This window comes from Cynocephalus volans, chromosome 7 (genome assembly GCF_027409185.1).
Source record: "Cynocephalus volans isolate mCynVol1 chromosome 7, mCynVol1.pri, whole genome shotgun sequence".
Taxonomy (NCBI): Eukaryota; Metazoa; Chordata; class Mammalia; order Dermoptera; family Cynocephalidae; genus Cynocephalus; species Cynocephalus volans.
The window spans coordinates 88,904,734-89,193,091 of record NC_084466.1 but is presented as its reverse complement, the minus strand read 5'-3'; the positions used below and the strand labels follow the sequence as shown (position 1 = coordinate 89,193,091).

The 288,358-nt window shown below is 41.7% G+C and overlaps 3 protein-coding genes and 1 non-coding gene across 6 annotated transcripts; 3 read left to right on the top strand and 1 right to left on the bottom strand.

The window, feature by feature from the left end:
- Positions 1 to 43,356: 43,356 nt before the first annotated feature.
- ATP12A (ATPase H+/K+ transporting non-gastric alpha2 subunit) lies at positions 43,357 to 67,334 on the top strand. The gene is made up of 24 exons (XM_063101562.1): positions 43,357 to 43,810; positions 43,987 to 44,156; positions 44,456 to 44,692; positions 48,428 to 48,487; positions 51,029 to 51,232; positions 52,013 to 52,126; positions 53,057 to 53,191; positions 53,325 to 53,442; positions 53,679 to 53,947; positions 55,006 to 55,204; positions 55,354 to 55,463; positions 57,207 to 57,341; positions 57,750 to 57,942; positions 59,828 to 60,003; positions 60,692 to 60,828; positions 62,991 to 63,141; positions 63,702 to 63,870; positions 63,958 to 64,112; positions 65,384 to 65,507; positions 65,703 to 65,848; positions 66,286 to 66,419; positions 66,619 to 66,720; positions 67,127 to 67,218; positions 67,306 to 67,334. The coding sequence occupies exons 1-24, from the start codon at positions 43,357 to 43,359 to the stop codon at positions 67,332 to 67,334; spliced, it is 3,813 nt and encodes a 1,270-aa protein (XP_062957632.1).
- Positions 67,335 to 98,674: 31,340 nt separating this feature from the next.
- Positions 98,675 to 158,224, bottom strand: CENPJ (centromere protein J). The gene is made up of 16 exons (XM_063102873.1): positions 157,781 to 158,224; positions 157,158 to 157,281; positions 153,657 to 153,956; positions 151,740 to 151,851; positions 150,639 to 150,741; positions 148,874 to 150,509; positions 147,009 to 147,141; positions 126,145 to 126,310; positions 110,236 to 110,478; positions 107,243 to 107,327; positions 103,089 to 103,153; positions 102,751 to 102,861; positions 101,456 to 101,596; positions 101,294 to 101,378; positions 101,094 to 101,214; positions 98,675 to 98,948 (listed from the first exon to the last, which is right to left on the bottom strand). The coding sequence occupies exons 1-16, from the start codon at positions 158,222 to 158,224 to the stop codon at positions 98,756 to 98,758; spliced, it is 4,062 nt and encodes a 1,353-aa protein (XP_062958943.1). The 3' UTR covers positions 98,675 to 98,755.
- A 9,857-nt stretch (positions 158,225 to 168,081) lies between these two features.
- On the top strand, positions 168,082 to 282,267 carry PARP4 (poly(ADP-ribose) polymerase family member 4). Of its 3 annotated transcripts, XM_063102620.1 has the most exons (35): positions 168,082 to 168,224; positions 170,703 to 170,835; positions 172,620 to 172,821; positions 173,687 to 173,753; positions 174,628 to 174,703; positions 176,429 to 176,542; positions 179,540 to 179,689; positions 180,237 to 180,374; positions 181,314 to 181,487; positions 185,034 to 185,099; positions 188,338 to 188,498; positions 192,319 to 192,456; positions 193,986 to 194,081; positions 198,563 to 198,746; positions 198,985 to 199,141; positions 200,403 to 200,527; positions 211,986 to 212,117; positions 212,909 to 212,995; positions 218,922 to 219,086; positions 219,846 to 219,892; positions 220,206 to 220,284; positions 245,693 to 245,830; positions 247,245 to 247,440; positions 248,459 to 248,526; positions 249,159 to 249,346; positions 251,406 to 251,505; positions 252,832 to 253,002; positions 253,256 to 253,336; positions 255,831 to 255,911; positions 256,942 to 257,037; positions 257,604 to 257,726; positions 259,693 to 260,808; positions 262,853 to 262,952; positions 276,720 to 276,852; positions 281,808 to 282,267. In XM_063102620.1, exons 2-35 carry the CDS (start codon positions 170,704 to 170,706, stop codon positions 282,001 to 282,003), a joined length of 5,277 nt encoding a protein of 1,758 aa, XP_062958690.1. In that variant the 5' UTR covers positions 168,082 to 168,224; position 170,703; the 3' UTR covers positions 282,004 to 282,267. The 3 variants fall into 3 exon arrangements, with proteins under 3 accessions (XP_062958690.1, XP_062958691.1, XP_062958692.1); XM_063102621.1 differs by lacking the exon at positions 185,034 to 185,099; XM_063102622.1 differs by lacking the exon at positions 276,720 to 276,852 and having other exon boundaries at positions 281,808 to 281,925.
- LOC134382861 (small nucleolar RNA SNORA16B/SNORA16A family) lies at positions 277,819 to 277,953 on the top strand. The gene has a single exon (XR_010024123.1). It is a non-coding gene; the product is annotated as a small nucleolar RNA SNORA16B/SNORA16A family (small nucleolar RNA).
- Positions 282,268 to 288,358: the final 6,091 nt, after the last annotated feature.

Below are 288,358 nucleotides of genomic sequence, written 5' to 3'. Positions count from 1 at the left end.
TGAAAAAGTCTGTCCAGACGTGGTGATGGCCCATTTTTTTCTTTTCTCAGGGCATTGATCTTTCCTGGTTATTTGATGAGATTCCTAGGGAGGGGACCTTAAGACAACTGCATTTCTTTTGGAAAGAAGCTTTCTTAGTCAGATAAGGAAATTCCAGAGAAAGTCCCTCCCTGGGCTTGGGGGAGAACAAGACACATTTAGAGGGACCTTCATTCTAAGGCTTATTTCTGAGGTCTTTATTTTCAAAGCAGTCAGTATGCCAAAGATCCGTATTTGGGGGACATTTTCTGCACCCCAACAGCCTAAATCAATATCCTTTAGGCTCCTAGGCTGATTTGGGGAAGGGGAGTATAATTGGTTCTCTTTTAGGGAAGTGAATGCTCTCACTGCCTACAGGAGCACAGTGTGGCAGGGACAGCAAGGCATAGCCACCAAAGAGCCTGCTCCCCTCCGGAATGTAGAGCTATTTCTGGGAAGCATCTGCCCAGGGACTCCATTTCCCCCTTTCCTGGTCCCCTTGCAGCTAGACGAAGCCATGTGAGTGACTTTGGACCACAGAGTGGGCCGACATGACTGGTCCGTGGCGCCCTCCTGAAAGATCACTTCCTCCTTCTCCAGGCCGGGAGTTGACACACAGGGTGAGGCCCCACGGCAGAGCCTCCTTGGCCTGGTTCCTGAATGACTGTGAGGAAGTCCCCTTCCTGCCACCCTCTCTGCCTCTCCTGGACTTCACCTAAGAAATCTATCTCCACTGTGTTAAGCTACTCAAATCTGAGGTTTATCAAATACATTGCATTATTGAAGGTAACTAGCTTTACCTTCAATAATGCAAGGTTTTGATAGATCTGTTGAATTAATGTGGATTTAACTGGACTCTTTAGGTCTGGGAATTTTACATATGCTTAGGTCCAGCTAGAAACAGAGACTAAATAGTCCTCCTGAGAGATCCTCAACCTCCACATTCCAATAACACATGAACTAGGATGGATCCAGGGTCCTCACGACCACCACAGGGACTGCTGAGAGTGGGTGGTTTGGCCTCTTCAAACAATTTCTTATAATTTTTTCTTAAAGTGTGGTCTCCGAGGCTTTTTAACAAGACTTAGTCAGTGAAATCTCATGGGGCAAGATTTTGGATTGCCAATTGCAATTTAAAGGCCAATGGCAAAGTCTTCTTACATACCTCTTGACCTGGCATTTTTCAAGAAAGAATGAGTCATCCACGTAATTCTAACCCTGAATTAAGCATTAAAAGTGATTGTTGGGCAGGACACTCCCATATAGCAAAAAGCTTCCCGGGAAGTCTCAGAAAGAAGCAGAAAAGATCTTTTCACTCCTGTCCATGAAGAGTGAAGGTCATAGCCCTGGAGATCACCAAAATGGTCCAGACTAAGAAAGCATCAGAAGACCATCTCCAGCCCTTTAAAGAGAAAATCACCCAAGGTCATTCTGTTTAAGCCAAGCTTCTTACCCAGCCTTCATCTCTCTAGGTCTTTACCAAAATCTTGACAGTGCAGAGCATTTGTGGGGGGTGCCACCCAACATAAATTGTTCTTGCTTGAGTTCTCTGTGGGGAAGACAAGCATTCTAGAAATAGAGGAGTGGAAAGACAATCATGGAAACGAGGAAGTTTTGTGAATATCAGGAATTAATTGAAAGGAAATTAATGTCAGGCTTCATGCAAATCAGGAGCTTTGGCTAACAGCACGCCGCACAACTCTGTCTCCTCCTCCTTAGTTTCTCTGACCCTTGGTTTTCCAGCTGTAAAAGTGGTGCAGAGAAGTTGGGTGGATGAATGGAATGCAGAAGTCCTGGCACAGTGCCAGCACTCGAAGCACTTCCATCCCACACCAAGGTGCCAGACCCACCCACTCTCAGCAATCCCTGCAGTGGTCCTGAGGACCTTGGATCTTTCCCAGTTCATGCGTTGAGTGGCTGTTACGAGGAAGAGGGCGGAATGTTGAAAAAGTGGGAGATAGACGCAGCCATTGCAGAGCTAGGGAAACCAACAGAGCTCCAGTCAATGTCCCAGAGTTTGTCCTGGCTTTAGGTGAGTAGTATCATCTGCTGCCCAAGTGAAACTCTTGAGCCACTTGAGGAGGAAGAATTGCTTTACCCTTCATAGTTCTGTATTTCCCCTCCTGTTGAAATGGAAATGTCAAGTACAACATTCTTATGCAAAGTAGGAAGAGAATCAAGTCCATTCAAGGACTCCACACCCTCTGCCAGCTCCTCTGCTGAAACAGAGCCCAGGCCATTATCAGCCAAGCAGTGACTCAACTTTCCTCTGGGCCTTTCCACCCACCTCTGGGTCATCCCTGCATCAAGTATTCAGCATCACAAACAGGTCCTTTGTGCAGGGTCTGCTCTGCACATGGAAAGAAGAAAAAGATGGAGACAACATCCCATTCTTGGACACACACACGCACACACGCACACACGTGCACAAATGCACAGTAAAACCACCACCACCAAACATAAACACTCAGGCTCTGATTCCTGTGGCTGCACAAGGAGTCATGTTCTCCAGGCTTGACCACTGTGTCCTACCCTACTAGATTCAGGTCTCTTACTCCTTCCTGGTTCCATGAGGGTTAGCTGAGCAGGTTCTGCAAATGCAGGGAGGCACTGCTCGCAGAGGGCCTACCGTGCCTCTGTACTTGGATTCAGATTTGGTGAAAATCTGATGGCTGCCATGCACCCCTTTCATTTATCCATCACAGTCACACATACATAGGTGAGGGTTTAAGATCCCCATTTCATAGCAAAGGCAGTGTGTCTTGGAGAGGCTGTTGCCTGCCATGGCCAGCAAGCACAGAGCCAGATTGGACCCAGGGCTCTGAAGGGAAATCCAGGCCTCCTGTCCTCCCACATTCACCTCAGGTAACCCGGTGACAGGGGAAGAAGAGGAGAGTCAGAAAGTTGGACTCTAGGGCCGGCCCGTGGCTCACTCGGGAGAGTGCGGTGCTGATAACACCAAGGCCACGGGTTCGGATCCCATATACGGATGGCCGGTTCGCTCACTGGCTGAGTGTGGTGCTGACAACACCAAGTCAAGGGTTAAGATCCCCTTACCAGTCATCTTTAAAAAAAAAAAAGAAAGAAAGAAAGTTGGACTCTAGATCTGAGGAGCTGGTGAGCTTAGAAAGGTTTTATCACTGTTCTTAGTCCCAAGGGAGGCGAAAGAATAATGACAACTGCTACTGTTAAAATAGTTAGCCCATGATCTCACAGCTAAGTTAGGGACAGAGCTGGGACTGCAGCCCAGATGTTGATGAGGCCAAAGCTCATGTTCTGAACTCCTGTTTACACTGTCCCCTTCTAGGGAACAGCAGAGGCGGAGGGAAGGTCACCATTACACTTCCAAAGAGCTTGTTTATGAACTGGCATCTAGAACTGACTATGTGAGTGCACATATGCGGTATATAAAGCATAGGGTGGTACAAAACATGGCTTTAAAACACCACAGCTTCAGCTCGTCAACCCACGCACCAGTGATAAGCAGAAACAACCAAAGGACCATAGTTATAGTTTATCCTGTTTTACCGGTAATGATTTCTATTTCTGGCAATATGGCTGATTAAGATGCCCTAAAATCCCTAAGACTGTTAAAATAGAACAACCTTTTCATGCGAAGCTGATCTTTAAACAGAAGGTGTGGGGTAGGGAGTGGAGGTGGGCAGTAATCCCCAGTTGCACAAAACTAGGGAAGAACTGGAACCAGTGCCGTAAGTATCTGAGCTGCCCTCAGAGAGGGATGGCGCCAGTCCCCTCCAACGTGAACAGAAGACAAGACTTTGAGTGTTCATGAAGAAGGTAACTTACAGCTAAAGGCAATGCTTAGTTCTAAACCTCTCCTCATATGATCTCTAGGAAAAGCTCACCCACCAGCACAGGAGTGTTAAAAGGAGATTACCTGCTCCGGGCACTGGTGAAAAGAAAAGAGTCCCGGGGAATTCGGAACTCCAGGCCTGCTCTGCAAGCCGAGGTGGAGCTTGAATTTACATTACCCTAGTGTCCCCAAGCCACAATATTATCATCAGATTGGTTGCAAACTGGCCTGGGAGGACTTTCCCAATAAAGACACAAGAGAGTCTCATGAACAAAAGAAGCCCCATAATCAAAAATGACAGAACATATGAGGAAACTATCAACAGTGAGTGGAATTCAGCAAACACAATTAACAGCAAAATTAGAGCCTTAAACTTTTAAAATAATAGAATAGCAGTATGAAAGAGTGTTAAAGTATGTCAAATCAATTAAAATATAAAAGAATGGCTCAAATATCTATAAAAGAGCAAAACACTATTTAAAACAAATAAAGGGGGGCATATTTGAAAGAGTAGTAAGTAGAACTTTCAGAAATGAAATACAGTCATTTTAATTAAAATTTCAACAAACAGGTTAAATAAAGCTAAAGAGAGATTTAGTACAATTGAAATGTGTATCTGAGGGAACCACACTGAAGGCTACGGCAGAGAGAAATAAGATGGAAAATACGCAAGAGAAGCTAGAGGCAGGGAAACTAGAACAAGAAAGTCCCTCACACCAACAGGTGCTTCAGAAGGACAGAATAGGCGAGGGGCAATATTCGAAGGGTTATTGGCTGGGAATTTTCAAAAATCTTCAGATTCAAAAAGCTGAAGTCCCAAACAGTACAAATAAATAGAAACCCAAGATCTTTACTAGACCACAAGGGAAGAAAAGAGGCACTTCTTCAACTGCAATCAATTGCTACTGATCAGACACATCTCTGTTGGCACACACAAAAGACGAAATTTTTTCTGCCAGCAGCAGCACACACTTTAAGAGTAGTGGGACTGGAAAGGAGTAAGGAATTTGGTTAAGGGGAAGCTGCAGAAAAGAAAGATGGGAATGGAGGAAGTGGGAGAGGAAAGGAGGCTGGGAAAGGGGAGGCCTCACTGAGGGGAAGGGATTAGAAGGGGGAAGGGTGCACCTTTGGAAGTAGCTGCTGAGGCTGGGTCTAGGGAAAGGATGCACTAGGGCCAAATAGCATGGTTTAATTAAAATCAATTGTGTGTTCGCAGTAGCATTTACCAAATCCTTATTAACGGGAAAGTGGCTTTCCTCTTTGCCACACTTCCTGTGTTATTCCTACATGTCTGTGGCGAGAGGCTGGGAACATTGCTGCTGACACCTTTATGATGACTTCACTTTACACCACCATTTCACATTGAAGGAAGTGTAGTTTTTCACTCGAGTTTTGTTATCAAAATTAACCAATGCAATTTCCTACAGAATGGGCAGGTGGCCCCAACCATTTGTCATTGTTATGCCACCACTCGTTTGGGCCATGAATACAAGGGAGTTCTCACATTCAAAATTATCCACACATTCCCCCCCACCAAAATCTTTTCATCTTTTTTGTCCCTCCAAGAAGCTTGCCAATTTCACAACTATTTGGTTAAGAGGTTGGTTACACTGAAAAGTAACACAGATTCGTAATTCTGGAATAAACTGTGTAAATTACACTTAAATCCCCTTTAGTTATAATCTCACAGGAATATAGATATATACAATATTTAGAGCTGTAAAGGCTCTCAGACAACGATTGTTGTACAACCACCCAAGAGAAATTTGTCATTTCTTCTTTAAAAGATCCCTAGAACAGGTCACCTATCAGCAATGGCTTTAACAGCCCTTCTAACATTTTCCAACATCAAATATGCCCCATTTTACGGCAGTGGAAATATTGTACTTAAAATCAGGAATTCAATAAAATGAATCAAAGAAATATTCTCCTCACACAAGGCTCTGATTTCACATGTTCCATTCCAACATTGACTTTTCCTTATTTATCAGAATTAATAACCATATATTTCAAAGCACATCTAGCTTTTGTCTTAAAAATTTTTTTTTCAGTTGTTCTGAAATTGGTAAGCTTTTTGCGGGGACAAAAAGGATGAAATTTTTCGGGGGAATGGATAAACATGTAATCATCCTCATCCCTAAAAATGTCCTCTGTGGAACTCTTAAACCATGTTTAAACGATCGCACATAAATGTTTTTCCATTTATATAAAGGGTGTCGGTGAGAGAAAGCATTACTTTCTGAAATCAGTTCACGAAGTGAGATCGCTTTCCTATGTAAAGTGATTGGTGCCATGTCGACACAGATCTTTTGAGATGACATATTATCGATAATGCTTATCTCGCAGCATATATTAAAGTATGTTTCACAGAGGCTTCTATTCTCTAAAAGACAGAAGAATAGCTGCACTGCCTGACTGCATAGCATCTCCCAGACCTGGGCCAAGGCACTGCTGGAAGGTGAGTCTGTGACCCGCTCTACAGGTGAGGAAACTAAGGCTGGGAAAGGGCCGCCTGCCCAGGGGGCTCAGAACCCCAGCTGCCTCTTCATGGAACGCGGCAATTAGCATTCCAAGTTCTGTACCTGAGTCATTTAGGGCTAGAAAGAATGTCCACACAATAAAATATAAGTAATCCAGTTAAGCACCGGGGACCCTCCCCACCTCACTGGCCCCTCGAGGATTTCACTGAGGCGCGTATCACACGCGTCAGTCACGGTTTCCGGGGCATAAGCAGAGCCCGGCCCGGGGCTCCTGGCGTTTCCCTCCCGCACCTGAGCTGCGCACGGGTCTAGAGGGTCGAGCTGAAAGCGGAACGTGGAGGCTGCAGGAGGAAAAGGCTGGCCTGGGAGGTCGACGTTGTCTCGGCAAAGCCCGAGACAGGTGAGGGAAGAAGTCACCGCGGCCCCTGTGGGAGACCCAGCAGCTGGATTCTGAGCTCTCCCAGAAGCTGATGACGCGGTTCTCAGCCGACTGGAAGGCTCCAGCCCGGGCAGGAGTGCTCCGGATGGCCTTCCTGCAGCGACACTGCCCAACACTCGGGCCACCTCGGATCCAGGCGGGCTGAGCCGTACAGTAGTTCTCTATCCGCCGGCCCTTCCCTGGGTTGGAAGCTATTTTTATAAAAATGGAGAGGAGAGAACGCACAAAAGAGGATTTTCTGCTGAGAATTTAAGAGGGGGTGAGAGCTGGGGAGGAAGAAGTGGCTGTCCTTGGACACTATGCAAATGTTCCACCTCCCGAGCCGCGAGCGGGCGGAGCGGGCGGCACGTGGGGATGTCACTTGAGAAGACACGCGAGGGGCAGGCAGGGCGCGGCCGGGGACGCCCGGGGCGGGTGCCACACTGGGGAGTTCTCATGAAAGCGGCTTTTCTCAACGAAACGCGCCGTTGGAGCTGCTCAGGCCGCCCCTTCGCGAACACGTGCCTTCGGGCCTGCCGCTGCGGCCTGTGGGTGCTCCCGGCGCGAGCCCGGCCACGGCCTCGGGGCTTGGCGGGAACCCCTCCCGCACCGGTAAACACTCACTGTCGACCTGGAGGAGGCCCCCACGCGCCAGCGCCGTCCGCCAGTCGCCCGCGGCCGCCAGCCCTGGGGCCTCAGCGGCGCCGCCCCCCTCCCGGGCCCCGCCTCGCGCCTGCGCGCCGCGCCCCCCGCTTAGCCGCCTGCTCTCGGCGCGCCGGGAGCCTCCCTGCTGACGCACTCCTGCGACTTCCCGATGCGACTTTCGCCACGTGCCACTCACACCGGCGACGGTCGCAGACTGACCCGAGACTCGGCTTCTGCCCTCGCACCGGGTCCGCCTGCGCCGCGCGTTCCGTGGGGGACAGCGGCTTCCCCACGTGCTGCCGCCTGCGCGCTCCCGCCAGCCTGCTGTCTGCAAGCTCCAGACGGAACAAAGATTAAGAGAACTCCTTAGTAGTGGGCCCCAGACTTCTTCAGGAAGTCGGAATCTCGCCTTTCCCTGCGTCCGGCCTTTCCTCCCTTGTGGATTGGGACACTGGCTCTTCCTCCCGTCTCCCCCTCCCCCCAGCGGCCTGCCGCCCTCCTGCCTCAGAGGCTGCCCTCAGCCCCCAGCCTCGGGGAGGACCCGTTCTGCAGGCCTGCCCCATCTGAGTCGCCTCCTGTGCCCTCCGACTGACCCGGCCGCATCTGCCCGCGGCCACCACACACAGAGCTGTGCCTACTCAGTCTCTGCCCGAAACTGAGCAGGGAACAAAGTACTTGGTCCCTCGAATAACTGACAGACTAGTTTCTCAGGACTTGAAGGTGACAGGTCACACTCAGAATTAATGACTGACTGTGTTACCCCCCAAGGGACACTTGCTTTTTAAAAGACTTATGATGTCGTTGACAAGTAGCTTAGAAGGTTTTCAGAGTCCTGGATTGTAGATAACACTAGTGATGCAAGCAGAAGCCTACAAAAGGAAGATGGTGGAGCTGGCAATTCTGTTTCTAGTGCAGCATCTCTGTAAGTCACGCTATGAAAAAAAAGAATAATTCCAACGAGATCAACCAAGAAATCAACAGTTATCCAAGACTTTCAAATACAGCTCATATACTCTATCCTTGATGATGAGTTGTGCCCTTTGAGTCGCCTTGACATATTACCTAATAAATACGTTACTCAAAATTTAAAAATTAAAAAATAGTACTCAAAATTAAAATTTACTTCATATTTATCTTTAACTTATTTAATTTTAATTTATGTGTTTATAACATACTTCACAAGAGGCTGGCCAGTTAGCTCAGTTGGTTAGAGCACAGCCTTGTAACACCAAGGTCAAGGGTTGGGTTCCCCGGACCAACCAACCACCCATATAATATATGAGGTATAACAATAATAATATACCTCATATATTAGTACTATAGCACCCACACATCATTAGTTAATTAACTAATAAACATACATTGGGGAACTGAGCACCAAAGTTTTTCACTGATAATGGCGTGAGATCAAAAGGAGCATGGAGAGCACAGGTTCAAGCAATTTAGCTCATCAGCTCCAGAAGATGGAAATCGTCATTCCTCTGACATTGCTCTGCACCCATGCTTACTGGTTCTTGAAAATCTGCCCTAAAATGCTTCTGCCAGCATCAAAGTGATTTAAGACAGCTTTTTGAAGGATCAAAGTCCAGTTTTAAACAGTGAAAAGCAGAACTGTGTGCTAGCTTCTCTCCTTTTTAACTTATATTTAAATAACTTGTTAGGCCTACTGGGTGGGCTGGCTGCACGCCGACTCAGCACAGGTGCCTTTCCTCTTCACACCAGGAACAGCCTCAAGAAGTCACTGAAGCTGATGGTCAGTCATTAAAAAGAAGAGCTTGACACCAAGCGAGCTAAGACAGAAGTTCCTGTATGGAGCAGAGAGCTTCTCCAAGTTCAAATGGATAAAACTAAATGACCCCATGCAATGGATCAACACTTTAAATGACTTGTAGGGTTTAAACGATATCACCTATAGCTAAGCCGTACATCAAGACACTGAACAAAATCAGGTCTACCTCAGGGGCCAAGGTTTGATATGCTCATGACTGAGGAGGTCAATTGGTAACATGTGCCCTAATATCTACAGACTAAAATGGACTCTCCCATGCTAACAGCACAGAACTCTAGAGTCTGGGTCACCTGCTTAACTAAGAGTTTAAACAGATTCTAAGCCCTTAATAAAAATCTGACCCTCTCCACAGGCACTCTCATCATGGGATTCTACTCAGTATAAAGCACACATTAGGCTCCTGGATTTACAAAACAGAATGTTCAACCCTATAGGGGATTGAATGCCCCCCCAAACTCACTGAAGCTTGAATTGTGTCCCCCAAGTTCTATGTATTAGAAACTTTAGTCCACTGTGACTGTTAAGAGGGTGAGAAATCCTATTATGGTAACTGAAAGGTGGAGCCTTGAAGAGGTGATTAGAATGTAGGACCGTGCTGTAGTGGATGGGTTAATAATGGCAGTCAGGGGCATGGTTATGGGGGCTTAAAAAAGAGAGGGAATGAGGAAGTTGGTCTCTCTGCTCTTTTTGCTCCACTGTTTTTGCAATGTGATACCCTGCCCTCGCTGAAGGCATGGCCAGGGAAAACCTTCATCAGATGTGTTCCCTGTATTTGGACTTCCCAGCCTCTGAAACTGTAAGCAATAAATTTCATTTTCTTATAAATCACCCAATTCTGTGTGTTTTGTTACAAGCAACAGAAGTGAACAAACCTGATGCCCACAAATTGGAATCTAAAGCATGTGAGCATTACTTTACACCTGACGATAACAGCATTTCAGACACCAAGTTTATCAAAGGTTCAAAAGAAGTACTTTTGTTAACCCAGATTTAGCATCCAGGAAATCCTTACATCCGTCTGTAATTCTTCTGAATGTTAAGTAATAATAATACTAACAAAACTAAAGTTTATAGAACATACTTTTGGGAATGCTGCTCCAGACCAAATCACTCAGTTGTTTTACCTGGACAATCAGGACCATGTCACCTGATACGTTTTCCTTTATTTTGACTTCCAGAATCTTAAAATTATATTTCTTTTAAATTCTCAATAAGTAACTTATTTGAGATGCCTAATATGTCTATTCTTTCTGATGTTTATAAAGATTTTTTCTGCTTGCAAAATTAGTGTATGCTTACTGTAGAAAAGCCGTAAATTTAAGAAAATGAAAGAAGAAAATACAAACCTTCTGTAATATTAACACTAAGAGATAATCACTGCTAACATTTTGTTACACTTATTTCCAATCTTGTTTTTTTGTAATGTGCCTGCATTTTGTTTGTGTAAAAAGTTGGAACTAAACGTCACCTAAAACTTGTAGACTGCTTTTTCCACTGAACATTAGTATTGAACATATTCCCCCATGACAAGTAAATATATCTTTGAAACATGATTTTCGCTGTCTGTATAGTAGTCCATAATATGGATATACCTTCATTGATTTAATCACTATTAGCCACTTAATTTTTTAAAATTTTAACTATTAGAAATTACCGTGTAATAGGTATAAATATTTTGGTTTTGTTTTGTGAGTGGGAAAATAACCTTATGTCATTTGGGGGAGGGGCAGGCATCCAGTCTCAGAACTTCTGGACCTCTTTCATGGTGGTGGCAGCCTTGGTGCCTCGGGCACGTTGAAGAGCACCGTCTTGCTCAGGGGCAGGCACTTGCCAACCATAACGATGTCGCAGATCTGGACATCCCTGAAGCAGGGTGGCAGGTGCATGGACATGTTTCTGTGGAGTTTGTCAAAGCGATTTTACTTGTGGAAGTAGTGGAGGTAGTCCCGGCGGATGACAATGGGCTTCTGCATCTTCATCTTGGTCACCATGCCAAGCAGGATCCGCCCTTGGATGGAGACATTACCAGTGAAGGGGTATTTTTTCTCAGTGGAGATGCTCTCAGTGGCGTCTTCGCGTGTCTTGAAGCCCAGCCTGGTGTTCTTGTAGCAGGGCTCGTGTGGCGGGAGCTTCTCCATGCCAGTTCTCGCAGCAGCTCCCTCCTCTTGTTTTGAAAGCTGGTCAGCTGCTCTTTGTAGACAAGCTCAGTCTGGATGGCCGCCCTCTGCCTGAACAGCCCGAAAAAAGAGCAGGTATAAGTGTTTTCAAAGTCCTGCTACACGTGGCCAAATTGCTGTCCAGAAATTTTTGCCCATCTATACTTCTGCCAGCAATGGGTGAGAACACACTTTCACCAGCACTGAATAATAGGTTTTTTCTTTTTACAGTATCTATTTGGTAGGTAAAAAATGGCATCTTATTTTAATGTTCACGAATTTGATTTCTAATCAAATAATACGTTTCTTCATGTGTTACTGTTCAATTTGTGTTTCTTTTATGCTCACTGTCTTTCCTACATTGGAATGTTTATGTTTATTTCATTGATTTAAGAGTTCTTTAGATATTAATCATTTTAATACTTTCCCTTTCAGTATTATGCATATATTTTGATTTGTTTAATATGAGGGTACTTCAAAAAGTTCATGGAAAAAATAGAATTAAAAGATAATTTGAATCTTTCCATGAACTTTTTGAAGTATCCTCAAAGTCTTTGGTATTAGAAGTTTTTTAATTTTTATAGAGAAATTTATTGATCTTTTCTTTTGTGGTTTCTTCCCTTGCTTACATCACCCTTCCCCATCTCAATATTAGCTGTATTTTCTATTTTTGTCTCTGTCTGTATATGGTGTGAGGTAGGAATCTAATTTCATTATTTTACATATAACATCATTTCTCCACTAATTCATAATGCCTCCTCTATCTTATATCAAGTTCTTATATAAACATGTGTTTGTATTCTACTCCAATAATTTATTTTTGGCCTCTTCATTTTCATTTAGTTTGATTCAATATCACTGTATTTTAAATACTATAATTTCAAAATAATTTCTTACATTCTATAGTTCAAGTCTTTCTTAATTCTTTTTCAGAAGTAGTTTTGGGGGCTGGCCAGTTAGCTCAGGTGGTTAGATTGTGGTGTTATAACACCAGGGTCAAGGGTTAGGATCCCCATACTGGCCTGCCACAAAAAAAAAAAAAAGAAAAAGAAGAAATATTTTGGCTACTCTTGGATCTCTTTCTCTGCCAGATGAACTTCAGGAACAACTTGTGACATTCTACCAAAAATTTCATAGAAATTTCATAGAAATTTTTACTGGGAATGCATTGAATCTAGCAATCAATTTGTGTAGAATTTACATCCTTTTGATATTGATCTCTGCATTCATAAAATCAAGTCCTTTATTTATTTGGATCTTTCATGTCTTTCAATAATATTTGGTAATTGATTCCATAAAGTTCTTGCATATTTTTGTTCATTTCAATTTGCAGTATCTTGTACTTCACTACTGCCTTTTTCTACTACATTTTCTAGTTGATCATGGCATTAAAATGTTATTAATGTTTTAAATCTAACTTCATTAACATATAATTTACATTAAATACTCACATATTAAGTATATAGTTAGAATAGTTTTGACAAATGTATTCGCCCATGTAGCCAACACCTCAGTCATAACACAGAATTTCCCCATCACCACACATGGTTCCCATTCTCCACCCCGACTCCCAGAGCCACAGATTCACTGATTCGGATTTGTCTTTCCTGGGATTTTATACAAATGGAATCATACAGCAAATACTCTTTTGTGTTTGGCTTCTTTTGCTTAGCATAATGTTTTTATAAGTCACCCAGATAGTGTATATTGATAGCTAATTCCTTTATATTGCTTCCCTTGTATGGATGTACCATGAACAGTGTGTCCATCTACCTGCTGATGGACATTTGGGTTGTTTCTGCTTGGACTATTTTTTTTTTTTTTTTTTTTTTTTTTTTTTTTAAAGATGACCGGTAAGGGGATCTTAACCCTTGACTTGGTGTGGTCAGCACCACGCTCACCCAGTGAGCGAACCGGCCATCCGTATATGGGATCCGAACCCAGGGCCTTGGTGTTATTAGCACCGCACTCTCCCGAGTGAGCCACGGGCCGGCCCTGCTTGGACTATTTTAAATAAAGCTTCTATGAACATTCAGGTACAGATCTTTGTGTAGACATAGCATTTTCATTTTTTTTTTTTTTTTACTAAATACCTAGGAGTGGAATTGCTAGGGCCTATGATAAGTGTATGCTTAACTTTACAAAAAGCTGCCAAACTGTTTTCCATAATGGTAGTAGTATTTTACATTTCCACCTGTGATGCGTGAGAGTTTCAGTTGCTCCACATTCTAGTAATTTGGTAATTTGACTCCGGAAATTCAACCATTGCATTTCACTTTCAAAATTATTGAATTTTAGTGTCTCTTATTATCCTTTAATGTCTCTAGGACTGTACTGATGTCTTCCCTTTTATCCTGTTTTTCTTGATCAGTTTAGCTAGAAGTTTATCCATTTTTATCAGTTTCAAAAGACAAAACCAGCTTTATGTTTATTTTCTGTTTGCTTGTCTGTTTTGTATTTCATTGATTTCTGTCCTTGTCTTTATTATTGCCTTCCTGTTTACTTTGGGTTTAACTTCTTCTAGCATATTAAGTTGGAAGCTTAGGTAGTTGATTTTAGGCCTTTTTTTTCTTTTATAATATAAACGTGTAGCTATAATATAAACATAAAGCTATAAATTTCTCTCTAAGCACTACTTTTACGCTGTATCCCACAAATGATATGTTGCGTTTCTATTTGCATTTTCATTCAGTACAAAATATTTTCTAATTTCCCTTGTGATCTCTTCTTTTACCCATGTTTATTTAAGGAACATATTATTTTTTTTTTTTTTTTTTTAAAGATGACCGGTAAGGGGATCTCAACCCTTGGCTTGGTGTTATCAGCACCACGCTCAGCCAGTGAGCTAACCGGCCATCCCTATATAGGATCCGAACCCGTGGCCTTGGTGTTATCAGCACCGCACTCTACCGAGTGAGCCACGGGCCAGCCTGGAACATACTGTTTAATTTCAAAATATTTGCGGGTTTTTCAAATATCTTTCTGTTGAATTTATAAATGATATAGCCAACAAATTGTTGAACTCACTTAACAGTAGTTATAGTTCATAACCAGATTCTCTTGAATTTTTCCTATAAACATTTCATCTTCTGACAGTACAAATTTTACATTTATACAAGTAGAATACTTGAATAAATTAATGTTAAACTGGAGGTTTAACATATCAAATGCTGAAATCTTAGAAGAGTTTCACCAAAATCAGACATAAGACATCCTGTGATCACCCCTACAATTTAACGTGACACTGCATTATATTATAGTCTACATTTTAGTCTATATTAAGTCTCACCTAAATCAGACATACGACATAGATTTTGAGTCAATACCCTTTAACAGATTTAAGAGCAAAAACTAGATGTTTGCGTGCATTTTCTAAATCTACTGATAAAACAATACAATTTTTTCTCTTTTCTTATTTTTCTTACTCTTTTTTTACTTTTTTTATTATTTGGGGTTTTTTTGTTTTTTTGTTTTTTGCAACTGGCCGGAATGGGAATACAAAACTGTGAACTTGGTGTTATAGAACCATGTTCTAACCAAGTGTGTAACTGGCCAGCCCTGATTTTTTCTCTTTTGATTTGCCAAAGTGATGAATTACATTGAAAATTTTCTGACTCTGAATTATCTTTGCATTTCTCAGATAAATGTTATTGTTTTGGGGGGGGGGGGTTGTTCTTTTGTTTTTACAGTTCTGAATTTGTTTTTGCTCACTTTGTTGTATTTTGATAGTAATTTTAATATATCTGAAATTTGGGTATATAGTGAGGTGAGAACAAAAATATAGTTTATTCTATAGCTAATTATTCTTATATTACTATTGAATAATTTATGTGTTTCCTATTGGTGGGTATTGTAAGTAAGTTTTGGTCTTCCTTTTAAAATATTTTAACTGTCCTGTGGTTCTAATAAGTGTATTTTAATGTTATTGGCCACTTGAGGTTTTTCTTGAAAATAATCAGGATATAAAGTTTAGGGGTTTTTTTAATTCAATGAAGATATTAAAGATTTTCTCCCACAGGAAAACTTTAAAAAGATCACTCTCAAAAGGATGTCTGTCTGTGCCTTGGCCAGGAGTATTTTTTCTCAGTGAAAAATAATTTTAGGTAAACAGGAGCTCTGCTTATAATTGCAAGGGCATTTACTACCTTCCATTACCATAAACACATTTTAATTGCTGGGAAGGAAAGCAAGTGCAGTCTGGTCCACTTACATGACAACTGAGGTTGGAATCCAGTTCGAGCTGGGCCTGGGGAGAGCAGCAGGCTCAGGTGACCTGTTAGGGCTCATTCCCTTCAAAACTCTCCAAAGTCAGGCCCTGACCCTTCAGAGCGGGCAGGACTGTGTCCTATTCCAGGCCTTTGCCCAAAGGTAACCACTGTTATCAGCGTGTGTGTATCCTTCCAGAACGTGGATGCATTCCCAGACATCCTACCTGTTTATTCAGACGAGCACTCGGCACTCTCAGTACGGCAGGTATGGTCGTGTGCCGGCTTCACACAAGCAGTATGTCTTACCTTTGATGTTTCTGCTCAAGTGTCTGGAGATCCTCCCACATGAGTACGTGTGGGTCCAACTTGGTCTTCGACCCTGCTGCATGGTACCACCATGTGCAAGCTCCACAGCATATTGAACTGTCCCTGACTGATGGGCATCAGGGCTTGCCGCTTTCTACTGTTACATTGTAATAGCAATCTTTCAAGATAAAGTTTCAAGGTGTTCAGTGGCATCTGAGGTTCTCTGCAATGCGTCCTCCATCTGTTTCTGAAGTTTTCCTTCCCACTGGGGTGCCTTTCCCCAGACACTATGCTCCAGTCACACTAGTCCCACCTGATATTCTAGTTTACAACCTTTGCATACATCAGTCCTTCCACCCGTCTTTCCACAGTTGCCCTATCTTAGAAAGCCGTCTTGTACCCCGCTCTTCTGTGAAGACTCCCCTCTCCCCAGGTCTCCCAGCCTATAATCTCTTTCACCAAATGTCTATAGCATTCTGTACCACTTACTCAATATTGGTACACTCTCTTCTATTATCATATTTCATGAGATTAGCAATCCTGATGTCTCCAACTAGAAGCTAAGTTCTTGAAGTCAGATAAATTCTCTTGCCTTTTAACTGAACTCCCTAACTCTATTTTCTTTCCTCTCCAGGCATCCTTTCCTCCAAAGCCCAAGTCTGTCCACATGATTCCTCTGCTCCCTAACCGATGAAAATGACATCATCCTCACGGCGCACAAGTGACATCACCTGCCCTCCTCAGATCAAGTCGTCACAACAAGGAGAGCATTGTATGAGGTAATTTCTGCCTTAGACCTGCAAAGTACCCTCCTATTTCCATTCCTCCACTCCCAGAAGAGCCCCTCCCCTATTGCTTGGGAGCCCGTGTCAGTGGGGACAAGTTAGGCTGTGTGGTAACAAGTGGAGCCCACCGCCTTATGGCACTGCACCTCCAGGGCTTTTCTCACCCACGCTGCTCTGGCTTGGCTCTCCTCGGCAGCTCCTCCTCTGGCACCTCCGCCACCTCGGGGTCTTCACGTGTGACCACACAGCTGAAAGAAAGTCTGCCCAAAACTCTCACTTACTCTCAATTGCCCCCACCCAGAAACCCACTTGTCACACGACCCCAACATAACCAGAAAAGAGACTAAGAAGTGCAGTGGCACACAGCTATCTGGGGAGCATGACTGTCCTGCCATACAGCTACCATGGTCAACCTGGGATTTTAAGAAATGGAGGCAGCAAGAAGCTAGAGAAGGCAGAAGAAGACTGAAGAAATTGTTCCAGGAGAAAGCCTTCCGCATAAGCCTGGGACAGGGCCTCTGACCAAAGTATCCACCTCAACGTGATCTAAGAATCTTGACTGGGTCACTCTGCCTAAAATTCTTCCAATGACAGAGGCGTTGGGCTTAATGATTTTTTTTTTAATTGCAGGTATTCTGAGAAATCTAAGTGGTTGTGTCACCGAAACCCCAAAGGTCTGTTTGCTCAGAGCTCAATAGCCAATTGTTGAGAGACAAGAGTTGGGGTAAGGAGAGGTGGCCTTTAATCAGGAAGCCAGCAGCCTGGGGAAAGGGTGGACTCATGTCTCAAAGACCATCTCCACCTCTCCAAGGTTTGCCAAAGGATTTTAAAGGGGTGGAAAGTTGATTCATGGTGACCAAGCAGGGACATGCAGACATGCTTGAGTGTTTCAGATAATCATCAAGGATCTTCCCCCATGGGAGACGACAAGTGTCATACTTCGTTCTTTAAGGGCTCAGTTCCTGTCATTCTCATATAAGATCAGGTTAGCAAGCTAGTAAAGAATGACCATCTAGGTTAATAATTTTCCCTCTAATTATTTGTATACAATGTGAGAGCAAGAGTCATTGTGTTTGGCAATTAGCTGCAGGCTATATGGTTTGGGTTACAGGAGAGAACAAGTTTTTAAATTCAAAGGCTGAACAAAATGGAGTCATTTCTGTTAAGGCTGTTACAGTTGCACCCTCTATCTCAGAATTAATTCAAATGAGGTTTTCCCCACAACCCCTAACTGAGGTCACTGGGAGAAGAGGCACTTCGCTGGGAGAAAATCTGAGCACGGGTTACTTTGGAAAGTGGATGTCTGCACATTCCAACCTGAGCTGTTTCTGGAGAGGAAGCAAAGCCGCCTCCTTCCCTCCTCATCCCCCACTCCTGGAACACAGATTTCAGGCTGGCTTCATATTAGAGGTACACCCCTTTGTGAAACATGGCAGAGTTAATAATTAATTAGATTAGCTTATTTCAGCTGCTTTGTGGGTTATGTAGGCTTTTATAATCCTGCCTCGGGATCCAAACAGCAGCTTTAACTGTTTCTATAGAAAAAAATAATAATAATGTCTAAATTCCAAAGATCCAGAATACATTTTTTAAGTGAAATCTATTGCCTTTCTTCTGATTATAAAAATAATACATGTAATAGAAAAATATTTTTAAAAAATGAATTTAAATCATCCATAGTCTCACTTTAGAAACAAAACCCATTTCTTAACCGGGCAGCAGACACCTGCAACCACCAGCCAAAATGTCTGTCTGTGGCTCCCCGGGTGCACAGCTGGAACTTATTTCCAGCCTCTGTTGCCATCAGATGTGGTCACATACCAAATCATAGGCAATGAATTTGAATAGACGTGGCCTGTGCCCCTTCTGGGCCTGGCACACCTGTTCTATGGCACACCCTTCCCTCCAAGCTGCCTGGACTGAGGATGGTCTCTAAGGCCACACAGTGAAGAGAGAGGTACTCCTGTCAGCCTGGGTCCTGCTTTGTCCAGGAGGGCCCATGCTGATCTGCTTATCCACCCAGCAGTGCTAAGTAAGGGAAGCACTCTTCTGCATTACTGTCTTTAGATGTTTGGGGTCTATTCTCTACAGTCGATCCATCCTGTTAATACACCTAAGGACTGCATAGATTTCTCTAGTAACCTACAAACTCTCTACTGAGGGCCTACCACATCGTAGGCCCTCAATAAACATTTCTTCTTTGATTATTGATCAGTTGGTTGGCTAAATGAGTGTTCCCAGTGAGACAATTCCTCTAGGATCCCTTCCTTCCTACAGCTGCCAAAGTCTGAGTGCTAGTGTTGGGGCCTTGCCATCCAAGAGCCCCACTGCCAGCCACACTGCGAAGCCTTGAGTGGGCTTTGTAATTTCCCATTTCCTTATTTCCTCCACTGGGGAACAGGACCGTAAGCCTCTCAAAACACAGTGAGGTCTAACAGAGAAAGAGTTTAATCATTTACAAATTCAGAGTGTCCCAGGGATTGCTATATCTTCACATCCAAATTCTAACCGGTATCTTCTGGCAGAAGTTTAGGTTCAACAAGCACACATTGATGGACTGAACTAGACACAATTTCCCTATCTAAAGCACACACTGGTCCCAAGCACGTAGACGGGGGCTCCCAGAATACACACCGTAAGCAAATGCCCCCCACAAGTCAAGAAAAAGAACAAAGGGAAAGTGAGATTAGGTGATCAAAAATGAAGAGCAAGGGAAAGAAAAGAAAAAGCTTCCACTGTTTGGAAAAAAAAAAAAACAGAAACAGAAAAAATATATATTTTTAAAAACAATGAAAAGATGGGACCAAGAAAACAAAAGGAGAGCTACAGATGTGGGTAAAAGCCTGGAGACTTTCCAGCATCCCCGTTGCCGCTGGGGGGGCTGGGGGGGCTGGCGGGGCTGGCGGGGCAGGCCGACGAGTCTGCTTCTCTGCAGTTGCTGGAGCCAGTGAGCGTCCCAAGACCTTTCACCCACTTTCTCGTCAGTGAATTTACCTCGTGTGGAATTATGCTAACTATTCTGGAATTGCCTCTTCAAACCAGCTTAACAGCTTGCTGAAGCCAGCATAATGCAGGGCTGAGATGAATGGGACTACAGTGTGCACGGACCATCACTCCCATGAAAATGCACCTTCTGTGACCAAACAGACTAAGAGGCACCTGCCAAGGGGACATGCTGCTTGGAACCCCAGCCATCTCGCTGCAAGTCAGACCCTGACAAAGGCCACTGTGGGGCCAGGTCGGTCCCCAGAGACCATGTGAGCAGCTATTAGCCTGGTCTCAGCTCCTAGAACACCACCAGGCTCTGTCTCAGCAAACAGTCAGAGCACACAGGACTTAGGATAAGGTTCTGGAATCAAGCTTATCACCCTGCACATCTCGGAAGAGAGCACCGCCCTGGATGCTGTGCCATCCTACAGTCTGGCCCTGCGGAGCAAACGTCAGGGCAGGTCCTTAGCAATGAGCTCCCAGGCAGGCCTCAGAGCTCACTCCTGCCTCGCGCCAGCTCCGTGCGCCTCACAGCCACTGTGTGTGCGAACAAGACCAGGACCCGTCTTCAACAGACTTGTGAAGTAAGCAAAGTTTCCCTTCACCATTCTCCCCACGTTTTTGCCCCCTTCACCCAGGCTTGCATTTCTGTCGCAGCCTTGCCGTCAGCAACGGCATCCTTCGAAAATGACCAGCTGATGGAGGCCGAAAGATGTGTATGTTTTAACCGAATCTTTTAGAAATCAAAAGCCTTCCAGATCTATAAGGAGGAAACTATAATGGTAGACTTTTAGGCTATTTCCAGATTTTGGAGAGATGTGGGGTTCTGTCTGCTGGACCCTTCCCAAACCACACCACATGGGCACTCACGAGTCACTCATCAAATATCTAGACTGTTCGTGCCCAAGGACGTGAGTGTCCAAAGCTGACACATTTTCCTGGCTCCAGAACTCCTTGCCAGTCTAGCTGTGGAAGTGATTGCAGTGTTTTAACCCTAGAAATGTCAGCCACTAACTCCTTTCCCTCTCCCGCCTGTGTCAGGCCCACATGGAACAGCGGCTCTGGATGCACCATGTGAAGAGTTGCTAGATGAAACCATAAAGGGCTGAACTCCAAGAAAACCCAGTGATTTTTATAAATAGAATCCACTTTCTCCTTCCTCTGCTCAACCCCTTCCCAGAGTTATCCCAATACAGCAAAGTGAACAGACTTGATCACTGCCCCTCTGTTTTCTGGCCTCTTCCAGAAAACAGAGGGGCAGTGAAACCAGAAAACAGGTTCTGCAGGAGACACTACCAAAAACAACAATGGTAATCCAGGAGGGGAAACCAAGGGCTGGCTGGTGAGTGTGCCAGGTCGTCAGCCTTGATGACCAAGGAGCCACCCACCAGGTGCAGCTCTCTGTGAGTTCAGAGCATTTCTCCAGGCTCTCACCACATCCTACAGCCATCCCACAAGCTGGATGAGGAGACAAGGTGGTCACACAGCCTCTGCTTGATGGAGGACACAGGCTTCCTGGTTCCTTATCCTGTGTCCTGTTCACAATACTGAACTACCCCTTGGATGAGTATGCCTGACTCCAGACAATTACTTTCTCAACTGAACAGCACAGACATACTTGGAAGATACTGCAGGTCAGTTCCAGACCACTGCAGTAAAGTGAATATCACAATAAATTGAATGTCACAATAAAGTGAGTCACACAAATTTTTTGGTTCCTCAGTGCATATAAAAATTGTGTTTCCACTATACTATAGTCTGTTAAGTGTACAATAGCATTATGTCTGAAAAAAACAATGTACATACCTTAATTTGAAAATACTTTATGGCTTAAAAATGCTAACAATCAGCTGAGCCTTCAGCAAGTCGTAATCCTTTTGCTGGTGGAGGGTCTTGCCTCGGTGCTCCTGGCTGCTGACTGATCAGGGTGGTGCTTGCTGAAGGCTGGGGTGGCTGTGGCAGTTTCTTAAAATAAGACAACAGTGAAGTTTGCCACATCGATGGACTCTTGGTTTAACAAAAGATTTCTCTGTTGCATGCAGTGCTGTTTGATGGTGTTTTACCCACAGGAGAACTTCTTGCAAAATTGCAATCAGTTCTCTCCAACCCTGCTGCTGCTTTATCAACTGTTTATGTAATACCTTAAATCCTTTGCTGTCATTTCAACATTGTTCACAGCATCTTCAGCAGGAGTAGATTCCACATCAAGAAACCACCTTCTTTGCTCCTCTAGAAGAAGCAACTCCTCATCTGTTAAAGTTTTATCACGAGATTGCAGCAGTTCGGTCCCATCTCCAGGCTCCACTTCTAATTCTGGTTCTCTTGCTGTTTCCACCCCATCAGCAGTTACTTCCTCTACTAAAGTCTTGAGCCCTTCAAAGTCATCTGCGAGGGTTGGAATCAAATTCTTCTAAACTCCTGTTAATGTTCATATTTCGACCTTCTCCCATGACTCACAAATGTTCTTAACGGCATCTACAGTGGTGCGTCTTTTCCAGAAGGTTTTCAGTTTTCTCTGCCCAGGTCTTCTTCCAGTAGAAGGCTGTTAGGTCAATACTGCAAATCTGTGGTTGAGCTTAGCTAGATTCTGGATAACCTGCTGTGGCTTCCACATCGGCATCCACTCTCCACCTTGAGCTTTTATGCTATGGACACAGCCTCTTTCCTTAGACCTCATGTGCCAACCTCTGCTGGCTTCAGACTTTTCTTCTGCAGCCTCCTCGCCTCTCTCAGCCTTCGCAGAATTGAAGGGAGCTGGGGCCCGTGCCCTGGGTCAGGCTTTGGCTTAAGGGAATGTTGTGGCTGATTTGATCTCTGTCCAGACCACTAGCACTTTCTCCACATCAGCAATGAGGCTGCTTGGCTTCTTGTCATTCGTGTGTTTCCTGGGGCAGCACTTCTAATTTCCTTTGAGAACTTTCCCTTTGCACTCACAACTTGGCTGTTTGGAGCAAGAGGCCTCACTTTTGGCCTGTCTTGGCTTCTGACATGCCTTCAGCACTGAGCTTAATCATTTCCAGCTTTGACTTAAAATCACTTGAACACTTAAAGGCCATTGTAGGGTTAATTGGCCCAATTTCAGTATTGTATTTGGGAATAGGGAGGCCTGAGGAGAGGGGGAGAGATGAACAACGGGTCGGTGCAGCAGTCAGAACACGCACACCATTTATGAAGTTTGCACCTTGTGTGGGTGTGTGGTTCGTGGTGCCCAAAACAATTACAGTAGCAGCATCACAGATCACTGATCACAGAGCACCATAACAGATGTAATAATAATGGAAAAGTGAAAACTATTGCAAGAATTACCAAAATGTGACACAGAAACACGAAGTGAGCACATGCTGTTGGAAAAATAATGCTGGGTGTTCAACGCAGGGTGTGTAAAAAACACAACACATGTGAAGTGCTATAATTGCAATAAGATGAGGGATGCCATTATGAAGATGCCTATCAAAAGACAGTGATTCCCAGGGCCCTGACCCTTAGGCAGAAACAGACGACTGACACTGAGGCTGCGTACAGCCAATCACCATCCTATTTTGCCCTTCCCGTTGCCTGTTTGTGTGGAGAGATGGGTCTCCATAAGCACAGATCTCGGGTGTCTGGGTCTCAGCTGAAACAAGATGTGTGCAGTACCAAAACAAGAAGGTAGGCATAAGTAAGATCAGTATAAGTGGACTACATTCACCTATTAAGAACAAAAACTATCAGCCTGTGTTGTTTTTCAAATCCACCGATATATTACAGGAAGCAAAACTTACAAAAAACTGGCACAGAAAGATTGAAAATAAATTAATGGAAAGAGGTCTGTCAGACAAATACTAACCAAAAGCAAGTATGTGTCACAATGTCAATACCAGAAAAACAGAATATAGGGCAAAAATTTATTCATAAAGATAGAGTGACAATAATGATAAGAGGAAGAATCCATCAGGGAGATGTAACAACATAATATATCAAATTATAGAGCCTCAAAACCACATATAAATTACAAGAAGAAATTGACAAATCCACAGTTATAATGACAGATTTTAAGACACCTCTAAATGAGAAACTGAAATATCAAACATATAATTAATTAATAAAATGTTAGAATGTGGGAATAATGGAATTAATGAGCCTAATCCTATGGTTCCCAAACTCTTCACTGAGGCACTCCTGACTGCTGATGCAGAGTCCCAGGGATGCATGGGGACTTCCAGTTCAAGGGAAACAGCCACGTGCAGCATCTGGTCAAGCCATGCAAGCTACAAGTTTGAGAGAGTTCACAGTTTCAACATTGGATTGCACTACCTTCTCTCCATGACTTCCTATCTTTGGAAGCTGGGTTTTCAGTGGTTGCCGTGATAAAAAGTAAGTACCGTGGGGAAATCAAGGTGGAGGAGGATGTGAGGGTGGCAGCAGTGTCTGACCTGCCTCCAGGGTCTGAGAAGCCATGCAGTGCCCAGCAGCATACACAGCCATTCATAAGCAATCCTGGCTATTTAACAAGTTAAAAATATTTTTTCTTTCAAATATATGAATTATTTTTTAAAACAGTAACAAGTTGTTAGGACACAAACATTTATAAAGTCACTTGGATCTAGTTACTTGATAAACAGAACCATTAGGTATTTCCTTTGGTCTAGATGTGCTGCGTAAATCATTACGAGACACAAAGCATACCATGAAAGGGAAAGTTTGGGAATCTCTGGCCTAATCCAATAACACATATAGAAACATACATTCCAAAATAGGGAATATACCTTCTTTTTAAGCATATAAGAAACTTCAAGAAAACTGATTATGTATTAGCTCACAAATAAAATAGTTCAAAAACAATATTCCACAAACCACGATGTCTGGCCATAATATCTTTAGATTAGACATCAACAATAAAGATGAGTTTTTTAATTTTTTAATTTTTTTCGTTGTCCTAGAGTCAGCAACAAAGATGGTTTTAAAAAACATATATGTCTCGAAATTTAAAAGCACACTCCTAAATATCATTGGCTCAACAGAAAAACACAATGAAAGTTTTGAACTATTTCTGACTTCACTGCATTTTTAAAAACCTGTGGAAAACACCTAAGGGGGATGTAGAGAGAATTTGTTCTTTACATGCATTCATGTAAAAACATAAGATTGAAAATAAACGCAGTAAGGAAAAGACAACTGAGCAAATCCAAAGAAAGTAGTGGAAAGAAAATAATATAGATTAGAGTAAAAAGTAATGAAATAAAAAAGATAAAAATAGTATAGACAATCAAACCAACCAACAAACATCCTGCAAGATTGATCAGGAAACAGAGAAACAAGTTACAAGTAAGCAAAATTAGAATGAAAAAGGTTTAAAAAAATAGAAATAGCATGAGAAGGATGACAGGCTTACATATTCAGCAGAGCTTTTCAAATCATAAGAGCATACTACGGACCACGTTTATGTCAATAAATTTGGAATCTTCAATGAAATAGAGAAATTCCTAATAAAATATAACTTACCAAAATTTACAAAAGAATGAGTAGAAAGAATAGAATAGAAAGAAACTGGTTCAGTACTCAAGAATATCCCACCTGAAAAACACACCAGGGGTCGGCCGGTCGGCTGAGCTGGTTAGAGGCAGCCTTGCGACGCCAACGTCGAGGGTTCACGTCCCCGTACCGGCCAGCGCCAGAAAGAAAGAAAAACTCCAGGGAATAATGAATAAGTAAAGAGGACAGGCAAGTCTCCCATGCAGAAGAATTCAAAGGAACTTATGTAACTGCTCCGCCCTCAGGAAAATGAGGCATAACTCCCTGCTCCCTGGCTCGTACCCACTCCGGTATCCACAGATTCCACACAAAAGACCTGAAGTCAGAGGAACTGTCACAGCCAAGAGGAGCCAAGGGGGACATGTCCATTAAATGTAATGTGGGATCCTGCATGAGACCCTGGAACAGAAAAAAGATATTAGGGGAAAATGAAGGAAATCCAAATAAAGGATGAACTTTAGTGAATAACGATGTTCCAATAGTGGTTCATTAATTGTAATAAATGTACCACACTAATGTAAGACGTTAGTGATGGGGAAAGTATATGCTGGGGGAGAGGTATATGAAAACTCCGTATTATACCATCTGCTCAATTTCTGTGCAAATGTAAAACTGTTCTAAAATATAGTCTAGTAATTAGAAAACCACGTGATTACTTCATATACAACCACGTGTCCCTTAACGATGGGGACACGTTCTGAGAAATGCATTGTCGGGCAATTTCCTCATCATGTGAACATCATAGAACTTACACAGACCTAGATGGCATAGCCCACTACACACCTCGGGCGTCTATTGTACCCATTATAATCTTACGGGATCACTGTCACATGCAGGATCTGTCGTTGACAGAAACATCATTATGTGGCACATGTCTGTAGAAGCAAAAAATAATTAAAATCCAACAGCCATTCATTATCTAAAGATGCTACATTCTATTTATTGAATTTATTATTGAATAAATAGGTGAATTATTTTGTAAAAGCTGTGAGGAGCGGCCGCAAAGGCCGCGGCAGCTGTCGCTCAGGCTCCTCGACAGTTTGCATGTTCCCAAAGGCACATCCTTCTCCTGCTTCCCCGTCTCATCCCTCCAGTAGGATCATGGGTCCGCTTCTCCCCATGAGCAGGGAAACTCAAGAATTCGGCAGATCTCCACAGCTTCCCTGAAGGATGGGCTGCTTAGGAGTCTGGAGGGAAGAACTGAAACAAAGGTTGTGTCCTTCACTGTCAAGACCAAAGTTCACAACCTGTGGTGCCAGATGGGCCAGTGGTGCAATGGTCCCCATCAGCCCTGCAGCCCCGAGCGCCTCCCCCACCAGACCTGTTGTGCTTAATGGCTTGTAGTTAGGGCTTCCTTTCTCCACACAGAACCAACATCAGCTTTGTCCCTCTAGAAGGACAGAGAACTCCAGGGACAGGTGGGTCTCTTACCAAACACCTTGAACCCCTTAAACCCCTCTGCACCACCCAGACCCAGCACTAGGGGAAGCTGGGGTGATGCCCACTCTACCAACACTGACTTTCTACCATCTGGCTAATGGATTTTGAAATAGAAATTAAACTCAGTTATAGAAAAATAAAGTTTAATTTTTCACACACCCAAGCTTGTGGTCCGAGTCTCACTCCCACTACATGAACACTGTTGGGGCTTAATAAATATTCGGGGGTCATGATCTTTAAACTAAGTCACAGACACCACAGCTTGGGTGATCTCCATAAGTGACAATCTTCAGCAGCGAGTTGTGACAGTGACAGCTTCTGATAACAAGGCTGAGGAAGGGGGGCTAGAGTCTTTCATGTTTACTTTATACAGTGCTGTATCACCTATGTAATTAAAATATTTTTTTCTAATTTTAAAAAAAGGACTATCATTCCTGGTTCTCTGCTCTGCAAATGAAGGAGTAACATAAGGAAACTGTGTGCAGTTCACACACTTTTTTACACATCTGGCCTTGAAGAAGTAATTTTCCATCCTATGTTAGAATCCATATTTAAGAAGACTTTATGAGAATACAAATAAAAATCCTACTTTAAAGATGTGATGAGCTCGTAAGGAAAATACAAAGTTCAATTCTAAGTAAACATATTTGGGGAAGTTCTCTCCCTCCTTACACCGGGAGTTTTATCTAGTTTGGGAGGAGCCACGCCTTTGACCTGGAATGATGAATTTTGTACCTCATTACTTACAAACTTTTTTTTCCCTGGAAGGAACTTCCCGAGACTTTCTAATTTATCTCCCTGTCTCCAGAGTTAATTAACTGAGTTTTCCAGGTTTCCAGGAAAAGAATGCTACATCTCGCCCACCTGCAAGCGTTCTACTCTCTATCTGCACCCGCGCTGCGTTGCCACCTTCACTCAGCCGAGTACTTGGACTGTGGGCGCTGAAATTCCTGCACAGCGGTGACCATGGAAGTGAGTTTGCTCAGCTGTCACTGCCAGTTCCCGGGAAGCTCTTTCTCCACCTCTGCTTGGGACACCACCCGTCCCTCGATCCCTCAGTGTGGCTACCTGCCCTGTGCCCTCGGCTCCAGCTCACCAACACCAGCACTTTATTGGTTAGATGCAATAAAATGGGCTCATCTCCTAAAAGGTTTTTAAAGAGTCTGTTATTTTTAGAGTGTGGAGAAGGGAGAGGGCTGGACAAATAGTTCTCAGCAGTTCAAAGGAAGGCTTCTTGCAACTGTCAGCTCTCATATAAATTTGTGGAATTTTATAGAGAACATTCAACAAATCCTCCCTTCCTTTTGTCCAGAGTCAGGAAAATGAAGTGCAGGCCATGTCACAAAAATAACTCCAGGTTGCAGGCCTGGACTCGGTCCTTGGGTTGTCACTCACCTGCTCTGTGGTACCGTGAAAGCCACTTAGGCCCACTGAATTTCCAAGTGCCCATCTATAAAGCACTTGTAGTGATCATATCAGAGTCCAGCAGAGAAACAGAACCAGTGGGAGATTTGGAGGAAGAGGCTGGTGTGAAGAATTGGCTCATGCAATGGTGGGGGGCCAGCCAGGCAGTCCTGAGGCTGTCAGGCACAGCAGGCGGGAGCTCTGGTACCTTAGCCGAGCTGCTGTCACAGCCGCCTTCTTCAGCGAAGCCTCAACTCTGCTCTTAAAGTCTTTCATCTGTTTGGATCGAGCCTACCCAGATCAGCCAGGTCAGTCTCCCTGGCCAGAGTCAACGGATCGTGGGCTTCACTTGCATCTTGAAGACACCTCCCAGCAACCTCCATGAGCGTCCAACTGAATAACGTGTAGCCTCCCCAAGTGAGCGCATCAAACTGACCCTCACGGCAGTGTTAGTCCCTTCCAAGCCCCAGGCGTGGGAAACAATGACCCCTGCTTCACATACTTGGCAGGTTTTGAATGTGCTGTCTATTAGAAACTTGAGCAACTGGATGAAAACAAACCCAATGAATATTAAATTCTAAACTGCTAACCTCATCCAAAGGCTCTCATATCTGTTAGTGTACATACATGTAATTCCGCAGAGTTGCAATTAGTGTACACAGAACTTACTGTCTGCTATTTTCACCTAACTTTATTTCACTCAGGCATGTCCTCGTATTGATATTTTCTACATATTTGTCACTTTTCTCAATTCATAGCATTTATTCATGTTAATATGCTATGGTTTTAAGCCATAACCCTCTTTTCTGGCCATTTGAATAGTTCCAAATGTTTGCAACTTAAAAAGCATTACTGTGAACATATTTACAAAAATCACTTTTTTAACTTTTGAGTCATCGTGCTGAAGTATAATCAGTCCCAAGTGTGGAATTGCTGGACCAGAAGATGTGAAGAAGCTTGTAGCCACTACTATAGACAGCTGGATTGCTTTAAAGAAGGATGGACTGATTCACACTGCACCTAAAAAACACACAGTTCCATAGTCATCAGAAAGCACGTTTTCCCAAATACTGACGTTCTCCATGTCCTCCTCCTGGGCCACCCTCCATGTGCTGCCTTCTAGCTGGAGTCTCTGCAGCTAAGTCAGAAGCTGCTTGAGAGTAAAAACCATTCTTACCACTTCTTCACATCCCCCAAAGCATCCCGCCCCTTGCAGCCACTGCACTTCCAACTGCCCTGCTCGGTACCTGGGCAGAGGTGAGAGGAAGGATTTCACCTCGGCTTCCAGGGTCTGTGAAGTAGCAGGTCTCCCAAATAGCTGGATCTATGAAGGAATCTGTAGGCTTGGAAAGAAAGAAAACATTTTCATAATTTATGGGTTAGACTCTGCATATGCTAATAATGTCTCACTGTTGTTAATTATACTTGTACTAATTAACCTCTTCCTTTTGATTTAACATGACCTTATAAAAACCAAGCCTGATTTTCCAACAAATCAAAACACCAGTGGTCTTCTAGGGCAGGTTTTCTGTTCTAGAGAATGCTTTTCTGAGGATCCCAGCACCTTAGAATGCAAGTACCATGGTGACTTCCCTCAAAGGACCAGAAGCGATAGCATGGACCACAGAATGCTCTTGTCCTTATGACCATGTTGCAGGACTAAGATTCAGGGGCACACATTTGGGGAGCAACTGATAAGAGAATCTTCAAGAAATTGTCTTCTCTGTCCCCTCCTTACACATCATAACTCTCATAGCTGAATAATCTGATTCCACATGACTGAGACCAAAGAGGTCAAGAAACAAAGATGTTTAGACACTTCTTAGGATCTTCTTGGTTCCCAAACCTCTGGATCTAGGTGATCCTAAAATGTAGTGGTCCTAGATTCAAATCACTTCATCGCAGCCTCTCAAATAAACCAAAGCCAGAGCCTCTCCTTAGTGCTTCTCACCTGGAACCCACTATTCAACGTCTCCCTGCCCCACAGACACCCCAACTTGAGTACACCAGCTTCAGAACCGAACACCAGAAAATCCAGTTAATGAAAGTGGGGTGGTCTCGTGGTAACATCTGGGCTTTCATCAATAGCTTTTTCATATAAACCCCATCCTAAAAGGCAATAGATCTTACAAGCCTCCTTTAGGTTGCAGACGAATGACTAAAAACAGCTCCTACATTTGATTTCTTTTCTATATGCTGGAAGTTCTCCATGTGGTTTGCTGGGCTGATGAGCTTAAGGAGGTTGTATTAGTCAGAGTTCTCCAGAGACATACAACCAATAGGATGTTTAGGTAGAGAAAGAGATTTATTTTAAGGAATTGGCTCACATGACTGAGGGCCCAGCAATACAAAATCTTCAGGATAGGCCTGCGCCTGGAGACCCAGGAGAAGCTGATGATTCAGTCTAGAATCTGACAGCAGCCTGGGGGCAGAATGCTTCCTGCTCTCTGGTTCCACTGATTAGATGAGGGTGCCACATTATGGCAGGCCATCGGCTCTCCTCAGTCTACTGATTTAACTGTCAATCACATCTAAAAATATCTTCACTCTCAGTCTAGACTGGTATTTGGCCAAAAACTGGGTACTGGGGGCCAGCCAAGTTGACACACAAAGTTACCCACTGCAGAGCTTTATCCAGAACATCCTCAGCGCTGAGAGGCTGCACCAGAAGGGAGACAGGGAGACTGAGCTGGGGCGTGCCCTTCACTGCTGGCTGGAGCACAGCAGGCTGGCACTCCTGGCAGAGGACCTGCTTCTCAGCCCAGGGCAGGCCCAGCCCCTTGGGAACGGGGAGGCTCCAGGGCGCAGCCTCGTCTGGCTTCTCTAGTCTCCACCCAGCCCATGCTAGTCTTTCCTGGCCATGAAGGGAGGTAAAGGAGCAGAAAGATGCCTCTAAGTGAAGCTCAGATGCTGAGCAATCTTCACAGACACTTCGTGGGAAAAGGTGTGTGATCCTGGAAGTCTGAGCAGCCTGTGATGTCTGCACTAGCAGGACTGCAACCCTCACTCACGGCAGGAGCAAGGCCGGCTCAGCGCAGCACCAGACCATGGAGGCAGGGGAGCACCCAACAAAGCCCAGATCCACTGAACCAACCTGGAAGAGCCCCCATAGAGACCACAGATGCCCAGAACAAGACCTGGTCTGTGGGACCAGAACCTGGCAGTGTAGACGTGGCCATGCTCTGATGGTCCTCGTTCCCCCCCGATAGTCCAGAGCCCCAGCACCTCCCCCACCCCTGCTCCAGCTTTGGTCACACTCCATGGATAGCTCATTCCAGGTCCACTAGACACAAGGGTTTGCACCACTTCCTGTAAGCTCCTGCTGAACACCTCATCTTCCTTCAGGCACTGCAGATGCCCAGAGCCTGCAGGTGCCAAAACCTCTCCATCTGCAGAAGTCTGTGAAACGGAGATTGAGTTTTTCCTACCAGTGTCTTCAGGCCAGAGCAGGTCCATGAGCCAGGCATTGAGGCAGATCATCATGATGACACACTGCCCTGTCCTTCCAGTGACTAAGGTTTTGTCCTGGACCAACCTCTGCATGCCTGGCGCCTCCACTGACCACCTTCCTTTTGCTCTGCCCCACCAGTTAACCGGACATGCCCAGGCAGCTCTGAATCCTAGTGCTGGTCATGATTTAGGCTCATGAAGTGCTAGCAATGTGCTCCTCCCTACCTACGTAAAACACATGCACATCAGTTACACTTAAGAGTGTAGAAATTATTGGAACTGTGATACTTTGGGGTCATCACAATTCAATGTACTGCTTATAGAATGAATCTACATCTCTACTGATGAAAAGCTTTCTACAAATGTCAGTAATATGCACACATAAACCAGAAGCCAGCACACTCTGGGATGTTCTAACCTGCCTTGGGGAGATGTGTGCCTCACCTCAGGCTGTCCTGGTGGTATGGCTGGCTGTGCTGACTCACCCACATTCCCACATCACTGGTTTTCTGTGAACAAGAAAGACCCCTGGAGGCATAACACTACCCAACTTCAAATTATATTACAAAGCTATTGTTACCAAAACAGCATGGTACTGGCATAAAAACAGACACTTGGACAAATAGAACCTAGGAATCAACCCACGTACTTAAACCAATTGATCTTTGACAAAGGCAGCAAGAAAACACATTAGGGAAAAGACTGCCTCTTCAATAAATGGTGCTGGGGAAACTGGATATCCATATGCAGAAAAATGAAACTGGACCTGTACCTTTCACCATATACAAAATCAACTCAACATGGATTAAATATAAGACCTGAAACCATAAAATTACTAAAGGAAAATATAAGTGAAACACTCCAGATAATAGGACTAGATAAAGACTTTATGAAAAAGACCCCAAAAGCACAGGCAACAAAGGAAAAAATAAATAAATGGGATTATATCAAACTAAAAAGCTTCTGCACAGCAACAGAAACAATCAACAGAGTGGAAAGACAATCTCAGAATGGGAGAAAATATTTGCAAACTATATATCCATCAAGGGATTAATATCTAGAATATACAAAGAACTCAAACAATTATACAGTAAAACAACAAATAATCCAATCAAAAAATGGGGCAAAGGAGATGAATAGACACTTTTCAAAGGAAGACATACAAATGGCCAACAGTTACACGAAAAAATGCTCATCATCACGCAAATCAAAACCACAGTGAGATATCACCTCACCCCAGTTAGGCTGGCCATTATTAAAAAGGCCAAATATAACAAATGCTGGTGAGGATGCAGGGAAAGGGGAACTCTTCTACACTGTTGGTGGGACTGTAAATTGGCACAGCCACTATGGAAAACAGTATGGAGGCTTCTCAAACAACTACAGATAGAACTACCATATAATCCAGCAGTCCTGCTACTGGGTATATATCCAAAGGAATGTAAATCATCATGTTGAAAGGACACCTGCACTCCCATGTTCATTGCAGCTCTATTTACAATAGCTAAGATGTGGAACCCACCTAAGTGGCCATCAACAGACAACTGGATAAGGATAATATGGTACATCTACACAATGGATTACTACTCAGCCATAAAAAAGAAAGAAATTCTGCCATTTGCAGCAACATGGATGAGTCTGAAAAAAATTATGTTAAATGAAATAAGCCAGACAAAGAAACAGAAATAGCACATGTTCTCATTAACTGGCTGCTAGGAAGGGAGGGAGGGAGGGACGGAGAGAAGAAAGAAGAAATGAAGGAAAGAAAGAAAGAAAAGTCCACAACAATACGGTAAACTTTCAGAAGGAGAGAACAATCCTAAGGATACTAGAGATTGGGGAGACAGAGGGAGAGTGTTTGGGAACTGAAAGATCAGGCAAAGAGCATAAAGAAAAATCATGATTTGTGAGAATGAATGTGATAACAATAAATAAAAAATTTAATAAGAAAAAAGAAAAAAGGTCCTTTGTCAGGGAGTGACTCTGAGACATTTTCCCCTTGGTCCACAGATATGAGCTACAAGAGCAAAGTGTCCCATTTTCATTAAATGGAATCAAACTACCACGTAAGTGCTCACAAAGGCAAGGCAAAGCGAGAGTTCTGGGACCAGCAAGTGTTTGCGTGGGAAGGGAGCTTAAAGAGCGTCTAGGCCAGGGCCCTCGACCTTGGCTCACAGCCTGGGGAAGCAGCTGGGGGAGGAGCTGAACCTCAGCTCCCACAACCACTGACCTGAGACCCTCAGGGGTGCACATCCACAGGGCAAGCTGATGTGACCGGCTGGTCTCAAGCCCACTGGTTCATAAGAATCACCTGAGGAGCTTTATAAAAAGAAACGTCCAGGACTTATCCCAGAATTGTTTGGGTGTGGGGCTCACACCCAAATATTTGTATTTTTAAAGCTTCCAGGAGATTCTGTGATCAATCGGGTTTGGGAACCATCGATCTACTCAGTTCCTGCACTGTCTGAGGCCACAGAAAGGTTAAATGTCTTGCCTCCAGAACATTCAGTGAGCAAACAAGAAAGTCAGGAGTACGATTCGGGTCTACAGATTCTCAATTCAGCATTATTTATGAAAAAAATTATTAAATCTCCCTCTCAAGCTGGAAAGAAATATGTTTTAATTTTCACAAAAAAGAATAAAATCTTGTTTTTCTTATTTCATCAGGAACCCCCACCTCTAGAAACAGACTCCAGCTGCAAAACAAGTGATTTCAGTTGCTCGTAAGGAAGATTTTCCTAATTGCAAAATTCAACCACTGAAATCTGGAGTGCTAGGGAACAATTGTGGCATCTCCTTTTTAAGTGGCATTTTTTCAACATTCTCTCATTTCTCCAAGAGAATTGGGGTGTGGAAGCACCAAGTACGTGCCAATCACCGTGGCCATGTCTTTGAGAGACCTAAACTGAGCACGTGACCTGGCCACAGCCAGCGACCTCGCCCAGAGCAAGCAGGTGAGAGAAGCGGCGGGAGGGGCAGACAGGGCGGCGGCTGTGGCCCAGAGGAGGCTCCGTGGAAGAAGCAGGTCTAGACCCCATCCAGCCGAAGGAAACAGTCACAATGTGCTTTTTATTTTAGCTCTTCTAGTGCATTGTTTCTAGCACATTGTTTGTGCTGATTATTGTTGGAGTGTCTTGTTGTTTCTTTAGTTGGTTTTTTGGTTTGGGGGGATTTTTGGTTTTCTGGTTTGTTTGCTTGGTGTTCATCTTTCACCCAAGTTGTCCTTTACTCCATCAGAAATGAAATATTCAGGCCGGCCCGTGGCTCACTCGGTAGAGTGCGGTGCTGATAACACCAAGGCCACGGGTTCGGATCCTATATAGGGATGGCCGGTTCGCTCACTGGCTGAGCGTGGTGCTGACAACACCAAGCCAAGGGTTGAGATCCCCTTACCGGTCATCTTTTAAAAAAAAAAAAGAAAGAAAGAAAGAAATGAAATGAAATATTCAGGGCCAGCCCCGTGGCTCACTCGGGAGAGTGCGGCGCTGGGAGCGCCGAGGCCGCGGGTTCGGATGCTATATGGGGATGGCCGGTGCGCTCACTGGCAGAGCGTGGTGCGGACCACACCATGCCGAGGGCTGCCATCCCCTTACCGGTCAAAAAAAAAAAAAAAAGAAATGAAGTATTTGGCAGGAAGCCTGGGGGTGTTCTGTAAATTCTTGGTGCCTGAGTAATTCCAGGTGGCCTTAAGTGGTGGTGATCTGTCCCTGCAGCCTCAGCCTCACACTGGAGTGTGGTTGTGAAATGTGCTCCCTCTGCTGGTTGACTCTGAAAACTGGACATTGGTCTTGAGACAGCAGTGAATTCCAGGCACTTTCCTCAGATCCAAGAATCTGACAGTGGTAAGAACTGATATTTGATTTAAACAAAAATTTTAAAAACCTTACCCCTGCACTTGTTCAAGTAAACGGAATTGGGGGCTGGCTGATTAGCTCAGTTGGTTAGAGTGTTGTAACCGCAAATCAAGGGTGCAGATCCCCTTACCAGCCAGCACCAAAAAACAACAGATAAGTAAACGAAACCAGCTCTCATGGTTGATTAATCCTATCAGTTGATTAACCAAATGCAGCTCGTCCTTCTCTTCTGACTCTGCCTGTTCCCAGGCTGTAATCATGCTGGTCACTTGTTGATTAACAGATATTGTATGTCAGCAGCTAGTGGCTTTATTTCCTAAGGGGACACTGTGGCAGCCACAATAAGATCACCCATAAATGCACCATGTGCCTTCTCCTGTGTGGACCCAGAGAGGTGTCCCAACTTAAGCTGGGACTTTCCCACTGCTGGCCCCCCTAGCACCCAGATCCACTTTAGCAGCACGTCTACCCCCACCCCGTGCATTAATAACAGGCAAGACTTCAAGACCTCCGGTGCCACCCACCACCCCTCAGGAGGACTTCCCATAGAGGAGGCAGCCAAATAACTGCCGGTGTTCCGGTTGTCCCTTGACAGCTCAGGGACGAAATTTCCTTTTACTGGTTTTTATTTCCTCAGGTTTGTGTACAAAATGCCTCGAGTCTCTAGCCGTGTTTTTGACTCTTCACTGGGCAGTGGCATGGCCCTCTCTGTGCACCTTTCTGGGCCAGCAAGAGTCAAGTCAGGCTCCGGTGGAGATGAGATGGGATGTGGGCTGCGCTCCTCCTCTTTTTCCACACTTGTTTCAAGAGTGAGTTTTTGTTATTTGCTGACCCCAAGATAGATATGTTCACAGACTTGGACCAACTTACATCCTGCTGCCTTCAGGGGCTGGTGCATCACAGTCAGTTGTTTAAAGTACCCCAGAGAGAAAGAGAGAGGGGCCAAGATAGTGACGTAATCATTAGCTGTGCCTGGCCTGGACAGGGTAATTCTTCCAGTTGTGAAAGTCGAAGAAGTAAATCACTGTCTGTCAGACCCAGACAAGAGAGCCGGGAAGGGCACAAGGCTGAGAGAATCTGTTTCTTGTCTGAGATGAGGACTGTTTCCAAGGGCTTTCTAAACCTCATCAGAAACCCTTTCACGTCCTTCACGACCTTCACACATCTACTGCTGTGCACGTACGCACATTTCTGTGACAAGGTTTATTACTAGACATGCTTTAGAACTGCAGTAATTCAGATAAAATGCTCCAAGAAGAAACTGCCCAGTAGCGGCATCTCAATCATGTCAATCAGTGAATTGACAACAAATCTGACTTTGAGCCTCTGAAACCAATGAACTCTGTTTCCAAGAAGCTTATATGACCTCTCCCTTTTGCCAATAAAAGCTCTCTTACCTTCCCTCACATTAACTTGTGTCCTGCCATGGTATGCATTCCGGATTATAATCCTATTTCTACTCCCAAATAAACTCAACATATTTGGAGATTTTTTTCTCTGATGTATTTCTTCTAGGTTAACACAGTGCACCCAAAAACCTGGCCTGGTATCTCACAAGAGACAGATCGGGCATGAAAACTTGAGGAATGAACACAGCTCTATCAACATCACTGGAAAAAGAGCCACGATCTCACTTTTTGTTTTTCATCGACTTAGGTCAGCATTTAAGAATGACAGCCCCTCCCCCATCATTATTATTAGATTGAAGCGGATCTCTGTGGGCCAGGCAGGCCATGTCTGATGATATTCTTTCATCCTAGAGCTCCCCTTTTCCCACATCACACCTAGAACAGCTCGGTTCACCCTGGAAACACTGGACAAATACACATTTATTGGAACTTCACCGCCCAGTTTCTACAGATTTCCATTTGGAGAGCTTCCCTCCCCTGCCCCCCGCCCCCAGGTTTTTTTTTAGAAAAAGCAGCCCACCTTTGCCCCAAGAGAAGCAAACGCAGCTCGCGCTCGGCTTCCCGGCCGGGAGCAGTGTGTCTGCCGCGTGCTGCTCCACAGCCCCTGCCTCCCTGCCCGCGTCCGCTTCTAGGGCAAGTGGAGGGCGAGGGGACAGCTGTGTCACCCACAGCGTCAGAGGCTGGACCGGGAAGGCAGAAGGAGGATCCACGGCTGCTTCTGCTTCACGACTAGCTTTGAAGCTGCCGCCCCCAGAAAATAGCCCACACGCCAGAAGAGTGAAGCCCCGGCAGCCTGAGGGGGGTTTCACCTGCTGCTGCCATTTGTCCCTATCCCTGGGGGGGGGGGGGGTGAGAAAGAAGACGGACCTGTTTTAGGAGCAGTTCTGGCCCAGAAACAGTCAGAAGTGTGCCACCAGGGGTCTTCAGAAACAGTGCCCCGTGTAAAGGGGAATGTGGTTTTCACCTCATCTAATCACTAACTTGTTAGGCTTTGATGGGTAATTGCTGAAATAACCTTGTGTTGTGGAAATAAGTGATAATCAGTACTCATCTCTGTTTTTGTCACTGTTCTCTCTGTGTCATTTGTATTGTTTGAAAGCATTTCTTCTATAAAATTATACTAACCTGCCTTAAGAAAAGATTCAGTACACACACGCACACACGCACACATGCATTCGTTGGGGCAGGGCAGAGGAGAAGTCGTAGAACTTCTCCAACTTAGGTGGGCTGACTCTCACCCTCTCCCTGGTTTCATTTCGAAGACTCCTAATAGAGCAAATAAATGATATCTGAAGCACTCTCAGGGCAACTGGGGTGCTAACGTACATATGGCAGGAGCCGCAAGTCGTCATTGGCAAGTCTGCTGGCTGGTTCTACAGGACGCAGCACAGGGGAACTGGCCTCACATCTCAGGCTGGGACAGCTGCACACAAGCAACTTCACGGGCCCTTTCACCTCCCCAGAACGTTGTTTCCATCATGCTACTCCCATTCTTAAGGGCCCAAGGCCCAAGGCCAAAGCCTGGTCCTGGACAGCCCCAGTCTGGCCTCTTTGCAGGAGCTGATCCCTCCGCCCCTTCCTCACCTTACCCAGCCTTCAAAGTGCACTTGCACCTGAGTTGTCTGACCCAAGGGTGACATGTTTTATCTCCCCACCCGGGTTGAAAGCTCTTCCAGAGGAAGGGCCTGGCATGGTGCTGTGCACACAGCACAAGCCTCCAGTCAGTGCTTCAAGAAGAAAGAAATACTGGCGTGTCAGGTCTTGGCCTCCCAACCCTGGAGAATGTGGTAGCCAGTGACCAAAAGGACATCATCTCACTCATCACAAGAGGCAAATTCCTGCCAAGTTAAGTAAGCACATTTGTGTGAATATTATCCTGTATTTTATATAGATTTTATATGTGTGCATAGTATATTCGTTATACACTTCTGTGATAAATCCCCGTGATAAAGGTGGAGATGATTCACATGAGGAAAACCTGTTTTCATCCTAAGATTAAAAAACAAAAATAAAAAAATTTCAGAATACGGTCTGTTTTTTCAATCACTCATTAAAAGGAAAATTGTCATTTTCTGGAAAAGTGTCTTCTTTACAGGGGGTGGGGAAAGGGAAGATGTAGGATGAAGGGTACGGAGCTGCAGCTGTGTGGGATGCACATCTAGACACCTAAGGTGCAGCAGGAGCAGTGCAGTTGGGATATGGTTTACTGCAAAGTTGCTGAGAGTAGATTTCTGGTGCTCTTACCACAAAAACAAAAGCATAATTATGCAAGAAGATGGATATGTTACTTTGCTTGACTATATATATGGAAACTATTTCACTATGTATATATCAAAACAGTGTTGTACGCCTTAAACATATGCAATTTTAAAAAGCATCTTATTACCCAAAATAAGTCACAGAAAATAAACACTGTAGTAGCCTAAAGTACCCCTGCAATAGCTACATTTTCGAGGAGCTATACCCTTCTGAGGAGGCGGGTGCCAATTCTCATCACCGGCTCCAGCGGCCCGAGGCAGGATCGCTACCGTGGTTGATGTGCTAATTGCACAGGTTTCTTTTCTGCAGGATGTTCACATACCAACCTCAGGATTTCCTACAAATGAAGACATGAGGAAGCAGTGCAGAAGTGTGCTTGGCTGAGGTGTGCTTTTGTTTTTGTTTTTCATTCTGACTCCACCCCTGGGCGGCCCTCGCTGGTAGAGAAGCGCTGGCCTAGTCATATCCTGGTGCACTGAGTGGACACAGGTGTGTGGGGGCTGCGGGTGGGGACTGTCCCATGTGTGTAGGAGAGGAATCCAGGGACAGGCACAGGTGGGTGGGCAGCAGAGGCACCAGCTGGTCCGGACGTGAAGCAGGAAGTGAAGCTTCCTCTTCCCATTGTCACCTGGATCCTCTTTCCTGTACTTCTGGGTCCTCACGGTCACATCTCCTAAGCCAGCAGGCAGCACGGGACCTGCAGCGGGAGGGGGCCTTTGAAAGACCCAAAGGGATAGAAAAAAATCTGAATAACTAATCCTAAGTAATAAAATTCATGCCTTCTCCCCCAAAGAAATCTCTTTCCCTTAAACCTTTAAAGCACTTAGAGCTTATACCATTTGATGACAAATTCTTTTCTCTTGAGTCATTTACTAAGTCTCTTTGTTAATTTTGCCAACTCAAGCACAACTTCCTAGAGGGCAGAAAATGGCCCAATTTTAGTACCATTTCTCCCCACCAGGCCCTATGCCGTAGTACAGCTTTAAATACATTAAGTGTAGTAATTGATTGAAATGAGCCAGGAATAATTACGTACATCATGACAGCCTGTCCCAGATATGTAATATTTGTCAATAAGAACAGTTGTAGAAGAGACCCTTGGCATGGACAGGCTTCTTTTGAAAGCCAGGAACACCCAGCCTCACGCGGAAGCTGCTAGTGGAGTATGTGAGCTGAGGAGGTGTCCCCAGTTGCTGCCCAGCCTCTGTGGCCAACCCAACCACTCGAGGCCACTCGAACCAGGTGGAGTTCATGGTCCATTGCCAGAACAGTGGGGGTGATGGCCCCTGGGGCCAGGCAGAGTGGAGTCGGTGTGGGGGGAAGTCCAGGTCCTAGTTCTGCAGGTGAGGTCTACTCCAGGTGCCTGCATCACAGACACCAGGGGGCCGCTGTCCCCCAGGCAGAGTGGGATGTTCAGATGACTAGAGGTGGCAAAGGAGTGCTCTGGAGTTACAGAGAGGAGGGAATTTTCCCTCTTTGGTAGAGGTCAACACTCCAGGACACCTGATGACGTCAGAGCCTGCCACAAGGGCCACAGCAGCAGTGGCTGAAACTGGTCCCTAGCAGAAGCCAGGGACTCGGCTGGACCAGAGAGGCATCAAAGAACCTGATAATGGAAACTGTAGAGGGTTAGAAATTTTTATTCTCATTTGATTTTTAGAATAGGGTTTTTAGGTAAATACATGTGTGGGGCAAAAGTCCTTGGATTAGGAGGCCACGGCCTACAGCCCGAGGGCAACAGCTAATCTAATCAACTCTAATCACTGCTTAGGTATGGGACTGTATACTTTCATGATTTTAGAACTAACAGGTGGTCGTCATGCTGATCCTGTTAAGAGATTTTAAGAATTGCTGAAGGGAAAGATGTGAAAAAATGTTTGCTAGGGGCAAGCTGTCTGTTGGTGGAAACCTTAGAGATAATTATACTTAGATTTTATCATAAGAATGCAACTTTTACTTATATCATTTAAAGAGAGGTTATTCTTTAGATAATGATCGCAGTTTCACCAACTTAGCTTTTCACAAATTGTACTTTGGAATGTCACATTGTTAATTTTACTGGTGTTACTAGTTTCCATTGTTTAAGCTATACTTAGCCATAGATAAGTTTCATAACACTGCCCATGTCTTTGTGTCCTTTTGTAATGATTGAATCAACTGATTTTTCTTGTGAAACTTCCTTGTCTTTACAATAAAAAACAGAAGCTAACTTTGAATCGGGACTGTACCCAGTTCTCTTCTCATTCATGATGCTTTGAGTAATCCTTTTATCGTCTCCATTACAGTGAGAAGTGTAACAAATAGTGCCCTGTGCGAGGCTCAAGATTGTTGCCTCATAGCTTTAACCTTTGCTAGAGACCTTCGGAACTACTTAATACACCCAGTTTTTGGCTAAGAAACCATAAATATCTATTTGGTAGAAATAGCTAAGACTCAAATAGGGCTTTGTGTAATCTGCTCTGACAAATGGACCCCGTTTACTAGTGTGAATATATAAAAATGGTTTTATCAACATACATCTTTGCCTGCGTTTACTAATCAAACAGGATTACATTTGTCTTTGCTAGAGGCTTTTAAGTTGTGAACCCAGCCCAAACCAGAAAAACCTTTCTGTATATAATTTTTAGGCAAATGAAACCAATTTAACGTTGATAGGAATAAACAAGTACGTAAAAACAGAGGTGTTGTGAAGAAAGCTATGGATATAAACATGTAGTTGTGGTTAGGAAGGCTAAAAAGGAAAGAAAATATTTTTATGTGCTAAAGCATCTGGTACAGTGAATTTTTGTCCTAGAGTAAAATGACTGGCTATTTAGGAAGTAGAAAGTATAGGACAAAAACAGAAAGGCTGAGTAAGTTGTGATAATAGTTTGTACGAAACCATTTTAAATTGGCTAAAAGAAATTTTTTTAATTGGCTAAAATTAAAACAAATTATGTATAAGTTTTTCTAAAAATTAAATATTAATATCAAAAGTATTCTGATACAGGGTTAGAGTTTGCTCTCCTGCATTGGAACAACCAGATTTCCTAAAAACACTTAACTGCTCTTAATAGAAAAGTGTAAGAAGTTTTCTTTATTTTTTAGATAAGTGGCCTAGGAAACTTACTTCATGTTTTATCGTGATAATTTCTTGTGCTCTCTGCCTTTGAAATCCTTTGTCACTTTGCTTTTATTTTTGTAGTGACTTGTGATCTTATTTAACTAAGTGTCTTGAAGCTTGCACGGCTTGAGCTGAGGTGTCTCTCTGAGCATCCTGCTTCTCTGCTCCACATCTGTCCAACAAGTGGAGCAGGGCCTAGAACGGCTGACAGTGAGCAGCGGCCACCTGTACCTGCAAAGCCCCCTCTGCATCCTGAATTCCCAGCAAACAGCAGAGCATCGGTGTCCCACACATTTTGTTTTTCATGCGTCCCCTGCCTCTAAAGAGTCTGGTGTGTATGGGGCTGGCCCGTGGCTCACTTGGGAGAGCGCGGTGCTGACAACACCAAGTCCAGGGTTAAGATCCCCTTACTGGTCATCTTCAAAAGGAAAAAAAAAAAAAGAGTCTGGTGTGTATCTCCACATCAGATGTCACCAGCAGTCTTCCTATCCCTTATGATTTATTCAGTTAACAGTGACGCATTGGTGTTGTCCCTGTTCCAGAGTGGGAGGACCCCAGACTTCAACTTTTGTCCTTTTGAAAAAGAAGAAGGGAGAGAGGGAAAGACGTGTGTGTGTGTGTGTGTGTGTGTGTGTGTGTGTGTGTGTGTGTGTGTGTGTGTGTGTGTGTCACTGTGGAGACAGAGGTCTCCAGCTCAGGGGGGAGCGGTGGTGTCACGCAGTCCCGCCAACAGCTTGGCCTCTGCGCACAGGGCAGCCTCGGTCCCCAGGGACTTGTGATCTCACCGACCCGGACCTCCTCACCCGACTCTCTCCCTTCAGACTGTTCCAGAATTCCAGATTCCTATCCGGGTCCTGCAGAGCCAGTCAGCGTCTCTTCGGAGTCTCGGGTACACCACGTGCGCTGAGGCCCGCGCTCACTTGTGCAAGCGCGTCCCGAGTAACCAACGGGCCTGCAGCTGCCCGGAGTGCGTGGCGGCGGGAACTGCAACGTCGCCCCTCGGCTGACATATTTTTACAAATTCCCTTATTAGCGGCAAATTATTTTTTGTTTGTTTGTTTTTTGTTTGTTTTGTTTTGTTTTTAAAGATGACCGGTAAGGGGATCTTAACCTTGATTTGGTGTTGTCAGCACCATGCTCAGCCAGTGAGCGAACCGACCATCCCTATGCAGGATCCGAACCCGCGGCCTTGGCGTTATCTGCACCGCACTCTCCCGAGTGAGCCACTGGCCGGCCCTAGCGGCAAATTGTTTTAAAGGGAAAGCGGTGTGGGTTTTCAGAAAAGCAGGAGGGACGCGGGAGCGCCCGGAGCCAGCGGGATGACGCGCCCCAAACGCCCCTGGAGACCCCGGCCCGACCCCGCGGCCCCGTCCCGCTCGCGGCAGAGAGGAGGGTCCCCGACCCCGGACCCCCTCCCGGAGCCGCGCGCCCGCGGGTTTTCCGCCCCACGCGGCGTCCCCGGCCGGACGAGCGGCGCCGCAGCAGGCTCGTGGGCGGGGCGGTGGCATTTAAGGCGGGCGCCACCTGCCCGGGCAGCGGCTGGCGATCGGCCGCGGAGGTGCGCGCAGGGTCCCCGTCACCGCCACCTCTCTCCCGCCGACCTCGCCGCCGCCGCCGGACCCGACCCCGCCCCGCCCCGCCGCGCGCACGGCCCCCGGAGCCCCCAGTCCCGCCGCGCGCAGGACCCCCGCAGCCCCCAGTCCCGCCGCGCGCACGGTCCCCGGAGCCCCCCGCCCGAGCCCACCGGGGCCCCCCGGCCGCAGCATGCGCCAGGTGAGTGCGGCCCGCGCCCGCCGGCGCAGGGGACGCGAGACGCTGGGCGGGGGGCTCGGGGAGCGGAGCGGACGGCGCGGGAAGCGCGGGGAAGGCGAGAAGAAATGCCCAGTCCCTGGGAGGAGGGGGCCGTCTTTTGCGCCCCCTGGCCTCGGCCCGGCTTCTCCCGCTCCCAGCCGCCACGCACCGCGGGGCGCTCCGGGGCTGGCCGGTGGAGAAGCCGGTCCACATGTGCGGAGAAGGGCCCCAGGCTCCAAGGCCAGCTCCGCAGCGGCTGCGGGCTCCGGATGGGAGACTGTGGCTGGGCTGGGGTTACGTGGATGCCTGTGGCCTGAGAAGCCCTCCAGTAAGCCGGCGCTGTCGGGGACTGAGGGGCGTCAGCTCAGTGAACACCCCTCCTCAAGAAATGGGACACACATCTGGTGTGACCTGTGGGGACGAGGTACTAGGGACACCCTGCAGCCCCCTGAAGGCATCTGTCTCGCGCTGGGGAGATAACTTCCTGCCTGCCCCACCCCAAGGAGGGCTCACCCTGAGGACATGCTGGCAGGTCTGTGCCCACCCAGCGTCCCCCTGCACAGGACGAAAGCAAAGAAAGGGCTGGGAGATCCCATTGGGGGCGGCAGGGCTCCTTCCCCCGCGCAGGTCCCGAGGCACAGGGAGGCACCAGCACCTCTGCGTAAATCCGCCTCGGGCCAATGCTGCACCCTGCTTCTCTTTCAGAAAACACTAGAAATTTACTCTGTGGAGCTCAGTGGAACTAAAGAGATCGAGAAAACAGACCATGGGAACGACAGGGAGAGGTACAGGGGCCTGAAGAACAACTGCCTGGAACTCAGAAAGAACCAGCGGAAAGAGGAGCTGAAGAAAGAACTGGATCTGGTCAGTAGCCTTAGGCCAGAGGGGTCCCCGCTTCCGTGGGAGCTTGTCCCTGCAGCCTACCTCTTACAAAAGAAAGTCAGTCTCGAGAATTTGAAATCCCCTGGAGATTCGTTTCCTTGTTTAAAAAAAACTGGTGTGATGATATCTGCCCGGATTCCTGCGTTCTGGTTGGAGGCAGTCCAGGGTAGAACTCGGGTGCAAGAGTCTGATCCCAGGCCCCACAGGCTGGCCCGATGTCTCTGCTGCCCACTGCTTCGGTGAGATGTAAATAACCACTTCCCAGTTTCTAGTTGATAAGTAAAACTGTTTGAGCTGGAACCTGCAAGGAGGAAAACCAAAGCCACTAGAAAAGAATAGTTTCAGTGGTAAGAACCTTGGACTTGGATTCAGATGACCTTAGGCTCAGTCGAAGTCCCACTTCACCACGACTGAGCTGTAACTGGGAACAAATGACCCGGCTCCACCGAAGCTCCATTTCCTTTATGTAAAATAGGAAATAAATGCTTTGCGGGGGTCGGTGAGGGGGAAAATGACATGAGTATTTTGGGAGTGCAATATTATTGTTATGGAGGAACTCTGGACCTGCCTTGGATCTGAAATGTGACAGATTTCATCTCAGGAATGCCAAAGGGGAAACTTCCATACCAAGTCTGAGATTTTGCTAGCTTGCCCGTGTAGTCCATTGCAGACGTAAAAGCTCTATGATTGTTGAGCTGGACTGATGAGGCCAGCTCATCTGGACTAGAGAGCCAATAGTTAAATATTCAGGAACTTGGCAAGCTGACTAACATCGTGTTAGCAGCTTTAAATTTGGCTCTGATGAGAAATCACCAAATGCTACAAATCACAGTTTTTTTGTTTATCTTTCCTGGAGAGATCACTAACATACACACCAGTGGGCATTCATCCATTTATGTTCTGATAGACATTTAAGAACATAGCCCTGAAATTGGACTAACCTGAATTCAAATCCCAGTGTATCTGAAGTTCAGTTTCCTGTATTGAAAAATAGGAAGTAAATGATGCCTATCTCTTAGGGTTGTTAAGAGGATTAAATGAGATAAAGCAGGGAAAAGACAGCGTGGCACCAGACAATAAACAGTTATTATTTCCTATGTATCTTTAGCATTTGAGATTGAAGACATATCTGTTCTTCCTTGAGACTGCCATTTACACCATGACTACATATTCATTTTCTCATATGCCTGTTGATTGTGATGGCAATCTCCCTCTTTGAGCACTTTGTGAGGATGTATAATATAGAAATATAATTTCCATAGTATTAGCAAAAGTGTTCCCTTGCTTCCTTGCTGAGAAAGGAACATCTTTCTTTCCCTCTTTTTCTCAACCTTCTCACAAGAGTCCTGTAACTTGAGACAGCATATTTGCATGCTTTTGCATCCTGTCTGCTTGGTGAATTACAGCCTTGATGACAACTAATGAACTCCTGGCATCTGCAGGCTGGCAATGACCCCAGCCAGGGCTGCAGGGTGCTGCCCTGGGCTATTCCATTGCTGGCTAGCAGAGGGCGCCCCAGGTACCCACCACCACCTCTCCTGCCCTTCCCCCAGGCTCTCATCCAGAAGCCCAGGCTGCAGGGAATGGAAAGGTGCTTGCCGCAGCCCAAACGATGCAAAGGATGGATGTAATCACCCTTCACTTGTATCTGCTGGGAACTTAGCATACTGTGCTGTCCTCTGCGCAGAACTCTGCCCTAACCGTCTGAATCCCCAGCAACATTGCATCCAATTGATATTGATTGGATGAATGAATGAGCAAAACTGAATCTGGCTGAGAAGAGGGCTAGACACAAAATAATAATAACTTTTCTCTTACTGGAAGGCCTCATCTCTTAATGCAACATGGGACTTTTTTTACATACGAGAGTACTTCAGAAAGTTCGTGGAAAAATGGAATTAAAACATAATACAAATCTTTCCATGAACTTCTTGAAGACCCCTCGTATACTGAAGAAAATAGATGGTTATGGTAGCATTCACAGTGTAAATCTTTGTTTCAGACCGTCAGGGCTTAAAGAATCCTGAGTGCTGCATTTTCTCAGGGAGGTGGGAAAAAACTTGCCCCTGGGTTTTCTGCTACAGGAAGAGGCTTCTAGTCCTTTAGCCCAGTGGTTCCCAAAGGGAGAGGAGGTTAGGATTCTCCCCACCCGAGGGAACATTTGGCAATGTCTGGAAACATTTTGGTTATCACAACTCAGGGGAGGGTGCTGGTGGCACCTAGTGGGTGGAGGCCCACAACAAGGAACCATTGCCCAAAAAGTCAGTGGTGCCAAGGTGGAGGAACCTGCTTTAGTCTAATGATTCTGTGGCAAAATTAGCAAGTGTGGTTGTTTTGTTTTGTTTGGCTTGGTGGCTGGCAGGTAAGGGGATCCAAACCCTTGACCTCGGTTATTTGGCAGGTGTTTAATCTGCAGGGCTTCTTTCACCAGTGAACCACCTGCATTTCATATCTTGAGTGAGGGCAGGTGGTAGGGCGGGCGGCTGTCCAAGCACAGCACATGGGTCTGTTTCGTTTTGGTCGTCACCCTCAGCCAGTATCATAATTCAGGTCTGGGTGAAGTTCCAGCTCGCTAGTGCCTGGAAGACACTACACTAGGACTGGAGTGTGCTGGAAGCGACATGTTGCTTTGCTTATGAGACCCACAGACAGCTGTGATGTGGTAAATGGCAGGTGAAGTCTGCCCTCTTCAGGGAGGCTCTCTACGCAGCACAGAGGCACAAGGGCTTTTCTCTCCTCCCAGCTTACCGCCCACCCCATCCTCAGCGCTACTCCCAGCTTTCATGGCTGGTCACAGCTTGGGGTGTGAGTCTTTTGGAGTTTGTCATCTCTCACAGAGTGACAGAGACATAAAAGATTACTCAGCCCATGTATTCAGAGCAATGAGAAGCCCGAGGGGACTGCACCAGGGAAAACACCTTCAAGAGATGAGCGCCCAGGCACAGCCCCGAGTCAGGTTTTGTTTCAGTTTTCATTGTAAAGACAAGAAAGTTACAGAAGAAAAACAGGTGGTTAATCATAGTGAAAACATAAACAAACTGGCTATGTGACAATCTTCATTAAGCAGTGTAGCTCAAAATAGTACAAGCAGTTTACCATCAAAAGGAGTCATAAAACTAAGCTATGTGACATACGAAAGGAAGCAATGAGATAATCACCATAGCACTTAGCTCCCCAAGGAACTCAAAGAAACAGCTTAGGGCAAGATGTGGAACATCCCCCAAGAACTAACTAACAGAATATCCTTGAAGCTTTTAGCTCATGTACTTTCCCATCATTTAGGTTTAGCTGCACCAAGGGCAGCTACCCGCAGAGCAATCACTCTTTGCTGTGCTTCAGTTCTCTTATCTACATCAAAGGCCTGTGAACGTTTTCTGGTCTTTCTTAATCTTACCATTTCTATGTGTTTTCCTAAAGGGTTAGCCTTTGGCCCCCTAAGCTAGAGGCTCTGGCTTCCTAAACTACAGGACTTTGGTCCTTCTAAACTACAGCCTTTGTCTTAAACTAAGGACTTTGGTCCTTAGAAGGATTTTGGTCCTTCTACATTACAGACTAAACTAAGGACTTCAGTCCACTACACTACAGGACTTTGGTCCTTCTATGCTACAGTCTGTGGCCCTGTGAAATACATGTGTTTTATTTCTATTTCCTTAATGTCAATATCCTCTACAGGAATTATCTAATTCATTCTGTTCTTCTTCCTTTCATGGACTTCAGGATGACCACAAACTCAGCATTAAGGAATTGGAAAAGAAATATGGTACAGACATCATTAGGGTAAGTCATCAGGGAACTGGGGGTCAGGAAGAGAAGCCTCCCGACTATCCAAAGGAGAGGGCTGTGTGCTCAGGGTGTGTGGAGAAGTAGAGGGCACCTTATGATGAATGACCTACAGCAGCACCTTTGAAACTGCAATTATCCGCATGCCTGGGTCGAGAGAGGCCTGGGTCGAGAGAGAGCTGGGTCGAGAGAGAGCTGGTTGACCCCCAGGGGCTGGTGTGCCTGGACCAAGGCCCCAGCAGAGCCCCTTCACTGAGCTGTGCACTTGGTCGTAGATAGGTCTTTTGGCTGTGACTGCAGGAGAGCTGTGGTATCTCCAGAAAGGCACAGATACTTCTTTGTGGTCATGGCCAGAGGTTACTTTCAATCCCTGTCCCCAGGAAGTATAATGGTGCATGGAGCCCTTCTCAGCAGAGAATGGGGGAAGTCGGTGTTAGAAGGTGGGGGTCCTCTTAGAGCCCTGCTTGTCCTCCTGTGAGAAGGAACCATGGCTCCAGGGCACACTGGTGTTCTCGGGCATCTCGCAAATTCTCCCCCCACGGAAATACTGCTTCCTTCTGTGAATTCAAATCCAAAGTTTCAGTGTCTTGACATTGGGAGATCTGGGTACTGAATGCATATCTGTCCCGAGTCAACAAAAATACCTCCTATGCGGTTCACACTGGACTGGCAGTAGGAAGGACAGGTGACCCCGACCTTAAGGAAGAAGCAGCGGGGTGGGGAGGCGGGTCTGTGGGGAAGTATCATAACATCCACTCCATCCTGACGTGCTGTGAAATGACGAATTCTGACCAGAGGGACCAGAGCAGGCTCCTGGGACGCTGCAGTGTTTGAACTGGGACTCAGGAGGGTGATTCACATTTAAGTCAGCAGAGTACCCTGAGACCAGAGAGGCCAGAGTGGGTTTGGACAGCAATCTGGTCTTGCTGAGAGCTAGTATGTGTGGAAAGGGGGAGGCAAGGAAGAAACGAGCTGGGGAAGATCACTGGATGGGACTGTCAAGTACTTTCCTATTGAACTAAGAGACGGGGCTATATTACTTGTATTAGGGGCACAATTTTTAAACAGGGAAGTGACTTGATGAGATTCTTTTTCAAAAGGCAGCTCTGGAAGCACTGGCTGGTTAGCTGAGTTGGTTAGAGCATGGTGCTGATAACACCACGGTCCAGGGTTCGATCTCTGCACCGGCCAGCCCCCCCCCCCACCCGCCAGCAAAAGGCAGCTCTGGTACAAGATATATATATATTTTTTTAAGTAGGAGATGGAAGGGTCTAGAAGAATGAATGATAAGCCGGGACTGTGAAATGAGGATCCAAGACAGGGCAGCCCAGAAAGACAGGAAGGAAAGGGACAGATTAGAGGGATGTTTCAGAGAAGTAACTGATAGGACTCATGGGGTTTTTTGAATGAGTCCCTCATCCCATTAGCTGAGTTGGAAAGGCAGGAGGAGATATGGTCGAGTGACGGGGCGAGGGGTGGAGGGTCGAGGGGTGGAGGTGAGAGGTTAGAGAAGGCAGCAGGGAGGAGACGACGATGAATTTCATTTTGAATTATGCTATTAGAAACGTCTCTGGAGCATCCACATGGAAATGCTCTGCGGTAACTGAGCAAGATGAGCCCGGGGATCTGGAAGAGGAATGGCAGGTGGAGGGTGATGGTCAAGTTGGTGGCTCTGAATCCAGTTATTCAATGAATATTTGAGTCACTGCTATGGAAAAAGTATGAGACCCTAGAGAAGACACAAAAATAACCAAGATAGAGTCTTTGCCTTTAAGTAGCTTACAGCATAATTAGGGAGCTCTGCGTGCCTCGAATTCCATGCCTGAGAATGAGGGTAAGATTATTTTGAAGAATAAATGAGTACAGTTATCCCCCCTTATCCAAGGTTTCACTTTCAGTTACGTGTGGTCAACTGCAGTCTGAAAATATTAAGATATTTTAATGGAGAGAGAGAGCACATTCACATAAGTTTTATTACGGTACATTGTTACAGTTGTTCCATTATAATTTATAAGTTGAACCTTATCATAGGTCTGTGTGGATAGATAGGAAATAAACGTCGGGTTCGCTACTCCCTGTGGTCTCAGGCAGCCACTGGAGGCCTTGCACTGCATGCCCGTGGGTGGGGGCCTTGCACTGCATGCCCGTGGGTGGGGGCCTTGCACTGCATGCCCGTGGGTGGGGGTCTTGCACTGCATGCCCGCGGTGGGGGCCTTGCACTGCATGCCCGTGGGTGGGGGCCTTGCACTGCATGCCCGTGGGTGGGGGCCTTGCACTGCATGCCCGTGGGTAGGGGCCTGCTGTAAGTATGCGGAGAACAGACACTGCCTGCTCAGACTAAGCAGAAAATATTCTCTCAGGAAAGGTGAGCACTCAGGGGGATGTGGCATCGTCCCCTTTCTCCAGGACCTTCTTGGGCATGGGCACATCAATGCCTAACCACAACCTGCAGAAATATGAAACCCAGCCCTGAGGGAGGAGAATTATCTGATTCCTATTTGTGTGTGTTTGTCTGTTTGCTTTGCTCGGCTTTCTCAGGGTCTCTCCAGCACCAGAGCCGCCGAGCTGCTGGCTCGGGATGGACCGAACGCCCTCACCCCCCCCAAGCAGACGCCAGAGATGATCAAGTTCCTCAAGCAGATGGTGGGGGGGTTCTCCATCCTTCTGTGGGTAGGAGCCGTCCTGTGCTGGATCGCATTTGGGATTCAGTACGCCAGCAATAGATCCTCATCCCTGGACAGTGTAAGGCTCTGGGCTGTCTCCTTCCTGGTGTTGCTTAGTTAGTAGCAGGGAAAACAGTCATCCCAAGGGGCCTTTTGTGGGCACAGTGCTGGGCTGGATGCAGGACTCCACCACTGATCAGCCACTGCACGGGTGTGGGAAAGACAGTCGTTTTCCCCGCTGTAAAACAAACGATATTTGACTTCGTACCTTCTCAGAGGCAGTATGAGCATGAATTTTAAAAAAGAGAGAAAACACCTTGAGTTCCTAAGGGAAAAAAGTCTACATCCATGTGAAGAATTTGGGGGAACTCTCTCCCCAGAGCTAACCTCTCCCTTTAACATGGAGAGCATCTCTGCCTGCTGAGAACTGGGTAGCAAACCACATGCTGGTTGGCCTACGTGATGCTCAGAAAAAGAAGGCAGATGCAAAGGCCGCGTGCTGTGTGATTCCACCGATATGAAATGTCCAGAGTAGGCCACCGTGGACCCAGGAAGCAGCGCCAGGGCTGGGGGTGGTGGGGATGGTGCAGACGGCGGGGGGGATGGCAGAGGGGGCACAAGGGCTCTCACTGGCATGATGGAAATGTTCAAAAGCTGGATTGTGATGATGGTTGCACAGCTCTGTAAATTTACAAAAAATCAGTGAGCTGTACACCTTAAATGGGTAAATTCTGTGGCCTGTCAATGACACCAGGACACGACTGCCAGTGTCTCACCTTCCCACGGAGAGTGCTAGCCACAGGACCTGGCTCATTCCTGATGCCTGCTTTTCTGACTGACGCGTCTCCTCCTCACCCAGTTGTACTTGGGCTGCGTACTTGTCCTGGTTGTTATTCTCACGGGGATCTTTGCTTACTACCAAGAGGCGAAAAGCACCAACATCATGTCCAGCTTCAGTAAGATGATCCCGCAGGTGAGTGACAGCCACGCTCCTCTGGTCTCTGCGTGATTCGGGGTGAGGAAGTGTCAGATGAGACGAGCACAGGCCTTGGAGGCAGGGCCCCTGCTCAAGCCCAGGCCATCCCTCACTGTCTGAGAAATCTTGTGCAAGTCACCTCATCTCTCTGAACCCCAGTTCCTCACAAGGTTCTGAGATGATCAAATGAGCTGTGATCCAGGAAAAGGCCCAGTCAAGAGTCAAGCAGAGCAGAAGCGTCAGTCATTGCACAGCATCTTGCATCGCCGCTCTTTAGCATTCAGGGCCACCTGGACAGTCACTCAGGTGGTTCGTGCCTGTTCTATCACTGGCAGCCCAGGAGCTGCCTGTGATTCTCTATCTGTGGCCGCTTTTGCTCCCATTCCTGAGCCCCAGTGCATGTGGCCCCCAAATGCTCTCAGCAGGGAGACCCAGAGTGCCCCTCTTCCCAGGAACCCTGGTCAGGTGTAAACAGCTGGAAAACCTTGCTGCTGGGCTGGGGGCGGAGGAGGGCAGTGAAGATTCTGGGTGGGGCGGATGGCTCCTGCCGGGCTAAGTAGCAACCAATCACCTTGTGAAAGTTTCTCTGACCTCAGCAAGATTATTCAGCCCTTTGGCCCAACCTTCCATGTCCTTCCTGGTCCCTCCAGGACCGATCACCTCCGTTCACTCCCCTCCTGTGAGGCCCAGGGCCTCACTCTGCCGTAACTGCCCTACAGCGGCCTTTTCTGGTTTCACAAACAACTCCATGAGCTCAAGGAAAAATAGTTCTCAGGGTCTTCTGTCCCCAGTGCAACAGTTCCCAGTTTTATTTCTGCCATTCTGCCAGCCGTGGGTTCCAGTGTCTCCATTCTGAGACACTGTGAGGCACAGGTAGAGGGGCCAGCATCCTTCCAGGCTCTGAGGCATCTTGATTTTCTTCCACAGCAAGCTCTTGTCATCCGAGACTCAGAGAAGAAGATAATTCCTGCAGAGCAGTTGGTGGTGGGGGACATCGTGGAAATTAAAGGAGGAGACCAGGTGCCTGCGGACATCAGGCTGCTGTCTTCACAGGGGTGCAGGGTGAGAGCATTGGAGGTCCCACCCTGAGGACCGTGCCCGGCCGGGGCTTGTGTTCTGATGTCTTTCCCGATCTCAGTATAAGAGGCAGGGGACATGGTGCCTAATTTTGAACTGTTCTCAAAATTTCTTCTAGGTGGATAACTCATCTCTCACTGGGGAATCTGAGCCCCAGCCCCGCTCCCCTGAGTTTACCCATGAAAACCCCCTGGAAACAAAGAACATCGGCTTCTATTCTACAACCTGTCTGGAAGGTAAGGCCAGGGGGCTGTCGGGGCCACATGCCCCGCCCGTATCACTTCTCCCTCCTCGGGCCTGCCATCCCTGGTTGCAAAGCTTTTCCCAGAGGAAACATGGAATCGAAGGCCTAGAGGACTCGGCCTTTGTGATGTTGGGCGCTAACCGCTCGTGCCAGCTGCCAGAGAGGGCCCTGAGCAGCCTCCGTCCCTCACCTGAGGACTCCTGGAACCAAACGTCTGCTTCCCTGTAGGCACGGCAACTGGCATGGTCATCAACACGGGGGACCGCACCGTCATTGGTCACATTGCCTCCTTGGCTTCAGGAGTTGGAAATGAGAAGACACCGATCGCCATTGAGATCGAGCACTTTGTTCACATCGTGGCCGGAGTGGCTGTCTCCATCGGCATCATTTTCTTCATCATCGCGGTGTCCATGAAGTATGACATCCTGGACTCCATCATCTTCCTCATTGGCATCATTGTGGCCAATGTGCCCGAGGGCCTCCTGGCCACTGTCACTGTGAGTGCATGCTGTCAGGCGGCCTGCGACCAGCCCCCACTCCAGGTCTCCCCATCTTCAGAGCAGCACACCTGCCCTGACGCCGGGGACAGCCCTGGGCCATTCTGAGTAGACCGTCTCTTAGAGGGACAAAGGGCATTGTGATATGTTTCATATTTGAATTCATCATCCTTGAAAACTTTATATTTTCAGGAGCTCTATCTGTATTTGCCCCCTTAAGATAAGACAAGGCCAAAACCACCATTTACAGATTTTCTAGAAGGCCCATGTCTTCCCACGTTTCTTTTGAGAAAAATAAACTCCCTTTGTGATTTCTGCAAGTGGGACACTTAGGTACACTGTCGGCCTTGCCGCTCTTCCCTCTCTCGGGTAGAAACCCCCCAGCCCTTTCCTGCCCTTCCTCCAGGCCCGGACCCCCCTCCCCAGTCCGTGCTGTGGGGCCCCTGCGGGAGGATAAAGCAGTTCTTATTTCCAGTAAGTCATGGAACTACACAGTCATTGGCCTGCTGCTGTTCTGACCAAAGATGGGGGAGTTTTTGAAGTCCGGGTCTCTTCTGGCTCCCAGAGAGAGTAACTGGAAGAAATTTGAGCCAAAAGAACCCTTTGAGATCTGGGAGCTTAAAAGAATCTTTAAAATAGGAAGCTCTTAAAATGAAACACAGATGCTTCTTGATGGCCCAGAGCAACACGTGAGTCCTCTCTGGCAGGTACCAGTCATGGTCTCTCGTACACATTCATGCGTGTGAATGGCAGGGGCAGGTGGCCCGCGCGCCCTTCGGGACTATACATGAGGCGCAGCCGCAACACTGTTGCCTGTCTTTGCAACCCATGGGTCATTTTCTTCAAGGAATGAAGGGACAAGAAAAGTGTTCCATATTTAATTCAAAAAGGGATTGTGGTGTGCAGGGCTGTTAGTGGCTCATGAGCTCTGCTGTGCCAGCAGCTATGCCTCTGTCCTAAAACCCAATCACAGCCAACCTCAACTCTTTCCGTATTATTGAATCTGGGTCACAATGATGATTTTTCCCAAAGCTTCCTTCTCCCTCTGTCTTGTCTAGGTGACCCTATCGCTGACAGCAAAACGGATGGCCAAGAAGAACTGCCTGGTAAAGAACCTGGAGGCGGTGGAGACTCTGGGTTCCACCTCCATCATCTGCTCAGACAAGACGGGGACTCTGACCCAGAACAGGATGACCGTGGCCCATCTGTGGTTCGACAATCAGATCTTCGTGGCCGACACTAGTGAAGACCATTCAAGTAAGTCTCTTGGAGCATTCTGTGGCCCAAAGCTGTAGACTCAGCAGTGGGGCTGAGCCGAGTGCAGTGGCCTCTGTCTGTGGCTGCCGTGTGACTCGTGGATGGCAGGCCAGCACTGCGACAGCCACTGCTCTTTCTCTGTTTTCCAGACCAAGCCTTTGACCAAAGCTCTGGAACCTGGGCCTCCTTATCCACGATAATAGCATTGTGTAACCGAGCTGAGTTCAAGCCAGGCCAGGAGAGTGTGCCCATCATGAAGGTAAAGCCTCTGCAGTGCTCAGTGTTAAACCACAGCCAGTGTTAATCATTTTCTCTGTCCTGATCAGGTGCTCGATTTAATCTCTCCAACTGAGGAAAGTTTGTACTAGTAAGAGCAAGTCCGACTCACAAGACAAGCAGAAAGTTGTCTTTACTCTAACTAGCCTTGAGAAATCACAGAGGTGCTCAAAACATCTCAGATATTTAGGTCCTTTTGAAAATTGTCTCATTCCAGGAAATGAATGTGTCTGTAAGTTACTTTCCTAACTTCTTTGCCAGCTAAGTGGATATAATCAGTTCCTTTGTTGCACCAATACCATCTGCTGACGTTTAGAATATAATCGGATGGAAATAAAGGGACTGGCTGGTCTTAGCGCATATTTCTCTTGCCTAGGATGTGGCAGCAGACGGTGCTCTGGGGGTCCTGGAAGGGGGAATACGCCACAAGCTCTCCTCCCTTCTCTCTCCTTTCCCCTTCCCTCCCTCCCTTTCTCTCATCTTCTCAGTCTCAGTGAGTCTGCATTTTTTGGCTTTTCTACTTGCCGTCTGTTTCCTTCATTGTGCTTTTCTTTTTTTTTTTCTTTTTCTTTTTTTTTATTTTAAAGATGACCGGTAAGGGGATCTTAACCCTTGTCTTGGTGTTGTCAGCACCACACTCAGCCAGTGAGCGAACCGGCCATCCCTATATAGGATCCGAACCCGTGGCCTTGGTGTTATCAGCACCACACTCTCCTGAGTGAGCCACAGGCCGGTCCTTCATTGTGCTTTTCTGTCTCTGTCACTCAGCTTGTCACTGCTTCTTGGCCAGCTGCTTCTCCATCAGTACCTTTCAGATCTTTGTGTCCACATCTGATTTCTTCTCATCCAGACTCCAGCCTGGATCTCAGCTCGCTGTGTGTTTCCCCTCAGAAGTGACTCCATGTGAGCCCCTCAACAAATTTTACTTGTCACCTTCCACCTGTACCCACCTGGCTTCAAATCGATATCTTGTCCCAAGTTTTCTATCTTTCCATGATATATCCATTCTACTGTCATCAGGCCAAAACTTCTGGAAGTCATCTTTGACTTTCTCCTTTCCTATATCTAGTGAGTCACCAAGCCCTATCATTCTTACTTCAAAATATACATAATTTTACATTTTCGTCGTCACCAATACCCTGCATCTAAATAGCTGTACCAGCTTTTTAACTGGCCTCCCCGGTTCCAGTTGATCCTTCCCGCGGTCTTTCTCAAATGCCACGAGTCTTCCTTAAACACTGCTCTTATCTTCACCTGAGTTTGCTCAAAACTTTCTGTGCTTCCCTGATTTCTGCTTCTCGAGTCTAGACCGTAGCCTGCCTCTCAGTGCCCTCCCCGAGCACACCCTGCACGTGCACCTGTGCTTCAGACACTCACACAGGAAGCCTCACTTCATTCTCCATGTGTGGTTTCCAGAAGGCTTTCTTCTGCTCCTCTGTCTCTTGGTAGTCTTCCCGTCTGTCAAGATCTAGTTCATAGCTGCTCTTTTTCTTGAGACCCTCCAGCCCTCCCAGAGCTCCAACTTTTTGAACGTCCCTGATGCCAGCAGGTGGCACCCATGTCTCAAGCGCTTACCATTGTCTTGAATCAGGAGCTGGGGGTCACGTGACTATCTTGTCCCTCCAGCTGGATGGTAAGCTTGGTCAGGACACATGTTGATTCACTAAAAACAATCACAAAAGAGGCAGATTATGTGCTGCCAATATTTTTTATCTTTGATTTTCAGAAAGTCGTGGTTGGAGATGCCTCAGAATCTGCTCTTTTGAAATTCTCAGAGGTCGTTTTGGGTGATGTGATGGAAATTAGAAAAAGAAACCGCAAAGTAGCTGAAATCCCTTTTAACTCTACCAACAAATTTCAGGTGAGTTTTTCCTAACAACTGACAGTCTTTGTTATCACTAGAACATTTCTACCTGCGTGTATCCTTTGGTCAACCCATATTTTGAAGATATCTGATTAAAAATAGTCCTCTGTTGCAGGGCCTGGGCATCTGGTCAACCCAGGTCAAGTTTCCTTTGCTGGCCTCCTTCCTATCCCTGAAGTAGGGCAGCAAAAAAAGAAAGACAAAGATGTTGTCTAGATCTCTGCATGTTACTTGACTACAAGAATAAAAAGGTGGAGCATGCCTGGGGATGTCGCTGTTTCTCTGTCTCCTCTACATTTCAAGGGCATGTAGAGAGGACGGACTGCTGCTCACGGGCAGCTCTGCAGTGAGGACACGCCGCTGTGAGTAATGCACTGCAGCTAATGCTCAGTCATTCCTTCCCAGCTCTCCATACATGAGACAGGCAACCCCGATGACAAGCACTTCCTCGTGGTGATGAAGGGGGCCCCGGAGAAGATCCTGGAGAGGTGCAGCACCATCATGGTCGATGGCCAGGAGAAGCCGCTGGTCAAGAGCGCGACCGAGGCCTTCCACACAGCCTACATGGAGCTGGGCGGGCTGGGCGAGCGCGTGCTGGGTGAGCTCCGGGGGCAGGGCCCACCTGCCACTGGGGGTTTGCAGAGGACGAGGCAGGTGTCTGCGAGGAACCAATGATCTCACAGGGTAGCCTTGGCATCCACATGGATCATGTGGAGAAGAGCATGATAAGCGGGATGGCAACATGCGACAGCGCCGAGGAGGGTGGGGTCACTTCCAGACAAGCCACGCTGGGAGACTGGGCCTGGGGTGAGGGCACTTGAAGGCGGCTGGGAGGAGTCTCCACGGGAGACAGGACGACACCAGCCGAGCATGGAGGTGGGAGTGGCCAGGCGTGTGCACGCCGGGCAGGACAAGCCAGTCCGTGTTGAATGCTGCAGGGGGATGGGATGGCACAGCTGTGGGAAACAGGGCTGGCGAGAGACTGGAGGTCATGACACGGAGGACTTGAATATGCGGGTGAGGAGAGGGGGTTTCAGCCCACAGTCAGTGGAGAACATGGGGGGGCTTTGCAACAGGTTGACCATGTTTGCTAAGGGTAGGCCTTGGCAGCAGCGGGAGGGGAGACCCGGGTCTGGGCAGGAGGTGGCTGCCCTCAGTCAGGTGCAAGGGACAGGGATTTGGTCCGAGGCAATGGGGATGTGCGGGAGGGGTCAGGTGAAGAGACTTCCTGGAGGCAGAATTGGCGATTGATTACTTACAACCCATTAGAGGGGAGTAAGATTTAAAAACAATTAAGCTTCCCATTTAGTGACTAGGAAAAAGGTGAGCCAGTACCTGGGACAGGGATGTTAGAGGGGGAAGGAGCCTGAGAAAAGCAAGCACTGGCCGGGGGAGCCTAACTGTGGCGACGGTGGCGGAAACACGGGGGACAGTGTGTTCCATTGTCACAGTCACAGCCCCTGTTCAGAACTGCAGAATGATGGATTCAAAGAAAAGGCAGTTCATGGTGGACGATCAGGCCCATCAAACACCATGAAAGTTCTTGCCAAGAGAGGTGGAGCCTGTGGAACGAGTGCTTCTAAAGGATATTTGAGTCTGTAAAGCAGATGCAGTACATAAAGGAGATGATAGTACTTTAAGCAGGCCTCAGATAACGCCCAGCACCAGGTAAACGCCTTTTCAACACGAATTCATCTCCATCTGACTGGAGTCCTCTAGGGACCTGGGTGACCTCTCCCCGTCTGCTTCACTGAAATGTGTAAAGCAGTGGGCCGTGCTGGGAGTAAATTCAATGTAAAAGCCGACGAGGAGGTCACGCGATCTTGGTGGTGCCACCAGACCTAGGAGTTCCTTCTACCCCGACCTGGGAGAGGCTGATGCCTCCTGAGCAGAGGATGGTTCTACCTGGCCCTTCCTCTGTGCTTATCTTGATTAAGGACTGAACTTTGTACCACTTCCCTGAGGCCCCAAGTTCCTTCCCTGCTTTGTGCAGTAACATGTGCTGCCTCTGCCTAAAATGGCCTCCCCCCCCCCCCAACCCTTCCTCCTTTCCCTGGAAAACATCTATGCCTCCCTCAGGGTTCAGCTCACACGTGCCCTTGCGGAAGTGTCTCCTGACTCCACAGCTAGCTGAGGAGTCACTCTACTCTCCTGTGGTGTTTTATTATGTTTTATCTCTTTAGCTCTCAGTCCCCCATCCCCCACTAAACTGGGACACCTTTGGAAATAAAGGCCAGGCCATCTTGGTCATTATGTCTCTGGAACATAACATAGAACCTAATGAGCACACAGTAAATTATCTTTTGATGAAATATGTCTTTCCTAAAAAAAAAAAAAAACCATGTTTCATGGAACTGAAGGAGTTATTCTAGTATTTTCTCATGTATTGGTAAAACAGTAAAGGACTGAGAGTGTAGCATGTTTCCCCCTATTGTCCTTTCTTATCCTAGTTGCATTGACTCCCAAATTCATACCCATTCCAGGTTTCTGCCATCTCTACCTGCCAGCAGATAAGTTCCCAGAAAACTACTCCTTCGATGTAGACACCGTGAACTTTCCCACCTCCAACTTCTGCTTTGTGGGGCTCTTGTCAATGATCGACCCGCCTCGGTCCACTGTGCCAGACGCAGTCACCAAATGCCGGAGCGCAGGGATCAAGGTGGGAGTTACTTTCCTGACTCCACTTATTTTGTATCCCTTTCTAAGAACGTTTGTCATAGGAGATGATGGCCAGTGTTGAGGTCTCTTCAAGTAAATATCATAATTCCCTTTTTTAAAAATCTCTATTTTCACTATGCTCAGATTTAAGTAACTGGCCCATAAAAGCAAAATGATTGTGTCTATGTGGAATAAGCCACAACAGTAACTACAGTGAGAAGAGTCTCCCAGTGCCATGAAGTGGCCCTATCTTGCCCTAGACCAGGAGAGATAATAAAAGGTTCTATTACTTAATCTTGGGGGGGGGGTCAGCCTCCATAATCCACTTATCTTTATGATGTTGAAGCCAAAATATGAATTCCATTACCACGTTAATACCATGACTGTTGGAGCAGCAAGGGGCTGCCCTGGGCAGACATCTACCGGCCCTTTCACAAATAACGTGACATCAACAGGGGAAGGGCTTCCTGAAAGGTCGGAGGAGGAAGTGTGAGAGCTTAGGAGCAAGGGCAGACCCACGGGATTAGTGTGTCTTCAAAGACAGTGTGTCTGAGAACCAGAGCTGCCCAGAGGGCAGCCCACGCCTGTCACTAACTACGCTCTGCACGGGCACGGGAAGAGGGCGGTGCCGAACCGTCCTCCTGTGGTCGGCTGAGCCCCTGTCCGCGGGCCCTTCTTGTCTGCTCTAGGTTATCATGGTTACAGGTGATCATCCCATCACAGCCAAAGCTATCGCCAAGAGTGTAGGGATCATCTCAGCCGGCAGTGAGACAGTGGAAGACATTGCCAACCGCCTCAACGTTGCCGTGGAGCGAGTGAACAAGCGGTAAGCTGGGAGCCAGCGTGGCACCACGCAGGTCCTCAACCACGGACTGGGCTCTAAGGAGCTGGGCTATTTGGAGCAAATCACCTTTTTGCCAAACCCACTTTCAGGGCACTGCTAGGCTAGTCTGATCTACAACTCACCTATCCATCCATTCACTCAATTTTATTGAGCACCTAATAAGTGTCAGGCCCTGTACTGATCCCATAAAGTGACCCTTTGTGGATTCCTTTTCAGAAATTTCAAAATCCAGTGAAGTAGATCTGAAAACCTATGTGCCCAATTTAGAGAAAAACTGAAACAAAGGGTTTATATGAAATTACTTGCCTCTGATCCCTTTGGGTTTCGTGTACTCCTCTAGTGAGTATATTGGGTATTTATTCAGTTGGCTTCGTAATGAGTAGTTATGTAAACGTACTTTTCTTTTTTATTTGGTAGTAAACAGAATGGAAGCTTCCTAAGGGAAGCTTTTTTCCTTGCTTCTCTTAATTCTTTTAATAGGGTCTGCCCTTTAATCCATCCATCTATGCATTTATTCATCTACTAATTCTTTCAACAATTATCTGTTGAGTGCTAGATACTGGAACTATCCAACCAAACAGAACGGACACTGTCCCCTCTTTTGGGGTGCTTCCCATCCAGCCAGGCAGGCAGGGGGAAAAAACCAATTGTGATGTGGTCAGTACAATGAAGCAGACCCAGGGGTGCGGGGGCTGGACTTTGGAGGGGAGCGGCCTGGACTGTGGGTAGTTTAGATGAGGCAGACTAAGGTCTCGGGTTGAAGAGTAATGTCGTCAGCTGGGTTATACTTTCTTGCATGCAAGGAAAAAAGGGAAAGACCAGTGAAAGCCTTCTGCTTCACCCAAGCACGTATGCCTTTCAGGAACGCAGAGTTGTCAGGTAAGAAATTATTACCAGGCAACAAATTACCAAGTAAGACAACCAGCCAGAATTAAAGCATCTGGGCACAGCAACAGTATTTAAAGTCTAAGGGTCTTCCAATGCTCCTTTGTGTAAATAACACGCCCCTACAAAAACAGGTTCAGGGCTGCTTTGCTCGGTTTTTTAAAATAATAGGATTTTCATACAAGTCACCACGCTGAACAGGAGTGAAGTGGGTACTTCCGTGAAGGTCTTCGTCAGCTCGTGACCATGTGATAAATGCATTTTGGCAGTTGTCAGGGAAAAGGAAACCCCTCTCCTCCTCATCTCACTGTGATATTTTTTACCAGCAGTTAGGGAGACCTGTAGATGAGTCAAGTCTTAGAATTCCAGTATTTAGCACCAAGAGGAGAAAGACCTAAAAAGCCCAAAGCTTACAAGATGTAAGGAAAAAGGCTTGTGTTTTCTATGTCCAGTGGCATTTAAGTGTGGAGTGTTAGCCCAGGGAAGCTGAAGTGAGAGGTGCCCATTCCTGGCAAGGGAGTGAGACCTGTGGAGGCCTTAGGGCAGCGGGGGCAGGGGGTCTCAGGACTGAGAGGGTCCAGTGGGCTGGAGGCGAGAGCCCAAGGGGAGGCAAAGCCCCACAGCACAGGCCCCAGCTGGCCTTGCTGACCAAGTTACAGAGTTTGGAGTCTGTTGGAAGCACAGTGGAAAGCCCCTGCTGAGTTTTAGCAGGGGTGGCACAGCAGACCTGCGTAATCACAGTCCCTAGAACCTACTTTCACAGTCAGCAGACAACAGTTTTACTCAAAGAAGACCTCAATAAACTTTTCTCCCTATATAGCACATTGCACATAGGAGACACTCCATACATCTGAAATAAACGGTGGCACCAAAGGATTGTTACCTGTGTCTTTTGACATAAGGGAATTCTAGGACCCAAAACATAACCAGGCAGTTTTTTCCCTTCCTTGTATTTGTCAAGTAAAGCATGGCCCCAGAAGTACCACTTCTCAGTCATTCCTGTAAGGAAAATGGCTTTTTAACTTGGCTTTTTACTCCTGTAAAGATGGTCTCATATTTTAGCCTCAGTTCGCTATCTTGAAATGGAGACCATAGTGTCCCCAGTACTCATAATCCCTGTTATCTCACTAGAATATTAGGTGTCAAGGACATTGGGTTCCTGGTAAAGTCAAAGAGGCTTCAGCCCATGTCCTGCCCAGAACAGTGTTTCAATGAAGATCTGGTGTCGGGCCTCACCCAGTCTCTTCTGGCCATCCTAGGGATGCTAGAGCCACTGTTGTGACCGGCATGGAGCTGAAGGACATGAGCCCGGAACAGCTGGACGAGGTCCTAACCAACTACTCGGAAATCGTCTTCGCGCGGACGTCCCCCCAGCAGAAACTGATCATCGTGGAGGGCTGTCAGAGGCAGGTGGGTGGACGGCGGCACCAGAGGGCTGACGGGGTCCGTCATGCCCACAGGGAAATGCAGAGCAGAGGTCTGGATCTCAGATCAGGCTGTGGCACCTTTTAAGCTTCTCAAGAGAGAGTTCTTGGCCCGTCCTCGTCCGCTGACCTCTGCACCGTATCACCTGTCCTCCTCTGAGACCCCCGTGGCTGCGCCCTCCCCGAGGGTTCTCACCGGCTCTTTGTATTTTATCACAAGAGCCTGCGGCTTCTGACAGTGAAGCGTTTGCCACTGTGGTAGGTGTAGGTATAGGAAGATTTAAAAATGTGAAGACACAAGATATAAAACATCTCCATTCACTTGCCACACGTGTAGGATTTTTTGTTATTGGACACATCTTGCTCAGAGCTCCTTGTCCTTGCTTCTGGGATTTCCTGGCTTCATCTTCTCCCCTACATGGGCCCTACACTTCGGCTCCAGTAGTCAGTGCTCGCAGCCTCAAGATGAAATGGAGGCTGTGTTGTTCCTGCCCAGCCTGACCTCTTGGGCCCGCTCGCTCCCATTTTCTCACCATGTCCCCACAGGACGCAGTTGTCGCTGTGACAGGGGATGGGGTTAATGACTCCCCAGCTCTGAAGAAGGCAGACATTGGGATTGCCATGGGGATAGCAGGTTCCGACGCAGCCAAGAACGCAGCTGACATGGTCTTGCTGGATGACAACTTTGCGTCCATAGTCACGGGGGTGGAGGAAGGTGAGTGAGGTCTCAGGTGGCCTGCCCGAGGGCTGGGGTCACTGGGGGACTAGAAGCAAGTCTCATAAGGAGAAACATCTTTGCTAGGTCGCCTGATCTTTGACAACCTGAAGAAGACTATCGCTTACACCTTGACCAAGAACATTGCTGAGCTTTGCCCCTTTCTGATCTATATCATCGCGGGGCTGCCCCTGCCCATCGGCACCATTACCATCCTGTTCATCGACTTGGGCACAGACATAGTAAGTGCACTCAGGGGACAGGGCCTGACAGCCACCCAGAGATGTAAAGTTCAGGGTCATTACATTCAGGGGCCAGGAGGTGGGCTCAGACAGTGCTTCTCAAACATCGATGTGACGGGGCCTGTAGCTCTGCATTTCTAACAGGCTTCCGGGTGGTGCTGATTCTGCTGGTCCACAGAGCACGCTTCAAAGCAAAGGAGAGAGACATCTGTCAAATGCTTGGAAATTAAAACCACTTCTCTCCATGTGGAGCTTTTCAAGACATGAGTCTTCATGCTCCAAAAAGCCATGCCATTGGTCAGTTTCAGCCCCTGTGCCTCCCTATTCTCTGAGGAAGATGAAGCTCCACCCAAATCATCCCTGTGCTGCTGGGGACCCGGGGGCTAAAGTGATCACCTCACAGCCACCCCTGGTTACTAAGAGCATCTGTGACCTGGAAGCCCCTCACCCAAACACAGTAAGAAGTAGCAGTCACGAAGACTTTGTCAAGCCTTGACTTACAATAACATCACCTAAACCTTCCCCTCTTCTAGTACAGCCATCCGAAGAGAGCTTGTGAAGTCCCCGCATGGCTCTGGCTTGCATGGCAAAGCGGGGAAAGCCTCAGAGAGCAAGCTGAGTCCACAGCAGGAAAACAGCCCTGCAGATTGCCTCCTGCCCACTCTCGTTTTATATAGTTACTCTCTACATTTCAGGGAGACTAGAGATGTCTCTACCTTTGAGAAGAATTAAAGTTCCCATAACCTACAGATCATTTTTCAAGCCCTTTAAATCTGCTCATTTTTCTCCACACACTGGTTTTCCACATGTGGTCCAGGCATTGCAAGGAAGCTTATTAAAAATGCAAATTATCTGGCCACAGCCCCAACCTGAATCAAGAAATCTGGAGGTGGGGCCCAGCAATCTGTCTTTTAATAGACCCCCAGGTGGGAGGGCCTGTGAGAGAACTGCTGTTCTACCACATCGCGCTGGGATGCAGTGACATGCCAAAGCAGGGAGGGTGGTACGAGAAATCCTCTCTGGAGGGAGAAAGTGTTTTGTAACGAGCATTGGTTAGAACTCCCAGCACGTGGTGGTAATAAAAAGCAGACTGATCTTTAAAGCCACTGTTAAGTTCCAGACAACGCACCCCCTATTGCCTGCACCCTGGATGACTAGTTCCCTGTCCCCGCCGCCCCTGCCCACCCTTGCTGTGCCGCTGTGGCTGTCCTCCTCCTGCGGGTGGAGCCACACATCGCAGGGTTGGGCTTCACGGCCCTCTCCCCCTCTAGATTCCCTCCATTGCCTTGGCGTATGAGAAAGCTGAAAGTGACATCATGAACAGGAAGCCTCGCCACAAGAAGAAGGACAGGCTGGTGAACACGCCACTTGCCGTCTACTCTTACCTGCACATTGGTATGACAAGGGCATTTCTTACCTGTCACACAAGGGGCCACCCCAGAGAACTCGCCTGAGTCACAAGCACAGTCGGAAAGTGTGTTCTTCCTTGCTGGGGGCGGGGCGGGATGGAGGGCAACCAGGAGACTGAGGACGAGGCAGTTCCCTGCAGCAGTCACAGAGCCTGTGTCCATATCTCTCTTGTGCTTTCAGGCCTCATGCAAGCCCTGGGAGCGTTCGTTGTGTATTTCGTCGTGTATGCACAGGAGGGCTTTCGACCCAGTGCTCTCATTGGCCTGCGGGAAGAATGGGAAAAGGACCACGTGAACGACTTGGAAGACAGCTATGGGCAGGAGTGGGTGTGTGACGGGCTCTGCCGCCAGCCCCTGCCTGCTCTGCCCCTCTCACTGCCCTACCCAGACTGGCGCAGGACATGTCTCCAAACAGTGTTAACGAGACAAAGATGTGGAAAGCTTCTTAGCTAATAGGGCTTGGGGCCTCTTGGTGACACTGGTTTGGCCTTTTTGGGATTCAGCCTCACTTTTTTATATTAGATTTGTCATTGGAATGGAAAACCGACCACTCCAACAATGCCCATAGTTGGGCCAAATAAATTTTTAGCATCTTCCCCTAGTCGCCTGGTTAAAGGGAAAAAAACGTCTTTCTAAACACAAGGAGATGGTCCACTCTCAATCTGGGTGAGGTGGGGAGAGAGTGAAGCTGTAGAAAACTTTACTGAGTTCTCCTGAAGTTTTCCTTCAGGCTCACAGCCTCTTCCTTCTCTGCCCATTGACAGACAAACTACCAGAGGAAATACCTACAATGGACGGGCTACACGGCCTTCTTTGTTGGCATCATGGTCCAACAAATAGCAGATCTGATCATCAGGAAAACCCGGAGGAATTCCATCTTCCAGCAGGGTCTCTTCAGGTATCGCCTGTGCCTGACCTCATGCCTCAGCCCTGGCTCTGCCAGGCTGGGATGACGAGGATCTGTCAATTGACAGCACCTGACTCTTGCCACGCCTGTAACGCAATGGGCCTTTACTCCGCCAGTGGCACAGTCTGCTGGGTGTGTGGTCACGAAGCCACAGGAATTCAGAATCTGTTTTCTCTTGTGTATCTTGCAGAAACAAAGTCATCTGGGTGGGGATTGCATCACAGATTGTCATTGCACTGATCCTCTCCTGTGGCCTCGGAAGTGTCAGGGCCCTGAGTTTCACCACGCTCAAGTGAGTTCATCTTCAGCAGCGTTGTGAATAGAGCCAGCTCCTGTTCTGAGCCATTGCAGCCTAAATAAGCACTAGCGTTCCAGGGGGCGGGGTTCTTTCCCCCAAGTATTTCAGAAGGTGTCAAACTAACCCTGTGCTCTGTGAGCGGAGGCTGTGACCCACCAGCTTTCCAGAAAAGGAACTGGGTTTTCTAGACCTCACCGACCCACCTCCACTCTCATCCAGCAGGTTACTTCAAAGGCAGATGTTGCTTCTAGCAGTTGCAGTCCGTGTTAAATAAGGATCTTTCCTGTTTCATGTGTGGGACTTGGTGGGTTTGTTCTTTCCAGTAAGGCAGGAATAATGAACAGGGAGGCCCCTGTCCCTTGGGCGCGGCGGGGCTCACCTCCCTCCCTCCTGCTTGCAGGCCTCAGTACTGGTTTGTGGCAGTGCCATTCGCCATCCTGATCTGGGTGTATGACGAGGTGCGGAAGCTCTTGATCAGGCTCTACCCTGGAAGTAAGTAGTGACACGACATGATATTTGAGCTCTGTTTACCTACTTCAGCAGATTCTCCATTCCTAATTTACTTTTCTACCTCTACAGGCTGGTGGGATAAGAACATGTATTATTAAGACCACCTCGCGTCTCACGTCTCCCAAGGCACGCGGTGTGTTCTCACTCATCCTTCAGCCACTCGCTGGGAGGTCTCTGTGCAGTGTGACATCATCCAAATCCATCGAGAGGGAACTTGCATATAGAAAACTGCATGAGAGATATTCCCCGACGTTTGTACTTTAAACTGAAATTTGACTATGTGTATATGATTTTCATCTCTATCTCCATCTTCTTATTTTAAAATACATGAATTTCAAGGTAATGGTATGGGGGAAACGTGTTTATATTTATATAAAGCTCACTGATGTTAAATTGTCTTGTGCAACCCACGCATCTGCTGGGGTCTGCCTTAAGCTCTAGATAGGATTGCTCAGACCTCCATCCCACACCCTATTAAAGGTCCAATGACCTTCCTAAGATTTCTGTGAATCCCCCAAGGACGTGAATTTTCACAGTCACCTTGCTCAAAAAATGCTGACTCAGCTCAGGGTCTGCAGGAGATGGAAGTGCTGTCAGGTTTACATCACGGCAGCACGGACAATCTCAATTTTGACTCTTAGTCGTCCTTCTTGAAGGCCCTGGCAACCTTGCTGTGACAGTTTCGCTGGCCGCATCACTCCTTCCCTCCTCTCAGTACCTCCCAGCCCTTCTGTGCTCCCACTCCCACATGCCCTCCACCCCCACCAAAGCTGAACTCCAAGCCCATTTTGCACATCCTAACTCAAAACGCTTAACTGATCCAGAGGGGCAGGGCTTTCCTTTGTGAGGATTCCACCTCAGTAGAGAGCCATGTGGTTTAGGTAGTAATATTTATTTTTTGTAAAACAGTTGCCAAGCACTCCCCAGCAATCACATTTCATGTTTCAACTTAGGTATATTCACGTGTGACACACACATCCATGTTGACAGGCCCTGACAGGCTTCGTTTTTAAGTAAAAAATGTTTTTTAAAACCGGGTCTAATTGTGGTGTTCTAATTAATTTGAGTTTTTCTAGAATGCAGAGCACAGGACACAAAAAAAATGAGATGTGGTTTCCTTCTCCTCTGCCCCCCGCAGCAATGCTCCAGGGGAAATTGTTTTACAGGCTTTCCATCAACTGCACACCCAGCACTAACTGATTTGACAGAACCTGAAAATTACACCTGGTTAAACTTTCTCCATCTAGTGGGCTGCCCCACACCCTCCTTTATTGCAGACATTTGCTCAAGGGCATCTGCTGCTGATGGCTCTAGATTGGCATCTCTGGGACAGGGAAAAGGAGACTCAGAGCCACCATGACCTCAGGGGTCACATGCAGGAGCATGAAACAGAGAAGGGTGCCATCGCTAAGACTTGATGTGAACAGATTCTAATGTCCAATGTGTGTTGTGTGTGTCTACTTAAGCTAAAATAATGTTGCTGCCCTCCAGGTTTTTAATCTCTACATTCAGCCACAATTATCACAGGACTAATCTCCTATCAGTAGTTCAGTAAGCTAGAAACACTTTGCAGGGTAATTTGGGCAGGGTGGCAATGGCCTTCTCGTTCCAGTCCTGACAAGGCAGCTAATGCTTTCTAGACTTCAGCTAAGAATAATTTATCCTCACTCCTTTTCCTGCCAGACTACCCGTGTGCTCCTGGCTATAGCACTTGGCAGCTCTTGGTCTGCCAGAGCCAGCAGGACAAGGCTGCCTGTGTAGTACAAAGCTGCAAGATTTAACTTGGGGTTAGATTAAGTTCTAATGGAGTTAAATTTGAAATAGAAGTCTCCCCACAGCAGGAATCATGTGTGAAATAACTTTCATATTTATACATACCTACTTCTGCAAAAACTTGACACTCAAATATTTGTAAAGTGAACAAATAACTAAGGAATCCCAGAAATGAGACTGGTATATCAAGTAGCTTATCATGGTTTTTTGTTTTATTTTATTTTATGTCATAGACAGAAAAAGACAATAAAATTTGTCTCAAAGGGAATTTTGGAGGGACTACTTAATCCACTAAGGCCTAGATACTTTTTCGAAAAAATTAAAAATTTAATTTAAATTTATTTGGCATGACAGAATATCAGATACGTAAAGATGAGGCTGGATTCATAGAGTCTTTACTTTTTAAGACAATCTGTTTTATTCTGATTATAAAATTGCAGCTTATTTTAGAAAATTTGGAATATATAGAAGTGAAAAGAAAATTAAAATCACCCTGAATCTCACTACCTAATAATATACCTAAATGAAAGATTAGTTACTCCTTTGGTGTTTTTCTATACATATATTTATTTTTAGGCAAAATTTAAATATAAAGTTTTCCATTTTGCCTATTTACTTAACATCGAAGACATGATGCTAACAGCTGAGCAATATTCCATACTGAGAGTGCTCTAACCGTATCCCCACTGTTGGATGATTCATTTATTTCCTACTATTTATCTGCCTTAAAAGACTGCATCTTGTCCTTAAATCTTGTACCACACCTCTGATTATTTTATTTATTAATTTTTTTGGCGGCTGGCTCAGGGATCCAAACCCATGACCTCGGTGTTATGAGACTGTGCTCTAACCAACTGAGCTAACTGGTCAGCTTGATTATCTTATAATAGATTCTCCAAAGTAGAATTAAGGAATTAAGAACATTTTTAAGGCACTTGATGCACACTGCCAAATTTATCTTCAGATAAGCTGTACCACTTTACATTCCCACCTGCAATAACAAAGCAAATATTTATCTTGCCCGTCATTAGGATATGAGAGATCTGCCAACTGTAAGAGATTTTTATTCATTCCTCAAAGATGTAGGAAGTGCTCCTGTATGGCCTGGAAACAGCCTGGAACAAAACAGATCTTGTCTTTCTTGTGCCTACAGAAGGGGCAGAAGAAAATCTTATAAATTGTGATGAGTATTTGCAGAGACATAATGAGTCTATTATAGTATGGGGTTGGGGACGTAAGCCTATTTAAATAGGATGATCAGGAAAGTTCTCTTTGAGGAGATGATTGAGGGGCAGCCGCTGTCAAGAGCAAAGAAGATTCCAGGAGGAGGGGACAGTGTGGTATGGCAGGAACAGGGATGGCAGTGGGAAGATTGGGCCAACCGGGAGCAGGAGAAATAGGCCAGAATCTCATCTTGTTGGGTCTCAGAGACCATGTGAAGGAAGTTGGATTTCATTAAAAATAAACTCTTGAAGATGATTAACAAAGGTGGTGGCCTGACCAGTGGACAAGAGAAGTCACTTTGGCTTCTGTGTAGAGGATGGGAGGAGGGCCAGGAGAGCCTGTGGTGACAGGTGTGAAACCAGGTGGGAGGCACCTGGCTCTGAGTGTGAGTGTGTGTGTGTGTGTGTGTGTGTGTGAGAGAGAGAGAGTGTGTGTGTGTGACTGTGAGTGAGTGTGTGTGTGTGAGTGAGCGTGTGAGTGTGTATGTGTGTGTGTGTGTGTGTGTGTGTACGCACCCCCAACTGGATAAACAGACTCCTGTGGAGGAGTTCTGTGAGGGGGGCACATGTACATAACTCAGACTTACATATGTCCAAACTCAGGCCCCCGGAAAGGCCGTGCACCACCCTGACACCATTATCAAGACAGGGAAAGTGAAGACACTGCAGCAGGTTTCACCTCACTAGGAGACTGTGAAGACAGAACAGGAGATGTCAAAATGCACACGCACTGCACAGTTTGAGAGTCTGGAAAGTTGCCTCTGACTCTGGTAAGATCATATGGTCTCTACATTCATTCCCTCTGCCACCGTCATTCCACTAGGAGCATGCTTAAAAGGACAATGACCTAAGGGCGTGATCTCGTTAACGCTCACGACCACTGCATCAGCTATGGTGCCAGCCTTTGTTTACAGTAGGGACTCGCCAGCACTGTCTGCTCTCCACTAAGAGAAAAGTCTCACTTCAGAATCTGGAGCTGGTGAAGGGAGATTTTGCCCTTGCGTGGAAAACTATGGTTAGAGCTCACCCTGCAGGGTCATTCCATTTTCCAGCTCTTCAGGTTGTAGATAGCAGATAGCAATGCCGTACCTGTACATAGTTCTTATGACAGATATGCAGATGAAGCCGGGGCCTTGGGGGACAATCTTCCCACCCGGCCCCGGCGGAAGGGCCAGCGTTCTCCCTTGGCCCAGTCATCCGATGTTCCCAACTCCACATAAACTCCATTCTTTGCTCCTTTGAACCACTTACAACAGCCTCCTAGTTCTCTCGTTTACTCAATGAGCTTAAATAAAATCTTCAACATTTGTTCACTTTATATCTGTATGACAGTCATGATCTCACCTTTAAAAAAAAAAGGGGGTTTCACAATGGTAGGGGCAAGGACGCCAGCACCCCCTTGCTGGTGGCACGCAGCGCTGCCAGCCCAGGCCGTCTCCTGCCGGGCACCTGCGCCTCCCTGGCACCGCCTTCTCGCGTCAGACCGCTTCTCTGAGCCAGTCCGCGAGCTCCCGCCCCCGACACGGCAGAGCCTAACTCGGGGGGACTCTACCTTCCTGGTCCAGAGGTTCTAAGACAAAGTTTAATGGAAATTTAAGGTAAAAGCCTGGTTAATATTAAAGGAGCAGAAGCGCCCTCGACAGCATCGTGCAGCTCGACCGAGATGTCGTGGAGGGCAGCGCTTCAGCACTAGGAACTACTCGCAGTTCCAGGGGGACTCTCCCGGTCGCTTTGCTTTTTGTTTTTGTTATGTTGCGTGTTTACAAAATGGGATTTCTTCCCCTGCTTTCATTCCTTTAACAAATTAAGCACCTGCCGGTCGCACTGCGCGGTGCTGGCCGCAGGGAGACGAGCTGTCGCCCAGGGCAGGACCGGCGCAGGCGGCGAGAGGCGACAGCAGGGGATGCCGGGAAGCGACGAGGGGGCGGGGGTCCGAGCAGTGTCCTCGTGGGCTCGGCCGTGCAGCAGCGGGAGGCGCCGTCCCACCCCGGGGGCTTTCTGGAGATGGGGGCGCCGCACCGAGAGTGGGGCGGTCCCTGGCCCCTGGCCCAGGGGCGACTGGTGGCGGCTGCAAGCGGCCATCCCTCGCGCTACGGCCGTCTCCCCCAGCGCCGGGGGCCCAACGGCGCCTTTACGCTCCTCCTCAAAGAAAAGCAACAATAACAAGAACAAACACGGACTCAAAGTTAAGATATATGCGACCCTTTCTTTAAAACCACAATAAAATGCCACCGTGGCATGTCTGCGTCTGTCTGTACCTGCGCTCTCAGAGGGCACCACACCAGCACGTGAAGGGTAAATCAAGGCTGCGACCCTGTCCATCCAACTCACCGGCCTCTCGTCTCCACTGCATCCCACGGCCCCACAACAACACCCAACAACGCTCAATTCTATAGTGGAAAGGAAGGTAATGAAGCTAACGGAAGATAAGGATGGAAGACACTTACAGAATAAATATTAGACAGAATACGGAATAAATTATAGAAGATAATAAAACAAACGTTTAGCTTGGGGAAAGACTTCTTAACACATGAAAGTCGCAAATCTTAATAAAAATATTGGAAATACCACAGAATAATTAAACATATTTGGACAATATGAGACATGAACCAAGTGAAAAAACAAGTCACAGTCTGAAAGAATATATCTGCAATAGAATCCAGAATAAAGAATTGCTACAAATCTAAAAGAAAGAAACAACCCAAGAGACAAATAAGAATACAAAAGCCTACATGACCAATAAACACGAAAAGATGCCAGCCCCATTAGTCATTACGGAAATGCAATTAAAGCCACAAGGAGATGTCATGGCACATCCATTGAATTAGCAAACAATACAACAGTTGCTAATCCAAGCATTTTCATAGACAGTTCATACACTGAAGGTGGGAGTAAGCAGGGAGGCTAAAAAGGCAAAGAAGTATCTTGTACTCCTTTGAGTGCAGAGAAAAATCTCCCCTGATAATCTAGAATACACATCTGCCTTCAGGTGGCTTGAGGTTCAAAATAATGATCTTTGAGTATTCCAGGAAAATACAAGCCAAGAAATTAAGTTAAACTGGTCCTAGATCCACAGTGCCTTGGGGCACCAGGAAGAAGCAAAAACAAAATCTGGAGAAATGTATCCTTAATACAGGCCTCACAATAGTCCCACAGATAAACACTTCTAAACATGAGTTCATGATCCAAAATTACAAAACATATGAGTAAACAAATCATCATGCATGAGAATCAGTAAAAATAATAAATTGTATAATTAGACCCCTCAAGAATGTTAGAGAAAGAAATCTGGGGGACATTTCATAATATAAGGGTGTTTTTGAAATCTGGCTTGAGGAAGTAACCGCTTGAGCTAAAGCCGACCCGATAAGGGTGTTTTTAAAAGTATTAAAGAACTAAAAAAAGAAACCAAAAACATGAGAAACATATTATATCCAAAAAGATCAGGTGAATTTTGAAATTAAAAAAAAGAGAACTAGGGCCGGCCCGTGGCTCACTCGGGAGAGTGTGGTGCTGATAACACCAAGGCCACAGGTTCGGATCCCATATAGGGATGGCCAGTTGCTCACTGGCTGAGCGTGGTGCTGACAACACCAAGTCAAGGGTTAAGAACCCCTTACCGGTCATCTTTTAAAAAAAAAAAAAAAAGAGAGAACTAGTCATTAAAATTTTAAAACTCAGCGGTCATGTTAAATAGATTAGATCCAGCTAAAGAGAGCAGTGATTAACTGGGATATATATCTGAAAAAATTACCCAGGATGCATCAGAGATAAAGAAATGGAAAATATGAAAAAGAGGTTAAGAGAAATAAGAGATATAGAGTAGAAGGAGAAGGTCCAATTTACTGTTCTTCTAGAACAGTGGTTCTAGAAGAAAATAACAAGGAAAAGGTAATATTCAAAGAAATAAATTGCTAAGAATTTTCCAGACCAGAAAGACAAGAATGCTCAGATCCAGGAACTGCAATCAATCCCAGGCAATAAATACCGATACCTCCACATTATAATGAATCTGTAGAATGCCAAGGAAAAACCAACAACTTACCTATAAGGAATGACAAACTGACAGCAAATTTCTTAGTAGCTATAATAGAAGTCAGAAATGAATACAATGTTATCTTCAAATTCTTTTTTTTTTTTTTTTTTTTTTTAAAAGATGACCGGTAAGGGGATCTTAACCCTTGATTTGGTGTTGTCAGCACCACGCTCAGCCAGTGAGCGAACCGGCCATCCGTATATGGGGTCCGAACCCGGGGCCTTGGTGTTATCAGCACCGCACTCTCCCGAGTGAGCCACGGGCCGGCCCTGTTATCTTCAAATTCTGAGAAAAATAACTGTCAACCTAGAATTTTATATTACTAAATGTTCATTCAAGAATGAGGATGAGCTAAAAATACGTTTTCATCCAAATAAACACTGACAGCAATTACCAATAGAGTGCCTTCACTAAAGACACCTCTTCAGGATGTCCCTGAAGAAAAATTATCCTAGAAGGAAGGTATGAAATATAAGGAAGAATAAAGAATTGGCCAACACGTGAGTAATTTCAAACAGACATAATAAAACTAGATTGTTTGACTAAAACTAAATTATTTTTTTAACCTGGTTGGAAGTTACATAGGCATTTGTACTTTTCTTTTTTTCTTTTTTTTTTTTTTTTGGTGGCTGGCTGGTACAGGGACCCAAACCCTTGAACTTGGCGTTAAAACACTGCGTTCTAACCAACTGAGCTAACCGACCAGCCCCATACTTTTATTCTTTATTCCTTTTCATCGGGTTAGATATTTTATAGTAATTTCTTTTAATAGTAAGGGGACAAGTGTTCCAGGCAGAAGATCCCGAGGCTGGAAAGAGCTTGATGTACTTAAGACAAGTAGAACTGAAAAAGGCCACTATGTCTGAAAGATAGTGATGAGAAGTGGTACAAAATGAGCTAAACAGGTAAGCAGAGGCCAAGTCATAAGGGCCTTGAAGGCCATTCTAAGGATTTGTCACAGTCAATAGAAAGCTATGAAAGGGATTTACACAATCTAAATTAAATATTTAGACAATTCCGGATGTTCTATTTGAGGATTTTTGGTAAGTTCTAAGTGCCTAACATATAGCATCTAAACATATATCATATTTCTCACTAGTCCTGATTTATCCAACTTCTGGGATAACCAAAGGCATAATTCTCTTCAGCACGCCTGGTGATTCTCAGAGAAGACTCCTCTATACTGCACTGCATTAGATCTTACATTATGGCCCAAGACAAACCCCTATGCAATGAGATTGTCATTATTCAAATTACAGCACGGATATGCTAGTGGAAGAGGAGGCAGTTGTTACATGCTAGAGTAGTGCTAAGCATGGGGGAAATGTGAAGGTTTCAAGGAGAAGGTGGTTCTGACTGACCCACAAAGGATAAGGAGGATATGAACTGGTGAAGAGGAAGGGGCAGGCGTTCCAGATGAAGTGGAACAGCACTCATAAAACTGCAGAAGAATCAGCATGTCACATAGCAATGCCGGCTTGGTTAGTAACTTGAGTCCCGTTGCAGATTGTTAGTAGTAGAAACTATTGGATGGGTACAATAGAGATAGATTAAGGAACAAGCACCTTTTTCCTAAAGGCAACAAAGTAGAAAGATTTTTGAGCAGTGTTGAGCCTTTAACAGAATACCTGTTTTTATTTCATATATAAATGTACACACACACATACACACAAATGTAGAAAATGAGGAATATATGCAAGCTGTTATTCTTAGCAGCTGAAGCAAGCCTGCCACCTCCAGCTGTTTCTTCCGAAACGCCCCTGCCACATTGCTACCAGATTACCTCATTCCCTGCTCAGAAAACTTCTGCACTCTGCTGCATAAAGGGTAAAATCCAAACTCCTTAGCCCAACATTCAGGATTCTCAAAAATTCTTCCCTAACACACCTTTCCAAAGAGGTCACTTTAAGAAGATATTACTCTGGCTAAATGGCTTATAAATTAAATTCTAAAGAGGTCACTGCATCTCCCACCGACTCTCCCTCAGTTACGTGCTCTCTCTCCGTGGAATGCGTCATTTCCTGATTCCACCTACAAGTCCTACCAGGTCTGAAGTTCTAGTGCAAACCCCATATCCTCTAGGAAGACTTGTCTCTAACACGCGTGTGGCACTTAACACAAGCGACCCCAGCGGAAGTGACCATCTTTAGGTAAAGGGCTACACACCTCTCAAGCAGAAACGTGTTGGTTTATAAACTCTCAGCACCCCCGGCTGCTCCGGGCACAGTGCCTCGTATATCCATAGTCTCAACGACGACGACCACCCATTCGTTTCCACTCCAGCCGCTGCCCGGCAAGCCCTCCAGTTTCCGGCGCTGACAAGGAATAGGGACGGGGGTGCTTCATACACGGATTGTTCGCTACTGCTGAAGTCCCCACAAGTTCAGTAATAACATGCGAAATTGATCTTGGCTTAAGAGAGCGTGACAGAGTCGCGACGCTGTGGGTGGAGCTGCAAAGTAAATAGTCCCTGAAGACCACTGGGCACCCCTTCCAGGAACCGAGTAGCCGGGATAAAACCGAAGTCGGCCCACGGCTCGGGCTCCCCAGGGGCGCGCTCGGGCGAGCCTGCACCTCGGCGGCTGATTGGCTGGTGGCGGCGGCCTCCGATGATTGATGGCTGCCGCGAGGGCCCCTGGGACGGCACGCAGCGCCGGCCCTTGCACCGCATGAGAGGAGGCCGTGATGGCGGGAGAGCCTTCGAGGGTTTGGCTCGCCCTGGCTTCCTGCCGGCACATGGGGAGCAAGCGCTGGCCCTGGAGTGCCGCCGAGATCCGGTGCACCCGGCGTGGAAGAAGGGCGGCCAGAGCTTCCGGTGAGTAGCCGGCGGGCGGCCCCGAGCGCGGGAGGCCGGCGGGGAGCGAGGCCCGGCAGGGCGGGGGCGGTGCAGCGGGCGCGAGGCTCGGTGGTTGCTGCCCTTCCCGGACGACCGCGCCGGCGTCGGTGGGGCGCCTCCCCGCCGCCTCTCCCGGGCCCAGCCGGCTCTGATCTTTCCGCCAGGGGCGGACTGAGGTCGCTGGAGCACAGTTCTGCAAACTTCCCCAGGTTCACCAAGAACTCTGTATATTTCTTTCTAGTAAAAGATGACTGACTTTACTTTTTTCCTTTCCTTTTCACTTGTATAAGAGTCTTTAATGCCACTTTCCATAGAGGCTGCACCATTTTGCAGTCCCACCAACAATGTATGAGAGTTCCTTTTCCTCCGCAACCTCGTCAGCATTTATCGTTCAGAGTCTTCTGGATATTAACCATCCTAACTGGGGTGAGATGGTATCTCAGTGTGGCTTTGATTTGCATTTCCCGGATGCTGAGTGATGTTGAGCATTTTTTCACATGTCTGTTGGCCATTTATGTATCTTCTTTTGGGAAATGCCTATTTAGCTCCTTTGCCCATTTTTAAATTGGGTTACTTGTTTTTTTGTTGTAAAGGTGTTTCAGTTCCTTGTATATTCTGGATATTAATCCTTTGTCAGATGTATATTTTGCAAATATTTTCTCCCACTCTGTAGGTGGTCTTTTAACTCTGTTAATTGTTTCTTTTGCTGTGCAGAAGCTTTTTAGTTTGTTATAATCCCATTTGTTTATTTTTCCTTCGGTTGCCCATGCTTTTGGGGTTGTATTCATGAAGTCTGTGTCCAGTCCTACTTCCTGAAGTGTTTCTCCTATGTTTTCTTTAAGCAGTTTTATTGTTTCAGGGTGTGTATTTAATTCTTTAATCCATTTTGAGTTGACTTTAGTATATGGTGAGAGGTATGGGTCTAGTTTCATTCTCTTGCATATGAATATCCAGTTATCCCAGCAGGTTCCTCACACAATTGCAGATAGATCTACCATATGACCCACCTATCACGCTGCTGGGAATATACTCAGAGGAATGGAAATCATCAAGTCAAATGTATACCTGTTCTCCAATGTTCATTGCAGCACTCTTTACATAGCTAAGAGTTGGAACCAGCCTAAATGTCCATCATCAGATGAGTGGATACAGAAAATGTGGTATATAGGGCCGGCCCCATGGCTCACTCGGGAGAGTGCGGCACTGGTAGCACCAAGGCCACAGGTTCAGGTCCTGTGTAGGTATGGCCAGTCGCTCACTGGCTGAGCGTGGTGCTGACCACACTGTGCCAAGGGTTGCAATCCAGTTACCAGTCCAAAAAAAAAAAAAAAAAATGTGGTACATCTACACAATGGAATACTACTCTGCTATAAAAAAGAATGAAATACAGCCATTTGCAACGACATGGATGGACCTAGAGAGAATTATATTAAGTGAAACAAGTCAGGCACAGAAAGAAATATCACATGTTCTCACTTATTTGTGGGAGCTAAAAGTAAATAAATAAATACACAAACAACCGGGGTGCGGGGGGAGAAGACACGACAATTGCAATTTCTTGAAGTTGATATGACAAGCGAACAGAAAGGACATTGTTGGGACGGAGGGGGGACAGGGCGGAAGGAGGGAGGTTTCGGTAATGGGCCACAATAATCTACCACATTGTATATTGACGAAATAAAATTTTTAAAAAATAGCTACAATTCCCTCATTCAAACAAAAAAAAATGTCTTTCAAAAGACCTTTTGAAATTACACAAATACATCGTTTATGATAGACTTCACATTCTACTTAGAACATTTAAATCTTGATGTAGGTTTTCAGTCAGGGTTGCAGTATGTCCTTGTAGGACAGCTAGGTTTGTGACGTCGTAGTCTCCGGCTTCTGGCCTTGCCTACAGCTCAGATTACTGTGAGAGCACGCACTGTTTTACCAACCTCTCATTCCCACCCTTTCTGCTCCCTTCTCAGGATGGAAAATATCAATTAGTAGAGGACAGTATGAGCAAGTAGAGAGAACATTGGAGTCGGGATTATCCCGTTTAATTAGCAAGATCACCACAATTTTTTTTTATCTTTAGGTTGGATATAATATTCCCAGCCTACTTAGCCTAGATAGTTACAAAGGTCAAATGAGATATGTCAGAGCATTTGTACAATTGTAAGATATGGCAAATCCAAAATATTATAGGTACAAGGTAGCTATCTGAATTAATGCAAACATTATTACACAGCTCTCCCTGTTTTTTTCTTCTTGATTTTTGTCCCTCCTTCCGACCTGTATAGTTTTTCTTGAATTTTGTTTAATTAATCGCCCATTTCTAACTAAACTAAGTACTCATTCCTGTACAGTAGCATCCCCTTTGAATTTCCCCTTTGGTAGTTCTGCTTATCCAACATTAACAAACTGGAAAGTTTAATTCACAATAGAATTTTATCAGTAGGTCAGTACCATGAACTTCAATGTGGACATGCTTTTTGTGAACAGTGCTTGTTAATAACTGAAGAATACAGCACAATTATATGCCCTGATTGTGAAGTAAGTTTTATAATTCTTCACATTGAACATATTACAGCCTAATGTTAAAGGAAAAAATGTTAGAAAAGTAAAACATACTTCTAGTTAAAAACTAAAATCTTGCATTTTTGCTGCTGAGTCTTTAAGAAGCCTAACATAATCTATTATATAATTGTTCAAAGTGATCAAGAAAAATAAAAGTCTAAAGTCATACATCTGTCAGCCTACATATTTTGACTCTTTTGATACCTCTGTGGAAAATGACTTCTGCTTAATTATTTTAATGGAGTATGTTCCTTTCAAAATCCTACCCTATTTTCTACACCAATAACCTGGAAGCAAATTTTGAACTTTCCCTGCCCTTCAACCTTTTGTGTCATCAAATTTACATATGTAGAGATGCCATACTATAAAAAGGCAGAGAAACAAAACAGCTGCCTAAAGTTAATATTTACTTCAGAAGCACTAAAAGTAGAACAACTCCACTGGACTAAAATCTATCAACCCATAAGAATGAGAACACATTGAGAATTTAAAATAAAATTTACTTAACATCCTTTGCATTTACTGCAAATACAAATGTACTTCAATTTATGTATTGTGTTCCTGGAAAGTTGTCTTAATCTGTAAATTTTTAATGGCCCTCTGGAGAGATGAGATGATAAAGGTGTGTCCTCCTTGTTTTTTGTTGCAGTGTGGCAGACAATATGGGAGCACAAGACCTAGAATGCAGTTCTCATTCTGTCAGTCTAGCTTGAGTTTCCTCATTTGTGAGATGGAAATAATAATACCTGCTTTGTCTTATCTCATAGGATTTTAAGAATCAAATCTGAATTATGAAAAAGTTCTCTACAAGCTTTCAGACCGTTAAAGTAACCCTTCATTATTTAGGTGAGGGTTAACTGGTTTGCAGGTTAAACACGGTCAAAAAATACATATATACTGTAATTTGTGAATGCTTTAATTAACTGTTAGTTATAGTAAATTGTAGCAAAAACACATATTAGCAGCTGTTTTGGAATTACATACTTTACAAGTATGTACACCTTATTACAAGTATTAATTATACTTTTATACAAGCATTACACTTTATTGTGGGAAATTCCTATCTCCTTTCCTTTTTTTTTTGGCATGACCTCCCTCAGACATGGCTGGCTCCATAGTTAAGACAAAGGGAGTCCTTCTCCTGTGGTTGTGATGATAGATCCCTGATTCAGTCTTGCTATGAGTGAAGAGTAAATGAAGGGAAGGGGACGGAAAAGGCAGCTGGAACTCTCTCTGCCCATACCCACCCTGTTCTAATATATAAAAAACAACCAAACAAAAAGTTTAACAGTAATCTTTTGCCCTTTTTTGGCAAGTTATGTCATGTTTAATGGTCTTAAATCATTATACTTGTATTATTTTTAGGAGTTTGAATAACATCTATAAGAGTGCTTATAATAATGTGTTAACAAATATTGGTTTTAATCTTAGGGTTGTGATAGATCTAATTCATGTCATTTTGACTAGTTTTGTTCTAACTCTGCTTTGAAAGATTTGTGACCTGTGTCATCCTTTAAGGTTATTGTCAGCTTTACCTGTGAATGGCACAGTTACATAGTTGTTTGGGTTATTAATAAACAGAATTTATTGAATGACCTTTTTTTCCTTTTTAAATCTTACCTTGTCCTAAAGTTGCTACAACTATAAATATGAGACTAGTACACTACCCAATAGATGGTTGTATTAAAGAATATTCTTTTATGGAAAAACAGCAACCTAAAATGTACATTCTATGTGCACTTATTTTAGTATTTCAAGTTCAATGTATGTCTGAAATTGAAAGAAATTGAGTTGGGATGCCAGGTACTGTTCAAGCTTTATTAAAGGAAGAAAATCTGCCAGGCTGTGCTCAAAGTGGCAGGCAGCCCAGGGCTGCCCTGAAAATGGTGGACAGCACCAGGTGTGGGGGTGATAGAACTTATATAGTGTGCCAAGGGCTGGCTGATACCATCAAGGAGGGGCATTGTGCTAATGTGGATTAGGGTGGAGAACTGTGTCCTTGTGGAAGCAAAAAGGGCTTCTGTTTAAGTCAGGAGGCTTCTTGTAAAGGAAAGGGGGGAGGGGAGGGGCAGAGGTGGGTGGCGCCATTTTGCACTTAGGCTTGTCTAAAGTGGTGCTGGTTATGTTGCAGATCTATTATTCCTGCCTTGTAAGTATGGGGAAAAGGGCAGAGGTCTCATTCTTCTGAAGCTACTTCCTGCTGGAGATGGGTGAAGATATGGAAAAAATAAAAGATTTAGGTGGTGGGGTTTAGTTTCATGTGGGGAGGCTGTATTCCTCCAGGGAAGGGTTGCTGATCCTGAGGGGCTGATATCCTCCTTGCAGGAACAATTTGGTGACCTTTTGGTTGGTGAAAGCCTGCATATGTTCCTGCAAGAAATTAGAGAAACACCAAAAGAGACAGGGACCAAAAAGTAGGATGAGGCACAGTTAGGGGTCCTAGTAGGGGCATAAGCCAGGGTATCCAAGGGTTCAGTGAAATGGTTTAAGTTGTTTTGGATCACCCTGGGCTCATTTACATAATAACAGCATTACTCCCCCAAGGAGAGGCAGGTGCCTTCCTTCTCAGCTGTAAGGAAGTAAAGGGCCCGACGGTTCTGTAAAGCGACTGTCACAAGTGAGGTGACCTGTCACTGAAGGGAGGAGATGCTGTCTATACTAAGTTCTTCTGAGAGTTTTTGATAGAATTGAGAGGCAGTAGCAGGCCCACTATGCCAGTCCCAGTTTCAGGAAGGATCTCTGCCCCAATTAAAAGGTACAATTAGTGCCCTACAGAAGCGGGAGGCACTTTCTGATTGGGGGGCAAAGTTAGTCCCAGTCCCGTCTCCATCCCTCCATCTGTCTGGATGGTGATGTCAGGGATGAGCCAAAAGAATATGCAAGAAATTGCATTGGGGGCAGGCAGCAGGATAACATAGTTTTACAAAGGACATATATTCTGGATTTCGGGCATGGGTGAGGAGGGGTAAGTGCGTGGTAGCATCTGGTGTTAGTGAGGCAGAGGGTGGGCAGGGCCTACACAATGCTGACAGTCCCCACTGAGGTGAGATAAGAGGAAAGTAAAGAGACATTTGTGGAAACGTTGCAGGCTGCAGCGACAGGAAGGGGGTGACCATAAAAAGTTTCTCGCGAAGTGGGAGACAGATGAGTCACTTGGGGACCAGTCTGATTCGCTGAGGACTGCATCGTCCCTGCGCACGTGGAACCTCCATGTTCCAGGTAAGGGGGAGCATCGAGATAGGAGGAAAAACATGGGAAGGATGTGAAAGGTTAGGGAGCCAAAAGAATTTAAAGGGCACATTGTCACAGTGACATTGCTAAGAAGCATCCTACCGATAGGAGGTAAAAGAGTGCCAGGAGAAATCTTCCCATAATGTTACACTCCTTTGGGGCAGCTGCAGCCAATCCTGTAGCAGGTACTAGAACAGATAGTATAATAGTAGCTCTTTTTTTTTTTTTTTTTAATAGTAGCTCTTGTGTGAAGGACATGGAGCAGGCCTGCAAGGGTGAGAGGATAATCGCTGGGGGAAAGATCATCCTTCTTCTGGGATTGGAGGAAGAGTGGAGGTCCTGGAGATTGTCAGTTTTGTGGGTCCTAAAATGGATGAAGTGTAAGGAGATGTTGGGTTGGGGGTGAGCAGAGGGGCCCTCTGGCTTGGAGTTAACAGATTCTTTGGGTAAAGTCTCAGGTGCTAGTTTTACCAAGGACAGGTGATACCAAGGGGCCTTTCCTAGTACCTTTACTGTCATGGGGGTGGTGAGAAGTTCTGTATAAGGCCCTTCCCAGCATGGCGAGAGGGGCTTTGGGATTTGAGTTTTAATATACACTTGCTGTCCTGGGCTCAGTTTAAAGTCTTGGGGAGGTGGCGGGGAAAGGATGAGATAATAGAAGGTTGGCCCGTAACCACAGAAGATCCATAATGAGCGAAAGAGTAGGGAGATACTGGCCTATAGGCTGGAAGGGAGAGGTGTGAGGGTGAAGGGCCTGCCATACATCAGTTTGAGGGGGCTGAGGCCTGTGGGCTTGTGGGGGGCAGCCCGTAGGCAAGTGAGTGACTAGTGGGGAGGCCAAAACGAGGGATGATTTCTGAGGTGAGAGCATGCGTTACTGCTGGAGCATCCTCTGAAGTGCAGGGAAAAGCCTCAATCCAACCTGAAAAGGTATCTACTAAGATTAGAAGATAGCATGTCCTTTTGTAGGGAGAGTAATATAAGGGTTGAAAAGGCATAGTAAGGGTTCATAGCCTATGTGAACTGAATTATGGAAATCAGCTTGTGTAGTGGGGAGGACATAGCAACCAGACACAGTATACCAGTTGTCCTTTCTCTGTGCTCCCAACTGTTGGAGGTGTTGTATTTCTTGGGGTGTGTATTGGGATAAGGGCGTAGGGGCCATGAGAAGGACCTGAGCAGGAGAGGAAGAGTGGGGGCCTGGTGATTGAGCAGCCTATTTTGTAGTTAGATCTGCCAGTTTGTCTCCCTGGGCTTTGGGGTCATTGGAGGTTTGGTGTCCTCTGCAGTGTATAACCCCAACTTCCTTTGGGAGTTGTGCAGCCTCAATAGCATATGTTAGATTTACTGTGGCATAACCTGCTCGGGGGACGGGTGTGGAGGTGGTGCTCCCATCTATGAACCGTGTAAAGGGATGCCAGGAGATGTGTGGAAAGGGATTGAGAAAGAGCTCTAAAGCCTCCATGCAATTGTGTTTTAAGGGTCTTGAGTGTTTGGGGATGAGAGTGGCTGAATTTAAAGGAGAGTGAGGTTTAAGGAGAACTGGGAGTTTTCAATGAAGGTAAGGTGAATAAGTTGTAGACAGGAAAGGGAGAGAATTGACTTGGCCTTATGGCTGAGAAGGTCTTGACTGTTGTTTAAAAGTTAGTTTAGAGCTTTCTTATGGTAAAAGGGCGGCTGCTGCCAAGGACAGTAAACAGGGGCCCATTCTTGAGATCTGGTGTCTAGTTATTTAGAGAGGTTTGTAACCGGAGAGAAAATATCTCCTGCCTTTTGTCCCAAAATCCCAACTGCCAATCCTTGGGTTTTGGTGACGTGTAGGATAAAAGATGAGATAGGTTTGGGAGAGATTGAGCTAGGGCTGCGAGGAGAGCGGCTTTTAATCACTGGAAGGGAGAATGAATGAGCTTTGTGGGATCTAAGGGAATGGCAGGACCCCCTCTGGCTGCCCCATAAAGTGGCTTTGCTAGCTGCCAAACTTAGGGATCCATAGGTGAAGATACCCTGCAAGCCCCAAGAAAGAAAGGATTTCACCCTTTGTGGTAGGAGTAGGGAGTTCAGAAATTAGACTCTTGAACTGAAGGAGAAGAAATTTGGGCCTTGCTGGGGGACACTCGATATCCCCTGGAGGCCAGGAAATTAAGGAGAGCAACAGTATGGGCCTGTGAATGCTCATAGGAGGGGCTACAAAGGAGGAGATCATCCACATATTGTATTAAAGTGCTAGAATTTGGGGGAAGTTCAGGTAAGTCTCAAGCTAAGGCCTGGCCAAAGAAGTGGGGGCTATCCTGAAAACCCTGAGGCAGTACTGTCTAGGTGAGTTGTTGGGAACAGCACGTGTCAGGATTAGTCCTGTACTAAATGGTATGAGCTGTGAGGCTTTATAACTGGAAGGATGGGTGTATTGAAAGGCAAGCAGGTAGGCCGTGAGAGATGAGAAGAAAGGAGTTTGTGTATGATGGGTTTTAAGTCTATTAGGTGTTTGTTAGTGATGGGGTATTGTGGGACATTAGGGAACAAAGAGGGGTTCCACAATTTAACAAGGATGGGGAATGGTGCGTAGCAATGGAAGGAGAAGCATCCCATACTAGGGATTAACCTTGTCCAAGGGGGAGGGGAAGGTGGAAGCCTCAGGGGCCAGGTCTGGGGCAGCCTGTAACAGGAGTATTGTAGCTGGAGTTAAAGTGTTTACGGTAAGAGTAGCTTTGAATTTGAAAAGAAAAAGTATGCAAGCCTTTTCAAGAAGATGGAGAGATTTTCTTCCTTTTAAGAAAGTAGCATAAAACTCTACCATAAAATTTTGTGAAACAATTACATAAATGAGACTAAAAGAGAATTTAGAAGTCTGTTTAAAATACCAAGTGGATGCGAGAAAATTTGAGACCATCTAATTAAACAGGTGGCATCAAACTCACCAAACATGGCAATGTACTGCTCCGTGAAATGGTGAACTGATGCTTTTAACTTCAATAAACCTTAATAAGGAGAAAAACACACACCCTGTGGGGCCACCACTGCGAGATCCAGCAGGTAGGCTTCACCACCGCCACCCGGCTCCACTCCCAGCCCAGCCCAGTGCGCAAAGAGCTGGGAGAAGTCTGGCTACGGAGGCGGAGACTCGGCAGAAAACACACAACCTGTGGGGCTGCCACTGCATGATCCAGCAGGTAGGCTTCACTGCTGGCACCCGGCTCCATTCCCAGCCCCACCCAGTGTGCACAGAGCTGGGAGACATCCGGCTAGGGAGGCAGAGACTCGGCAGAAAACACACACCCTGTGGGGCTGCCACTGCATGATCCAGCAGGAAGGCTTCACTTCCGCCACCCGGCTCCATCCCAAGCCTGGCCTAGCACGCACAGAGCAGGGAGACATCCTGTAGGGGAAGGGGAAGCTCTGCAGAGACAACATGCTCTGCGGTGCCTCGGTGCATCACAGCAGCCCGGGCCAGAGCTCAAGGAACAGGGAGAAGTCGGGCACAGGAAGTGGAAGCTCAGCAGAGACCACACACCCTGAGGTACTGCCCCGTGATCCAGCAGCCCAGCACAGTCCAAGCTGACTAGAGAGGTGGCTCCCAGGAGAGGCCCAAGACCTGAGGCAACCACACACAAAAGACACTAGAGGCCAACTGAGCAGTCACAGAGGTAGCCATACCAAATTGGCAAACACAGCAACACCTTAGTTAGTCAATAGTGTCAAAACTGTGGACTGTGAAACCCCCTGCCACAATGAATAAACATCAAAAAAAGATACCAGAAATACAAAAAATTAAGAAAGTACACCACCAAAAGTTAATAAATCTCAAACTCTAGATCCTATAGAACAAGAAGCCCTTGAAATAACTGACAAGGAATTTCGGGTGATAATTCTAAGGAAACTGAATGAAATACAAGAAAACTCAGCTAGACATGATGATGAAACGAGGAAAAGTATACAGGACCTGAAAGAGGAAATGTACAAGGAAATCAATGTCCTGAAAAAAAATGTAGCAGAACTTGCCGAACTGAAGAAATTATTCAGCGAAATAAAAAACACAATGAAGAGTTTAACCAACAGGCTTACAAAAGTTGAAGAGAGAACCTCTGAACTTGAAGATGGGCTGTTTGAAATAACACAAGCAGACAAAAAAAAAGAAAAAAGAATCAAAGACATTGAAGAAAATCTGAGAGAGATATCAGACAACCTTAAGCGCTCAAATATCCGAGTCATGGGTATTCCAGAAGGGAAGGAAAACAGAGATTGCATTGAAAACATATTCAACAAAATAGTGGCAGAAAACTTCCCAGGTATAGGAAAAATCACAGATCTTCAGATCCAGGAAGCTCAACGATCTCCAAACGTATTCAACCCAAAAAGGTCTTCTCCAAGACATGTTATAGTCAAATTGGCAAAACTCAAAGACAAAGAATCTTAAAAGCTGCAAGAGAGAAGCGTTAAATCACCTATAAGGGAGCCCCAATCAGGCTAACATCACACTTTTCATCACAAACCCTAAAAGCTGGAAAGGAATGGGATGATATATTCAAAATACTAAAAGACAAAGATTGCCAACCAAGAATACTCTACCCTGCAAGGCTATCCTTCCAAAATGAAGGGCAATTAGTATATTTCTCAGACAAACAAAAACTGCGGGAGTTCACCACCACACGACCACCCTTACAAGAAATTGTCAAGGGAGTACTGGGTTTGTTTCCTGAAAAATAACTACCACTGCCATAAAACCCAAGAAAAATCAAAACCCACTAGTATAATGAAAATGGCATTCATGAAGAGAAATCAAACAAAAACGCTATCTACAACCTAGGGACCAACAAAAACAAAAAACAAACAGTAAATCAGAGAGCAAGAAACAAAAGACACCTAAGACAACCAAACAACCAATAAAATGCTAGGAATAAATCAACACCTTTCAATAACAACTCTTAATATAAAAGGCTTAAATTCCCCAATCAAAAGACACAGACTGGCTGACTGCATTAAAAAGGAGGACCCAACTATATGCTGCCTTCAAGAGACCCACCTCACCAATAAAGATTCACATAGACTAAGAGTGAAAGGATGGAAAAAGGTTTACCATGCAAACAGAAAAGAAAAACGAGCTGGAGTAGCTATTCTTATATCTGACAAAATAGACTTTAAACTAAAAACCATAAAAAGAGACAATGAGGGACACTACATAATGATAAAAGGACTGATCCATCAAGAAGACATAACAGTCATAAATATGTACGCACCCAATGTTGGAGCAGCCAGATTTATAAAACAAACTCTGTTAGACCTAAAGAAGGAAATAGACACTAATACCATAATAGCAGGGGACCTGAACACCCCACTGTCAATATTGGACAGATCATCTAGGCAAAGAATCAGCAGAGAAACACAAGATCTAAACAATACTCTAGACCAATTGGACTTGGCAGATATCTACAGAACATTCCATCCAACAACCTCAGAATATTCATTCTTCTCATCAGCACATGGATCATTCTCCAGGAAAGATCACATAATAGGTCACAAATCAAGTCTCAACAAATTCAAAAAAATTGGAATTATCCCATGTATTTTCTCAGACCACTGTGGATTAAAACTAGAAGTCAATAACAAACGAAACTCTGGAAACTATACAAACACATAGAAATTAAACAACATTCTACTTAATGACATATGGGTCCAAGAAGAAATCAAGCAGGAAATCAAAAAATTTATTGAAACTCATGAAAATAATGATACATCATACCAAAACCTGTGGGATACTGCAAAAGCAGTATTAAGGGGGAAATTTATTGCATTAAATGCTCACCTCAGAAAAATGGAAAGATGGCAAGTGAACAACCTAACACTTCACCTTAAAGAACTAGAAAAACAAGAACAATCAAACCTAAAGTTAGCAGACGGAAAGAAATCATTAAGATCAGAGCAGAACTTAATGAAATTGAAACCCAAAAAACAATACAAAAGATCAATGAATCAAAAAGTTGGTTTTTGAAAAGATAAATAAAATTGACAAACCATTAGCATGGCTAACAAAAAAAAGAAGAGAGAAGATTCAAATAACAAAAATTAGAAATGAAACAGGTGATATTACAACTGATTCATCTGAAATACAAGGAATCATTTGAGACTACTATAAACAACTATATGCCAAGAAATTTGAAAATCTGGAGGAAATGGATAAATTTCTGGAAACACACAAGCTCCCAAAAAAGACGTAGAAAATTTGAACAGACCAATAACAATAAAGGAGATTGAAGCTGTTATCAGGAGGCTCCCAACAAAGGAAAGCCCAGGACCAGATGGATTCACAGCAGAATTTTACCAAACATTCAAAGAGGAATTGACACCGATTCTTTAACAACTATTCCAAAAGATTGAAACAGACACAAATCTCCCAAACTCATTCTATGAAGCAAACATCATCCTGATACCAAAACCAGGTAAGGATATAACCAAAAAAGAAAACTACAGGCCGATATCCTTGATGAATATAGATGCAAAAATCCTCACTAAAATACTAGCAAACAGAATACAGCAACACATACGTAAAATAATTCACCACAATCAAGTGGGATTCATCCCAGGGTTCAACATATGCAAATCAATAAATGTGATACACCATATTAATAAAGTCAAACACAAGGACCATGTGATCATCTGTATAGATGCTGAAAAAGCATTTGAGAAAATTCAGCACTCATTCATGACAAAGACCTTCTATAAGTTAGGTATAGAGGGAAAGTATCTCAACATAATTAAAGCCATATATGACAAACCCACTGTTAATATCATCTTGAATGGGGAAAAGCTGAAAGCTTTTCCTTTAAGAACAGGAACCAGACAAGGATGCCCACTCTCACCACTCCTATTCAACATAGTGTTGGAAGTACTAGCCAGAGCAATCAGAGAAGAGAAGGAAATAAAGGGCATCCAGATTGGAAAAGAAGAAGTCAAACTGTCCCTGTTTGCAGATGACATCATCCTATATATTGAACAGCCTAAAGCCTCTACAAAACAATTCTTGGAGGTGATAAATGATTTCAGCACAGTAGCAGGATACAAAATCAACACACAAAAATCAGTAGCATTTCTTTTCTCCAATAGTGAACATGCAGAAAGAGAAATCAAGAAAGCCTGCCCATTTACAATAGCCACCAAAAAAATAAAATACTTAGGAATTGAGTTAACCAAGGAGGTGAAAAATCTCTATAATGAGAACTACAAACCACTGCTGAGAGAAATTAGAGAGGATACAAGAAGATGGAAAGATATCCCATGCTCTTGGATTGGAAGAATCAACATAGTGAAAATGTCCATACTACCCAAAGTGATATACAAATTCAATGCAATCCCCATCAAAATTCCAACGACATTTTTCTCAGTAATGGAAAGAACTATTCAGACATTTATATGGAATAATAAAAGACCACGCATAGCCAAAGAAATGCTGAGTAAAAAAAATAAAGCTGGAGGCATAACACTACCTGACTTTAAGCTATACTACAAAGCCATAATAACCAAAACAGTATGGTACTGGCATAAAAACAGACACACCGATCAGTGGAATAGAATAGAGAATCCAGAAATCAACCCACACACTTACTGCCATCTGATCTTTGACAAAGGCACCAAGCCTATTCACTGGGGAAAGGACTGCCTCTTCAGCAAATGGTGCTGGGATAACTGGATATCCATATGCAGGAGAATGAAACTAGACCCATACCTCTCACCGTATACTAAAATCAACTCAAAATGGATTAAGGATTTAAATATACACCCTGAAACAATAAAACTGCTTAAAGAAAACATAGGAGAAACACTTCAGGAAATAGGACTGGACACAGACTTCATGAATACGACCCCAAAAGCACGGGCAACCAAAGGACAAATAAACAAATGGGATTATATCAAACTAAAAAGCTTCTGTACAGCAAAAGAAACAACAGAGTTAAAAGACAACCGACAGAGTGGGAGAAAGTATTTGCAAAATATACATCTGACAAAGGATTAATATCCAGAATATACAAGGAACTCAAACAACTTTACAAGAAAAAAACAAGCAACGCAATTTAAAAAATGGGCAAAAGAGCTAAGTAGGCATTTTCTAAGGAAGATATACAAATGGCCAACAGACATATGAAAAAATGCTCAACATCACTCAGCATCCGGGAAATGCAAATCAAAACTACAGTGAGATACCATCTCACCCAAGTTAGGATGGCTAAAATCCAAAAGACTCTGAACGATAAATGCTGGTGAGGTTGCGGAGAAAAAGGAACTCTCATACATTGTTGGTGGGACTGTAAAATGGTGCAGCCTCTATGGAAAATGGAATGGAGGTTCCTCAAACAATTGCAGATAGATCTGCCGTATGACCCAGCTATCCCACTGTTGGAAATATACCCAGAGGAATGGAAATCATTAAGTTGAAGGTATACCTGTTCGCCAATGTTCATTGCAGCACTTTTTACAATAGCTAAGAGTTGGAACCAGCCGAAATGTCCATCATCGATGAGTGGATACGGAAAATGTGGTACATCTACACAATGGAATACTACTCAGCTATAAAAACGAATGAAATACTGCAATTTGCAACAACATGGATGGACCTTGAGAGAATTATGTTAAGTGAAATGAGTCAGGCACAGAAAGAGAAATACCACATGTTCTCACTTATTCGTGGGAGCTTAAAATAAATAAATAAAATCACACAAACACACACACAAAAAAACCAGGGGGTGGGGGGGAAGAAGATATAACAACTACAATTCCTTGAAGTTGATACGACAAGCAAACAGAAAGGACATTGTTGGGTGGGAGGGAGGGGAGGGAGGAGGGAGGGAGGTTTCGGTGATGGGCCACAATAATCAACCACATTGTATATCGACAAAATAAAAATTAAAAATAAATAAATAAATCTTAATAAGTACAAAACTTTTTAAAAAAATACACCCCAGCTAGAGATGACTACCTGTGTTACTTTTTATTGCACTTAATTATTTCTATATGTCTCCCTGCTAGTATAAGCCCCTTTAAGGGCATGAACCACATTTTATTCCTCTCTACGTCCCTGATACAGAACACAGAATAAACTTGTAATGTTTGTTAGATGAAGAACCATATTTTGACATTTGCTATAGTTTTTCTGAAATCATTTCTCAGTCCTAGTTAAGTTTACATTTAGAGTTGGCCATGGTGTGGAAAAAAATCTGTTGATTTACTGGTACCCTACTAAGATGGTAATTATATTTTTGGATAATTTTTAACTTTTTAAGGCATATTTCATATGGTAGTAGACTATGTAGGAAATAAAAAGAAATATAGGATATCTTCAAGGAAAATTTTGATTTGGAACCTTCCAAATTAACTTTGTTAATGGTACCACGCATCTATAAATCACCCCAGTTCCTCATATTGCATTCATTTTACCTCCTGCAAATTCTGACTTCCATAAAATCTCCCATATCCATAACCTATCTTCCATTCCTACTACCGTATTTAATTCTCTTGTTCTCTTTTGTGTAGCTTCTTTCCACTCCCAGACTCCCCCTTGCTCTGTAGTTCTTCATGGCCTATCCAATTCAAATCTAAAATTCCTTGGACAACAGTTCTGGGCTTGTATATTAGCACTGCAGGTTCTCATCCTACACTTAAATGGGTGCTTAGAAAGAAGCCAAAAGAATGGTTGTAGTTTTATCTTTAGGTATTAAAACCACTTAAGGCCTGGCAGCTGGTTATTGACAGAACCAGAATGCGAGCTTAGGCTTATTGAATGCCAGTACTTCTCCTAAATCTTATAAACATATTCCACAAGTCATTTCTCTGAGCTCTGTGTGGAGTGATTAGAATCAACCTTGAGGAATGCTTCTGTCTCACTGTGAGTCCCAACAGAGTAGCCATTTTTATCAAATTTGCTCCCAAGGTTGAACACCTATAGGAGTCAAGCAGATGTCTTACTGGGTGAGGTAGACTGAGTTTAAACAATGAGTGGAAAGGAAGTGGCAGGTGAAGAAGACTAACCTCCTCCAAAGGAAGCAGCCCCTCCTCAGCTCTAGCCAGTTATGGCTACGTGTTAAGACCAACCCTGCGCTGCCAGATATTTTTTTCCCCTAGATGAACTACAGATCTGGACTTCTATGTGGAATTTTCTGATGTTTTGTGCAAGGACAGGCTGGTTAGCTCAGTTGGTTAGTGCGTGGTGTTGATTATACCAAAGTCAGGGGTTCAGATCCCCATAACTGGTCAGGTGCCAAAAATAAAAAATAATTTTTAAAAAAATTATGCAAGTCACATCAGATTATGTTCTTGTCTAGATATATATAATGATTTAGTAGGGTTGCAAAATAAAATATCATTTTCAGGGATAGAAGAATTCATCTTAACCAGAAAGTACCCAAATTTGTTCCAGATTACTATTTTTTTTTTAATTAAATTCTCCATGTCAACTATACTTATGTTAAAAACTCCTATTCCCTAATTTAAGTACAGTTTGGTTTAAAATTGTATATTTTTAAATGGCTATATCCCTTTACTCATAATGTGTCTTTTTGCTGATTTGTCTTTTATGTTTTGAAACAGGGATTGAATAATGGACTCCACAGGGCTAATGTACTCACATATATTTTTCAAGAACATGAATATTCACTTTTTGTGGAGAATACCAACATTAATAAAGCAAATGTATTTCACAGGGCCTAGCTTCCAAAGCCATGTAGTTTAAGGTATAGCCTGACTTTTTAGTACTTAACATAGAAATGCTAAGCTTGGGAAAAACAGAAAACTTTCCCAGGACTAAAGTCTCGGTTGTAGATAAGAAAATTGTAACACAGCAAATATGCTTGCTCTGCAGTCGTCCTTGGTGCAGCTAAACCTCATGATGGAAAAAGTATAATGATTATCTCATTGTTCTTTTTGTAACCACCTATGTTCCTTTTCTGTAACTTTCTTGCCTGGAGAATAAAAATTGGGAGAAAACCTGATTCAGGGCTATTTTCTGAGGAATCCTCTCTTGAAGTACTTGCGTGGAATTAACCCTTTTGGGCCTCTCACTGCTCAGAAGAAATGGGCTTTGAGTAATCCTTTGAGTCTCCATCACCCTGGGAGAGGTGACTTTTCAGAGCAGTAGAATGTTTAAAAGTTATTTGAGCTAGTATTTTTCCATATAAGACTACTGTACTTAAACTTCATAGTTGCTTCCATAAATAAGCTTATGATTCAGAAAACACTAAGTGCTTACTGTGTGCCAGCCAATATGGAGATATAAAAAATAGATAAAACTGGCTTCTATAGGCAAGAGAATGCAACTTTTAAAAATTTTATTTATGTATATTATCATTTTTTTTACATTCTAAGAGATTGTGGAGCAGTTGGAGAGGGGGAGAGGTGAAGGGGGAAGGAAATAGGGTGGGAACGGGGGATGGAGGGAGGCATAGTTGATTCCTGCAGGAGAGACCAGGGGGCTTCCATTGGTGGCTTGATTGTTGCTCGGCTGAATGCACGTCAGCTCCCCACCACCTCAGTTCAGGAGACCAGGGGGCTTCCAGTGGTGGTTTGGTGGTCATCACTGGGCTGGTTGCAGATGTCGGGGGTGTGTGGCCAAAACCCACCAGCCCCCCCAGTGCCCTGGCTCGGGAGCCTGGTACTTCCTGCAGCAGCTCAGTGGTCGTGGCTGGGCTGGTTGTGTCAGTGGGCATGGCTGAGGCCCAAGGCCCCCGGCCCCCCTTAGCGGCAGCTCAGTAGCCCAGAGCACTTACTGCAGCCACTCAGTGGTCATCGCTGAGCTGGTTTCAGGTGTCAGGAGGCATGGCTCAGGCCCCAGCCCTCTCCCCTCCCTGGCTAGGGAGCCCAGGGGGCTTCCGGTCCTTCTAGGTTTTATAGGTGTTCTTTGGTGATGTGAGACCTTTACTAGTTAATATCAAACTTTGTCTCTCGTCTGTGGGTATTGTTTTTTCTTTTAGTTCTGTGTTGGATTATTTGCTGTTCCTGCCACTTAAACTCTGCACTGGAACTAGTTTGTCATCCTTTGCTTACTTCTAAAATGCGGGAACATCCTGTGGGGACCCGTACTTGAGCCCGGTGATTGAGCTAAATTGCTGCTTTACTGCTGATTCCCTAGGGAAGGCTTTTTGTGCAGCTCAGGTTTTAATGGTTGACTGTAAGCACTTCCAGGTCCCTTGAGATTTAGTACACCTGAGTTGTGTAGAAACTCTGGTTTGGACCTGAGTCTTTTCAGCAAACTGCACCCCCTGCAGTTCTATATTCCTGACCAGTCTACACAGAGTGGCCATGTGCTGATTATAGGGTGGATCAGCGGTCCTTGCTGTGCCCCAGTGTTCTCCTGGTGGGCCCATCTCCCCCACCACCTCAGTTCAGGAGACCAGGGGGCTTCCAGTGGTGGTTTGGTGGTCATCACTGGGCTGGTTGCCAGGATTTGGGGATTCCTGACACACTGGCTATGACAAAAAAAGAGCTCATAAAGAGACAATGCTATTACTAGAAAGTGTATTTTGAAAATCCCTATACATAGGCTATTGTGTGTGCAGAGTGGTGTAACTAGTTCATCCAGCGTTTCTCTCAAGAAGCAAGTGAAAATAGGGCAAGCATTTCTTACAGGTAGGTATTTTTTCACTTCTATGAATAACACTCAAATTTTGGTCAGATTATGCATAAAGGTGTGATGCTGTATGTGTGAAATGTAACTGAACTTTAACAGGGATGATGGTGTTAATTGGCTCCATCCAGAACTGTGTGTGGGGGGAGGCATTATAATTTAAATAGAGCAGGAGAATGGAAGGAATGGGATTTAGCAGGAAACCATCATAGATGCCTTTTGAAGTAGGGTATAAATTATAGATAAAAGCTGGCTAGTTAGCTCAGTTGGCTACAGCGTGGTGCTGATAACATCAAGGTCTGGGGTTCGATCCCTGTACTGGCCAGCTGCCAAAAGAAAAAAATCAATAAACCAAGAGAATGCCTTTTCCCTCTTCTGTGAATGGCCAGATATGGAAGGGAAGAGGCAGCAGACATTGTGTTTTCTTGACAACTGTATCTCCTAATTTTAGGCTCAGACACCAGAACCAGTACTGACATTATATGAAGATGAACAGTATCCAGTTCATATGTCATTAGTAGAAATGGTGCTCACAGACGGAGATGAGTGATGTGAGTCTTAAGTTCTTGTTCCCCCTTCTAGTCAGCATAAGGTGTGCGACTAATACAGCAGAAATTAATGCTAAATTGCTCATAAAAGCATCCTTGGCCTTTTCCTTAATTTCTCAAAGGAATGACAACAAAGCTCAGCAAGAATCTCTCTTCCAGATTTCTTCTTAGGCCCTTCTCACCTGTTGAGCACCAGTATCAAAGAGGTCCCATATCTGTAAGAATTCTTGGCATGGCTGTCGTGACTGTCACAGTAGCAGCTAAGTATGGCGTGAGCAGGAAAAGGGGGGCACCATAAATAATTTAAGCACACGAATCTATGGCATGCATATAGAACTACTGAACAATGAGCATCCTAATAACAAAGTTATTACAGTACTAGGGTAACCAGCTCTTTATCTTGTCCATTCACATAAATCTAACAAGTGATTCAACAGCTAGACTGTAACACTAACATGAAGCAAAGGTTTAAAATAACATATATTTTGTTTTTCATTTACACAGTGCAGAGCATCTGCAGCAGCCCTCAGAAAGTTTTGTTATGTTTAGACCATTTCACACTTGGTTTCTTGACTTGTTCTGAAATTGTGCTGACCCCCCACCCCCATTCTTACATGTTGAACTGTTAGGAATTCAGTTAGGGGGGCAAAAAATCAGAAAAGTAGTTAATAAATATTTGCTTTAAACATCTTATTTTACTATAATTTCATATTGAAATAGTTTAGACATGATAAAATAGTTCATTTTATAACTGATTCAGCTTAAGAAGATATTATCAGTACAGTTGAAGGACCCTGTAGTGCCCCTCCCCAGTCACATTCTTCCTCCCATAGAGGTGAACACTATGTGATTTGGTGTTTTGTCATTCTTACATAGGTCTTTATAATTTTGCTACATAGGTCTTTATAATTTTGCTGTGTATGAATGCATCCATGAGATATATAGTACTGCTCTGTATATTTTTAAATGTATGTGGCATTACACAATTTCTGTAGATTGGATGCCCCCCCCCCCAACCTCAATGAAGCTTAAATCCCATTGTAACTGTTGAGGGTGGGAAATCCTATTATGGTAATTCAAAGGTGGGCCTTGAAGAGGTGATTAGATTGTAGGGCCATGCTGTAGTGAATGGATTAATGATGGTCATGGGTGTGGTTCTGAGGGCTTTAAAAAGAAAGCAAATGAGAAGTTTGCTTTCTGCTCTGCCATTTTCTGCCACATGAGACTCCTGGGTCACTGTCGCCACCAAGACCCTCACCAGATGCTTTCTCTGCACTGTGGACTACCCAGCCTCCAAAACTATAAGCAATACATTTCATTTTCTTTATAAAATACCCAGTTCCATATATTTTGTTATAAGCAACAGAAACAGACTAATATGTTTTTATTTTCTCACTATTTTATTTGCACTGTATTTGCACTATATTGAATTACTCAATTACAAATATTCTATACAACACTTGTATAGTTGTGAGAGGTTTTATAGTATATGTACATAGTAGTGGAATTTGCGGGGTCATGGGGTAACTGCTTTCTAAAAACTAGTTTTACCAGTTTACTCCACCATGAGTCGTCTGAGTTCCTTGCCAGCACTTGGTGTAGCCACACCTTTTTTTTTTGCTGGAATATAGTAGTATAAAAAGGCATCTCATTGTTTCAGTATGCATTCACTGGTTTATTAGAGTCAGAGAGCATTCTGCCACTTGTTTATTGCTTCTTGATATCCTTTGTTCATTTTTCTGTTGAGTTGTTTGCGATTTTCTTATTGATTTGTAGGAATTCTTTATATATTCTGGATAGTAATCCTTTGCCACATATAGGTATCTTCTCATCTGTTCGGTATAGTAGAAACTTTTCACAAAGTTTTAACTCATTTATCAGCCTTCTCCTTTAAGGTTTGAGTCATTGTCAACACTTATTGTCCTACTGCACTAAGTGACAGGTAAGGTCTATCTAGACCAATCTGTAATTAAATCTACAAGTAGGTAGGTGGCTTGCCTGTCTTTAAAGGACACCTTACTTCTGTCAGCCTACAGTTTTATCAATGATAACATCGAGGTAGCTGTGGTTCATCAGTTAACACAAGCTATTACACCCTTCCACTCATGTTTCCCATTTCTGACAAGTTAGTCAGCCTTCTTGTAACTGCTTTCTCCTATGATTATCTACTACTTGTATTACTGTTTGACTTATTTGTATTCATCATTGTAACTTCCCATTCTATATCAATTAATGAACCTCTGCAGTAGATCAAATGCTTTAATCTTGGTACTAATTTAACATTTTGGCTAGAGACACATTCACTTACTCCTTGAGCACACTTTCTGTCAAGTCCATGTTCTATGGCCGATGTGCCTGTGGGACATCCATGTGAAGTACTTTGTGCACTTGTTGGTTTTTATAACCATCTCCAATCAATAAAAGCACTCATTATTTTCAAAACCTATAGTTTATAACAGAGATAAAGTAATGATGCTTTCCTTAGTAAAAGAAAGACAGGGTAGTGAATTATACAAAAGCTTTCCTTGTGCATTTCAAAGAATATAAAACTGAACAAGATGCAGTGTAAACTTTTATTTTAGAATCCAAACATAATCTTTACAATTTATATACACACATACACTCACACACACAGTCTATATAAGTTAAATGTATATTGTTTAAACAAGAAAATCAGTGTTACTTCATGATTAAGGCACACAAGGAGCATTACAATTCTGTGTCCATGAGAACATTACCATCCTTGTCCTTAACTCTTATTCGACCAGATGTGTATTTGGTTTCTTGATGACCATTTGTATACACAGTTTTAACTGTGCCATCTGGATATTCCCGTCTCTTGAACTGGGCAGTATGGAGTTCTCTTTGGCCATTATTAAACTCTATGATTTTGTTGCCATCACTGAAAAATTTAAAATAGAATTTAATCTCTTAAAAAATATGAAATATACAACAGGAGAACTATTTAAAAGTAGCCTTTTGATTCTGGCAGTTATTTCTTATCCTAGAGACCTCTCTAGGTCATTGTCCCTACTGCAAATTCTTTCTACAATGTTTCTGCTTCAGGCTGATGGTTGCAGTTATCAGATGGGCATTTATATGTACCCATGAAAAGCTTGTTTTAATAAATTTATATTTTCACCACCAAATGTTTTTTCTTTTGTTTTGGTTTTTCTTATTTTTTCACGTCTTCAGCCTCTAAAAGGAATTGATCATGTATTAAAACTCTGGTTACTTCGGTTTTGACCCTCCTTTTCACTAAGTTGAAAACCATCTGGGTGCATCCTCTATATCAGGTGGGGAAGAGAGATATTCCTGCGAAGGGGCATGATCACACTTCAGATCTATTTTGAAACAATGGTACAAAAAAATAATATGAAAAATAGTTAACACCAGGTTGATTTCTTGACATGTCTGTGGAACCCCCAAATACAGGTATGATGTGCCATCATAAACACAAGCCTGGGCTAATGAGTGACAATCACCACTTCTGAACACAGATAAGCAGGTGCTGGCACTGTGAGGTTTTTTTCTATGAATGGCATGGCTCTGTACCACATACAAGTGAGAGACACAAAGCCACTCACAGCTGCTCCTTGACCAGTGCAGTCCCTGCCCCCCTGAAGTGTAAGCATCACCTGAGAACTTGTCAGAAATGCAAATTACTGGGGTGGAGCCAAGCAAGTTGCATTTAAATAATCCACGTGATTTTAATTCATACTAAAGTTTGAAAACCATTGCTGAAAGTCAAAAATGCCAAAATAATCTTGAATGAACTAATATAATAATATCTGGAATTTGCCCGAGTATAGATGAAAAAGATTGGCGTGATGTAATACTAGTTGAAGTTGGATGTATGGGTACCTAGCATTTTCATATTTTCTCTACTTTTTGTTATAGAAAATTTCAAAATTAAGAGTTAGAAAACTTGAAACATTTTTGAAATCATTCAAAACATACTGTACACATAAGTTTTTCCTCTGACTTTAGAACAAATTGCTATTTACTTAGTCGAGCACCAGATAAAGTTTCAAACCACATTAAGGGAAAAACACTATCATGACGAGTTTCCACATTATCCGAATGTAGTGTTTTTACCTTTTTTTTTTTTTTTTTGCCAAGTGATTATATCACAGGATTCAGGTTAGTTAAATGTAACTATAACATGTTATTTGTATCAAGGTTAATGGATATTTAATTGTCACACTCCAGGAAAGGAGGATGAAAACTTAAAATACGCCACTGGATGTGGCAAACCTATGCCCTAGTTTTAATTAAAATGGTGAGCATGAGGAGCTCTTTATCATGGGCTGAAGAAGCGTCTAACTTCAAGAAATGTAACTCTCAGAAGGATAAAGAAAGAGGTTGTTGATTTTAAAGAAATGGATCAGGGAGGCCAGAGTAAAGAACTTATCCAGCTGGGGCAGACAGATCCAGAAATTCAAAATACGAGCAAGAGGAGATATAGTCTAACCGTGGTGCCACTGTTTGGTCATTCTTAAAAACTCACAGGACAACCTTCCTTCTTTCTGTCTCATTCACGTTTTCTTTTCTTTTCTTTTTTTTTTTTAAAGATGACCGGTAAGGGGATCTCAACCCTTGGCTTGGTGTTGTCAGCACCACGCTCAGCCAGTGAGTTAACCGGCCATCCCTATATAGGATCCGAACCCGTGGCCTTGGTGTTATCAGCACCACACTCTCCCAAGTGAGCCACGGGCCGGCCTATCATTCACGTTTTCAAATCTCACCAAACATTTCTAGACAAATACTTGCCATTCCCATTTCCTGGAATGCTGTACGAGTACAGACTACCTCTACAGCTCTAGGCTAAAGACTAACTGTAGATTATGTAGCAAAATCGTTACCAAGAGCCTACCTATCTCAAACTAGTTCTAAATGCCAAAATGCTGAGAACTTGTCTCACCTATTTTCAAACTCACTGAAATTTTGAATGACTTATAGACAAATATTTTAGATTTTTAAATATTCAATTGGTAATAAACACTGAGCCATGAAAATCTAGAAACAAATTTAAAAGGTGTCATACCGTTGTACTCTGACAATTGTACCATCTGGAAAAATGCTTTCTTCTTGTCCATCAGCAAATAAATTTTTAATAGTCTGGTCAGGAAACGTGATTTCTTTTCTTCCATCTGGGAAATGTTTTTCTGTTTTAAAAAGGTTACCATAAATATTTTTTAAAGGAGGGAAAGAATTTAATAAGGAGTAGGAGCAGCGAGTTTGTACCTATTTGTCCGCTGGAGAAATGTAAGACTTCCAGGCCTTGCGGGTAGGTGGTGTGGGTGGTCCCGGCCGCTGCATAGTAGTAGATCTGTAAAGACACACGTCAGCGCGCCCTTCCCGCAGAGGCGGGGCAGCCACCACGGAAAGGCCCCTGCGGGAACATACCACTCTCTCGTCTGGCATGACCTGCTTCACGTCACCGTTCAAGAAGGTGAGGGTGATGGTCTTCCCGTCCGCACCCACTTCCTTCCGCGTTCCATTGGGAAACAGAATAAAACGGCACCCGTTGTTACAAACCTTTTCCACCTTAGAAAAGCACAAGTTATCAATAGGTAAGATTTCCTCCTGACACCATGTGATCAAAATATACCTACCTCTCTTCCTAATTGCCTACTTTGATTTCTTAATAATAAAAAGTAAAACATCCTCCAAAAAATGGAATAGGTCCTTTATTTCATCAGAGGTTGCAAACTGGTGATTTTCTTGTCTTTATCGTGACCGGGCACTCAGCCAGTGAGTGCACCGGGCATTCCTATATAGGATCCGAACCCGCGGCGGGAGCGTCACTGCGCTCCCAGCGCAGCACTCTACCGAGTGCGCCACGGGCTCGGCCCCAAACTGGTGATTTTCTAATCTCAGTCCTTTTCCATTTATTAGCCATAATTCAGCTAAAAAAAAAAAAAAAAAAAAAAAAAAAAAACACTTTTCGTCATCGGTAATGTTCCCCTGAAGTCGACTTTGTACAGGAAAGTCACTGCTTCCTTTTGGTGGCTGTTATTTGTCCTCCTTACATTCCTCAAAGCCAGCAGTGAAATATGGCCCTATCATTTCAATTAAAATGGATCAGACTAGGGTATTTGAAAAAGTGAATTTTCCATATACTTGAGGAAAAATTCCCTCATCACTTCCCTGTACCCTATGTATGTCCCTTCCCTTTTCACTGCCTCTTTTAGCTGGACACTCAGTGAGGCAGTTTTCCCACTCAAAACTTTCCTACAAACAAGACAAAACTGTGCAGGATGGAGCTGGAGAAGGGGGCCCCGACCTGGGATAAACAGAAGAAAGGCTGCAGGAAAGGAAGGCCTAGAATGAACTGAGGCTTTTAAAAGGAGGTAAGGATTAGGCTGGCAGGTTAGCTCAGAGCATGCCAGCCAGCCACACAAAAAAAAATAAAAATAAAAAAGAGTTAAGGATTACAAAGGCTTTCGTGCTGTTTGGGGCAAGAACGAAGTTTAAACAAAGGGACTGTCTTCCTTCTTTTGCTGTGTATCTCTCAACTAGAAACGGCCACTAAACGCGTGTCATGCTCTGAGCACTCTGAGTGGAGTCCGAAGGTTCAAGCTCCAAGGCACTGAAGTGAAGCCACTGTTAACAGATCATCTGTTCTAGAATCTGTTTCAAGTCTATTTTAATCCATATTTATTTTTTATAGAATTCATTATTTAAAAATCTTTTTTAACCTTTCCATCAGGATGATAGATTACTCCCTGAATTTCTTCGTTTTCTTCCTTCTCTTCATATTCAGGATCAGGAAAGTTCACTGACTCAAGTGGCTCCCCGGGCAAGGCAGCCTGTAAGAACAAGACATTTGAAGCAGCTAAAAGTTGTTCCTAAAGCCAGATTCTAAAATTACGGGGTTCTGTGACTAGTGTTGGTGTTATATATAAAATGTTAAATAAAAAGTCCCCTTTATACATGGTTTAGAAACTTAAGTCAGTAAAAAAAAAGGAACAACTCAGCAAATCAATTTCAAGCCCAAGTAATCTATGTCTGAATATATAAAAATAGAAAGATTTACTTGTCCCTTATCCAAATTGCCTAAATCACGAGGTGGTACAGACTTGAATCTTCGAGATGGATTGCCTGTTGGAATATAATTGTCAGAGTTAGTTTTAATATTTAATTGAAAATTTTAAATTTACTAGTATGGTCAAACATTTCCTTAGTCTATATCCTTCTTTTGTGAACTGTTGTCCTTTAACTATTAATTAAGGAAGTCTTAGTATTTTTCTTTACTAATTTGTAGGAGTTCTCCATTATCTAAATTCAAATATTTATTCAGGTACTTAAGTCCTGGGTGACCACAAAAAACAAAGACAATGTCTGTTCTCGAAGATTTATAATTCAGAGGAAGAGATGGGTACTCAAATAACCTAAGAGATAGACCCAAAGGTATTTTGGAGATAGTCACAAGGACTGTTAATAAACTAGCTGTGGAGACAGATAAAAGGCAACCAAGAATACATGGACCAAATAACTGGATACTTAATCAAAACCTAAGTGCCCTAATGGCTGTGGTCTAAGCTTTTTAGATCACGAGCAGCACACACCAATCCGTAACACACACATTATAAAATAAACATGCAAACATCAACAACAAATTGAGGTGAATTTTTAAAAATGTATTGAAGCGCTAACATTTTCTTCTTACGTGCCAATGAATCATATTGTAAACACTCCCATCTTTGAAACATTTTAAGCAAGTGCAAGAAGCTGACTGACATGTTAAAAAGTATAATACTGGATGTTACAGGAGATTAGCCTGGAAAATAAGTACAGAGGCAGGAAGGCAGCCAGGAGGCTGCTGGGCCTGCGAGAAGGTTGTGTGGAGACAGAAATATTTCCATTTCACCACATAAAATCACTGATTCACAGGTCCCAAAGTGCCAAGTCTGAGCAATTTCATATAGTTCAACAGAAGTAATGGATTCAGAAAAAACATGAGAGGCTGGCCAGTTAGCTCACTTGGGAAGGCATGGTGCTGATAACACCAAGGTCAAGGGTTCAGATCCTCATACAGGCCAGCCGCAAAAAAAAAAAAAAATCAAAAGGATGACTCCAGGAATTGTTGAGAGTGGAGTTTAGGAATAAAAGGAAAAAGAAATCAGGGAGTACACAGAGGTTTGACTTGAGAAAATGCATAGATGGTGACAAAGCCCTGGAAATAGCAGGAGTGCTCTGTTTTGGATGTGACACAGGAAGTGCATCATCCTCCACCTCACTGGGTACCTGTGCAAAGCAAATTATACAGTCATGCATCATTTAACAGGAGGCCTTCTGAGAAATGCGTCATTAGGCAATCTCGTTGTTGTGCAGACATCATAGAGCATACCTACACAAACCTGAATGGTACATCTACTGCATGCTTAGGCTATATGGTATGCTGCTCCTACATGAGTAATGTGCTGCACTATGACGTTACCGAGTGATAGGAACTTTTCAGGTCCATTATAATCTTATAGGACCACCATCATATGTGTGGTCCATCATTAACCAAAACATCACTATGTGGTGCATGACTGTACAATTAGAACTATGTTACATAAATCATTTCTAATCTTATAATGACCTCCAGAGAAAAGATTATTCTCACTTTATAGGTGAGAAAACAAAGGCTGAGAGGTTAAATAATGTGCCAAGGTTGTCAACTAATAAAAGGCAAAACCACAATCATTACACACATTGTATACATGTATCAAAATATCCCCATAAATATGTATAATTATTGTGTCAATTAAATATATATATTATAAAATAAAAATTTAAAAGAACCAGGATTCAAACCCATTATACTGTGTATCAAGTTTAATTCTCTCTCAGGCTGATTATGAACTGATATTAACTTGAACCCTCTTATGTATCTACCTCCTGGGCAGAACAGGAGCACGGCCTGACTCCTGGGCACAGGCTCACCACGTGGAGGCTGTCACACACACCTTACAAAAAAGTGGCACAGGAGTGGGGAAAGATGAAAACAGGTAATAAGTGGTGCTGGAATAGCTGGTCTAGATGCTATTGGAGGTGTGTTTATGACCTCAAGATAGGAAAAGACTTAAGAAATGGTACCGTACGGGAAAAACAACTTCAGCTACATTAAATTATGAATTGGGTTCATCAAAAGGTACTATAAAGAGTAAAAAGACAAGCCAGACTGGGAGAAGATAGTTGCAATATATGTAGATCATGATGGGGGAACCCTCTCATAAATCAATAAAGAAAAAACCTACAGAATAATGGGTAAAAGACCTGAATGAGCTCTTTTCAAAAGAGGAAATCTAGATAGCTAATAAGCAGAGGCAAAGTGTTGAGTGTTTTTAGCAATCAGGAAAATGCAAATTAAAACTACAATGAGATACTGTTACACCCCTACCTGACTGGCAAAAACTTAAGTCTGACAATACCAAGTACTGACAAGGTGTGGAGTAAAATAAGCACTTTTATCAATTTTAAGAGTGTAAAATCATTTTGGAAAATATTTTGGCAAAATCTATTAGTGTTAAAGATATTCATACCAATTCCCCAGTCATTCCAGTCCTGGATATATGCCCAGAGAAGTGAATGTATGTGCACCAGACAGATACAAGGATGTTCATGGCATCATTGTTTAACATCCCCAAACTTTTTGAAAAATGCATATATCAACAGAATAGTATACTGTAATATATACAAAAGTGGAATCCTACCCTGCAGTGAAAACTAGTGAACTAGAGGCTGCAGATGTATAGGAACCAATCTCAAAAACATGATGTTTAGTGAAAGATAACACAGGAACGTACATACACAGTATGATAAAGCTCAAAAAGTAGTGAAATATTTTTTAGGGCTGCACTAGAGGAGTTTAAGCTATATGAAAAAGTAATACCGTGGAGGGGCAGTTCTGGGATGCTGCAAGTCTATTTCTTACCTAGGTGGTGGTAAGCCAAGTAGCATTTGCAATATAATTATCAAATTGCATATGTTATATCTACTTTTCTAAATTTATTTCACAAAAATAATTTTTAAAAATTTTGGGTAAAGACCCAGATGTGAAAGCAAAAGTTCATAGATGAAAACAGTACATTTATGACCTGAGGATTGAGAAGAATTTCTTAAAGTCATGAAAAGCAAAACCCAGGAAAAAGACTAATAAATTCAATATTAGAAGGAAAAACATATACATAAAAAACACAAACCAAAAAGCTAAACCCAGATGGGGAGAAGATATTGGCAGTGCTTGTAACAAATGAAGAATTAGTATTATTAACTTCAATAAGGAGAAACATATAAATGGGCAAAGAAAATGAACCAGCAATTCATAAGGAATCTCAAATGCGCGTTAAATGTAAGAAAAGACGCTTGCATGGCCTTACCAGTGATCAGGGAAAAGGATATTAAAACTACACCGAACCAATATTTTGCATTTGACTAGCCAAAATTTTAAAGTCTGACCAGATCAGGCCGGCCTGTGGCTCACTCAGGAGAGTGTGGTGCTGAGAACACCAAGGCCACAGGTTCGGATCCTATATAGGGATGGCCGGTTAACTCACTGGCTGAGCGTGGTGCTGACAACACCAAGCCAAGGGTTGAGATCCCCTTACCGGTCATCTTTTGAAAAAAAGTAAATAAATAAATAAAGTCTGACCAGATCAAGTGTTAGCAAGTATAAAGAGTATATTCTGCTGATAGTAAAAGACTGGTACACCTTGTAGAGCAATGGGAAAACCTCCTAAAGGGCAAGCACAAGCCTGCCATGCCCAGCATCCTACTCTTGCTGCATATCCTGGAGAGGCACGTGGTCAGGACACGCCCTGCAGCCTGCTCATTATCCTGCAAAACGGGAGACCGAATGCCCATCAACAGGAACACTCATTGTGGAAGTACAAAATCAACTGTAGTTTTTACGTGTTAATCACATTATTAATTAATTGTAATTGCAAGTCTTACAATATTGGGAGAAAAAAGCAAACCACAGAAGGACACAATGTGAAACAATACTATATTGATTTATGGACACAGTATAGTAAAAGAAAAAATAAGCACAGAATGCTATCAGGGTAGAAATTAACTGGGGAAGTAAGATGATGCACAACGGCTTCAATTATATTGACAATGTTTTACTTCTTAAATTGGGTATAAATTCTCTGTTCTTTGTATTCTGAAATATTTTAAGAAAGACATTATGCAGCTTCTTACCTGGCATTGGCAAATAATTTTTCTTGTACTTTTCTAGCTGGGTTCCTGAAGAAATCTGACTCTTTTGAAATCGAACAGATGGGTTCTATAGTTTAAAAGATAATTTTGAATATAAAATAAGCATTAGTCTGCATATGAGTACACTAAGTAAAACTAAGAACTTTGCTAGAGATCAGAAGGCTGTAGTTTTGTTCATTTGTGTTTTCCTTTATTATGATAGGCCAAAGAAAACTAGCTGTTATCAAGAGATGGACTATATACACACACTCCTTCTGACACATATTCATTCTTCAAGTTAGGACACAGCAGGCCATGTAACCTACGCTGTGTTCTCTGGCTGTCACAGATCAGTGGAGGGCAGTGTGGGCCTGAGCTCATAGTGCTCAGGGAGGCGGGGTGGGAGGATTGTGGTCACACTCGCTGGGACAGAGTGTGGCTGAGAACACGGCTCCACTGCTCAAGCTCAGAAATCTCCCTGCCCCCTCGCAACCCCCACCCTAGCCAGGAGATCACACCCTGCTGCCTGCCAGGAGATGATATTTTGCTGCTCAATAGCTGGGCCTACTCCTCCTCCAGTCTGTTCTCTGTCCTGCCTCAGCTATATACCCTGACAGGCCAACCTCAGAGCTATCAATAGCTGCAATTATCAATAACTGCAAAAATCTCAATTTTAAATCATTCCACTTACAAAGTTCCAGAAGGTGGGCCACTCTACTAAATAATTAGCCTGGTCTCTTGGGAAAGTTAATGCCATTTAATAAAAAGCCACAATATTTATGAATGAGAAGCCATGATTTCTGCAATTATCTTCAAATGATTCAGCAAAACATAAACAAAACTATAGCAAGATGGTCACCATGGTGGAATACAGGAGGATGTTCAGGTGTTTACTGTACTATGCGGTCACCTATTCACTATTTTGGGACGGAGAGACAGAGCTGGCACCATATTGTCTTTCCCGCACATTCCTCGCACACCCAGTACCCTGACCCAACAGCACTTCCAGCCCCGGCTGCAGTGCGCAGAGCCCTGTGTGGGGGACACTCCCGCCAGCAGGCGCTCTTCCACCACACCTCCACGCCCCTGGCTTGGTGGCATTCACTTGGACGATCGCTCCTCTGCTAAAATACAGCTGCCACTACCCAGAAAGCTGAACAAAAGAGAACCGCTGTGCACAGTTCGCACTTCAAACGTGCAGTCCCTAATCTCCAGGGCCCGGGTGCAGCCCGGGGAACCAGACTCCCCTCCCGGCCCTCTGTTTCCTCTGGGATGCCTACTGCTCGCTCTCTGCCATCTCCTCACTCAGGGCGGTGACAGCACTGGCAGGGATCTGCCTACCCACCGCCCCCACATGAGCTCCACTGAGCCCAGCCCGCTCGGTCCCTCGACCGCCTCCACTGCCCGCGGCGCCTCCTGCCTCGGGCCACTGACCGGTCCTGGCACACACAGCACCTGGCAGTTTCCACCGTAACAAACACAAAGGGCGCCGCCCTGCAGCCCCCCCGGCCTCCACCGCCTGCAAATCTCACGTCCCAGGCCTCCGCGCTCCTGGAGCCCCGAACACGACCCGGCCACGCCTCGTCCCCTCCATGGCGACCCTGACGGCCACCCCGCCGCCACCTCGCCCTCACCTCGCTCCGTGGCAGCCCTGGCACGGGGCCACTGTCCCCTCGAGGTGCAGCCTTCACGGTCCCTCTGCCCGCCCTGCTGCTCCCACTGCTCGCCCCCGCACCCCCAGCTCGGGTGGTCTCTCCGGGCCCGGGTCTCTACCCACGCTCTGATGGCCCCGAGGGTCTGCCTACACCGGAGCCTGTCCTGGGCCTGAGTCGCTGCCTCGTTAGCAGCTCTACGTGACGTCCAGGAGCATCTCAAACTCGCCCTGTCCACGCCTGAGCTCCTCTATCCATGGAAAACGCCGCTCTCTTCCTGGGCCTGTCACACCCCGCGCCGCGGCCAGAGTCACTCCTGACCGCTGTCGCTCCACTGCCCCACGGCCGCCCCGACCCTCCACCCGCCTGGTTCTGCCCACTCCCTCCGGCTCCCCCGGGCACGCAGACGGGGGTCTCCCACAGAGCGAGGCCGCCGTCCTCACGCAGAACCCTCCAGGGCCCCCCCGACCTGCGGAGGCTCGACCTGGCTCGTCCTGCGGGCCTCTCACCGCCACTTCCCCACGAGCCTGCCCAGACGGCCGCCCAAACTGCACCCCCACCCCGACAGCGCCCGCCTGGCTTCTCCCTCCTCCCAAGCGTCACCATCTCACCCACCCGTTTTACTTATCCGTCCTATTTATAGTCTTTCTCCCCTACTAGAATATAAGTTCCATGAGGGCAAGGAACTCTATGTTTTGTTCCAGGCTGTGCCCGAGGCAGTGCCTGGCACCTCCTAATTACTAATATAGACGAATGAAAGAGCAATTACTTGATTAAAAAGGATCCCGTGCATGTGACTCTGCAAAGACTTCAGGAGACCTGTTTTGGCTCAGATGCTCTGTCTATGGTGGCATGCCTCCTTTACAAGAATTATAAAAATTCGCTGGCCAGTTAGCTGAGTTGGTGAGACCCCAGTGTTATAACACCAAGGTCAGGGGTTCAGATCCCCACACCGGCCAGCCACAAAAAAAAAAAAAAAAATATATATATATATATATATATAAATGAATTGTAAAAGTACCTGTACATAGCAATGCCTGAAAAAAATTTTTTTTTAATTGTGGTAAAAAACACAGCACATAAACTTTAACATTTAACCATTTTTAAGTATGCAGTTTAGTGGCTTTAAGTGCATTCACACCGTTGTGCAATCATCATCACCATCCAGCCACTGAATCCTTTTCATCTTGCAAACCTGAAACTCTGTACCCATTAAACACTAACTCATTCCCCCCACCACCTAGTCCGTGCTCCTACCATTCTGCTTTCTGTCTATAAATTTGAATGCTCAAATATTTAACACCACCCCTAGAACTGACAAAACCAGCTGGCCTCCAGACCTACCACAGACTCCTCTTTTTTCATGGCAGTCACACACTGATCCATCCTGGGGCTGCTCTCAATGGCTTCTGCTTTCTTCCAGGCATCTAGTCGGAATCTCTCCATCACTTTTATCCCTTCCCGAAGGTCTGTGTTCTCTCTGACCAACATTTCTATTTGGCTTCTGAGACGGCCGTGTGTACTTGACCATTTTGCTTCCTTTCTTTTCCAATCTTCCTGTAAATCTGCTATTTGCTGTTTCAAAGCCTCTCAAAGAAAAAAAAAAAGCATTACTAGAATTAAAACAATGCAACAGAAGAAAAGAGACACATCAATAAAAAAGAGTAGCAAGCCAGCATAAACAACAAAAAAGGGAAGGATTAGTCAATAAATGACATTTCAAGAACACTGGATTTTTCAAGAGAGGGAAGTAGGAGATCAGGTTAGAGCTTCACCTCATACCATCAACAAGATTAATTCCAGAAGTCAGGAGAAAGAAAGAAGCAGACAGCACTTTAGAGTTCACTGCAATAACACTGCCATGAGGTTACAAAGGCCTAGCCTAAGATATTCAATGAAAAAGAAAGGGATCAATTGAAGATATTTGGTGAAGAAAAAATTAACAGGAATTCTTGAATAATAAAAGGAAGAGTTGAGAAAAAGAGAATATAAGGTTCCAAAGTTGAAACGACCTGCCCTATTTGGAATTTATGAGGAGAAATAGGTTTTAAGAAAATGAGTTACTTTAGAGGGACTGAGTGAAGAAACTACTGGAAATGCCTAGAAACAATGTGCAAGTGCGAGATAGAAATCAAGACTGCTGTCAGAACTAGGACAAGATCAACCACTTACAGAGCAGGTGTTACGGGAGCAGCCAAGAGGAGAGGAAAGGACAGAAGCCAAGAAGCATCTACCCCAAAGCATGCTCCACTGGGAGTCAGGAGGAGAGGTAGGTGCAGCCGGGGAGGAAGGGATGTGCGAAAGCCCGCACTGCGTCTCCCAAAGCTTGGGCTGCAAACCTGCCGCATGAAGAGGCAGGTGCACAGGCCTGTGGCTCAGAGACCCAGCCGGCACCAGCCGTCAGCAGTCAATGAAACCTTACACTCTTTGAAAGTGAGAGTGAAGCCACATGCATCAGGATGCTGGAAAACTCAGCATGAATTCCTGACTTGAGGAAGTTGTCACACCCCAGGTCCATCAACGTAGCAGCCCTCAGAGAACCAGACATTCAGAGCAAAGAAGCCGGGCTCTGTGGGGCATGGTGGATGCCAGATCTGAGGTAAGTCTTTTTTAAAAAGGCAAAAACCAGATGGTCTGAAATGACCAGTTACATGAAGCAGAGACACTTTCAAAACTTCAAGGAAAGTGCTAAAGGACTAGGGGCTCCCACTGACCAAGTTGGGACCACTTGAATACCAAAAGGGAAATTTCATAATTTTTTTTTTATTGAAACACAACTGATACACATATTTGTGGGGTACAGAGTTGAATATCCATACCTATGTATAATACGTGATGATCAAATCAGGATAATTAGTATACTCATCTTTACAAAACATAATCATCCTTTGTGACTCAACCAATTTCTTGCTATCTGCCTCCCCCTCCCCCTTTCCCAACTCTAGTAAACACAGTTCTGTTCTTTCCTATCAAAAGTTCAACGTATTGGGCCGGCCCCGTGGCGCACTCGGGAGAGTGCAGCACTTGGGAGCGCAGCGGTGCTCCCGCCACAGGTTCGGATCCTATATAGGAATGGCTGGTGCGCTCACTGACTGAGCGGGGTGCGGGCGACACCAAGCCAAGGGTTGTGATCCCCTTACCGGTCACAAAAAGACAAAAAAAAAAGAAGAAGGAAAAAAAAGAAAGTTCAACGTATTATTGTGATTGTTGTTTCTTTCCTTCTTTCTTATTTATTTTTTAGCTACCACTTATGAGTGAGGATATGCAGTATTTTTCTCTGTGCTTGGCTTATTTCACTTTACATAATTTTCTCCAAGTTCATCCATGTTGCTGCAAATGGCAGAATTTCATTCTTTTTTATGGCTGAGTAGTATTCCATTATGTATATATACCACATTTTCTTTATCCAGCTGTGATGGACATTTAGTTTGGTACCAACTCTTGGCTATTGTAAATAGAGCTGTGATAAACATGTGAGTGCAGGTGATTGCCATTCCTTTCAGTATATACCCAATAGTGGGACTACTGGATCATATGGCAGTTCTATTGGGAAATTTCATAATTAACTGAGTTTGTGAAAAGCTATGAATCAATAATGATGCGTGTAAAGTCCAGGAGGATGGAAATGCCTTATTCATCACCAATTCCCACATGCTTAGAAGTGTCTAGTACATGAAGGCTTCTCAATAAATTTGTAGGATGAAAAATAGCAAAATAAAAGTTAATATTTTTTTGAAATAACTATAAAATAAAGGTTAAATGTATCATCACTTCAATTTTCTAATGCTATAATAATTAGAAGAATATTAATAAATACAGGTTTGCTTCCTATTAAACAAACACGTTTTTTAAGTATATATTTACACAGTAGAAGCATAAGAAAGGATAAATACAGGAAACTATCAATAAGCCAAATAGTGTAAGAAAGGGCCGGCCCGTGGCTCACTCGGGAGAGTGTGGTGCTGATAACATCAAGGCCCCGGGTTCGGATCCCATATACGGATAGCTGGTTCTCTCACTGGCTGAGTGTGGTGCTGACAACACCAAGTCAAGGGTTAAGATCCCCTTACCGGTCATCTTTTTAAAAAAAAAAAAAAAAAAAAAAATAGTGTAAGAAAGAGAAGAAACTGTACCAAAACCAGAACAAAATAATAAATACCCACGGTAACACAAGATAACCAAGTATGAAAAGGGTCCAATACTTAACACCTAAAGTTACATAAAGTAAGAAAGTAGAAAGAGGGTTCAAGAATGAGTTCCAAAACAATAAAAAAATCTAGCATCCTAAAGACAGAAGCTACCCCAGCAACCCATCCCTCAATGGGCACTGGCCAGAGCTTCCTGCCCAGGCTTGTGCTGCCCACTGTAAAGCCACCAGCCACATGTGACTATTAAGACCTGGAAAGGTGGCTAACGTGTCTGAAAAACTGAATCTTTAATCTTTTCTATTTTTAATTAAATTTAAATAGCCACACATGGCTAACGGCTGGCATCCTGGACAGCACAGCCTTGGAGAGTCAGAGGGTCTGCTATCTGAGGCAAAGGCGCCAGGGTGCAGCGAAGTGAAACCCACAGTTTATTCACAGACAGTAAAGTAGAGCTACAGAAAGAAAGCTCGTCTGCTCTGGTTTGAATCACCTTGAAAGAAGTAATTAGGTGCTGAGCTACGAGGAAGAGGCAAAGAGGGAAAAAAGAAAACCCATCTCAGAACCTTGGGTAGTCTGAGGAGATTTTGTTTCTCCCTCCATAACACAGCAAAGTATCAAAAGTATCACTCTAATCCTAGGAGATTTAGAAATAAGAAAAATGAAATGACAAACCCATCATGCAAGTATTTTACAATAGGCTATGGTTTCAGGTGAAAAGTTTTCTGATACCTAAAATTGACTGTTTTAAGGATGATTTAAAATTATTTGAAATGCTCACAAAAAAAGCTATACTAAATTTGTAACTATAATTCAGATTTAAAATAGACTGAATTAAGTTAAACATTAATTTTGAATCTTTTATCTATCAAGCAAAGAGCAAAAATGAAAAAACAAGAAAAAAAACACACTCTAAGAATTGCTAGTGGAATTAAAAATTGGCATATTTATGGAGGGATAATCTAGCTATATCTATGAATGTACACACTCTTCAACCTAAAAATTACACTTATAGGAATTTGTCCCCCACATGTGCTCCAGAATGTGAGCTATGTAGGGACAGGGACTGATTTCTTTTGTTCACTACTTATTCCCAGGACATAGTGCTACACAGTAGGTACTCGATAACTGTTAAAGAAGTAGAAGAATGATTGTGACATTGTGAGAGATGATGTTTGTACAAGGTTGTTCAGAGTACACCACTTCTTGTAAACAGAAAAAGAATGGAAATAACCTGAAGTTAGTTAGTAAATTATAGCACATCCATACAATGCAATTCTATGCAATGATAAAATGAGGATGCTCTTCATGTTAAGATACAGAATGATTTCAATGTACTACCATGAAACAGAACAAAGCAAAAACCCAGGAATATATATATATGTTCTTCCTAAAAATTTCTCTGGAAAGATACAAGAGAGTGATAACACTGATTACCTCAAGAAAGGTGCTTTAGAATGCAAACAAATCAACTGAAAAAAAGACACCTCTGCACTATCAGGAAACTGAATATGGACTAAGTTATTCAATACTATTAACGAATTATTGTTAATTTTGTTAGGTATGATAAAAGCATGGTAATATTTTTTAATTTTAACTTACACTATAGTCATACAGACTCATATGGTACAATCTGATATTTTGATACGTTAAATAGGTTGTTTAATAATCAGATCAGGGTAGTTAATGTATCAACCACCTCATGCATTTATCATTGTGGCAAAACATTCAAAAGCTTCTCCTCTAGCTATTTTGTAATATACAAAATTTAACTGTAAACCACTGTCACCCTACTGTGCACTAGAACATCAGAACCTATTCCTCCTATCTAATTGTAATTTTGTGGGGGAACTGTGGGAAGATGGCGGACTACAGGAACCTAGGGCGCGCTCCTCCTGCAAGACTAGAAAAGGTCCACTACCACCACTGCCTCACTCAATGGTGACATGTAACAACCCAGGTCCATAGGCCGCCTTCCCACAGTGAGCTTCATCCTTTCCCTGCCGTTGCTGCTGCACCAGCCAAACCAACTGCAGAAGGAACTCCCACTGATGCCCACGGACTAGCCACCCTGCTGGGCACAAGACCCCTGCTGCTCACACTGACACCACCCATCTACCTTTCAGTAACAGCCCTAAATGTAAATGGATTAAATTCCCACTCAAAAGCCAAACTGGCCGAATGGATTAAAAAACTAGAACCAACTATATTCTCTCTACAAGAGACTCATCTCACCTATAAAGACACACACAGACTAATAATGAAGGGATAGAAAAATATATACCACACAAATGGAAACCAAAAACAAGCAGGAGTAGCTATTCTTATATAGGATAAAATAGACTTAAAAAAAAAAACACAAAAAAAGACAAATAAAGTCATTAAATAATGATAAAAAGATCTATCCAGCAAGAAGACATAATGATCAAAAATATATCTGCACCCAAAACTGGAGCACCCAGATATATAAAGCAAAAAGTACTAGACCTAAAGAAAGAGATAGACCCCAATACAATAATAATTCAGGACCTAAACACCCCTTTCTCAATGTTAGACAGATCGTCTAGGCAACAAATTAACAGAGAAGCACAGGATTCATCCTGAATATCACCCTCAAGAACAGGAATGAAACAGAGATGCCCACTCTTGCCACTCCTATTTAACACAGTATTGTAAGTACTAGAAAGAGCAATAAGGCAAGAGAAAGAAACAAGGGGCATCCACATAGTGAAAGACGAAGTCGAACTGTCCCTGTTTGCAGTGACATGATCATATATATAGAAAAACTAAAAGACTCTACAAAAAAAAATTCTTAGAGCTGATAAACAATTTCAGTGAAGTTCCAGAATACAAAACCAACATGCAAAAATCAGTAGCATTTTAGTACTCTAACAACAAACTAGCAGAAAAAGAAACCCTAACCCTAACCCTAACCCTAGCCAGACTTACTAAAAAAAGAAAAGAGAAGACCCAAATAACAAAAATCAGAAACAAAAAAGGGGATATCACAACTGATACCACAGAAATACAAAGAATCATTAGAGATTACTATGAACACTTATACACCAACAAATTTGAAAATCTGGAGGAAATGGACAAATTTCTAGACACATACAAACTACCAAGATTGAACCAAGAAGATACATAAAAACTGAACAGACCAATAACAAGCAACAACATTGAAGAAGTAACCAGAAATCTTCAGAAAAAGAAAAGCCCAGGACCAGATGGGTTCACTGCTAAATTCTACCAAACCTTTAAAGAGGAATTAATGCCAGTTCTTTCCAAACTATTCCAAAAACTGAAACAAATTATTCTCCCAAATTCATTCTATGAAGTCAGCATCACCCTGATACCAAAAACCAAAGCTACAACAAAAAAAGAAAATTAAAGGCCTATATCCTCAATGAATTTAGACACTAAAATCCTCAACAAAATACTAGCAAACAGAATACAGCAACATATCAAAAAGATTATACATCATGATCAAATGGGATTCATCTCAGGAATGCAAGGATGGTTCAACATATGCAAGTCAATAAGTGTGATACACTACATCAACAAAGTCAAGAACAAAAACCATATGATCATCTCACTAGATGCAGAGAAAGCATTTGACAAAATTCAATAGTCCTTTATGATAAAGACTCTCAATAAATTAGGTACAGAGGGAAGGTATCTCAACATAATAAAAGCCATATACAATGAACCCACTGCCAATATCATCCTGAATGAGGAAAAGCTGAAAGCTTTCCCCTTAAGATCAGGAACAAGAAAAGGATGCCTGCTCTCTCCACTCCTTTTTAACATAGTATTGGAAGTACTTGCCAGAGCAATTAGATGAGAAAGAAATAAAGGGCATCCAAATAGGTAAAAAGGAAATCAAACTGTCCCTGTTTGCAGATGACATGATTCTATATATAGAAAGCCCAAGAGATTCTACCAAAAAACACTTAGAGCAGATAAATGAATTCAATAAGGTTGCAGGATACAAAATCAACATACAAAAATCAGTAGCATTTGAGTACTCCAACAACAAACTAGAATAAAAAGAGATCAAGAAAGCAAGCCCATTTACAATAGTCTCCCCCCAAAATAAAATACCTAGTAATAAATCTAACCAAAGAGGTGAAAAATTTCTACAATGAGAACTACAAATCACTACTGAAAAAAATTAAAGAAGACACTAACATATGGAAAGCCATTCCTTGTTTGTGGATTGGAAGAATCAGCATTGTGAAAATGTACATACCACCTAAAGCAATCTACAGATTTAATGCAAGCCCCATCAAAATACCAATGACATTCTTCACAGAAATAGAAAAAACAATCCTAACATTCATATGGAACAACAAAAGACACCAAATAGCCAAAGCAACCCTGAGCAAAAAAAAAAAATAAAACTGGAGGCATTATACTACCTGATATCAACTATACCACACAGGTGTAGTAACGAAAACAGCATAAAAACAGACACTTGGAACAATGGAACAGAACAGAGAACCCAGAAATCAACCCACATACTTACAGCCAACTGATCTTTGACAAAGGCACCAAGAGCATACACTGGGGGAAAAGACTGCCTCTTCAATAAATGGTACTGGGAAAACTGGACATCCATATGTAGAAAAATGAAACCAGACCTGTTCCTCTCACCATATACCAAAATCAACTCAAAATGGATTAAAGATTTAAATATATTCAAGACATATTTGAAACTATAAAACTCCTAAAAGAAAACATAGGGAAACACTTCAGAAAATAGGACTGGGCAAAGACTTTATGATTAAGACCCTCAAAGCAGAGGCAATAAAAGAAAAAATAAATGAATGTGACTATATCAAACTAAAAAATCTTCTCCACAACAAAGCAAACAATTAACAGAGCGAAAAGACAACCTACAGAATGAGAGAAAATATTTGCAAACTATGCATCTGACAAGGGATTAAACAACTTAATAAGGAACTCAAACAACTTAATAGTAAAAAAACAAATAATACAATTAAAAATGGGCAAAGGAGCTGAATAGGCATTTCTCAAAGGAAGATATACAAATGGCCAAGAGACAGATGAAAAAATGCTCAACATCGCTAAGCATCAGGAAAATGAAAATCAAAACCACACTGAGATATCATCTCACCCCAGCTAGACTGGCCATTTCAAAAAGACAGAATAACAAATGCTGGCAAGGATGAGAAGAAAGGGGAACCCTCCTACTCTGTTAGTGGAACTGTAAATTAGTGTACCCATCATGGAAAACAGTATGGAGGTTTCTCAAACAACTACAGATAGAACAGCCATAGGCCCCAGCAATCCCATTGCTGGGTATATGCCCAAAGGACTGGAAATCATCATGTCGAAGGGATATCTGCACTCCCATGTTTACTGCAGCTCTGTTTACAATCACCAAGAGTTGAAACCAACCTAAATGTCCCTCAACGGACCACTGGATAGGGCAAATGTGGGATATATACACAATGGAATACTACTCAGCCATAAAAATGAATGAAATTCTGCCATCAACAGCAACATGGATGAACTTAGAGAAAATCATTGTATTAGTCCGTTTTGTGTTGCTATAACAGAATACCTGAGACTGGGTAATGTATAAAGAAAAGAGGATTATTTGGCTCACGATTCTGGGACAGCTGCATCTGCGTGGGCCTCAGGCTGCTTCTACTCATGGTGGAAAGCGGCAGCCAGTGATGGGTACAAGCAGATCACATGGCCAGAGGAAGCAAGAGAGAGAGGGGAAGTGCCAGGTTCTTTTAAACAACCAGCTCTTGTGGGAACTAATAGAGTGAGAACTCACTCATTACTTCCCCCACCTAGGGAAAGCACTAATCCATTCATGAAAGATCTGCCCCCGTGACTCAAACTATCACACGGGCAATCAGATTTCCATGAGTTCTGGGAGGACAATACATCCAAACTCCATCAATTATGTTAAGTGAAATAAGCCAGGCACAGAAATACTGCATGTCCTCACTCATAAGTGGGAGCTAAAAAAATAAACAAAGAAAAAGAAAAATACAACAATCATAATAATAAACTGAACTTTTAAGAGGAGAAAACAGAACTGTGCTTACCAGAGGTGGGAAAGAGGGAGAAATCAGTAAAGGGTCACACAGAATTACATTGTGTAATGATAAATATACAAATTCTCCTGATTTGATCACCATATATTGTATACAACTATGAGTATCAACACCTGAATATAAATACCTTTATAAAAGAATCCACAAACCAATTATGTTTTAATTTTTTTTTAAAAAAGTGGTTGCCAGGGATTGGAATGAGGGAGGGATGAATAGGCAGAACACAGAGGATTTTTAGGACAGTGAAACTGTTCTGTATGATACAACATTGGCGGATACATGTCAATATACATTTGTGAAAACTCAGAATGTATACCAAAAGTGGCTTGTAATGTAAACTATGGACTGTGGATGATAATAATGTGTCAATACAGGTTCATTGATTTTAACAAATATACCACTCTGGTGCAGGATGTCGATATCAGGGAGGTTGTGCATGTGTGGGGACAAGGAGTGTACTGGAACTCTTTGTACTTCCCACTCAATTTTTCTGCAAACCTAAAACTGCTCTAAAAAAGTCTTTTTTTTTTTTTAAATAATAATTTTGTACCCACTGGCCATCCTCTCCCTGTTCCCCCCAGCCCTGAACCCCAGTCTCCAGTAACCACTGTTCTATTCTCTACCTCTCTAATATCAACTTTTACCCCCATAGATTCCACATATGAGTGAGGTTCTGTGGTATTTCTCTTTCTGTGCCTGGCTTACTGCACTTAACATAATGTCCACCAAGTCCATCCATGTTGCTGCAAATGACAAGATTTCATTCTTTTAATGGCTGAATAGTATTCCATTGGGTATATATACCAATTTTTTTTATCCATTCATCTGCTGTTGGACACTTAGGGTGATTCAATATCTAGGCTATTGTAAATAGTGCTGCGATAAACATGGGAGTGCAAATATCTGTTCAACATACAACTTCATTTCCCATAGGTATACCCACAATGGGACTGCTAGATCTAATGGTAGTTCTATTTTTAATTTTTTTGAGAACCTCCAAACTGTTTTCCATAATGGCTGTACTAATTTATACTCCCACCAACAGTGTGCAAGTGTTCCCTTTTCTCCATATCCTTGCCAACACCTGTCTTTTGTCTTTTGATAACAGCCATTCTAGCTTAAGTAAAGTGGTATCTCTTTGTTGTTTTCATCTGCATTTCCCTGACGATTAGTGATTTGACCACTTTTTCATATGCCTGGTGGCCATTTGTGTGTCTTCCTTTCAGAAGTTGTCTATTAAGATCCTTTGCATATTTCTCAATTGGGTTATTTCTTTTTTTGCTGTTGAGTTGTTTAAGTTCCCTATATACTTTTGATATTAACCCCTTGTCAGATGTATAGTTTGCAAATATTTTCTCCCATTCTGTAGGTTGTCTCTTCACTCTGTTAAGTTCCCTTTGATGTGTAAAAGCTTTTTAGTCTGATGTAACACTTCACTATTTTTGCTTTTATTGTTTGTGCTTTTGAAGTGCTATTTAAAAAATCTTTGTAGGTTGTTCTCCTATGTTTTCTTCTACTAGTTGCATAGGTTCAGGTCTTACATTTAAATATTTAACCCATTTTGAATGGATTTTTGTACATGGTGAGAGGAAGGGGTCTAGTCTCATTCTTTCTGCATGTGGATATCCAGTTTTCCCAGCACCATTTACTAAAGAGATGGTCTTTTCCTCAATATGTATTCTTGGCACCTTTGTCAAAGATCAGTGGGATGTAGGTGCATGAATTTATTTCTAGGCTCTCCATTCTGTTCTATTGGTCTACAAGTCTGTTTTTATGCCAGTGTCATACTGTTTTGGTTACTATAGCTTTGTAGTATAATTTGAAGTCAGGTAGTATGATGCCTCCAGCTTTGTTTTTTCAGGATTTCTTTGGCTATTCAAGATCTTTTTTGGTTCCATATGAATTTTAGGATTGTTTTTCATTTCAATGAAGAATGTCATTTGTATTTTGATAGGGACTGCATTAAATCTGTAGATTGCTTTAGGTAGAATTGCCATAATTCTTCGAATCCATGAACAAGGAATATCTTTACATTTATGTATGTCTTCAATTTCTTTCTTCAAAATTTTGTAGTTTACATTGAGGTCTTTTACCTCCTTGGTTAGGTTTATTCCTAGGTATTTAATTTTTCTTTGTAGTTATAGTAAAAGGACTTGTTTTCTTGATTTCTCTTTCAGATAGTTCACTATTATGATATAGGAGTGCTACTGACTTTTGCATGTTGATTTTGTATCCTACAACTTTACTAAATTCATTTATTTGTTCTAACAGTTTTTTGGTGAAGTATTTAAGGTTTTCTATATATAAGATCATGTCATCTGCAAACTGAGAGTTTGACTTCCTCCTTTCCAATTGGGATGCCTTTTATTTATTTCCCTTGTCTAATTGCTCTGGCTAGGACTTCCAGTATTATGTTAAACAGAAGTGTGAAAGTGGGCATCCTGTCTTGTTCCTGAGCTAAGAGGAAAAGCTTTCAGCTTTTCCACATTCAATATGATGTTAACTGTGGGTCTGTCATATAAGGCCTTTATTGTACTGAGGTACAATACCTTCTATACCTAGTTTGATGAGCTTTTTATCATGAGCAGTGTTGAATTTTGTCAAGTGCTTTCTCTGCATCAATTGAAATGATCCAAGGCTTTTTGTCTATTAATGTGGTATATCACATTTATTGATTTTCAGATGTTAAACCTACCTTGCATCTCTATGATAAATCCCACTTAATAGTGAATGATCTTATTAATGTGCTGTTTGATTTGGTTTGCTATTATCCTATCGAGAATTTTTGCACCTACATTCTTCAGGGATATTGGCCTATAATTTTATTTTTGTTGTGTCCTTCTCTAGTTGTGGAAACACAGTAATGCTAGCCTCACAAAATGAGTTGAGAAGTATTCCTTCCTCCTCAATTTTCTGGAATAATCTGAAGAGAATTATTCTTCTTTAAATGTTTGGTAGAAGTCAGCAGTGAAGACATCAGGTCCTGGGCTTTTTTTTTTTTTTTTTTTTTCTTTCCTGTCCGGTAAGGGGAGCACAACCCTCAGCACGGTGTGGTCCACACCACACCCAGCCAGTGAGCGCACTGGCCATCCACATATAGGATCTGAACCCCTGGGCTTTACTTTAATGGAAGACTTTGTATTACTGATTCAATTTCCTCACTTGTTAACTGACCCATGCAGATTTTCTATTTCTTCATAATTTAACCTTGGTAGAGTGTATTTATCCAGGAATTTATGCATTTCTTCTGTGTTATCAAATTTATTGTTTATAATACACTCTTATGGTCCTTTGTATTTCTGCGGCATCAGTTATAATGTCTCCCCTTTCATTTCTGATTCTTTTTTACTTGAATCTTCTCTCTTTTTTTCGTGTTTAGTCTAGCTAAAGGTTTGTCAATTTTATCTTTTCAAAATACCAACTCTTCATTTTGTTGATCTTTTTAATTGTTTTTTTAGTTTCTGCTTCATTTATTGCTGCTCAGAGCTTTATTATTTCTTACCTTTTGCCAATTTGGGGTTTAGTATGTTGCTGTCTTTCTAGTTCCTTTAGGTGCAATGTTAGGTTGCTTATTAGAAATCTTTCTTCTTTTTTGATGTAGGCATTTGTTGCTATAAACATTCCTCTTAGAAATGCTTTTGCCATGTCCCATAGGTTTTGGTATGATATGTCTCCATTCTGTTTTTGTCTCAAGGAATCTTTTAATTCCACTTTTAATTAAGCATATTGCTTAATTTCCACATATTTGTATAGTTTCTGAAGTTTTTGTTTTGTAGTGGATTGAATTATGTGCCCCCAAAACTCATTGCAGCTTGAATTGTGTCCCCCAGGTTTTATGTATTAGAAACTTAGCCCACACTATGACTGTTAAAAGGGTGGGAAATCCTATTTCAGTAATTGAAAGGTGGAGCCTTGAAGAGGTGACTGAATTGTAGGACCATACCATAGTAAATGGATTAAAAATGGTGGTCAGGGGCATGGTTCTGAGGGCTTTAAAAGAAGAGAGTCTGGGGCCGGGCCCCGTGGCTCACTCGGGAGAGTGAGGCACTGGGTGTGCCGACGCCACAGGTTCAGATCCTATATAGGGATGGCCGGTGCGCTCACTGGCTGAGCGTGGTGCAGACTACACAGTGCTGAGGGTTGTGATCCCCTTACTGGTCAAAAAAAAAAAGAGTCTGTTTTGCTCTTTCTTGCTCTCTCTGCTCCACCATTTTGCAATATGATACCCTGCCATAACTGTCATCACCACCAAGATCTTCATCAGCTGTGTTCCCTGGACTTTGGACATCCCAGGCTCAGAAACTATAAGCAATAAATTTTGTTTTCTTATAAATCTCCCAGTTCCAGGTATTTTGTTATAAGCAACAGAAACAGACCAATACATTGTGATTTCTAGTTTTATACCACTGTGGTCAGAAAAGATACTTGATATGATCTTCATCTTTTTAAATTTGTGTAGACTTGATCTGTGGCCTAATATATGATCTATCCTAGAGAATGTTCCATGTGCAGCGAGAAAAATGTGCATTCTGCAGCTGTTAAATGGAGTGTTCCATAAATGTCCATAAGCTCCATTTGGTCTATGGTGCAGTTTAAATCAGATATTTCTTTGTTTATATTGATCTGTCCATTGTCGACAGTAGGTTATTGAAACCCCTACCATTACTGAATTGCAATTTCTCCCATTAAGTCTAGAATGTTTATATATTGGTTGCACTGGTGTTGGGTGTGTATATATTAACAATTGTTATATCCTGTTATCTTTTGATATCTTTATCATTATACGAAGACCCTCTTTGAGTCTTCTTAGTTTTTGATTTAAAATAATCTACTTTATCTGATATAAGTATGGCTATGCCTGCTCACTTTTGATTTCTGTTTGCATGGATTGTCTTTATCCAGCCCTTCACTTTCAGTCTATGTTTATCTTTAATAATGAGGTGACTCTCTTATAGATAGCATATCAACAAGTCTTACTTTTTTATCCATTCAGCCATTCTGTATCTTTTTTTTTTTTTTTTTTTGTCTTTTTCATGACCAGTACTCAGCCAGTGAGTGCACCGGCCATTCCTATATAGGATCCGAACCCGCGGCGGGAGCGACGCTGCGCTCCCAGCGCCGCACTCTCCCGAGTACGCCATGGGCTCGGCCCCACTCTGTATCTTTTAATTGGAAAGTTTAATCCATTTATATTCAAGGTTACTACTGATATGTGAGAACTTATTCCTGCCATTTTGTGAGTTGTTTTCTGGTTGTTTTGCAGATCTTTAGATTCTTTCTTTTTCTCTTGGTATTTACCTCTGTGGATTGGTGGTTCTCTGTGGTACTAAGCTTTATTTTCCTTCTCTTTCTCATTTGTGTATCGGCTGTCACTTCTTTTTTGTGGTTACCTTGGGGCTAATGTAAAGTCTCTTGTAGTTAAAATAAACTATCTTAAGTGAACAGCAACTTAATTTTGGTCACAGGAAAATACTCTAGCACCCCTCCTCCTAATTTCTATTTCTGTTGTCTTAATTTATGTTTGTATCTATTGTACATTCCTTAGCCAGTAGGTAGCTGTTGTTTTTTGACCATTTTGACTTTCAGAAATTATATTTTTTATTTTTATTTTATTTTATTTTTTTTTGTCTTTTTCGTGACCGGCACTCAGCCAGTGAGTGCACCGGCCATTCCTATATAGGACCCGAACCCGCGGCCGCTGGGAGCGTCGCTGCGCTCCCAGCGCAGCACCCTCCCGAGTGCGCCACAGGCTCGGCCCAGAAATTATATTTTTTAAAAGGTATCTTTCTCAGTTAGAGAAACATACTAGAATACTTACAGGTGAAATTACCAGATGTCTGGGATTTCATTTAAAATATTCCAGAATAATAAAACAAAAAAAGAGTGGAAGCAAGAGAGAAAGAGAAGAAATTAGAAAGACAAAATGATCACTAGTGAAGTATGGTAATTCATTATTTTATTCATGCTTCTTTAATAAAAAAAAAAGTATTAAAAAAAATACGTGAATTGGGTGGCCAGGACAATGGTGAGAGGAAGAGATTTCACTATATGTCTTCTTATAGTTTTTCAATGAGAGTATATTTGTGTTACCTTATGAAATAAAGTTTTTAATAGAATGTCTAAGTCTAACATTAGATTTAATAAACCAAGCATTAACCAAAACATAATGGCCCATGTTTCTCTCCACAAAAATAAATAGAATTAAAGACACTGAGCAACATGATATGCAATAACTTAAGTTGTAGGTATGCAGATGACATTGTTCAAGAATGATGTACAACAGATACGGAAAAGGAAGGAAGTGAAAGACAGAATTCAAAAACACTCAAGTTAAAATATGGAAAGTGGAAGATGAATTTACAACTTATGCTAGAGGCAATGTACAGCCATTTAAATTTTTTTCTTTTGATAAGTTGAACTTTTAACTTTGATGAAGTCCAATATATCAATTTTTTTCTTTTATACTAAGTTGTGTATTGTCTTAGAAATCTTTGCACGTGCCAATGTCATGAATATATTCAAATGTTTTTTTCTAGGAGGCTTATATTTTAGCAAGAAATGCATTTGTTCTCTCTAACTGCTACATTCTTCTGATCATAACCATTTCCAACTCTGAAATGAACAGAACTGATAATTTGGTCTATTGGCTTGGTGTATCAGCCTTAAATTATCACAAATGAACAGAACTAAGAGTATTTGGTGTGTGGTGGGTCACACATTACACTGCTAAATTTGCAACTCCTAGCTTGTTAATTCATCTGTCATTATTATGGTCTTTTGGGGGACACCTTTAGTAAGCCTTTATTAGTAACATAAGAGCTGGTATACCTTACTCTTAAAAATTCAGACTTTTTAATGTTCCTGATGTAGTGTCTTCACAGATTGTTAAATGAATGATTAATGGATTGATACTCAGCTTCTCTTTGACACATCAAATAACTTTAGTGAGATTCTTACAAGATTGTCAGCTTTACTAACTTACATGAGTATAATGTAAAGAACCAGCATACCTGTATTTCTTCACGTTCCTTTTTATCTGGAAAAGTTCTTGCAGCTGTAGTATACTTTTCAAAAACTTTACGTTCCTTTTGTAGCTTCCTCATTTCTTCCTTTTTAATCTCTTCTATTCGAGCCAATTCTTTGGCTTTCTGTTGTTCAAAGTCTGCAATTTCTTTCCTAAAATGGCCAAACCATGTTATGATCTAAGGGGACTATCTGAATATAGTAACCCATGTGTGGTACCAAAACAGAACCCAGTCAGGGCCCTTGTAAATCCATATTCAAACCACAGGCCTGAAATAGCAGCCAATCCACTAACCAAAGCATTCATCCAAGAAGTATTCACCAAGCTCCTGAAATGAATCAGGCACTCTACTGAATACTGGGGAAACCACAGTGAAGAAAACAAAAATCCTTACTTCCACAAAGCTTCTTACATTCTAATGGAAAACAAAGGCAATAATAAACAAGATAAATAAGTAAATGAAATAGAAGAATAAGGAGAAAAATAAAGCAAGGGAGGAGGTTAGGAAATACTTTGGTGACAGGTTGAAATGTTGGAAGGGCATCTTGCACAGATAACATATGAAGTAAAACCTGAAGGTAATGAGAGAATAAGCCATGAGGGTGTCAGGAAAAAGCAGTGCCAGCAGATGGAGTGCCAAAGGTCAAACCCCTGAGGCAGAAATGTGCCTGAGGGGCTTAGAGTAGCCCAGAGGCCAGTGTGTCTAAAAGAATGAGCAAGGGACAGATAGTAGGAGAAGATGTCAAAAAATGAGGAGACAAGATTAATTAGGGTCTTAGAGACCCCTGTGAGGATGTCAGTATCTGCCTCAGGTGAACACTGATCAGAAGAACTCCCCAGCCCAGACAGGCTGTAGATGCTGGTGAAAGGTACAAGGAGGCACAGGAGCAGCAGAAAGTGATAGGAAGTGATATTAATACCCAAGAAGATGAGGGGACTTGGGGATTCTGCAAAGCGGTTGGGTTAGTCCTGGAGTAAGGGAGTAGAAGATTCAAGGATGACTCCAAGATTTTGGACTTGGCAAATGGGAGAGCAGACTTGTCATTTGCTGAGATGAGGACTGTGAGAAAAGTGTGAGAGGGAATATCAGGAGCTAATTTCCTACAAATGATCAATTTGAAATACTCACCAGCTCTCCAAATACAGAGAAAAGCTAGGCAGTAGGATACGAGCTAGAGATTTCTATATGCGACATGACCACACCCAAATGTTATTTAAAGCCTTGAGACTGGATGAGCCCACCACAGGAAGAAGAGCAGACAGAAAAGATATTCATATTTAACTAAATACTCAAAGTGTCTATGATGTACATGTGTACATCATATATAATAAGGCAAAAACTGGGGAAACAATACATGCGATATATTTGACAAACATTTAATATCCTTAATAGAGCAATATAGAATTCCTACAATCAGTAAGACAGACTTCCCACTACAATAGTGAGCAAAGGTCAGGAAGAAATTTACAAAATAAACAGAAATGACCACTAAATATAAAAGCATGCTTAATTTTATCAACAAAAAGAAATGCATGCAAGAGAAAATCAAGATGGCAGAATAGATGGCCTCCAGCATTACTCTCTCCTACAATCAACCAATTTACAACTATTAAAAAAGGCAATGACTACCAAGCTGGGGCCACTAGAGCCCAGGGGAAGAGGAAGAGAGAACTATGGAGTCCATGAAGGCAAGAGAGAAGCTGTGATGAGAGAAGAGACCACTCCAACCATTTTGAGCCCCAGCCACTTGAAGGCTGGCCTTGGTGAACAAGAGCTGGCAAAAGCCATAGCCATGTCTTTTGTGTGAAGATGCCTGGAGACTGCAGAGGAGAGGAGGGCCTTGGTGGCCCCCAGGCCAGCAAGACCACTGACAGAGTTCCCATGGTCCCACATAGAAGCAAGGGGCCACAGACTACTGAAAAAAGGAGACACTCAAAAGCCAGTGAGGCATTGCAAGGAACAAGTACACGGCCTGCACCATGGGAATTGTTTGCAGTGAAGTGGGTGGGGGAAGACAGTCCACCAGGGGAACACTGGGGCACAGATAAACTGCTGATCTGCCCTCCAATCAGTGCAAACAGGTTGGGAGTACAGATGTGCAGGGGGTGCAGTTCACTGAAAAGACTCAGGCCAGAGTTTCCACACAACCCAGGTATATCAAACCTCACAAGACCCAGAAGTACTTAAAAGGTCAACAATTCAAACCTGAGCTGAGGCCCACAAGATGGGTTGGGGGGTGCCAAGGGCCTGAGCCACACCCAATGTTTGCATCTACGCCAGCAACAACGGAGGCAGCATCAGAAACTCCCCAACCCCCAAGCTGGAGTAGGGGAAGACTGTAGGCCTCAGCTACACACCAGCATGCTCCACAACCAGGCCAGCTACTTCGCTGGCCAGCCCCACCCCCCACCTCCACCTCTGTTTCCTTACCCCCTCCCACCTGCCCTTCCCACTTCTCCAGAACATCATTGAATGTAAAAAAAAAAAAAGCAAGTTTTAAGAAATTTCAAAAAACAATAAAAATTTTGAAATAAAAAATATATATACATAAATAAAAAGACGTGCAATTTTTTTTTTTTTTTTTTGATGGCTGGCCAGTACTGGGATCCAAACCCATGATCTTCGTGTTACAAGGCTGCACTCTAACCAACTGAGCTAACTGGCCAGCCAATTAAACACAAATTTTAACAGGCCAAAGATGATATAATTATCAGGTTGGTAAGATTTTAAAAACATAATGCTTAACTCTGAGAATGGAGAACAAATATGACAAGGAGCGTTGGATACTGACCAGGACAATGGAAGTTGTTGAAATTCATCTTAAGTAATTAATTTTTAAAAAGTAGTATTGTATGTATGATGATATTACCTACACAATAATCTGTAATAGTGAAAATTGTAAACAAGCTAAGTTTCCATCAACAGATTATTTGACTAAGTTACAGTAGCACTCAAACAATGTAGTCATTTCAAGGACATAGAAGATTTGTGTGTACTAATATGGTAAGGTGTCTGTTATGTTGTTAAATTAAAAAGCAGGGGAATGGGGTAGGATGGTGGACAAGAGGTAACCAACACATAATCCTCCCACAGAAAAGGACCAGAACAAGGAATGGACAGCTAAGTACAGGGGGTAGTTACACTGACAGAATGTGGGAGAGCAGCAGGAGCCTGTTGAGGACCCTGTGCAGCATGAAAACCAAGCGGTATGGTGTAGACAAAGACCCAAATGGCTTCAGCTACTGCTCACATCTCCAATACCAGGATAATCCAGTAGGAAGTCTTTCTTATGGCAGAAAGAATCTGCTTGAATGTAAGCACTTCTCAGCAGTAACCCTCCTACTGCTTTGCCCCTGGCCCACCCCCACAACCATCATGGTTGTCTGTACCATTGTACCATAGCCATGGCCCTTGTCCCCACACAGTAGTTCATCCTGAACAGTATATTCCACCATGTGGCCCACAACCACCCAACATGGTTCCAACCTTCTAGTCACCCGTGCGGACCCAGCCATCCACATGACTCCAACTACCCAGCCTCCAGCACAGCCCTACCAACCCAACAAACCTAGCTGTCCATCCACCCACATGGGCTCTGTCTTTTGACAGCCAACGTGGCCCCACCCACTGGTACGGGCCCAGCCACCACAGCCGCCCATGTGGCCCCACTCGCATGCATGGGCATAGCTGTCTAACCACACTGTGCAACCCCACCCACCCAGCCACCCACACTGCTTCCACCAGCCTGCATGAGCCCAACTGTACATGCGGCCCCAGCCACAGACGTAGCTGCTGGGGCCCCCTGGAACTACTGAGTTTACCCATAACAACTGAGTCTACCCAGAATCAAAATTGAAACACCCACCCAATTGACAATATATAACAAATCTACAGGAGGGAGTCTCTCTCCTCAAAAAACACCCCAGAGTAATAAGAGGCAACCACTCCACCAGATGACTGAACATCAATGTAGTGATACTAGAAATATGAAAAAAAAAAGAAAATATGATACCAGGAAGTGAATATAATAATTCCCGAATACCAAATCCCAAACAATAAAAACATTTGAAATGTCTTAAAAGGAATTCCGAGTAACAATCTTAAAGAAACTCAGTGAGATACAAAAAGACTCAGACAACACAATGAAATGAGAAAAACAATCTAGGACATCAAGGAGGAAATTTACAAAGATAAATTCCATAAAAGAAAATGTATCTGAACTCCTGGAACTGAAAGACTTATTCAACGAAATAAAAACTACAATTGAGAGCATTAGCAGCAGGCTACAGTGAGAGGAAAAGAGTTTCTGATCTCAAAGACAATATTTTGAAATAACCTAAATGGGCAAAAAATAAATAGAAAAGAATTTTAACAAATGAAGAAAACCTAAGAGAGCTAGCAGACAACCTTAAACCTCAGAATCATATGAGTTCCAGAGGGGGAGAAGAAAGGAAAAGGCATTGAAAACACACTCAAAGAAATCTTCCCAGGTATTTGTAGAGATGAGAACTTCCAGATCCAAGAGGCTCAAAGATCCCCAAACATTGTAGTCAAACTCTCGAAAGTCAAAAACAAAGAAAGAATCCTAAAAACAGCAAAAGTGTCAAGTCACCTATAAGAGAGTCCCTATAGACTAACAACAGGCTTCTCAGCAGAAACCGTATATGCTAGAAGACAATGGGATGATATATTCAAAGTACTAAAGGAAAATCTAGTGCCGGCCCCGTGGTGCACTTGGGAGAGTGCAGCGCTTGGGAGAGTGCAGCGCTTGGGAGTGCAGCGGTGCTCCCGCCACAGGTTCAGATCCTATATAGGAATGGCCGGTGCGCTCACTGGCTGAGCGCAGTGCGGATGATACCACACCAAGGGTTGCGATCCCCTTACCGGTCACAAAAAGACAAAAAAAAAAAAAAAAAAGCAAAATCTATTAGCCAATAATACTATACCCAGCAAGGATATCCTTCAGAAATGAAGGGGAAATAGTGTACTACCCAGACAAACAAAAGCTGGGGAAGCTCACTGCCACGTAACCAGCTCTGTAAGAAATCCTTCAGGGAGTCCTGCACCTTGTAGGCAAAAAACAATAATCACCACCATGAATTCAAGAGAATGAACAAGTGCCACAGGTAGAGCAGATATACAAATGAGAAAAAGAAAAAAACTATACCATACCACCTTTAAAAAATCCATGAACACTGAACACAAACAATAAAAGGGGAACAAAGGAACAAAAGATAATTAAATCAACCATATGAAAAGCAATTAAATGTCAGGAGTAACACACTACCTTTCAATAACAACCCTACATATAAATGGCTTAAATTCCCCAATCCAAAGGCACACCCTGAGTGATGGATTAAAAAGCTAGATCCAACTATTTGCTGTCTACAACAGACTCACCTCACCTGTAAAGACACAAAGAGACTAAAAGTGAAGTGATGTTAAAAGATACACCATACAAAAGGAAACCAAAAACAAGCAGGACTAGCTATTCTTATATCAGATAAAACAAGACATTAAACAAAAAACCATACAAAGAGACAAAGACTATTACATAAGGATAAAGGAATCTATTCGACAAGAAAACATAACAATCATAAATATATATGCACCCAAAATTGAAATGCCCACATATATAAAGCAAACACTACTAGACCTAAGGAATTGGTAAAGGGCCATGAAAAAGGATTATATTGAATATACCAATTATGCTGATTTGAACATCACATATTGCACACAGATACTGATAGTCCACTCTGTACCCCAAGATATGTACAATTAACTATGTTACAAAAAAAAAAAGACCCCAATACAATATTAGTTCAGTACCTGAACACCCCTCTCTCAGTATTAGACAGATAATCTAGACAACAAATCAACACAGAAACACAGGAATTAAACCACACTATACACCAACTGACTTGACAAGTATCTATAGGACATTTCATCGAACAACTACAGATTATACATTCTTCTCATCAGTACATGCAACATTCTCCAGAATAGACCACACATTAGGCCACAAATCATGTCTCAACAAATTTTTTAAAACTGAAATCATTCAAGTATCTTTTCAGACCACAATGGATTAAAACTAGAAATCAATAATAAGCAAAACTCTAGAAACTATACAAACTTGTGGAAATTAAACAACATGCTCCTGAATGACTTATGGGCCCAAGAAGAAATGACACAGGAAATTAAAAAATTTCTAGAAAGTAATGAAAATAAAGACACATCATACCAAACCCTATGGGATACTGCAAAAGCAATACTAAGAGGGAACCTTATTGCAATAGACACTTACATCAAAGAACAGAAAGATTTCAAATGACCTAATGCTACACCTCAAAGAACTAGAAAAACAAAAACAATTGAATCCAAAAATTAGTGGATGGAAAGAAATAATTCAATTAAGATCATAGGAGAATTAAATGAAACAGAGAACCTACAAAAGATATGAAAGATCAATGAAACAAAAGTGAATTATTTGAAAACATAATAGATAAAACATTAGCTAGGCCAACAAAAAAAAAGAGAGAAGAGCCAAACATCAAAAATCGGAAATGAAAGAGGAGACATTACAACAAATACCACAAAAATACAAAGAATCATTAGAGATGATTATAAACAACTTTATGTCATCAAATTTGAAAACCTGGAGGAAATGGATAAATTTCTGGACACATACAAACTACTAAGGTTGAAACAAGAAGACATACAAAACCTGAACAGACCAATAACAAGTAACAAGATTGAAATAGTAATCAGCAGTTTCCCAACAAAGAAAAGCCCAGGACCAGATGGCTTTACTGCAGAATTCTACCAAAGCTTTAAAGAGGAATTAATACTAATTCTCTTCAAACTATTCCAAAAAATTGAAACAGAGACCATTCTCCCAAACTGATTCTATGAGGCCAGCATCACCCTGATACCAAAACCAGACAAAGATACAAAAACAAAAGAGAAAACTACAGGCCAATACCTTTGATGAACACAGACACGAAAATCCTGAAAAAATATAAGCAAACAGAATACAGCAACCCTACAAAAAAATTATACACCACGATCAAGTGGGATTCATCCCAGGGGTGCAAAGCTGATTCAACACATACAGGTCAATAAATGTTACATCACATCAATAAAACCAAGGACAAAAACCATATGATTAACTCAACGGATGCAAAAAAAGCATTTGACAAAATTTAGCACCCCTTCATGATAAAGACACAACTAATTAGGCATAGAAGGAAAGTATCTCAACACAATAAAAGCCATATACAATCAACCCACTGCCAATATCCTGAATATCATATTTAAGAAAAGAAACAAGACAGGGATGCCCACTCTCACCACTCCTATATAACATAGTATTGGAGGTACTAGCCAAAGCAATCAGGCAAGAGAAAGAAATAAGGGGTATCTGGACTGCAAAAGATGAAGTCTCCCTGTTGCAGATGACATGATACCACATACACAGAAACATATTCATAGAACACATACATATATACATAATACCATATACACAGAAACACTTATAAATGCTACAAAAAAAACCTCTTAGAGCTAATAAACGATTTCAGTAAAGTTGCAGGATACAAAATCAACACGCAAAAGTCATTAGCATTTTTATAGTCCAACAATAAATTAGCAGAAAAAGAAATCAAGAAAGCAAACCCACTTACAATAGTCAACAAAACAGATAAAATGTGTAAGAATAAATTTAACCAAGGAGGTGTATAAGATCTCTAAAACTAGAACTACAAATCACTGCTGAAAGAAATTAAGGAAGACAAAAAAATATGGAAAGACATTCCATGTTCTTGGATTGGAAGAATCAACATTGTGAAAATGTCCATACTACCCAAGGCAATCTACAGATTCAATGTAATCCCATCAAAATACCAAAAACACTCTTCACAGAAATAGAAAAAACAATCTTATCATTCAAAAGGAACAACAAGAGATCCCAAATAGCTAAAGCAATCCTGAGCAAAAAACAAAATAAAACTGGAGGCATTGTACTACCTGACATATAACTATACTACAAACCTATAGTTACCAAAACAGCATGGTACTGGCATAAAAACAGACACTGGGACCAATGGAACAGAACAGAGAACCCAGAAAACAACCCACATACTTACAGCCAACTGATCTTTGACAAAGGCACCAAGAACATACATTGAGGAAAAGACTGTCTCTTCAGTAAATGGTACTGGGAAAACTGGACAACCATTTACAGAATAAAGAAACCAGACCTATACCTCTCACCATATACCAAAATCAACTCAAAATGGATTAAAGATTTAAATATATTCAAAACATATTTGAAACTATAAAACTCCTAAAAGAAAACATAGGGGAAACACTTCAGGAAACAGGACTGGGCAAAGACTTTATGAATAAGAACCCAAAAGCACAGGAGACAAAAGAAAAAATAAACAAATGGGATTATAACAAACTAAAAATCTTCTGCAGGACAAAGGAAACAAAGAGTGAAAAGACAACCTACAGAATGGGAGAAAATATTTGCAAATTATGCATCCGACAAGGGATTAGTATCTAGAATATACAAGAAACTCAAACAATTTAAAAGTAAAAAAAAAAATACCAAATGCTGACAAAAAAGGGGAACCCTCCTACACTGTTAGTGGCACTGTTATTTGATGCAGCCGTTATGAAAAATGGTAAGGAGGCTCCTCAAACAACTACAGATAGAAGTGCCATACAATCAAGGCATCCCACTGCTGGGTATATACCCAAAGGAATGGAAATCATGTTGGAGGGATACCTACAGTCCCATGTTTACCACAGCTCTACTTACAACAGCCAAGAGTTGGAACCAACCTAAGTGTCCATTAACGGATGACTGGGTAAGGAAATTGTGGTATATATACTCGGTGAAATACTACTCTGCCATAAAAAAAGAAAGAAAATCTGCCATCACATCAACATGGATGAACTTAGAGAAAATTACGTTAAAAGAAATAAGCCAGGCACAGAAAGAGAAATAGCACATGTTCTCACTCATAACTGAGCTAAAAAAATATATACAAACAATTATTTTTAAAAACCCAGAATGAAAGAAAGATACAATGACCACAATGATAAATTGAACTTCCAAAATGAGAGAACAGAACTGAGGTTACAGGAAGTGAGAAAAGGGAAAGGGGAAGGGGAGGAGGGGTGAGCAAGAAATTGGTAAAGGTTGACAAAAAATGATTACATTGTGTAATGTTCAATATACTAAATATCCTGATTTCAGCATCTCATATAGTACACTGGTATTGATATTCAATGTGGTACTCCACAAATATGTATAATCAATTCTGTTTCAATGATAAAAAAAGGCAGATTAAAGAATAAGACACATAATGGAGCACATGGCACAGACAGACTGCCTAGGCCAGAATTCTGACTGTCACTTTAAGGTGACCTCAAACAACTTTCTGAACCTCCAAGTGCCTCAGTTTCCTCATCTGTAAGATGAAAAGAATAACGTAATACCTAAATTCAGGTAATGAATTTTGCTTAGAACAGAGACTGGCATAGTAAAAGTTACATCCTGATACAATAAAAAATTAGCTGTGCTCTCTGTGCTCCACCATTTTTGCAATGTGATACCCTGATGTCACTGTTGCCTCCACCAAGACCCTGACTGGAGGTGTTCCCTGGACTTTGGAACTCCAAGCCTCTGAAACTTTCAATGAATGAGCAGACAGGCTTCACCCCTGCCACCGGGCTTCATTCCCAGCCCGGCCCAGTGCGCACAGAGCAGGGAGACAACCAGCAGGAGAGGTGGGAGCTCTGCGGGGACCACACCACCGCTTCAGGATCTAGCAGCACAGCTCAAGTGCGCAGAGAAGGGAGACGTCCAGCGGAGGAGGCAGAAGCTCTGCAGAGACCACACCGCCGCTGTGCGATCCAGCAACCCGGCCCAGTACACTCTGTGTGGCAGAGACCACACACCCTGTGGTACCACCCCATGACCCAGCAGCCTGGCCGAGTCCATGCGGACCTGAGAGGTGGCTCCCGGGAGAGGAGCAAGACTGCAGGCAATCACACACGCAAGGCACTAGTAGCCAACTGAGCAGACACTGAGGTAGCCATACCAAATTGGCAACCCCAGCAACATCTTAGTCAGACAACAGTGTCAAACCTGTGGACTGTTAAACCCCCTGCCACAATGAATAAACATCAAAAAAAAAGATACTGGAAATGCAAAAATTCAAGAAAGTACACCACCAAAGGGTAATATCTCTCATGCTCTAGATCCTACAGAACAAGAAACCCTTGAAATGTCTGACAAGGAATTTTGAGTGATATTTCTAAGGAAACTGAATGAAATACAAGAAAACTCACCTAGACAACATGATAAAACGAGGAAAAGTATAAGGACCTGAAAGAAGAAACGTACAAGGAAATTAATGCCCTGAAAAAAAATGTAGCAGACCTACTCGAACTGAAGAATTCATTCAAAGAAATAAAAAACACAACAGAGAGTTGAACCACCAGGCTTGCAGAAGTAGAAGAGAGAACTTTTGACCTTGAAGATGGGCTGTTTTGAGCCGGCCCGTGGCTCACTCGGGAGAGTACGGTGCTGATAACACCAAGGCCCCGGGTTCGGATCCCATATACGGATGGCCAGTTTGCTCACTGGCTGAGCGTGGTGCTCACAACACCAAGTCAAGGGTTAAGATCACCTTACTAGTCATCTTTTAAAAAAATTAAAAAATAAATAAATAAATAAATAAATAATAAATTTTAAAAAAAGAAGAAGATTGGCTGTTTGAAATAACATGGGCAGACAAAAAAAAAAGAAAAAAGAATGAAAGGCATTGAAGAAAATCTGAGAGAGATAATAGACAACCTTAAGCGCTCAAATATCCGAGTCATGGGTATTCCAGAAGGGGAGGAAAAAGGAGATTGCATTGAAAACATATTCAACAAAATAGTGGCAGAAAACTTCCCAGGTATAGGAAAAATCACAGATCTTCAGATCCAAGAAGCTCAACGATCTCCAAATGTATTCAACCCAAAAAGGTCTTCTGCAAGACATGTTATAGTCAAATTGGGAAAACTGAAAGACAGAAAGAATCTTAAAAGCTGCAAGAGAGAAGCGTCACATAACCTATAAGGGAGCCCCAATCAGACTAACATCAGACTTTTCATCACAAACCCTAAAAGCCAGAAAGGAATGGGATGATATATTCAAAATACTAAAAGACAGAGATTGCCAGCCAAGAATACTCTACCCCGCAAGGCTATCCTTCCGAAATGAAGGGCAAATAGTATATTTTTCAGACAAACAAAAAATGAGGGAGTTCACCACCACACGACCACCCTTACAAGAAATTATCAAGGGAGTACTGGGTTTATTTCCTGAAAAATAACTACCACTGCCATAAAAACCCAAGAAAAATCAAAACCCATTAGTATAATAAAAATGACATTCATGAAGAGAAAACAAACAAAGAGGCTATCTACAACCCAATGTACCAACAAACACAGAAAATAAACAGTAAATCAGAAAGCAAGGAACAAAAGACACCTAAGACAACCAAACAATAATCAATAAAATACTGGGAATACATCAACACTTTTCAATAACTTTAATGTAAAAGGCTTAAATTCCCCAATCAAAGGACACAGACTGGCTGACTGGATTAAAAAGGAGGACCCAACTATATGCTGCCTTCAACAGACCCATCTCACCCATAAAGACTCGCATAGACTAAGAGTGAAAGGATGGAAAAAGATTTACCAAGCAAACAGAAAAGGAAACTGAGCTGGAGTAGCTATTCTTATATCTGATAAAATAGATTTTAAACTAAAAACCATAAACAGAGACAATGATGGACACTACGTAATGACAAAAGGATTGATCCATCAAGAAGACATAACAATCATAAATATATACGCACTCAATGTTGGAGCAGCCAGATTTATAAAACAAACTCTATTAGACCTACAGAAGGAAATAGACACTAATACCATAATAGCAGGGGACCTGAACACCCCACTGTCAATATTGGACAGATCATCTAGGCAAAGAATCAGCAGAGAAACACAAGATCTAAACAATACTCTAGACCAATTGGACATGGCAGATATCTACAGAACATTCCATCCAACAACCTCAGAATATTCATTCTTCTCATCAGCACATGGATCGTTCTCCAGGATAGATCACATATTAGGTTACAAATCAAGTATCAACAAATTCAAAAAATTAGAATTATCCCATGTATTTTCTCAGACCACAATGGATTAAAACTACAAATTAATAAAAAATGAAATTCTGGAAACTATATAAACACATGGATATTAAACAGCATTCTATTTAATGACATATGTGTCCAAGAAGAAATCAAGCAGGAAATCAAAAAATTTATTGAAACTAATGAAAATAATGATCCATCATACCAAAATCTGTGGGATACTGCAAAAGCAGTATTAAGGGGGAAATTTATCCCATTAAATGCTCACTTCAGAAGAATGGAGAGATGGTAAGTGAACAACCTAACACTTTACCTTAAAGAACTATAAAAACAAGAAAATCCAAACCTAAGGTTAGCAGACATAAAGAAATCATTAAGATCAGAGCAGAACTTAATGAAATTGAAACACAAAAAAACAACACAAAAGATCAATGAATCAAAAAGTTAGTTTTTTGAAAAGATAAATAAAATTGACAAACCATTAGCATGGCCAACAATAAAAAGAAGAGAGAAGATTCAAATAACAAAAATTAGAAATCAAAAAGGTGATATTTCAACTGATTCATCTGAAATACAAGGAATCATTCGAGACTACTATAAACAACTATACGCCAACAAGTTTGAAAATCTAGAGGAAATGGATAAATTTCTGGACACACACAAGCTCCCAAAACTGAGCCATGAAGACGTAGAAAATCTGAACAGACCAATTACAATAAAGGAGATTGAAGCTGTTATCAGAAGGCTCCCAACAAAGAAAAGCCTAGGACCAGATGGATTCACAGCAGAATTTTACCAAATATTCAAAGAGGAACTGACACCAATTCTTCACAAACTATTCCAAAAGATCGAAACAGACGGAAATCTCCCAAACTCATTCTATGAAGCAAATATCATCCTGATACCAAAACCAGGTTATATCTTGGTAAAGATATAACCAAAATAGAAAACTACAGGCCGATATCCTTGATGAATATAGATGCAAAAATCCTCAATAAAATACTAGCAAACAGAATACAGCAACACATACGTAAAATTATTCACCATGATCAAGTGGGATTCATCCCAGGGATGCAAGGGTTGTTCAACATATGCAAATCAATAAATGTGATACACCATAGTAATAAAATCAAACACAAGGACCATGTGGTCATCTCTATAGATGCTGAAAAAGCATTTGATAAAATTCAACATTCATTCATGACAAAGACCCTCTATAAGTTAGGTATAGATGGAAATTATCTCAACATAATTAAAGCCATATAAGATAAACCCACTGCCAATATCATCCTGAATTGGGAAAAGCTGAAAGCTATTCCTTTAAGAACAGGAACTAGACATGGAGGCCCACTCTCACCACTCCTATTCAACATAGTGTTAGAAGTACTAGCCAGAGCAATCACAGAAGAGAAAGAAATAAAGAGCATCCAGACTGGAAAAGATGAAGTCAAACAGTCCCTGTCTGCAGATGACATGATCCTATATATCAAACAGCCTAAAGCCTCTACAAAAACACTCTTGGAGTTGAAAAATGATTTCAGCAAAGTAGTAGGATACAAATTCAACACACAAAAATCAGTAGCATTTCTATTCTCCAATAGTGAACATGCAGAAAGAGAAATCAAGAAAGCTTGCCCATTTACAATAGCCACCAAAATAATAAAATACTTAGGAATTGAGTTAACCAAGGATGAGAAAAACCTCTAAAACGAGAACTACAAACCATTGCTGAAATTAGAGAGGATACAAGAAGATGGAAAGATATCCCATGCTCTTGGATTGGAAGAATCAACACAGTGAAAATGTCCATACTACCCAAAGTGATTTACAAATTCAATGCAATCCCCATCAAAATTCCAACGATATTTTCCTCAGAAATGGAAAGAAGTTTCCAGACATTTATAAGGAATAACAAAAGACCACGCATAGCCAAAGCAACGCTGAGGAAAAAAAGTAAAGCTGGAAGCATAACACTACCTGACTTTAAACTAAACTACAAAGTATAATAACCAAAACAGTATGGTGCTGGCATAAAAACAGACACACTGATCAATGGAATAGAATAGAGAATCCAGAAATCAACCCACACACTTACTGCCATCTGATCTTTGACAAAGGCACCAAGCCTACACACTGGGGAAGAGACTGCCTCTTTAGCAAATGGTGCTGGGAGAACTGGATATCCATATGCAGGAGAATGAAGCTAGACCCATACCTTTCACCATACACTAAAGTCAACTCAAAATGGATTAAAGAATTAAATATACACCCTGAAACAATAAAACTTCTTAAAGAAAACATAGGAGAAACACTTGAGGAAGAAGGACTGGACACAGAATTCATGAATCTGACCCCAAAAGCACGGGCAACCAAAGGACAAATAAACAAATGGGATTATATCAAACTAAAAAGCTTCTGCACAGCAAAAGACAACCAACAGAGTGGGAGAAAATATTTGCAAAATATACATCTGACAAAGGATTAATATCCAGAATACACAAGGAACTCAAACAACTTTACAAGAAAAAAACAAGCAACCCAATTAAAAAATGGGCAAAAGAGCTAAGTAGGCATTTCTCTAAGGAAGATATACAAATGGCCAACAGACATATGAAAAAATGCTCAACATCACTCAGCATGTGGGAAATGCAAATCAAAACCACACTGAGATACCATCTAACCCCAGTTAGGATGGCTAAAATCCAAACGACTCTGAACGATAAATGCTGGCAAGGTTGCAGAGGAAAATGAACTCTCATAAATTGTTGGTGGGACTGCAAAATGGTGCAGCCTCTACAGAAAATGGTATGGAGGTTCCTCAAACAATTGATGACACATCTACCATATGACCCAACTATCCCACTGCTGGGAATATACCCAGAGGAATGGAAATGATCAAATCGAAGGTATACCTGTTCCCCAATGTTCATCGCAGCCCTCTTTACAATAGCCAAGAGTTGGAACCAGCCTAAATGTCCATCATCGGATGAGTGGATACAGAAAATTTGGTATTATCTACACAATGGAATACTACTCGGCTATAAAAAAGAATGATATACTACCATTTGCAATGACATGGATGGACCTTGAGAGAATTATATTAAGTGAAACAAGTCAGGCACAGAAAGAGAAATATCACATGTTCTCACTTATTTGTGGGAACTAAAATAAATAAATAAATACACACACACACACACACACACACACACACACACACACACACACACACAAAACCGGGCGGCGGGAGAAGACATAACAATTGCAATTCCTTGAAATTGATTCGACAAGCATACAGAAAGGACATTGTTGGGAGGGAGGGGGGAGAAGGAGGAGGGAGGGAGGTTTTGGTAATTGCCACAATAATCAACAACATTGTATATTGACAAAATAAAATAAAATATTAATTAAAAAAAGATAATTAGCCATTATCTTATGATTTAGAAGAAAAATATTTACATTTTAAAATAATGAAGTATAGACAGTTAAAAGTTAATTTTGGGTGAAGAAGGGATTTGGAATAAGTTCTCACTTTTTAACCTGTCACTACTATTCACAATAATCACATATGTACCACATATATCAGCAGCAGAACAAAGGTATTTCCATTACAAAATAACTACTCTTCAGAATTTGATTTTTAAACACACCTCAGATTACAGTATTGTAAATGAGTTTCATTTTTAAGTGGATCAATACAGTCTACAGTCCTTTATCTGGGGCCAGATGTGTTTTAGAATTCATAATTTTTCAGGATTTAGAAGAAAATTGAGGCGTGATGACAAGTAAGTTGGTGAAGCAGGAAGCTACAGGAATCAATCCCTCCACCAAAGCAACTATTGAGCTGAGAGGACCACTCAGAATCAACTATTTCACAACTCTGGAGTCTAATGGAAGACTTGCAGTGTCCTAGGGAGAGCTGGATGAAGAAAAAGGCTTGGAGATTTGGGTGAATTTCCGTGTATGTCTAACAGCTACCATCCCTGAGCTCCCAGCTCTGCAGCAGTCAGTTGTTCAGACTATAGCCTCCATCCTGGGACACCTTCCTGGTGCCAAGCTGAGCAAAACAGACACCATCCTCCAAAACTCTGATCTGCCTCAGCATACACTGAGGGACTGACACAGAGGCTGGCCATTGTTTCAAACCCCTTTCCAGGAGATACATGTCAAAATAATTTAAAGACACAAAACACCTTATTTATTTTCTTTTCTTATTGGATCCAGTCTTTTAAAGAAATCTGTCAGTTCACTGGCTAACTGCAGATATAACAAAATACACTTCAATGACACACATGACAAGGAACACAATACTGCAAAAATAGTCCAGAAGAGACACTAATGGACAACTGCAGCCCTCAAAGAGCAACAAGAGCAATCCCTGGGGGTAAGGTTACCACAATGCAGTTCTCAAAATGTCCAATTTTCATAAAAAATTTACAAAGCATATAGAGAAAACAGGAAAGTATGACCAATTCACCAGTGGCAGGGGCAGGGGGGACTGACAGAAACCATCACTGAGGAAAGCCAGACATGGGACTTACTAGCCATAGACTTTAAATTAACTGACTTATATATGCTCAAAGTGCTCAACAAAACCATCAATAAAGAATAAGAGAAAGTCAGGAGAACAATGTATAAACAAGTAGAGAGATATCAAGAAAGATTAAAGTTATAAAAAGGAACCAAACAGAAATTCTGGAGCTGAAAGGTATAATAGCTGAAGTAAAAATATCTCCAGAGGTGTTCAACAGCAGATTTAGGCAGGCAGAAGGAAGAATCAGTGGACTTGAAGATAGGGCCATTGGAATTATGCAGCCTGAGGAGCATGAAGAAGAAAGAATAAAGAAAAGTGAATGGAGCCTAAGGGAACTATGGGATACCATGAAGCACATCAACATATACAATATGGAAGTCCCAGAGTAGAGAAAGAGGGGCTGGCCAGTTAGCTCAGTTGGTTACAGTTTTGTGCTGATAACACCAAAGTCCAGGGTTTGACACCTGTACCAGATAGTTGCCAGAAATAAATAAATAAATAAAGAGGCAGAAAGAATATTAGAAGAAAAATGGCAAAAAAACCTCCCCAAATTTGATGAAAGACATGAATCTATACATCCAAGAAGCTCAAGAACTCCAAGTAGAATAAACAGAGAAATCCACACCATGACATATTATAATGAAACTGTCAAAAGACTAAGAGAGAATCTTAAAAGCAAGAGAGGAGTGACTTGTCACATATAAGGTATGGGGAAAATAGGATAATTTAGTCAGGCTCCCTCTACATTTCTTGTAAACAAGTTGTGTGTGGGTGGAGTTAGTGCACAGGTGCACCTATGTATGTTTCTAATTAATTGCTGTGTGTTCTTCAGTTTGTGAAGCAGGCTGGCCCCGCAGAGCTCACGTCTAAAAATAGAGCATGTTTACTCTGGTGGCAGCTGCTCAGTTTTCAGTTTTTCTTTGGACTTTGGCCTTAGCATTTGAGTTTCTGAGTTTCTCTTTGTACTGCCTAGCTCATAGTGTTGTGTGTGCTGAATAAAGAGTATTCCTACTTCAACCAAGGCTCCAAGGACCTTTTTGCCAGTTACCTAGCTCATAGACCTGCGTGTGAAGGGTTTGTGAATGGGCTCGAAGGGTCTGTGAGCTTCAGACCCTAGCCCTAGCTCTACATAAGGGATCCCCAATAATTTTAAGAGCTGTCTCATTAGAAGCCATGCTGGCCAGAGGCTGTGGGATAATATATTTGAAGTGCTGAAAGAAAACAATTGACAACCAAGTACTTCATAACTGACAAAGTGATCCTTAATAACTCCTTTTAGCTTTTCTTGTAGGGTAGGTCTATTAATGGCAAATTACTACAGCTTATATCTGGGAATGTCTTAATTTCTTCTTCATTTTTGAAGATCATTATCAATAGTCACCTTAAATTTAAATGCATTAAATTCCCCAATTAAGAAACAGAGATTGGCAGAAGAATAAAAAAATGATTCAGGCCAGCCCATGGCTCACTTGGGAGAGTGTGGTGCTGATAACATCAAGGCCACGGGTTCAGATCCCTATATAGGGATGGCCAGTTAGCTTACTTTGGAGAGCGTGGTGCTGACAACACCAAGTTAAGGGTTAAGATCCCCTTACCAGTCATCTTTAAAAAAAAAAAAAAAGATTCAAATATGCTGCTTGCTTACATGCAACTCTCTGTAGACTAAAGACAAGGGAATAACTTTAAACCTAAAAATAGCTTGAAAATGAAACAACATTCCGTGCAAATAGTAACCAAAAGAGACCTGGGGTAGCTAACTATTATTAGAACAAAATAGATTTTAAGTCAAAAATTGGACATTATATATTGATATAATCTCAATTCACCAAGTAAATGTAACAATTATAAATAAATACACACCAAACAACAGAGCCCCAAAACCAAGTGAAGCAAACACAGACAAAATTAAAGGGAAAAATAAGCAATTCTACAATAATATTTGGATTTCAATAACTTAATTTTCATAATAGAACATCCAGACAGAAAAGCAATAGGAAAATAGAGGATTTGAACAACACTATATACCAACTAGACCTAACAGGAATAAAAATAATACTCTACCCCAAAACTGCAGAATGTATATTCTTCTCAAGTGCACATGTAATATTTGCCAAAACAGACCACCTGCTAGGCTATAAAACAATTCTCAATAAATTTAAAATAACTGAAATCATACAAAGTATCTTATAACAGTAGTAAAACTGAAAAAAAGCAAATACATGGAAAATGCAAAACACATTCTTAAATACCTAATGGGTCAAAGAAAATCACTAAGGAAATTAAAAAATATTTGGAAAGAGGAATAAAAATGAAAACACAACATACCAAAACTTATAGGATACAGTAAAAGCAATACTTAGAAATTTCTATCTAAATGCCTATGTCATGTTCATTAGGATATTACAATAAATAAATAAATAAATAACAAGTGTTGGCAAGAATGTAGAAATACTAGAACCCTTGTGCATTGCTGGTGGAGATGTAACTGGTACAGCCACTATGGAAAACAGTATGGAAGGTTCTCAAAAAATTAAGTATAGAATTACTATATGATCCAGAAATTCTACCCTGACTATATACCCAAAAGAATTAAAAGCAGGGACTTGAACATTCATAGCAACATTATTCACAATAGCCAAAAGGCAGAAACAACCCAAATGTCCATCAACAGATGAATGACAGACAACAAACAAAATTTGGTATATCCGTACAACTGGAATACTAGTTAGCCATAAAAAGTAATGAAGTACAGACACATGCTACAATACAGATGAACTTTGAATATACTACATTAAGTGAAAGAAGCCAGACACAAAAGATCACATATTGTATATGTCATTTTAAATGAAATATCCAGAATAGGTCAATCCATAGATTCATAAAGCAGATTAGTGGTTGCCAGAAAGAGGATGAAGAAGGAAATAGGGAGTGATTAGTTAATGGATATGGGGTGACCTTCTGGGATGATAAAAAAAAGTTTTGAAAACAGAGGTTGTGGTTGCACAATACTGTGAATGCACTAAATGCCACTGAATTGTACACTTTAAAATGGTTGTTAGTATGTTAATTTCACCCCAATTAAACATTAAAATAACAAAACAAAACAAAAAAGAAAGAAATACAGTGTGTATGCTATATATTACATAATATCCCCAGCAAGATCCAGGGCAACACTCTGGAATATAATGTATTAATACTCTCCAACAGAACTTTTAACTATTCACAATAAGAATAACTACAAAATAAACACACACACACACGCACGCATAAATAGCCACATATAAGTTCAGTTCAGGTTTTGCTACCCAATAAAATCAGGTCAGATCATTACTTAGGGTAGAAAACTACGTTTGTCATACTAACGACTGTTATGAGTGTAGTTGCATCCTCCAAAACAACATGTTGAAGTCCCAATCCCTGTGAATGTGACCTTATTGAAAATAAGATCTTTTCAGATGTAATTAAGATGTAAATTAAGATGAGGTCAGACTGGAGTAGGGTGGGCCCTTAATCTAATACAATGCTGTCCCTGTAAAGAACAGACACAGAGACATACATACATGCAGAGGAGAATGCCATGTGAAGACACAGACACATGGAGGGAAGGTGGCCATGTGCTGATGGAAGCACAGATTGGAGTGAATATAGCTGCAAGCCAAGGAATGCCAAGGATTGCCAGCAACCCCTAGAAGCTGAGACAGCATGGCTCTGCTGATAACTTGACTTTGGACTTCTAGCCTCCAGACCATAAGAAAATAAAGTTTAATTACTGTAAGCTACCCAGTTTGTGGTACTTGGTTACAGCAGCCCTACAAAACTAACACACTAGCCAAGGTACAACTTGGATTCGTAACTGTAAACTGCTTTCCAAATTTCAATTTATGACCTCACCACTAAGAGAATTCCCCTTTTAACACATCTTTGATTATATTGGGTCATTGTATTTAATAAAAAAACTTATGTGACATATTTCATGTCCTTTTCATGTATATTTGTTGGATTGATTAAAATGTTTCAAATATTTTAGATATGGTCTTAAAGATGTAATTGAATCACTGTATATTTTTTTTCCCAACTTATAGATACAAACTTACCTGAGTTTTTCCAAGGCACTTTCTTGTTCAATGCGAAGTTTATTTAAAGATGTGTTCTCAGCTTTAAATTTTTCTATTTCTGTTTCCAATTCAACAACTTTCTCTCTCAAACCCTGGGATAGAGCACTGTCACCTATGAAATAGGCCATAAATATTGAACTTCATAAAAGGCCTTTACAGCAGCAAAAACACTGGTAGCTATTAACACTAAGAGCCAAGAATATGGTAAACACCTGTGCTGTTAAAATACATTACACACAATGCTTCAAATAATAAAAAGGGAAAAAAAATTAAATTGGCTTAACTTTCCAGAGGAAACCAGTCTAAACGACGAATTAAATTATTCTACTTCTAAAGAGTATCAACCTGATGAGGAATCAACATTACACAATAAAAAGAAATAATTCAAATCAATTTTCCAAAAGACCAATATACCTGTATATAAATACCTTAAGAACATCAATAAATAATTCACAAGAGATCTAAAGGGCTATTCAACACCAAAATCAAAGGTTATCCCTGATTGCTAATCAAAGAAACGTAAATTAAGATTTTTTTCCCTTATCAAATTTATGATTTAAAAAAGCAAAATAGACAATGCTTCTGTTCATCAATTGAAACAAGCATTTTTATCTACTGGTACTATACCCTTTTGGAACATAAATCTTATGTATATCACAAGGCTAAAAGGCTGAGTCAAGTTATAATATATGTCTCTATCAATTAACAATACATAGGAAAAATGACTGGAAGGAAATTTCCCCAAATGGTACAACAGTTACCTTTGAGTAGTTTAGCTATAAATATTTTTGCTTCTATGCTTTTTTTTAAGCTTCTAAACTTTGTGCAAGAAGCATTACTTTTAAAATCAGATTTTTTTTAAATGCTTAAGTTATAATCTATATTTTAAAATACCTATGCTCTTCTAGGCATTCACAGTTCATATTATAATATAATGGAAAGCAGTTTTCCAATGTTAAGTTTGAAAAGTCCATCGCATCAACCAAATACTACACAGTCATTAAATGGAATGAGGCGGATATGTGTATATGCTAGAACAATCACCAAAATTTATAAGCAAGGTGCACGACAGTTTGTAAAAAGCATGTGTTCATTTGTGTAGAATTAAAATTATACACACACTCATAATATGCTAAATATATGCATGGACTCTTTATTTATTAACTTTTTTGGCAGCTAGCCAGTATGGAGATCCGAAACTTTGACCTTGGTGTTATAACACCATACTCAAACCAACTGCACTAACCAGTCAGCCTGTGTGGATTCTTTTTAGAATATACAAACAAAATGGTAATGTTGATACTTCTAGGACAGGGGACTAGGAACAGGTCTGGGGAAGGAAGGAAACAGATTTTACTGTATTCCTTCTTGGTCATGTTTGACAAGTTAATGCATGAAGTGATAAAAAAGAAAAAAGAAAATATGTGTGTGTGTGTGTGTGTGTGTGTGTGTGTGTGTGTGTGTGTGTGTGTATAAAAATTTTAAAAGTCACAAAAAACGTGTGTACACACAACAGTTCACCCCACAGTAACACAAACCATAAACTGGGTACTCCCTGGTTGTAAAATTAAATTAAATCTTATCTCACTTTATAATTAATTTTAAAGCCTTGCGAAAGATAAAACACAAGTTTAAGTCTGAAAAATTGATAACATAATTCATCTGAATCTCTTATACTTATTACTATCATATTATTTACACCCAAAAATAAATAAAAAATTTAAAAATCACCCATTAATCTACTGAGCAACAAGGTTAGATTTTAAGCATTCTCACAACATATTAATAAAACAAATGTTACATTTACAACATGCTGATACATATTTTATAATGCTCTAACTCACCAGGTGATTGGTCTTGACTTATGTTTAACTTGGGTTCATTTCCCAAGTGTGAATCTGATTTTGGTTTTGGTTTCAAAGAAGGGAAGAGTTTCATCATCAGTTCCGATGCAGGAGGAGGACTTCTGTTCCTCCTGGGCTCACTCAAGTCTTCTCCCTTCTTGACTGGTGCAACCTTCCTTTTTATGGTTTTGTCCAGGACACATATTTCACTCTTATTAGAGAACCGTGTCTGGGGCAGCCCATAAATGTCTTCATCCCCAAGAATAACATCATGTTGACATGAATTCTCTTCAAGGTCGGTCCACGTTCTTTCATCATCGAAGTCAATTTTACTCATACTTAGAGGTGAGGGTCTTCTTGAGGAGTCAGATACTTTATTTTTTATGATTTCTATTAAAATAGGCTCATCACTACTATAATCTTTATCAGACAAATCCAGATCAACATCTCTCCTTTTATCTTCTTTAGTCCTGGTATCCCCAAAAGGCCCCCTGCCGTCACAGACTTGTGGGCTATCCTCTCTGCTGCTGAAACACCTTTCTCTATCCTCAGCCAATGGCTTTATAGGAACATCAAGTTGTTCCTCAGAACCAGTGCTACTATCACTGTTTTTAACACCTTCATCATCACTTGCATTCCATGGAGTTTGATTTTCAGAGATGCCTATTTGGAAGGCTCTCCTCCTGATTTTACAAGACTGTTCCCTCAACCCATCAGGTGAGGACACTGAACCAAGTTCCTTGGGTGTGACCTCACACTCACTCTTCTTTTCACGTACAGTATGGCCTGGATCCTCACTGTGGTTACACTGACTAACTGGATCCACTGGATTTCTCTTCTCCTGCTGCACAGCTTTGACAGGGGTAGAAGATATCTGGTAACCTTTGCAGATCTGATGATCTCTTTCTAAGATTTTCAGTACAAATGAGGAATTACTAGAAAATGACATTTCATCAGCAGCTTGTTCTAAAAACAAAAACTCATCTAATTCCAAATTTTCCTTTTCCTTTTGTCGTTCCCAATTCTCTAACTTCTTCTGAAGAGAAACATCAAGAGAAGACTCAGACTCTTTCACAGCCTCACTTATTGGGCTCTCAGAAGCCACACAGCTGACCGGCCCTGTCGAAAAAGGAACTCTGTCTTTACCTTGTGTCCTATTCCACACTTTGCAACCAGTATGACAAGGTTTTATACAATCAGGCAGATTTTCTTTATTATTAGATTCAACTTTTTTTTCTAATCTGATCTGGTCTCTAAATTGCCCATCACATTTCTTCCCCGTGTGCATTTTCAATCCTGATGGAGAGATTCCACTTTTGCCATTATTACTCTTAAGTACCTTTGGCTTCTGACTGAGTGTGACAGAACCACTCTTGATTCTAACTTTATTGTCCTTTCTAACAGTAGGGTTCTCTGCATACAGATCTTTATTTATAAGAGCAGTCTTCCGCTGGAATGGTTGTTTTTCTATTTTAAACACAGGTTGGACCTCTGAAGTGCTCTGGTTAGTCACTAGTTTACTTTCTTTCCCTTTTTGAAACTTAGATTTAGCATTAGTAAATCTAGCTAAACCTTCTCCTCGTTTTAAGAATGGTTGTTTTGGTTTTGCTTTGACTAGCAATGGTCCTTCTGCTTCCTAAAATAAAATACAATATTTGAATTAATTTGGGTATATCCAAGTAATCTCAAAGCTATTTTCAAAGCAAAGTATAAATAAATCTCTAAAACCTTAGAAATATTTAATCAAAATAGTGCAAATGCTAACCCTTAGCTGTTTTTGTTTCAGTTCTTGTTCTTCCAACCGAATTTGTTCTTCTAAGAAGTCTTCAAATGTCTGTTTCCTTTCTCTAAAAGCAGCTTTAATAGGCCTAATCATAAAGACAGTTATTTAAAATGCAAATCATAATTGTGTGAATACTTTACACTTACTCTGCCTAATATAGATACCCTTGACTATACCGAGAACTAACCTTTTTCAAAGTCAGGGACCCCCTTTGAGAATCTAAAGAAAGCTACAATCTTCCTCCACCCCTCAACAATACAGAAACATACAAACTCTGCACATGATTTGGGGGTACTCAAGAACCCTTCTGAAGTCCATCTATTGACTGTAGATTAGCTTTTGGAGTAACATATTCGTTATACAACTTTAAAATATATTTCAAAACTAGTTCATTAAATATGCATTTTTAAATTAAGAAAGGTCCTTAACAATGTGAGTAAAACAATAGTTATTTTGCTCATATCATAACATCAATTAAAATATTTCAAATATAAGAAATAAATAAATATTTCGAAAGGTCCTTAACAATGTGAGTAAAACAATAGTTATTTTGCTCATATCATAACATCAATTAAAATATTTCAAATATAAGAAATAAATAAATATTTAATTTATTTAGTTATTAGTTAATGGATATATAAGAAAATAATGAACAACCTATTTAAAAGGTAAAATACATACTTTATCTTTGCCATAAAATTTTGTAATTCTATAACTAATTATGCAATTATAATTTATAAGTGACACCAAATGTGAGACTCTAATACTTAATTCTTCTCTTCCCCAAAATAGAATATAACTACTTGAGAGAAGATAAATTTTATCCAGATGTTTCCTTAAGTGAAAAACCTCACTCAATTCTTCCAATACAACATCAAATCTATTTTAACTGATGTATCTCCTCAACCTCTTTCTGTTGCTGACAGTATGTGTTAGGTTGTACCTTCAACCTTACACTTAAAAGCATATTCAAGGAAAAACAAGAGAAGTATGCATCTTTCAAACAAAGAAAGCAATCAATAATAAAAGCTAGCTATTACGTTAAACTGTCACATTTCTTATTTCTTTCAACATGAACAATACCTTTCTTCAACATTAACCATTTCTGAGGAACCATCAATTTTTTTTAAGTTCATATCATTCCCTTCCTGAATCTGTTCTGTCATTTTCTCCCAACATGATAAAGTATCTTCTCCTAGGATTAAAAATTAGGAACAGTTTATTTTAAAAGAAGCAGATTAAAGTCTTAAGACATGAAAATTTTACAACTTACAATGATTAAAAAAAAATTTAATTAAAAGTAACATATGCCAAAAGTTTAGAAGGTGCAAGGATTTCTTTAATATGATAAAGAAAAACTACAAAACCCCTATTAAGACACTTGACATCCTTCAAAAGATTAATGTCATGAGAAAAAAAAAGTGGCTTTTCTAGAGTAAAACAGACTTATAACAATGAAACATAATGCATGAACTTGACTGGATATGCATAAACTTGACTGGATCTTGACTTTCTTTAAAAAAGACCTTTAAAAGACATTTTTGGGATAACAGGGAAAATTCCAAAAGGACTTAAATATTAAGGAATTGTCGATTTCCTTAGGTATAGTACTATGGAGGAATGTCCTAATTTTTACTTGGTATGTGCCGAAATATTTAGAATGAATATTACTTTCAGTGAAATGGCTCAGCAAATTATATACACACAGATGTAAACAGAGACATAGAAATATAGATATACACATATACACATACATAAGTATATTGACAGTAAGTATAGCAAAATATTAACCACTGAATCTAGGTTGTAGGTATATAAGTAATTATTGCAGTACTCTTTCAACTTTTCTGGATGTTTGAAATTTTCCAAAGTGAAAGGTTAGGGAAACATATAGCAAAAAAAATAAGAAAAAGACATTTGAGCTTTCCATATCAAGGAATTAAGTCTAAATTAGGAATAAAGCATTATTCACAAACATGTTCAATCCTAAACAGAGAGTACAGACACCTTTTGTTATATTATTTGTATTTTTCTATAACTTAAATTACTCAAAAGGGCACATTCATGAAAACACCATTAAAATTAAAAATAAAATAAAATTTTAAAAATATTAGAAACAACATTGTCCTACTTCAAAGAACGTTAAATACTGATACATTTATAAGATAGCTAGCATAATGATGACAAACATTAAAGTTATTGTTATGGAGACTTCAGAAAGTATCATAAGAATTTTCCATATTGAGTGGGAAAAGAACTCAATATGCTATGATTACAACAATGTAAAAAGGGGGGGCAGGGGGCAGGAATAGGGCTCAAAAACAAAAAAATAAAAAAGACTAGAAGGAAATACATCTGAGAGCATCACAAATTGCACACAGGTACTGATATTTAACTCTGTACCCCATAGATATGTATGATCAACTATATTACAATAAAAAATAAATTAAATTTAAAAATAAAGTGAAATACACTAGAAATACCAAGAGAGCAGCATAAATTTATACCATCAAATGCTAAGTGTCAGTTCCCTGGCAGGAATGTGCTGGGTGCTGGGGGCACAGTGAAGATAATCCAAGTATCTGGGTTAGGGGGGATTTCTTTTATGAGTAGTAACTTCTACCAACAACCTATTTCTCACATTTCACATATTCTGTCAGGTTCCCCATCACCACCATACACATTTTAAATCAACCTCAATCTCTAAGCTCTCAAATAAAAATGGTACCTGCAGAACCTGTCACCTCCCTTTCTGAAGCCCCCCGCCCCCCACTACCACGTAAAGTATGAAGTCAGCATGAGCTCTGTAATTGTTCTTTCAAACCTAAATCCTAGCCTGCCTCTGGGTCTGATTCAGGCTCAGCAGCCCTGCGGCATGTGGAAATGGGACCTTACAATTAAAACCACAGGGGATGGGAAAATCGCAGAAAGGCCTCCTCTTGTCTTAGGACAACTCGGTAACACAGTTAGGTACAGAAGAGATAAACATAAGCAACTCACCTGTGGAATGGTTATGGTTTTCTTCCTTAGAATCATTTTTTTTCACAAACACATCCTGATATTGCGCCTCATCAAACAAATTGAAAGAAGTACTTTTTGAAGATAAGACAAAATCTTGATGAGTAGTTCTACAGAAACTGTTTTGTTCATCAGACAGAATGTTGGAAGCATGAGTTTTTTCTTGGGCTTGATTTGGGTACATATATGATGGTAAGAAGGGCGTGGCTTTCTCTCCAGTGGCATTTGAGTTTCCTGGAGATCTGTACCTCTGGCTCTGATCATCAGGCAGTAAGGTAAAACCTTACAATTAAGAAAATCAACAAAGCTGACGACTTCGTACATTTTCTCTTCTGCCTAGTAGTGACTCCCACCCCACAAAGTATTCTCCAAAGTGATAAAAGAATTTTTTGCTCCTTATAGAAAGAGTTTAACAAAAATCATGAAATTTTAAAATTCCAAAGTGAACATAATTTTGAGTAAGATCATATTTATGTGACGCTTTCTGTAGAGGCAGCATGAGTATGGCAGGGCTGCACCACTGCAGCCGTCAACTCTGCAGCCCTGGGACAGACACGGACATGGAGCACCAATGCAGACCATTATGGAGATGATCTGAGGTGTTTCCTAATAACCAATAACTGCCTATAAAAGTATCGCTCCTCCTCCCCCTCTTTAGGTAACTTTTAAAATTTTGGTATCGTCAGGTGGTTAAATTATGAGTGACTTTTGCTTTTTGCACTTTTCTTTAGTTTCTAAATTTCCTGTATTTACTTTTTGTCTGTTTTGCTTCTTAAGTCTCTGCTTTTGAAATAACCCAATAAACAGAAGATTCCCTGAGCTACGCTTCTCAGAGGGAAGATGGCACACTAGCCATCCTGCTGCTGGCCATCTGCTCTCCTGGATGGCCTCACCTGAATTTGGAAGTGAAGACACAATGGGAAATGTTTTATAAAACAGCCACTGCCACCTATCACTGATCTACCTCATCCCAGCCCACAAATCAAACTGGAAAATCAGGTAGGACCTCACTGAATATCAGCTTCACCTTCCCTTTTTTTATAGCAAGCAGTACCCTCCCCCATCTACGCATTTTTTGACCAACAGCCACCCCACCCCTCCGCCCCATTTCCGTCAAAGAGGACTTTCATAAAAGCAATATCCTAAAGTAGCCATTCTCAAAATGTGGTATGTAAACTCCTGGAGGTTCACAAGACTTCCAGGGCATCCATCAGGTCAAAATTATTTTCATAAAATATGTACTAATGATGCAAAAGCAAAATGAAAAATCGCACCTTCACGCAAAGTAAGATAGCAAACCCAACTGTGCTAGAAGTCACTATATCACCACCATGCACTCGGAGTTAAAACAAAAAAAACCCTTTCACTTAAGAATGTCCTAATAAAGTAGCAAAACGTAATACTAATCTTATTAAGCCTTAACCCTTGAGCACATGTCTTTCGAACGTCCTATGGGACAAAATGGGGAGCACATATGAATCACTCGTGCTGCAAACCGAGCCGTGGCTGTCAAGCCACTTCTGCCAAGGAATGCCATTTTTACTTGAAAGAACGAGTGACAGATTGATTATTTAAACCTGGTTACCTGGCAGACATTTTCTCAAAAAAGAAACAAGTGAGACAGTCACTTCAAGAAAAACAACTGACAGTATTTGCTGCCAATGATAAAAACTGACCTTGGGAGAAAAATTAGAATTTTGAAAAACACAGACAGCACCATGAGCCTGAAAGCTTTACAATACTTCAAGACTTTTAAACAAAACCAAACAAAAATGCCAAGATATTCAATATATTTAATATACTTTAATGTAATAGAGTACAAAAAATTATTTAATATGGTTTCAGATTCCCTACTGCAAATAACTGCTAAGAAATAACCACTTGTTGAGTTAAGGTGCAATATCAAAGAAGAAAAATCAAATTATCTGAAAAGGCTAGTAAAATACTCCTCTCTTTTTTCCAATTACATATCCATGTGAAGCTGGAATTTTTTCACATATTTCATCCAAAACAACATAATTCAAGAAACTCAATGCAGAAATAAATATGAGAACTCAACTGAGTTCTTTTAAGCCAGAAGTTATAGATTTTCAAAAATGTAAAACATGTCTTTCTTCTCACTACCTTTTTTGTTTTAGAAAAGGTTTTTCATTAAAAACTGTTATTTGTGATAACATGTAACTAGATTGTTTTAAATGAATTAGTTTTTAAATGTCTCAGTTTTAATTTCTAATACAGTAACTTATTGATAGATACAGCCCATATAACAAAAGCTCTTTGGGGTCCTCAATAATTTAATAGTGCTAAGGGGTCCTGAGACCAGAAAGTCTAAAGACCACTGCCCCAAAGCAAACTGTTCCATTACTGAATGGGGCTAGTTCTCATATTAATAACTTTGAGATCTGCTTCCCTGTCACTATACCATAGTGCTAGTTCTACCTTAAAATGTATGACAGGCTGTCATTTAAGTGATCTTGATTATTCTTTTTATGTATTCTATAAGGAAATGCTGAACCATTCAGCTATTTTAAGATACATACCCCAAGTTCTCTATATTCTCCAGGATAAACATCCAAATTTCTTAAAACATTCTTTACTTGCTACAACTTATCACCACCCTCCAGCCCCCTCTCCCACCCAGCCACACACTGTACACTCATTCACCAATGTCTTTTCTTCTTTATATTTTCTGAACAGAACCAGAACTTAGCTGAATCAGTGAAGTATTTCACTTAAAAGGTGCACCAAGAAGAAAACACATTGCTTAGCTCAATGCTTTTAAAACTGTGAGACACAATCCATTAATAAATTTATCATCAAACAATAGGTCATGACTGGCATTTTTAAAAATGACAGAGAATTAGAGTAAACAAAATAGAAAATATCTTTCTACATGCCAAGTACACCAATAAAGACTGATGGTATGAAATTTCTTTGTGACTGAGTCATGATTTAAAATGTTTTTGTTACTATGGAGTATGATCAAACACTTTCAAACCACCTCTTCAGATCACATTTCAACAGTTTCTTTCCCTGATAAGTACATGATGCTTTCTGTTCACTGATACAGCATACAATTGAATACTGTTACCTACGACCACAGGAAATATTTTTGGTATGGTTCTTCAGTTGAGCAGAGTGGCTTCTACATATATTTACCTTTATCACTCTGAACATTTTCATTCATCAGGCAGGGATTGGATACCAGTAGTTCTAGGCTTGGCTTTTCTTCTATTAGGCCTTTTTTAAAAATAAACAAGAACGCCTTTAAGCAGGGCACAAGCGCTCCAGAATGCCCCAGCTCCTACCTGTCCCAGTTATATTACACCACCACCATTTCACATTTATCTGCCAGGCCCCTAAAGAAATTGGAGCGTATGATTAGAGGAACGGTAGAAATAACCTGTCAAACAACTAAAGGTAAGAAATGTATGCAACTGTCTCTCATTGTACTAACTGAAGACCCTACGTAAGCCAACATACCTGGAAGTGTACGTTGCCCAGACACCAGAGTAAGCAGCTTCTCTTGTTCTTCCAAGAGTCTTTGTAGTTGCTCGAACTGTTGCCTCTTCAGTTGTTCCTGCTTCTTCTGTTGTACTTCTTTCAGCTTTTCAAATGTAAAATTAACTTTATTGAACTAACTACATTTCTTCATGGACCTTTGCTCCTTACGCTTACCTTAATCCCTCCCAGCTCCCTTCTCATATCTTCCCACATAAAAACTTTCAGAGAGGGATCCCTGAGCAACTAAATCTGCCATTAGAACTCTAAAATCTGATTTCTTAGAAGGAAATCATATGAATTATTTCAACTAAAAAGTAGAAAAATTAGTATGAATCCCGATTCTTAAAATAGGATGGGTATCAATGTAGCACCAACTTTTTTCCCCTAATATTTGATCAACCATTTCTAACTTAGTTTTTACCAAATGTGGTAGCAACTTAAAGATGTTATCTTAAGTGTTATATCTTACATATTAAATACACTGTAATGTTTCATATTAGACAAAGGCAAAATCTGGTATTTTAAAGGATTTTGGAGTAAAGGGGAAAAAAACAAGAAATCTGCAATAACACAAATACATATTAGGCCAAATCCTATTGTACCTGTTCAAGTTTTTTTAAAAGTGGGTCTTTATAAGCCATTTCTTTGAATTTACTCTCAAGATCTGTGATAAAGTCATCTTTGTTATCTTCCTGGTGTCCAGGAGCATCCTGACATGTCACTATTTGTGGTCCCTTTTTAACTAAAGGAAAGATCATACGGGTTTCAGATTCATCTGATTGCAGTTTGTAAGGGCTGTCAGACTCCAACTTCTGTTTTTCACGAACTGAATCTTCTTCACTTATGAAGCTGAGGCTGTTTGAAAAATGTGTGGCTTGAATTGGAAAGCTGGGAGAAACGTTCACAGCTGCTCCCTTCTCTTCCTCTGCTTCCAAAATAGGAAATCCACGATTTAGTATGACCCCAGCCTGAGAAGGATTGGTCATCCACTGGGTTAAGAAGTTCTGCCCGCTGTTTAACTCTGAAGAGGTTGGCATCAGGAACATTTTAGACCAATGACACGACTAAGTTCACATAATGTAAAAGCTAGAAGAGCAATGAATTCCCAATGCCTGTAAACAAAGAGAGCCAACAGAGGTATTACTTACAGCTATTAGATGTTCTACTCAAAACTAGCCCAAATCTCAACCCACCACGAAAATTTACTAATGTTTGGTATACAAAAGACTTTAATCAACAAAGCGATTGGGCGTTAAGTTACATTTTTTTTTTTAAAGCTTCAGATTGACAGCCTTGAAACCTCCAAAGAGCGCTAGATAAACATTCTATCTGAAGGGGAAAAAAGATAAATTCTCTAGTGAGGGGGGAAGAAGTGGACGTAGGCTGTGAAAAGTAAGTAGTTGGTTCGGGAGGTGAATTATCAGTCACCCAAAATGAAAGACTTCCTTGAAAGCCACGAATCCACAGGGAGCTTTAAGGGAAAAGGCCCTGACAAGGATGAGCGCGCGGCCCTGACTGAGCTCAGCAAGCACCGCCACCTCGCCAGCCCTGCCGGGCCGCCGCGTCCCCTGCGCTGAGAACAGCAGGTTCAGGTGCGGCCAAGCCCCGCACGGAGACCCCCGGGGAGGCGGCTGCCCAGGCCTCCGGCACAAAGCAACGTTAACGTGCGCAGCCCCGAGGCCCCAGAGGGAATCTCCCGCGCCCCGCGGCCTTCTCAGGTGCCGGGCGGCGGGCAACGAGCTCCGCCGCTCCTTTCGCTACGAATTACCGCTCTGCGACGCCCAACAGCTCCAGCCCCTCAAACTAGCGCCGTAATCACCACCGCACTTACAAATGAGCCGCCACTGTCGCCACCTCCGGCCGGAGCCCCGCCCCCGTCCCGAGAGCTCCTGGGAAGCGTAGTTCGCACCGGCCCCTGAGCGCTTGCGCGCGGGCCCGCTGGGCCCAGGGAAACTACAACTCCCAGAGACGCCACAGCGCCGGGCGTTGCCCAGGGGATTGCGCGCGCGCTGCCTTCCGCTCTGCTGCGGGCGGGCGGCCGAGCGCGCGTGAACAGCGCTTTCAGGAGAAAACTGCTGTGGTGGAAGGAGACTTCGGCTCCCCGTGCCTTAGAAATAAAGCGGAGCGCTAGAGGAGCGGTGTATCTCCGTGTCCCAGCAAAGCAGGGAGCACAGAGACTCAAGGCTAACGCCTTTAGAGATGACTTTTCCCCGTTTGCTTACAGTCTTTTGTTGTTACTTTCCACCCTGGTCTTTTGTTTTCCACTTTGGCTGGGCGGGTGCGACTTAGTGAAGGGGGAAAGAAAAGGGCGAACATCACTGTGAGAATTCACTCCAAAATAGTTGTCGCTCACCTCTCTTCAAATAGCTAATCGGTGGTTTGGCAATTAGATAGTCCATTAGATATTAAAAACTATTTGAGTACTGAAAATGCAGGATTCAAGGAATGTTTTTAATTGCCACAACGCCGCATGGATGCAGACATGGCCCTTTAATCTAGGAAGTCACAGCGCTCCAAGTTACCACAGCGTACGCACCTGGCCTCGTCTAGGCCAAGTAAAATTTTTAAAGAAATCAAATGAAGTGCCATTTATAACAACCGGTATAATATTTGAAACAAACTACCACGGGCTAAAGATGATTTAAAACATTTCACAGAAATTTGGCCCCCAAAATTTGTTTTGCTTTCTACTTCAAAAATAGTTTTTCCCTAAATCAAGATTTTGATTTTGATTTTGGTTCTTTTTCCTTTTCAATTTTTAAAAATTTTCATTATGGGGGCCGGCCCGTGGCGCACTCGGGAGAGTGCAGCGCTTGGGAGCGCAGCGGCGTTCCCGCCGCGGGTTCGGATCCTGTATGGGAATGACTGGTGCACTCACTGGCTGAGCGCGGTTCAGGCGACACCAAGCCAAGGGTTGCGATCCCCTTACCGGTCACAAAAAGACAAAAAAAAAAAAAAAAAAAAAAAAAAAAATTTCATTATGGATGAGGAAAACAAAGCCCAAGACTTCCAAGACCACACAGCTATTTAAGATGCTGGACAAGGACCCAAACGAACTTCATATTCATTTATGATGGTCCTTTGGCTTGAAAGCATGCCCTAAACTCTCATCATGTTTCTCAAAATGTTGTATATCTTTGAGGATAGTCACAATATCCTCCACTTTTTGTGACTATATTTTATTCCTATATTTTTATTCTAATATAGTCTGTCGCACCACATTGCTTGCTAATTAAAAAAATGACAGGATCTTTTACCACACTTAGGTCTTAACTGGCTGTTAAATTAAGGTTCTGATATATAAATTTCATCTGTAGCCCAGGTAATTCTCAAAGCTGCCCACTAAGCTTGAAAGGTCCTCCAAATCCTTTACAAGGCAGAAGAGGTGGAGGGGAGGAACTTTCGGCCTCTGCTCTGCCAGACAATGAAAGGTTCTAACTCTGCTGCTGCTCTTACCCTTGTTGCATCTTCGGGTATTACTGTAAAGAAAAATTAGACTAACAGCTCCCACACCACGGTTTTAGCCCCAAATTATCCATTCTGATACAGTCCTTTATGCCTTCATAGAAGGTAAGCAGGCACTATCATGTAATGGTTAAAAGCCTAGGTTTTGGAGTCAGGCAGGCCTGGGATCAAATCCTAGCTTGACAACTGACAAAGAGCTTTGTAGTCCAGCACTCACCCTTCCTGAAACCAGGCATCTCATCTGCAGAACCGAGACAATAATAATGATACTTACTTCATAGATTGTCAAGAAGATTACATTAAAAGAATATATAATAAAAACTTAGGACAACACTTACCATGTAGTAAAAAGTCAATGAGCAAGAAGTGTTTTATCTTTATCACAACTTCAGCTTTTGGTGAATTCAATTTGTCCAACAAAGTCTAGCTCTATAGATCATATCAAATGGTGTGCAAGATACAGAAACATTCTACGTCATTCCCAAATTATTTGGTTATAGCTGTTCTTTTAACCTAGTTGACCTGGGTATGAAAGATGTTTGGAGAATTGAGAACATTTTACTGCTGCACTAGTGAAAGCAGTGACTGCTCTTTCAGGAGAGGACATAAGTACAGGACTGGCTAAGGGACTATCCCCAGGACTGGGCCATCCAGGCTAGAAAGGGTAACTCCCCCAGGTTGGGGAGATGCACTGAGAGATACAAGTACCCAGCCCCTAGGCACAGTCAGGAAAACTCGCAGCCTACTTCACCTGAGGGGACGGAGGGAGTTTCTCACAAAGGCCTTGAATCTTAGATTTCTAGAATTTTACTTAAGTAAAGAAGTTTCTAACAACGTTGGATGCTGAAAGTCATCTTTTTAAAAATCTTCCTGTGGGGAAAATAGAATAATTTAGTCAGGCTCCCTCGGCTTAGGTCTGGCTGGGGAGTGGAGCAGCACATTTCTTATAAACAAGTTGCGTATGGGTGGAGTTAGTGCGCATGTGTGCCAACCTATCTTTTTAGTTTTGTAGCTATCCTGTGTTCTCCAATTCGTGAAGCAGGGTGGCAGCAGAGAGCTCATGTCAGACAATAGAGCATGTTTACTCTGCTGGAAGCTGCTCAGTTTCAGTTTTTATTTGGACTTTGCCAGTAGCAGTTGAATTTCTGAGTTTCTTTGTGGACTGCTTAGCTCTTAGATGTGTGCGTGCTGAATAAAGACTATTCCTTCTTCAACCAAGGCTTCAAGGACCTTTTTGCCAGTTACCTAGCTCATAGACCTGTGTGTGAAGGGTTTGTGAATGGGCTCGAGGGGTCTGTAAGCTTCAGACCCTAGCCTTAGCTCCACACTAGGCATTTTAATATAGATAAAACTATCACTGGTGCATTGGATTTGCAGCAAAAATGATGGAAACCTATGAGTTTACACAATAAAGGGATTATCACATCCACTAAATTCTAGAATGCCTGATTGATGATGCTAAATAAAGGAGAATTCCAGCCTGAATCTTTGCAGTGATACCAGCAGAGCGATACCATGATAGCTGTCACACCTCTAATTTTACTTTCTTCTTAAGAATAAAAATAAATGAGATATTTATGTAATGGTTTGATGGTTCTTCAGGCATTCTATAGGTTTTTATTACATATTTTTAAAGTAGCTCAGTTACTTTCCACATAGATAAATGTTGCTTTGCCTCCCACGGATTTGTCACCCCTTTTCCCCTGGGTGACAGAGCCGCCAAAGATTACTCAAAGCCCATCTCTTCTGAGCAGTGAGATGCCGCAGAAAGGGGTTAATCTCCCAGAACCCTCAATAGAGAGGCATTCCTTCCATTTGGGAAACTAACCACGAATTGGGGTTCTCTTCCTGCATTTATTCTCCAGCTCAAGAAGTTACAGGAAGAGACATAGGTGGGGTTATAGTTTTAACAATATAGGTTGGTAACTTTCAGTGAAACAAGCCAGATGACATTACATAAGGCAATTAAGTGATCCACCAACAAAAGCTTGATCTTAGCAAACATTCCTTCTCCCTACACACTTCCCAGTAACTTTACATATCAATCAGTAACTTGTCTGTCTTTGAACCAGCAGCCTTGCTGTGTTACAACTCTTTATCTAACAACAGAGACTAAAAAGTGGGGGGGAAATTTCCTGTTTTTTGTAAAGTCAATATTTGAAACTGGAAGGCTCTGGAAAACCAGGCCCTGTGAAGTACATATGCTTTATGCATATTCTACAGATAAAAATTGTCAGTGATTTGCATATCTTAAAATTATTTTAACTGAAAGCAGCAGAGCTGTCCAAAAAATTTTCACATTTGTTCCACTGCCTGTTCCTGAAAATAATAGTGAATGGTTTCTATGTGTCAGGCACATTCTTGTTTGAATGTTTGGTAGACTTCACCAGTGAAGCCATCTGATGATCCTGGGCTTTGCTTTATTGGGTGTTTTGTGTCTTTTTTTAAATTACTGATTGTATCTCTTTACTTATCTTCAGATTTTCTATTTCTGGGTAAGTTGTGGTAGTTTGTGTGTTTCTAGGAATTTGTTCATTTCATCTAAGTTATCTAATTTGTTGCTGTGCAATTGTTATAGAGGATTCTTTTAACCTTTTAATTTGTGAAAGGTCAGTAGGCAACTTTCATTTCTGATTTTAGTAATTTGAGTTTTCTTTCTTCTTTGACAGTCTAGCTAAAGATTTGTCAACTTTGGTTGATCTTTTCAAAAACCAACTCTTGGTTTCAGTGATTTTTCTCTACTTTTCTATTCTCTATTTTGTTTATCTCTGCTCTTTATTTCCTTCCTTCTGCTGACTTTGGATCTGGTTTGCTTTTTTTTTTCTAGTTCTTTAAGGTGTAAAGTTAAGTTGTTGATTTGGGATCTACATTCCTTTTTAATGTGGGCATTTACAGCTATAAACTTCCTTCTGAGCACTTCTGCTGCATCCCATTAAGTTTTGGTATGTTGTGTTTTTCTTTTCATTCATCTCCAAATATTTTCTAATTTCCCTTGTGACCCATATGTTAAGTGTGTTTGTTTAATTCCCACATGTTTATTATTTTCCAACTTTTCTTCTGTTATTGATTTCTAGCTTCATTCCACTGTGGTTAGAGACAGAACTTTGTATTATTTTGATTATTTTAAATTTAGTGAGAATTCTTTTGTGACCTAACATATAGGTCTATCCTGGAGTGTTCCATATGCACTTAAAAGAATATGTATTCTGCTCTTGCATAGAGTGTTTTATGTATGTCTGTTAGGTATCATTGCTTTATAGTGTATATTTCCTTATTAATCTTTCTAGTTGTGCTATCAATTATTAGAAGTTGGGTATTTAAGTCTCCAACTATTACTGTACAACTATCTATTTCTCCCGTCAGTGCTGTCATTTTTTGCTTCATATATTTTGGGGCTCTGTTGTTAGGTGTGTATAAGCTTATTCTATCTTCTTGATGTATGGACCTATTGTTATACATATAATGCCCTTCTTTGTCTCTTATAACAACTTTTGACAAAGTCTATTGTGTCTGACACTAATATAGCCTCCCCAACTGTCTTTTACTATTTCCATAGAATTTCTTTTTCCATCCTTTCACTTTTAATCTATTTGTATCTTTGGATCCAAAGTGAGTTTCCTGTAGATAGCATATAGATGGATCATGGTTGTTTTTTTTTTAATCCATTCTGCCAACTCTGCCTTTTATTTGGAGAGTTTAACCTAACGTTCACATTTAAAGTAATTATGCCAAAGGACAGACTTAGTTCTGCCATTTTGCTATATTTTCCTATATGTTTTATATCTTTTTTGTTCCTCAGTTCCTCCATTACTACCTTCTTCTGTGTTTATTTGTTGTAGTGTACCATTCTGATTCCCTTCCCATTTCCTTTTCTATATACTGTTTATTTACTTTCTTTGTGGTTACCTTTGGAATTACAATTAGCATTTTAAACTTAGAATAATCTAGTTTGAATTAATACCAACTTAGCTAAAATAGTATACAAAAACTATGTTCCAACACATCTCTGTATCTCCCCTTTTAGGTGGTGTTGTCACCAATTACATCAATTACACCCATTACATTGTGTGCCCGTTAACACAGCTTTATAATTATTGTGTTATGCATTTGTCTATTAAACCATATAGGAAAAAAGAGGAGTTACAAACCAAAAATATACTATTGGCATTTATATTTACCTGCATACTTAACTTTCCCAGTGTTCTTTATTTCTTAATTTGGCTTCACGTTACTACCTGATGTCCTTTCATTTCAGGGAAAAGGAATCACTTTAGCATTTCCTGTAAGGCAGCTCTACTAGCAACAAACTCCATCAGCTTTTGTTCATCTGGGAAAGTCTTAATTTCTCCATCATTTACAGAGGATACTGTTAATTGATATAGAATTCTTGGTTGCCAGGATTTTTTCTTTAAGAATAGCATCCCACTGCCTTCTGGCCTCCATGGTTCTGCTGAGAAATTGGCTGTTAATCTTCTGCAGGATCCCTTGTATGTAATAATCACTTCTGCTTTCATGATTCTCTCTTTGTCTTTGTCTTTTGATAGTTTGATTATACTGTGTCTCAGTGTGGATCTCTTTGAGTTTATCACATTTGGAATTCATGGAGCTTCTTGAATGTGTGGCTTTATATCCTTCATCAAATTTGGGACTTTGGGGCCATTATTTCTTCAGATACTCTTCCTGCCCCTTTCACTCTTTAATTTCTTCCTGGGGTTTCCATTATGCATGTATTTAATAGTGTCCCCAGGTCTCTTGGACTTTGTTCATTTTTCTTCATTCGTTTTTCTTTCTGCTCCTCTGATTTGATCATTTCAACTGTCCCATCTTCAAGTTTGCTCGTTCTTTCATCTGCCTGTTCAAATCTATGGTTGAGCTCCTCTTGTGAATTTTTCATTTAAGTTATTGTACTTTTCAACTATAAATTTTCTATTTGATTCCTTTTTATAATTTCTGTCTATTCATATCCTCTATTTGTTGAAACATTGTTCTCCAGATTTCTTTTAGTTCTTTGTCCATGTTTTCCTTCAGCCTTTTGTGTGTGTTTAAAATAGTTCAAAGTATTTGTCTAATAATTCCTGTATCTGTGATTCCTCAGGGACAGTTTCTGTTCATTTCTTTTTTCCTTTGAATTGGCCATGTTTTCATGTTTCTTTGCATGCCTTATAATTTTTTGTGGAAAATTAGACATTTTGAGTATTATGACATGTTAACTCTGGAAATCAGATTTTTCTCTCCTTTCCAGGATTTCTTGTTGTAGTTATTTGTTTAATGATTTTTTAAAACTATTTTTGTAAAGACTGTATTCTTTCTCATCTGTGGTCCCTGAAGTCTCTGTTCCTTTTGCTTAGTGCTCAGCTAGTGGTCTGATTGACATTTTCTTAAATGCCTGTAGAAAAAAAGAAAAAGAGAGAAAGGAAAGAAAAGAAAAAAATGCTCATCAAGTTTTTGCAGATTGACTCTGTGTTGGGGCATTTCTTCAGTGCTTAGCCAGGCCATTTACAACTATGCCTTAGTTGTCACTTCATGCTTACATTGAGCATAAAACCAGCCAGAGGTGAAAGCTTATGTTCTCCTCAGGTCTTTTCTCAGCATGCATCTTGCCCTTGGCATATGGCTTACTAGATGCCCCAGTATAATCAGGAGCTTTTTTTTTTTTTAAAAAAAGATGACTGGTAAGGGGATCTTAACCCTTGACTTGGTGTTGTCAGCACCATGCCCACCCAGTGAGCTAACCGGCCATCCCTATGTAGGATCCGAACCCGTGGCCTTGGTATTATCAGCACCACACTCTCCCGAGTGAGCCACGGGCCGGCCCTAATCAGGAGCTTTTCAAACTCTTTATTCCCCTCAAAAACTCACTCCTGGCTTTTCCTCCCATGCTTTCAGCTTGTATGTTTTATGCCCCTACTGTTATTTTTTGGTAGGCAGCAGCTTGTTCATTTACCTTCCAATGAATTTGAGGTACATCCTCTACATAGCTGCTTTTCTACCAAGAGAGTTCTGAATTAGGGAAAAAAAGCCACACCCCTTGCATCAGTCCTTCAGGGAGCGCCAAGACAAGTCAAAACAGACAAACAACTTCATGGGAAGAAGTCTCCTCTGCTCCCTCCAAAACCAGGTATCCACACCAGGAATGAGGGCTTGTTGGGAAAATAGAATAGTTTGGTCAGGGCCTTCACCTCCCGTCCAGTTGGGTGTGGTTCAGCATCCTTTGCAAGCAAATTGCGTGTGTTAGTTAGTGCATATGCACACCAATGTATCTTTTTAGTTTTGTTTCTATTCTTGTCTTCTTTGGAGAGAGAAAGAGAGTTTTAGTGAAGCAGGTGGGCAGGTGGGCATCTGCCTCGGGTGTCCGCCCAGCACAGCCATGCTTTTGAACCTATAGCTTCCAAGGACCTGTCTGCCAGTTACCTAGCTCATAGACCTGTGTGAAGGGGTCTGGTGACCCAGCCTGGCGTGTGTGGAGTCTGGTGACCTAGCCTGGTGTATGAAGGGTTTGTGACCCAGTCTGTGAATGGGCTTGAGGGGTCTGGGAGCTCCAGACCCAGCCCTAGCTCAAAAATCAGCCCAGTTGGCAGGATTATCAGAAGGTAAAAGAGCCCGACAACTAGCGTGGTGGTATAGTTAGACAATTGGTGTCACGAACGGGATTAAGAGTGCTACAATTGGCGCTGTAAACAGGACTCTGACAATAGCCTTTGGGCCACAGGGCTGAAAAGAGAGATGGAGCTAGGGTAAGTTAAAACACCATAAAGCTTTCCTGCCTAGGTGCAGTGGCCTTTCTTCTGTTCAAGCAGTTGTTAGTTTGCTGTAAACTTCTGACTGTCTTCTAGGTTTCGATAAGGTTGTTTTGCTAGTTTTTTTGTTCTGTTTTGTTTTATGTTTCTGGGGAGGAATTGATCCAGAGTGCCCTACTATTTCATTTTTGCTGATGTCACCTAAGTTGATTCTGATACAACCCTATAAGGTAGGTGTGATGATGAAACTGGGTAAAGTACCAGATAAAGTACCATGTCTACAATCCCCTCAGCAGTAGGTGGTAGAGTCAGGATTCAAATCCATACCCTTTCCACTCTATTCTCTATTCTATCCCTTCTGTTCTCCTAGTAGTCAGTATCCAGGGATTCTGATTGTTTCTCCTTACCTTACTCCCTGCTCGGTAAATCTCAGATCTGTATCTCTGGACCCCACTTCTCCCAAATTCCAGGTTTGGAGTTATCCTCATTCGCCCAATCCCGCCTGAAAGATAAAACTGAAAGTCTCTAGCCCTCGGGCTGCTCCTGGGAGGGAAACCCGGTCTAAGTCCGGTTCTCACGCCAGGATCTCGCTCCCCGCGCCCCGCCCCCCCCTCCCCCCCCCCCCCCCCGGCGGACCTAATTCCTGGCGCGGCCCGATGACGTCCCCGGTAGGGGCGCTCGGCCTGCGGAGCGAAGGGTGGGGTTCCGGCGGCGCTCCCACAGGCCCCGCCCAGGCGGCCGCGCCCCAGCCATCGCCAGGAGCGGGAGAGCCTGGCACCGAAAGCTCCCGGATCGCAGAGCGCCTGGAATCCGGGCGCCAGGAGCGGCCGGGGTCCTCTGGCAGGTGCGTGGGCGGCGCGGGGTGGCCGGTCGGGCCCCGCCGAAGGTCCCCTAGGCCTCGCCGGGAGGGGGCTCGTCCGCGCGCCCTCGGGGACGGCGGGCGGGGTCGTGCGGTGCGGGCCGAGTTTCAGGACTGCGGGTGGGGCTGGGGCGCCCGTGGGAGCGGCGGTCGGACCCGGTCTCCGGACACTTCCTGCGCGAGTCCAAGTGAGCAGGTCGCAGTGCAGTGCGGGTTCCTTGTTTCCAGCATGCCGGACGGCCTGTCTTCTTTCTGAAAGTTGGCTTTCAAAGGAAACTTATGCAAAAGTACCGTGGTTTGGTGAATAATCAGGAAATGTAGTCTGACTTTGTGAATAACTGGGAACACCGTGATAGAAACAATGTATTTGTTGAGGTCCGAAAATGAAAATCTGCAAGGCAGTTGAATAATTCCTGCGGGGAAGGCCGGGTGATTCATTCAGGAAGTCTGGTCGGTAGATCTCAGCTTCGAGAAAACCAAGCGCTATATATTCAAGCTTAAGCCCTTTCGATTCTGGGCTGCTAAAATGACAAAATGACAATAAATATATATCAACATTCTCAGCGTGATGTTATTATAAAGGAAAAATTCACTTTTTTTTTTTTTTACAAATTAATTCTGAATATGTGCGTGTGGCAGATTCTTGTATTACGTTTGACTTGATTTTTGATTCAGTAAGCATTTTTAGGTCCTGTCTGTGTGCTTAGAGTTATTATATGCCATGGGGATAGGAAAGGAACCAAAGTACTACCTTCCTTTTTAGGGGTTTAATAATCCCATTAGGGAAGGGCATTATTGATACCATTTGAGTCCAAATATGTAAAAATAGTGTTAAAAGACTTCTATAATCCCAGGCTTTAATTGATGTGTGAAAGAGTTTTTAGTAAATAAGCATTTATTGAATGCCTAAAGTATATCAAAAGTGATCAGGATTCTAGGCATATAAAGATCAAGGCACAGCTCTTTCTCACAAAAGATTGGCCCTCCTGGAGAAATTGTCAGAGGTAGGGAAGAGCCAATGAGTGACTGTAAAGAGGTGTGTGATCAAAGCTGGTGGCCTACTGGGAGGCCCCAAACAGGGCAGCCAATTAGAGGAGGAGGGTTCCAGGAAGACTTTATGGATAGGGAGACCCTGAGGCTTTTGGAAAGGAGGAAATGCCTGTGAAGCAGGAAGCCTCTGTTCCCACCTGCACCAACCTTTTATGGATAGAGTAGTTTGAAATTTGTGAGGGGTAGTGCTGAGAGTTTCTCAGGAACTAGGGCTGCACCTATTGTCTTTGGATGGAACACACTTAGTAAACGTTGTTTTAGGAAAGAGCTTGGAAGGAGGACAGACTGGATTGACCTTTGTAGATTTGCGTTACAGGATAACCAGCTCCTATCCTAGCCCAGTGTCTGTCAAATCTCATGTATATATAATCAGCACTGGGGAAAGCATGAGCAAACTCTGTCTAAAGAATGCTTTGAAAGAAGAAAGACACTGGTGGCATGTGTCTGTTAGAAAGCTGTCAAAACCAAGAGAAGAGGCTGGGCGTCTGAGAGAGACTAGAGATAGAATCTGTGAGATGACAGAAGTCCACACCTGACTTGAGATTTCACAAAACTCAAAGTGTTCCTTTCTCTGCCTCCCACACAACCTCAGGTACTAAGAACAGGCCAGAGATTTGTGTCTAAAATGTTTACACTCTGGTTTCATAACAATGTGAATGTACTTAAAAATGGATAAGATGGTAAATTTTGTTAAGTGTATTTTACCACAATGAAAAAAAAGCTGAAAAATGTTTGTACTCTTTGACTGACAGCAATTCCACTTCTGGCCCTCTGTTATAAGGAAACAATGACAGAGATTTAGCCAGAAAATGTATGTACAGAATGTTGACCCAGTAGAAACTGAGGCTGAACATATAGCCTGGAATTTATTGAGCCACTGTGTTGATTGCAGTGGGGCAAATGCATAGGTCAGTTTCCCCTGAGAAATGCACTCTGGAGGGGGCCAGCAGAGCTCAGCATTTTGTAATTACAAGAAGGGGGGAAAATCAAAAGAGAAAAGAGGACAGCCTCCTAATCATTACATCAGTTTTTCCATTGGCTAGTACATATATAGAGATTTTGGATTCTTACTAGGTTACATCCTACACACAAGAATCTGGGTTAAGGGTTACAGGAAACATTCTAGGTTACTTTATTACTTTTTCTGGTGCCTGTATGTATGGCTTAAGTTAAACTGGCTTTATGATAACATTTTTCAGGACATACAAATGACTGCTGGCTTTTCCCAGATTTCCCATATTACATGTTAGGACAGTGTTCAGTTTTGTGATTATAACATTATTGCAATGTCTTTTTAAAAAAAAATAATGCCCAATTTTCCGAGTTTGCTAGAGAACCATTTTAAATTCACCGTCTGTTCTATTCACTGAAAAGAAAGTCCTTAACTATAAATCAAAACTTTTATTCTTTCAGGATGACTGTGGGAATCTTTGCACATTGTACCTTCTGTTTGAAAGTTAAATACTTACCTCGTCAGCAGAAGAAAAAGCTACAAACTGACATTAAGGAAAATGGTGGAAAGTTTTCCTTTTTGTTAAATCCTCAGGTATTGTCTCATAAACTATCGTGTGATAGACATTGTGCTTTCCGGGAACACGGTCATGGTTAGAAGAGTAAGCAGAGGAGACTGGAGGCAGGGAGCGTGAGCTAAGGCAGGAGGAACCGTGACATCCCCCACTGGGAGGCTGGGCCAGGAGAAGCCGAGGAGGCCAGTGCCCAGCCCCTCTCCTCACCGTTCTGGAGCTACAGGACAATCCTGTATGCCCTGCAAATCTGATATTACTAGAGCACAGCTGAAGACGTAAAGAAGCTCTGAGGGCTGGCTAGTTAGCTCAGTTGGTTACAGTACAGCCTTCTATCCCTGAGGTCACAGGTTCGGATCCTCATACTGTTAGCCACGGGTGAGGGGAGGAGATTTGAGACCAACCACGTCTATTCTTGAAGGAGAAAAGTCATAGTGTACAGCATTTGCAAAAAGTCATATAGTGCACAGCATTTGCAAAAAGCGCACTTCAATCGCTCACCAGTATGTCAACACTGCAGTGACACCTGCTAAGTGTGGCTCCTGGGGGCGAGAGAAAAACATGCAGAGTAAACTGATCTTTGTGGTGCATGTTTTATTAGTTTAAAGGCTGATGGAAACTACCTTTCCTCTCTTGAAATGAACTGTAGGCCCGACAGTTTAGGTATAGAATTTCACAGCTGGATGAAATCTTGGAAATAATAAAGACTAATTTCTTTTTTAACCACCTCGCTGTAAGAAGTAAAAATTGAAGTCCAAAGGCACGAGGTCCCAGGCCTGCCCGCCCCTGTGACTCAGCCTGCCCCTCCCTGGGGCAGCTCTGGCACTTGGCCACAGTGAGCCCCATCTGTGCTGTGAAGTGCGTTCGACTGCTGTGAAATCACAAATGGAATGTCCCTGTTTACCTCCAGTTCAGACAGAATTGCATGTACTTCCCTCAGAGGTCTTTCCTCACTTACCTGTCTCACCAAATTTGTGGGTGGATGAATAGTTCATACCTGTTCTACCTTCTCAGTTTGTCTTCTGAGTGGTGAATTGCCAACATGGTCTCTCCTTTTTAGAAACTCTCACATACTGTGAGTGCAAACTTGGAAGTTATTTTGCCGATATAAACATTTGAGATGTGCCTACCAGCTATATGTAATGATGAGGAATGATCTCCAGGATCAGTTGTTAGGTGGAAAAGCAAGTACAGAAGAATGTGGATAGCATGCTGCCGTGTGTGCTTGCGTGTGTATTGTCTGCATAGAACAGCTCTAGAAGAGAACATGAGGAACACGTTACAGCAAACAGGTGCCTCTGGAAGAGGAACTGAGAACAACTATGAGGAAGAAGTTAACATATCATTATTATTATTTTAGTTTTTAGATATTCAACAGTGTGCGTGTACTACTTATTCAAAACTAAATTAATAAAATTACAAATTAACAAATTAAAATAGATAATCATGAATACACTTTGAACCTCCCATTGCACTCCTAAGGAAATTATTGAACAAGTGCACAAAGATATGTACATGAAGGTGTTAATCCAGCATTGTTTATATTAGTGAAAATTTGGAAATAAGCTCTAGTGTTGGTTAACCATTTATGGTACATCTGTAACCATACTTGTTAAAAACTGTTGAATTTAAAATTTTTTATATAACTAGAAATTGTATTATTTATAAGCTTTTTAGAAATCGGAGAAAAATTAATTACAAACTACCTTAAAACAAGACTTTTTAAGGGTGAAAATTACAGATATAAATAATGTATTTAAAAAATTTTTTCACTAATGCATAGAAGATTGACTCTTTTTTTTCTTAGTGCACACATATAATCTTAGACAATGCTAATGTTCTGAGTCAGCATCAACTGAACTGTATCCAAAAGAACCACATCCATATTGCAAGCCCAGATTTTATATGGGAATCTATCAAAGAAAGGAGACTTGTGGATATAAACAATTATGATCCTAATAAGTCACTGGACATCATGACACCTCCTGAACAAAAGGCAAGCAGCTCTGGTAAGCATTTCATAGCAAGCACTTAATGTATTATAGATACTAGAGTAAACATTTGGGTTTGTCATAGGTTTTATATACAAAGAACTGTCCAGAAATATTTTTTTAAAAATTAAGCATCTTATAACCTCAGAAAGTGGGCAGAAGCAATAAAGGACTAAAGACTACCTTAGCAATAGATATAGATTTCTTAATATCCAGTCTAGTGTGGTCAGATTCAAAATGACTACAAAAGCACTGATAATCTCAGAAAATTTGATTGTAATTTTAATTGGGAGGGGAAGAACCTTTGTGTTAAAAAAAATTATCACCACAACTTAATGATTGTAGAAATGTTGCGACCAGCATTTTGCTAAAGAAGATGATTTCCCTAAAAGAAACATATCTCCTTTATAAACCCAGATTTTATTTTGGAATCTGAGTCACATCATGAGTCACATCAAAAATCAAGCCGATCTGATAAATATTAACTTATAATAAATGTTTTGGTAGGGAGAAGCTTCTTTAGACAAGCATTTGTCCAGAAATGCTGATACTGTCATCAGACTTTCTCAGAAAATGATAGCTAAAACAGAAATAGGCAGGATAGACACCCCTTTCACATTGAAAACATATTAGTCAACATCCAGAATAATCCACTCAGATTCAGAACTACTCCAGCTTCACTGATGATCTTTTCCTACTTGTATTGATTGTCCTTAGATTACCAATAACTCACTGGACAGCTAAAATTGAAGGACAGCTGAAAAAACAATAGCATGGCAAAAATGGTCCACATTAAAGAATCTTAACAATTCCAGCAGTTAGACTGACTAATTATAATAAACCTTTGAGCAGTAAACAAGTATTTTGTTTGTTTTAATTCTAGAAGTGAAAACAGATGATCCATTCCTGGACAATGCCACAGAGAAGGACAACACTGTGGAACTCACTAAGTAATCTACTTGTGATCCTTAAGACTCTACAGAGTTTGCAAAATGTTTTATAAACTTCACAGTATTAAAATAGTACTTGTAGACTTTTGAAGTATTTTGTTTTGCTTATCTAACTATTAGTTTTTTTATTTAAGACTTTTTACTTCAACTAGTACAGTGATATTTTTATCTTTTCAGTATTATATGAGATTGAACGTAATTGTTAGATTAATTGATTTTAAAAAAGAAAAACCACCATCAGTGCGATTTGGTCACGCTGCTGATTCTGTTACTTTACCAAGCAGCCTTTAGGGTAAAGATGGTTCATTACTCTTTACTTGATATTTTCAAAAATGGAAATAACAACAACTTTCCTCAAATGGATTATGTGAGTCTAAGGTCCCATGTGGTTTCTTAAGACATAACCCAAACTGCGGTGTTAATTGGGCATCAGATTTGGTTTTATTTTATTTGCTAAAAGCACTGTTAAAAGAGTACAAAATCCAAAATGAGAAATATGAATTATGAGAAGTCTGACTCCTTTATTTTAAAGAATTGATTGTAGTCAGAGAAGAGTGACATGGCTTCTAAGTGTCGAAGCCCAAGGTGGAGGCCTGCGGCAGTCCTTGGCATGTGGGGCTCTGTGCTCCTGCCCCGCAGCCCACACATGCACAGCCACATGCACAGCGTGGGCAGCCGGCCACGCCTCAGGCCCAGGGGACTCCAGCTCCTTTCACTTAAGCATGTAACCATTCCTAGCAATATCCTACGGAGGCATTAGGGACTCATACTGTATTTTGTAAGGAATTAGGAGATCTCCAAGAAGAATTTTATAAAATTCTGTGTAGCCTAATAATCCATTTTAATGTCAAAATTTTAATTATACAAATTTCAGGTTTTGTACAGAAAATGTTGAAATTCCTCATTTTCCTCAAGATTTTGAAGTTGCAAAATATGACAGCTTGGAAAAAGTAAGAGTTTCTGATTTATATTTACAAAAAAAAATGTTAGAATTTCTTCTTGGTGTTTTTGCTGTTAGATCATTTTCTCATTGTTTTGAAAAATTATACATATCCTGAATATCATATATCCCTTAATATATGAGTTGATTTTAATCGTTAAGAAAATATTTGTTTAAAATTTAATGTTTAATATTTTAGTGTTTTTATTATGGAAGTAATGTATGCTCATAGTAAAAATTTTAAACAGTACACATATTAATATGGCATTTGTGAGGAAAATAGAAGAGTTTGATCAGGCCCCCTGCCTCAGGTCCAGTTGGGTGTGGTGTAGCACATTCCTTGTAAATAAGTTGTGTGGGGGTGGAATTAGTGCACATGCGCACCCATGTATCTATAATTTGTTGCTATTGTGTGTTTTTGAGTTTGTGAAGCAGTGGCTGTGGAGAGATTGCATCTAAAAATAGAGCACGTTTACTTTGCTGGCAGCTGCTTAGTTTTTCTTTGGACTTTGCTGGTAGCAATTGAGTTTCTGAGTACCTTTTTGGACTGCCTAGCTCTTACTCTTAGGGGTGTGTGTGTGTGTGTGTGTGTGTGTGTGTGTGTGTGTGTGTGTGTGTGTGTGTGTGTGTGTGTGTGTGTGTGTGTGTGTGTGTGTGTGTGTGTGTGTGTGTGTGTGTGTGTGTGTGTGTGTGTGTGTGTGTGTGTGTGTGTGTGAGCTCTTAGGGGTGTGTGTGTGTGTGTGTGTGTGTGTGTGTGTGTTGAATAAAGACTACTCTTTCTTCAACCAAGACTCCAAGGACCTTCTTTCTTGTTACCTAGCTCGTAGACCTGCATGTGAAAGTTTTGTGACCCAGTCTGGACAACGAGCTTGAGGGGTCTGTGCCCATTTTTTAACACATCTGAGAGCTAGGCAGTCCACAGAGAAACTCAAAACTCAACTGCTACCAGCAAAGTCCACTGAAAAACTGAGAACTTAACTGCCAGCAGAATAAACATGCTCTATTTTTAGACTTGAGCTCTGTCCTCCAGCTGCTTGACAAACTCTAGCACACACAGTAGCAACAAACTAAAAAGATACATTAAACTAAAAAGATACATTGGCGCTTATGCACACTAACTCCACCCACACACAACTGTTTACAAGGAATGTGCTGTACCACCCCCAACTGGACTTGAGGCAGGGGGCCTGATTAAATTATTCTATTTTCCTCTCAGCTCCAGACCCAGCCCTAGCTCTACAGCATTAAAAATCAAAGTCCTCCTTCCTGTTATGAACAGTTTCTTGTATTTGAAAAGGGTCAATTTGACACCAAGTATGCTTTGCTGAATTTCCATTCCTTTTACATTAAGAGAAAAACAAAAAACTTTTCTTTGACAAAATCACACAAACGAAAATCAACACTAGCCTTTAGATATTTTAATAAAATATAATTTGAAAATAACATTTCCTTCTGTGATAAAGAAAACATGAAAAGCAGTGCAGTATAACAAACATATACAGATATACCTATAGTAAAAATACAGGAGGGAAGAATACCAGAATATTAATAGTGATTATATATCTGTAGTGGGATTTCAGGTGGTTTTTATTTTCATCTTGGTACTTTTTAAAATTTTCTCTATTATAACTGTAGTGAACATATATTACTTTGTAATTATAACCAAAATTTTCACCTGGCATGCACAGTTCATTGTTCCCCTAGTGCAGCTTCTGAAAGCATCCCTGTTTTCCAGGTGGGGGCAGAGGGTATCCAAGAAACTGCTGTGGTGGAGCTGCGCTGCTCCCGGGACCCCGGGGACTGTCCATTTCTGATATCGGCACACTTCCTTCTGGCTGACGGTGTGCAGGTAATGCTGTTTATATTGATTCCTGTGTGTTTCTCCACTCCTGTCTATAGTTTCCTTAAAATTAGTCAATGAGCTAGGGAACCTGCTAACCTTTTACTTCTTACCTGGTGTCTTAGCTCAGGCAATTGTAACAAATACCACAGACTGGGTGGCTCAAACAAGAGACATTTATTTCTCACAGCACTAGAGGCTGGAAGTCCCAGATCCAAGTGCAGCAAGGTTGGTTTCTTCTATGGCCTCTCTTCTTGGCTTGCAGATGGCTGTCTTCTCCCTTTGTCTTCACATGACCTTTTTTCTGTGTCTCCATGTCTCCTCTTATAAGGACACCAGTCACATTGGATCAGGGCCAACCCTTATGACCTCATTTAACTTAATTACCTCTTTAAAGGTCCTTTCTCCAAATACAGTCCCATTCTGAGGTACCTGGGGTGTTAGGACTTTAGCATATGAACGGGGGGGGGGTGGGGGGGTGGGCACAGTTCAGCCCATAACACCTGGTAAAGAGTTTTGCAAGGCAAAAATGTCTTCTCTTTTGGAGTGTGGGAGGTGAGGACTGCACCCCCTGACTGGAGCAGCATGGGGTCTGCCCAAGGAGAATATCATGGGGTACAGGGCATATAGGGTTCCTGCTCTTGTTCCACATCACTTATGGAATATCTTCCTAATGTGTGCACCTCTAAAAGCAATCTGTTAACATGTTTTCACTAAGCACCTGCTATGTACCAAGCAATCTGCCAGGGCCAGGACCCAAAGAGAAAATGCTTCATACTCTGACCCCCAGAAATCACCATCTGGAAGGAAACAACACATTCATCGTTGCAATTCACTGTACAGTTCTGATACTGAAGTGTACATAAAGTTAACTACTTACAGTGTTTTGATAGCCCACTGTTAAGTAGCAGGCTATGTAACTGTTTGGTTAGGTATGTCCTGCATTCACTTAACGAAAAAAATTCTCGTATAAGTGGACATGTGCAGTTCAGACTCATGTTGTACAAGGGTCAACTGTATACTATATTTTGTGGAGGATTTGCTAGTTTAGGTAAAAAGTAAGTAAAAATCAAAGTTTTTTTTTTTCATCGAAAAAGAAAACTGCTTATGCCAACCTGTCCCTTCCTGGGTGCCTTCCACCCGTGGGAAGCCTGAGTCTCTTTGGGTGAACTGGATTTGTTAAGAGAAGCGTGGGGCTGGCCGGTTAGCTCAGTTGATTAGAATGCAGTGTTAGAACACCAAGGTCGAGTCAGATCCCCATACCAGCCAGCTGCCCTCCCCCTCAAAAAAGAAGAGAAGCCTGTCCACCTTGATAGAAGTGATCCTCACTTAACCAGCAATGAAACAGCCATTCTGTAGAAGAGGATTTTCCAGCTTGCCTTTCTCCTTAGTAAAACTATTTTGATGGAAATCTTCCAAAATGTTGTTTTAACTCTACCTCCTTAAATGAAGTGACTTGAACGTGCACTTCTCTTTTCTGTCACCTCTCCCCCAGGGTGACAGAGACACAAAGGATTACACAAAACCGATTTTTCCAGAGCAGTGAGAGGCCCAGAAGGGGTTAATTCCAGGGGAATTAACCAAGAGAGAAGGAATTCCTGGGAGATAACCCCAAACTAGGTTTTCTCTCCTTTTTTATTGTCCAGGCAAGAAAGTTACAGCAAAGAACACAGGTGGTTAATCAGTCATAGTGAAAACATAAACAAACTGGCTACATGACAATTTTCATTAAGGTAGGTGCAACTTAAAAATAGTTTAAGCAATTTACCATCAAAGAAGTCATAAAACTAAGCTATGTGACATACAAAAGAACCAATGAGATAATCACTATGGCAACACTTAGTTCCCTAGGAAACTTAAAGAAACAGCTGAATGTGAAATGTAAAACCAACCACTAATTGGCAGGGTAGCCTTGAAGCTTTTAGCACACATATTTTCCCATCATTAGGTTTAGCTGCACCAAGGTCATCTTCCCTTAGAGCAAGCACTTTTGCTGTGTTAAAATTTTCATATCCACACCAGAGACTTTAGTGCTGTGAAAGTTTTCTGTTTTTTCCCAAGCTTAGCATTTCTATGTGCAATACTAAAAAGTTAGGCCATTCCCTAAACAACAGGATTTGGTCCTGCTAAGAACTAAGGACTGTGGTCCTACTAAACTACAGCCTGATCTAAGGACTGTGGTCCTCCTAATCTAAGGGTTAAAGCCCTGTGATGTTAGTATCCTACACACTTTTCCAACTTTGAGGTATCCTGCAGCCGTACTCTGGGAGGGCAGCTTATCAGTATCAAGAGCTCATGGCTTCCGCTGGGGCTGTATACCCCAGAACCAAGGGTGTGGCTAACACCTGCAAGGATGCCAGGCTTCCTAGCTGGGGCAAGTTTTCCCATATTCTCTGGGGTTAATCTTACTATGCCGCTTATTACAGGGGCAGGGATTTCCAAGAAGAGCAGAAAATGCTACATCCTCGGCAGCTCAAAGTGAGGAAGGAATTTGTGCCTTTGCAAAGGACCCTCACCCTGGGCCTTTAACATTGTTTGCACAACCTAATAGTTTTCCTGCTTTTCTCCTTGCTGGAAGCCAGCATATCGTTTTGACTATGTGCCTGTCTCAAACAATACATCCTTTCTCAGGTATTTTTCTTTTCTTCCCCTCCCCCAATTTATTTTTCTCACTTCCAGAAAGCTGGAAAGCCAGCCTTCAAAGCTAACTAGGACAGTGTGCAAAGTAAGAGTCTGTAGGTTGTGAGTGGACACTCAAGTGGCTCCGTGCTGAATCAAAAGGTCTTCACTGTCTGCTGTGCTTGCTCGGGCTTCCCCTGTTCCAGGTTTTAGCTGTTTTGTGAAGAATTGAAGATTTAAGTATTCTTTCTTTGAAAAAGACTAGTTTCTAAACTCCTTCATGGCAGGGATCTAATGCCTTATTCACGTTCAGTACCTAGTAGGTGTTTGATAAAGATGGCTACATTAATAAGTTACTTTTCCTTTGCTGTGTACTGTAATTCGCAGACTAGAAGAGAGTTTGCTGTAAAGAAAACCTCTGCAGATGCAAGCGAATACTATGAAATTTATATGGACAAACTGAAGGAACAGGGATTTCTACTAAGAGAACATTTTACACCAGAAGCAACCCAATTAGCATCTGAAAAATTGCAAGCAGTAAGATTGATTTGTACATGTTGTTTTGTGTTATTGATTGAATATTTTTAGTAGAAATGTTTTCTTTATTGCAAGTAAAAAATTGGCAGGAGAGAAGAGGAGGAGTTAAGAGGAAAGGTGAGCCCACAGAGGCATGGAAGCTGAGTGGGGAGAGAGTTCCAGGACAAGCCACTTTATTTCAGCAGCTGACCGTTGCACTTTTGAAAGATTACTTTATAACCTAGGCCACAAATCAAGGGTCTTTAACCCTTGTATCTAATGCCACTGACAGTCCTAAAGCTTACAAGGTGAAGGAAGGCAAGCAGAAAAAGAAAATGGGAAGAAAAGGGGGAAAAGGGGAATCAGAGGAGAGTTCACGGAGGAGGTGGAGGGAGAGCCAGGCAGAGAGGGGCCGAGGGCATTACAGCTGCCTGGCTGAGGTGACTCTCCTATGCTGTAATTCATTATTTCTTCTCAGGCCTTTGTTCATTGGCCTGTGTTAGTTTTAAACAAACTTGCTCACATGGTGACTCTTTGGTAGTGTTTCTTTGTTATTTCATTGTTCCAGTTGCTTTTGGAGGAACTCATACTTTCATGCCCTCCGAGCCAGGAGGTGAGCGATTTGGTGGAGATGGTTTGGGTGGAAGCCTTGGGCCACCTGGGGCACATGCTTCTCAAGCCGGTGAACAGGATCAGCCTCAACGATGTAAGTCAAGTGTGTTGCTGAAACAAAATATGACAAACCTGCTTCCTGGTTTATTAGCTTAAATAATAGCACTTATTTGCACACTCGGCCGATTGCTCTGGAATTCATTCCTGACCGTTCTTTACTTGTACCCTGAAGAAAGGGAACATGAAGAGCACTGAGGGGAAAATAAGCCTCCGAGATAACTAGACATCCCTGTCTATGAAATGTCAGCTGCAGAAGCTGGTCACAGGTAGGCTTTGGTGTGGCAGTGAGAGGCCTGATCCTCTGGGCCGAGAGGCATGTGTGATCTCGGACCCGGTGAGGTGCCCAGCCACTTACCTGCTTCCATCCTGTGCCTTCTGACCATCTTATGGAAGGCAGGCATTCTTCCAGCACCCCAGAAAATGCTCTTCTCCTGATTATGTGAAGTTGTGGTTGAAAGAGCAAATGAGAGAGGATGTCCCCATGACATAACTTGCACAACTGTGTTATCATATTAAAATAATACAGACACTTCCTCTGTGGAATTAAACTAATTTACCTCAGGGAGAAAAAGGTTTCCTGCGAAAAAGTCCATGAAGCACTTGTATAATTGGAAACACAGTCTGGTGGGTTTTGTTTCTAGTTTGATGCTAACATCTTTCTAAACTTCTCATGTGAAAAGCAAGTCTCCTACAGTTGCATTAGTGTTCCTGTCTCTGTATGTGTATACACGTGCACATGTACACATGTGTAGAGAAATGCATGACTCCAGTTCTTTCCCCTAGTTAAGCTGAGCCCAGTTTGGAAAGAATCGTTTCCAACAAAGATCAGCATCTGCTTCATGGCAGCTGTCCAGTAGAAAACTGAGAGTGCAACATGTCCAACGATTATTGTGGATATTTTTGTACATGTTCCTTCACTTCTGTGATTATCAAGATTTGGTTTTGATAAACATATATGGTCTTCTATTTAAAGGTGAGCAAGGCAGAGGGGATTCTCCTTCTAGTAAAGGCAGCACTGAAAAATGGAGAAACAGCAGGACAGTTGCAGAAGATGATGACTGAGTTCTACAGATTAATACCTCACAAAGTCCCAACAACTGAAGAAGTGAACCTGAGACTGTTAGCTAAGAAAGAAGACCTCTGCCAGGTAAACCTCTGAAATAGAGAATTCAATTTAAAATGTGTTAAGGGTGGTATTTAAAAATCTGATGAATAAGTAACACTGAATCACAAAAGTTGTCTCCAGAGTTGTGCTGAAGAATAAATTGTTGAGCTATTTTAGAATGCTCTGGGTCCTTATGGAAGTTTCCTAAACCACATTCCCAAACGTTCATATGTTGGCATAATGATACAAGTGCAGAAATATGTTAGAATTGCTACCTTGTAAAAGTAATTTTCCATATCCTAAGATGAGTTAGGACTCTCTGCAGAAGAAACAGAAAACTGCAACTCACTTAAACAGGACGCTGAGGACATTTATGACCCTACCCAATAAGAAGTCCACTTGTGGGGTGACTGCTGGCCCAGGTAACCCCATGACTCGGTTTATCAGTATTATCATCAGGGTCCCAGCCTCTTTTCTCTCTGTACTTCCTGCAAAGTGACAGTTCCACACTCAGCTCAGCTCCGTTATGATCAGCGCACGGCTGCGGTAGTTCATAGCAGCCGCTCTGGAATATTTTTGTGTATGTCTCATAGAGGAAGCCCCTGGTAGACTCATACTTCTTTGCTCAGAACTGAGTCATGTGCACATTCCTAAACCACTCACTGGCGAGGAGAATGGAATTACTGCTGAGAAATGGGCCATCTCCCCTGAGCTGCAGGGAGGGAGCAGGGCTCAGTTAACTAAAAGGAAGATAGCTGCTGTGGCCACCCACCCTGGACGAGGCTGCAGTCACTCTCTGGGTCTGATTCACCTCATATGTGTGCAGTGGGACTGGGATGAGATCAGAGACCTGTAACCTAGACTTCAGAGAAGTTTGTAGATGTGAAATTTTGCATGTTTTGGGGAAACGATAGCTTTCAATGGATTCCCAGAGGAGTCTTTAATCCACAATAAGTGAAGAACCAGTAGGTGAGAAGAGACACCTTTCCAAATTTCAAATCCCATGATTTACCTAACACTAGCCATAAAGAATCTCAGTCATCACTTTTGCTAAGAGGGAGTGTATGGTGACCATGTAAATACTTTTTAATTTAAATTTATAGTTTGAATAGATAATACATCTGCATGACTCAAAAGTAAAAATTATATTAAAAAGATATACTCAGAGAAATCTCTATTCTACCCTGTCCCTGCCACCCTGTTCCCCTCCCCCACTCCTATAGGTAACTTTTTATTCATTTCTTTTTGTCTTTGCAGAGTTTCTTTATGCAAATAATTATAGAAACATATATTCTTATTTTTCTCATATTTATCTAAAAAGTGCTGTAGTATCTTTGCTGTTCTGCATCTTGCTTTTCTCAATATATCCTCTGCATAGAGCTCACCTGCATTCTAGTATCCCACTGTGGGGATGTGCCATATTGTGTGGATATGTCCTGTTGCCAGACATTTGGATATTGTTGTTTCTGGGTATTGCTACCATAAACAGTGCCACAATGAATAACCTCATATTCCTGTCATTTCGTAGGGTCCTAGAAGTGGAAGTGCTGGCTTAACAGATAAATGCGTGTGTAATTTTGATAGATATTGTCTGATTCCCTCATAAGTTTTGTACCATTTTGCCCTCCCACTATCAAAGACTAAGAGTTTCTGTTTCCTATAGTCTTACGGAGGCATGTTTGTCAGACTCTTAGGCTTTTGCCAGTGGTATGGACGAGATATGGCCTCTCACTCTTGTGAGGCCGAGCACCTTTCCAAATGAGTAAGGGCCATGTTTCCTCTTCAGTGGACTGTCTGTTCATATCCTTTGCCTCTTTTCTTATGGATCTTGATATTTTTCTTCATGACTTTTAAGAGCTCTTTATATCTGAGGGGCTTAGTCTGTGATATGAGCTGCAAACATTTTCCCAGTTTGTCTTATTTTCCTTATGGTAAATTTTTGTTGGTGGTGCTGGTGGTTGGCTTGTTTTGTTTCTACCATATAGACGTTTTTTGCTTTTATATAGAAAAATGCATTAATCTTTTATTTTCTGGGTGGTGGATTTGAGTTATAGTTAGGAAGGCCTGCCCCACACCAAAGTCATGAAGATGCTTGGAAGCAGAGAGGCCAGAGCTCCTCATCAGTGGCTCCTCAGTCTCAAAGATCCTAAAGCAGTAAGCTCATAGACTAAACCTAATTCATATCACCAGGAACTGTGGTCCCTCCTCCAAGCTCCAGGACCTATGAATAGATGAACGGAAGGCACCCATGTCTTACTCATCTTCGTATCTTTCAAACCTAATACAGAGCCTGGTATACAGAACCAGTTAGTGAATTTTTAAAGCAGAATTGGGCTTGAAGTCTAATGATCCCGAGATCCCATTTAGTCACTGTGTGAGTGGGAAAGAGCACACACGCCTTCCTCTGCTCTCACGCACGACAAGCATCACAGAAGACCAACTTCTGTGACCAAGTGTGTGGGGATTTCTCTCCACCAGCAAACAAGCAATCGATTCCACAGTGGATGCTCCTGGGTATCCTCCAATTCAATTCCAACACTATCTCCAGGTTGAGGGCTCAGTCCCCAGGACTGCCCCTGTCTCAGATGCCAGTCACAAGTCCAGGCCTCTAGAACTTCTAACCAACTAGCTATAAATTGGGGCTCTCACAACCCCTTCCTTGGGTTCGATTAATTTGCTGAGTGGCTCATAGAACTCAGGGAAACCCATACTTGCGTTTACCAGTTTATTATAAAGGACATTACAAAACATACAAAGAAACACATAGAGTGAGGTATGGGGGAGGGGCACAGGGCTTCCATGCCCTCCCTGGGCCCACCCTCCGGGAATCTCCACGTATTTGGCTATCTGGAAGCTGCCCAGACTCCAGCATCTTGGGTTTTTATGGAGGCTTCATTACATAAGCATGATTGATTAAACCACGGGCCTCTGGTGATCGAATTAACCTTCAGCCTCTCTCCCCTCCCAGGAGGTTGTGGGTGGGACTGGAAGTCACAACCTTCAGTCCTGTCTTGGGCTTTCCTGCAACCAGACCCCATCCTGAAGCTACCTAGGGGGCTGCCAGCCATTGTCAGCATACGAAGAGACTCTTACCACTTTGGAGATTCTAAGGATTTTAGGAGTTGTGTGCCAGGAGAGGAGGACGAAGTCCAAATACATATTTTCATCATATCACAGTCACTATCCCTCCTCGCTGTGGGATCTTGAGCAATTGATTTAACTTCTCAGAGCCTCACTTTCTCAGCTGTACAGTGAGGATGATAGGGCCTGCCACAGTGTTGTAGTAGGGATTAAAAGAATGATGTATCTGAACAAGCTTTATTGACAGGGATGTGCTCTGGCCCTCCCCCGTTCACCCCGAGCACTGTGCCTCCTGGCACTTGCAGCTGCTTGACACCATTAAACAGATTGTAAGCAAGGGATAAGGCCCCCCAGCATGAAGACCCCCAAAGCCGAGTGTCTCTGAAAATTTGGAAATGTGGGAGTAATCTTAATTTTTGAATCAAGACCAGCCTCCCCTGTTCATCAGAGTCTGCCAGATAAACTTCATCCAAAAAGCAGTATCAGATGCTTTGGGGTGTTTTCCAGATGAGCTGCTTCTGTGGAAATACAGTCTTCTCTTCATTTTTCACACTGATCTGTTCATCAGAAATGGTAACTTCATGGCATGTGCTTCTGTGACATGAACTAAACCTCTGGTTTGAAGTGGGGCATCCTGTGGAAGCTGGTGCTGGCATGAACACTAGTCTTTGTGCAATGCTGGTCACTGCTTCTCTGGTCAAGTGTCTTGGTGCCTGCGTTTTTTGCCTGTGGCATTGACTGCAAGAAAGGACGATGGAACCAGGAGTGTGTCAGCTGTAGGACAAAGAATCTCCTCTTTTCTTGGAAGAAGTAGCAGCAACCATTGAAACCACCAAAACCCAAGGACAGCTACCAGTACAAAGGGCACTTTTGAAAAGCCACCACTCACAGTGCCTCCTCCAGAGGAAACGTGTGTGGAAGGTTCTTCCAGAGCCCCCTCCTGTGGACACACAGCAGGTGCCTGCCTCTCCCCAGGTGGTGCCGTCCCAGCCGGGCTTTCCTGCTGGCTTCCTCACTGGGCAGCAGGTCCTGGACACTGACCTACCAGGCAGCCTTAGTCTATGCCCCTTTCACCTTCCCAGACCTGTGCTGTTAGACCTTACAGTTTCCCTTTTAAGTAGCTCATACTACTTTGAAGATACAGTGAATAATTTGGAGTTGTGTGGACCAATTGCTGGTTCTGTGTTGAACATCCCATGTAAACTCTTAGAATTCCATGATTTCAGACTGTGAAATATCTTTATGGGCATCAGTTATTGTGGAAACAGGTATTCCTGTGCTAGAATTTTAGTGCCATCTCTACCCAAACACACATGCACTCGGGATGTGCTGTGTGTATTATGTGATTGTGTAATAGAATATCTTATTTTACATGATTGTGCATTTCATGTTGTAGGCTCTCTATGGCTAGTTGTAAACCTTACATATGAGAGTTTCCCTTCAAGTCCTTTTCTGACGAAGCATGAGGTCTTAACTCACTTTGGAAGGACATAGCAGTTAAGTAATGTAAACTTCAGTAACTTGGTGGCTGACACCATGTTTGTGTGAGCCATGTCACCTTGTTCTTCATAAAGGCTGTGCCTTCACCCTGACCGTCTTCAGGGAAAGGTTAAGTCAATCTGCATTTCTGCCATAGCTCACAAATAAAACACATTCACAGGGCTGGTGGTTTGCTTAGTTGGCTAGAGCACAGTCTTATAACACTGAGATCACTGGTTGAGATCCCCATACTGGCCAGCTGTGAAAAAAACCACACAATTCACGATCTCAGCTTATTCCCAAGCAGATGTTTTCCCGTGCCTCAAAGCCACAAAATGCAGATTTTCACAGGTGGAGCTTGAAAAGAAAGATGTGAACAGCTGGCTGGAAGTACGTTTCTTGGACTCGTCTGGAGTAATTCCACCCATTCTTCTTAGTAAGCATGAAATTATCCAGAAGGTTGAAAAGAAAAATGTTGTTTATCAGAGCAAATATGTCAAGTGGTTTGTTCTTTTCACGGAGATGTTAAATAGCATGTCAGAAAGCTGCCAACATCCTCGTATGCATGTGTCTGCTTGTGGAGCAGCAGACTTTTTAGAGAACACTTGATAGAAACTGCGGGAGAAGGTGGGCAGTTGACTTCTGCTGTGGTCTTTGGCTAACGGTGCGTCTGCAGTCTGTGACTGGCTAGCCACGTCCACCTTCCAGTGCACCGGCTACCCAGCAAGCTCAGTTCATATGTAGTTCCCTTGACACCTTATTCCTTAGGAGCAGCAGGTACCTGGCCACACTGTTGTCCGCCCAGATGAAAGGCCTGGCCACTGTGATTCCACTTCTCTTGGATCTTGCTGTAGAAGGCTGGCTTGTCTGCCGAGAGATTCCTCTGAAAGGCAAAGTTGGATTTGAGCAACATCAAGTGAAATGTCTTCCCATTTCATGCCGTGAGGAGCTCCTTGGTGTAGTTCATGGCTGGATGTGAACACAGATGTTAACTCTTCCTTTGAAACAAACTATCTCACAGGCTGAGCTTTCTGGCTACCCTTCTCCTCTGATTTTAGCAACAGAAAAGGTTTCTGTTCTCATAAAGCTTCTAGGCCCTTGAAGATGAACTCACTGCAGTGTTTAACATTCAGCTTTATTAGTGCACATGAGATTGAAGACACACAGATGGGAGAGGCACTTAGAACCAATAGAAAGAGAACAGGAAGCTTTCTATGTGCAGAGCTGAGATGCTGTCTCAAGTTGTCGTGGTCAATAAAATAATCCATTTTTGTGCTGAGCTGGCAGAGGCTACTAGACACCCATTCCTGGGTGAAGTGCTGTGAGAAGCTGACGCCGTCTTGTGGATTATGTCATTTTGATGCACCATTAGCCAAAGACCACAGCAGCAAGCCAACTGCCCACCCTCTCCCAGCAGTTTCCATCGAGTGTTCTTTTAAAAGTCTGTGGCTCCAGGTTGCTTCTGATACTGTTCTTTTAAACAAAAATGACTCACTTTAAAAATAGTTGCTTTGTTTTGTAAAGATTCTAGAGAAGTGCATTGCTTGTTATTTTGCTTTTAATGGAATCAGGAAGGAAAAATACCTTGAAACCCCAAATCTCATCAGTATCAGTGTGACCATATGTGAGGCGGGGGGAAGGAGCATGTTGCTTGTGTTTCCTATCCATGTTTCCAGGTTATGGATTTTGTTTCTTGGCTTTTGTTTATATTAGTGGGACTAGTCTGATTTTTTTGTAACTAATATCCCATTTCTTAGGAATTTGTACCTCAACTGCAATGATGTGGCCTAAGACTTACATGGAACTATTTAAGGGTAGAAAATACTGAAGAGGGTTTGGCTTTTTGTTTCATAAGCTGTAGTAAAGAGCCAAGTAACAATTTGTCAACTGAGTGTGTCATTCATCCTGCCACATGTGGTTCAAATGTTGCGACAGGAGAAAAAGAAAGACTTTTGGAAATTGTACTGCTTCAGGGTTGCTTACATTTGTAAAAATAATGGTTTACTTGCATATATGGTTTTATAATATTTTTGAGATTATAAGAAAGTGTGTTCACTGTTCAAAATAAAAAAGTATAAGAAAAAAATCATTCCTATTCCCCTGAAAAACATTGTGCTGTACTAATGTACAGAATTATTATTATTGTATATTGTGCTATTAGTGATGCAACAGTATTAAGTTTAATACCTCACTAACAACAAATATTGATCAAAACTTTGATGAAAAAACTGCAACTGATTTTTCCAATTTTTTTGAGAAAGTATTATGGTAATATAAACATTAATTTTGGTATGTGATGATTCTAACATCTGTGTATCATTTCCACCCACAGCTAATAAGAGACATGGTTAATGTCTGTGAAACTAATTTGTCCAAACCCAACCCACCATCTCTTGCCAAATACCAAGCTTTGAGATGTAAAATTGAGCATGTTGAACAGAATACTGAAGAATTTTCCAGGGTTAGAAAAGAGATGTTGAAGAATAATCACAGGTAAGCGTAAAGGAGATATCGTAGGATCTGTTGTCATGTAATGCACTTGGAGACTCTGTTACAAAGCCCATCGTGGTGATCACTTACATGGTGTGATAACACCAAGGTCCAGGGTTTGGATCCCTGTGCCCTACCGGCCAGCCCCCCACCCCCCAAAAAAACATAACGACGTAGATAATTCAACCCTCAGTAACAAAATAGTTACAGTGTGATGATGGGTCACTTTCCTCTGTGTCAGAACAGGGCCTGGGCCACTATTCTGTACTGCAGACACTCCCTACTGTTCCACTCTGATTTCAAGGTTGCCTAATCTTGTTGAGGATTAAATCTAAAAATTTTAAATCAAAATTGTTTGAGTTTGTGTTTTGAAGGGCATTAGAGAGGAAAGTCCATTTAAATTAAAATTTAAACATGCAGGAATATATGTGCGGCTAACACAGCCACCAGCCTCGGTGCACTTCCTCCCCGGCCCTCATCCTGCAGGGTGGGCCCGGCGCCCAGGGCTCCTTCCACTGCAGCTGTCCTCAGCCCTGCAGCTTTGCTCTCAGCATTCCCGGCTTCTCGGATCTCCTCTTTGTGGGCTAGGTTTCTCCTTCATGAGCCTCGCAAACTCTTAGAAGCCACAGGGGCGTGTTGCTGCTGCGCACCCCCAGATGAGAGCCAACTGTCCAATTTTTAGGAATTTTGTGAACTGATTGTTAAACCGTTGCTAGCTTGAAATCAGCCACAATGGGAGGATTTGCACCATGGAAATCAGCAAATGCTGCAAATGCGGCGGCGGTGGGGAGGATCGTTGTTGCTGAGTTGTTGGTGTTGTTGTTGAGAGCTGGTTTTACATGACCCCACTAGAACGACCCCAGCCCCTCCTCCCTTATGAACTAATTCTAACCTATATAAAAGTATGTTCTGCTTTCCTTGGTCAGTTATCCTCTAAATCCATTCCCAGTATCACTTCACACCCACTGAGATAGCTACAGTTTTTTTAACAAATGGAAAATCGTAACTGTTGGTGAGGATGTGGGGAGATTGGAAACCCTCACACATTAATGATGGGAAGGAAAAACAGTGCAGCTGCTGTTTGTCAATTCCGCAACAAATTGAACACAGAACCACTATATGACCCAGCAATTCCCATCCCCCTTGTGTACCCAAAGAATTGAAACCAAGTACCCAAACATTAGTGTACATGAATGTTCATGGCAGCATTAATTCACAAGGGCCAAAAGGTGCAAACAACCCCAATGTCCATCAGCGGAACAAAATGTGGTACATACCTACTATGGTATGTTATTGAGCCATTGAAAAAAGGAGTGAAGTACTTATATGTCCTACAACATGGGTGGACCTCAAAGACATTAGTTTGTGAAAGAAGCCATATATTGTATGATTCCATTTATAGGAAATATAATATATGAAATATATTCCATTTGTCTGAAATATCTACAATAGATATTTCATAGAGATAGTAAATTGCCTGGTGCCATGGGAGGAAGGGAGACTGACTGCTAAATGGGTATAGGGTTTTCTTTTGGAGTGATTAAAATGTTTTGGAACTAGATAGAGGTGGTGGTCACACATTCTGAACAAACTAAATACCCTGAACTGTACACTTATAATGTTTCATTTTATGTTATGTGAATTTTGTCTCTTGAGTTTTTAAAAATCCATTCCCACAGATCTTTTCCTGATGTTATTTTTATATATAATCAAATTCTTTTGATTTCTTTTGATTTGGCTTTTGACCCTCCCCTAGGTGTCTGCTGGGATCTGATACTAATTAAGAGCCTAGTGACAGTGAAGGTAGAATCAGGGGGAGTGAGTGGGAGGATGGGAAGGCCAGGTGCAGTTCAGCCACCAACCCCACCCACTCAAGCACCAAGGTATTAGTGCAACAAAAGTGGGCCTCTCCCTAGGGAGAGATTCTGCTGCTGTGAAAAATTAGATTTTTCTTCATTTCACTAGTGATTTCTTCGTGGTAATTGTTTTCTAATTATAAAATCTATGTTTTTTGCTGAAAATTTAGAAAATATGTACAAATATGAAGAAAGCTATTATTACCCCATCTCACCACCCAGAGATATCCCAGAGATAATATAATCACTGCTAAAATTGTGGTGTAGAACATGTCCCAGGTTGACTTACTGATTCTTCTCCCCACCCAGTAGTGTGCTGGTAAGCCAGTGCTCTGAAATAAAAGTCCTGATTTGTAGTATTTTCTGATTGCTGGGGAGTGAATGCTCCTGCCATAGCTGATGTCACAGTGGGCTTGTACACCAGCAGCACTGGCCCTCAGCAGTGTCCTGTCTCTCCCCTCCCTCCCCATCACAGGCCCCCGCTCCCCAGAGCCATTGTGGACTCTGCACACCCTCATCCCCACGTCATCACATCATTTGTCCGTTCTGCCTCCAAAGCGTCTTTCCTTCGCTGGCTTCTTTCCTATGTTGCCACCTTTAGTCCAGTCCACAGCATCTGTCTACTCTGCTGCCACAACATCCTTCCTGACATTCTTTTCCACACCAGCCCCACCCGACCTACCTTCCTGTGACATCCAGTTAGATTTTAAAATATACATTGTATCATGTCATATTCCAATAAGTGTTACCTCCCAAGAGAGGCCTTTCTTGACTACCTCCTCTCTGAACCTGGTTGGTTTCCTTAGTACCACTTAAATTAAGGTATTTGGTAATTTCTTAATTTTTGTCTTTCTTATTAGAATGTAAGCTCCATGCAGCCAGAGACCATGTTTGTTTGTTTTTTTTTTTTTAAGATGACCGGTAAGAGATCTCAACCCTTGGCTTGGTGTTGTCAGCACCACACTGAGCCAGTGAGCGAACCGGCCATCCCTATATAGGGATCCGAACCCATGGACTTGGTGTTATCAGCACCGCACTGAGCCAATGAGCCAACCGGCCATCCCTATATAGGGATCCGAACCCATGGCCTTGGTGTTATCAGCACCGCACTGAGCCAGTGAGCCAACCGGCCATCCCTATATAGGGATCCGAACCCATGGCCTTGGTGTTGTCAGCACCGCACTGAGCCAGTGAGCCAACCGGCCATCCCTGTATAGGGATCCGAACCCGTGGCCTTGGTGTTATCAGCACCACACTCTCCCGAGTGAGCCACGGGCCGGCCCACAGAGACCATGTTATGTTGTTTCCAATGCCTGGCGTAATGTAATATTCGGCAAAGATCACATTTGTTGAGTGAATTTACACGTGAATGGATGAGCCCATTCAATCTGTTTTCATATATACATAATGAAATGAAACTGTATATGTATAGGTGAAATATATGAGCATAATGAAACTGTGTGTATATGAGAGTACTTCATGGAAAAGTAGAAGATAATATAAATCTTTTCATGAACTTTCTGAAGTACCCTCATTTATTCATTTCATTTACATATACAGTTTCATTTCACATACATATATGAAAACAGATTGAATGGGTTCATTCACTTATATAAAATCTATGAATGAAACTGTATTCTATATATTTATATTTGATAAAATTGGATCATACTATGCATAAAGTTTTATAACTTAATTTTTATCTTTTACTGTAAGGTTTACATCATATCCTTATTTATTTTTTTGAGAATGTGATTTTTTGGGGGGGGGGGCAGCTGTCCAGTATAAGAAGTATGATTTTTTTTTAATAGCTGCATAACATTTACAAGATATATTGTCCTGTGATTCATTGAATCAGTTCCCTGATAATGGACATCTGGGTTCTTTCAGGATTTCTTCTGCTAATAATGATTTTTTGTTTTGCTTCCAATTATGTGATCTCAAAGTTTTTCTTCTAATTTTTACAGTAAAAGTCCCGTGGAAATCTTGCAGATATTTAGAGTTGGCAGAATGAATGAAACCACAGAGTTTTTGAGCAAACTTGGCAATGTGAGGCCTTTGTTGCATGGATCTCCTGTACGAAACATTGTAGGAATCTTGTCCCGGTAAGAGTAAGCCATCTTTATTTTTCAAAATTTTCAGTCTCACAAATGTGAATTTTGCTTTTTTTTTTTTCTACTTTTTTCTATACAGTGTGGATCTTTTCAGTTAAAATCAGCCAACTTATTGCATTCTGGAGAAAATTATACACTTTAAGTATGTCATTTAAATTATGTGTTTTTTAAAGTGTAGTACATGGGTATGAACTGCTTTTTGAAGACGTATATTATGAAGAAAAGTGATTCTGTATTTCATGACTCTTCCATGTGTATCTAATCTAGGGACAGCACAATACTTAAAGGTCTAGAGATTTGAGTGCCCAGATAGTGTGTATTTTTTATTCAAAACGTTAGTCTAATTTTCCGTTTGCTTTGAATAACCACTTAATATTAGGGCTGAAACTAAAGTCACAGGGGCAGGGGAAAATATGATTAAATTTAGATTCATTAAGTGCTTAAGAAGAAACTTAGAAAGAAATGTATATGATACATCTGGAAAAAAACTTTACACTTCTCTTAGGGACCCAGAAGACAAGTTGCATTAGTCAGAAGGATGCCAGTTTTCCTTGAATTAATGTATAAATTTAGTGCTATACCAATAAGATTTTTTTAAGGTATAAAAAGCTGATTCTACAGCACATTTTTATAAAAAATTTTAACATTATCAGGATAATTCTAAAAGAATTATGAGGGAGGATTAACCAATCAGACATTAAAACATGTTATAAAACTATATTAATGAAACAGTGAGGTGATCATAAATAGATGATAAATAGATTAATCAACAGAATAAATAAATACAGACTCAAAATTCAGAAGAAATAAACTAAAAAACATAGAAGATTTAGGATGTGCTAGAAGTAGCTTTTATCTCTGTGAAAGAAAGAAAACTTTTTCAGTACTCCACATAGGAATAAATGCATGATGAGCTGGTTAAGCTCCAGATAGAGCAAATATTTAAGTATTTAAAATGAAGCCATGAAAGTACTAAATGAAAAATGGGAGAATATTTTTTTAAATAATCTTTGACTGGGAATGGCCTGAGTAGGACCAAAACCCAAAAGCCATTTTGTAAAACTTTTTCAATCCCCTAACACAAAATTCAAACAATAGATGTTTGTATAATTAAAGGTAGAAGTCTCCCTTTACCCGCCTTCCCAGAGATAACTACAGTTTTGTTTTGACTTCAAGCGTTCTCTGAATACTGGGATACAGCAGGACCTGCATCATTTCCTGAGCAAGGGACAGACACTGCCTCAGTCAGGCACCCCTCATCCTGCTGAGCACTGAGGCCTCGGCTTGGAGGAGGCAGGAAGTATGGCTTGCAGCCCAGGACGGTCAGGACACTGATGACAAACTGGCCATAGCTTGTGACATTCTAACGGCTCCTGGAGCTCCTCTGGGGGATTACTCTGAAATGTATTTTTCTTTTCATTTCATGCTTTTTAAATAGCACCTGTCTCGGCTAGAACTACGAGGCAATACTAAAAGATTCCTTTTTACTAGCAAATCATTATAATGCCCTTTCTTTTTAGAGGGTTGCTTTTACCCAGAGTAGTTGAAGATCGTGGTGTACAAAGAACAGATGTTGGAAATCTCGGCAGTGGGATTTATTTCAGTGATTCACTCAGGTTAGTATGTTCCATCCTTGATGAAGGAATCATTACTGGGTACTTGCTCTGTGTTTTCTTCGGTCTTTCCCTGGTGAGGGAGTTTCTCACCCAAGAAACAGATTTTTTAAAGTAATAGTTTTCTGAGTGCAGATGCTCCTCAACTTACGATGGGTTTATGTCTCGATAAACCTGTCACAAGATGAAAATACTACAAGTTGAAAATGAGTTTAATGCCTGTCTTACCAAATATCACAGCTTAGCCTAGCCAAGCTTAAATGTGCTCAGAGCACTACATCAGCCTACAGGGCAAAGTCATCTGACACAGTGCACTGTGCAGTAGAGTGTTGAGTGTCTCATGTTGATTGAATACTGGGCTGAAATGTGCTCAGAGCACTACATCAGCCTACAGGGCAAAGTCATCTGACGCAGTGCACTGTGCAGTAGAGTGTTGAGTGTCTCATGTTGATTGAATACTGGGCTGAAATGTGCTCAGAGCACTTACATCAGCCTACAGGGCAAAGTCATCTGACGCAGTGTACTGTGCAGTAGAGTGCTGAGCGTCTCATGTTGATTGAATACTGGGCTGAAATGTGCTCAGAGCACTTACATCAGCCTACAGGGCAAAGTCATCTGACGCAGTGCACTGTGCAGTAGAGTGTTGAGCGTCTCATGTTGATTGAATACTGGGCTGAAATGTGCTCAGAGCACTTACATCAGCCTACACGGCAAAGTCATGTGACGCAGTGCACTGTGCAGTAGAGTGCTGAGCGTCTCATGTTGATTGAATACTGGGCTGAAATGTGCTCAGAGCACTTACATCAGCCTACAGGGCAAAGTCATCTGACGCAGTGCACTGTGCAGTAGAGTGCTGAGCGTCTCATGTTGATTGAATACTGGGCTGAAATGTGCTCAGAGCACTTACATCAGCCTACAAGGCAAAGTCATCTGACGCAGTGCACTGTGCAGTACAGTGCTGAGCGTCTCATGTTGATTGAATACTGGGCTGAAATGTGCTCAGAGCACTTACATCAGCCTACAGGGCAAAGTCATCTGACGCAGTGCACTGTGCAGTAGAGTGCTGAGCGTCTCATGTTGATTGAATACTGGGCTGAAATGTGCTCAGAGCACTTACATCAGCCCACAGGGCAAAGTCATCTGACGCAGCGCACTGTGTAGTAGAGTGCTGAGCGTCTCATGTTGATTGAATACTGGGCTGAAATGTGCTCAGAGCACTTACATCAGCCTACAGGGCAAAGTCATCTGACGCAGCGCACTGTGTAGTAGAGTGCTGAGCATCTCATGTTGATTGAATACTGGGCTGAAATGTGCTCAGAGCACTTACATCAGCCTACAGGGGCAAAGTCATCTGACACAGTGCACTGTGTAGTAGAGTGCTGAGTTTCTCACTCAGAGCACTTACATCAGCCTACAGGGCAAAGTCATCTGACGCAGTGCACTGTGTAGTAGAGTGCTGAGCGTCTCATGTTGATTGAATACTGGGCTGAAAGGGGAGAACAGAAGTTTGTCGGGGTGCAAAGCACTGATTCTCCTGGATGCTCATCACTTTTGCTTGATCGTAAAGTTGAGAAATCGTAGGTCAGACCATCGTAAGTTGGGGACCATCTGTTTACTGCAGAAGCATGTCTTTTGTGGTGAATATTTGGGAAAATTATATTTGAAATCATCTTAGTGATTTTATTTATTTATTTATTTATTTTTATTTATTTATTTTTTTTGTCTTTTTTTTTTTGTGTGTGACTGGTAAGGGGATCGCAACCCTTGGCTTGGTGTGGTCCGCACCGTGCTCAGCCAGTGAGCGCACCGGCCATTCCTATATAGGATCCGAACCTGTGGCGGGAGTCCCAGCGCTGCACTCTCTCGAGTGCACCATGGGGTCAGCCCATCATCTTAGTGATTTTACTCTTCTAAGAGCTTTTACATGTGTTTTCTCACCAAATCCTGATAACCACCCCCTGATGTGAGTCCTGTTACTATCCCCATATCACAGATGGGGGCACGAGGGACAGCAAGGGTGGGCATCTTGCCTTGGGTCATGCAGCTGAAATAGGACATAGGTAGGACTCAGCCTTTCTAGTCAGTCTTTCTCCTCTGAACAGTTTATCTACTACATATGACCTCAATATGCCTGGAAGACTATTTCATCTTCAATATCCTTGTTAATATTTAAATCTGCCCTTCATTATAGTCACAACGTATTGAACGCCCATCTGACCTACGTACCAGGTGAGGTGCTTGATGAACATTGTCTGTCAACCTCACAGTTGGTATCGTGACATCATTTTATCAAAAGGAAACAGACTCAGGAAGTTAAGTAACTTGCCTGAGGTCACAGAACTAGTTAAATGATGGAGCTTGGATTCAGGCCCAGGACAAAGGATAGTTATCTAGAATATTTAAAGAGTTCCTACAAATCATTTTTCTTAATAACCTTATAAGCAAACAGGCAAAAGACGTGAATGGGAACCTAATAGAAGAGGACACATACATGGACAGTAACATTTGAAAAGAAGATTAGTAATGAAGAACATGCAAATTGAACCATAATGAGGTACCATTTAACACCTATTTGATTGACAAAGATAAAAAATAATTTTAGTATCTCTAGATGTTGGTGAGTCACTCAAACAATCTGAACTCTCAAACACTTCTGGTAAGAGTATGAATTGATAAACCCTCTTGAGAAAGTTCTGGTATCATCTGGTGGAACCCTGTTTATTGACCAATGAACCAGGAAGCAGTGGTTCTCCCTTGGCTGCATATTGGAATCTCCTGTGGAGCTAATAAACACTGCTGGTGCTGATTTCACCCCAGACCAGTTAAATCAGGATCTCTTAGGGGCAGGCTTGGTTATCAATACCTTCTAAGCTCCCTGGTGATTTTCGTGTGCCGCCAGGGTTGAGATCACTACCCTAGAAGAGTTCTAGTGCACAGGTACAGAAGACGTGTACAAGAATGATTGAGAACACAGAGCCTGGGAATGATGCTGGTGGTCCATCGACGGTGAAATGGATCTGTAAACTTGGGTGGAGTCCGACATGGAGTTCTGTTCTGCAGTTTAAACAACTGGACTGCAGCTACACATGTCTAATGGAGGAGCCTTAGCGATCTAGTGGAGCAAAAAGTACTGTATGATCGTACGTATGTGCATAGTTCAAAAACAATCAAAACTAAACAGTACATTGTTGAGGGGCACATACCTGTGCATCAATACTATAAAAGAAAGAAAATAATTTACACGAAATCAAGGCAGTGATTGGATTACCTCTGGGTGGGGGAGAAGGTGATGCTGGGGGGTGGCCTGGAAATATTGTTGGTGTTCTGCTGCTTAAGCAAGGCGGTAGCTATGTGAGCATTGTCTTATTATTTTTTAAACATTTACGTTATAAATGTCCTTTGCTATGAATAAAATATTTCAAAGTAAAAATTTTTAGATGTTACAACATATTTTTAAATAGGTTGGCATTCAGTTGATTTCGACACAGGCGAAGTCCTCAGGGATTTCCAGTAGAGGGCTGCAGTGGAGAAGCTGAGTAGAGCAAGCTGCCTGGTGCAGGGATCAGTACGAGAGTAAGAGGCGGTCTCTGGAATCCTGTCGGGAGCATGGCAGGAAAGGACGGAGCTGGACAGGGACAGAGACTGAGGGCAAAGTCAGGGTTGGGCATGATGACAGGGAAAGAGGGGAGGTTTGTAGGAAGAATGAAGGAAATAATTTTTTTTTTTAAAGCACAAGCCTTAGGGGGTGGAACAAAGAAGCGTCTCCAGCAACATCTTGCATTTTGGTCTTGATCTTTTAAGAAAAAACAAAGATGTGTCCCAAAAATGTTGCCGCAAAGGTGCGTCCTATTCTGTAATCCTAATAGGAAGAGTTGCTTTATTAAAGCATCTCTTATTTGGGTGTCATTTGAAATTAGTGTTTTTCTGTGCGTATTCAGAAGGCGCTTGAGAAGGGCCGGCCCGTGGCTCACTTGGGAGAGTGCGGTGCTGTTAACACCAAGGCCACGGGTTCAGATCCCTATATAGGGAGGGCTGGTTTGCTTACTTGGGAGAGCGTGGTGCTAACAACACCAAGTCAAGGGACAAGAACCCCTTACCAGTCATCTTTTTTTTTAAAAAAAGGAAAAAAAGAAAAAGAAGGCGAGTGAGAATGTAATGTCTGTCTCTCCCTCCAGCTGCTTCTCATTCACATTTAATTTTCTTTCTGAGCTTTACTGCAGAGAATTAAATCGATTTTCTCCTAATTAATAAAGTAGGGTTTTTTTTCCCCTTCTCTTTCACTACTCCGGTGTTTTCTGTAGCAAAATGTGTATATTTTAGTAGCTTACAAAGATTTGGGTGAACAGTAGAATTAATGTCTCCCTGGGCACAAAGTGCTTTGAGCACTGCCTGGCACAACTAAGGCAAACTAAACAAAATACGTTTGTTACGTAAAAATTTTAAGTAACTGTTATAAATATGTGCTCATTTCTTTTCACATGCAGTACGAGTATTAAGTACTCACACCCAGGAGAGGTAGATGGCACCAGACTCCTGGTCATTTGTGACGTGGCCCTCGGAAAGTGTAAGGACTTATACAAGAAAGACTTTTCCTTAATTGAAGCACCACCGGGCTATGACAGTGTGCACGGAGTTTCAGAAGGAGACTCTGTCACCACGGACTTTGAGGTATTTTATATCGAGAAACAGGCAAAGAGGGTCCTCAGTGACCAAAGAACAGCCTCAGTTTTTTGTTCCTGCTTTTAATAAATATGCTTAAGTTTAAACAATTATTGTATATTTCTATTGCTTGAATTCAATATTTTCTAAATTAGAAAATATGAAATTCTGCTTTTGTGGGAGCATCTGCCAATAAAGGTTTGTGGTTGCGGTGTTTTAACCACCTATTAATTTCTGTTTACTCTAGGATGATGAATTTGTTGTATATAAAACCAATCAGGTTAAAATGAAATATATTATTAAATTTTCTTTGCCTGGAGATCAAATAAAGGACTTTCTTCCTTGTGATAATACTGAATTAGAGGAATACAGACCTGAGTTTTCAAATTTTTCGAAGGTTGAAGGTAAGACAATTTTCTTGAATGCTGTTTTGTGTAATAATATTTATAGAACTCAAAGTTCTATTTTCAGTGGAATTTATATTCATATTTGGTATCTGTATCTATGACCTCAGACATAAATATTTCATTTTCTTTTTTATTTTGCATACATAACCTTTTTCAAGTGTCCTGGTTTTTAAGTAATCTCAAAATTCCGTGTTACTTCCTTAACACACCTAAGTTGAGCTTGTTCTTGGGGACAGCCAATACTAAAAAACATGGAACCATTTTAAGACATCAGAATGGAAAAAGTACTATGGGCATGGGTGGAGTAGAAAGAAGACACAGTTTTAGAATCAGAAAGCTCAGGTTTGGGCATCAGCCTTGCTGCTGAGGCTGTGCAATCTCGGACAACGCTTATAACCTTCCTGAATTTCACCTTCTCCCAGATGGGAATGAGAGCAATGTCTGTGTCACAGTGTTGCTGTAGGACTAAAAGGGAAAAGTGAAGGTTCTCTGGAACTGTAATGTGTGTCTTGTGTATTTGTAGTAGTAAGTACAAGTGCATGTGAGGATGGGAGCTTCCCTGAAAATCAGAAGCCCAAACTACGATATCATTAATTAATAGGACTGTAAAAACACATTAACATTTTTCACTGTGATCAAATTATTTTTATCAGAACTATATGAGTTCATGTATGTTTAAGGAGATAATTCCATTTTTTTCTCTGGGAGTCATTAAGTGAAATATCTGGCAAGACAGTATATATTTTTATATCTAACCATATTTGGTTTTTTGTACCACTTAATAGAGGAAGTGAACAGTTCTCAATATGCTGTAGTAGGAGTTTGATTTTGTTTTTCTTAGACTAGTTTCATATTGCTCCAAAATGCTTTTGTGGCACAATAAATAATAGACTGCCCAACATCACAAGCCAGGGAATGCAGGAAGCTGGACTCATGCTTTAGCTACACTTTTGAGATAATTTTAAGACCTCTGTGTATTTGTGTGTATGTCTTTCAAGTAATAACATGATTCTAGGTTCTCAAGATGACACCTCAAAGCCTCTAGATTAAAAAGGCAGAAGTATCTGAGAATGCTCCCCCCATTTTTCTCATGTGGATTCACTTACCTTTCAGAATTGGCTATTGAAAATCATAAAATGCTATTTGTCCATTTTTTTCTAAAATATAGTATATGAAGGGATGGAGAAGGAATAAAGATCAAGTTAAAAATAGTGCAGGGATGGCTTTAAAAGCTAACGTTAACATTTTCAACGTGTAGATTACCAGTTACCAGACACCAAGCCTTCCAGCAGCATCAAGTCCGGCCTTCAGGATACCTCTGGGAATTTGGTTCCTCTTGAGGACGTTCACATCAAGGGAGAAATAATAGACTTTGTAGCCCAGGTATGTTTTTGTGGTTTTACAATGCTTAAACTAAACAGATATAAATAATAAATGAGAATTTGATTGCAGTTGCAAGAACTAACAAAACTTGTACATTTCTAAAATTCGTTTACTCAACACATATTTATTGAGCACCACGTCCATGCCAGGGAATGTTCTGGGCTCCGGGCATCCAGCAATGACAATTCAAAAACTCTGTTCTCATGGAGCCTATGTTGTATTGGGGGAATAGACAACAAACATGATAAATGAGTAAACTACATAATGTTAGATAGTGATAGAAAAATCAAAGTAGGAGGGGACAGGAGCTGCACAGGAAGAGGAGTTTGAACCTGTAAACAGGATGGCCAAGGAAAGCCTCACTGAGAAGGCGACACCTAGTACAGACCTGAGGAAGTAAGGGACTAAACTGTGTGGACATCTGGGGGATGCTTATTCCTGGCAGGGAAACAGCACACGCAAAGGCCCTGAGGTGGGAACCTGATGTAGTCAAGGGCCATCAAGGAAGCCACTGAAGCTGGGCAGATTGCAAAGGGGGAGAGTGGGAGGAGACTGGGTTGAGAAGTGGTGGGGAGGCTCACATCAGGACACAGGACATGCTGTCCTTAACTCTGGGTGACACAGAAGCCTCTAGATGTTTAGCAGAGGAGCAATACAGTCAGACCCGTGTTTTAACAGGATGGCCACCTGTTGAGAACAGTCTGAAGAGGACCAGTTAGGAGACGTAATAGGTCAAGTTTCCTGGAAGACAGACTCTAGATAGAAATTTGTTTTCAGGAAGCTTGTTGGGAAGTCCCCTTTGGCACAACACCTGTAAGGGAGTGAGGGAGGCAGGAGCTGGCAGAGGGAATCATTGAGCTGTGAGGTGGACACAGCAGAGTCCTCAGACGATCTCAGAAGGAGTGCTGAGCTGGGGTAGCCATCAGAGGTGCTCTAAATCAAGTCAAGGAGACCAGGGTTTGTACCCCCACAGAGACCAGCCACTGGATATGGGATGCCCCCAGGGAGGGATCACAACCTTGGCTGAGGATGGTTTCCAGGGAGGGACTCAGAAGGTGACACTCCCAGGTGCCTCGGTCCTGAAGGGGACCTGTGGAGGCACTCCACAGCACCAAGTATAGGAGATTGCCAAGGAGTTCAGTTAAGGGTGATGGCAGTGGGCCTCAGTGTTAGTAGTGGGGATGTAGGGAGTGATGGATTTGGGCAAAGGAACGAAGGTAGAACCAGTATAATTTGCTGCTTGGGAGGGAACATAAGAAAAAGACAGCAGTCATGGATGACTCCAAGGTTCTTACCTGAGCAACTAGAAGGACCGTGTTTGCACTCACTGAAATGGGGAAGGGGGTGGGAGGCTGCATTGGGGGGACAGTCAGCATTTCCTCTGTGGCCACATGAAGGTAAGATGTCCACATTGGACATGGATGGAAGGCCAGGGAGGCAGTTAGACATATGAATCTAAGTTCAGGGAAGAGACCTAGGCTGGGTTTATGAACGGGGAATCAACAGCATTCAGATACCATTTAAAATTATGAGCCCATATTAAATCATCAAGAGAATTAGTGTAGAGAGAGAGAAGAGAAGACCAACGTAGAGGGGGATGAAGACCATCCAGGGGATGAGGCTGAACCTGCCAGGGAGACTGAGGGGAGCAGCCATTGAGATGCACGAAGGAAACCAGGTGCTCTGAAAGGTGAAGAAGAAGGAGTAAAAACAGTTGCCGATAGATATAGTAAAATAAAAACTGAGACCTGGTCATTGAATTTAGCAATGAAGAGATCACCAGTGACCTTGACCATTATCTATTTAATGAAGAGGTGAGGGCAAAAGTCTGGTTAGAGTGAGTTAGAGAGAGAATGGGAGGAAAGAGTTAGGAGACAGAAGAGAGAAAGTGGGACAGTAGCTGAAGAGAAGTGGGGCTGAGCTTTTTCTTTTTTTTTTTTTTTTTGTCTTTTTTCGTGACCGGCACTCAGCCAGTGAGTGCACCGGCCATTCCTATATAGGATCTGAATCCGCGGCGGGAGCGTCGCTGTTCTCCCAGCGTCGCACGCTCCCGAGTGCACCACAGGCTCAGCCCTTTTCTTTTTTCTTTTAAGATGTAAGAATAATATGTGTAAGCTGGTGCGGGAGAGAAAAACTGATGATCCAGGAGAGTGGGGAGTAACTGGAGCTGTGTCCTACTGTAGACAGGACGGTGAGCTGTAGTGCTCTGGTGCTGTGACCACAGCCAGGAGCCTGCAGCTCGTTCATCCCAAGGTCCTAGGACAGAAGGTAGAATTCAGGGGTGCACATGCAGGTAGGCAGCCAGATGTGGTGGTGCAGCTTGGAAAGTTTTTGATTTTCCAAAACTGAATTGGTTTTCTAAAGTTCGACCTCATCATTTACTCCTAACACTAAAGATTGCATCAAACTGCTGCGCCTTTCCAGAGAAGCAGCCAGGCAGTTCATCCTCAACAGTTCCACCCAGTGGCCTCACCCACCACCCGTGAAGCTGCTGGTTGGACAAACCCTCTCTGAAGCCCCACTGTGAGGCCTTGCCCACTGCCTGAGAGGCAGCTGGCTGGGTCCCCTCTCAGCAAGCCAGCTTTCTGACCTCACCCATCAGAAGCTAGTGGATGGCTCCCTTACTGAAGTCCCACCTCATGGCCTCACCCACCCTCTGAGAAGTAGCTGCCTGGGCCCCCTCTCTGTAGGCCTACCTAGCAGCCTAATCCACTACCCAAAATGCTATTGGCCAGACCTGCTCTCTGCAGCCCCACATTCAGCCTTGCCCACCACCTGAGAAGTGACTGGCTGGCTTGGCTCCCTCTGTAGGCCTGCCTAGAGACCTTGCCCACTATCCAAGAAGTGGCTCAGTAGCCTGACCTTTGGCAGACCAGCTGCTGATCAACACCCTAGAATACACTTGCAGGTGAAAGTCTTTCCCCGCACAAGCCACTCTACAAAACTCAAAGAGGAGAGTGTTCTGCCAGATGCACAGATATCAATGCAGGGTAACAAATATGAAAAAAACAAGATAACATGACACAATCAAAGAAACGCAATAATACTCCAGTAACTGATCCCAAAGAGTCAGATATTGCTGTTTTACCAGAAAAGGAATTCAAATTAATAATCTTAAGGAAACTCACTGAGATACAAGAGAATATAGACAAACAATTCAACAAAATCATGAAAAACAATTCTTGATCTGAATGAGAAATTCAACAAAGAGATAAATATCATTTAAAAAATCAAATCCTGGAATTAAAGAATTCATTGAACAAAATAAAAAAATAACATCTGAGAGTCTCAACAACAGACTAGATTAAGCAGAAGAAAGAATTTCTGATCTGGAAGATAGCAGTTTTGAAATAACACAGGAAGACAAAGAAAAAAAAAAGAATGAACAAAGCCTATAGGATCGATGTTGTAAGTGAGGAAATATTCTAATTATGGGCATTCCAGAAAGAGAAGAAAACAAAAAAGATACTGAAAACCTATTTAATGAAATAATAGCTGAAAACTTCCCTAGTCTTAGGAAATATATGAACTTCCAAATCCTGGAAGCTCAGAGGTCCTCAAATAAATTCAACCCAAAAGGGCCCACTCCAAGCCACATTGTAGTCAAACTATCCAAAGTTAAAGACAAAGAGAGAATTCTAAAAACAGCAAGAGAAAAACATCAAGTCACTTATAAGGAAATTATCATTAGACTAACAGGAGACTTCTCAGCTGAAACCCTATAGGCCAGGAGAATGGGATGGTATATTCAAAGTACTGAAAGAAAAAAACTGCCAGCCAAGAATATTATATCCAGCAATGCTATCCTTCCAAAATGAAGGAGAAATAGTCTTTCTAAGAGAAGAAAAAATTCAGGGAATTTATCACCACTAGACCAGCCCCACAAAAAAAATGATCAGGGGGCTCCATCTAGAAGAGAAAGTACAGCAAACATCATGAAAACACCTGAAAATATAAAATTACTAGTAGAGTAGATACACAAATTAGAAAGATGAAGGAATCAAACCTTATCAATACAGGAAAATATCAAACCACAAGGATAAACAATAAAAGAGAAAGAAAGGAACAAAGGATACAAAACAGTCACCAACAAAATGTCAGGAGCAAGACTTCACATATCAATGATAACCTTGAATGTAAATGGATTAAATGCCCTAATTAAAAGACATAGACTGGCCTAATAGATTAAAAAAGAAAAAAAACATGACCCATCCATATGCTGCCAATAAGAAACACACCTTACTTACAAAAACACACATAGACTGAAAATGAAGGAATGGAATGAGGTATTCCATGCAAGTGGAAGACAAAAGCAAGCAGAAGTAGCTATATTTATATCAGATAAAACAGACTTTTTTGTTGTTGTTGGTTTTTTTGTGACCGGTAAGGGGATTGGAACCCTTGGCTTGGTGTCGCTCACACCGCGCTCAGCCAGTGAGCACACTGGCCATCCCTATATAGGATCCGAACCTGCGGCGGGAGCGCTGCTGTGCTCCCAGCGCCGCACTCTCCTGAGTGAGCCACGGGGTCGGCCCTAAAACAGACTTTAAATCAAAATCTGTACTAAGAGAAAGGAAGGGCATTATAGAATGATAAAGAGATCAATAAAGCAAGAGGATATAACAATTATAAGAATTTATGCACCATGGCTAGCCATCAAAAAAAAACCCAAAAAACAAATATATATGCACCTAATAGTGGAGCACCCAGGTATATAAAATAAATATTATCAGATGTAAATAGAAAGACACTAACACAGTAATAGTTGGGGACAATAACATCCCAATCTCAGTGTTAGACAAATCATCGAGACAGAAAATCAACAACGAAACATTGGACTTAAAGGCAGCTGGACCTAACATATTTGCAGAGCGTTTCATCCAATAGCTGCAGAATACATATTCTTTTCATCTACACATGGAATATTTTCCAGAATTGACCATATTGTGGGCCACAAAATAAGTCTCAACAAGTTCAAAATCATATCAAGTATTTTTTTCTGACCATAATGGAATAAATCTAGATATCAATAACGAGGAACTTTCAAAAATGCACAAATACATGGAAATTAAATGACATGCTCTTGAAGGACTTAAGAAGAGATTAAGAAGGTAATCAAAACATTTCTTGAATAAATGAAGACAAACAAAAGATACCAAAACCTATGGGACACAGCCAAGGCACTATTAAGAGGAAAGTTTATAGCAACAAGTGCCTACATCAAAAAATAGAATGAGTTCAAATAAACAACCTAGCAAAGAAAGAACCAACCAAATCCAAAATAAGTAGAAAGAAATAATAAAAGTCAGAGCAGAAATAAATGAAATTGAGACTAAAAATACAATACAAAAGATCAAACAACAAGTTGGTTTTTTTGAGAAGATAAACAAAATTGACAAACCATTAGCTAAACTAACCAAGAAAAAAAGATAAAAGACCCAAATAAATAAAATCATAAATGCAAAAGGAAACATTATAGCTGATACCACTGAAATTCAAAGGATCATCTGAGACAATTATGACTATAAGCAATAAATTAGAAAATGTAGAGGAAATGGAAAAATTCCTAGACACATATGACCTGCCAACACTGACCCAATAGAAATAGAAAGCCTGAACAGACTAATAACGAGTAACGAGATTCAATCAGCAATAAAAAGTCTCCCAACAAAGAAAAGCCCAGGACTGGACAGCTGTACTGATGAATTCTACTAAACATTTAAAGAACTAATACCAAAATATCAATACTTCTTAAACTATTTCAAAAAATTGAAGTGGATGGAATTCTTCCAAACTCATACTATGAGGCCAGCATTACCTTTTTAACAAAACCATGCAAGGACACAACAAAGAACAAAAAGAAAACTACAGGCCAACATCCCTAATGAACATAGATGTAAAAACCCTCAACAAAATACTAGCAAACCATATCCAACAGCACATTGAAAAGATTATACACCATGACCAAGTGGGATTTATCTCTGGGATGCAAGGATGATTCAACATATGAAAATCAATAAGCATAATACATCACATCAACAGAATGAAAGAGAAAAACCATATGATCAGCCTGATAGATGCAGAAAAAGCATTCAATAAAATTCCACATCACTTAATGACAAACACTCTCAACAAATTAGGTATAGAAGGTATGTACATATAATAAAGGCCGTATATGACAAACCCACAGCTAACAGGGAAAAGCTGAAAGTTTTTTTTTTTTTTTTTTTTTTTTTAAGAACTGGAACAAGACAAGGATGCCCATTCTCATCACTTTTACTAAACATAGTACTGGAAGTCCTAGCCAGAGCAATTAGGCAAGAGAAAGCAACAAAGGGCATCCAAATTGCAAAGGAGGAAGTCAAATTGTCCCTGTTTGCAGATGATATGATTTTATATAGAGAGAAACCTAAAAACTCTAACAAAAACTCCTAGACCTGATGAATAAATTCAGTACAGTGGCAAGATATAAAACCAACATACAAAAATCAGTAGCATTTCTATACATCAACAACAAACTATCAGGAAAAGAAATCAAGAGAGCAATCCCATTTACAATAGCAACCAAAAATGGAATAAAATACCTAGGAATAAATTTAACCAAGGAAGTGAAAGATCCTTACAAGGAAAACTGTAAAACACTGATTAAAGAAATTAAAGAAGACACACAAAAGATGGGAAGACATCCCATGTTCATGGATTGGAAGAATCAATATTGTCAAAATGGCCATACTACCCAAAGCAATCTACAGATTCAATGCAATCCCCATCAAACTACCAATGACATGCTTCACTGAAATAGAAAAAACAATCCAAAAATTTACATGGAACAACAAAAGACCCCAAATAACCAAAGCAATCTTGAGCAAAAAGAACAAAGCAGGAGGCATCATACTCCCTGACTTCAAGTTACACTACAAATCTATAATAGTCAAAACAGCATGGTATTGGCACAAAAACAGACACATAGACCAATGGAGCAGAATATAGACTCCAGAAATAATTCCATGTACCTACAGCCAATTGATTTTTGACAAAAGAGTGAAGAACATACATTGGGGAAAGGACAGTCTCTTTAATAAATGGTGCTGGGAAAACTGGAGATCCATATGCAGAAGAATGAAACTGGACACCTGTCTCTCACCATATACCAAAGTCAAATCAAAATGGATTAAAGACTTAAATGTTAGACACAAAACTATAAAACTTGTAGAAGAAAACATAGGGGAAATGCTTCAAGACATAGGACTAGGCAAAAACTTTATGAACAAGACCCCCAAAGCACAGGCAACAGAAGCAAAAATAAAGAAATGGGATTATATCAAACTAAAAAGCTTCTGCACAGCAAAGGAAAAAATCAACAAAGTGGAGACACAACCTGCAGAGTGGGAGAAAATATTTGCAAACTATGAAAGGGATTCATATCCAGAATATACGAGGAATTCAAACAGCCCAATAGTAAAAAAAAAATTTTTTTTGATTAAAAATGTGCAAGGGAACTGAATAGACATTTCTTGAAAGAAGACATGTGAATGGTCAATAGATATGTGGAAAAGTGCTCAACATCACTAATTACCAGAAAAGTGCAAACCAAAACCACAATAAGCTTTCATCTTACCCCACTTAGAATGACTATTATCAAAAAGAAAGTAACAAATGCTGACAAGGATGTGGAGAAAGGGGAACTTTTATACATTGTTGGTGGGAATGTAAATTAGCACAGCCATTATCAAAAACAGTACGGAGGTTTCTCAACCACAGATACGATCCAGCCATGGGTATATATATACAAAGGAATGGAAATCAACAAGTCAAAAGGATACCTGCACTCCCATGTTTATCTCGGCTCTCTTTACAATAGCCAAGATTCAGAACTAACCTAAATGTCCATCAACAGATGATTGGATAAAGAAAATGTGGTATATATACACAATGGAATACTACTCAGCCATAAAAAAAGAATGAAATTCTGCCATTTGCAGCAGCATGGATGAGCTTGGAGAAAATTATTGTACATGAAATAAACCAGGCACAGAAAGAGAAATAATGAATGTTCTCACTCATGTGAAAGCTAAAAAAATTGATCTCACGGAAGTAGAGAGTAGAATAGTGGTTACTAGAGACTGGTGGGGGAGCGGTGTAGGAAGAAGGTGGTCAGCAGATACAAAACAGTAGAGAGATGGGAAGCACAAGATCTACTGTTCTATAGCAATATAGGGAGACTACAGTCAATGACAAATTACTGTATCACTTCAAGTGGTTAATTGAGGTGATTCTGAATGTTTCCAACACAAAGAGATGCCAGGTGCTTGAGGTGATAGGTATGCTAACTCCCCTGATATAATCATTGCACACTGCATAAATGTACCTAAATATCACACTGTACTCCATAGATATATCATGGGTCAATTAAGAAAAAATAAAAAAGAAGGGCTGGCCTGTGGCTCACTTGGGAGAGTGTGGTGCTGATAACACCAAGGCCACAGGTTCAGATCCCTATATAGGGATGGCCGGTTGGCTCACTTGGGAGAGCCTGGTGCTTACAATACCAAGTCAAGGGTTGAGATAAATAAATAAATAAAAATTAGAAAAAAAGAAAAAAAGGAAAGAAAGCGCGAGTAGGACACCAGTTACCAGACTCAGGGAAGCTGGGGGTGGGGGGCAGGGGAGGAATGGGCAGAAGCTGGTAAACAGGTACAAAGTTACAGAGTGACAGTTCGATGGGAAGAATAAATTCTGGTGCTCTAGGGTGAAAAGAGCTAGTAATATAGCATTGTATATCTCAAGATAGCCAGAAAAAAAGATCTTGAATGTTATAATCAGGAAGAAATGATAACTGCTTAGGTGATAGAAACGCTAATTATTCTGAGTGGATCACACAATATATGTGTGTATTGAAACAACAAACTGTACACCATAAAAATGCACAATGAATATAAATACATTTTTTTAAGGAGATTGCGTCAAACAAATATAAAGACCTCTTAGGAGAATAAGAATGTCTGAGTCCAGTACTGTGATATTCTGATCCCTTTAGAAGGAAATTAGTTTCATTTTAGCAATCACCGTAAAGTGGGGGAACAGGTGCAGAGGGATGGGGAAGAGCAGTTTGGCTCTATCTGACCTCCCCACCCTGGCCCATCTGATCCATACCCACCTGATATGATGTACATCAGATGGGAAGACGTGGATGTGGGCTGTGGGCAGTGTTCTATACGTGCCAATCCCTTTGGAGCTATTTGGGAGCTATAACCGCAGTGGTTACCACTTCCTATGAATCAGGCCCCAGGTTGAGTTTTTCACATGTGTGTTTTGTTCTCCCCAAAGTGTATGAGGTAAGTGCGATAACTGTGCCTGCTGTTTGGATGAGGAGGCTGAGGCTCAGGGATACTGAACAATACGATGGAGCCGGAATCTGAACTCAGATCATTCTAATTCCAGCATCTGGGTTCATAGCCACTGCACTGTCGTGCAGCTTGGCGTAGACTGTGAAGCAAAGGCTTGGAGTTGGAAAGGCCTCGCTTTGTATCCTTGCTCCTTCTTTTCTAGCGCCCTGACCTTGGGCAAGTTAGTTAACTACTTCGTGCCTCAGTTTCCTCCTGTGTAAAGTGGAAATAATCCTATCTGCCCGTCAGTGTTGTGGCTATTAGATGTAACGAATGTAAAGGCCCTCAGGCATTCTTTTCACATGTAGTAGCTGCAAAACAAATTATGAGTATGTTAGAAGGAGAGGCATATGTCCTCCGTATATCTTACTCCGGATTACACAACTTGCACTGTTTCAAGAGACCCGAAGAGGCCGCTTCCCTGGGGAAGGTCACCCAAAAATAACTTATGGTGGGACAGCTGGCCTGTAGATTGGCCTCATGTATCCATGCAGAGGCCCACCCGTGACTCTGGCATGTGCATGACTCACATTTCGATCCTCCTAGGAATGAGTTTAATGTTTTTAGCTTAGTTACATAGTGGTTTCATCTAAAGGAAGGAAATTAAGATGTCAAACATTTTACAGTTTACTAGTTTCTGTTCTAAGTCCTGATAAAAATACTTTTATCATCATTATCTAAAATGACTGACTTTTTGAGTGCCTGGTCACACAATGTACGAAGAGAATGAGCTGGTACAGGCCTGGCCTTGGGGAGCTCACGTGCAGAAGGTCTGCTGACTATCTAATCACACCTAAACCAAGTGAAATTAGATAGTCATCCTTTTCATCAAATCCAGGTCAAGCACACATGCTGCTCTCAAGGGTTTGCTAAAACTGCAGAAAACTCCAAGAGACAAATGGAAGGAGTTCCATGTACAGCCAAGGAGACAGTGTGTGACACCCCTCCAGTCAGCACCTGCATGCCTCCAGCCCCCATGTCTTCCCTGTCAGGCACTCTCCATCCTTCTGTCATGCATGCAGGTTGCCCAAATAACTGAGAAACTCCTGGGCTCTCACCTCTGGCATCATCCTGCGCCATGCCCAGACCCCAGTTCCAGGGATCGCTCCTGCCAGCCAGCAAGGCATTCATTTGCAGGATGGCAAGAGATTGGGTCTTCAAGAGGATGCTGACCTGATGATTTGGGGAGACTCAAATTGTTTATATTAACAGGGGCCCCTTGGACAATTTTGCCCGGCACCCTTCACACACAGGGGACAGCCCAATTTACAGTAAGTCCAGGTGTGGACAGCATTTTCAAACGTTAGCTTTTTTTTTTTTTTTAATTTTCATTTTCTTCTCTTCCCAGAGATTACTAGTACAAATTGTTAAATAGTTTGCCTTATTATTGCCACATGTTTAAATTGTACTGTTTGTTATATGTCTAAGGGTGCTTCTTTTTAATTTTCAAATATCTAAAGGCTCCTGCTTTTCCTGAGCAAAGATGAGAGGTGATGAGCACAGTCCATTTAGGAAGACTAATCTGGTAACAATAGAGATGGCAGGCAGGAATGGAAAACATTTGGTTCTGGAAGAATCACAGCAGGAAGACATGGAGCTAGAAGAGAAGGGCCACCAGAGAGCTGTGTAGAGAGCGGTAAAGCCAGAGAGATATCCCCATGAGGAAATAGCAAGACCTGAAAGCAGATCAGGTAGGACTGTTCTAGAAGTTTCCAGCCCACGCAACACCAGGGAGGCATCAGAGCCAACATCATGGAAGGGGCTTTTTTCCAGCCATTGTAATAAGAGCTGTATTGCCCCTGTTAAGACAGTGTTTGTAAGACTTCAGGTGACTTATATGCCAGTCAGTCATGTATGAACTACCTAAATATGTGCCAGTGCATTTTATCATGTGACATGGACTCTGCATTGCTGTGCTAGAATGCGCTAACCCCTGAAGCCAGGATTGGGAACTTGAGGGACCTGATAAAAATTCAAGGAATTTAAAACGAGTATGTGTGGTCATTTTCATTAGTCACTGTTCCTGCAAATGTGGTTCCATATGGTTCAAGTATATGGATTTTTTTCTTTAGGTGATTGTTTTTCAGACATACACAAATCAACATCATGTGCCCATTGAGGCAAAATATATCTTTCCTTTGGATGATAAGGCGGCTGTGTGTGGCTTTGAAGCGTTTGTCAACGGGAAGCACATCGTAGGAGAGGTAAGGGGAAAAAGCGCATTGCAACCACTCTGTGCTTTCAAAGTCAGTTTCCCATTTACCGAAATCTTCGTTATCTGAGTCCCTGTGGTTGCAGGGTTGAGTAGCAGCCTTATCAAAACAAAAATGTTCTTTGAAGAACAAACCTTTGTGCAGTCAGCCTCCAGTCAAACGTCCCTTCCTATTAACTGTTTTCTGTTCTTACCTGTCCAGTCTTCATCGTCAGTGTCTTGCAAATTTTTTGCCTGGACACTTTAAAAAAGAGTGATTTCAATATCAGAAGTTTAAGAGAGGCACACTGGAAAATTAGTGAAGCCCTCATATATTTTTGCCAAAACATCCTTCTCATCCTGCTTAAAAGTCAAGCTGAAGTAAAAGCTGTTATTGTAACTTTCTAAGAAAAATTGTACCGAAAGAAATAGTTGATTTATTCTTTGTTTATTCTAAGAATTAGCCCACAGTTGCAATTATATATAACACACAATTTATTGAGTTTAAAATAAACTTTATTATTTTTTTGTTCAATGTAAATTTCCAACCAAACTGTTTTTCCACTATTGACTCTGAAATATTTTGGTCCCAACATAAAGAGAATTCTCTTTAGTTTGCCTTTTCTAGACCAAATTCTTATTACATAAGTACATTTTTTTGATAACCTTATATAACTTTCCTTTCATCTTAGATGCTTAGTTTCCTGTTTTTACCTAGGTTTAGTGAACACTGATGTAATTTTCTTTAGTAAAGTCTAAAGTCCCTCTTCATATAATGACTGGTGTAAAAATAATCTTTTCCAGATTAAAGAGAAGGCAGAAGCCCAGCAAGAATACCGAGATGCCGTCAGCCGAGGCCATGGTGCCTACTTGATGGACCAGGATGCTCCGGTATGGCTGGTGCTCACCAGCAGTCAGTGTGCTTACAAGAGAGGGAAGAAGAGTTGGAAAAGGGTTGAAGTATGAGATTCGTACTAGAGATCAAGATAACTCCCACTATCTCAGAGTTTCACTTGCTGTGTGCAAGGGTAGGCCAAGCCCGTCAGACCCATTTGACTTGTCCAAATAAGGAGGAGATAGTGTCAGTATTACCAAACACCTATTTCTGTCCTCGGGAACTGAGTTTCCCAGAAGTGGCAACAAAAAGAAAACATTTGGAGTATATAATTTTTATCTTCTGAGAAGAGAGTGTGATATATTTACATTTTTCCTAGAACTAAGCTCACTTAGCAATTTATCCAATTTTTACCAAATCATAACCCAGAAAGGCATTTCTACACAGCTGTGAGATGGGTGCAGCTTCTTTGCTTTCTGATTATTAGCTTTAACAGGAACGTAATGTGGAGAGTCTGGAAAAAGGAGCAACTATCATGCCACTAGATTACTTTTGTTAAATATAAGGTGTTTTAAATGTGTCTCTGGCAGGTGCTAGATTTACAAACAGTGTCTGACCATACCTTGACTGCATGTTTTAGTAGTTTCTGCAGATGGTGTTGTGTGCTTCAGGTATTACCTCTCAGGATGACACTTTGCCTTAGTATTGTGAAAGGTTAAAGTTTGTTGGGGTTAGGGATGTATGAAAGATTAATGTAGATTTAGGGCGTAAATACTACTTTTGACAGCTAGGGTAACTATTTACCAGATAGTGATAAGCAATGAAGAGATGAGGATAAAAAGTTAATACTACTAGCCCTGGCCAAACTGTTTATAAAAGCCTGGGGTTCATTTTAGAGACTGATGCTTAATAGTGTGGCGTTATTGCCAGACATGAGTTGGTGAATTTGTTTCCTACTTTGCACTAACATATTTTTCTAGGAATATGATCCACAGGAAAACGGTGTTCACAAAAGATATTACTTTTGGGTAAAGTCTGGTCAGAACTACTGCTAACCCAAGCCATGGTTTCCCTGTATGAATTTTGCTGTCTAGTGACTTTGATGTTCTCATGCTATAATAATGTATGATATCATCATAAAATACATATATTTTATTATATATTACTATATGTATATTAAGTTATATGTTTATATTATTAGATATTTCATATATTAGTCTTCTGATAGTTGGGAATACTGTAAATCATATGCATAGCCTATATATAATATATAATATAGTAATATATATTGTGTGTTGCATATATGTTCCCACGAATCAAAAGGTGTTATTTGACACACACACATATATACAGCATAAAATGTTCCCAACTCTCTTCTAGTTTTAGACATCCAAAGCGTTGAGAGACAGATCACTTGCGTTGGAATGTTATATGGAGATGCGTTAAGATTAACCAGATTAATGCTGTATATCAGAAATCTGGATAGCGCTGGGAGAAGCGTATCTTGCAATGAAGAGCTGAGTGGCATTCTCCAACCCTTCCTGCTCTACACCTCTGCGGTCCTTTCTTCACCCCAGCTGGCTTCTTTGTTCTTTCCATAAAAATTGCTATTTCAATCCTTTACCATTCTCTTTAACCCAGCAACCTTACCTGTATCTCCACTACCAGTAGGTGACCTCTCTTGTTATTTCAAATGAAAACAAGTGTAAGTCATGAATCCCTTTAGCTTTCCTCCCTTCAGCTGAAAAGTGATATCCTCAGTCTCGTCTTTTTGCTCCCTGATTATTTCTAATGCTGATCCCTTCCCCCGTCCTACCTCATCTCATATAAGCTTTCCCTAGCATGTGCCCATCCATCATTTCCTCTCCTCTGTATTTCCATTTTCTCCCTCACTACTCGCTTTTTCTCCTTGACCTAGCCACCCTGAAAAATAAAGCAGACCCTCGCTGGCTCCTTCTTCTCCCCTCAGATTCCCACCCCTTTACTCTCCTTCTTTCAACATGAGACTTAGCCACTTTCCCACAGACCATCCAGTTATCCTCCTGCCAAGATTTCCTGCAATCTCCAAAATGGCAAACAGCAGCCACTCCATGTCATCCTAAATGATGCTGTTGCCTACCTCTTTCTTCACTTCATGATTAGACCAACCTTAGCACCTATGCCAGACGCTGGCAGTTTAGAAATGCCAGCTGGTCCCATGTGGGTGCACGGTCTAGCATGCCCAGCAAGTGTGGTCCTGGGGACATGCCTTTCCCGCACCAACAGAGTAGTGGCACAGCAAGGCAATGACCTCAGTTGCGCCTTCCCAGGGACAGAGGCACTTGAGCTGAGCAGGCATTGCCCAGGTACACCAGGAGGTGAGGGCCTTGCGAGCACGGGGGACACAGTGCAGGCTGTGGGAGACCTGAAGTAGTGCCATTCCCTGGGAAAATAGGCGTATTTTGGCCTGGCTGGAGTAGCAGTGATGAGACCTGTCTGTGAGAAAGCACACTCAGCAGGCAGTGAGAAGTCTGGAGGGGCAAGACCAGTTAGGTGACCATTGTGGTAGAAGGAGGGCCTGAACTAAGGTAGTGACCTGGGAAAAGGAGAAGATGCAACTGCTGTGGACAATTTAGGGAGGTGGAAGGACAGCCCTGGCTAAGGGGTGGAGGATGTGTAGAGGGTGTGCCAGAGGGAATGGAGCTGAGGATAGTACTTGGGCAGTTCTGGTGTTGGCATCCCCAGGGCAAGGATCACAGAGCAGTGGGTTCTACACAGGTGTTGGAGTAAGGAGCGTGGGGAGATCATGAGTTCAAGAACTGGTGGGACATTGTGAGCATGAGTCCCTGAAGCAGCTGGATATAGTGTCAAGAGCTCAGGAGAGAGATCTGCACTGGGCATGGGGGTCTGGGAGTCATCCTGGCAGTCTCTGAGATGATGGCCTGGGGGCAGATTGGGCATTATCCAAGGATGCAGCCCCGAACACCTGCCTTCAAATGTTGTGTGGTAAAAGCAGAAGCAGAAAAGGACTTGGGCTGCCCTACCCAGGGAAAGCTGCCTAGCACACCGTTACCACTTCCTTAGGTCTAATTTTATCTGAAATTATATATATATTTTTTTCCTCTCTAAGATTTCTTGGGTTAAGACACAATAAAGTCTTTGTCTAAACTATTAGAATAAAATTTATATTGGCCCATCTTTGGTATATACATAAATTCATCTTTCATTTAATAATTTTTGAAATCAGGTTATAAAAGGAACAAGAGAGAGTGCTCATTAAAATAAATCAGTAATTTAAAATTTAAAGTTAAAAAATAAAAAACACACATACTTATTAAGTAATATGCCTAAATCCCGTATACAGTTAATCATCTGTTGAAGTTTTCTACTAAGTGTCTGTGGAATCCGCCCATGTCATGACCTTACTATAATAACCCTTTCTCTAGTTTAGGACTCATGGGTTGTTCCCTTGTCTCGTTAACATGGCACAGGAGGCCTTCGAAGACTTGGCTCTGTCTACTTCTTCTGTCTCACTCATTGTGTTCTCCCTCGTACTTCATACCCCAATAAGCTCGAGCTATTTGTATTTCCCAGAAACAATGCCATTTGCAGAGGTGCTTGCTCTTCGGGATGGAATGTTCTAACTACATTTGTTTGCTTGATTTAAAAACAAAAAAAAATTTTTTTAATATTGATTTTTAAAACTTTTTTAAATGTTAGCTTAGGAATCCCTTTATCTAAGAGGAAACGAAAGCTTTTCCTGCTTTTCCCCAGGAAAAGTTAGATGCAATTACTTTCTGCTTCCATGGCAACCTGGACATATCTGTCTTGTAGCTCTTAAACATGTTATTTGTAAAGATAGAGGTATAAAGATGTAAATACATATTTACATATAGATATGTAATTATAAATAAATATAGAGATTTACAATTATATACATACATATATATACATGTATAAAGATATTAAAATATCCCCAATATTTAAGAGGGGAAGTAAAAGAAAAAGACAGGTAAAGAGTTAATGGTAAAATAATAAGAAAACTGTGGTGCAGCACCACTTACATCCTCCTAATTGCCAGATTAAATGGCAGTGTTTCTGAGACGTCCATTTATGGGACTATTTGACCATTTTTCCTCTTTAAAAATCTAGACTGACTTATTTTTCACCATAACCCTATACTATTTAGACAGAATATAGTTAAGTTTTGTTGTTTTATCCAGTCTGACAGTCTCTGCACCTTAACTGGATTGTTTTGACCATTTTCATGTAATGTGGTTACTAATCTGGTTGGATTTGCATCTCCCGTCTGGCCAGTTGTTTTCTGTTTGTCCCATTTGTTCTTTGTTCCTTCCCCTCTCTTTTCCTGCCTTGTTTGTACTGAGTATTTTTTATGATTCCTTTTATCACCATTATTGGCTTATTAATTATACCTCTCTTAACAATTTTTGGTTTTTGCTCTCAAGCTGCATGTTAAAATACAGTAGCCACTAGTTGCATGTGGATATTTACATTTAAATTAGTTTTTAAAATAAAATAAAATATTTGCATGTGTCTAGTGGCTGTGTTATTGGTTAGTCCATCTATAGAACATTTTTATCATCATAGAAAGGAATATTGGTCAGCACTGCTTCAGGGTTTACAATGTACATCTTCAACTTACCACAGTCTACCTTGAAGTAATATCACACTACTTCAAGTACAGTATGAGAACCTCACAACAGTATACTTTCATATTCCCCCATATCTTTGTGCTATCGTTGTGTATTTTATTTCTTCATATGTTATAAATCCCACAACATTTTACGTTTTTGCTCTAGATATTCAACTGTCTTTTAAAGCAATTAGAAATAAGGAAAAAAATTTCCATCTGGTATTATCCTTCTTCTGCTTGAAGAGTTCTCGTTAACATTTTTTTTTTTTGCAGTGCAAGGGTGCTCTCAAGGAATTCTCTCACCTTTTGCTTATCTTATAAAATCATTCACCTTTTTTGAAATATGCTTTTGCCATGGTCATCTTTGAATCTGTTCTGTTAATTGCTTTATCTCTTAACATTTGGTCATTTTTTTCTTGCTTTTTTTGTATGTATATTTTGGAATTTGTGATTGAGTTTTGAACACTGGGTGTAGAAGAAGAGTAGAGGCTAAAACAAATGGTATTTATGCCAGAAATGGCCACTCCTGTCCTGTCAGGCTGTTAGTGTAGGGGTCACAGAGTTGAGTCGGGTTTGGGTTTTGTTGTGATTATGACCCTCAGTGCACCATTGTCTTCAAATTACTCCAGTAGTGGGCCGCCATTACCAGGTGTATGGTGGGTCCTGGGATGCCAAAGGGCTTTCCTTGGGGTTCATGCACCACCCTCACTTTCAGCAGGCCCTGAACACTGTCCCACAGAGGTGGCTTTGCCATGCTCCTGTCCCTCCCCTAGTGGTAGACTGCTCTTCCTTGACACTTGGTGCTAGGCTCGTGGTGGGGGCAGGGGTGTTCTGTTCAGCTTCAGTCTTAGGCAGGACCTGTGCTCCTGGGCATTACAATGGGGACTTCTCTGCATTTCTGCACCTTCTCCCACCGCAGCAGCAGCCAGTTCTGCCTTGTGTGTGTTGAGAGAAAGCTTCTCTAGTTCTGTAGCCACGGGTGGAACTGGTGCTGGAGCTGTGGAGGTTGGGGAGGCCAAACGTTCTTCAAGAAGGGGGCTGTGTGGAGGCCGTCCACTCGACAAAGCCCATGTGTGCGAGGCCACAGTGCAGATCCATCAGGTGATGCTCCCCCGTGCAGCTGCCAAGGGGCCTCCTCTTCTTCCACTTCCCGCACATGTCACTCGGTCTCTGCCACTGGGAATGGCTCCAGGATTCTCCTTAGCACCACCAATGTGTTTTGTAGGTTCTATTACCATTTTCTGAGGAAGAACCTGGCAGATTTTAATCCAAGTTGTGTAACTATGAGGGATTAACTAGCATAGAACAGATTCTTTTGGCTTGAAAGTTGTCATATGTTTCTGTTTCAGGACGTTTTTACTGTGAGTGTTGGAAACTTACCCCCTAAGGCGAAGGTGCTTATCAAGATCACCTATATCACAGAACTCAGCATCCAAGGTGCTGTTGCTGTCTTCTTCATGCCTGCCTCCGTAGCGCCCTGGCAGCAAGACAGGGCTTTGAATGAAAACCTTCAGGTTTGTATGCTCAAGACAAGATATGAAGAAGCGTTTTGGGGGAGATTTATGCATAGGTGAGAAAAAATATCTGAAATAATCTTTTCACCGTAGAAAGTCAATTGTACTGGCATTTATGCATTTGGATGCATTATATCTGTAAAATGAAAAGAATAAAAGACACAGATATGTTCAATGGGCATAAGATTTTTAATTTGTTCAGTCACTCAAAACATTTTGTTATCTGTATTGCATGTTCATCACGAAGAATTTAGATAAGCATAGAGTATGCAAATAAGACAAAAGAAGAAAGTAAAAATCATCCTTAATTCCATTGCCCACACATGGCCTGGTTAATGCTTTGGTATATATCCTTCCACACTTCCTAACTTTGTATGTATATTTTTGTATGAAGAGCACTTTGTATGAAGGGCACTTTTAAAAATTCATGAGAGATTCAATTCTCCTTTTCTACAAAATTTTCAAGGTACCCTCATGTATATAAAAGTGTGTGCATATGTGTGTGTATACACGCACACAGGCATATGTAAGAGTTGAAAATCTCTAACAAAATGGTTATAATTGCTCCCTGATATTAGTTGTACATTAGAAGTTCCTGTCATTCCATCAGCAAATGCTCTATGTTTCACTACTTAGAACTGAAACCAGCTGTCTCGTTGCTGTTCTCAGTTGTGGCCTTACTGAAATTACATTAGTTTAGAGCCTCAATGCGAAAACTAATAGATACTTAGTTATCCATATATACTTTTCCTTTAACAGGATACAGTAGAGAAGATTTGTGTAAAGGAAATAGGAACAAAGCAAAGGTTAGTATCAATTAATCACTCAATGGACGTTAGTTTTTTTTTTGTTTTTTTTTTTAAAAAGATGACCGGTAAGGGGATCTCAACCCTTGGCTTGGTGTTGTCAGCACCACGCTCAGCCAGTGAGCAAACCAGCCATCCCTATATAGGATCCGAACCCGTGGCCTTGGTGTTATCAGCACCGCACTCTACCGAGTGAGCCACTGGCCGGCCCTGGACATTAGTTTTATGGTTTAAATTTGCCTTTAAATTAAGTGAAACAACTTCAGGAAAAATCTAAGGTATGAGACTAAAACACTCTTCTCATTTTTGGTAGCTTCTCTTTGACTATGTCTATTGAGATGCCATACGTGATTGAATTCATTTCTAGTGATACACATGAACTGAAACGAAAGGTTAGTGAATGTCTAATTTCTTTTCCTTTTTAAAAAATCTTTCTTTCTTTTTTAAATTTGTTTAATTTTTTAGCTCCCACTTATGAGTGAGAACATGAGATATTTCTCTTTCTGTGCTTGGCTTATTTCACTTAACATGATTTTCTCCAAGCTCATCCATGTTGCGGTGAATGGCAGAATTTCATTCTTTTTTATGGCTGAGTAGTATTCCACTGTGTATATATATCACATTTTCTTTATCCAGTCATCCATTGATGGATATTTAGGTTGGTTCCAACTCTTGGCTATTGTAAATAGAGCTGTGATAAACATGGGTGTGCAGGTATCCCTTCCACATGATAATTTCCATTCCCTTGGGTATATACTCAGCAGTGGAATTGCTAGATCATATGCCAGTTCTATCTGTAGTTGTTTGAGGAACTTCCATACTGTTTTCTATAATGACTGCACCAATTTTCAGTCATATCAACAGTGTAGAAGGGTTCCCCTTTCTCTGTATCCTTGCCAGCATTTGTTATTCTGTCTTTTTGATAATGGTCAGTCTAACTGGGGTGAGATGATATCTCAGTGTGGTTTTGATTTGCATTTCCCTGACGCTTAGTGATGCTGAGTACATTTTCATAGGTCTGTTGGCAATTTGCATATCTTCCTTTCAGAAATGCCTATTCAGCTCTTTTATCCATTTTTTAATCATGTTGCTTTTTTTTTTTTACCATTAAGTTGTTTGAGTTCCTTGTATATTCTCATATTAATCCCTTGTCAGATACATAGCCTGCAAATATTTTCTCCTATTCTATAGGTTGTCATTTCACTGTTAGTGGTTTATTTTGCTATGCATTAGCTTTTTAGTTTGATATACTCCCACTTGCTTATTTTTTCTCTTGTTGCCTGTGCTTTTGGGGTCTTATTCATAAAGTCTTTGCCCAGTCCTTTTTTTTTTTTTTTTTTTTTAAAGATGACCGGTAAGGGGATCTCAACCCTTGGCTTGGTGTTGTCAGCACCACGCTCAGCCAGTGAGCAAACTGGCCATCCCTATATAGGATCCGAACCCGTGGCCTTGGTGTTATCAGCACTGCACTCTACCAAGTGAGCCACGGGCCGGCCTTCCCTATGTTTTCTTTTAGGAGTTTTATAGTTTCAGGTCTTATAAGTCTTTAATCCATTTTGAGTTGTTTTTGGTATATGGTGAAAGATATGGGACTAGTTTTGTTCTTCTGCATATGGATGTCCAGTTTTCCCAGAACCATTTATTGAAGAGGCAGTCTTATCCCCAATGTATGTTCTTGGTGCCTTTGTCTGGGTTCTCTCTTCTGTTCCATTGGTCCAAGTATCTGTTTTTATGCCAGTACCATGCCGTTTTGGATATTATAGCTTTGTAGTATAATTTGAAGTCAGGTAGTATAATGCCTCTGGCTTTATTTTGGCTGTTGCTGAGGATTGCTTTGTATATTTGAAGCTGTTTATTGTTTTGTATGAATGTTAGGATTGTTTTTTCTGTTTCCGTGAAAAATGTCATTGATATTTTGATGGGGATTGCATTGAATCTGTAGATCAATGCTTTGGGTAGTATGGACATTTTCACACTGTTAATTCTTACAGTCCAAGAGCATGGACAGAGTCTTTCCATCTTTTTGTATCCTCTTTAATTTCTTTCAGCGGGGATTTATAATTCTCATTGTAGAGCTCTTTCACCTACCTCCTTGGTTAAATTTATTCCTAGGTATTTTATTTTTTTGGCGACTATTGTAAATGGGCTTGCTTTCTTGATTTCTGCTAGTTCATTGTTGGAGTGTAAAAATGCTACTGATTTGTTTGTGTTGATTTTGTATCCAGTAACTTTACTGGAATTGTTTTTCAGCTCTAAGAGTTTTTCAGTAGAGTCTTTAGGTTTTATATAGCATCACATCATCTGCAAACAGGTTCCAATCTGGATGATCTTTATTTCTTTCTCTTGCTTGCTTGCTCTGGCTAGTACTTCGAATACTGTGTTAAATAGGAGTGATGAGAGTGGGCATCTTGCCTTGTTCTTGTTCAAGAACATTCAAGATGATATTGGCAGTGAGTTTGTTCGTCATATATGACTTTTATTGTGTTGAGATACTTTTCTTCTATATCTAATTTGCTGGGTATTTATCATGAAAAAATGTTGAGTTTTGTCAAATGCTTTTTCTGCAACTGTTAAGATCGTCATATGGTTTTTGTCCTTGATTTTGTCGATGTGGTGTATGACATTTATTGACTTGTGTGTATTGAGCCATCCTTGCATCCCTTGGATGAATCCCACTTGATCATTGTGTATAATTTTTTTTGATGTTTTGCTGATTGACAATATTTTGTTGAGAATTTTTGGATCTATGTTCATCAACAATACTAGTCTGTAATTTTCTTTTTTTGTTGTATCTTTGTCTGGTTTTGGTATCAGAGTGATCCTGGCCTCATAGAAAGAGTTTGGGAGAATGTTTCAATTTTTTGGAATGGTTTGAAGAGTATTGGTATTAATTTCTCTTTAAGGTTTTTGTAGAATTCAGCACTAAAGCCATCCAGTCCTGGGCTTTTCTCTGTTGGGAGATTGCTGATTAGTGCTTCAATATCATTGTTTGTTATTGGTCTGTATTTGTCCATTTCTGTTGCTTATAACAAAATACACATAACGAGGTAATTTGTAAGAAAATGAAATTTATTGCTTACAGTTGTGGAGGCTAGGAAGTCAAAAGTCCAGGGAACCCTCTGGTGAGGGTCTTGGTGGTGGCAACAGTGACCCAGGGGTCTCATGTGGCAGAAAATGGCAGAAGAGAGACAGACTAACCTCTCATGTACTCTTCTTTTAAAGCCCTCAGAACCATGCTCATGACCACCATTATTAATCCACTCACTATGGGATTGTTCTACAAGCTGATTATCTCTTTGAGGCCGCACCTTTCAATTAACTTAATAGGATGTCCCACCCTCAACAGTTACAGTGGGGATTTAAGCTTCAGTGAGGTTGGGAGGACATTGCCCCTGACCCCCCAGAACTCAAGTCTTTTTCACATACAAATACATTCATTTCATCCCCAGAGTCTTAATTTGTTTCAACTCAAAAGTCTAAAGTTCAAAGTCCCATCTGTGAGATCAAAACAAGTTATCTGTTTCCAAGATACAATGGTGGGACAAACATACGGTATATATTCCCATTCAAAAAGGGAGAAATGGGCCAAAAGAAAGGGGTAACACGTCTTAAGTAAATCCAAATCCCAGCAGAGCAGCATTAAATCTCAAAGCTGGCAAATCATGTACCTTGACTTCATGTTCGATGTCCTCTGCACACAGTGTAGGGGTTGTGTCCCCAATTCCTTGGGAACTTGCTTCTGTGGTTTTCCTGGTCTTAGGCCATACTTCACCTCTCCCCAGCTGGAATTCCACTCTACAAGCTCCATAAGTCTGAAGTCTCCATGGCATTCCCGCTCTCACAGCTCCATTAGAAATGGCACTGGTGGGATTTTTCTGCTGTAACTCTGACCCCACATTTTCACCCAGCATTGCTTTAGGGAAGGCTCTATGTGATGAATCTGGTCCTGTGACAGATCTCTTCTTGGGTCCCCAGCCTTTTCCATACACCCTTTGAAATTGTAGTGGAGGCTCCCATGACTTCCCAGCTCTGGCTTTCCATGAGCCCGCAAACTTAACACCACATGGACACTGATAAGGCTTCTGGCTTGTATTTTCCAAAGCCATACGTCCAGCCACACCTGGAGCCAATTTAGCCACAGCTGGAGCAGCCAAAGCAGTTGGAGTTGCTGGTGTAGGGAGCACTATCCCAAGATGGCCCTGGGCAGCAAGCCCATGGAGGGTGCCTCGGCCTGTCTCTAAGACCATTCTGTCTCCCTAGGCCTCTGGGCCTGTAATGGAAGACACAGCCTCCAAGATCTCTGAAATGCCTTCAAGGCATTTCTCTCATTATCTTGGCTATTAGCACCATGCTGCCACATAGCCATGCTAATGTCTTTACCAACAAGTCCCTCTGTTGCACCATTGGATTTTTCTCCTGAAAATTCTCTCTGCTTCTCTACCACAATGGCCAGGCTGCAAGTTTTCTAAATCTCTGTGCTCTGCTTCCCTTTTAAATTCTGGCTTTATGTCATGCTTTTGCTGCCACAACTCAATGTAGGCTGTTAAAAGTAGCCACACAGCTTCCTTAATGTTTTGCTGCTTAGAAATTTCTTCTGCCAAATACTCTGGTTCACAACTCTCAAATTCCAATTTTCATGAAGTCCTAGGATATGGACACAATGCAGCCAAGTTCTTTACCAGTTCATAGCAAGGTTGATCTTTGCCTCATTTTCAAATAATTCTCTTCTCATTTACAACTGAGATCTCCTTAAGTGGTCTTTATAGTCCATATTTCCATAAGCATTCTGGCCACCATCATTTAACCAGTCTAAAACATTCCAAACTTTCCCTGGTTTTCTTGTCTTCTAAATTCCCACCAGCAGCTAGGCTTTTTCTAGCCTGCTCCTCCAAATATTTCTAGCCTCTCCTCAACATCCAGTTCCAAAGCTGCTTCCACATTTTCAAGTATTAGTTATAAGCAGCATCCCACTTCTCTGGTACCAGATTCCTGTATTAGTCTGTTTCTGTTGCTTATAACATAATACACAGAACTGGGTAACTTGCAAAAAAATGAAATTTATTGCTTACAGTTTCAGAGGCTAGGAAGTCCAAAGTCCAGTGAACACAGTCAGTGAAGGCCTTAATGATGGTGACAGTGACCCAAGGGTCTCACATGGCAGAAAATAGTAGAGCAGAGAGAGACTAACCTCTCATGTGCTCTTCTTTTAAAGCCTTCAGAACCACACCCATGACCACTGTAGTGGATTGAATTATGTCCCACCAAAACTCATTGAAGCTTGAATTGTGTCCCCCAAGTTTTATGTACTAGAAACTTGGCCCCCATTGTGACTGTTAAGAGGGTGGGAAATCCTATTATGGTAATTGAAAGGAGGAGCCTTAAAGAGGTAATTGGATTGTAGGACCATGCAGTAGTGAATGGATTAAAAATGGTGGTCAGGGGCATGGTTCTGAGGACTTTGAAAGAAGAGGAGAGTCTTTCTCTTTGCTTTCTCTGCTTACACCATCTTGCAACACGAGATCCCTGGGTCACTGTCACCACTATTAGACAGACTTTGGACTTCCTAGCCTCAGAAACTATAAGCAATAAATTTTGTTTTCTTTATAAATCACCCAGTTTCAAGTATTTTGTTATAAGCAACAGGAACGGACTAATACAACCACCATTATTAATTCATTTACTGTGGGATGGTTTCACAATCTAATCGTCTATTCAGGCCCCACCTTTCAGTTACTATAATAGGATTTCCCTCCCTCAATAGGTACAGCGGGGATTTGTTTCACTGAGGTTTGGGGGGCAGTATCCAATCTACAGCATGGTCTGTTCAGATTTTCTATTTCTTCTTGGTTCAGCATTGGTAGTTTGAATGTGTCTAGGAATTTATCCATTTCCTCCAGGCTTTCCAATTCCTTGGTGTATAGTTGTTTATTAACTATTGTCTCTAATGATTCTTTGTATTTCTGTGGTATCAGTTGTAATGTCTCCTTTTTTGATTCTGATTTTGTTATTTGGATCTTCTCTCTTCTTTTTTTGGTTAACCTAGCTAATGGCTTGTATGTTTTGCTTATCTTCTCAAAAGAACAACTTTTTGTTTCATTGATCTTTTGTATCATTTTTTGGGTCATTTCATTTAGTTCTGCTCTGATCTTATTTATTCCTGTCTACTACTTTTGGGGTTGGATTGTTCTTTTGCTGCATTAGGTTGTTTATTTGAAATCTTTCTGTTCTTTTGATGTAAGCATTTTTGCAATAAATTTCCCCCTCTGTAATGCTTTTGCAGAATCCCACAGGATTTGGTATGATGTGTCTTTATTTTCATTAGTTTTAAGAAATTTTTTGCTTTCCTATTTAATTTCTCCTTGGACCCATAGATAATTCATGGGCATATTGTTTAATTTCTGTGTATTTTTATAGTTTCCAGAGTTTCATTTCTTGTTGATTTCTGGGGTTTTTTTGTTTGTTTATTTTTGGTAAGTTCCTTTTTTTTTTCTTTTTCTTTTTTTTTTTTTAATTTTATTTTGTCAATATACATATGGTTAATTATTGTGGCCCATTACCGAAACCTCCCTCCCTCCTCCTTCTCCCCCCTCCCTCCCGACAATGTCCTTTCTGTATGCTTCTCATATCAACTTCAAGGAATTGTAATTGTTATGTCTTCTCCCCAACGGTTATTTTCTGTGTGTGTGTGTGTGTGTGTGTGTGTGTGAATGTATTTATTTATTTTTATCTCCCAACAATAAGTGAGAACATGTGGTATTTCTCTTTCTGTGCCTGACTCGTTTCACTTAATATAATTCTCTCAAGGTCCATCCATGTTGTTGCAAATGGCAGTATTTCATTGGTTTTTATACCTGAGTAGTATTCCATTGTGTAGATATACCACATTTTCCGTATCCACTCATCCGATGATGGACATTTGGGCTGGTTCCAACTCTTGGCTATTGTAAAGAGTGCTGCGATGAACATTGGGGAACAAGTATACCTTCGACTTGATGATTTCCTTTCCTCTGGGTATATTCCCAGCAGTGGGATAGCTGGGTCATATGGTAGATCTATCTGCAATTGTTTGAGGAACCTCCATACCATTTTCCATAGAGGCTGCACCATTTTGCAGTCCCACCAACAATGTATGAGAGTTCCTTTTTTTCCGCAATCTCACCAGCATTTATCGTTCAGAGTCTTTTGGATTTTAGCCATTCTAACTGGGGTTAGATGGTATCTCAGTGTGGTTTTGATTTGCATTTCCCACATGCTGAGTGATGTTGAGCATTTTTTCATATGTCTGTTGGCCATTTGTATATCTTCCTTAGAGAAATGCCTACTTAGCTCTTTTGCCCATTTTTTAATTGGGTTGCTTGTTTTTTTCTTGTAAAGTTGTTTGAGTTGCTTGTGTATTCTGGATATTAATCCTTTGTCAGATGTATATTTTGCCAATATTTTCTCCCACTCTGTTGGCTGTCTTTTAACTCTGTTAGTTGTTTCTTTTGCTGTGCAGAAGCTCTTTAGTTTCATATAATCCCATTTGTTTATTTTTCCTTTGGTTGCCCGTGCTTTTGGGGTCGTATTCATGAAGTCTGTGTCCAGTCCTACTTCCTGAAGTGTTTCTCCTATGTTTTCTTTAAGAAGTTTTATTGTTTCAGGGTGTATATTTAATTCTTTAATTCATTTTGAGTTGACTTTAGTGTATGGTGAAAGGTTTGGGTCTAGTTTCATTCTCCTGCATATTGATATCCAGTTCTCCCGGAACCATTTGCTAAAGAGGCAGTCTCTTCCCCAGTGTATAGGATTCATGCCTTTGTCAAAGATCAGATGGCTGTATGTTTGTGGGTTGATTTCTGGATTCTCTATTCTATTCCATTGATCAGTGTGTCTGTTTTTATGCCAGTACCATACTGTTTTGGTTATTATAGCTTTGTAGTATAGTTTAAAGTCAGGTAGTGTTATGCCTCCAGCTCTATATTTTTGCTCAGCGTTGCTTTGGCTATGTGTGGTCTTTTATTATTGCATATAAATGTCTGGATAGTTCTTTCCATTTCTGAGAAAAATGTCATTGGAATTTTGATGGGGATTGCATTGAATTTGTATATCACTTTGGGTAGTATGGACATTTTCACTATGTTGATTCTTCCAATCCAAGAGCATGGGATATCTTTTCCATCTTCTTGTATCCTCTCTAATTTCTCTCAGCAGTGGTTTGTAGTTCTCATTATAGAGATTTTTCACATCCTTGGTTAACTCAATTCCTAAGAATTTTATTTTTTTGGTGGCTATTGTAAATGGGCAGGCTTTCTTGATTTCTCTTTCTGCATGTTCACTATTGGAGAAAAGAAATGCTACTGATTTTTGTGTGTTGATTTTGTATCCTGCTACTGTGCTGAAATCGTTTATCAACTCCAAGAGTTTTTTTGTAGAGGCTTTAGGCTGTTCGATATATAGGATCATGTCATCTGCAAACAGGGACAGTTTGACTTCATCTTTTCCAATCTGGATGCCCTTTATTCCCTTCTCTTCTCTGATTGCTCTGGCTAGTACTTCCAACACTATGTTGACTAAGAGTGGTGAGAGTGGGCATCCTTGTCTGGTTCCTGTTCTTAAAGGAAAAGCTTTCAGCTTTTCCCCATTCAGGATGATATTGGCAGTGGGTTTATCATATATGGCTTTAATTTTGTTGAGATAATTTCCATCTATACCTAACTTATAGAGGGTCTTTGTCATGAATGAATGTTGAATTTTATCATGCTTTTTCAGCATCTATAGAGATGACCATATATGGTCCTTGTGTTTGACTTTATTAATATGGTGTATCACATTTATTGATTTGCATATGTTGAACCAACCTTGCATCCCTGGGATGAATCCCACTTGATTGTGGTGAATAATTTTATGTTTGTGTTGCTGTATTCTGTTTGCTAGTATTTTAGTGAGGATTTTTGCATCTATATTCATCAAGGATATCAGCCTGTAGTTTTCTTTTTTGGTTATATCCTTACCTGGTTTTGGTATCAGTATGATGTTTGCTTCATAGAATGAGTTTGGGAGATTTGCGACTGTTTCGATCTTTTGGAATAGTTTGTAAAGCATTGGTGTCAATTCCTCTTTGAATGTTTGGTAATATTCTGCTTGAATCCATCTGGTCCTGGGCTTTTCTTTGTTGGGAGCCTTCTGATAACAGCTTCAATCCTCCTTTATTGTTATTGGTCTGTTCAGATTTTCTACGTCTTCATGGCTCAGTTTTGGGAGCTTGTGTGTGTCCAGAAATTTATCCATTTCCTCCAGATTTTCAAATTTGTTGGCATATACTTGTTTATAGTAGTCTCAAATGATTCCTTGTATTTCAGATGAATCACTTGTAATGTCGCCTTTTTCATTTCTAATTTTTGTTATTTGAATCTTCTCTTTTTTTTGTTAGCCATGCTAATGGTTTGTCAATTTTATTTATCTTTTCACAAAACCAACTTTTTGATTCATTGATCTTTTGTATTTTTTGGGGGTTTCAATTTCATTAAGTTCTGCTCTGATTTTAATGATTTCTTTATGTCTGCTAACCTTGGTTTGGATTTTCTTGTTTTTCTAGTTCTTTAAGGTGAAGTGTTAGGTTGTTCACTTGCCATCTTTCAGTTCTTCTGAAGTGAGCATTTAATGCGATAAATTTCCCCCTTAGTACTGCTTATGCAGTATCCCACAGGTTTTGGTATGATGTATCATTATTTTCATTAGTTTCAATAAATTTTTTGATTTCCTGCTTGATTTCATCTTGGACGCATATGTCATTAAGTAGAATGCTGCTTAATTTCCATGCTTTTGTATAGTTTCCAGAATTTCGTTTATTATTGATTTCTAATTTTAATCCATTGTGGTCTGAGAAAATACATGGCATGATTCCAATTTTTTTGAATTTGTTGAGACTTGATTTGTGACCTAATATGTGATCTATCCTGGAGAATGATCCATGTGCTGATGAGAAGAATGAATATTCTGAGGTTGTTGGATGGAATGTTCTGTAGATATCTGCCAATTCCAATTGGTCTAGAGTACTCTTTAGATCTTGTGTTTCTCTGCTCATTCTTTGCCTAGATGATCTGTCCAATATTGACAGTGGGGTGTTCAGGTCCCGTGCTATTATGGTATTAGTGTCTATTTCCTTCTTTAGGTGTAACAAAGTTTGTTTTATAAATCTGGCTGCTCCAACATTGGGTACGTATATATTTATGATTGTTATGTCTTCTTGATGGATCAATCCTTTTATCATTACATAGTGTCCCTCATTGTCTCTTTTTATGGTTTTTAGTTTAAAGTCTATTTTGTCAGATATAAGAATAGCTACTCCAGCTCGTTTTTCTTTTCTGTTTGCATGGTAAATCTTTTTTCATCTTTTCACTCTTAGTCTATGTGAGTCTTTATGGGTGAGGTGGGTCTCTTGAAGGCAGCATATAGTTGGGTCCTCCTTTTTAATCCAGTCAGCCAGTCTGTGTCTTTTGATTGGGGAATTTAAGCCTTTTACCTTAAGAGTTGTTATTGAAAAGTGTTGATTTATTCCTAGCATTTTATTGATTATTGTTTGGTTGTCTTCAGTGTCTTTTGTTTTCTGTTTTTTGTTTCCTTGGGTTGTAGATAGCCTTTTTGTTTCTTTGTTTTCTCTTCATGAGTGCCATTTTTATTATACTACTCGGTTTTGATTTTGGGTTTTTATGGCAGTGGTAGTTATTTTTCAGGAACCAAACCCAGTACTCGTTGAGAATTTCTTGTAAGGATGGTCGTGTGGTGGTGAACTCCCGCAGTTTTTGTTTGTCTGAGAAATATACTATTTGCCCTTCATTTCGGAAGGATAGCCTTGCAGGGTAGAGTATTCTTGGCTGGCAATCTCTGTCTTTTAGTATTTTGAATATATCATCCCATTCTTTTCTGGCTTTTAGGGTTTCTGATGAAAAGTCTGATGTTAGTCTGATTGGGGCTTCCATATAGGTGATTTGACACTTCTCTCTTATAGCTTTTAACATTCTCTCTTTGTTTTTGAGTTTTGCCAATTTGACTATATCATGTCTTGGAGAAGACCTTTTTGGGTTCAATATGTTTGGAGATCGTTGAGCTTTCTGGATCTGAATATCTGTGACTTTTCCTATACCTGGGAAGTTTTCTGCCACTATTTTGTTGAATATGTTTTCAATGCAATCTCCTTTTTCCTCCCCTTCTGGAATACCCATGACTCGGCTATTTGAGCGCTTAAGGTCGTCTGATATTTCTCTCAGATTTTCTTCAATGCCTTTGATTCTTTTTTCTTTTTTTTTTTTTTTGTCTGCTTGTGTTATTTCAAACAGCCCATCTTCAAGTTCAGAGGTTCTCTCTTCAACTTCCGCGAGCCTGCTGGTTAAACTCTCCATTGTGTTTTTTATTTCGCTGAATAACTTCTTCTGTTCAGCAAGTTCTGCTACATTTTTTTTCAGGGTATTGATTTCCTTGTACATTTCTTCTTTCAGGTCCTATATACTTTTCCTCTTTCATCATGATGTCTAGCTGAGTTTTCTTGTATCTCATTCAGTTTCCTTAGAATTATCACTCAAAATTCCTTGTCGGTCATTTCAAGGGCTTCTTGTTCTATAGGTTCTGGAGCTTGAGAGTTATTACCCTTTGGTGGTGTACTTTCTTGATTTTTCATATTTCTGGTATCTTTTCTTTGATGTTTATTCATTGTGGCAGGGGGTTTCACAGTCCACAGGTTTGACACTATTTTGACTTTGATGTTGCTGTGGTTGCCAATTTGGTATGGCTACGTCAGTGACTGCTCAGTTGGCCATTAGTGCCTTGTTTGTGTTGTTGCCTTGGGTCTTGGGCCTCTCCAGGGAGCCACCTCTCTGGTTAACTTGGACTCGACTGGGCTGCTGGATCATGGGGCGGTACCGCAGGGTGTGTGGTCTCTGCTGAGCTTCCACCTCCCGTGCTGGACTTCTCCCTGTTCCGTGTACTCTGGGCCGGGCGGCTGGGATGCACGGAGGCACCACAGAGTGTGTGGTCTCTGCGGAGCTTCACATTCCCCTGCTGGATGTCTCCCTGCTCCATGTCGCTAGGCCGGGCTTGGGATGGAGCCAGGTGGCAGCCGTGAAGCCTACCTACTGCTGGATCGCAAGGTGGTGGTCCACAAGGTGTGTGGACTCTACGAGCTTCTATCTCCCCTGCTGGACGTTCTGTGCTCTGTACGCAATGGGCTGGGCTGCTGGATCGCACTGCAGCAGTGTGGTCCCCGTGGAGTTCCCGCCTCCCCTGCCGGACGTCTCCCTGCTCCTTGCGCACTAGGCTGGGTTGGGAATGGAGCCGGGTGCCTGCAGTGAAGGGTGCCTGCAGTGAAGCCTACCTGCTGGATCACGCAGTTGCAGCCCCATAGGGTGTGTGGTTTCTGCGGAGCCTCTGCCTCCCCTGCCGGAAGTGTCCCTACTCTGTGCGCACTCGGCCGGGCTGGGAATGGAGCTGGGTGGCGGTGGTGAAGCCTATCTGCTGGATCTTGCGATGGCGGCCCCGCAGGGCATGTGGTCTCCATGGAGCTTCTGCCTCCCTCGCTGGACGTCTCCCCGTTCCGTATGCACTTGATGTTATGTTTTTATAGTTTAAATCAGTTGATTTGTGGGAGAGAGTGACGTTAGGGACCATCTATTTCGCCATCTTGACCGGAAGTCTCCCTTGAATTCTAGTTTTAATCCATTGTGGCCTGAAAAGATACTTGAAATGATTTTAAATTTTGAAAAAAAATTTTGTTGAATCAAATTTGATTATACATATTTCTGGGGTTCAACACAGAGATATGTTGATCAAATCAATATTACTAGCATATATATTGTTACAAATCATACTTATTCTTTATGCCCCTTGTCCAATCTCACCCCATTCCGCTCTCCTTTCCTCCTCTCCCCTCTAATTACCCTAGATTTCTTTTCTTCTTCTGAAAGAATAATGGTAACTCTGTTGATTTGTTGCCTAGGTGATCTGTCCAATGCTGAGAGGTGTGATCAGGTCCCCCAACGTTATCATAGAGCAGATGCTGGTTCTGTCACTCTGGAATGGGCTTTGTGGAGTGAGACTTCCTCTTCTTTTCTTTATCTCTGCTGCTGACTCTGTGTCAGTGTACTCCAGTGGCTGGCAGACCATCTGCATGGTGGTTGTGGCGTCCATCTAGCCGCTTTTGCAGCAGCCTTGGTTATTATGGTGGCTGTGGTGGGCCACCCACATGGAGGTGATGTTTTTGGCATGCTCCTTGGTGCTGGCGCAGTGTGCCTCGTTGATGGGAGGGGGGTCTGGTCCCTGACTCTATGCCTCGGGTCCCCTGGTAGCCCCCGAGGTGCTGATGGTGTGCCTGGTTTTGGGAGGGGACTCCAGTCCCCAATTCCATGGCTCATGTCCCCAGGCGGACCCATGGCACTGGCAGTGTGTCTGAGCTAAAACTAATTATTTTGTCCTTTGCTTAATTCTGAAGTGGGGGAACTTCCTCCTGGGACCAGTACTTGAGCTCTGTGGTTGAGCTAAATTGCTGCTTTGCTGCTGTTTCCCTAGGGAAGGCTTTTTGTGCAGCACAAGTTATAATGGTTGACTTTATAGGTACTTCCAGCTCTCCAGAAACTCGATGCACCTGGGTTGTGTAGAAACTCTGATCTGGGCCTCAGTCTTTTCATCAAACTGCACCACATGTAATTCTATATTCCTGACCAGTCTCCTCTGAGTGGTCTTGCGCTAAATGGGGTGCAGATCAACTGTTTTTGCTCTGCCCCAGTGTTCCCCCAGAGGGCCCATCTCTCCCACTGCCTGTGCTGCAAACATTTCCCGTGGGATGGGCTGTGCACCAGTCCCTTGCGATGACTCACTGACCTCTGAGTGGCTCCATTCCTTCAGTTGTTGTGGCTCCTCCCTCCTATGTGGGTCCACGGGAACCCCATTAGTGGTCTTGCTGGTGCCACCAAGGCCCTCTTCTCCCCTGCTGCCTCCAAGCATCTCCATCCAAAGGGCACAGCTGCAGCTTTTGCCAGCTCCTGCTCTGTGTGCTCAGCAGTTCCAGCCTTAAAGCGGCTGCAGCACAAAATGGTCAGAGCAGTTTTTTCTTTCATCATGGCTTCTCCCACCTTCATGTACTCCGTAGGTCTCTTCTCCTCTTCCCCTGAGCTCTAGCAGCCCCAGCTTGGCTTTTGTTGCTTTTTTATATATTTGTGAATTGTTTGACTTCTGGGAGAGAGTGATGCTGCGGACTATCTATTCCTCCATCTTGACCAGAACCTGAAATGATTTTAATTTTTAAAAATTTGTTGAGACTTTATTTGTGACCTAACATGTGGTCTAACCTAGAGAATATTCCGTGTGCTGATGAGAAGAGTGTATATTCTGTATTTGTTGAATGAAATGTTCTGTAGATAGCTGTTAGGTCCAATTAGTCTAAAGTGTAGTTTAAATCATGTGTTTCTCTGTTGATTTGTTCCCTACATGACCTGTCCAATGCTGAGAGAGGGGTGGTCAGGTCCCCAACTATTATTGTATTGAGATTTAGCTCTTTCCTTAGTTCTAATAGTGTTTGCTTTATATGTCTGGGTGCTCCAGTGTTGAGTGCATATATATTTATGATTGTTATGTCTTCTTACTGTATAGGTCTCTTTATATATTGGCCTTCTTTGTCTCTTTTTACGGTTTTTGATTTAAAGTCTATTTTATCCAATATGAGAATAGCTACTCTTGTTCACTTTTGGTTTCCATTTTCGTGGTGCATGTTTTTCTGCCTGTTCATTATCAGTCTGTGTGTGTCTTTACAGGTGAGGGGCTTCTCATAGAAAGCATACAGTTGGGTCTAGCTATTTAATCCAGTCAGTCAGTTCATGTTTTCTGAGTAGGCAATTTAATCCATTTACATTTAGGGTTGTTACTGAAAGTTATTTTCTTAGTTCTGACATTTTATTGATTTCTGTTTGGATATTTTAAATATCTTTTGTACCTTTCTTTCCCTTTTATTGTCTTTGTCATTAATTGGTTTTTTGAGGTGGTAAGATATAGTTTCTTTCTCTTTCTTGTTTGCATTTTTATTCTACCAGTGGGTTTTGTTCTTTCTTGTGTATTCATGGTAGTGATTGTGATTTTTTTCATTCCATATGCAGCAGTCTTTTAAGGATTTATTGTAGGGCTCATCTTGTGGTGAACTCCTGCAGTTTTTGTATGAGAAATAAACTATTTCTCCTTCATTTCCAAAGGATAGCCTTGCTGGGTATAGTATTCTTGGCTGGCAGCTTTTTTATTTTAGTATTTTAAATATATCATCCCATTCTCTTCTGTCCTGTAGAGTTTCTGTTGTGAAGTCTGCTGTTAATCTGATGGAGACTCCCTTTTAGGTGACTTAACACTTTTCTCTATTAGGATTGTCTATGACTTGAGTTTTGCCAGTCTGACAATAATGTGTCTCAGAGAGGACCTTTTCAAATTGAGTCTGTTTGAGGTTCTTTGAGCCCTCTGGATCGGAAGGTCCATGTCTCTCCCTACACCTGGGAAGTTTTCCAGTATTATTTCATTGAATATATGTTTTTAATGCCTTTACCTTTCTTTTCCCCTTCTGGAACAGACATGATTTGGATTTTTGTGTGCTTAAGGTTGTCTGCTAGCTCTCTTAGATTTTTTTCTTTTTAAAAAAAATTCTTTTTTCATTTTCTTTTTTTCTTTTTTCTTTTTTTTTGCCTGAGTTATTTCAAGAAGTCTGTCCCCAAGATCAGAAGTTCTTTCTTCTGCTTGCTCTAACCTGCTGCTTATACTCTCCCTTGTGTTTTTTGTTTTGTTGAATGAGTCCTTTAGTTCCAGGAGTTCTGCTACATTCTTTTTTAAGGTATTAATCTGTTTGTAAATTTCCTCATTCATATTCTGGATACTTTTTCTGAGTTCATTGTGTTGTCTAACTGAGTCTTCTTGTGTCTCATTGAGTTTCCTTAAGATTGTTGCTTGGAATTCTTTTTCAGTCATTTCAAGGGTTTCCTGCTCTGTGGGGTCTGGTACTTGAAAATTTTTGTATTCCTTTGGTGGTGTCATATTTTCTTGTTTTTGGGGTTTTTTTTTTTTTTTTTTCTAGTATCTCTGCATTGATGTCTGGTCATCTTGTAAAGCAGGTGCTTCTTTTTTTACTCTGGAGTGGGCTTTGAGGAGAGAGACTTCCTCCTAGGTGTGTTTCATATTGACTGTTGAGTAGGGTGTTTTAATATTGATTCTGGGTAAATGCAGTAGTGTAGTCTCTGTGTGGGTACTTCAGCTATATTCAGTGTTAGAATTGCATGTGAGTGCCTCAATGGCTTAAGTACGAGGGCACTTAATGATTCCTTGTCGAGGTTAGTGACACTGTGTTAGGTTGTCAAGTACATGGGTGAGCTCTCAAATTCTTGGAAGAAGCACCTGGGTGCCCTGTCGCTCTTTGGTTGGGGCAGGTGACCCTGGACAGGCTTGTTGGCACCCAGCTAGTTTCCCCTGACCCTGATGGGTGCACTAGGGTATACTAGAGCTCCTTAGTTTGAATGGGTGACCCTGACCAGGGTTTCTCTTTCCTCTTTCTTACAGGAAGAGGCTCCTCCTGGGTCTTTGCTTCCCCAGTTGGGGGATGGGTTGGTGGTGATTGGGATCTTTGTCTCTTATTCTTTGGGGTATCCTGGGTTTCTACACACCCTGGGTGTTCCGTTCATGTCTCTACGTGGATCAAGGTAGTCATGTGGACTGTGCATGTACCTCCCACCCCTGGGTATGCTACCATGGAGGGTCAGTGTAATTCCTCCTCCGGGATGGGCCACTGGTCACACAGATCTGCAATCACTCAGCTCTTTCCCTGGGCTGTACTGGTAACCCTCTTTGTGTCCGTGTAGTCAAGTGGTCAGTTAGCTGCCTGGATGGTGATAGTGGCTGCTGCTGTGGCAGTGAGCTCTCCTTGTGGCAGGAGTGGCAGAACTCTTCCCCTGCAGTGGTGGTGGCTGTGAGAGACTCCCCTGCATGGTGGCAATGTCTGTAGTAGCAGTGGGACATCCACTCAATGGCACCCAACACTCTTGCTGTCTGTCAGCTGGGGCTGCCCTTAGCTTGTGAGGTCTCCGTGCTCCTGCCAGTGCCTGATTTCTTAAAAGCTCTTTTTTCTTTTCTTTCTTTCTTTCTTTTTCTTTTTTTTGGTTCTGGCCAGTGCAGGGATCTAAACCCTTGACCTTGGTGGTGGTGTAACCCCACACTCTAACCAACTAAGCTAATCAGCCAGCCCCAAGAACTCTTATTTTAACACTAATTTTATTTTATCAAAGCAATTCATGTATATGAATTAAAAGGATAAATAATGCTACCAATAGCTTCTAACAAGAAGTAGCCATCCAGTCCTACCTGTCCCTGCCTCTCTCTCAGAACAGCTTCCAGAGACAGTGAACCACTTTGAATATTTGAGCTGTTTCTCTGGTACTGCCTCCAAAGTTTTAGAAAGTAAATTTTTACTGCTGTTTCTTAATTCATCTGTTTCTGAAATTATCTTTCAACTTCCTGTTATGGTAGGTGAACATTTATCTTTTACTCCCTCCACCCACCTCACCCCCAACTTTTCCTGTCCCCTTCATTCCCAAAGAGTTTTTGACAGTTTTTAGTTAAATCACTAGTGTTTAAATTATTGTGAATATGTAAACAAAGTTTACCACTGAGTCAAGAAAAGTATTATGATATTTCATTTTTCTAAACACTTTACATAGTATTTCTTGAAAAAAAAAGTTGCCATTTTTATTTGCTTAATTTCTTTTTTTCCTTTAATTATAATGAACTTTATTGTGATTATTTGAAAAATGATTTTTAAAATTTTATTTTATTATTATTTTTTTATTTTAATTTTTTATTTATTTTTTGTTTTTTTTTTGTTTTTTTAAATTTTATTTTGTCGATATACATTGTGGCTGATTATTGTTGACCCTCACCAAACCCTCCCTCCCTCCTCCCTCCCCCCCCCACCAATGTCCCCTCTGTTTGCTTGTTGTATCAACTTCAAGTAATTGTGGTTGTTATATCTTCTTCCCCCACACCCCCCGGTTTTTTTGTGTATGTGTGTGTGTGTGAATTTATATATTAATTTTTAGCTCCCGCCAATAAGTGAGAACATGTGGTATTTCTCTTTCTGTGCCTGACTCGTTTCACTTAATGTAATTCTCTCAAGGTCCATCCATGTTGTTGCAAATGGCAGTATTTCATTGGTTTTTATACCTGAGTAGTATTCCATTGTGTAGATATACCACATTTTCCATATCCACTCATCCGATAATGGACATTTCAGTTGGTTCCAACTCTTGGCTATTGTAAAGAGTGCTGCAATGAACATTGGGTAACAGGTGATACCTTCGACTTGATGATTTCCATTCCTCTGGGTATATTCCCAGCAGTGGGATAGCTGGGTCGTATGGTAGATCTATCTGCAATTGTTTGAGGAACCTCCATACCATTTTCCATAGAGGCTGCACCATTTTGTAGTCCCACCAACAATGTATGAGAGTTCCTTTTCCTCTGCAACCTCGCCAGCATTTATCGTTCAGGGTCTTTTGGATTTTAGCCATCCTAACTGGGGTTAGATGGTATCTCAGTGTAGTTTTGATTTGCATTTCCCGGATGCTGAGTGATGTTGAGCAATTTTTCATATGTCTGTTGGCCATTTGTATATCTTCCTTAGAGAAATCCCTACATAGCTCTTTTGCCCATTTTTTAATTGGGTTGCTTGTTTTCTTCTTGTAAAGTTGTTTGAGTTCCTTATATATTCTGGATATTAATCCTTTGTCAGATGTATATTTTGCCAATATTTTCTCCCACTCTGTTGGTTGTCTTTTAACTCTGTTAATTGTTTCTTTTGCTGTGCAAAAGCTTTTTAGTTTGATATAATCCCATTTGTTTATTTTTCCTTTGGTTGCCCAAAGGAAACTTTGGGCAACCAAATTTTCTACGTCTTCATGGTTCAGTTTTGGGAGCTTGTGTGTGTCCAGAAATTTATCCATTTCCTCCAGATTTTCAAATTTGTTGGCGTATAGTTGTTTATAGTAGTCTCAAATGATTCCTTGTATTTCAGATGAATCAGTTGTAATATCGCCTTTTTTATTTCTAATTTTTCTTATTTGAGTCTTCTCTCTTCTTATTTTTCATAGCCATGCTAGTGGTTTGTCAATTTTATTTATCTTTTCAAAAAACCAACTTTTTGATTCATTGATCTTTTGTACTGTTTTTTGGGTTTCAATTTCATTCAGTTCTGCTCTGATCTTAATGATTTCTTTCCGTCTGCTAACTTTAGGTTTGGATTGTTCTTGTTTTTCTAGTTCTTTAAGGTGAAGTGTTAGGTTGTTCACTTGCCATCTTTCCATTCTTCTGAGGTGAGCATTTAATGCAATAAATTTCCCCCTTAATACTGCTTTTGCAGTATCCCACAGGTTTTGGTATGATGTATCATTATTTTCATTAGTTTCAATAAATTTTTTGATTTCCTGCTTGATTTCTTCTTGGACCCATGTGTCATTAAGTAGAATGCTGTTATTTTCCATGTGTTTGTATAGTTTCCGGAGTTTTGTTTGTTATTAATTTCTAGTTTTAATCCATTGTGGTCTGAGAAAATACATGGGATAATTCCAATTTTTTTGAATTTGTTGAGACTTGATTTGTGACCTAATATGTGATCTATCCTGGAGAATGATCCATGTGCTGATGAGAAGAATGAATATTCTGAGGTTGTTGGATGGAATGTTCTGTAGATATCTGCCAAGTCCAATTGGTCTAGAGTACTCTTTAGATCTTGTGTTTCTCTACTGATTCTTTCCCTAGATGATCTGTCCAATATTGACAGTGGGGTGTTCAGGTCCCGTGCTATTATGGTATTAGTGTCTATTTCCTTCTTTAGGTCTAATAGAGTTTGTTTTATAAATCTGGCTGCTCCGACATTGGGTGCGTACATATTTATGATTGTTATGTCTTCTTGGTGGATCAGTGCTTTTATCATTAAGTAGTGTCCCTCATTGTCTCTTTTTATGGTTTTTAGTTTAAAATCTATTTTGTCAGATATAAGAATAGCTAATACAGCTCGTTTTTCTTTTCTGTTTGCATGGTAAATCTTTTTCCATCCTTTCACTCTTAGTCTATGTGAGTCTTTATGGGTGAGGTGGGTCTCTTGAAGGCAGCATATAGTTGGGTCCTCCTTTTTGATCCAGTCAGCCAGTCTGTGTCTTTTGATTGGGGAATTTAAGCCTTTTACATTAAGAGTGGTTATTGAAAAGTGTTGATTTATTCCTAGCATTTTATTGGTTATTTGGTTGTCTTAGGTGTCTTTTGTTCCTTGCTTTCTGATTTACTATTTGGTTTCTGTGTTTGTTGGTTCCTTAGGTTGTAGATAGCGTTTTTGTTTGTTTTCTTTTCATGAATGCCATTTTTATTATACTAGTGGGTTTTGATTTTTCTTGGGTTTTTATGGCAGTGGTAGCTATTTTTCAGGAACCAAACCCAGTACACCCTTGAGAATTTCTTGTAAGGGTGGTTGTGTGGTGGTGAACTCCCGCAGTTTTTGTTTGTCTGAGAAATATACTATTTGCCCTTCATTTCGGAAGGATAGCCTTGCAGGGTAGAGTATTTTTGGTTGGCAATCTTTGTCTTTTAGTATTTTGAATATATCATCCCATTCCTTTCTAGCTTTTAGGGTTTGTGATGAAAAGTCTGATGTTAGCCTGATTGGGGCTCCCTTATAGGTGATTTGACGCTTCTCTCTTGCTGCTTTTAAGATTTTCTCTTTGTCTCTTGAGTTTTGCCAATTTGACTATTACATGTCTTGGAGAAGGCCTTTTTGGGTTGAATACGTTTGGAGATCGTTGAGCTTCTTGGATCTGATGATCTGTGATTTTTCCTATACCTGGGAAGTTTTCTGCCACTATTTTGTTGAATATGTTTTCAATGGAATCTCCATTTTCCTCCCCTTCTGGAATACCCATGACTCGGATATTTGAGCGCTTAAGGTTGTCTGATATCTCTCTCAGATTTTCTTCAATGTCTTTGATTCTTTTTTCTTTCTTTTTGTCTGCTTGTGTTATTTCAAACAGCCCATCTTCAAGTTCAGAGGTTCTCTCTTCAACTTCAACAAGCCTGCTGGTTAAACTCTCCGTTGTGTTTTTTATTTCGCTGAATAACTTCTTCAGTTCAGCAATTTCTGCTACATTTTATTTCAGGACATTGATTTCCTTGTACATTTCCTCTTTCCGGTCCTGTATACTTTTCCTCGTTTCATCATGATGTCTAGCTGAGTTTTCTTGTATCTCATTTAGTTTCCTTAGAATTATCACTCGAAATTCCTTGTCAGTCATTTCAAGGGCTTCTTATTCTATAGGACCTAGTGTTTGAGATTTATTAACTTTTGGTGGTGTATTTTCTTGATTTTTCATATTTCTGGTATCTATTTTTTGATGTTTATTCATTGTGGCAGGAGGTTTCACAGTCCACCTGTTTGAGACTATTGACTAACTAAGATGTTGCTGTGGTTGCCAATTTGGTATGGCTACCTCCATGACTGCTCAGTTGGCCTCTAGTGCCTTGTGTGTGTGGTTGCCTCAGGTCTTGGGCCTCTCCGGGGAGCCACCTCTCTGGTCAGCTTTGACTCTGCTGGGCTGCTGGATCATGGGGCGATACCGCAGGGTGTGTGGTCTCTGCTGAGCTTCCACTTCCCGTGCAGGACTTCTCCCTGTTCCGTGCGCTCTGGCCCGGGCTGTTGTATCGTGCAGTGGCAACCCCACAGGGTGTGTGGTTTCTGTCGAGTCTCCGCCTCCCTAGCCGGATGTCTCCCTACTCTGTGCACACTGGGCTGGGCTGGGACGTGTCTTCTGCAACCCTCATCTATCAGCTGGGCCTTCAAGACCCTGCTCGGCACCACCTCGCCCAGGAAGTCTACCAGGTTTCTGCTAGGCGCAGATGACCGGTCACTCTGGGTGCCTTTGTAGCACTGTGTAGATCTTTCTCGGGACTTATCATCTTCCTCCTGGTATCACGGTTATTTGTGTACTTGTCTTATCTCCCACACCAGAGTGTAAGCTCCTCGGGGGAGGAGCCCACAGCACACGGTTCACCTTTGAATCCCCCCAGCGCGGGCTGAGTCCGGTGCCCGCCCGCAGTCAGCTCTCCGGCAGGTTCAAGCGAACTTGGGAATTCTCCAACCACAGTATTCCTAACCAGAAATCGGTTAGGCGTTTTTCCGAACTGGTGGCCGCAGAGGTGGTATCTCCCTCCTGGTAACAGGAAGTTTACCGGGGGCCAGGGCCCACGATGTGGTGGAGTGACATTCGGCCCCGCCTGTACTTCCTTGCCCTCCCGACGCTGGCCGGGGACGCCCCACACCACCAGCCCCACCAGAGAACCCCGGAGGGATTGGGAGGGGAGGCCGGCCCGCAGACCCCGGGAAGCCCCGCACCGTGGCAAGCAAGTGGGAAGGCTCGGTGAGGAGCCGAGCCGGGCAAGGAGGACAGGCTTGGCCAAGCCGGGCCGGAGCTGCCACCCCCTGAGAAAATGGAGGCAGCCCTGGGGCTGGTGAGTGGCCCGGTGGGGCAGGTGGAAGCTGGGCGGGCATCTGCCCCCCAAGCAGGGTTGGGCCGGGGGTCACTCACAGGGCTCTGCTGGGTCGGGCGGCTCCCTCTCTGCCTCTGCTTTGTCGCCATCTCTGTTCTCAGCCGCCGCCGCCTCGGGCTGCTCAGTTGGTCCCGCGGCGCGGCTCGGGCGCTTCCAGGAATCTTCTTTTATGCCGGCCTGAAACCTCGAATCCTGAGTAGGGCAGCTGGCCGCCTTCAGCGCGGGCCCGGCCTCTGGGATCCTGGCTGCATCAACAGCGGTCCTGGCGCCGTGTTCCCTGTTTAGAGACGTGCTTTTGCAGCTAAGAAACAGTTCTTTTCCTGCTCCATACTTCAAAGCTGTTGCCTGTAAATGAGGCAGCCTCTCCTGCCAAGGGCAAAGTGGCGGTCAGCCCCCACGACCAGCCACCAGCAGCAGTCCTCCCTTAAGAGACAGCAAGAGGAAGGACCACAAGTTTCCCAGCTGCCTAAGGCCCAGTGGCCACCTTTTCCACCTCAGCTACTCCGCGCCAACCGCCACAGCCACCGCCATCTTAGGATCCTATTTGCTTTATTTCTAGACTGTCTTTTCTCCAGAGCTCTAACACATCAGTTAAAACCCCCATCAATACTACTTTCATCCTGTTGAGCGCTTCAGATAATCCATTTAATTTCCTTCCTCCTCCTGTCTCCCACTCCAGCCTGGCTTGAGGCCTCCCTTTGCTCCTCTCCTTCGTGGGGCTTTTTATCTTTATCTTTTTTCTTGTTTTATTGCCTCAGTTTGGCAGAGCACGGCCTTCATTAACTTCCTGAGTAAGAGTGTATGGGCAGCAGTGTCTGGAAATGTCTTTATTCTACATGCTGCACTTGGTCCTTGGGTGAGGCCTGGAACCGCAGGCGGGAGAGCGTCTTCTCTCGGGATATTGAGGGCGCTGCATTCCAGATTCCAGGGTCGCTGTTGAGAAGCTTATCCCCGTTCTTCACATGTGGTCTGTTTTGTTTTGTTTTTTAAAATTCTGCAAGAACTTTAGATCTTCTCTTCATTCCTGGTGTTCTAAAATTTCACAACAACGCGATATGCATTCACTGTACATAACTTGTGGCCTTAGTTCTGGGAAATTTTATTGTGTTTTTGAAAACAAGTTATTCCTCTCTGCTTTACCTTTCTGCAATACCTTTCAATCAGGTGTCCTCTGAAACAAGCCCCTTGTTTTCTTACACTTTCTCTCCTATTGCCTATTTTATTATCTTTTTGTTCTACTTTCTCAGTGATTTTTTTCAATTTCAAATCCAACTATTCAGGGCTGGCTAGTTAGCTCAGTTGGTTAGAGTGTGTGGTGCTCACCGCAGCAAGGTCGAGGATTCAATCCCTGTACCAGCCAGCCACCAAAAATAAATGAATAAATAAATAATAATTCCAACTATTCTACAGAGATTTTTATTTTAATTCCCATGTGTCTTATTTGTCTGAGTGCTTTTCTGTTCCATGAACAGAAAAAGTATTCCCTTTCTTATAGCATCTCTATGTGATTCATGAATGCACTGTCCTCTCATCTCTCTGAAAACATTTGTAATATATTTTTTCTTCTGTTCCCTGTGTTGTGTCTCCTCTCTTTGAGTTCCTTTTTCTTTCTTTCTTTTTTTTTCCCCCTTCTGGATATTTGTTTGTTTGGTCTCATATTTCATTTTAGGGTTTTTTCCTCAAATGTCTGGGTGACCCTCTCTGGGTTCATAGTTAAAACTGAGACACAAGAAAGTCAATTAGAATAGGCTGGGAGGGCAGCCTGTAGGATGCCAGCTTGCCATGCCTTCCCCTTATTGAAGCAGCCCTTTACTCCTATGCTCCTGTGTCTAGCATTCCCTACTCTGGATTCTATTTGGTGGAATTTCTCTAAGTAATAAATTTCCAGTTTCCCCAAGTGAGAGAACAGGGCACAAGAGGTGCCAGCTGCTCAGCTACTTGGGGTGTGGAGGGGCAGGGTCCTGACAACTTACTACGTTGTCTCTTCACTAGGACCACGTTTTCACAGTGCCTGGTGCCTCCGTTCTTGAGCCTTCCTTCCCTGCTTGCTGCAGGGCTAAGGAGCCCACTTCTGGTGGCTGTCTCTATGTAGGCCCTCAGGCAGTGGCTTCCTCCACTCAGGCCAAGTCACTCACCACATCCCCATCAACTTTCTGTCTTCCTAAAACTTGTTGACTTTTCCCAACGGCTAATGTCCTTGTCCCTGTGTCAGTACTTTGTGGGTTCATACGCATATTAGTGCTTCACTGTCCTTGTAGAGGGCTTAGCATTTTGCTACGGTGCGTGGATAAGCACGTGTGTTTAATCCATCCTGAAGGAGAAGCCCTCCTCATCAGTTATCTTTTGCCGATAACAAACAGCCCCAAAACTTTGTGGCTTAAAACAGCAAACATTTGTTATTGGCACAGTTCTGTGGATTGGTTGGGCTGTTCTGAGTGGGCTGGCTTGGTGGGGACAGTTTGGTCTTAGACAGCCTTATGCACACACCTGGCTGCTGGCCTGTGTCAGCTGAAGAGGTGGCTGTGTCTCCATCATCCAGTAGGTTGGCTTGGGAGGCCCCATGGCAACAAGAGAGGCCCAGCTCCTTTGCATAGACCTTTTCCAGCCTGAACTTGCATCACATCTTCCAATATCCCATTGGCCAGAACAAGTCACATGGCTGACTCCATTGACCAATTCAAGGGCAAAGAAATAGACACCCCCTAGATGGGCAGAGCTTCAAAGTCACATTGTCAAGGGGCTGGTGAACAGGAGTGGAGGGACTTCATTGCCTTTTTACAGTCTACCACATTGTCTTCATTGTTTGAAAGTTTATCATTTGCATCTTTAAAAGTGTTTCTATACTTATGAAAATACAATTTACAAATGAGGTATAATTCTAAGATTTCTATTGAATGTTCTATTTCACTATTCTACGTTTTGATTATCTGGTGTGCTTTCTGCTGTATCCAGAAGTCTAACTGAATATCCATATCTGTAACCTTTGGATACAGGCAAACTTACCTGCATTTGAATCAACCTTACAATTTCAGGAGGGTAAGTGATATGATAATGGTCACGCTTCTAAAACCTACATTTCATAAACTTGGAATTTATTACTACATTGTTGATCGTTAATAGAGTTATGTAAACCTGTGCAGGGGGGTTGCAACTTGGCAGGCAAGTGCAGATTGATGATATGGTGCTTTGCGTTATTTACTAGTTGTGTGGGTATTTGTTTTGTAGAGCACAGACTGCAAAGCTGTGATCAGCACCTTGGAAGGCAGCTCCCTGGACAGCAGTGGGTTTTCTCTCCACATTGGTTTGACGGATGCTCATCTCCCAAGAATGTGGGTTGAGAAACATCCAGAAAAAGAAAGCGAGGTATAGTCCTTCTTACTTAGAAGTAGGAGACGCCATTGGAAAAATATTTCAGAATTAATAGGTTATTAAATTCGGAAGTTATTGATAGCCCTGAAAAACTAGCATTGCAAAATGAGCTCTCACATTCCAAAATTATGCAACTAAAAATACTTTCGATATAAAGAGTGACAAGCTTCTGATGTTTCAACCAAAACCCCCGTGTGGCCTATTTCCCTACAAAGATTGTAGTTTTTACATGATTCCCCAGCAAAAAGAAAGCTACTGTCACACATTACTTTGGTTAGTCTGCATACTTTTTATACTTTTTAAATATTGATACTGGAAAAACAAAAAATTATTCATGGCCATAAGACTATTTTGTGTGGCTATAGCAAAGAATTGTTTCTTAAGTTAAAATAAAAATGGAAACTTGTGTGATAATTCTTGTATTTTAAGTATTGGTTAATAAAATAAAAAGTATGTGTGTATATTTTAGTAATCACAACAGCATTTATATTCGTGTGTGTGTGTGTGTGTGTGTGTGTGTGTGTGTGTGTGTGTGTGTGTGTGTGTGTGTGTGAGAGAGAGAGAGAGAGAGAAAGAGAGGGAGGGAGAGAGATATTTACTCATTCTACGATGTTAATACCTTATGATTTTTCAGACAGTAATTCAGTGTTAATTCCTGACCTCTCGAGTTTATGGCCTATATGTTGGGAACTCCAGCTCTAACATTTTCATACAGCTTTTTATTTGAACTCCTAGTAAGCCACCTGGTTTTTTAATAAATCTTATTGTTTTTGTTTTTATGATATTAGTTTACCTTACTAGAAAGTTTTAGAATTTCACATATTTTACAAGTAGATCTTTTCCAATAAAAATTATGCATTTATGCCAAATTCTGAAAATCCTAGCTATGTGGTATATCTTGCTTTGTACCTCAGAGGGATGCCTGAAACATTAGTTGTATATAAGCTAAATTGTCTTTCAGATGACACAGCTGAGCACAGTATGTAGGAGACATGAAAATTGGTGCACTTCCTCAGTAGCAGGAGTGGGCACACTTCAATTCATCTTTTCTGTAAACATGACTTTTTGTACATCGGACACACACATAGTCATGCACACATGGATGGGTTTATGTCTCTCCCTTTTTTAAGGTTTTTTGGGGGGGCAGCAATTCCTCATTCACAATTGGCGCATTCCCATTAGAGTCTGAGACTGAGTGAGAAGTGATGTGTCCAAGCCCAGGGCTTTTCACCAGTTTTCAGTGGTGAAATATCCCAATTACAAGCCCACCATTTAGCAAGACTGTGTAGGTGGGTTTCTCGATGGAAGTTTTGTGGTGTCTTGATACATACAGTGGTACCAGTCTAAACATGCCCAAGCAGGTAAGTTGACAGCAGCCTGGGCCAGTGCCCGTTTTGTCCTTCCACAGGCTTGCATGCTTGTCTTTCAACCCGATCTCAACACCGCCCTCCCTGACCTCGCTGACAAGAGTGAAGTGGTTATTTGTGTTGATTGCTCCAATTCCATGGAGGGTGTGATGTTCACACAAGCCAAGCAGATTGCCCTGCATGCACTGTCCTTGGTGGGTGAGAAGCAGAAAGTGAACGTCGTCCTTTTCGGCACAGGTAAGTGCTCCTTGGCTCCGGTCCCCAGTGTGCTTCCGTCTTGACATTAGCACACTCTGCAGATGGTGACTGCTGGTGACCCACTCATTTGCAGAGTGAGAGGTAGCTGAGCATGAAGCTCAGGCCGGCTACCCAGGTCCAGATCCAAACTCTACCACTCACAAGCTCCATGTGTCGCCCTGGCAAGCTGCTTGAACTTGTCATGACTCAGTTTCCTCACCTGTAATCTGTAGAGTTGTTGTGAGGATTGAACTAATGTAGGTAAAGGATTTAAAACAGTGCCTGTTTCATAATAGGTGAGATACAGATATTACTATTGTTGTTATTACCAACTCAACCAAATGCAAGACCCTTGGTGTGTCAATTAGGAACATCCCAAAAATAAGACACAGCATTTGAAATTAGTACAGTTACAGAAAAGCTGTACGGAATGATGTCAGGGAGCATCGGGTCAGCACTGTTAGGTGGAAAGTAATGCCACTCTCCAGTGGGGGCCCAGGGACATCTCAGCCACCATTTCAGGGATGAGAGAAGGAGCATAGAGTGACTGAGGGGACAATTGTATCTTACTGACTCTCATCCAGCAGAAGGCCCAACTCCTTTATGACAAAGCTGGGGTCTGCTGCTGCCGGGGGCACAGGTCACATAAACATGGGGAGTGCAAAGGGTATGGCTGGAGATTGGGCCTTCCAGGGGCCAAGCTGCCATGCCGTTGTGACACCCCCACATCGCTTTGCACAAACGATCTGCCATGGGAAGAGGTCTGCACATGGGAGATGACACAGAACATTTTGCATTGTAAAGGGCATCGTTTGAATGCTCTAGGATGTATTATTTAGAGAAATACTGCAACGAATTTTTTGTACATTAAAATGATCAAACAGTTTTGCAAAAAGAAGACATAAATATATAACATTCTTTACTATAGCAGCAGTAGTATAAAGTGGCATTACTGTTTGATAACGGTCAATCAAGTGAATATTTAACAGCAACACTTCATGCCAATCTTATTACACAGGTTACAAGGAGTTATTTTCATATCCTAAGTACATCAGAAGCAGTGATGTGGCAAAAGAGTTCATAATGGTGAGTGAGAGAGCCTTCCTCTGCCTCCTGAGCCTCCTCCTGTCCAGCTTCAGAGGTGCTGGGCAGACCTTCTCCCCCTGGGGCTGCTATCAGAACACCTCTCTAGTCCTTTGATTGTTGTATGGTCATGGGCTGTTTTATAATAACAATAAAATAAAAGTGATATGAACTCTTTTAAGAAATATTGGAAATTAAAAAGTAAAAAGAAAAAAATCACCCACAGTCCTATCACCCAATGCAACTAGCATTAACAGTTTTGAAATGTTTTTTCTGTCCCTTGTTTTCTTTCTCTTAAAATGGAGTGAGCTGAGAATGACCAGTCAGCACTGCAGTGCAGCTGGCGAGCCCAGGGGCACTTTGATGAGATGCGCCCTCCCATAGATGTGACAGTTCTTTGGAAACGGAAAAAAACAAATAAGTGCCGAGTGATAGTATGACAGTTACTGTGTGACATGAAATAAACCAAAAGATATAAGTATAGTTGTTCCACAAATGTATGTAAGGAAGGAACAATATTTTTGATGATGGTATGTCTTAAACCCTCATTAGGAGATGCGCTTCAGTAAATGATTACGCTTAATGGTGAATATACTTAAAAAGGAGTAAATAATCTTTTGCTTCATATTCTACAGTCTGCTAAACCCACCATGGGGAACACAGACTTCTGGAAAACACTCCGCTATTTAAGTTTACTGTACCCTTCTCAAGGGTTACGGAACATTCTCCTTGTATCTGACGGGCACCTCCAGAATGAGCGCCTGACATTACAGCTTGTGAAAAGAAGCGTTCACCATAGCAGGCTGTTTGCCTGTGGTGTTGGGTAAGTCTCAGAGATCAGTCACACAGTGCAGGCTGCGGGTGGAAAAGGCAGCCTGCTGGTAGGTCTTTTTATTGGTCTGCACAGAATATTTGAAAGTTTGGAAGTTGATACTAGTATGTAGAAGCTATATGAGGTAGCGGAGTGGGGCTCTGGCCAGACTGCCTGGTCTCAAAACCTGAGTTGGCCACTCATTAGCTGTGACCTTGGTCAAGCAGCTTAACCTCTCATCTGCAGTGGAGATGCTACAGAAAGTTCCTACCTCATAGGGTTGCTGTGAGGATTAAATGACCTCCTACATAGAAAGCACTTAGAACAGAACTGGCACACGATAAGCACCAAATCAGTGTTAGATGTTATTATTTGGCATAGGAATCCCAATTTCTAGCTCTCCTGAGCAGCCTGGGCACACTTCCCACAGGCTGTTTTGGACTAGGGCTGGGGGTGCCTGTGGCTTGGGGGACCCCCTTCACAACTCTTCCCTGGCCACTGAGCATTTGCTCTTTCACACCCTGTAGTGTGCATAGAATCTTCCCTAGGGAGGCTGAAACCCCTAGGTAGTTGGAATTACCTCCTCCCGAATTATAGTTAGCCCTTTTGGATCACAGTAAGATATCTGTACAGAGAACACCCAACAGAGGTGGCTGCCTGGTGTTTGCACAGAGCCTTCGCCTGTGGCCCCAGGACTCTCCTGCGTGTGGCCACCACCCCAGCAAATGGTCACTAGAAGTCTTCTTTCTGAGGCAGTGCACGGAGCGGACCCCCCCCCATGTTGGTGGGAGTGGTGGGGGCCCCGTGCTGTCCTACATGTGGGCCCCAACACTGCCCCCTCCCCGAGCTCCAGGAGCTGGCCCCGACACCCCCCAATGCCCCTACTCAGTCACAGCCCCTCATCCTGTTCTCTGTCATCTGAGGCCTGACCAGTCATCATGGATCAACCAGGATATTTACCAGCCAGCGCAGGCCCCACGCACTCAGCGCTGACTCTGCCCACACAGCCCAGCACCTGCTCTGCTTCTTTGCTGAGGCTTGTCCTGAGACAGACACTGGGGCCCACTGGGCCTGGCCAGGAGATCAGGTTTTCCTAAGTGCCAGGCGACCGTGCTGGCTAGCACCACCCTGCCAGGGGAAGCTGCTGCCCTTACTGCTTTTCTGTCAAATTCGTAGGGTCTTTGTAAGTGTTTCTGCCTCATTTTCCACACACAAGTTTGTATTTACAAACCCTGGTAAAGAGAGTCCTCCGGAAGTAGCGACTTCATCCGCTTTCCCCCTGGTGTAGTGACCTGTCCTCTGCGGGCCACATGTAGGAGCACAGAGGAGATCCAACCAGCCTCATTCATGGAGGGAGCACGTAAAATACAAACAAACCCTGTCTTGAGGATTTTCTAGTCAGTGTTATAATCATCACCAATTAATTTTGAGAAAACACAAATCCGGTCGTTATCAATAGGCTAAAAAATATTTTGGAAATAACTTTTTTACGTTATTTTTCTGAAAAATAATTGATCATTTCTTTTATATTTCCAGAGGAACCCATCTAAGAAAGGAGTCCTTAATAGTTGTAGAATTATTATTGAGAGAAACTTAATAAGGCACTTATTTAAATATCAAAGATGTTCGTTGCTAAAATGGGAGTTATTTCTTTAGCCTTTTGCTATCTAGATGTGTATCAAATTTTAAGATGTAGACTTTATTAACTCTTTTGCCAGGTCTTGGCTTTTGGGATCAGATTCAGATTTGAAAGTAGATCTATGTCTTTATCAGCATCCTGATACCTTTGGGTTTTTTAAAAAATCATCTCCCTCCTTCAGCAAAGTGGAAGCCAAGAATTTCTACATTTTTCTGTCATGAAAGATAAGCATGTGTGCTGGTACATGGGTGCTTAAATTAGCCAAACCTGCAGGTGTTTTCTGCTGTTAACAGTTTTCTCTCTTTAACCTCAGCTACAGAAGAGTAAAGTCTTCTTCATGAAATGTCTCTTTTATTGAGTTTTGAGCTTTCTCAACATTGTTAACATGTTTCAAAATTTTCTTGAAAATTAATACATGTGAAATGTGATCAGTTTTACAGCAAATCGTCACCTCTTAAGGACTTTGTCACAGCATGGTGCCGGAGTGTTTGAATATTTTAACTCAAAATCCAAACATAGTTGGAAAAAACAGGTATGTTTTTTAAACATCTTATCTCTAGTTTCAGGTTTACATGTGGACATATTATCTTCTAACAAATGTAAGTGACAGTGACTTCTGTGTTTTCTTGAATGGAAAGGGGAGCTATAAAGAGGCAAAATCTGCCAAGGGCACGAGCCCTGCCCTCAGGGGCCACCGTCATCTCACAGGAACACAAGGAACAGTTTGATTTTTGCCTTATAAAATGTCAAGGGTTGATTTTTAAAAATAAAGCATTATATATGTTTTGCTGGTATTATTTTTTATTGTGGTAAAATATACATAAAACTTACCATCTAACTGTCTTTAGGTGTACAGTTCAGTTGTATTAAGCACATTCACATTGTTTGCACCCATCACCACTGTCTGTCTCCAGAACTTTTTCATCATTCCAAACCAAACTTGGTGTGCACGAAGCAGTAATTCCACACTCCCTCCTATTGCCAGTCCCTGCTAACCTCTATTCTAGTTTCTGTTCCTATGAATTTGCCTGTTCCAGGTGCCTCATATAAGTTGAATCGTAAAACATTCGTTGTGTCTGGCTTATTACACTTAGCATGTTTCTAAGGTCTGTTTGTGTCGTAGCGTGTGTGAGAAATTTCTTCCTTTTTAAGATTGAATAATATTCCATTGTATGTATATGCCACATGTTTTTATTCATTCTTTCGTTTATGGATGCTGGGTTGTTTCCACCCCTCGGCTACTGTGAGTGACGTGCCTGTGAGCACTGGTGTCCAGGTGTCTGTCTGAGTCCCTGGAACTGCCACACTGTCCTCAGCAGCTGTGCCATTTCCCATTCTCACCAGCAGTGCACCAGGGTTCCAATCTCCCCAATCCTCACCAATGCTCATTATTTTACATTTTCTGTTTTTTTGTTTGTTTTTTTTTTAATAATAGCCATCAAAATGGGTGTGGAGTTGTATTTCATTGTGGTTTTGATTTGCATTTCCCTAATGATTACCAGTGCTGAGCATCTTTTCATGTGCTTGTTGGACAGTTGTGTATCTGCTTTGAAGGAATGTCTATTCAAGTCCTTTGTGGGATCAATTTTTATAAATTGAATCTACTCATATCGAAGTTGCCTGTTAATAATTAGCCAATTGAATAATTTTAAGATGCTTTGTACATTTAAATGATGTGATAGTGCTTTTATTAAAAAGTCTATTTGAAATCTTTTTGGAAAAGTACCCTGTAGCAGGAAGGAGCAAAATACCCAAAGAGCTACAAAATCCCCAAAGAATTGAATGTAAACTTTAAATGTTAAGTGACTATTTTCTGGATGTAACATTAAAGGAAAAATAATTCCTCTTTTATGAATAGATAGAAGACCAAATGACCAGGTTACGTTCCCCAAGTTGCCACTCTGTCTCCGTCAAATGGCAGCAACTAAGCACAGATGCACCCAAGCCCCTGCAGGCCCCAGCCCAGGCACCGTCCTTGTTCCACAGTGACCGACTCCTTGTCTACGGATTTGTTCCTCATTGTACACAGGCAAGAAGACATGCAGTTTGTTGTACTAGGGAAAGAGCAGTGTATTTTACTATAACTTTTTTTTTCTTCCCTCTCCCTCTCTCTGGCGGATTTTCTCCTTGTAGGAACATAGCTGGTGGTTAGCTAGAGTCTTGGGGAGGCTTCTAATTTCCATTGAAAGAGGAGAGGCAATCACTAAAAGAATTTCTATTAAACTAACCAAGACACTGTAGAGTAGAAAAGCTAATGAGGAATTAATTTTTTTACCATTCAGGCAACTCTATGTGCATTAATTCAAGAGAAAGAATTTTGTACAATGGTGTCTACTACTGAGCTTCAGAAGACAACTGGAACTGTAAGATTCAAACCTTTAACTATGAAGCCATTGTTCAAAAGTTGCAATTTTATATTTTCATACGTAACACTCCATGTACTTCCTTTGTTGTTTTTCTGTGTTGAAATTTCAGTCCATGACATGGAGCTGGGTTATCTTTACAAATGGGAACACTTTCCTTCAGTTTCTATTACAACAGTTCATCTGGGTTTCTTGGATCTGGGTGTGTCTATGTGGGTATCAGTGGGCATGAATAACTGCGATCAAATATGGTATTTTATTCATAAAAAAATTTTTCTAGGGAGGCTCTCAGAAATGTTCATGACTCAATGAAAGTTAAGTGCCACTGGTCCAACTGTGCTATTTAAAAATATTAATTATAACACTACTGGACTAAGAGTAGATCATATCTCATATTGAGAACGTGGGGTTTTTTCCAATTCTGGATTAAAAATGAATGAATTATGAAAGAAAAAGCTCCTAGTTCCTCTCTAATCACAACACTTCTGGTCTCCACTTGTGTGTTTTTTTTCCCCAGACCAGACAATTCTCTGACACCAACTGGGTATCCTCCAATTTAATTTAATTCTGACACCAACTTCCCAGAGTTAGCACAGACCCACAGGGTAAGGGCTCAGTCCCACAAGAAGTCTCCCACTTACATGCCAATTGCAAGTGGTGGGTCCCAGGTTACCCACAATTTCTGTCTGACTTGCCTACAAGTTGGAGGGTCCCACACCTCGTCCTCAGGTTCAGTAATTTGCTGTAATGGCTTACAGAACTCAGGGAAATGCTTTCGTTACTATGACCAATTTATTACAAAGCATTTTATAAAGAATACAGATGAACAGCTGGGTGAAACGGTACATAGGGCAAGATCCAGGAGGGTCCCAAGGATAGGAGCATCTATCTCCATGGAGTGGGGTCCACCACCCGCCTGGCATGTGGTTACCAACCCAGAAGCTCTGTAAACCTCTTCAGTGGGGGTTTTTAATGGAGGCTTCATATGTAAGCATAATTGATTAAATCAGTGGCCATTGGTGATTAACTCTCCTTTCTGGAGGGTGGTGGCAGGTGGCTGAAAGTTCTGATCACAGGGTTGGTCCCCCTGGCACCAGCCCCCCATCCTTAGGGGCTTCCCAACAGTCGCCTCATTAACATAAACTCCTGAGTAATTGAAAGGGACTTGTTAAGAATTAGAAAAGATGCTCCTTTCACTTTTACTGCTCTGGAGCTGTTTCAGAAACCAGACCAAAGACCAAATGTTATAATAAAAGATATTCCTATCCACTCTTATCCTTACAGAAGTTACAAGGTCAAAGGAAAAACCCCAGCCCAAGTGCAAAATAAGATACACCAGGAGACAGGGACTCAACCAAAGTGTATCAGCAGGCAAAATGAGCAAGCGGGCTGCCCTCTCAAAAGTGGGAGCAGCAGCAGGGAGAGTCAGGTGGGCCTTTTATATCCAGTTAGGCTGAGCTGGACTGTTCCTATTGGCTAAGAAGGAAGGGAGGGAAGCTAGTGGGGTTTAAGCGGAGCTGGGACTTTCTCATAGGCGGGCAAAATTGCACACGCAGGAAGGTGACGTGGCAAAGGGATTTTTCTGGGTGGGGGTTTTCTGGAAAACTCTCTCAGGTGCCATTTTGTGTATCTCAGTCTTTAACGCCGTTTTACTTTTCTGGTGGAGGGTATATTAGCCAACACAAGGGCTTTTAGGAGTATTTGTATAACCAGAGAAATCATTTCCCGGACAATGCCGGTTTTTTAAAAAATAAAATACAGCTTACTTTTGGGCACTGAATCAGTAATTGACTTGCTACTTGCCAGTGACTTATGCATAGAACTTAAGGGGATCTCTATATTGCTTCAACAATTGAATTCAAGGGGGCAAAAAAGAAAAAGGATTTTACCTAGGAAGAAGTCTTTTTCCATAAAATCACAATTTTTATAGTTGTACTTCCTCTGTGAACAATGGCCTTATCACTAACAAAATTATGAACTGGAATTATTGAAAGCAGACACTGTCGTTTAAGATCAGTTCCATTTCTTAGTCATTTGAGAGGAAACACTTGGCCATGCCCAGCGTGCGGCCCCACCCTGCAGGGTGCAGGCCACTCTCACGCGCAGGCGTCCCAGCACCATGCGGGCCCTTCCTACAGTAGAAGAGAAGTTTTAAAGTTTTGAAATTCAAATGGTGAAACGGCCTTTTATAGAAAAAGCAAAACTGTAGGGACAGAAAACAGATGAGCGGTTGCGAGGGCTGTGGGTGACACAGGGGGCACGAGGGAACCTCCCGGGGTGAGGGGAATGTCCTGTGTCTTCATCATGGTGGTTGTCACATGACTGTATGCATTCATTAAAACTTGTCAAATGTACTCTCTTATTTTCTTTTCGAATGTACTCTTAAAACGGGTGAATGCTGCTGTATGTAAATTATACCTCAATTTTAAAATGGTGTTCTGTGGATGTCTCCAAAGCCATTTGAGTCCTTTTTTCCTTTGCTGCTTAAACACAGATGATTCACAAGCTGACAGCACGAGCTCTAATCAGAGATTATGAAGACGGCATTCTCCACGAAAATGAAACCAGTCATGAGGTTCGTTGTTTTCACAGTAAAAACCATTGTGCATTGTTCTTGATCATTCTACAATTGATTTATCCCTGGAAGTGTGAAGTTAGAATAGCAGGATAGAGAAGGATGTGGTGTCAGGGAGCTTTCCTCACTGTACCTGTGACATCCATGCCTGGGTGTAGGGAGCTCAATAAATGTTATTTGGATGAATTTATGAAAGATCGGATGTCAGTGGTCCCCTGAGAATTCTGATATTTTACCTCTCAGAGAGAGGCTGGTGGAGGGCTCAGAGAACGCTCCCTGAGCGCCTGCAGTGGACGTCACCTACCCTCACATGTAGTAGTGTTAGCGTTCCCATCACAATGATGGAGAAGCCCAGGTGCAGCACGGCAGGCGACCTGCCTGAGGACACACGGTGGAGCCACGCCCACCTTGCTCACTCCTAACTCTGCAGATGCGGGGCCTGGAAAGTGTCCCCCTCAGCCAGCCCACTGCACTGGGCTGTCTGGTCTCTCAGGGGCTGTGACCTTGAATGAGGTTGGGAGCGTTGGTGCTCCATGCTATCCCAAAAAGAAGATGCTAGCATGGCATGCAGGGCCCTGAATACCCCCGCAGACAGTTGCAGCAGGTGACAAGTGGCCTCTGCTTTCACAGTTCTCCTTGACCACTCTTGGATTAGCAGCCTTTGTGTTCTCAACAATCCCGAACAAGCTGCTCCGCTTTTCCAGTTACTCCGCTTTAAAACCGGAGCTACACACTGTGCGAGAATGACGAGGGCACCTCATATGACAGTTCTTGTGAGCTCCGGAGAGCTTATAAATGTGACCTCCTTTCTCTATGCCTCAGCTGAGTCAGTTGATCCAATTTTGCAGGGAACGTTGAGCTACCTACTTAAAATATTTAGACAGGACCCTTGACTCAATATTTAGTTTGAAGTACTAATTATAAGATGATTGAATTGTCATAGAAAAACACCTTTTTAGATTAATACTCTTTTAATTGGTCATCTATAAATAAAACAGGACATGATTTCATTTGTTTTATTCTATCGTAGATGAAGAAACAAGCCTTGAAATCTCTGATTATTAAACTCAGTAAAGAACACTCTCTCATAACACAATTTACAAGCTTTGTGGCAGTTGAGAAAAGGGTATGTATTGTTCATTCATGGTGAAGTTATTTTACTTATATTCACACATCGAGAACGTTACTCTTGCTCTGATTGTCAGCGGCAGCCGACGCCTGAGGCCTGTGGAGAGACGGTGGAGAGGCCTTGAAGTGGGATTTACCAGGTCTCGCTAAACGAGTTGCCTGTGTTGTCATTTTTAATATTATAAGTATTAATTAGCTACATGAGTTTTTGTAAGATATACCACAATTTTGTTACATTTTTGGCCATTCTCATCTTTTATTAATTCAAGACCCTCAAAAAATGGAAAAGGCCTGGGTTTCCTTTACCCTCTGAGAAACCCTTTCCCTTCAAAAGTGTAAGAGGAAAATCTTTAAGTGCACACGGGCAACGCCCGGCACCCGCAGAGAGGACCGCCACCCACCTGTGCACGTCCGCCTTCTCCCGCGCTTGTGGCCCAGGACACAAGGTCCAATCTCACACACAAACGTATTCCAAACCCAACATTCACAAGGCTTTAGAATGTGTAATAATCATTTAATTCGATAACGTCTGCTTTGATTTAACCCAGTTGTGATTCAATATAGGATGATAGTGAGTCATCTTTTCCTAATACTCCAAATGTTTCGGAACTTATTGCCACAGAAGATGTAGACTTTCTGCCATACCTGAGTTGGCAGGAGGAGCAGCCAGATGCCAACATGAAACAGGTAAATGGTAATTACCACATAAATTGATATTGTGCTTTTATATTTTCCTGATGGTGAGGGGACCCTTTGCTAGAATAGCAGCCTCATTACCTGTCTGTGCAGAAATTGTTGTCTCCCTGATGGTGGGAAATATTCACACATTTATAGAAATGCCATTGCATTACTGAGCCATTCACCATATATAAATGCAGTTGTAAAGTACAAAAAGAGAACTGTGGTTATATGTCATTCATGGACAACTAAACTGTCATACAAGAAGCTAAAGTCATTTAGGTAATATAATAGGTTCATCATGAAATTAGTGATAAAAGTCCTATCTAGTAATCTAAAATTTACCACCAATATTTCTTAAAGTTTATAATGCTTTATACTGTGGCCCTTATAGCCAGAAACATAATAGATACCGAGAAATGTGACTTAAATAAAAATTAGAAGGCATATTCAAAAGCAGAGGAATAAAACAGTGCTAATAAAAGTCTCAGGTATCCAGGTTAGAGAAGTAAAAATTCCAGAATTTATTAGCTCAGTTGTTTAGAGTGCAGTGTTGTAACACCAAGGTCAAGGGTTCGGATTCTCATATGGGCCAGCTGCTAAAAAAAGAATTTAGAATTCTAAGGGAAAAACGTTTGTGGGTAGGGAAATTTGGGGAAAAATAAATGTATGAAATACTCATTTTCTTTGATCCTTTTTTAAAGTGACTATGTTAGTTGATAAAAAAAAAAAAAGCACATATCATTTGCTTTGTTCATAAAATCATATTTGGTGTGTTTCGAGATGGTATAGAAAAAAGAGAAACAGAAAATGTGTTTCCTCAACCCTTTGTGCAGTATTTTTGTTTTATTTTGTAGTTGTCTGTAAAGAAAGGGAGGGGAGTGGGGCTGATAACTTCAGAAAACCATGCTTCCTCTCCTTGTCTGGGCTGATGTCCTGGTCACATCCTCTTATTGATAGAAGGGAAGCTGTCGCTGCCATAGAACGATGGTAGCAACAAGACGGGGTGAATGAAAACGCACCACCAGCATCTTCTGTCCTCTTGTGCAATGAGCCAAGGCATCAGTGAAACACAACTGCACTGAAAGGCTAACAAACACCAAGGAGGTCTTTGGGTGGTATTTCCAAAAACTGAAATAGATTTAGACGTACAAGAAATAAAATCCAAAGACAATAATGAATTAGGAAAAAAAAATTGCAACAGAAACGTTTATTTTCTTAATACTGTATATGTAGGGTTCAGGCTATCCATGATTTCAGGCATCCAGTGGGGGTCTTGGATAAAGGGGGACTAACTGTATTTCCAAAATAGCTCAAGAACTTGTCATCCATATAAAACTGGATTTGGTTTACTGGCAACTTTTTAAGGTGCACTCTTCACATTTAAATTTAAATATAGCAGTAACACAGCATCCCTCTTTCCCTTTTGTTTTACATATTGTTCATATTCTGATGTAAAGATATATTCATTTGGTTACTTTGAAGCTTTTGAAAATTTCTAAATATTTTCTCAATTTCTTAGTATTGCTGAAAAGCAGTGTAGAAGAATGGAATAATGTACTTCAGATTATTAGTTTATTTTAAAGCGGTTTTACACACTATGGTACTGTTCATTGTAAAATTTTGAGCATGTCGTTTCTTTGGTCCTTGGTTTTCTCATGTGTAAAATGAGGGGTGTTTAAAATTTCGTGGCTCTAAGAATGAAGACAGAAAGATCTTTCAATTTATCAATTGCTGGTATTCTCTCCAGCTTCCATAGCTACAAAAGGAGGGCCTCGTACCTAAATGATCTTCAGTTATTTCCAGTGGTGTTTTCCATGTCCCTGCCCGTGTTGACAATCCTGATTCTGGGAATCGTGCTCTAGGCTGAGCAGTTGCTTCACTGCTGGGAAGTCAGCTACTAGAAAGATGTTTTCTTGACTGTTCATTTTATTCTGGGTTTCCCCCAACATGAATAATTCTCTCTCTTGGGCAGCCTCTTTCAGCATCCTCTGAATGGATTAAAGAATCGCAACATGTTAAGAGAAAAAGAAAAAAAGAGAAAAGTCTGACTGGAAGAAGAGTTGGGTCATTTGAGCTGGAAGTTGCTGAAGATGGTGAAGTGGCTCGCTTTGATTCGCCATCAGCAGTCCAACCTCCCGCACCCAATTCTGAATGTAAAGGTGTCGGAAAGCCACGGGGTTTAAGTCGGAGGGAGTTGTTTAAACAAACAGGAATTGAACCACCGTTGAGGAGATGCATTTCACGGACAACGGCTGTTTCTAACTTTCTCTCTGCTGCTGCAGCCTCTGGCGTACCCTCTTTCCTGGCTGCCCCAACCCCCCGCGCAGGTGCCCGCCCTTCTCCCCACTTACCTGGCACTGCCTGCCTTTCTCCCCGCTTACCTTCGCAGAGATTTCTTTTTGGTTCTCTGGCTCGTCCCAAGCTGTTAGGCCTATCTCATCGTGGCCAAGGCCTTTGGACTGGGCCTGGCATTCTCTGTGGGTCGACATCTCCTTCCCCATTGCCTCCCCAGAGCCCAGCTTTTGGATCCCTCACTGGTGGAGGTTTTTCAGGTGGCTTTTTCGGCTTCCAGCAGTCAGATCCACCTGAACCTTCTCAAGACTGTCAGATCAGCCCACATGCTCACGCCTCCCATAGGCAGGTCTCTCTCTCCCAGCCAGATCTTTTTTCCTCTCCTTCTAGAGTTCTTAGCACTGGTTCAGCTTTTTGTCTTCCCTCTGGTTCCTCTCCTTTTCATTTGCAAAGCTTCCTAGCCACTTCAAGCACCAGTTACAAGCCGCCTGTAGACTTGCCTCCGCTTGCTCACTGTCAGTCACAGGCTTCTTCCCTTCTCAGTACTTCTGCCAAAACTGCATCACCAGATTCTCTCCAAGATTTGTGGGCCCCAAGTCATGAAAGCTCTTGTGAAAGAGACAGTGGTGAGACACCAGCGTACAAGTGTCTTATACAACAGAAAGTGATGAGACACCAGCATACAGGTGACTTTGCTGCAAGCATTCAGGCACAGAAAGCTGAGGATGATGTGGTCTGCAAAGAGAGCCGAAGGAATCTTGTGCCTTGGACCGAGCTCTTCCATCTACAAACTGAGGTATTTGTCTTACTTTCCCTTAAATCTGTGCTTAGTGAGCTTCATAGTTTAGAACAGTGCTATTCAAACGGGCTGGTCACAGAATTGGTCAGTTCCCGTCTGCAGTGCAAGAAGGGACTTGCGCCATCATGAAATCACACTGTTTCTTGCATCAGGAGTCCTGCTGCCAAAAGAGAAAACAGTCACTACATCAAACAGTGTGCTTGATGGTGACTGGTGGCCTCTGCCTATTAACCTTTAGGCCAGACCTCACGCTATGACTGTTAGTATTCCTCATCTGAAAACTAGCATCCCTACACAGGTCACAGGCTAAGACCTTAATTTCCTAGGTACTAGAACTGATGAACTGCAATTTATATACATTTCCCATTGTGAAGTAAAGCACAGGTGCTGTGAGTATACTTTAATCACATAAGGTCTTCGGAATATAGATATTATTCAACATGTAATATAGTGTTAGAGTTGTTTATTCCATTTGTTACACTAGTAAACACCCTGTAAATATAGCTCCTGCACCTGGTACTAAGACCCAATCTTAAATCTTTAATGATTTGTTTTGATGTAAAATAGTTTAGTAAAGTAGAAAGTTCTTCATTTAGTATAAGACTAAGTGTGATTCCCAGCCCTATCACTTTGTGATTCTGGGCAGGTAGGATAACCTGAGTCTCAATTTCCTTGTCTATACAATGAGAATAATAGTGATGTCTGCTTCATAGAGTAGTTTTGAAGTTTAAACAGGATAATAATAGCCACCCAGCTTCCCTACCTGAGATAATACATGTGAAAGCCTGTGAGAAGTACTGCAGATAGTGCAGAGTGAGGACCTGCAGCTAGACCATTTGACTATGCTGCTTGTTAGCTGTGTGACTTTGGACAAGTTGCTTAACCTCTCTGTGCCTCAGTGTCTTCATCTGCAATGTGGGTATAATAATAGTACCCACACAATAAGTGGCTGAAAAGATAAAAGAATAGCACCTGGTACCAGTTCTGTATGGGTTGGCATATTATCACTGCTATTATTTTCCAAGTTGCTGCCCTAGATCCTTTAACCCATGCACCCGCCTATTACGGCACCCTCCTTTCTGCTCCTTGTATTATTCCCCTAGGGCCTGGAGTCTGTCTCCTTCAGGGTTAGGATCTCCATATTCAGGCTTCTTACACTGTTCTTTGCATGTGATGGGGTGGGCAGGGGACAGTGGCACAGGGAAGGTAGTTTTAAAGAGCATGTTGAATATAACAGTTTCACGTTTATAAAAAACGATCACTTTCATGTTTTAGACTACACAAGGGTACATTTTAAATGTTGAACAAAAGGAATTGTGCTGGAGATTTGGTGTACAACATAAGGCCTCTGATTAACGGTACTGTATTATCTACTTAAAAACTTGCTGAGAGGTAGATCTTATGTTAAGTGTTCTTTCTACAAGAAGAAACAAAGCAAAACAAAATAAAGGGAATGGAAGGAGACTTATGGAAGTGATGGATAAGTTTATGGTATTGATAGTGATAATATAATGGTTTGATGGTTTCACAGGTGTACGCTAACCTCCAAACACATCAAATTGTTTACATTAAATATCTATAGCCTTCTGTATGTCAATCATACCTCCATAAAGTGTTTTTTTTTTTTTTAAAGGAATCATGCTATTTAAAAGTTTGAGAGGGGCTGGCCTGTTAGCTCAGTTGGTTAGAGCATGGTGCTGATAACACCAACGTCCAGGGTTAAACCCTTGTGCTAGCCAGCTGCCAGAAGAAAATACAAATACAAATAAATAAATAAATGAATAAATAAAAATTTGAGAAACTTTGGCTCAGAGCATTGCTAGAAGAAAAAAATGTATAGTACCATTTTTGTAAAATCGCTACACACAAGCCTCTTTCTAGACTTTTTATAAATGCCACCAGATACATAGGGTTCATAGTATTTATGAGATTCTAAGCAGTACTGTAACACTAGCCTATGAAGAGCTTTTATTTTATATCACATAACTTCTTAGATGGTGAAATTCAATAGTGTGACAAATTTGTTTTCTTAATTTCACAGGATGGCTTCTGGAAACTTACACCAGAACTGGGCTTTATATTAAACCTTAATACAAATGTTTTACACAGCTTTCTGGAACAAAAAGGCATTCGATCTCTAGGTAAGTCACTATTTTCCCATTCACTCATAGGCATGGTCCGTTAAATTATGAAAGTTCTATATGAATGGAACTATACTTGTTAACATCAAAGGAAGTAGGAGACTGGTTTCCAGTCATATCTTTACCACTAATTAGGATATTATCTGTGCAAATTTATTAGCACTAACTGGTGTTAAAAAGAAAAAAACTAAAATCTCAGTAGTTTAGCACAATTGAAGATTACTTTTATGCCCATATCACAGTAAAATATTGGTCAGCAAGAAAGTTCTATTTCAGGTAGTCATTTAGAGACCCTGCTCCTTCCACACTGTGGCTCTACTGTCTTCAGTGTTTTAAAATTATCCTGGTGAAAAGGAAGAAGGAGAATATTACCCTGGCATCACTGACCTGGTAGACAAGAGGAAGAGAGAAAATGTGCCAGGAGCTAGTCACATAGCCCACTGAGGTGCAAGGGGCTGACAAACGTACCTTCAGTTCTGCACTAGGAGGAGAAAACAGCTTTGACTAGCATCCAGCCAGCCTCTGCCAGAGCCAGCGGTGCAGCCTCTGGATGTATTTCTCGTTATGACAATGAAGGAGATGGATGAGGAGCTCCTGGGCCGCCTCAAGTCAGCAAGTGGTTTGAAGGCCAAGTACTATCCCTGGGATAAGAGATTCTTAAAAATAAAATAAACATTATTAAACAACTGGCAGTGTTCGTGGATAAATAGGATAGCCATCAGCTCTACAATGTCAGGGTTTCCTGTTGCGGGCTGGGCGGGTGAGCAGACACGCAGGCCGCATGGCCTGCACCGTGGAGTGGTGGCAGGTCGTGTGAGGAAAGGGTGCCTGTCGCTGGAATGACAGAAGAGCTCATATCTGACTAGACCTCCTGCCAGTAACAGTTATTGACTCTGGACAAAATACTTAAAAACCTCTCTTTGAAGGCCAGGAGAACAATCAAAAAGAGGCAGAGACTGGAGGGGACACCATCTTTGAAAGGGGGAAGCAAACTAGGTGAGCTCCATATTTATCCAGCTTCTCACCTAAAGGCACCTGTCTGCTCATGAGGCACACAGGAGGGTAGAACTAGAAGAGGGAGCCTTAATGAGATGACATAGGGTCAGAGTTCAAGGCTGCCAGAATGGCTGGAAATTAAAGGTGAAAATCCAAGAAAGGAGGGAGCCACAGAGAAGGGAGCTCTGAAATCTGCCCCAATTCTCCTCAAATCCTTGGCTCTCTCCTAACCTCTACATAGGCAGGGTATGACTTGAAGAAATCCAGAAAAAAAGAAACATCTGGGAAACTAAAGAGCTAAGTAGAGATTTCAGCTGCTGCCAAGTGCTGGCGTGACAGAGCTTGGAGTTTGGGGTCACACCAAATTAGACTTGATCGATGTCTTTCCATTGAAACCATGAGAGGGTCATAAGGACTATATCTTATGATCAAAGACAATACCTGAGGACAAAAGGAAAAACCAAAATAGGACCACCCTAACAAAGCCTAAAACAGCCTTCATGGATCCACCAGAACAAAACTGAACACTCTTTAGAGTAGGAGAGCATAATCCAGAGTCTCTACAAGGTGTCCTCTTTAATGTTCAGTACAGGATGGAAATTTAATCATATGAAGAAGCAGGAAAATATGAAGAAGCAGGAAAATATCACAGGGAAAAATTGTTCTGCAGATGGTGACCCACAGATGACCTAGAAGTTGGAATTAGCAGACATGGACTTTAAAACTGCTATTATGAATACAATTAAGGACTTACCAGAAAACAAGGATAAAATAAGTGGATATGGGAGAGAATCTCAGCAAAGAGATGGAAACTGTAAATAAGAACTAAGTGAAAATTCTAGAACTGGAAAATACATTATCTGCAATGAAAAGGTCATTGAAGGGGCTTCACAGCAAACTGGACACAAGAAAAAAGATGATTTAACTTAAATTATAATGCACACAGCATAAATTATCCAAACCAAAGCATAGAAAGAAAAAAAAATAGAATGAAGAAAGAACAGAGGATTTAACATCTGTGGAATGATATCAAAGGCTTAACATTTGTGTAATCAGAGCCCCCAAAGTGAAAAGATCGGCAGAAAAATATTTGAGTAAATAATGACTAAATTTTTTTCTAAAATTATTGAAAGACATCAACTTACAGATCCAAGAAACTCAGCAGAACTACAGGCAGGATAAACACACACAAAAAAACTACATTTAGATAGATCAGAGTCAAACTGCTAACCCCCCAAAGATAAATCTTTTCTTATTCTGGTGACTGGCTGGTACAAGGATCCAAACCCTTGACCTGGGTATTATCGGCACCACACCCTACCAAGTGAGCTAACCAGCCAGCCCCAAAGATAAATCTTAAAAGCAGCCAGAGAAAAAGAACACCTTACATTCAGGAGAACATCTGTAAGAATTTTATATTACTTCACATCGGATGTAATAGATGATAGAAGATAATGGAATAATGTCTCTAAACTTCTAAAAGAAAAAGCCTGTAAACTAAGAATTCTATATCCAGCAAAAAAGATCTTTAAAAATGAAAAAAAATAACAAATGACTGACAACAAAAGCTGATACAAGGTCAAAATACAAAAATCAATTATACTTCCATATACTAGCTATGAATAATTGGAAAATGCAATTTATTTATGTATTTGTTTTGTGGCTGGCCTGTACAGGGATCCAAACACGTGATCTTGAGGTTATAAGGCTGCACTCTAACCAACTGAGCTAACCGGCCAGCCCAGAAAATGCAATTTAAAAATACCATTTACAATGACATTAAAACCATCAAATACCAAGGGCCAGCCCGTGGCTCACTTGGGAGAGTGTGGTGCTGATAACACCAAGGCCACGGGTTTGGATCCCTATATAGTGATGGCCAGTTAGCTCACTTGGGAGATTGTGGTGCTCACAACACCAAGTCAAGGGTTAAGATCCCCTTGCTGATCATCTTTAAAAAAAAAAAAAGCATCAAATACCAGCGGGCTAGTTAACTCAGTTGGTTAGGGCACAGCCTTGTAACACCAAGGTCAGGGGTTTGGATACCTGTACTGGCCAGCTGTCAATAAATAAATAAAAAAAGAAGTTCTTCCTTAAAAAAAAAAAAAAAAAAAAACCACTAAATACCTAGTAATAAATTTAAAGGAAGATGTGCAAGATTTCTAAAATGAAAACTAAAAAACATTATTGAAGGAACTTTTAAAGGATCTAAATAAATGAAGGAACTTTTCAAAGTAATGAGATCAGGGCTGGCCAGTTACTCAGTTGGTTGGAGCGTGGTGTTATAACACCAAGGTCAAGGGTTCAGATCCCCATACCAGCCAGCCACTAAAAAAAAAAAAAAAAACAATCAATAACGTTAAGATGTCATTCATTTCTCCCCAAATTGCTCTGTAGTGTCAGTGCAATTCCAGGAGACATTTTTGTAGAAATTGACAAGTTTATTTTTAAATTTATATGAAAATGCCATAGGACCTAGAATAGACAAAATAATCTTGTGGTAGAAGAAGAGAATTGATGTGCATGTATTACCTGAGTTTAAGACTATCAACCTACAGTATGGTATTGACATAAGGAAAGGTAGACTAATGGAACAGAATAGAAAGTTCAGAAAGAGACCTGCACATTTAGTTCAATTTTCTGCAAAGACACTGGTGAAATTATTGGGAAAGGAAAGCCTTTCCTTAACTGATATTAGAATAATTGGATTTCCATATGGAGAAAAAAATGAACTTCAACCCTTACTTCATACACCATATTCAAAAATTAATTTGAGATGAGTGATAGGTCTAAATGTAAAACTGTAAAACTTCTAGAAAGAAACATAGAATATCCTCAAGAGTTTGGAGTGAGCAAAGATTTTTTAGACAGCACAAAAAAGGCACAAACCATAAAAGGAAAAATAGATCAATTGGATTTCATCAAAATTAAAATCTTCAGCATATCAACAGTCACCATCCAGAAAATGAATAGGCAAACAACTGACTGGAGAAGATATTTACAAAACATATATCTGACAAAGCACTGATACCAGAATATATAAAGACTCAATAACAAAAAGACAAAATATGGGCAAAAGATGTGAATAGGTCCCTTACAAAAGAGGAATTACCAATGGCCAATAAACATGTGAAAACATTCATTGTCACTAGTAATCGGGAAACTACAAATAAAAACTACCATGAAATACTGCTACAAACCAACCAGAATGCCAAAAATTTAAAAGAATGACAATGCCAAATGTTGGTGGGGTTGTGGAGCAACTGGAACACTTACATATTATTGATGGAAAAGTGAAGTTGACTGTTCTTTTAAAATTAAATACAAAATTACCCTTTAAGCCAGCATTAATACCATTACTAGGTACTTAATACCATTACTAGGTGTTAAGGACTGAATGTTTATGTCCTCCCAAAATTCATATGTTGAAACCCTAACTCCCAAAGAGATGGTATTTGTAGATGGGGTCTTTGGAAGGTGATTAGGTTTAGATGAGGTAATAAGGGTGAGGCCTTCATGATAAGATTAGTTCCCTTACAAGAAGAGACACCAGAGAGCTTGCACACATGCTCGCTCTCTGTGTGTGTGCACAAAGAGGTTATGTGAGCACACAGAAAGACTTGACCACCCACAAACCAAGAGAAGAGGCCTCAGAATGAAACCTACCTTGCCAGCACTTTGATCTTGGACTTCAGCCTCCAGAACTATGAGAAACAGATTTCTCTTGTTTAAGCCACGGAGTTTATGGTATTTCGTTATGGCAGCCTAAGCAGGCTAATCCACTAGGATTTTGTGTCATGGCTCTACATCATGTATCTACATGTACTACATCATCTTAACTAAGTTGGAACTGTGTTTCCCAGAATTTCCTTCCCTGTACCATTGCAGATTAAGATTGGCACAAGAGAAATTTACGTGAGATTTGAAAGGCAGAAGTGAAGCAGCAGCTATTCTGCTCAGCTGTTCTGCTTAGGACACCAGGTGCTGATGGAACTCCCGCCCACTGTTGCTGATCTGCTGGTTCATTCTGTAGGTACAGAGCAGCACCTGGCCTGCAGCCACTCCAGCTCCCACTAATTTCAAAAAAGAACATGAATCACGTAGTAAATGCCTCTTGATGAAAGAATACAGTGCTTCCTATTTTCTTGCCAAGACCAAATTGAAGCTATTGAAGAGTCTCCAGAACCAGCTGTCAATTTGCAAGAAATACAGAGGAGCATGTTGAACTGCACCATGAGTATGTACCCAGCCAAATCCAGACTGTAGGAGAATTGTACAGGTTCTGTACAAATACAAAGCAGAGCAGTTCTTCAGCAGATGAACTGCAAGGAAAAGGGAAGGAATGGAAGATACTGAAGACACATCAAGTTAAAAGAAAAATAGTCAATACTAAACTAATGTCTAGAAATAAACACTTGGGTGATTTAACCATAAAGAAATGCAGGGAAGAGATTACTGTAAAGTCAAGATAGTGGTTACTGTTAGAAAGGAAGGGGCCATGGTTAGGACAGAGTATATGGAGGGGCTAACTGGGTAGCGGGCAACGTTCTACCTCCTGACCGAGGTAGTGGTTACAAGGGCATTTACCTCATAAAAATTCACTAACGTGTACATTTGTTTTGCTTGGTTTTCTGTATCTATGTTTTGTTTTACTATAAAAAGGGTAAAAAAGCAATGAGATCTCATACATTGGGAAATTAATACATGGGCCAAAAAAAATCATAATGGAAAACAGATAATACTTAAATCTGAGTACTGACCAAAATATGCATATCAAAACTTTTAACATGCAATTAAAGCAGTACTTAGGGGCCGAGCCCGTGGCGCACTCGGGAGAGTGTGGCACTGGGAGCGCAGCGACGCTCACGCCGCGGGTTCGGATCCTATATAGGAATGGCCGGTGCACTCACTGGGAGTGCTGGTCACGAAAAAGACAAAAGACCAAAAAAAAAAAAAAAGCAGTACTTAGAAGGAAATTTATAGCCTCATTTAATTAATTTACATTAGAAAAGAAAAAAAGGTGAAAATCAGTAAGATAAACCTAAATTAGAAGAATAGAAACACAAAGACAGCAAAAGCAAGGAAATAATAAAGTTAAGAGCAGAAATAAAATAGAAAACAGAGAAGTAGGTTTTTTAAAAAGATTAATAAAAATGACAAGTTTTTTACATAACTGAACAAAAGACAGAGAAAGAAGGCATATATAAAGAATACTAAGAATAAAAGGGAGTATTAACTACAGATGGTAGAGAGATTTAAAAGATAACAAGATCTTACAAACAAGTTTATGCCAATAAACTTTAAAACTTACATGAATTCCTAGAAAAATGTAATTTATAAAATGCAAACTCAAGAAGAAATAGAAAGCCTGAATGATTCTTTTTTTTAATTTTTAATTTTTATTTATTATTTATTTATTGGGGGGGCTGGCTGGTATGGGGATCTGAACCTTTGACCTCAATATTATGAGGACCATGCTCTAACCAAGTGAACTAACCAGCTAGCCTTAAATTTTTTATTTTTAATTGACACTTAATAGTTGTACATATATGTGGGTAAATGTGATATTTGAATACATGTATACAGTGTGCAATAATCAAATCAAAGTAATTAGCATATCCTTCACCTTAAACATTCATCATTTCTTTGTGTTGGGAATATTCAGCATCCTTTCTTCTAGCCATTTGAAATTATACAATAAATTGTTGTTAACTGTAGTTACCCTGCAGTGCTATAGAACACTAAAACTTATTCCTCTTTTCTAGCTGTATTTCTGTACCTGTTGACCAACCTCTCTCTATGTCTGCTTCCCCTCTACACTTCCCGGCCTCTAGTAAATACTATTCTGTTCTCTACTTCTATGAAATCAACTTTGTTTAGCTTCCACATCTGAGTAAGAACATGCAGTATTTATCTTTCTATGCCTGATTTATTTCATTTAACATAATGTTGTCCAGGCTCATCCGTGTTGCTGCAAATTACAAGATTTCATTCTTTTTTGTGGCTGCATAGTATTCCATTGTGTATATGTATATATAAACACATCTTTTTATCCAGTCATCAGTGATGGACACTTAGGTTGATTCCATATTTTGAAAGCCTGAATAATTCCATAGCTAATTTAGAAATTGAATTAATAGTTTAAAATCATCACACAAAGAAAAACTAGGCCAAGATGGTTTTACCCCCATGTTCTACCAAACATTCAACAAACGGATAATTCTAATCTAGTAGAAAATATTGCAGAGTTTAGAAAAAATAGAATACTTTTTTTTACTAGCATAATTTTATTTTTAAAAATCTGGCAAGGATTATAATAACATCAAAAAGAATAAACTACTTAGGAATAAGTTTAGAGAAAGAAGTGCAAAGCTTGTACACTGAAAACTACAAAACATTACTGAGAAAAATTAAAGATCTACATAAATGGAAAGACATCTCATATCCACAGAATGGAAGTTTTAATATTGTTAGATGATAATACTTCCCAAATTGATCTATAGATTTAGTGCAGTCCCAGATTACTTTTTTTTGCAGAAATTGACAAGCTGATGCTAAAACTCATATGGAAATGCAGAGACTCAGAAGGCTAAAATTGAAGAAAAAAAAAAAAATAGGAGAACTCATACTCCTCAATTTCAAAACTTAGCAAAGCTGCAGTAATCAAGACAATGTGGTAATGGCATAAACCTAGATAAATAAATCAATGGAATAGAATTAAGAGTCCAGAAATAAACCTTTACATTGTGCACAGTTGATTTTTGTCAGGGGTGCCAAGGCAATTCATTGGGGGGAAGAACTGCCTTTTCAACAAACAAATGGTGCTGAGACAACTGGATATCCATATACAAAAGAATGAAGTTGGACTCCTTCCTTACAAATGTAAGAGTTATAAAACTATAAAACTCTTAGAAGAAAACAGGAGTAAATCTTCATGATCTTTGATCAGGCAATGGTTTATTAGATATGACACCAAAAACAAGGAACAAAAGAAAAACAGACAAACTGCACTTTATCAAAATTAAAACTTTTGTGCTGCAATTGAAAAGTGAAAAGACAACACAACAAATGGGAGAAAATATTTGCAAGTTAACATATCTGATAAGGGACTGATATCCAGAACATATAAAAAGAATATAACTCAAAAGTAAAAAGACAACAACCAGGCAAGCAACAGAGCCAGCGACCCAAGGTCCTGAGATGGGGGCCGTGGGCCTCAAGCCCCAGCCCCACCCACAACCAGAGAAGCAAAGGAGCCAGCCACCAGGGGTCATGAGATCGGAGCCAAGGGCCTGTCCCACCCTCCTGCATCAACATCTTAGAATGTACTTATTAGCCACATGTGTTTCTTTGGGGTGTGTGACTTATGTGCTCATGTCCTTCACCAAATTTTTGCTTAGATTTTTCTAATTTATTTTTAAGAGCTCTTTTTGTATTAAGGATGTTAATTTTGAGTGTTAAATTTGCTCCTTATCCATTGACTTTAAATTTAGTTTGTGAGGTTTTCCTTCATTTCTACATTGAGAAAATAATTTTCTATCTAAACATTTAATTTTAAAAAGTAAAACTAAAAAGACAAATAACCCAACTTAAAGATGGGCAAAGAATCTGAATAGACATTTCTCCAAAGAAGGTATACAAATAGCTCATAAAGACATGAAAACAATGCTCAGCTTCACTAGTCATCAGGGAAATGCAAATAAAAACCACAGTGAGATACCACTTCACACCCATCAAGGTGGCCATAACAACAACAACAAAAAATCAGTGGTAAAAAGATGGAATTTTCAGTCAATGGTGCAAGGACAACCAGACAATAAGGAAAAAAAGTACAGTTTGACCCTTTTCCTCACACTATACTCAAAAATCACTTCCAAATAGATTGAAGACTTAAGTGTGAAACACAAACTATAAAACTTTTAGAAGAAAATATAGGAAAGTAGCTCTATGATTCTAGGATAGGGAGGATTTTTTGAAATACTTTATTTTGAAATAATTTTAAACTTGCAGAAAAGTTGTAAATATACCATCTACATGCACCCCAATTGCCCAGATGTTAACATTTTGACACATTTGATTTATCTTTCAAGAGAGGAATTTCTTAATACAAAAAACACAACCCATGCCACATAAAATTCATAATTTTTAAAAAAAAAATTACAAATGTGAAAAAGACATGCTACGAACTGGGATAAAATGTTTATAACACATATAAAGAATATCCTGCTTAGAGGTACGAACCTTGAATGGTTATCTCTGAGAGGAAGCAGAAGGAAAAAGGATTGTGACCCAATTCACAGGACACTTTCAAGGTAATTATTATGTACTATTTCTTGAATTGGTGGGTCATTGGATACTACCTTACACACATCAGGATGGCTACTATCCAAAAAAAAAAAAGAAAGAAAGAAAGAAAAAATAACAGTGTTGGTAAGGGTGTGGAGAAACTGGGGCCATTGTGGACTGTTGGTGGGAATGTAAAACTGTATGACCACTACGGAAAATGACATGGCAGTTCCTTGAAAAATTAAAAATAGAATTGCCATATGATGCAGCAGTTCCACTTCTGAGTATATACTGGAAAGAACTCAAAGCAGGGACTCAAAGAGATATTTGTATACTCCTGTTTATAGCAACATTATTTGCAGTATCTAAAAAGTAGAAGAAATCCAAGTGTCCATTGACAAATGAAAGGATAAACAAAATGTGGTACTTATACCATGAAATGTTCAGCCTCAAAAAGGGAGGAAATCCTGACACAGGCTTTCCTGTGGATGAACCTTGAGGACAGTATGTTAAGTGAAATAAGCCAGTCACAAAATAATAAATAATGTATAATTCCACTTATATGAGGTACCTAGAGTAGTCAAATTCATAGCAACAATAGAATGGTGGTTGCCAGAGGCTGGGGGGTTAGGGACTGGGGAGTTATTGTTTAATGAGTACAGAGTTTCAGTTTTGCAAGATAAAGAGTTCAGGAGATAGATGGTGCTGATGGTAGTACAACAATGAGTGTACTTAATAGCACTGAACACTTAAAAATGGTTAAAACGGTAAATTTTAAGTATGTGCATTTTACTGCAATTTTAAAATTAATAAATAAATGGGCAGTTGGTACTTGAGTGTTTGTTATACTATTTATACCCTACAAATACATTATAGTCTGTTGTATCTACTCAATACTTAGTTTTTTAAAAATGTAAATGTTAACTTGAGAAGATTTGAAATACAATTTCAAGAAAGAGACATCAGACTTTGATGATAGACTGGATGTGGGCAGTTGAGAGAGTTGGAGGGTTTGTCGGCTTGCGCTTAGGAAGGGAAAACATCACCTGTAGAAGGAGCCTTGAGAAATGCTAATCAAGTTACTGTTATCTTGTTATTAATAAGTGTTTTGACACTTAAAGTTTGAGCTGCCTGTTAGACATCCTAGAGAAATATGTATGGTTTGTTATATGAGGCCAAGCTCAGTATGTCAGTGGTATTTGAAGCCATGGTTCTGGATGAGATCTCTCCAAGAAAGGGCAGCCAGGGCAGAGAAGGGTCAGGGAGCCCAGCGGTATTTTAGGTCAGACAGAATAGGAAAAGGCAAGGAGACTGAGAAGGAATTGCCAGAGAAGTAAGAGGAAAACTGGGGAGAACAGTCACAGAGAGCAAGAGATGGGATTTCCTTATGGATGTGCTTTTTGCATGGATTTCTCTGTGTATCTCCATGTATCCATGTTATTCTTCTATGTGTGCATTTCTACCTTTTTTCCTCTACATAGTCTTCCAGCTGTCTGATTCTTTTCTCTGGCTTGTTTTTATATCTCTGTACCTAACTTTGTCTTTTATCCTCTTCTTTCATTCTTTTATCTTTCCTTCCCCTTCTGAATTTATTTTTTAAATGACTCTGATACACTAGTTAGGCATTTTATCTGTGTATAATTATCATATTCTTGAATAGAATTATGTGTTGCTTATTATTATCACTTGGAAATTTGCCTGATATTTTATATGTAATACTCAAAAAAAAAACAAAAAACAAAAAGAACACACTAAATTAAACTGCTTTGTTTCTTGTTACTTTTTTGTGGGACAATGGATTGGTCTTATTGTATTGTTTTTAAAATTTTATTCAGTTCTCCTTTTCTGTATTAAGAAAATTATGCCATTTAATAAAAGCCCTCTCATTTAAAGAGCAGTTTTGGCTATCTCGGTGATTTAAAATTAATGGTGTATGTGCAGATATGTGCATATCATGTTCAGGTCCTTTTGTGTTTACCATTTAAGTCTTCATGAATATTTGATATTATAAGAATGTGCTCTCTGAATTACTGTATTTTGAATAACAAAGTGTCAATTGAGGGAAGCACTGAGCCTGAAATATCCTTACTTAGTTCTGGATGTTGGATGCTTACAGAAGTTATCTGGCAGAAATCCTAAAAAAGGAAAGAAAAGAAATTTAATACCAGTTTATTTACTGTATGGGACTATGACCAGTAAGGGGATCGCAACCCTCGGCAGGGTGTGGTCCGCACCACACTCAACCAGTGAGCGCACCGGCCATCCCTATATAGGATCTGAACCCGTGGCCTCAGCGCTACCAGTGCCGCACTCTCCCGAGTGAGCCACATACTGTATGGGACTATGAATTAAATTCCTGGGAATATGAATTAAAACTTGCAAACACTGAATATTCTTTAATGAAACTATTGAAGACGAGTTTCAAAAACAGTTCATCATGGGAATGTAAGTCCAAAAATCAGAATAGTACTCTCCTTTGAAAAGTCAAGGGTAGGAGATGGATTGGAGGACATATATGAGGAGGCTTAAACTTCATAATATCTTTTTTCTTTTAAAGAAAAGAGAACTTTGAAGCAGACGTGGGAAAATGAGAATAATAAGCTGGGCAGTGGATAGGGGTATTTGTTGTATTATTCTCTTTTCCATATGCTTAAAATACATACAAAACATAAAGTGGCTCTGTTGTAGTGATGCGAATAGTGCCATCCGTCAGACATGTCAGGTGGAGGTGACGATGACTTTCCTGGGAATGGGCTGTGGTGATGAAGATGGATATGGCAAGTCTGAATAAAATTAGTTTCATGAAATGTGCAACTGAATTAAATAAGAATATTTCAAAACTAATTTTTTATATAAAATGGTTTGAAAGATGAGACTTGCATTTTTTAAAAAATTAAAATGGGTTGTTAATTTCTGAGTTCGATATATGTAAACATTCACTTTTGAGTGAGTGGAAAAAACACGCAAACTGTTCAGTTTCCCGCACTGTACTCTCACAACGCACTGTACTCCCAGGTACTCTCTGACACCAGGCATCAAGCTCTCCAGCAGCTCTCCAGCAGATGCCCTCCAATTCAACTCCGACACTGTCTACCTGAAGGTGGCGTCAGGTCCCACGGGTTGCAGGCTCAGTCCCCAGGACTGCCCCCACTTTTGATGCCATTACTAGCTGCAGGTTGTTTTACCTGGGCTTCTGACCACGGGCTATGAATTGGGGTTCCCACGGCCCCCTCCTCAGGTTCAATTTTACCGTCTGAGTGGCTCACAGAACTCAGGGAACACTTATTTACTGTTACCAGGATACAGACAAAGAGATGCATACGGTGAGATATGGGGGAAGGGGTACTACCCTTCCTGGGCGCGCCACCCTCCAGGAACCTCCACGTGTTCGGCTCTCTGGAAGCTCTCCAAACCCCAGCCTCTTGGGTTTTTTTTTTTTTTTTTTTTTTTTTTTTTTTTTTTAAAAAGATGACCGGTAAGGGGATCTTAACCCTTGACTTGGTGTTGTCAGCACCACGCTCACCCAGTGAGCAAACCGGCCATCCCTATATGGGATCCGAACCCGCGGCCTCGGCGCTCCCAGCGCCACACTCTCCCGAGTGAGCCACGGGCTCAGCCCAGCCTCTTGGGTTTTTATGGAGGCTTCATTACAAAGGCATGACTGATTAAACCACTGGCCTCTGGTGAACAACTTAACCCTCACCCCCTCTTCTCTCCCCAGAGGTTGGGGGTGGGACTGAAGGTCCTGTCTTAGGCTTTCCTGTGACCAGCCCCCATCCTGAAGCTACCTAGTAGTTGCCAGCCATAAGCCAACGTATTAGCCTACAAAAAGACAGCACTTTGGAGATTCTAAGGATCTTAGGAGTTGTTTGCCAGACCAAGTATATATTTTCACAATATAACAACTTTCAACTTTTTTTTTTGTAGTGATTGGCCAGTACAGGGATCAAACCTTAGATCTTGGTGTTATCAGCACCACATTCTAACCAACTGAGATAACTGGCCAGCCCATAATATAGTAAGATATCTTGATTTGGATTAATAACACCGATTACCTGTGGGTACTAATCACCAGAAATAATTTGATACACTGGTATAACTGGTCATATCTGTTGTTTATCTGCTGTATATCTAGGTCTACTCTTCTGAGCTATTTGTAGTAGGAGTCCAGAAACTGAATTTCTTTCCTCGTACCTTGTGCCTCTCTGTTTATTGAAAATGGTACTGAGCAGCGTTCTGCATACAGTTCAGTTTCCTAACAACCTTCAGGATAATACGATAGGTCCACATTCCAATCATCCTCACTTTTTATTTAAATAGCAAGCTAATTAAGGACCTTGAGGAATAATACAGTTTTATGATCTGCTAATGTATTATTGTTTAATAGTAATAATAGTATTATAATTCTTTAACGGAAAATTTATAAATGGGTACAATTTAAGACGCAGAGTTTCCAACAGACTTAAAGGAGTTTTCTCCCTTTAGGTATAAAAGGAAGAGAGTGTCTGCTGGACCTGATCGCCACGCTGCTGGTCCTGCAGTTCCTTCGTACCAGGTTGGAACAAGAGGGAATAGTCTTCAAATCACTGATGAAATTGGATGATGCTTCCATTTCCAGGTGGCTTTAACTATAATAATAAGCAACTAACATATTTTCACCCATTTATTAGATATACCTTACAGGAAGCTACACGGAATTATCTTACATGTATACACTACTTTGTAAGTACAAAGAGAATTTGTTCACAGGTAGCAGCTTGCCTGCTCTCCTGGGGGTAGGCAGGGCTGACAGTATTTTTGCCTTGGGCTGCGCAGGATGCTGGGGCTCAGAGGGTTTAAGTGTAGCTGACACAGGAGCCCAAATCTTTTGGATCTTGGTTTGGCACATTTCACTATAGTATGTCGATCCTATGTGCCCTTGGAAGATACACAATACGGGGCCAGGCCTGTTCCCAACAATTGCAGGGGCTGGGACAAGAATTCAAATGGAGAGGTTGGCTGGTTTGCTCAGTTGGTTAGAGCATGGTGCTGATACCACCAAGGTCCAGGGTTCAATCCCTGTACCGGCCAGCTGCCAAAAAAAAAAAAATAAGAAAACAAAACCAAAAAAGAATACAAATGGAAACTCACCTATTACATGTCTAAGTATTTAAAAGTCATAAATCAAACTAGCAAACTGTATGTTCTGACCTTAGCAAATACAACTTCACAACCACCTGGAAGACCAGGTTCAAATCAAGCCTTCGGCTGACCTCCCACACTGTAAGAGGCCTAGACTGCCCACCTGAAGATGCTGTCGCACCCATCAACACACCACCCGTGCCACACACAAATGCCCACCCTTGGTCACCCCGTGGACCTGGTGATGTGGCAGCACAATCAGACTCAGAACAGACCCAGGGAAGACCCTGGAAGTGGGCTCAGGGCAATCTGGTGAGGGAGTGGCGGGGGTTCAAGGGTCTAGAAAAGAGGATATGTGTGCTTGGTAGGCACATTCTCTTGTCCCTACAGACTCCTTTGCCCATGGTGAGGGACATGGCCAGGGTGCCCCTGCCCCATATACAAGGTCTTCAAGAAGTTCATGGCTGGCCCTTATCAAAGCTGCAGGTGCTTCCACATAGCTGCTGCAGTCAAAAAGGAGCCCAGAGTGACAGTTTTCCTTGTCAGTCACTGTTCTGTTTGCTGTAACTGATCTGAAACATTTTGGGAAAATACAGTTCCATTGTATCTGCCATTTCTCAGGTATAGTGAGACACCTTTATCAAAATCGGCATGTTTCTATGGGGCAGCAGAAATATTGGGGTCTTGCATGTAATTACCAGAATAAGGCTTTTGAGGTAGCTTGCCAGGGCCGAGTAGAAGGGCAGTTGAGCATGGGTTGGACATCCGTACTGGGGAAATTCAGCCACACGTGGCACAGGTCATGGCAGTGCTTTGGGTCACTGCTCTGAAACGTAGGCATCAGTATCAGGACCAAAGGCTTGTCAGAGCTTTGATTCTGAGCACTAGCTGAAGGGAACAAGATCTTTCAGGACAATTGTGTTCTCATCTCAGCTGTGCCAGATGAAGATTCCAGGAAGATTCTGACGAGTGAGGATTCTGGGGTTCATGACAGTTATGAAATGCAACAACCTTTGGACCTGGTTGCCCCCAAGTTTCCTGGTAGTGACCGATACTGAAGAGTCAGAGGAGACTAGCTTGTTTCTGGAGCTGTGCCTTAGTCTAAAATCTCTTACCAGTAAAGCTGTCCTCATCCATGATTATGGATCTATAGAGTTGGGAAAGAAATGCCATGGGAAGAGTCAGTCAAAAAGACAACAGGTCATTTTAGGTGGAAACAGTAAGCTCTGTAAGCGGTCCTTTGTTTTTTGCTGGTGCTGTATCTGGTAACTGAACTATAGGTAATCAATAAGAGACTCCAGAAGTATAAAAAAAAGTTTGTGGAAAGATTCACTTATCTTTTAATTCCATTTTTCCATGGACTTTTTGAAGTACCCTCATATGTCTGTGTGTGCATGCACATGCATGCATATATAATTTGCTTATGTTCTTTTATTTTTAATTTATTTATTTTGGTGGCTGGCCAGTACAGGGTATCAAACCCTTGACCTTGGTGCTATAAGGCTGTTCCCTAACCAATTGAGCTAACTGACCAGACTTATGTTCTTTCCAAGGCAAGATAAGAGGAAAACTAATAAAATTAATAAAAATATTATTTCCTATGGGGGAAGGAGGAGGAAACAGTGTATGCATGCAACAAAGGTGGAAGCCAAGTTTCTCCTAATGTACCTTGTTTTACAGTTTTGACTTTGGAACTATGTAAATGTTTTACATAAAATGAATAAAATTTAAAATCAAATCGATAAATAAGTCATCCCTTAAGACAGAAAGCAAAGTGAAACAACGCTAATTGTGGATTAAGTTGGTTGCTTAACCACCCAAAGAGGACTTGTTTTAAGTGACTTTAAAACATAGTAATTTCACTATATCTCCCGAGTGGGGTAGCACCTAAGGATAAAAACAATTACAAAGAAACCTCACTGTGAGTAACCATGCTGTTAGTAGTACTTTTGATTTTGTTATTTTGGAAGATAGATATTAATATTGTTAGGAACTAAGATATATAAAATCAAAAAAGTTAAATAAGGGCTGGCCCATGGCTCACTTGGGAGAGCATGGTGCTGACAACACCAAGTCAAGGGTTAAGATCCCCTTACCAGTCATCTTTTAAATAATAAAATAAAATAAAAAGTTAAATAAGACCCCTTGGGTCCTAAACTTGAATTAGGTCAGAGAATAGAGGAACCTGTTAAATTACACCATTCCAGCAATGTCTGGAATGAGGGGAATAAGTGGCAATAGAAAAAAACAGGAAAGGTGGAACCTGTACATAAACCTTAGAAGATGTATCAGCCAAAAGCAGTGGGGAGACCTTGTTTGGATCCTGATTTGAACAAAACCCACTGCATTAAAAAAAAGAGACTATCAGGGACAATTGTACATTACCTGGATATTTTGTGATATTAAAAAACTATTGATAACTATTTTGAGCAGCAACACTATGCTCTAATCAGCTGAGCCAATCAGCCAGCCTGATAACTATTTTTATGTGTCATATTTAAGAAAAAGTTCTTGTCTCTTAGAGATACATATTTAAATAGATGAAGTGAAAATAAGTAGAACTGTTTCTACCCTCTCACAAAGAACTGATTAAGTTCTGTATTCCCAACAGCATCAAACACAAAACAGGTACTCAGAAAATTCTTAATTGAGCATTTTGCTATATGTCATTTATACTTCCATTTTAAAAAAAACACCTTCTCATTAGTTTGTCAAAACAACTCATTGAGAAAGATGGCAATTTTTCTTGATATTAAGTAAATATCAAGAAAAACACTTTGAACAACTAATGGATAGAACTAAAAAATTAGCATTTGACTTAATAGGCACTTCCAAAGAGGTACTTCTTCTACAATGGCCATTAGAACAAATATTAATAACTTCAAACCTACGTTTGAATTGCAATATCACAAAATATTAAATGAAGATTTTCAAAAATGCAGCATATTTTATCACATTGCTCGTACTATATTACTGCTATTGTGAGAACAAAATAGTTTGTTGACAGTTTAATAAATAAAACAAACTATTTTAAATATTTATAATTTCCTGTTTATTGCATATTTAAAAAAATTTTCCCTATATATTTTTTTCAAGATATGCATAACATTAATGTAGTAGCACATTACGTGGGGTTTATGAGCAAGATTTTCTTATTAGTTGAATGGCCAGTCAAAAAATTCAGAGGCCAGTGGGACTGAAGGGAGGCCAGCTGAACTGGTGAAAATGTGAAAATCAATTTGGTTGCTTTTAAGTAGTTAGTTGGTAGCTAGGAGTAGATTAATAATCATTGGGAAATATGAGTATTTTAACTGCTTTGGGACTGCTCACCGTTTAGTGTGTTCATCTCATCACAGTATTCTCCTGACATTTACTGAGTGCCTGCTCTGTGCCAGGGACTGGTAAGCATGTTAAATTCATGAGTTCGTTAATCCCCACAATAAACCCATAGACCTCATATTATTATCATAATTGAGGAAACAGACTTCCAGTGTTGAATGAGAGCTGCACAATATCACAGCCAACACTGATGATTGCAGAGCCGGGACTGGGACCCCGCTCCCAGCAGCCACGCTGTACTGAGAGGTTCTCTCCCAGTTCACAGGAAGAAGATCTGGCATGGACGGCCTGTGAGCTGAGTTGGTTAGAGCGTGGCGCTGATAACGCCAAGGTCCAGGGTTCAATCCCTGTACCGGCCAGCTGCCAAAAAATAAAAGTAAGAAAAAGATCAGGAAGATGAAGAGAATTTTCATAATGTTGTCCTCCCCTCCCAAAATACCCCTAAAAGCTTTGTCGTATGCTGCCAGTTGTTCAATAACTAGTTCTAGCAGGTGACAAAACTAATGGAGTAGCTAATTAATATCAATGAAAAATCTCAGAATTTTTCTGAGTCTCGAATAGTCTTGAATATTCGACATCATTTTGTGGATACAAACTTGAAGTTTTTATGTTATGCACATTTTACTAGTAAGTTGTTCCTGGTTTATGTGACACAATTAAATATATGCCCGTTTCATGGGTGACTCTCAGGTACTCTGCAAGTAACTAACCAGGGTGAGAATTCCCGGTAGTAGAAAGGAGAGGGAAACAGAAGCCTGGATTATAAATTAATACTCGAGTTTGTGCTTGAAGATGGATAGGATTTATATGGAGGAGAGCGGAAAGGGCTGACATAAACAAATACACAGAGACTAGAAGAAGCCCAAGTTGTCCCGGAGCTGCAGGGCAGCCTTTGAAGCCCAGGGCAAGCGGGAGGACGCTCGACATGTATGGAATAAGCAAAGCTCCATGTCAGACTGGTAGAAGAGCATTCATGGATGTCAAGATATTTATTAAATATCTTAACTTTTGATAAAATCAGTCTGTGTGATAAGTGATAGATTTAGTACCACATTTCATTTCACGTGTAATTATAGTCTGAAACCAATGAAAATATTTATTTTTTTAATCTAGGAACATTCCCTGGGCTTTTGAGGAAATAAAGAAAGCAAGTGAATGGGTGAGAAGAACTGAAGCACAGTACCCTTCTGTCTGCCAGCGGCTCGAGCTGGGTAAAGACTGGGACTCTGCCACTAAGCAGCTGCTGGGAAGTCAACCCATAGACACCGCTTCTCCTCTTCACAGAGTTCTCAATTACAGTCAAGGCTGAATCAAATGAAATTGCATTTTAAACTTTTCTCATGTTTCTATGTAGAAAATAATCAAATATTAATAGGACCCATAATGTAATTTAATTATGATTTTATTCAGTGTAGCAATCAGTCCCTTTAAAATAAAGTAAATGAGGGCTGGCCGGTTAGCTCAGTTGGTTACAGTGCAGATCCCCATACCAGCCAGCCGCCAAAAAAAGTCATTGGAAGCAGAATTGATTAATCAGCTAACAAACAATAATAAAATGAAAATTACAATCTTACAGACTTTTCTGTGTTTCAGTGTTTTGAGATGATGAGAGACACCTCTGGGTGGTCCTGGAGGCTTGTTTCCTTCTGTCCAGGAGTCCAGTGGAGAGCCAGAGCAGCCGGACTGAGCAAGCTGGCAAGAAGCCCGGTCATGGGCTGCTGTCAGCATTCCCAGGCTGTGGCCCTGTGTGCTTCATGTGTGTGGCTCCTGGGTCTGCAGAGCCCTGCATACATTTCTTGTTGCTTAGAGAAACTAGGTGGCCTAAGAATCCTTTCCTGGATCTGGCTTTTGATGTTATGTCTAAAAACTCATTGCCAAACCCAAGATCATCTAGATTTTCTGCTACATTATCTTCTAGAAGTTTTCTAGTTTTGCATTTGATGATGAAGTCTGTGATGCATTTGGAGTTGTGTTTTGGGAAAGGTGTGAGGCTGTACCCTGCCTCTCCTCATCGCTGCCATTCACCAAACGCCAGGACCTTCCCTCGGTCACATGGCCCAGGGTTTTCCTGTCTCCTTCGAGGCCTGCCTTCAGTGACCTCCAGTGTCCTGCGGTGTGGCCCAGCCTAATTTCCTGGGCCATCTCTCGTAACTTTTTTAAAAGCTCTGTTTGTAGTGATGATAAAATGAAGAAAGACAAACTAAGAGGACTCTGCCTGGGTCTTATGAAGAAATAAACCCAAAGAAGAAGACCTCCCTATTTTAGATTATTATAGCCATCAGGAAAAATAAACAAGACAAATCTGCTTCCGCCATGCTAGACAGGGGTGAGGCAGGGGGATAGTTGAGATGTCTTGCAATATTTGCAGCATAGGCCTGACCAATTAGACGGATGTTGGCCCAATCAGAAGAGACACCAGCTGTCAACAACTGATTTGCTAATATCATTTGTATCTGCCAGATACTCGTCCTACATGCTACAACATGTCTCAGCTCTGGAAAGATATTGCTGTAGTTGGTTGTGAAGCAGAGATTGCTACTTGTCCTTCTGTATCAGTTCACAGGATCTGATTCTGGCAGCCATCCTAGCTTCCCTTGCATCTGGGGGTAAGCCATGAGACTAATTTCTAGCCAACAGGGTGTGAGAAGAATTGATGTTTGTAACTTCCAGGTCAGGTCCTTAAAAAAGGAAGCTGCTATCTTACTGTATCTTTCTGTTTTCCCTACCCATGCAGCTGAGGGTATGCAGTCGGGGCTATGGGCCACGAGGTAGAAAGAACCTCTGTTCCTGGATGAAATGAAACAAAAACACCTACTCACCCCCAAACTACCTACTCATTTCTAGGCTGCTAAATGAGGAAGAAACACAGTTTATCTTGTTTGAGCTATGTATATTTGGAGTGTTTTCGTGGCAGCAGCTTAGCCATATTGTAAATAAACAGCATTATATCTGTCTTACAAGGATGACACCCTCCCGGTACCCATGCTACTCGTCCCCTCCTCCCCAGCATGACAGAAAGATAAAGCCCACACTGCAGACCCCTCAGACGTAAGAATTGTACCTGGACCTGAGGCTAGGGGGAGGGAAGAAGCAACTGAGCAATTGGTGTCAGTCCCCATCTTAAAAAAAGAAAAAGGCATCCCTCGGCCCCACCTTGTCACCTTCCCTTCAGCTGTCACTGAGGTTCACTCTTAACCCTTCCGGACTTCCCAGGTCGGCTCACGTTCCTATCCCATCCTGCAGTCTGTGGCCCACTGGTACTCTCACCCAGCTCTTCTGTCTAGTGCTATCCCAGCGTTCACATCCAGAGAGCACTTAGTCCTTTTCTGTACCTCTCAGTGGCTGTCTCTATTGTCAAAACACTTTTCTATTGAAGTATAACATGCACACAGCAGAGTGTATATGATGTAAGTATACAGATTGATGATTTTTTTCATAAATTAAACATATATAACTGGCATCCAGGTCAAGAAATAGAACCCTGCACTGCAGAAGCTTCCTGCCTCCTTCCAACCAACCCTTCCCCCAAGTTTACTTTTGCCTGTTTTGTACTTGGTATTAGTGAAATCATAACAGTATGTGCTCTTTTGTATCTGGAAAGTTTTGCTTAACATTATGTTTCTGTCATTCAATCATATTGTCAGTCACTCGTATCCAACTCAGTGTGGAATTCTATTGTGTGAATATTATGTGGAATTCTATCGTGGATGGGCATCGGGGTCCTTTCTAGTTTGGGGCTTGTATTAGTCTGTTTTTGTTGCTTATAATAGAAATACCTGAAACTGGGTAATTGATAGAGAAACAATATTTGTTGCTTACAGGTCAGAGGCTGCGAAGCCACAGTGGAGGGAACACACCTGGTGAGAGCCTGTTGTGAGGCCCCCTTCCACAAGAAATGCACTTACACGCTGCTCGTGCAGAAAAGGGCAGTTTATTCACTCCAGCTGGCCAGCAACCGGCTCCCAAGGAGCAACCAAGGAAGAGTGGCCCCAGGCCTTGGTCTTGTGGGGTTTTTAAAGGCAAAAACTACATCCCATTGGCACTTGGGTTTGTCCAGGTGCACAAAGCAAGCTAGGGAGCTAGGTCACAGAAGCCAAGAATGAGCCGTTCGAGCAATCAAGCATACAAGTTTTCATTGTGTATGGTTCCTGTTCCCATGTAATGATTCACTCTTAATGGCTCCAGTTTCTACGCAATTGTTTTTTGTTTCTATGCAATTGGTTTTTGTTTCTATGAAAAGGTCAACGGTTTTTCATGCAGAAGGGGGGTAGTCTGCAGGTCAGACGGGGGCAAAATGGAGTTACTTAGGTTAAGCAAGCAATTCTACAGAAGCAGATAGCGTAGTTATGAGGGTGTGGGGAGCTCTATTTCAAGCCTTGTTGGTAGGTAATGACTTCACAGCAAGGCAGGGTGTCATATGGCAGATGGCAGAAGCAGAGAGTGAACTGACTCTTCACTCCTCCTTTTAAAGCACTCAGAACCACACCATGTCCACCATCAAACCACCAATTTACTAATCCATTCACTATTGCATGGTTCTACAATCTAATCACCTTTTCAAGGCCCCACCTTTCAATAACCATAATAGGATTTCCCACCCTCAACAGTTACAATGAGCATTAAGTTTCAATGACTATAGAGGGCCATACAATCCACTGCATTCTGCCTCTGGTCCCCCAAAACTCATGTCCTTTTCACACACAAATACATTCATTTCATCTCCAAAGTCTTAACTTGTTTCAGCTCAAAAGTCCAAAGTCTCAAAGTTCCATCTGTGAAATCAAAGCAAGTTATCTACTTCCAAGATACAATGGTGGGACAAACATAGGGTACACATTCACATCCAAAAAGAGAGAAATAGGCCAAAACAAAGGGGTGACAGGTCCCTAAGCAAGTCAGAAACTCAGCAGGGCAGGGATTAGATCTCAAAGCTGGCAAATCATGTACCTTGACTCCATGTTTCATGTCCTCTGCACGCTGGTGTGGGGGTTGGGTCCCCAAGTCTTTGGGCAGCTCCACTCCCGTGGCTTTCCTGGTCTGAGGCCATGCTTTAGGTCTCACAGGCTGGCGTTGTATGCTGGTAGCTTTATAGATCTGGGGTCTCCATGGTGGTCCCACTCTCAGGGCTCCACTAGGCATGGTGCTGATGGCATTTTTCTGCTGCAACTCAGACCCCACATTTCCTCTCAGCATTGCTCTAGTGAAGGTTCTATGTAGTGACTGCCCCTACAACAGATCTCTTCCTGGAAGAGAAGTTTTCCCCGATGTTGTTTCTTCTAGGAGTTTTATAGTTTTCCATCTTATGTTCAGGTCTTTGATCCTTTTTTTTTCTTTTTTTTTTTTTTTTTTTTTGTGGCTGGCTGGTAAGGGTATCCAAACTCTTGACCTTAGTGTTATAACACTGTACTCTAACCAACTGAGCTAAACTGCCAGCCTTCAATGCATTTTGAGCTAATTTTTTTACATGATGTATATCCATATTTTTTTATATAGTGGCTATCTATTTTTTCCATTGGGATATCCCGTTTTCTCATCACCATTTGTTAAAGAAGCTGTCCTTTCCCAATTGTGTGGCAACCTTCTCAGAGATCACTTGACTGTTTTCATGAGGGTTTATTTCTGGGCCCTCTAATCTGTTCCATTGGTCTATATGTCAGTCTTTAAGACAGCAACACACTATTTTGATTACCATACCTTTGTAATTTGTTTTGAAATCAGGAAGTGTGGAGGTCTCCAATTTTGTTCTTTTTCAAGATTGGCTTGGATATTCAGGGTGGTCCTTTGATATTCTATATGAATTTTAGGATCTTTTATTAAATTTCTACAAATAAGGCCTTTGTGATTTTTATCAGGGCCATGCTATAACCAACTGAGCTAACCGGCCAGCCCACCATTGGGATTTTGATAGGGATTACAATGAACTATTCATCACTTTGGGTAGCATGGACATTTTTACAATGTTAAGTCTCCCGATCCATGAACACAGGATGTCTTTTCATTTATTTGCATCCTTTCATTTCTTTCAGCATTGTTTTGTAGTTTTCAGTCTTTTCACCCCCTTGGTTAAGTTTATCCCTAAGCATTTTATTTTTAATTGAAAAATAAAAATTGCCTATATTTATTATATTTATTGTATATAATATGTTTTGAAATATGTATACATTGTGGAATGGCTAAATAGAGCTAACTAACATATGCATTACTTTACATACTTGTCATTTTTTTGTGGTGAGAACACTTAAAATCTACTCTCAGCAATTTTCCAGGCTATAGTGCATTGTTATTAAGTATAGTCCCCATGTTGTGCAATAGATCTCTTGAACTTATTCATCCTATCTAACTGAAATTTTGTATCATTTGACCAACGTTTCCCCACCCCAGCAGGTCCCCTCCCTCCCATATTTTATTCTTTGTGATGTTATTGTAGATGGATTGTTTTCTTAATTTTCCTTTTGGAATGTTCATTGTTGGTGTATAGAAACACAACTTTTTGTTGGGGGGGGGTCTTGATTTTGTATCCTGCAAGTTTGCTGAATTCATTTATTGGTGCTGACAGTTTTTCGGTGAAATCTTTAGGGTTTTCTGCTTATAAGATCATGTCACCTGCTAATAGAGATAATTTCACTTCTTCCTTTCCAAGTTGGATGGCTTTTATTTCTTTTTCTTGCCTAATTGCTCTGGCTAGGACTTACAGTACTATGTAGCATAGAAGTGGCAAGGGTGTACATTCTTGCCTTATTCCTCATCATAGACAGGCTTTCAATTTTTCCTTGAATATGATGCTCCATGTGAGCTTTTCATATATGGCCTTTACTACGTTGAAGTAGTTTCCTTCTTTTCCCAGTTTGTTGCAATTCTTTTTTTCTTTTTTGCCAGCTGGTTGGTATGGGGATCAAACCTGTGACCTTGGTGTTATAAGGCTGCATTCTAGCCAGCTGAGCTAACCAGCCAGCCCTGCTGAATGTTTTTATCATGAAAGGGTGTTGAACTTTGTCAAATGCATTTCTGCATCAACTGAAATAATCACACCTTGTTTTTCTTGTCATTCTGTAAATGAGGTGTATTACATTCATTGACTTGCATATGGTGAATCATTCTTACATTTCAGGAATAAATATCACTTCATGATATATAATCCTTTTAATGTGCTATTGAATCCTGTTTTCTAGTATTTTATTGAGGATTTTTGCAATACTCATCAGGAATATGGTCTATAGTTTTCTTGTAGCATCTGGCATTGGTATCAGGGTAATTTTGGCCTCATAGTATGAGTTTGGAAGTGTTTCCTCCTCTCCAACTTTTTGGGAGAGCTTGAAGAATACTGGTGTTAATTCTTCTTTAAATGTTTGGTAGAATTCGCCAGTGAAGCCATCTGGTCTTGAGCTTTTCTTTTTTGAAATTTTTGACCACTGCTTCAGTTATTTCTTCATGACTCAGTAGTGGTACATTGTATATTTCCAGGTATTTATTCATTTCTTCCAGTTATCTGACTTACTGGCATACAATCTAGTCTCCTTAGTGTACGCAGAATGATTCTCCTAAAACGCATGTGAGGGCTGGCCGGTTACCCAATTGGTTAGAGCACAGCCTTATAACATCAAGTGTACGGTTCGGTCTCTGTACTTGCCAGCCACCAAAAAATAATAAAAATAAAAATATAATGC

What these genes read in the sequence shown, in the direction of transcription:
- ATP12A (XM_063101562.1), top strand. Translation starts at nt 43,357, where the DNA reads ATGACGCGCCCCAAACGCCCCTGGAGACCCCGGCCCGACCCCGCGGCC. An exon ending in TGAAGAAAGAACTGGATCTG is followed by an intron (nt 44,693 to 48,427) that starts GTCAGTAGCCTT and finishes CATGGACTTCAG; the next exon opens with GATGACCACAAACTCAGCAT. An exon ending in GCTGGGCGAGCGCGTGCTGG is followed by an intron (nt 57,943 to 59,827) that starts GTGAGCTCCGGG and finishes TACCCATTCCAG; the next exon opens with GTTTCTGCCATCTCTACCTG.
- CENPJ (XM_063102873.1), bottom strand. Translation starts at nt 158,224, where the DNA reads ATGTTCCTGATGCCAACCTCTTCAGAGTTAAACAGCGGGCAGAACTTC. An exon ending in AGTGCCTTGGAAAAACTCAG is followed by an intron (nt 126,311 to 147,008) that starts GTAAGTTTGTAT and finishes TGGCCATTTTAG; the next exon opens with GAAAGAAATTGCAGACTTTG. An exon ending in GCAATTTGGATAAGGGACAA is followed by an intron (nt 102,862 to 103,088) that starts GTAAATCTTTCT and finishes TTGTTCTTACAG; the next exon opens with GCTGCCTTGCCCGGGGAGCC.
- PARP4 (XM_063102620.1), top strand. Translation starts at nt 170,704, where the DNA reads ATGACTGTGGGAATCTTTGCACATTGTACCTTCTGTTTGAAAGTTAAA. An exon ending in CCTTTTTGTTAAATCCTCAG is followed by an intron (nt 170,836 to 172,619) that starts GTATTGTCTCAT and finishes TTTTTTTCTTAG; the next exon opens with TGCACACATATAATCTTAGA. An exon ending in CTGTTTGCCTGTGGTGTTGG is followed by an intron (nt 249,347 to 251,405) that starts GTAAGTCTCAGA and finishes AAATGTGATCAG; the next exon opens with TTTTACAGCAAATCGTCACC.